This window comes from Clinocottus analis, unplaced genomic scaffold (genome assembly GCF_023055335.1).
Source record: "Clinocottus analis isolate CAN_PGR_092001 unplaced genomic scaffold, fCliAna1.0.p SCAF_7, whole genome shotgun sequence".
Taxonomy (NCBI): domain Eukaryota; kingdom Metazoa; phylum Chordata; class Actinopteri; order Perciformes; family Cottidae; genus Clinocottus; species Clinocottus analis.
In genome coordinates this window covers 12,739,322-13,024,760 of record NW_027176229.1, presented here as the reverse complement: position 1 = coordinate 13,024,760, position 285,439 = coordinate 12,739,322, and the positions used below count along the sequence as shown (strand labels likewise).

Sequence of the window (285,439 nt, the reverse complement as noted above, 5' to 3'; positions counted from 1 at the left end):
CGCTAAAACTAGCCTAGCTTTGCATTTATTGCCACCTCAGATTTTAACTTGAGTCGTTTGCGATCTTGAGTGATTAAGCTACTTTTAAAATCACACAATTCAAATTGTCTAAATTAGTTTATTATATTTTGAGGATATTATTAACAAGTGATGATTTAAGAAACTAAAGAACACATTTTGCATGTTGATACTTTTCCTCTCATATTCAGTTTTTCCAAATGCAGAGTGCTGTCATTTTGTTAACCTGTTTGAATTTTGCTATATTAATGATAACAGAGTATAAAAGATAGTAAATGAGGCCACTGCGTTGTATTACAATTTACAGCGCATAGCTGAAGGCTACCGCCTACAATCCAGCACACACACGTTTCTGCAATGTGATATTTTAGCCTTGGCATTTCTCTAATTGTATTTGCACAGTTGTAAAGCATGCTCAGTCCACCCATAATCAAAGGATTAAAAAAAACAAACATACATACATATATCTATAGATATATATATATATATATATCTATATATCTATAGATATAGATATATATAGATATAGATATATATATATATATAGATATATATATATATATATATATCTATAGATATATATATATATATCTATAGATATATATATCTATAGATATATATCTATATATATATATATATATATATATATATATATATATATATATAAATCACATATATATATATAGATATATATGCACACACACTACCATTGAAAAGGTTGGGGGTCACCCAGACAAATTTTCAGTTTCTTCGCAAGTTCTCGCATAGAGTAGCCTTCATTTCTAAGAACAAGAATAGACTGGCAAGCTTCACATGAAAGTTCTCTTTTTCTGGCCATTTTGAGAGTTTAATGGAACCCACAAATGTGATGCTCCAGATACTCAACTAGCTCAAAGGAAGGCCAGTTTTATAGCTTCTCTCACCAGCAGAACTGTTTTCAGCTGTGCTAACAAATTTGCACAAGGGTTTTCTAATCATTCATGAGTCTTCTAAGGTGATTAGCAAACACAATGTACCATTAGAATACTGGAGTGATGGTTGCTTAAAATGGGCCTCTATACACCTCTGTAGATATTTCATTAAAAAAAAAAAATTGCACCTAAAATAGTCATTTACCACATTAATAATGTATGGAGTGTATTTCTGATTAATTTAATGTTATCTTCATTTAAAATCAGTGATTTTAAAAAAAGAGGACATTTCTAAGTGACCCCAAACTTTTGAACGGTAGTGTGTATACTGTAAACACACACACACACACTTACATATATGATACGTGTCTATATAGATAACCCTAAAAAACATTAGAAAATATGCGGTGGCGATGAGTATCTATCTCTCTATTACAGACACAATGAGGATGCTGCCGTGCATGCCTTTGTGTTGTCTCCTCTTACGGCAGACGCTTGGGTGTCAGAAGAAGCTGCTGTCCTCACGAGCATCGTTATGCCTGCTAACTGTGTCACACCAATCTGTGCTCTCTCATTTCCAAAATGGTGCAAAGTGTGTGGGAGCACTCAGTCTTCATGGTCAGAAACCATTTTATGGACAAGTAAATTCACTATCTGAGCCATATGGTGGGCTGTGGCCCGTGAGGATTGCACCAAATGTCTTTGAACAGTGACAGTTTTGTGAAGGCTCTTCACACACTAGCACACACAGAAACCATCCGTCTCACTTGGCTATCGGCAGCCGCAGTGAGCCTCGTGTTTATCTGGCATATGTAAACTTACGACGGACTTTATAACTGTGCCTCTCTAATAAATCCATTTCTTATTGTATCTTCTTATTTCTCATTCATAATTTAAACAATTAAAAGTAACGGCTGCACCGCAGCTCGCCATACACAATTTCTGTACATCTAACAGCTTTAAGTGGCTCTCCAGAGGCTCATTACAGTTCCCCCGTTTGGTGACAAACAGAGGAAATAAATGTTTATTTTCCAGGCAGCAGTTTGGGCAGGGGATATTGTTCGCACACCAAAAGCTAATTTAGTTGTAAATTCTGACAAAATTAAGTCAGAAGTTACATACTTTAAGACATTTTCACTTGGAATCAATGAACTATAGTCTTAATTTCGTAATCTCATGTATAAAAATGTGTATTTGTGCTAAGATGAATTTCAGCGTAGAAGATTTCTCAACAAACCTCGGCTGCCCCCAAGCGGTGAAATTGTATAAGAGCAAAAAAAGCAAACACATTGAATACAAATACTTATTTGTATTCAAATACAATTGTCTTCTTACTCCCGCTCAGTAGTAAGAAGACAATACATTAGAAGCAAAACATTTAATGTATTTTATCACGAATCATAAATGTTTGTTTAATTGTCAATTTCTAACAAATGCTGAGTTTCCACATCAAGAGTCAGCTTACATTTTTTTCAAATGACAAAAACACAGTAAAGACAGACAGTATTCACAACCTGTTTGACATTTCCATTACATTTACTGTTTGAGTTATAACATTCAACACCATATTTACAAAGCTCAGTTCCAATTAAATCATTAACTGTCAGGCTGTGCTTCTTCAAAGCATCTGTTGAACAAAAGGCAAGGGCTTGAAAACCTTTTTTTCTCGTTCTTTTTTTATTTTTAACAGTAGAGTGGTTAAAAGGCAACAGGGTCGTTGTCCTCCAGACGATCCCTCCGTCTCACATGATCAGACGTGCACTCACACAGTCACAGATAGGTTATCATTGCTCAGTGTGGGAGCCCTGCTCACATCCGTTCAAAGATTACACACTTTATAAATCTATATACCTTACACCTGCTATATGATCTGTATTGTACATGTTACTTCTCACTACTGTGCAGCCAGGTTACTTACTCTAAAAAGGCACACTTTGCACTATCTAAACACGGGTTTAGCAATAATGCAAATTGAAAGCTCAAGAATGAGGCAGATTAAAAGGTAAAACATTCAATCATATTTGAAAAAACAAAAAAATAAATGTCATATACATTTATATGTGTGCTGCACCTGTGAACAACACATCACTGTGAAGCAATAAAATACAAATATGAGAAGAAAAAAAAAAGAAATCCAGTAAGTCCATTTAGGAATCCATATAAAAAGGTGCTTAAAGTCTTGAAGTCTAGTTTTACAGCTGCACGAAGAGGAGAGGTTTTCCAGTTAAAGATTCAGTTGACACAAACTAAAAAGCCTAAAATATGTGTGAGGATTGGTAGAAAGAATGAGTTATGGCCTATATCGTAATAATTTGTCTATTTAATGGAATGTTTGTATTTTACAAATTTCCATATGAATATAGTTGATGACTTTGTCTTTAAATATAGGTGTTTTGCATCACATAATCTTCTACAGCTAACACACTGGCACTGTTTTACACTACAGGATTTTCATTTTTTGATTTATATTGGCGTTTGATTGTTGCATGTAATTTCAATATTTCCCTTTGACCTGAGTTTGTTTAATCCATCTTCAATTGAATGTAGTCTCATTTTAGGGACAATGCAATTTATTTTTATACTTTCATTTTGGCTTGTGTGTATCTGATGGATTGTGTTCAGTTTTCAGACCCAATCCAATTTATTTGGATTTTTTTTACTACATAATAAATATTATGATTGGTGGGTTAATGTTAAAGGTTGCTTTGAGGTTTTTTTTTTAGTTCCATGATAAACAACCAAGTTATTATAAAGCTCCATTTTAACACTTTGGCTGATAAGGCAAGTTGTGTCTTTAAAAGGAAAGTGCATTGCCTCAATGGCTCAAAGGCCTACTAAAACATACACACAAAAAATAGAATATTTCACAAAACACCCTATTCAAAATAAAATACCTTCTCTCCACTTGAAATTGGTAAACATCTTTATTATTCACCATTATTATTAAATTAAAAAGTTCAGCAGTTCACATTCATCAGCTGGTTGTGTGTGTGTGTGTGTGTGTGTGTGTGTGTGTGTGTATCCGTGTGCAAGAGTGTTCTGGGTAGTCAAGTTGTATAGTTCACAATGATCAGAGTTGTCCCGTGGCTATTTTGAGGAGCTCCAGGTCTTTGCGCATTTGATCTCCAGGTGGTGTACAGCCGTATGCTTCCAAACCCAGCGGCAAATACCGCTCCTGCAGCCCCAGGAACTCATCCCCCTGCCCGGCTTGTAGCGAGACCCACGGAGGGGGTGGAGAACTACCCCGGAACCCCCAAAGTGCCAGACTCTCTGCGATGAGTGGCAGCAAAAAGAGGGTATGAGAAAGATCCACTTTACCCCAAAATACAATAACTGGACCGAAAAAGAAAAGGAAAGAATTCTAAATACTTGTCACTAACCTTTACTGTGCAGATCAGCAGCTTTGGTCAAACCAAAGGAGACCAGATATGGTGCTACAGCAACCAGGTCTTCCATTAGACCATGTGTTGCCATGAGCACTATAGACCTGTTGAAGAAACAAACACTTCTGTAAATTAAGCAAGAATATGCTTAACTCTCCAATATGGGGCTGCAGAATATTTATACGAATGAGGAAAGTCGGTCTCAGATGTTGATCCCACTGTAGGGCCATGTCAGAAATGCAAATGCTGTTGCATGAACAGGATTAACTTATTTTCCCTGGCTCACCTATTTGGTACTCCAGTTTTTAAATACTGTTTCATCTTGGCATCCATCGTGGCAAATGAGGTTTTCTTGGTGACTTTCCCAGAGCAGGCATCCACTGAGACCAAGAAGTACCCAGGCCGTGTGAAGGGCATGGTCACCTCATTCACCTGGCAGGTAACAGGAAAACAATTGGTTCAATTAACCCTGATTCACAAGTTCAAGTCTTATAGATAAGGTAATGTGTTTGGCCTGGCATACTCACAGTAATAAAGGAGCTGCTGTCTCCTTTCTGCTGCTCTTTGATACTGAGAGACTTGACTTGCGTCTGGAGGTAGGAGGTCCATGGCTCACTGGAAAACACAAGCTGAGACCGATACACATTGGTCAGCAGTGTTTTATTGCAGATTAACTGACATCACCTGGAAGGGGGCAACTCGTACCTTTTTAGCGCCACATCCTTTGCAGGGCAGTGTATTGAGGGCTGGCATAGGTAACACTGCCGAGGGCATTTCGTAGTACTTGGGGTAGGCCTTGGATGTACAGTTACAGGTCTGTTTAGAGGAAGTGGTAGCCAGAACTTTCACTCTCTCACAGCCTTTTACTGAACAGTAGCTGTGACCATCACGGCCATGCCGGGCCCGAAGGTAGAGCCACAATAAGCTGGGTGTGATGAGAGGAGAAACAGTTTAATTAACTTAAGGAAATGTGACTGCTTAGCCATTAGTGGGAGGAGGATGACCTCTGTAGGTCAATGCAAGTCAAAACTGTCAAAGCTTAACACACTCTTTAGTTTGTTCTCACCCAACAGATTGGTCAAAGAAGTACTTTCTTTCCATCGGCCTCTTCACCAACTCTTCAAGGGATACCACAGTGCCATAGTCTATGAGGTCATCAAAGGTCTTCCTTTGTCTATCATTGATGTTGGCCATTATCTGAAATGTGGTGTCTGATGGGTAACAGAGTCCCACCAGCACCCAGTCATCTCTGAGTGGGAGAAAGAGAGTGGAAGAAAAAGAGAGTGGAAGAAAAGAGAGAACGAGAGGTTATCAAACAAAGCTTCTCCAAAGACCAGTAGGAACTATTAGGAATGTTATGACAACCATTTGTTATTTAAGTTTTTCAGTTCAGAATAGTTCTAATGTGATGAACACAATTAACAAAAACAGCTTTTGTTGTTCAATGGCTTTCTTGGAAAGAAAAATAAATTCTCGTTATCTTGAGATATTACAGAAATCTAATGACTTGGAGAAGCAGCAGTCACACATGTACATGCTGCTGACTTTATGTTACTCACTTGTCAAAGTTGATGAGAGAGAGGACAACCTCTTTTGGTGCAGGCCCACTCCAGTGCAGAGTGTAGCTCTTGCTCATCATTAGGATGGGCTGGTACTGCTGAGACAGTGCCCCCTGGCTGTTGATCCCTCTCAGTACCAGAGGAGCATTGGGGTATTCATTTCTGCTGATGGATAAACGAAGGTTGGAGGCTCTTTGGGTCTGGATGTACACCTGAGGGAGAAGAGGATGTGGTGGAGGGCAAGTGTCAAGAAGAGTGCACATTTTACATTAGGGGTACAGGCCAACCAGAATAGAGGGCAGACCCTGACATGGTGTACCTGAGAGTAGCGGCCGCTGCAGATCACTCCATTCCAATCGGGCATAGGCACACAGTAAGGGTGTTGGATCAGGTAATTGTCTGCTCTGCCAACGAAGGTATCCATGTAACCGGTTACTGACCCGTCCACATCATGAAAGATGGAGTTTTTGTCTCCATCCAGGTCGTTCCCTTCAAACCACTGCCCTGGGCGACCGAAGAATATTCGCAGACCCACCTGAGGATGATATTTGCAAAAACTTGTGAAAGCCAGCATATTTGTTTTTATTCAAGTTATTATTAAGTGCCAGCTCTGTCAATGTTACCCCAGTTAAACCCCAATCATTTTTAAAAAAAAATCATAATGGTTTGCATACCATACTAAATACAGAATATCTTCTCAATCACAAGAAAAGTTAAATCATTTTAGTAATTCATTTAGTGCAGATTTTGTGAACCGTAGGTTTAGGTCCACTGAATACAAAAATGCCCTAACTTTCAACTGAGTCACTTTCAAGTTCTATTTATGGTTTATGTTAATATTTATGGTTGCATTGTGTTATAAACATGTACAATGGACTTATATGCTCTTAAAAGTCCAGGCGTTGCAGTTTTTTGTTGTTGCTATGTCTCATCAGTGGCTATGGTATTGAATCATGGGAGTACGAGGACTTGGAGAGTGATGAAGACCTTCTGATGAAGAATTCAGCCCCCAAACCTGCTCGGGCTGATATTAAGGATCGCTCAGTTATACGCAGCGGCTAAGTGAGCAATCCTGGAAATGGAAATGTTTAATTTATGTTTAGGATGAGTTTTACAATGAAATTATCTGATTTAATAAGAGGAGTATAAACACAAATGTACAGATTTACTTTTAAATGTTTTTAATTAGTTACATTTAAGTAAAGGCAGTGCACTGAGCTGCCTTACTACTATACCACCACAAGATGGCATTAGCGATTTACAATAGTTTTTCACAAGCCCGACTCAGAAAAGAGTACAACAAATGGTGACCCCTTTGAAACTAATGCTTGAAATAACTGCCAACTCTGATCCGAGTTATAATCTAATTAATATGAGAGGAGGCTTAATGGGGCGAAGAACAAATAGGAGCACATTTTTAAAGAGGAAACAGTCCGACCAAATGTACCAAGACGATGGACACAAAGTAGATAGAAAAAAAAACAGTCAATCCAAGGAGTGTTCATGACTACTGAATTCCTACCAAAAACAGGAACAAAAAGAACACAGTAAGAAGAATTGATAAAGAGGAAGGAAGAGAGAATACAAAATAAATGACTAGCATACAATATTTTTAAAACAAGATTAGAGGAGTCACAGGGCAGTACCTAAAATGTAACATGACCCCATCCCATACGGTCAAACAAAACAAGCTGGGAGTGAAACCTTTATTTCAACTATTAGTTATTGGCTATGATAGGCTTAATAAAAGCATGCCACAATGTAAACATGCCACAATATGTCATTATACTGTAAAATAAATATGTAGGCAAGCATAACTGCTTGCAAAGATAAGTTTTACGTTGATCCTCAGTCCCAGTGTTAACATGTTTATGTATTGCACTACATTCATCTATGTAATTCTAATTTTAAAACTGTAACTGTATATTGAGCGTGGATGTCAAAAATTGATGTTTACTCACAGTGGAGTGGAAGTTGAGTTGAGACAGATTATTTTGTGGGGTGAGCTGCCAGTTGTTCTTCAAGTTAAATCCAACTGCACTGGTATAACGTTCCGGTGTGGGGATAAATCCACGAAAAGTACTCTGTGTAAGCCGCACCGGACCATCATAGATCTGGAAACCTCGGATTGGGAAAGTCCTACAGAGGAGAGGGAACGAGGCAGGTCAAGCGACAGCAATAAATACATGATAGAGAATGTTTTCACTTTGCCTCAGTCAAGGATCCAATTACTTTGTATTTTCTGTTAATAAAACCTTGTGGAATTTTAATTCAATTATCAAAATATTCATCTCTTTTATTGGAACTATCTTGTCCCTGGCCAAAAAAAACAGTGACAGCCAATCTGGCAGTAATCACGATGACGACAGACGAACCAACTGAGCCAGATGTGACAGCGTGGTCAGGAAGCCTGTAAAATGTCTGTGAAGCTGTACAGAGTGGTCACAAACTGGCATCAACTCTAGTTCTTGAGACAAAAGGCCCCCATTAGTCAGTCTCTAGTTTATGTTTCTACTCTTGTACAACAAGCAAAGAAAGACAGAGAAAACAAGAGGGGACAGAAAACTCAAAACTCTGCTCTCATTAGAATTGTCCACTCAGTCAGACATGGCATTGCAGCAAGGAGAGACTATACACATTCTCCTCATGGAAGTCCTATCTAAAACATAGTCGGTGAGGAAAAAGTAGTGCAATACCATTAGTGCTTCCATTGAAAGGTAAAGCAGATGGACTTTTTACATGACTATAAGTGAGATCATAATTTGTTCCCTTGGAAAGATTATCAAAAACTCAAAATAATAGAAACAAAAAAGGGATTGGTGACATCCGGCTAAAATTAATAGGAACTTTGGGTAAAAAAAGTCAGAAAAAAATCTTCTTCTTACTGTTAAGTAATCAAATGCTACAATGAGTAATCCCTTTCTCAAAACCATGCAAGTGTTGCTGCCTAAAATATCACTGGCGGTAAGTCAGTCAACACAGAACTTCCTTTCACAAGTACACCTCCGGCTTAAAGAAGCTGCAACAGTCTCAGCTGTCCATCTGTCCAACAGCCTGATGGCCTTGCTGGCTCTCTCATCCCTGCTGGTTTTTCCCAGCATATGTTGCTTTGCAAACTCTTCCAAAACCCAATTCCTGAGAAAGCTTGGTTTGATTTGATTTGGAAAACTTGGTTTGATTTGGATTCTCCCTGAATTACTGGCATACATATTCCCTCCTTTCACCAACTCATTCCTTCTTCTGGTCCCCCTCACCTGTTTTTAGGTAGTGTCCTCATCTTAGCATCAGCACCTCCTAAGCCCCAGTATTTATTCTGCCCTCCGTTGGTCCCTCGGTTTTGGCTTTCACCCACAAACAGAGACTGTGTCACCTCCTGACTGGATCCTTCATCCTTAGGGTAGCTGCCATCACTGGAGAACAAGAAGGAACAATGTCATTTTTAAATCTTTTTTTTTCACATGCACATATTAATAACTTTACAGGACTTTACTTTTCTTAATGTTGATACATTTTAATGGATGAACGAAGAGGAGAAGAAAGTGCAAGATTATTATATTATCTGAAAAACGATGCGTGTGAAAGGAAAGTGTCTGCTGTTTGCTCAGTATCTATCAATACAAGGTGTTTTTGGCAAGTTTGTCTTGCAGGGAGATGGGAAAAGCAAATATGGCTGAATAAAGTAATCATTATGCTGAGAAAAGAGTGATTTAGAAAATACACACCTGGCAAAAGCCAGTCCAACTCCATTGTCTGCAAATCTGTTCAGAGAAAGATCAAATACATATTTGTTTGTCATACAAATGTATGTCATCGAACTATGATGAGCGTGCTGTTGACCAGTTATGGACATAATTGATAGGAATGCAAAAATATTATATATAATGATGACCTAGGTTACAAAATAAGAAACATAACGGCAGGTCCTCCGAACATGGGCCTTATCTTACTATGTTTTTTCTCTTATAACATCGGATGAGTGTGCTCAAAATTAAGGCAGAAAATAAAAACTGAAATGTCAACCAATGTTTTCCACTTTTAAGTGTATAAGAATCAAGCCAGCTTTGAACATGAAGTTAGGTCACATAGTAAGTCTGTGGAATATAAGCACATCATAGCAAAAGATAACATTGTATTGGACTATAAATATGTCAGTTTAGGTTTTTATGATGTTTTTTTCTATTTTTCCACCCGAGTCCTCTGTTCTGTTGTAGACTTGCATTAATCACAACATGATTATGATGACTATGAGTCGTCTCACCCAGAGTTTTTGATGACGATGTCTCCCCCCCGTATCCACGCTCCTAAGTCGTTGTTCTTGAAGGAGATCAGAGTGTCAATGACTGCCGCCACCCGTGGACGGCTAGGGTCAGCATCCTGGTGCGGTCGAAATCTAACAAACACACATGTAAACAAAAAGTTTTTGTTATTATCCTTGGGACTTTCCATCAACTACATTCAATACCTAATTTTTCTGCGCATGTGCTCCTCATGAAAGCCACACACACACACAGATTGGTTCAATCTAACTTTTGGAGGGTGGACCTGATAATCATAGTGTCGTACCATAATTCTGCACAGACCTAATTTACAACTAGACTAAAAGTCTTACTGTGCAGAGGTACAGCCATCTTCCCAAGAGATTATGACATATCGTGTGCACAAACTGAAAAGGAGATTTGTGTTAAAATTAAATACTGCTCATCCTCTCTTTTCAGCCTATTGGTGGCACTCAATTCAGATCAGAGCCTTCCTTCAACATAAGTATTCATGCTCTGGTTACATTTCATTTCCACAAATGTTATAAAAATCTTTCTGCTAGAATATAGATTTGGTCCTTGCAACCTTGATCCTTGTGTTGGTCAAGGGAAATATTAACCTGAATGTGTCCAGAGGAAAATGTCAGTGGATTACATAAATCCGAGGGAATACTTTGGAACTTTCGATATCTCGCTCCTTCTACTGAAATATTAATACTTAGTACACACATACACACACATAGAAAGACCGAGAGAGAGAGGGGGAGAAAGAGAGGCCAGCAGCCTCAGTGGACACGCAAGATTTTTTCCGTCTACTCGAGGGCAGTATTTGGGTAGGGAGAGTGGAAACTGTATCTGTGAAGCCTTGTTTTCTCTGTCAACACAGACCTGACAGGCCGTCCACTAAAATGCAGAAACAGAGAGTAAAGCCATCCATCTATCCCAGTCAATGGCCGTATACGAGAAGATATCCAGCAGGGGGATATAAATAACTTAACTCACAAACATTTACACATTAGTAAACAAAAAATACCTTAATATTTACATAGCATAACTGTACAGCATGATACCTATGATCGACCACTATAACTCCCTGATAGATACAGCTATACACGGTACAGTGCTGTATAATACATTAGTCAGTTGGAGGTTACTAGCAATTTACTTACATGCATAACTGTAAAAAAAAAAAATCATCACATAAAACTCTAATTACTAAATAGTAATTTGAATGAATATCAATTTGACTGAGTGTATACTTCCTCAAAATGTAAAATGCTATTGCACACACGTTTCACACAAACACACCTGGCACTGTCATGTAGACACAGGTATTCCCGGGGGTCCGCAGCGCTAGCGTTCGTGGTCTTCACTCCTTTATCAATAAACAGTCCTGCCTGGGAAGATGAAAGTTTGATTACAGTAAAACAGCAAATGTTTTCGAAAGGGGCTTTCAGACCTACAGAAACCTATGACATCAGACATTTTAGTTTATCATGATTAAAAATGCTAAAGTTACAATAAGAAATCCCTCTGCTGATCTCAAATATGTTTAGGGAGTGGCCTTATAATTAATCTATATAATGCCATGTATAGGCTGTAGTGGCCGATCTACGTGTCGGCCACTCTGCTGGGTGAGAGTGAGAATGAGATCCTGTTTCTCACGCGCTGCTTCAGTAAAAAAAAAAAGAGTCCAGCCGTTGGTATATCTTTGGGCTTTTGCACATTTAATTATCAACTGACGGCAGTTACAAGTTGTTATTTGGACTTCCTGAGCTGTTTTACGAAGTATTTGGTCTAGTGGTAAAAACTGTCTGATCTCCCCGTCACCCATGCATCGTCAATCCCCCTTGCTCGTACCGGTGCCCCGTATTTAAACTATCACAATAAAACACACATTACCATAATAAAATACACACCTGTGACTAATGGCTCCTACATAGGCTATAAACTATTAATATAAATCACTCTGTGTGTATGTAAGCAAAGTTATTCTCCCTGACTAATAGGACAAAAATGTTTGAAATAACTGTGCCTGTGTACTTTGGGATCTCTGATACACACTTTTTAAATGGACTTAATAAATCGTCAAAGTGAAAAGCTCCAAATCATCACTCTACAAGAGCTTCATGTGTGTATCCGTGCTTTTGTAAAATCCTCTCTCGACTGGTTAGTCATTATTTACAATAATGAGCGGTGAATTTGCAGTATACTAATAATGCTTATAATCTGTTATTTTTTGGTAAACTCTTTGCCACACCAGAGAACATGAATATACAGAGCAGAAGAAATAAAGCGCCTCATGAACCTCTGTCCGTTACCAGAGTGACAATTGCCATAACCGTTTAATCAACAAGTCACTATTTAGCCTGTATAACTTTGCGTTTACTCCTTTTGGTTTGTTTGTTTGAAACGGGACCAGAACTAAAATACTACAATGTATAATCGTTTCCTTAGTACAGAATAAATGGTCCAAACAGGTGTGAAAGCACCCTAAAACTAAAATTAGATAATCAAGAGGGGCTGTAGATGCATTTCTGTTGGACTGACATAAACAAGACGACTGGTTTATTTTACAGTGTGGGAGCTGAGGCAATAATAAATGTACTAAATGTAAATCCTGGGCCAACAGGCTTATAGAGTCAACACAATGCAGGGTACTGTGGAAAGTATAAAAAGGTGGTAAAAAGAAATCCTGTAATTAATGTATATGAAAAGGAAATGTATATTTACATGGTCTATAACATATGTATTAGTTTTGTATGTTAAGAAAATTTATTGTAAAATAAATTACAGGAAAAATGGTATGCCTGTGTGTTTTATGTATATGGACAACTGTGCTTTGAGTTGGTCCTGTGGTATAAGCAAGGTATACTCTTAAACTTCTGGGCTCCTTCCTCTATAAGAGAGGCTGCTGTGGACAGGCTGAACAAAGAACTTACAGTTCACCTGCCCGACTGCTGTCATGATATAACAGAGTGCTATTGTAGAGTCTACACACTCTGTGTGTGTGTGTGTGTACGTCTCTTTTCGCAAGAACCAAGTGAATAGGCATTAACATGTTTCAATGTTTCTAAACAAGTTCTATTTTTCTCTTGTTTCTCGAAAACACAGAAGCAGACAGAGAAAACACAGAGGTTAGGCAAATGGTGTACTGCCCTGTTTATGGAAGCGAGAGCATAACCCGGCATGAAACAACAATAATTAAAAAAAATTAAAAAACAACTGATAATCTACTGTGATAATACCTTAAAGTTGGAGTGTACACGGTTGTTGTAAAAAATCCCCAGGGGAGTGAGCTCTGCATTGGTCTCTGGTACCAGCCCATGAGAGTCTCCAGTAGAAGAGCTGTGGAACACAAACCATATGCCAGCATCCTGGAAACAGGAAGGAAAAAAGATGGAGGGGATAAACCATGTTCTTGGTACAGCTGGGCAACATCAGGAATGTCATTATCTGGCTTCATAAACGCATCATATGTAGGCAGAGCATTATAGAAACATACATAACCAATAAAAGGTACCGGCCAGGATGTTATACAGTACTTCACATAGGTCAAGACCTCCAGAATAAATAAACCAGGTGTACAAGTTCATATAAGCTCAATGGTTCATCAACGTTTATGGTTCAATAGACATGGACAGACAACCTGAATATCACAAGCATACTCCCTACAAATATTTAGTACACAGCCCTCTCCACTGGATCTCCACGCCATTTAAACCAAAATTGAAACGATGCAGGACGAGTCTTCTACTTCAACAGAGTCGTCTCACCATGTTAATGCATCCCTTTGTAAAGCCGGTTAAATCCCATTTTATTGAAGGATCAATTTGTTATGAGCATGAATATCTTCAAGTTTCATTACATAACTCTGATGTTATTACCTGAGAACCAGCAGCTGCATTGCTGATGAGATTGTTGTTGGGGTTTGCGATCCAGAATGTGGAAACTGCCCTGGATAACACCAAGCACACAAACAGACAAAGACAGAGACATAACACACACAGACAAGCATGTCGAAAAAAATATATTAAAAAAGGCTAATAAGCAGAAGACAGGCATCAAAGAAGAACCCTGTGATCTTTCGAAATTCCCTCAATAATCTACTTAAAACCTGGAAACAAACCTTGTTGCTTCTCTTACAGAGGCACTTTGCTGTTTCTCGCTAGAACAAAAAAACATCCCGTGAAGAGTGAAGGTTGTTATTGCATAACTAAAAAACCACACACACACACACACACACACACACACACACACACACACACACACACACACACACACACACACACACACACACACACACACACACACACACACACACACACACACACACACACACACAGCAACTATATGATCAAGTAAAACACACACTCTAAAATGTAGGTGCAATGTACCAATTCTGAGAAAATCATGTCAACCTCAGTGTACCAACAGAGCATTAATGGATCTGTTACGTTAAAAACAGCATTATAAAATAATAAAGCACAAGTCGTAATCCAAAGTTCTTGACTTGCAGTGGTTGTTGAGCAATAACTTGTAAGTATTCATAAACATTCTCTTGATGATGGTGCAGAAACTCATGTTGTCTTTTATCACTTTGTTCTGCACTCATATCTCCAGCCTGAGACACACAAAGTAATTGTCCTAATATCTTACTTGCAGTCTGTGCTGGGTGAGGGAGTGTAGCCCTTGTAAACTTTGTCCTTGATGCTGGTGCAGAGGGTCTCGTTGCGGTCAGTGGGCAACAGAGTCCCGGGTCGAGTGAGCAAGCCAAGGTTGTGGTAGAAAGTGTTACGCTGCTCTATCCCATCCTCAAGGAAAAAACAGTGACCCAATGTGTCATAGCCGATAGTGTTCTTCACCTGGGTCAAAGAAATCCACGTGATATTAAAAAAGAGAAAGAGACAAATGGGGATTTTTTTTTTAGCATACTTCTTGACAGAAGAGGCAAATAAATACAGTTATATATCCCAGTTATGGCAAGCCTTCCCTCTCCAAGGAAGAGGTAGATTACATATGCAGAAAAAACTATTAACAAGCACTTTCCTACTGCTAGAGGTGCCTGCCTCTGTAAATACTTAAAAGTCCTAAAATAATTTCCTTCTAGGACAATTTTGGTTTTAAACTGATCTGACGCCATGTTGAAGGGAGGTACCGAGACAGATCGAAGAACATACCCTACAAGAGAATATTCACATGGCCATTGTGCAAGAAGGGAAACAGGAAAAAAACAGCAGAGTCAAACAATGTTATCCAAAATGTAGTGAATTCCATTTCCTCAACGCAGATGGGAAGAATGCTTTCAATCCAACGGCCTCAAGGACAAAAGTAACACAGATTTTCAATTGACAGATATACTGTGAACATGTAAATGTTATATATTTGCTGGACGAAAGGGACCAATTGTAAATATTGATTCCCTTTCCAAAGAGACTTTGAGACAGATAATGATATAACTGAGACAAGTATGGGACAGGGAGATTCGAAAAAAAGAGATTAAGGAAAAGAAGGTGATTAACTTTAAGCAAAATAAAAGGAGGGAACGAGGCATTACAGTAATCCAGCAATGGAAGCTGTAATTTATGTAGTTAATAATGTCTAACATTGCATGGTTCCTATTAATAGGAGCCGTCTTAGACACCCTCCAAATATACAGATACAGCTGTCTTTCTTTTGCCCACGTATACATTTCAGACTTACTCATCACACATAATTTACTAACCAGCAAACCGTTGGTTGTGTGGATGGTGAGGCAGCGGGAGAAGGAGTGGTGTATGGAGAGTCCGTCCACGTAGGTTGGTTCCTCGTAGCCTCCCTTCTCGTCCACATCCCCACACATGTGGAAGTGGACGGGGTAGTGGCCTTGCTCCGCCTGTTGGCCCATGTTCTTCAGCTCCACGTGGGACAGATGTACTGATGAGAAGTTCGCATTGATCTTCCGTTGTGTAAGGGAAAGAGAAAGAGAAAATAAAGAGAGGCCAGAGTGGAGAATAAGTTGCACAAGAAAGGATGGTTTTAAAAGTAATCAAGCAAGAACAATGATCTTTTATACACCGCTAAAGTAGAAACAACAGGTTCATATTGTGCTACAACAGTAAACTAACTGTCTGCCCACTCTAGTCTAATTAAAGGTTTAGGTTGAGAGTACAATTCTCTCCATTTCTCTATGATCCTCATGGGATATGAACTCTGGCTGTGTTACCATCATGCTTGAGAAATTAAAACATCACCATAATCACTGATGTTTCTCTTAATGAATAAATAATAGTAGTTATATATTTACTTAATTAAAAGCTAAACCCACATAAGTAAAACAACAAATGGACTGCGGAGAAAATTTAGTTAAACATTAATCAATAAATAATCCAATACAGAAAGGCTGTACAAAGCTTCCTAGGAGGTCTTTTTGTGGGCATGGAATAATCCACAGTCTGGTTCCTGTTAAGGACGTATTGGCCAATCCTTCCAACCAACTGTAACTCACACACACACACACACACACACACACAACCACACACACACACACACACACACACACACACACACACACACACACACACACACACACACACACACACACACACACACACACACACACACACACACACACACACACACACACACACACACACACACACACACACACACACACCTTAATGTGGCCCCCATAGGTGTCGTGGCTGTAGAACTGGCACAAGTTGTTTCCGTAGCACGAGTTTTCCATTTCTCCGAAGATGAGAATGTTCCTGGAGAGCAGAGCCACTTCAGCACGCATGTCGACCCCATCCATGATCTCTCCGACATGGTTATACTGAGGTTTTCCTGGTAAGAACAGACTTCCTGGTCATATGATGCAACAAAGTGACTTTAATGAAGACAAATCTGGTGCACTATTTGACAAAACATGGAAAAGGTGGAAGTCATTGCTTGCTATGATTACATATGTAAATTAAACACTGCATTCCATCTCATCTAAATAAAGCAGGAAAGGACATGAACACTGGAGGAAACTTGTTTAATTTAACTGAAGACCATAAAAAAAAAAAAAACCTTGGTGTCAAATTCTTGTGAAACCGTTCTCAGGTCAGACCTTTTCACTAAAATACATGCTTAATATATAATGTTAAAATAAATAGGAAGTGGCATTTAAGTTAAACTACAGTGTTTTATTTCTGGACATGTCAACCACAGGAAGTGCCTAGCAGCACGCACCCAAACATAAACAACCCATACCCCAAAACCAACCTAACAAAATAAGAGACATGTAAAAGCATATGTAATGAAATGCATATGAAATGCAAACTAATCTGCTCTTGGGCGATGCAGAGAGTACCCATACCCACAGGGTGCAGCTGCCAATGATAACACACAGCAGTAGTTCAGCTGCTCATAGCAGCAACACAAAATCTAGGCATGCACGCTTCTCTCCAGGAAGGGAGTTGACAACAGCAGAATGAGATTAGGATACTATATCTCTGATAGGGAGATGTACAAAAACTAACTAAAAGATTGTTAGGGAACAACATTAGAGAAGCAGAAAGAAGGAGGTTGTGAAGAAGGAGTGATGTTTTTGAATCCACTGAGGTTATTATAACACAAAGTTACTTAATACCATTGGCAGGCCTTGAAAATTGTTATTACGCCAGCTGAAGACTTTAACAGCTGATCGCACGCCTACAGCGCCACCTAAAGTACAGGAGTGTGAGTAAGTAGGACAGAACCAGCTAGCAGGCGTCACCGTGTTTAACCGGCGGAGAGTGAGAGAAGACAGAGAGAAGAAAATGAGACTGTTGAGGTCAGACTCCAAACAACTCTCATTTGAAATAGGATAGTTCACCCTAAAAAAAAATTTAAAAAAATCAAACATGTCCTCTTATATGTAGTAGTACTTATCAATCTAAATAGTTTTGGTGAGAGTTCCACGGATATTGTTGTCATCAGTTTAACAAGACCAATTTTCTTTCAACCAACCAGAGTTCCTACTAGGCCTCTCTATGGCCATTTCTCCAAAACAAAGCAGCTCACACCAAAACAATTTAGATTGATAAATAGCACTACATGCAAGTGGAAAAGTATGTATTTGGATTTTGGGGTGAGAAGACCCTTTAATGAAGCTGGTCGTTACCGAGAAAGGCAACCAAGGCAACGAAACCTATTCTTTCAAAAGTGCACACACACGCACGCGCACACACACACACACACACACACACACACACACACACACACAATCTCACCTTGTATCCTGACCTGCTTGCTATGGCAGTCAGAACAGGGCAACAAGGTAAACTCTTCAGCCTGGTGCATGGAGTAGTCTGTGCTGGCAACTACAATCTGATCCCCGGGTTGCCAGGTCTTCTTCACTTTGTCTTGCAGGTTTAGAATTACCTGGTCCACAGCATCTATCTGGAAGCCGGATATGGGAAAACCTAAAAAGGGAAAGGGGGCATAACACTTAATTTAAATAAAACCTGTAGGACAAGACATACAAATAGTATGAAATAGAATACTGGTGCCATTTTATTATTGTTAATACACATATATTGTACCTAGTCATAAATATTTACACCATAATTTTACAAAGGCTCTCTTAAAGTAAGAACAAAATCTTATTATACCATTATATTATAATACCCATTAAATGGGGAGAAAAGACATAAGAATAACAGAGAACCAAAGACCTTTCTACAGTACTGCATAGTGAAGAAATGTATATTCACAGCAGTTTATATCCTGGCTTCTGAATAGCTCACTTACCGTCGGAGATATTGTAAAGCAAAGAAAAGAAATGTAAAGTTGGCAGAGAGCATTTTTTAATTTTGTGCCTTGTGAGCGATACACTAAAATAATTCTGTAAAGACAGTTCACAATTTATGTTCAGTTAAGTTGAGTCACAGTCAAATGTCTTTTACAAGGTGTGGGCATGCACGGCCGCAATAAATAAAGCGGGTGTGCTAGTTCCTCCCCCGAACCACAAACAGACGCCACATACGCAATTACACAACGGCATGGTCACAAAACCACGGTTACCCACTGAGGCACGAGAATGTCTTTAATGTTCAGGTGATGGATCTGTAGAGCGGTTGGCATGTGGCAAACCTCATTTCTCAACCTGTCACTATCCTCCAAAACCCTTTACACTTCAAAGTGGCAGAAGCCTGTCAATTTCATCTGGACAGCTTTCATACTACAGAAGACTGTTTCTGTAAATAACTACAGATAAAAAGCATCAAATTTAGTTCATGCTTTCGGTCATTTTGTGTAGGTTGTCAGAATTAATGGTCAAACGCTATATAATTTATGTCAACACTACATTATGTATAAACTGGTTTTGAATTTAATACCATCATAAGCCGTTCCTCACCATTCTTCCACTCGCTGTAGGCTGTGACGGAGAAGCCCACGCCGTTCACAGTGGTGAAGTTCTGTTTCGCCAGAGCCCTCCCATATGTTTCGTGGTTTTCATGTTCCCGGACGTCCTCTGAGCATGATGCGTTACCACTGCCCACCACTGAGACCAACGCCCACGCCTCTCTGCACAAACCAAAGGATGACGAGAATAGTGGGAGAGAGATAGAAAGAAGAGTCATTTTCAGACATTACAGTAAATGTACTAGTTTTACACAGCCTTTTCAGAGAAAAATTGATCAGGTTGTCGACCTTAGTTTTCCATATATTCTCTTTTGATGATGAAATGAATGACATTAAGCTATAGCTGAAAGTTACACCAAACTCTCATTAACACTCCTTCCTTGTTCAATATTACACCACTTGTTTAATCATTTACGTGGCTCACAAACTTATACAAATAACAATGTTTTAATCATTTTTTAGTTGCGCTAAGAAGTCAATGGTACTTCATGAAGCCTATTTAATCACTCTTGCAGTTTTATGTCAAATGTTATAAAAAAGAATACAACTTTGCACCAAACACGACCCATTATTTGTGACAGACGGTCCTAACCATCACATTAAGTCACTTATAATTAGAGAATTAGAGGGATTATATAAAAAAATAAGGGCAGAGGATTTCAGGAAGGGTACTCCTATGACCCAGAGGAATAACGGGCGTATTTGCCACATCCCAAACTTATTTCAAAAACAACTTTGACCTTTGCGCCAAATCCTCCCTGTTCTCCTACAGCACACTTTCTTATTAAATATGAAGGAGATTGAGGGTGTGGATGGAGAAAGGGTGTGGGTTTATGACCTAAAAGAAGACATGCAGCTTGAATGTTTCAAACGTCATGTCCTTAGCTTTATAGCATGAATTAACTCCTTTTTTTTTGGTGCTAAATGAGTCCAAAAAATATAATAATTGAAAGTCACTATAAATAAACCAAAATCCAAATTTGACCTACGAAATCTCCTTTAATATTAGCAGCAGTTAAAAATCTGTCTCTGTGCTTCCACTGGCATAATCACAAACTAAAAATCTTCTTGAATAGAACCTCTGCTCCGTGTCACTGTACACTGCATAAATACACAAACAGGATCTGTCTCAGGATCCACTGTGATTACGGCGTGTGGCTGTGATGGAGTGGTTGTTTCACAGTTTCCTTGAGCCCCATCCTTGGTCTTATGTTCACCAGCATTTTAACAACCTTATTGTTTTTATCGGAAATAGCTTATGCGAGGAAGGAAGAAGTGAATTCACTGCAGGTTAGCATGGACGTGTGTTTAAGTGTGTGCGAGTGCTCTCCTGAGAGACAAAGATGAAAGACAGAGGCGGGAGCCAAAGCAACCATCTATATGTGGCAGGAAGGATGGTTGACACCCTGAAACTCATTTATTATTTATATATATTTTGGTTGGAGTTGGAGATGATAAGGATAAAGAGGTTCATGAAACATGCTCAGGGGAACCTGGGTATGAATGGTTTTCCAGCACCGACATTAAATAACAAAAAAAACAAGTTTCCAAGTATGAGGCAGCTACCTTGTCTTCCGTTTGTCTGCAACACGCCTTAACAGGTCATAAACTTCATCCTTATGCTCAATCCTGTAGGTCATATGACTTTACCACTAAACTCTTTCAGGCTAAAATCCCTCAGCCTAACAATTTGTGACTTTAACAAGATATTAAACGGCATGTTCTCTCGTATATGCACCCTATGCGTTTCCTCCTCCTACTAGAAAATCCACAGAAAGCTAAAATAAAAAATCTCCACTCCAATAAATGTTAAATAAGAGAGTGCATACCACTCACTTATTGGTACCACTAAAGCACTTCTGGACATTTAAAGATCTATATCACATACTCCATTTGAGAGGATTAGTTTGAAAACTTGAAGAAACTCACGTGTGCATACATGTGTTTAAGTGTCTGAACAGAAGACCTATTGTCATTTAAAGTTAAATTCCAATCCTCTCACTTTATAAGCTTAAAGAAAGTAAAAGCCCATGTGGACAGGACGACACTCAAGCCTACAGTATCTGCAAGACAGACTTACAGACTTTACATATTTTGTATCGCCACATTTTGCACAAATCATGGAAACTCTAAGCATCCAACCCCATTATCCTATTTGTGCTTCCTTTTCTGGCAGATCATGATGTAATAGAAACAGAGGAAACAGCAAGAGAAATAACTATGAACAATTCACGGGAAAATCACAAATGAAAAAAAAAGATACATGAAAGTACATTTTCCAGCTAAGATGACGATGGTAGAGAATTCTAGTATTGTCAGTCCAAGTAAGTGAGGGGTCTCTCGTTAGTGCTCAAACAAAAGCACACAAAACAATCTTTATCAGCCCCAAGGAGACCAAGAACAAACAAAACACGACCAAGAATAAACAAAACACAACCAAGAGTAAACAAAACACTCCCAAAATCTTGCACAGTCAACACACCATGGACAACCACCACAAACTATCCAAGAGCTGTCACCTTCTGCAACACGAGACATGAGACACAAACCCACTCACACATTTTATCATACAGTTGAACAGACACACTCGCCAGGGCAACAACAACAAACTTGTTCCTTATTTAATTAAAAAAAATAAGATTCCCATATTAGGAAATTGGCTTTACCTGTATTTGAGATCATAGACAAATCTACTGCCAAGCTTTTCTTCAATGGCCTTCTTAGTTTCCTCCAGAAGGCTTTTGACTGCAGAGTCTCCTACAGCCAGTGTGACAATGCGGCCCACTGGCAGGGTCTGCAGCAACTGCGTGAGCCGGCGACTGTCAGCAGGAGACTGATGTGTGTCGTAGCGTTCAGACAACACAATCGTGCCTGTGTCCTGGTCAACAACACGTAAGTTGATGCCTCTGCTGAAGTTTCGTTGGAAGGCATAACCCCCCGTTGTCAGACCGGAGGCTGGGACATTTCGGGTCAGCAGAGACCAGGAAACTCTCTCAGTTCCATGTAGCTCCAGAGTCCCACCTTTCATGACTCCAATGAACTTGCGACCCATGCCAGGCACTTCAGGGACTTCCGTGTCGTCAGAGCGTCCCACAAGGACGATGGTGGCACGAGAACGGTAGCGGCATTTGGGCGCTCCGATGTGGAGGGCTCCACCATCTTCTATAAGGATGTGACGAGTTTTCAAAGTTATGTTTTTGCAGCCAGCAGCGTTGTCTGCAAAAACCACCCGACCTGTGAAGAAGCAGCAACAAAAAGAAGTATAGAATAATCATTTTGTGCTGTATCCATAAGCTGAACTTTGCAACTTCTCAAATTTATTCAACATAGATTCATCGTTACAACTCAAAATTCCATTTAACAAATCATGCCCGTTGATGTGCTTACCTCCTGACTGGATGGTTAGTGTATGCAAGGTAGCAGAAGTATCTAATCTAAGCAAATGCCCACTTTTGACAAGAACAGCCTTCTCTGGTTGGTGCCCTGGGTTCCAGCTACTAAGTGATCTATCGTGGTCCGGACAATTATCTGCAAACATGACCAATCAGCAACAGATTACAGAATCTCATAGTTCTCATTGGAAAGGGATATACAAAAACATACACAGATGGTATACAAAAGAGGGAACACATGTGGGGCAAGTTGAGAAGCCATGGGTTAAATAAAGAGATATCAAATGTTTTAAAGCATAAACATTTGTATCAATACTTCATAATACTGACCATCCAACTCATCTCCAGTTGATAGACTAAAGATGAGGATGAGGGTGAAGAAGAAAACCCCGATGGACACTCCAAAACAGATATATGTGTTCTTTCTTTGCTTGAGGCTAGGAGCCTGCCCCCTATGCTGGTTTTCCTCTGACAGGTTGAAGGTGCCTCTGCGCTCTGGCGGGGGTCTGTGAGGTCTTATCGGTGGAGGCGGTGGAGCTTTGGCAGGTGGTTGTGAGCGGACTGGAGCTACTCGCCCAGGAACATAACCTGGGGCCCTGTGGTGTTTGCCATGGGGCGGAGCCACAAAAACCGGTTTGCGGCTGGGGCCATCACTCGTCGGCATGGTACAAGTGTCTGCTACCTGAGAGTAGAGAAATGTGGATCAACTAAGCATGTTCTTTGGAGTACTTGAACCACTGTCCAAGATGGACGACAAACTGATTTTCTCTGTCACATCTGATGTTAAATGAATAAAATGTTTCTTTGATGGCAACCTGAAACCGAGTCATTGGTCTGTTGTCAGCAAACTTATTTGAATAACACACAGCTAAAAGCATATCTAAACATAAGGAAGAAGTTGGTAAAACATAAGGAAGTTTGAAACATAAAAAAGGAGTGAATCAAATAATAAAGAAGTCGTGCGGAAGATGTCAAGACGGAGGAAAAGGCCATCAAAATAAAATGAGATTTAACAGTAGCAGGTGAAGGAGAACAACAGGTTGATTCTGGGGAAACAGTTAGCATCTAACTTATGAACCTTTAGGTAAAGATCCTGGGTGTGGGTCTTAAAAAGACTACCAATCTATTAGGGCCTACTCAGACAGAGTGGCATTAGCTGCTTATGTCCACAGCCACGAAGGAGGTTATGAATAATAGATCTGAACATTCCTGTTCATGTTAAAACAGCAAAAACAGATGGCACCAATTACAGTAGGGAAGGAGGACAGGACGCCAGCTGTATTTTATACAACTGGAGGAGGTAGCACAACGTTATCTGAAGCCACGGACACACACACACAGACGGACACACAGAAGGGTCAGTAGGACACACCTGCACACACAAACGTGCAAGGATAAAGGAAATGACACTGCAGGAAAAAAGGCTGCCATAGCACTTTTCTCGGTGGGTGTTTGTGTTTTGTTAACACAAACACCCTGTACCACTGTAATGACAGTGTAGCATGCCACTGGTAAGTTAGCAAGTTCAAACTTTCACACAGTTTCTGGTCACACAACTTGATGAATGACCAAGTCGTGCAAGAGGTTGTTAAAGTGCAAAATTGCTCCTTTAAAATGAAGACACCATCACAGTTATGACTTTAAAATCATCCAAGTGTCTATCATTGCGTCTCTCACACACTCACATTCACACGCACAAACACACCATTGTTTTGCCAAGCCAATTAGTCATCATTTTAGCCCAGAGCACAACAAACCTCTTCAATTCATAGACAAAGGCATGTACAATCAAGGGCTGCTCAACAAGGGTTCATCCATTTACATCAGCCACAATACGAGTTTGGCCCAAGAGCAGTCGTTTCCCCCACTTCACCCTGAATCATCTCATTAGTGGCTCTGAACCACTCCTTTTCAGACTTTAGCAGATCATTCTCATTATTAACCTAAACTGGAATGTCATCAAGAAAGGCATGCTTATGACCCTTACTTCTGATGCTCATATTCTCATGGTCTGTGCCCTCAGACTCAGTGGGAGCCTTGTGATGAGATGATCCCCTAGGTATCGGTCTGTATAACTCTATCTGAGACAATGTTTTTATTCACATTCCTCACCATCAAAAAGGGCCACGGTGGTCCTGCTCCCCTGCTACTCACCGATCTATCGGAGCATAAGAAGCTGTGTACTAACCACCTTGGTGTTATTCAACTTCTGGAAGCTACACTCATCACAAGGCTCAACACACAGCTTCCATGTTATTTCATATAATAACCAGGGACTCGCTCATCGCCTACCTCTCATATTTTCCTGATCTCAGAGCTACTGAATAATATCAACCAGATGTGGGCGAAACACTGGGAGTGGGAGAGACCATTACAAATTCCTCAGCTGTAAAATCAGTCTGTACTTTGGAAAACGACACTGGCAGTGTAACAAACAGTAAGCCACGTGTTCCCCACATTAACTCGAAACTATTAAGCCCGACCAGCGCTGTCACAACTCTCGCCACGAAGTTACGACCACCACGTTTATAGTAAGTGTGGTGCGCGAGTTGAACCGCACTGACTGACATAGAGGTGAAATTAAGACGCGGTTAAAAAGATGATTGTAGTACGTATGTTGATGTATGGGCTCGCATTAGCCCGAAGTAACTCCTTCAACACCACGATGAAGAAAGAGCAGCGTTATTTGTTTAAACAGTAACGTCACCTGGTCGTCACCATAAAAAGATAGACATAAACGGGCAGTATAGGACACACGTTAATTTAGAAATATTAAAACAGAGGTTTGTGTCCATTGAAGGGGCTTTTCTCCACTTTCTCTGATAAGGTACGGGGTACGTAACGTGAGCTCGGACACACACACACACACACACACGCACAATTACTAGGTTAATTGACACGTTTTACCAGCAAGTTAACGCACACACGAGAAGCCTCTTCACAAGAGACCAGCTCTCCACTCAAAGCTTCCCTCGGTGGCTCCTCTCCAGCCCGCCGGCTGACGGACACAGACACGGTGTACCGTGAAACGTTAGCCGTTAGGAGCTCGGTACCGTTGGCTGTCCTGCTCCTCTCCCGCTCTGTCCATCCGCTTTCTGCCGAGCCGTTAAAACACCCGCTGAACCTGTGGTGGTGGCGAGACGAACGAAATGTGTCCTGATTCTCTCAAGTTGGCGTTTCGTGTCCCACTTGTTATATACTTTTTCTTCACATGGTGTTTTTTTTTTCTGCTGATGGGCTGTCGTTGGTCCGTCGGGCAGCCCCTATCACCTCTCACTGTCCTACCAAGGGAAGCAGGCTCGGTTTGCGAAGGAGGAAGTGATGATGCGTTCAAGTTGTGTCGGACAATAGAGGAGACGCGTGAGAATAACAGTTTGAATTTACAGCCTAATCCAAAATACAATTTTAGTATTGTTTTCTTTAACATTTTTTTGAGGGTACTCAAAGTCAAAGTCAGTTGTATTTGTCAATTCTTCCATTTTTGCAAACATACAGATGATTTGAAATTGTGTTTCTCTTTCTCCGACATAAAGTGAATGGAAATGTAATAAAGTGTAAAAACCGTTAAACGTTTTTTAAAAAAAATAGAACAATATATAAACAACATAAATAAGGAAACTATAAAAACTATAATAGACTATAAGTATGTGTTATAGCAGCAGTTAAACAGCAGAGGACATGAGTCTAGATGTGGGAGTGGTGAGGGAATACTGAAAGCTTATTTAGTCACTGTCTTTTTCCACTATTAAGTCGAAAAATAACTATTGGGACATGAATGTAGCGTCTTCATAACCACAGCCTCTGAAGTAAGAAGTGTAGACATACTAGTTGTTATTGTTATAGTAGTAGTAGTAGTAGTAGTAGTAGTAGTAGTAGTAGTAGTAGTTGTACAATTCTTATCATCACTATTTTCTAGTATATTTTATTGTTTGCTATTTTGCACAAGTAGTATTGAAGTGTGTAAGACCAGCATGATTGAATCATATATATAATTCTACTAAAAGATATGAAAATGTGGGGACTTTGGCGCAGGGATCTAATACTTAGAGAATACATCACCAGCAATAATACACAGTCTCCTGCTGTAAATATCCTGTGATAATATTCTATTATGGAGTATGATTGCTATGTTGCCACATCTTGATTGACAGATTGACAGTTTGACAGTGATTAACCTCTGCTGCAGTGAACAATTGATACCCTGGCTCCTATAGGAAAACATCCATAAAAATTAACAGTAAAGTGTAAAAGCAGAAACCATATTTCGACATGAGCACACTTGTAATTTTGGAGTTGAAGCACAAACTAGCAGTTTACTCATATGATGAAACAAACACTGACTTTTTTAATGCAGCCTGGGCGTTTCTATTTCCAACCTATCTGAAATTGGGACAGATCATCGTCTCTGGACTTAATGAAGGAATGTAGGGCTTTCCGAGGAGTCATTGAATGCGTCACAAGGAGCGCTTGAGCAGCATGAAGTGAGGGGAGGGGCTTAAACTCGGGCCACACTGCCGTCTGCTGGTATAAAAGACTAAATACTCTATAGCTTCCCAGACAAGCGGACAAAACCTCTTATAAAGATGCTCAAATGAATAATTAATTCTAAAGTGAATAAACACTGATAATATCCAGATAATTCAGATACAGTAAGAGTTTGCATAAGTAACATGACTTTTACATGTCTCATTTTCATTACTGTCACGCCACAGGATTACCGCCACATCCTTTTCCCATAACCTCGGTAATCTTCCAATGATCTCATCCATATACTGTTACTGTCCCAGAGTCTAAGCGGCAGAGTTAACCTCTTGACCTAAAGCACTATCAAGTTTTCATATTTTTAATAAGTAGAGTTTGCTATGAAATATTATCTCTTTAATCTGGACCCAGGGAAAAAAAAAACAAAAAAAACGTTGTGGCCTAAAATCACAATGAGCAGAACTGACACACTTGCCCCAACTATACAAGACCAAAAACCAGCTTTTAGAAATGTTCCAGAGAACATACCAGAGAACACTAGTAAGGTTAAGTTTCATGAAAAGCACAATACCCAAAACACATAGTAATCCCTGTTATATTGCTTGATAAAAAATATCTTGGCCATGCCAGGTCTTGAAATTACATTTCTGCATCCCTTTGTCTCTTGCCCTGTGATCCCATCATACTGTACGGCACCGTCTTTATCATATAGAAGATAACTTGTTCTGGCTTATCTATCTTAAAACATTTCCCCCCAAAAAAACAGTTCAGTCACAGACTGGTTCGCTTCTCAAATACCATTTTATTTGCGCTATCAATGTTATAATTACTTTATTAATATTGTTATTACATACAAGTTCCTTCTGTATTGAAATATGATATACAAAATTAATCTAATTAAATCAGAGATGACATAAGTCAAAGTGACAAGTAGAAAGGTCATCGGAGAGCCGACATGATGGCCTACCTTGGTCAAGAGTTAAAGAAGTAAAATGAGAACAGTTAAAAAAAAACCTTGCATAAGAAAAACATAACATAATGGCAATGTCCAGTACAAATATTATTTACAAAGTGAAAATGAAAGAAACAGAATCTTGTTTATAGGAAAAATGAGTTGTGAGAAGAAGTAGTTTTCATAACAACCAATCAATCACCTGACAAACAAGTTACCAATCTGGATCTTGGTCAATCGGACAAACATCAAACTTTCTCTCAACCTGAAGGTTTACAGTAGCACCCATTTATATATTGGTTAATTGTCTCTTACCAGTATTTGACCCCTTTTGTCAACACAGGCATCAAAAACACATGAGAAAATGACTCATTGAGACTTTAAATGCAATTCTGAGTTTGTTATCAAAATAAAAAATAAAAAAAACAGACAACAATTCATGGCATGCAGTAGCACTTTGACATCAGCTTTTCAGAGCCTCAGTGAAGTCATCAGCTGGTTCACTCTGCATTAAAAAGGGCAAATCAACAGACAGCAATGGATCCAGAAATACCATGCAGACACGATAAAGTTAAGACGAAAACAAAACATTCTGTCCATGATGGAGGGCTTAAATGCTGAGCCATATACTCTGATAGAAGCCTTTGTCCATTCATTTTAAGCTCCAATGAAGTAAATGCTTCTCAACTTGGAACACATTTTCATCTTAAACAACTTCCTGAACTCAAAAGGAATCAACACCAGCTGTGTTTATAATGTTCACCATTCAGTCCTGATTGGCATTCGTGGTTTAAGTCTTGATCAGAGCACCGGCTATTAGCTGCTGTCACAATAGTCAACATAGTTGAAAAAACTGCAATAACTGCGTACAATATATAACTTACGGACAGACAAAACCTCAACACTGGGTTTCATAATAGTTACTTTATCAAGGCGAATACTTTGTCATTTCCAAAGGGTGTTAGATATTATGTCCATTAACTGCCCATTTTTCATTCATTATTCTGACAACATCCAGCTCCTCGTCTATAGCGTAGTGACACTTCTCTTTCTGCAACAATACTTCTGAGTTTACCTTGAAGAAAGCACTTTCAAAAAGGAGTGAGGAAGTAACCAACACATGGTCAATACGCACTACATGAGCTGCAGACTGAGACCCCTCTAGCGTAATATTCTTGACTGTAGGATTGCATGAAATTGTACTTTTTTAAAGACTAAATGGAGAAGTAGAGACTGAGTACAGCCTACAGAGCTTTAAAGGCGATTCTTAATGTATTTTGTACAAAGTTCTTGGTGGGACCAACTCTCTGCTATATAGTAGGTATTTGGCACCAATGGCCCAGCTAGATAGTATTAGTTTGTCTTGTACAGTTCTTAAGTGACACCGAAGAGTGCAAAAATACCATGTAAAATACAAAAAATATAATACACAGTAATCCAAAAAAAGAAACTCATGGAGGCTGCAGAGTGAGAAAGTCTGGTCCACTTCTGATCCAGTCCAGTTTGTATCAAGGCTGCTTCTCAGAACCTTGAAAGCCTCACAAACCTCTCCTTTAAGAACAGTGGACCATGTCCTTCTTAAAAGGCAGCAAAAATGTGACACACAATCTGTCTTTCACTCGCATACTGCATACACACATAGTATGTTGTCTGTGCACAGGTGTACTTCTTTCATTCACGCACTTGCGCAATGTGCAATTTTCAAAATAATAAAATTAAAATCTAAACACAAAAACTAAATGGTGGCTACTTGTAAGTGCACAGCTGCAGCATGTGGAGTTGAGGGTACCGACAGGCAAACTGGAGCTCCAAGGAGAAGAATAGGTGCTCAATAAAGAGAGGAGACTGCCACCAAAACGTCAGTACTGCACAGACAAACACCACTTTTACCTGCATCACTTAACAAAAAGAAAAGTTGTACCCCTTCTCCATCATCCAACCCCTTTCTTTTCTTCTTTCCTCTCCATCTTTCTTCCAGCTCCTCTACAAGTTGACCAGCTCGTGTGCAACAAACTGTTTGAGCCTCTCCAGGTATTGTCCATAGAGCTCTACGTCATTGTGTCCAGCCCCCTCTACCCAGAGCGGCTCCACGGGGCGCTGACAGCGTTCATATAAAGCCAGGCCGTGGGAGAAGTCGATGACCTCGTCCTCCGTACCGTGGATCACCAGTACTGGTGATGTTACCTTCGAAATCTTGTCGATGCTTTGGAGTAGGAAAATAAGACAAAGTTAGGTTAAGATATGGATAAAAAAAGAAATATAGGCATGAAGCAGATAGAAGTAGTAAGATCTGGGTTGAGTTATTGTAATCATAAATTAAACTATTTTTTATTTGAAAAACTACTGAAAAGTGGCAGATCTAATTTGCCAAGTGACCACCAGAGGGAACTATTGAACAAATTTTAAGCACTGTTCAATAGACAAACCGATGCATCTCAATGCATACACCAATGTCTGTAGGCTTGTGAAAGTGTTTTTTTTTAATGCAAATGTATTCATGTGTTTTTAAAATCCAACTGTGTTTTGCTATTTCAATAGCTGTGCAGGAAGAATGTGTGCCTTTCTGTGGTTGTCTTTGATACATATAGCCTGGCTTTCACATGAGCCATCTGTCTCACACGGTGCACTCACTTTGGAAAGGCGTCAAAGCAGTAGGTCTTCTTGGTGTCAGGGAAGGCCACTCTCATGCCAGAGGTGAGCGGGGAGTGGAGGATGACTGCAGCACTCTCATAGCGAGCAGCCAGGTCCACAGAGGGCACGGTGCCGATGCTCTGGCCGTACACGATGACGTGCTCTGGACGGATGCCATACCTGCAAAATTGACACATCATATATGTACTTTATTTCGCTGATCATGTTCAAGGTATTTATTCTACTAGTAGCTAGACACATGCAGGTAAATCATATATGTTTTTCCAGACACTGGCAGGCATCCAGTAAGGCCTTTTGTTAGTTGTAAAAAGCAGCTTTTCTGGCATAATTGAAAAGGCAAATATTGTAGTGTGGAATCCACCATTTTTATTTTCTTTAGACGTTTTTCAAGCTAAAAAAGGCTAACCGTTTGTAATCACGATTCCAAGGGCTTTTGTAGGGTTAAGGTGTTTGCATGTTACCCCATGCAAACACACACCTGTGTGCTTACTAAGACTTACACATATTCTATTAAAAGGCTGAAACGTCACACAATAGTGACTCAGTAATTATACTACCTCCTTAATTGTGTACACAAAGATGGCAGACAGTCACGGCTCAGTGGCTGTCTGCTGCTTTTCAAAGTAGCTGAAGTATTGTGATTCAGAGGGAAGGAGGGGGGAATAACAGCAAAACAAGCAGAAAGGCAGCAGGAAAAGATGCTGATCCTGGATTGAGGGTGAGGGACATTCCACAGCTGATTGTGGAGAGTGTGACCCACTCTTGCAAGCAACCAGTCAGCTGACAAACTAAAAGCTCGCCTGAGAACACTGCATCACTGTCTGGACTGCTGGATAGTGCATAGTACACAGCCACAACCATGACGAAAAACACCGCGCTACTTAATTATTAAAATTAGAAACACCAATATTACAGGCTTAACGGTACAGCCTCTGCCACTGCAGTTCTACAATGCACAGTGATGAACAAACATGAACATCAAAGTCTGACACCACTCTACACTGCTGTGATGGATTATTAGAATTAGGAATCCCACAACACAAGTATAATACAAAATCTCAAGTACTTTGTTAAACTGTAAAAAATGACACTGTGCCTACTGATGTTGTCTCTGACTGTGACACAACATCACGTTATTTAGTAACGCAAGTTTTATGTCGCAAGGCAGGTTTGAGCTCAGCTGTAGTGACAGACAACAATATGTGAAGTAGGTGAAGGGCAAAATACTTTTAGTAACATCAAACCAAAATCTTCCCTGTTAAAAGCAGTGAACACATTCTTAAAAGAAAACTTGACAAGTAACAGAAGGTGCCAAGTAATATTGGAAATGACTTTCACTCAGCTGATGTATGAATATGTGTTTAATATCAAGTCCTGACCAATCCTGACACACATAAAGCTTATACATTTCAATACAAAGAGGGGAAATTGAAACCAGCTTTGTCATCAGGTAAAGGGAGAAAGTATACTGCAGCAAGGCCATCCACAAATCTAACTTGACATCTTTCCACCTTACAAACATTGTGCTTGTAGGAGTGTTTTGATTGGATGAACCTGTGACCGCTTGCTTTACAACAAGGTCACTTTGAATCTCAAACCCATCCTGCCTCTTTTTGATAGACTGCTGTGGTTTCTGCTCACTCATTCGGTATAGAAGGACAACAGTAGTGCATCTCTAGCTGCACTCATGTTAAGCCAGCACTATGACTGGCTTTGACCAACCCAGTTCCACTCAAGATGCAACCAACCAACAACCCCCCCCCCTCCCCCCATCCCTCCGGACAGGCCAACACAAGCCTGCAATTTCTTCGATTGCATTTCAGCTGGAAGAGACCTCACTAGAGTGTTGCCAGCCAAGCTCCATGGTTACGCCCCTCCCCCAAACCTTTATCAATTCAGTCTCCTGACAGAAAATCCAATCTATTATGCAACACATCCTCCCGTATTTCCTTATTATGTCTCTCGACCCCTCTTGGCTGCCCACCTCTTGCTCTGAGGACCAAAAGTAGTATCATCCCATAGCAGTCGTTATAACTAAACTAATATATATTTCAGGATATTCTGAATTTCGTTTACGGCTTAGTGTACAATCTGCACTACAGCATAGGAATCCTTCAATGAAGCTTTGAAGTTAAGGTTGTAATGGAATGAGATTTTACCAGTACAAATAATACATTACTATTAACAGCAACAATGACCTTTAAAGGAATGAGAACATAATTCTAAAAATAAACATAAGAAACCTGATGAAATAGCATGCAACTATAAAGTTATATAAGCATACTAGTTTACAATACATAAACAATTAACATATGCCGTTGGTGAGCATCAACAGTGCCAGACTGCCCACACATAAAAAATAAAAGCAAGTATCGGCACTAAGCTCCGTTCTTGTTGCTCTGCACTAAGGACAGTCAGGTGGGAGATTGCACGCCAACCAACTGAATTAACAGACACAGCAGCTTTTGTGTACCTTTGGCCCAATGAACCAAACCACCACTGATCTTTCAAATAAACAATACATAGCAGTCATGATGGGTAGCCTTTCCGTGTCCATATTTGGGAGAATTTCCACCCACTATTAACGGTCTATGGATGGACTTCTGAATTGGATCAGTATGATAATTGATGAGGAAGTGAGTTTTTGCATTTGTTTTGAGTGGCCATAGTGTGGAAAGACTTTTGTCATTAGACATGGGTTGCTCACACACACACACACACACACACACACACACACACACACACACACACACACACACACACACACACACACCTGTGTAATCGTTGGTACAATAATGGAGGCAGTGTGAGTAAGCAAACATTGCTGAATCATCCGATCCCCTCCCTGCTCAGGTGATGGGAGTGCCTCATCCACCGTAGCTGAACAAAAAAAAAAAAAACACAGGAGGAGAGTGTGTTGCCTATTTGGCTGAGCAGTTGGGGTTTGCCTGTTCATGGCTTCCCTTTGTCATATGATTGTGTGTCAACACTCAGGAGAAGAGTAATTTGGCAGCTACCAAATCATAGGGAGAGAACGATTGGAGTCAAAACCGAACAAGACTAAACTTAACAGGTTCAAAATGCCAAATAAATCAGAAAAAGAAAACAAGCCAAGAAAGTGGAGGAGGCACAAGAGCCCTTTTTTCTTCAGGCTGTGCCTCTAATCTTACATTAGAGATATGCATGAGGGATGTAGGAAGCAAACCAATATGAGGCCATGCAGAGCTGCCTTTTGATTTGATAAAGACAATCTAGTGCATTTGTGCTTGGCAGGGTCAAAAGGCAGGGTTGTACCCTCCTTCCATCACAGACAGACAAGCATGAATCTGGCACAGCTCTCAAACCATCAGATACGGACAGCAGAGCACAAATGGCAAATCACTCATGATACGAGGAATCCTAGTAACCCTAAATACTCTAATAAAATAAAAAGGCCAAAATTATTGATAAAGTTCTACACAATCTTCTATCATATGTGCTCCATCCAGACAATTGCCATGTGCACCATTAAAAGTTAAACATATAGAGGGTGGGGGGTGTAATATCGATTCTAGTCACCAATCTCTCTTGAACATGTATGACTCGATGCGGAAAAAACGATAGCTTGACATTTGACATCAACGTTATGATTCTGTGACATAGGGCTGTCCAATTATTACCGCTGCCCCTGAACGCCACAGATATAAAGTTTACTTTCTAAATTAAGTACTAGCGGAAAACTAAGATACAACATCCATCACCATGTTTTTATGGCCATAGAGATACTGAACGGCTAAAGTCATGCATTCACTGAGGAAAGGTAGCTTCAGTAGCTTGTCATTGTAAACATGCACTTTATAACTGTATGTATAGATTTAGCACACATTCCAAAGTTATTTTTGTATGAGAGCTGAATGATCATTGCCTATAGCACAGGGATTTGTTTGAAGAGAAGTATATATATATATATATATATATATATATATATATATATATATATATATATATATATATATATATATATATATATATATATATATATATATATATATATATATATATAGTATCGTCTAGCCTTATTCTTATCATTTGTATTTATATAAAATGCAGATGCCACTTTTGCTACACACAAAAAAGGGAGATGGCCATGTGACATAATTCAGGCAGACATGTTTGTTTTATGTTCTCTTACTTAAATGTCATGACAAGCTGGCAATCAGACTTGCAACCTGGCTTTAAAGAGTTTCATACAGTAGGCACACAAGTTGAGGCTTCTTCAACATAAAGTTATTTCCTTGTTCCAGAAAGCAGCCTATTAGATCTTGAGGGTTCTTACCAGATTCTTTTCTGATTAACCAACAAAGACATGTGGTCCATTAACGGAGATTGACGTGGGTCGATACTAGCTCTGCCCTTTTTAAAGACAGCTGATTACATCATGTACAAAAACGGTCCTATAACCAGTAACATCAGTAGGCAAATAGCAAGCCCACCGTACAAAGTTTAATTGGAAATAGATCAGATATGATCACAGCACTGTTATTTAAGGACAAATTAAATTGACTCGTAATCAAATAGTATTTGAAGCATCTATTGTGCTTCGTGACGATTAAATTCAATTTCCAAGTAAATTTCAACACCGGTCACAATTGTGTGTAGGAGTTTCCTTGGTGTAACAACTAATAATAATACTATTATTAAAATAAGAAACATTAAAAGCATAACAACACAGCAGCCTTAAGTGTTTGTTTTTCTCTTTTAAGTAAGTGCTGTGAATAGAAATAAAAACGAAAGAATGGGTTCAGACTGTCCATAAGGCCTTTCTAACGCCTTCATTACTTATCCTTTCTATCACATTCGTCAATTAAAGCTTTGGGAGACATTTATGGCAGTGAAGCGTTCTTAATCTAAACAGAAAGGTTTACTATAATGCAAAGGAATGGATTTGTTCCCACACACACACGCACACGCACACACACACACACACACACACACACACACACACACGTAGCGAGTGTGCCTGGCTGGCCACCAGGAAAGTGCGTGGTTCTTCACAGCAGGGGTATATTTTTTGTATGCACAACCTTGATGATCAATAATTTCCTGTTTAACTTGTCAGTTTCCTTATTTACATAAGGCCACTTTGTATATTCTCTAAATTGGGATATTGTGAAAAAAAAATGTAATAGTGCTGAGAGATTCACAGCAAAAGTTGGCAACTAAGAAACAATACCATTTTGTTGCCAGAGGCCCGAACCATGTTGTACATCAGCACTTTTAAACCTCTGCAGTGCCACACGGCAGTGGCACGCCACACTAGTCGCCAAGTGTTTCTCTTTATGGTTGATTTACACTTCTTTGGCTCTCCTCTTCCTGCATTTAGTTTTTCTGAGCCAAAGTTCCCCATTTCCTCTTTTATTCATTTGTTTGTCTTCCAGCAGCAAATAAACAGAAACATCGACTGGATGAACTTTTGTTTCCACCCCATCCATGTAAACAAAGAGGCACAAATATGATATGTTATATACACATGCACACACATGTCAGCTTCAAATTGCTTACTCTGTCCTATCAACAGTCAGAACCCAAAGATGATTAGTTTGGATTATGTGAAATATTGGAGATGTTGGAATGAGAAAACGTTTGCCCCATCAAAATATTACCAATTGTTCAACTAATTGTTTCAAGTCAACAAATGTGTGTATTGAATGTGTGAAGGACCACAGAGACTCTCCCGGCTAACGAGCACCAAAGACTTGGCGTACAAAGCCGGTGGCATTATAAAAGGACACAAGAAGGAGATGAAGAGAGAGTTAAACATAGATGAAAGGGAGTGAAGGACGTGTGGTTTAAACACACTGATGAACAACATTTAGAACTAATATGACTTTGCTTGTAGTGATAAACGTTTTGGGATCTTGGACAGATATAGTAGAAGTATTTTAAGTTCAAGTAAACAATATTTATTCGCATAGGTTGTTTTTTTGTCATAATTTCCTGAAATTATATTCAGTTTTGATTATCATGAAAATATAGTTAGAAATTAAGAATGAATAATTAGTTTTTCAGGCTATCATGGTAAATCAGTTATTTTAAACTACATGAGTTAATTTATTGTAATAGAGCAGATATTAAACACTGCAAATTAATCTACAGCATCAGGAACATAAAACAAAGAGTCCAAGCGTTCTCGTTTCAAAATCATTGCAAATGCAGATACTGTCAACAAGAACCACATTATATGTTCAACTTGCATATGCCGTGCTTCTTGTTGAAAGTCAAATATTGACCAATAAATGTCAGTTTCTATTCATAGCCTGCAGAGCAAAAAGATGCAGCAGAGCACCCACTCACACCTACATATGGCCGGCCAGCATAATCATAGAAAACACGCTACTATTACCGCCCAGAAAAATATCATGCCGTCCCTTCTAAACTATTGCTGTTGTCACCACCCATGATTTTACCAGGCCCAATACTTGTTTCTCCAACAAGCGCCTTCTGCCAACTCTTTGTGTCTTTAACTCTTTCTACTCCATCCTCAAAACCCCATTTCCTTACTGTTCACACTCACCAATAGCTGTAGACAGACAATCACAGCATAACAACAAGGAAAGGTTGGCATTGTGGTTGTTCACAACATTATCTCACAAAAGCTGTCAGACGAGAAAGACTTGACTGTGCTTCTACATGCTCATTCTGCATGGTCATTAGTACGACTCTTTCCTGCTATTGTCATGCAATGAACAGAACTGTTGGGCATTTACATGTGTGTTGTGTTACTTCCCTTTCCACTTAAGTTTGGGAAAAGTGACACCCTTTTCTGTTTGCAAATTAAAGTCATGACACACATTTTAGGTGTTGCTTCTACGCCTTAAGGTTTAACATTGCATACTAGAACTAGTGAAACTACTGCTTCCTTTTTCTACAGGCTGTCTCAAAATGTGGTTACAGGTGTGCCCATCTCCCATTCCCTTCATCATCCTTCCTTACCGTGACCGAAGTGCCTGCCAGGCGGCATCGACATCAGCGTACAGGTTCTTCTCAGAGGGTTTTCCAGAACTCGCCCCGTAACCCGAGTAGTCGTAGGAGAAGACGTTGCAGTTGATCCGTGAACCCAGGCCAATGTAGAAGCTGCTCATTTGGCCCAAGTCCACTGCGTTTCCATGGGAGAATAATAGAGTATATCGAGCGCTGGGTGAGCACCGGACGAACATGCAGGCAATGCGGTTCCCTCTTGTTGTGCGAGTCATGAAACATTCAATGGCATCTTTCTCACGGGACGAGTACTGCCAGTCAGCGCGCTCTGAGAGGTGCAGCGTCCAACGGCTGCCACTGTCATCAGACATGAGGCTGTAGGTGGGCTCTGGAGGCAGGAAGGCCAGTTTAGAGGCAATCTTGCTGGGACACGGTGGACAGCAGAACAGGCAACATAGCTCGCTGAGGGATAAGTGGTTCATCCTCAAAACGCTGTGACAGGGAGAATGAGAAATTGTTAAACGTACGTGTGTGTGTGAGATAGATTATCTATCTATATATCTCTCTATCGAGAGAGAGAGAGAGAGAGAGAGAGAGAGAGAGAGAGAGAGAGAGAGAGAGAGAGAGAGAGATATTACACACACACTAAAACCCTAAATTGTCTTAGCATCCCCAGCAGATTGATTGATCACAAGGAAAACGTCACAAGAACCTCCTTAAATCTCTCCAAGAACATAAATACTCGTCTTTGTGAAGTGAAATAAAGAAACTAGAGGATAAACCCAGGCTGTTGTAAATTATCCACCTCCAGAATGCATGGCTCTCTTCAGGGAGGTATTATAAAAAAAAAATATCTGACCCCGATTGAGTGTGTGTTCTCCGTCTACCTCGGGGCTCCACAACCTCTCAGATAGTATTGACTTAAAAGGCATTCGTGTTTCATCCTGCACCTGGACCTCTACCGAAGGCTATCTTTTGGATATCCCAGCTGCTCTTGAAATTGTAGTGGCCGGGCAGCACTTCACACATCAGCACAACTTATTTTGAAAAAATCAAAGCTGGTCAACCTCACAAAATGTCCCTCAGGACATTTTACAAGCAAGTAATTTGACTCTGCGTAACTACTCATGACCATCCAAGTTGGCTGAAACGCATCACTGTCGGGGTTATGACAACGTGTGGATTGTATTTCCAATGAAGGCGCTCGAAGTAAGAAACTACACCCTACTATTACATCTTTGCAATACCATCCTCCAATCTATGCAAAGTTACAATCATGGGACAGTCTGCAGTGGCTTTTTTGCCAGGATAAACCAGCATGTTGCTTATTTCTTGAATCGTGGCCCCATCTTGATGCCCCAGCATCTCTATGGCATATTGTTTGATTTTTAGTTAAGACCTTCCAAATAGGTCTCACACACACACACACACACACACACACACACACACACACACACACACACACAATTACCTGTGTGCACTTATTATATAAACAATTGGCTGTTGCAGAGAAAATGTCTGGTAAATACTTTTTGCAGCCACTTGGAGGGAACTTCAGCACGATGCTGTGAGATTTGCAAAAACAGTTAAATACACAGTTAATGCTATTTGCTTAATACTAAATATTACCCAAAACAGTCTATAATCTCCCCACTGCAGAGACAGAATGGAGCCCCGCACCGATGTACAGTAAAATGGTGGTTGGAGGCAGAAATGTGTTTGAAGAGATAACAATGACATGCAACTATTCGCGTGTTCTTTGACACAGAGCGGAATTGTTATTAGCACAACCTTTACCTGGAAGGCGGTGGACGCTCGTGTTGTTTTCCGTTCTGTTTTCAGGAGACAGTGTTGGCCAACGTCAGGTGTTATTGTCGCTCCAAACCAACGAAATTAGCTTCTTCTCGACGCGAGGAGATTGTCACTGTTAGCCTGTGACAGATTATCCTCTGTTTCGTGTCCTATTTGTTGGCTTTGTCACTTCGAGTGTGAATATCCGTCCTGGCACCACAGCTGCGAGTTACGATTAGCTAGACGCTTCGTCCTCGGGTCCGGGTCCAGACAGCCTCCTAAACTGTCGTTGCTTTTTTTTTCTCCGCTCGGTTTTCTCAACATATGGTCCTGAATAATAACAAGGTCTTTTCATTCAAAACGTTTAAGTATATTCTGCTTAACAGCGACATGGGTAAATCCTGGGTAAATTCAATAAAGTGCTCAAATTAACTAAATTATTGTCTCGGAAGTATCGCTTGCCTCCGAAACATCAGCGCTTTCTTTTCGTTGTGAAAATCGTTCCGCTTGTTATTTCTAGTTTGTAAGGAAGGAGGGAATTGTGATTGACAGTTCCATGGACAAATAGCAACGCCACTGGTGAAACAAGTCCGCCAATAGATTCGTTGGAGATGAACTGCGCCTCGCCTGAGGAGCAGGCGAGAGCGAGCGGTATCATCAGGGGGCGTTGACAAGATTCTGCGGTCAGTTTTCTGTAAACTACAAGTAGCCTACATATCGGAACTACAGGAAATAACTGTTGCTGTGACTTCCGTTTTTTGGCCACGCCCTCCTGATGTCTGATGATGATGCCCTCCTGATGACGATCAGGCGTCGTGCCTATTTATTTTGTTATTTTGTGTTGTGATTTTTTTTTCGTTTTTTTTAATTCCAACAAATATCTTTTTTGTTTTAATTTATTTTTGAGAAAATTGGAGGCTTCCTGTTTCGACATCCGTAGCTGGTCCGGATGTGCTCGTACTACTTCCGGGTCAGTACTCTCTCCGGCATGCTTTGGTTTCTGACTTGTTACCCATCCGCATACCATGTGTAACTAAAATTGGAAAATAAAATGAGTTCACAGAAAGGTAATGTATCTCGGTCGCGAAGCCAGAAGCATCAAAACAGTTTTGCCTTCAAAAACAACAAATATGGAGCGACTGTACAAGTGCAGGTGTGTGGAACTTGAAGTCATGTGTGTGTAGCGTTAGCTGGCCTGCAGAGATGCTGAGCTACGTACGTTAAAAATGTTGTTGACAGTGTGCTCTTGTGTCGAGGCTATAAGTAAATTGTGTCTGTCCTGAAACGATGTTGTAGTATCAATGCCTAGAATACGTGTATAAAAGTAAAATCAAGATATTTTTAATGTTGATCAAGTAATGGACAATGCATGGCCTTTAAATCCTGCTGTTCTATCAAAGCCGTGTTGTAACATTATTACTATAACATTTGCATCGTGTCTCTGCTTACGATATCACAATTGCAGAAGGCAAACTCAAAGACCCATGAGGGGCTCTGTCAACATTGTAAGGGGGTTCTTGAGTGGAAAGTGAAGTACAACAAATACAAGACTCTGACACAGCCTAAAAAATGGTGAGTACACTTACACTAACTATTAATTTCAAATTTGCATAACAGGTCATGACTGCATCATCTCAACTGATCCCATTTGTAAACGCACCAGTTGTTGCAGAAGTCTTTTGTGAGAAATTGACACAGCAAGACAAACCACTTAGATTATAACAGTTATTTATTTAATGCCTTGATGTATCGACTAAACACTTTATCATTACATTTTCACAACGGCTATGATCTATGATTTGCTTCTCTTCAAGCAAGCATTTGCATGATCTTATTATAAAAAGTATGGCACAGGTTGTTTTTTTTGTTTTAATCACACTGGAAATATAAATAAGATTGATTGGAGTGATATGACTGCAGGGCATTTGTTTTGCTGGACTCACTTGGGGTCTACAGGTCAGCTGACACTGAAAGCTCCAGATGTCCTCCTGTTGTTATATTTTACTAGCATGGGAACCTAAAGTCAAACACACAATCTTTGCAGGTGTGTCACACCGTTGTATATGTGCGGTAAAGTGTTGTGTTTGTATTTGTTATTCATGTTTTAAAGACAGCTGTAGTTGGTTCAAATGTAAAAATTGATGACATTTGTGCATGCATGTATTTTTTTTTTAGTGTCAAGTGTTCTCAAAGGACAGTGAAGGACGCGTATCACATCATATGTAAGCCCTGTTCTCTTCAGCTGGAGATCTGCTGCAAATGTGGGAAAAAAGAGGACATTGTTATTCCGTGAGTGGTCCTGTATGCATGCAAATGTATTTGTATGTGCAGCTTTATGCATACAGAGGATTGGTGACTTGGGAGTCCTTTTGTGTTCTGACCATGTCTTAATATATAGCTTCACTGCTTACTATAATATAAATGTATATCTTTTTTACTGTAGCCAATGTTATGTGTCATGTCCTCACACTGTATATGAAGACCTTAAGAAATGTGTTACATGTGGTCTTTATCTGGAGGTTTTAAGAAGTCAAGTATTCAGCCTTCTTCAGTAAATTCTACTAAAAGGCTCCCATCTAGTGGACAATGGGAAGTATCACAACCGACTCTTGGAAAATACTTGACAATTCATTGACAGCCTTCTAGCTTCAATCTTTGCATCTCTGTAGGAGCCAAATGGGAGCACATCGTTGCTATGTATGTACACTGGGTGGCGCTGTTCAGATACACTATATAACTAATTAGAACATGACTGGCGGGAGGTGTCCCGACCCCGAAAAGGGCATAGGTTTTTGACCGCAAAGCAACACTGCACTGGCGCAATCAGCATTACACCACAGATGGGCATTACTGGACAATATTATGTTCTGCAACCACCGAAGGACAATAACACGCATGTTATACCTAACCAACTGTCCGTAGATCCTTCTTGCAAGTAAGCTAACGTGACATGAGCGATGCAGACCAGAGGCGCATCATCCTAACCAACCCGGAGGAACAGGCAGTTAGAAATCAGCTGACACAGTAAATGTGTCAAAGTAAATGTCATTCAAATTGAAAACAGAATTATTCTATAAAATATAACATTTGGTCCTAGTCTAAATAGAGTAAAATCCAAGGTTTTGAACAGTAAAGCGTTAAACATGTTCAAGTATGTAACCTGAAATACAAGTGTGAACATGGCAATGAGAGTAATGTGCATTTAAGTTTTGAGTCTTGGCTGATTTTTTTAAAATTTTTATGAGCTTGAAAACAATGTCATTGTTTAGCAGTTTGCATTCTTTTGGTTGATACATGAGCTTCAGGTTTACAAAATTGTGTCAAGTTTTGTTTTCTGTTTAAAATGGAATGTTTAAAACAGACCCCCTTTCATAATACTGCAAATATATAAATATTGCAATACTTTATTCATGGGGCCAATCACAAATGTCTTACCTCATTCAGCTTTAGATTTCTAATATTCAAGATTGACATTTTAACATACATAACAATGTCACTGTCTCATTTGTTTTTCTCTCACTGTGTAGTGTAAACCCACAAGAATATCAGGAAGAAGAGGATGATGAACAGAAAAAGAAAGGAAGTGGAAGAAGAGGGAAGAAGGACTTGGATGATTTGGACAGTGATGATGATGACTTAAGTGACATAGGAGACGATGATAAGGGAGAGGATTTTGCAAGTGACTCAGATCCAAAAAAGACATAAAACGGGTATGATGCGCTCCCAGATGTGGACAGTCAACTTTAACGACTGAAGACAATAAACACAGGTTCTTGTTATACCATTTTAAAATTATTTTTTTTTACATTTATACAAAACAAGATTCTACTCAAAGGACAGTACGATGTTTAAGACACGACCAATCTTCAATTTAAGTACTGAAAATAAACAAATGTGGTTTGATGGAGCACCTGGAGTATGAGCAAATGTAACACTGGGGAGGTTGAGTAGCCAGAATAGCTGTATTGTATATTGTACATTTCCAAACAATACCACCTGGATATAAACATTTTATTTTACTGTAATAAACACCTGTACATGTATCTAAGCTACTAATTATTATGACAATAACTGGACTGTCATTGAAGTATCAGCAGCATTAAAAGCAGGTTTTTCAGGAACAAACTCTGAAATATTAAATCAGTCAAATATTATGTTTACACTCAGTCGTATGTTTATTCAGTGAGGTTTTTCATCATGCCCAAAAAGTGGTAGACTCAAACTACACTCTCACTTGTTACTTACATGTTAGTTCATGACTGTACAGCTGATAGACTTTTCCTGTAGGGTGCTAAGCAGTGCAGTCATGCATTTCTAGCAAAAGTTACTAAGCTCAAGTTCTACTTTGTTAATAATTTCAGCTCCTGTTTACAATTCCTTTCACTGAATAACATGTAGTTACATGTTCTCATCATCATGTGATGGTTTCTGAATTTAAAACAATGTGGAAGTATTTTAAACCTTACTTCCTCATTGGTATTGTAGACATCATCCAACTAAGAAGTTTAGGAAAGTCAAAGCTACTCTTTGGGTCTAAAAAAATAATATGTGTTAGTTTTAAGTGATAAAAGAGTTATTTCTGTTGTCGTTGTGAAGGTATATCTTCTTTGCTTTTAATTACCTTGTTGTACTGTAAATTGATCTATAACCACACTACAACTGTTATAAGTTATTGCCCATTGTTATACTTTAAGATGTTATTACCCACCATAAAACCATAACATTAGTAAAATGGTTTCACTGTTGGCACCAATATAATATTAGCTACATATTGTCTATAAGTGAGAATGTGCACTGAGAAAGAGAAACAAGTAACAACCCAACAGATTTGTGCTGCCTGACCGACACAACATTATAGCAGAGTTTTCATTATTTAAGTTATTGCTCAAGTTTAGTTTTTAAGGAAGTGCAATAAACTATGTAGCTTGTGACTGCTTAAAAATAGACCTGCTGATGTTTCATGAAAGACAGATTGTACATAATGTCCTCTATCTTGTTATCCTCTCAACAGTTTACTTCCTAAAACTGCAGTTTGATTGCGAGTAAGTAGTTTCCTCTATTTCTAATAACTTCATGTGAAACTCAAACCTCACAGGTACACTTCATGTTGACCCTCTGAGTTTAGATTGACCAACACTATATCACACATGATGTGTTATTGTCTTCCAAGTTGACATCCTTGAATGGCTAAAGCTCTTTGCTTTAAGTGTGTGTGTGTGTGTGTGTGTGTGTGTGTGCGCGCGCGCGTGCCTGTGTGTGTGTGCGCGCGCGCTGCAACATTACCATTTAAATTTAACTTGAAGTAAGAGCAACATCAACATTTTTAAACAAAGTATATCTGTATATTCCAAGTTTGTATGTTAGGCTTCCCGTTCACATGATTTTACATTTAGCTCTATAATAAACCAAAAAAAGCTGTAGTCCGTTATAATTTACACGTGTTTACTTGAACATACTGCTTATGTACATGGCTTGTTATTGGAAGTATATTTTATGAAGACATTGTTCTCTGCATCTGGCAAACAGACGTCTATTGGTGTTGTATGAGAGGGGCAGCACCTCATGATCTAGGTCAATTAGGCTGTTGGCTTGCAGTAAGCGCTGGAGGAGATTTTTAATGCACCTCGGTGTGTGATATCGGCTGAAAAAAACAAAAGCACGAAACCAGAAACATGGTCCATAGCTCATCCCTCAGGCTCTTGACTAGTGAATCGCCTTGTACGTGAGATGAGACCCCAACAACCTCGGACACTGCGTTCAAGTGAGCTGTCTTCTGCGCACCTCGGTCAGACACCCTGCACTTTGAACATTTAATGCTCGACTATTGGCCATGTTACTGAACAGGTGCTAGGATAGCCAAAAAAGTACTAAGATAGACCAACGTTTAGGCAATATATTTTTCCCAATGTTATATAGTTATTACAGATTAAATTGTATTATTTGATAATATTGTAATTTAAAAGCTCAAATATGACTAATTAGATTGTATATCATGTGCAACGTAATGTTGTATTTGACTTATATTAACATAATCAATTTCTTTTGCTTAAATATAAGTATATCTCCATTACGTCCGAGGCTCTCCAAGACCCCGTACCGTAACACCAGGAATCAACGAGCAATACAATTTAAGCGCCGACTGGTTTGATCGAACTTTCAGCAGATGATGGCTCACTTGACCGCAGTGAAAACGCATAGAAACACACCCTTTCTTCTCATTGGTTGTTGGGTGTGTTAAGTTAAGTCGTGCTTTCTGTTGCGCCGTGGAGATCTGTGAACTGCAAATATCGGTGCTGCCGACTGAGCTATTGAAAGGATGGCACACTCGAATAGACCCACCACCAGAATTGCGAGCGTCTACAGGGGGACGTTTATCCACTCGACCCAGCAAACAGCGCTGCAGATCCTAGAAGACGAGCTCCTGGGAGTGGATACAGACGGAAAGGTGTGTCAAACGCTTTAACAGCTGATTTAGCTGACCAAAGTGTGTTGAGGTTTATTTTGCTTTGAATGGGTTTGGACGTGTGCGCTCTGGGTTTGCTCTTACAAAAACACTTTACTGTTCGTTGGTTTAAAAACATGAAATAGGCTGATTTGATAGCTATCTGAAGCTGTATATAATAATAATATAATAATTGTCCGTTGTTTTGACGAACTGATTACAAAAAATAAGCAACTTAAAAAAAACCCGTCTTAGGTACTATCTTATAATACAACAGCAGGGATTAAAATTCATAAGACATCTGCATGCATTTGGTTGTTCTGTAAATATTGTTGAAACCATCTGCTGGTTGGAATCAAAGGGGTAAAAACTGATTCAGCACCAGCTGCATTGACACAAACGTGCGATTTACATAACATACATAATTTAATAAGGTTTTGGGAGAACAATTGTTTGTGTAATTGCTGCTGCGAAATCACAGTTCTTACCCCTATGATCCTAACCAGCATATGATTTCTACATGGAAATAAGCAACATTAAATATGATGTACTTTACTTGCTCTGCTGGCCCTTATAAGCATATGCTGCAGACAAAAACAAACAAACAAATATGTACTATGTTTTCAGCCCTCACAACTATTGTAATCTTCCTTTTTTTTCTGATTTTACATTTTGCCATCAGATTGCTTTCACTGGGAGAGGCACGGAGCTAGACAGACTGTGTCAGACCTTTGGTTTCAGTCCGACTGAAGTCATTCAGCTGGCACAACAGTGAGTGGAAATTATAAATAAATTACTGAATACATACAAATTGTACACGATAATACATCAGTTCTTGGATATACCTAGAAAACAACACTATATGTGTTGACCATTTCCGTGTCTTGTTGCACTGCAGTGAGTTCTTCATGCCAGGGCTGGTGGACACCCACATCCATGCATGCCAGTACAGCTATGCAGGAACAGCACTGGACATGCCCTTACTGCAGTGGCTCAATACCTACACCTTTCCCGTGGAGTCCCAATTCAAGGACTTGCAGTTTGCCCACAGGGTCTACTCTCAAGTTGTGGTGAGTTGTCTGGCGTTGTGAAAGAGGTGGCTCTTAAAATGGTTACAGTTGCTCAGCAGCATCAGTCACAGAGGAGTGTGCATAAAAAAGAGACAGCACATTTAAATGTTGTCTTAATCCTGTAAAAAGACCCCTATGACTTACAGAAAAGGACCCTGAGAAACGGAACAACTACGGCATGTTACTTTGCTACCATACATACAGATGCCTCTCTTTTGTTGGGGCAGATTGCAAGTAAGATGTCCTACACGCAAATACATGCACACACACACGCACACACACACACACACACACACACACACACACACACACACACACACACACACACACACACACACACACACACACACACACAGTTGCACTTTAAGTGTGGCCATAATACTGTAAACATCAGTTTCGAATAATTATGTCATAGCAGGTGACCTGCGGGTGGTCATGAGTTGCCATAATATGGCTCTGCCCTATTGATAAGAAATGGAGGCTCTTGATTATAAGGTGAAAAACTAATTAGGAAATGTAATTCTGTTAACATAGCCAGGTTATATTCACAGTGACAGAGTGTACAAAGAGAGAGCTGCTTAGTAAGCGTGTCTTGTCTGACATACACAAGCTATCTAGTCATTATTCATAAGCAGAGCAGCAACTCACAGTGATACCGGCTTTACTAGTTTGTTCAAATGTCGTGAAGAATACATCGACTTAAGCCCATTAATTCTAATTTCAAAATGTCATTATTGTCAAACAGACAGCCGATATGTTTTTCAAAACTATTTTAGGTCAGAATGGACCTGTTCTTCTTGATCACTCAACTGGGTTGGAAACAGTTATTTGGTTAACCTTTACACCTTGCCCTTATCATTATGGTGTTATGTTTTGCAATAGTCTACACACACACACACACACACACACACACACACACACACACACACACACACACACACACACACACACACACACACACACACACACACACACACACACACACACACTGAATTGAATTGACTGGCTGTAGCCACAGTCGTTCTGTGTTATCAAGGTCTTTGAACCCTCACCTTTGTCTTGTCCATTTTGGAGCAACCGTGTTGTTATTCAGCGTAAGCATATGTGTTTGATCATTTCCAACAGACATTAAAAATGTATACATAATATATGTCTCCTTTAGCTTGTTAAAGTTATTAGTTATGTAAAACAATATATGTCCAATGTACTATATTTTTCCGAAAGAAGGATCTTGTAAGGTCCAAAGTTCAAGGTGTATGTATATACAGAGTATATATTTCTGACATTCTTTTAGTCAAGGTCACTCATTCCTTCCTGAGATACAAAATGTACTGTATGTATGTGTACATACAGTACACATACATATACACATACACACATACATATATATACACACACACACACACACACACACACACACACACACACAGTAATTTTTTCTGCATGATTTGTCTGGAAATGTTAGGTCACAGTAGCACAAAGACCTGATGATTATGCACAGTATCTGTCACACTAAACATGTTGAAGCAAAACGCTTTTTCTATACTTAACTATACTTGCATGCCTTCCTCTCCCATCTGCACTTAATATAAATATCACCAATCAACAGTGTCGATAATAATTAAAAAGTATGAACATCAACAAAAGTATGAATGGTTCACATGCCTTCATTGGCCATAGCTGAGTGGTACACACCTGTGTGATCACAAAAATCATCAGTTTTCTGTCCTTTTAGAATATTTTAGTTGATCATTTATAGTAATGACTCACCACCAGATGCAGTTGTTTTGGATGTTATCAAATGGGCTTTTTCTGCTATGACAAGCCAACAATTATCTCGTGAAAAAGGTGTATCAGACATCTGATCAGGTTGAAGGTGGGTTAAACTATTCAAAGCTGGCGTATGCCCCGATAAGAATGAACGTGTGGTAGTTTGTTCCAGGTGAAACAAAGTTAACAGGAGAGTGAGAGGGATGCAATGAAGCACAGTCAATGCCCGCCCACACAGTAATGAGAGCAGCAGTCAGCCAAAATAGGTGATATCACCTGGGATTGTAACCATTTGAAAATTAAAATCAAACCAAAGTAGTTTTTGCCTTTACTGTGGCTCTAAGAAAAGGCTGTGAAGAATGTTTAAATGATAACTTTTCATGTGTGGGGTGTGTGTGTGCGGGTTAAATGAGTAGATGAACAAAATGTCACAAATAAGCAAAGTACACAGCTTCCTTTTGAAAAAAAAAACAAATACACTAATTTCACAGCTCTTGTTACATCATCCATGTTTTCTTGCAGATGACTTTGGACAGCGTGCCTTTGTGGGTAAAGTGTGTATGGACAGGAACAATTCTGTAAAACATTACAAAGAGACCACTCAGGAATCTCAAGAAGAAAGCTGTCGGTGGGTATTGACAGTTCAACAGGTTTTAGGAAGGCCTATAGAGTGTACACAATGTACATTAAAATGTTTGTTGATTACATGCAGTTTTTCCCATTTTAGCATTTAAAGCTCCTACAGTATATCGGAGTATGTAATAGCAACAGATATGCTGCAGATAGTTAAGATGTACACAGATGTATATTGCCATGATGTATGTCTATTTGTCATCGATATTGCCGTTAATGTATTACTACTACAGTTTTTTTTAATGTTTATACACTAATATGTGAATAACTATGTTCACAGCACTTGGTTTTTAAGTGATACAAAACATTTTTTAACAAAAAAATATAATCCACTCTGACAGGTTGATTATTGCACAAGGCACAGCACCATTTGTACTAAACGTGAGTTTGTTTTTAAAAAAGAGCCACGTGTCTTTTTACTTTTAATAAATGCAGATACACCTTTGAATTACATATTTTTATGGAAAGACTCACAGCCCAGCTCCTGGGTGGCAACACAGACGGGAGACACACAAGGTTGTAGACCAGGACCTAACATCTATTAATTGCACACGGCTGTTTAAGGCGCTAACACGACAGGGAGCAGACAAGCTTCAAATACACTTTGGTCAATGTGGCCAGCTGATCCTAGCCACACTGATTAGCCTGCACCTGCAAAACACAAACACACACACATGCACCCCAGGCCCTGCCTAAAGCTAGATGGCCATCACAAAAGATACAACCATATTATTTTAATGTTAATTCCACAGATTTAATTGTCCTTCATTTACATTTAAAGCTTAGGGAACATGTGGCTGTGCCAAATGAGTTACAGTCATTGTTTTGTTCCCTCAAGGTTCATTGCAGAGCTCTTGAACAAAAAGGTAAGATTCTATGACATAATAAACAGAACAACATTAGGAAAAGAAAATCAAGGTATGCCTGTATTTTGAAAAGATTTTTAAATGTCTGTCTCCTCTGGTGTTTTGTGAGTAGTACCCTCTGGTGAGACCAGTGGTGACTCCCCGCTTCGCTCCATCCTGCACAGGAGCCTTGCTCGAACAGCTAGGAGCAATCGCTAAGAACAACAACCTGCACATTCAGGTGAGCTCACTGTGGCAACCGCACCAGGCTATGTCCACAGACGCCCGTTTCCCTAGAGACCGTTTAATGTTGGACCTGTGGGGGTTTTGTGCAGTGAAATTAATACACACACCTGCAATTCTCAAAGGCTGACAGGGAAGAATGGGAAAAAAATATTTCAGAATAGCATAACACCACAGGCTCGATTTTAATGCTATGGGATAGAGCAAAGATAACAAAATTGTTTAACGTCTGACATGTGTGTTTATTTCCAGAGTCATATCAGTGAAAACGTAGAGGAAATTAACCTTGTAAAAGAGCTGTTTCCTGAATCAGAGTCGTACACAGACGTCTATCTCAAACATAACCTGCTCACTGACAAGGTGAGGACACTCACTGCTGGCACACTCACAGGTATACCTCTTGTAGAAAATACAAATGCTGATGATGACGATGATGATTCACAGACAGTAATGGCTCATGGCTGCTACCTCAGTGATGAAGAATTGGTTCAGTTCAGAGAGACAGGAGCCTCTTTGTCTCACTGTCCCAATTCCAACATTTCGTAAGTCACTGACCAAATGCTATGAAGTCTCATGAAGATTTGTATGATACGTATTTTACAATAAAACAGCTCTTAAGCAATATAATATAATATACCATTGTAAAGATAAGCAACAACTGAACCTTTGCCATCTCTCTCTTGCTCTATATATCTTTGCAGGTTGTGCAGTGGATTGTTGAATGTCCGCAATGTCCTTAAACACAAAGTGAAGTTAGGGCTGGGAACAGGTGAGAGCAGAGAAACTGTGTGTGCATGTTCACTTCCACAGGCGTTACACTCTCAAGAAGCAGTACATTGATGATTTGGCTTTGTTTCAGAAGATCCTTTCCCCAAGCATGCAAGGTAGTGAGATCAGGTGCCAAGAAGACATTGTTACATATTTGGTTTTACTGCTTTTCAGCGTTTTTCATTAGTGCAATTGTAGATTTGGCATTCAGGACAGCTGGCAGCGAGCAGATCACTTTGCTTTGATTTTGTTGGTTTAAAAGTCCAATTGAAACTAACACAAAAAAAAACCATCTGATGTTGTGGCTGTTTTTTATTTCAAGCCTCAAATCAGAATAAATCGGAAAATGTGAAGCTTATTTGATTACAAAATGCTGGTTGATGAAGGCAAGTCTGCATGCATGCTTGTATTAATTTGACTCATCCGGTCTGTGATTGTGGTGTCAGACGTGGCGGGGGGCTACTCGGCCTCTATGCTGGATGCAGTGAGGAGAACTCTGGACACCTCCAAAGTCTTGACAATCCAGGACCCAGAATACAAAACACTTTCCTTTGAGGAGGTGTTCAGACTGGCCACACTGGGAGGCAGCCAAGGTAAAACACTTAGAGGAAGAGTTGGCATTGTGTAGAAGTCATATTATCCACCGACAGTCTTGCTTGAGTCTCTTGCCTCGCCGAAGTCACTTTGCAGCATAAATGCCTGATTCAACACACATGTATCATCTATCTATGGGAATGAGATATTTTTGATGATGACTGATTGCAATTTTACAGTAGGGTAGAGAATACAAGAGTTTCTTTTATGATGCATTTTGTCCGTAGCTTTGTCCCTGGATGACCAGACTGGGAACTTTGAAGTAGGCAAAGACTTTGACGCCCTGAGGGTGAATGTAGCCGCTCCTGGCGGACCTATCGACCTGGTCCAGTGTGAGGAACCAAAGGTTGGTTGTCGGGGCTTAATTTATTCACACACATTTACACACAAATTTAATAATGCAGATCATTTGAGCCTAGTGTAACACTAATGTATTATCACTTTAATTTCAGATTATTTTGGAAAAGTTCTTAAATTTGGGTGAGTGACAATTTCAGTTCAATTTGACCAAACATTTCAGACTCTAAAGTGCCACTAACCATTTACTTTATGTGTGTCTCCGTTACTTTCTGTTTGACAGGTGATGATCGTAACATCGCAGAGGTGTTTGTGGCCGGGAGGAAGGTGGTGCCATTCACAGAGCCAACAACAGAATAAACGCTTTGCACTCGTCTGACAACCTGAACCCCCCCCTGGAAAATCAGCTTGAAGAGGGAGTTAACAAACAATATACATGTTAATCTGATAAATATACAAGATATGCACCTGAAGAAGGCTAAGTGGGAAATGCCCTGCTGTTGCACAAACTGCACTAAGGCACAATTGTCCTTTATTACTTAGACAAATATGTAGGAGATTAATTATCACGTTAACATTTCAGTCTTAGATACAGAGGACAAAAGAGCAAACATGATTTAAATGAGTTTCAGTCATGTTCCTCAGACTGTTTTTTTTTTTTTAAGTCTTCAAGGATTATTACTAGGCTTTAAAACAGGAAATAAGGGATTTATTAACGTTGCACTTGTTTGTCATTTTTGCATATACTAAAACATATTACTGCACCAGCCTTTTTACCTTATTAAGATCACTTTTCATGTTCATGTCCACAATGTTTAGAGTTTTTGTTATATTTACTTCAAATTCTTACTAACTAATATACAAGTACTGGTGATTTATAGTGTGACAACAACATATGTTATATTGCATGTTGATATCATATTATGCTGCTTCAAGAAATTGAAACTAGACAATTGTCTGTCAAGTTAAAGGGATGGTTTATCCCCAAATCCAAAATTGTGGATGTATGTCGATTATCTTGAGTTACCTGTTTTTGCACCACAAGCCGAGTACCGAGTATGAATGAAAAGTACTTAATCTCCAAGGAGAATTTTTTTTTGTCATATTAGCAGCATCCCACACTTACAGATATCCAATGAAATAAACTAAACTAAACACACACATAAAGTAGTCACATTATAATGGGGATAAGGCAGACATCTCGACGACAGACATTTTTAAAACTAGTCAACCCAGTGGGTTAGAAATACTACTGTATTTAGGAGGACAAATTGGTATTTTTAAATTTTGGAGTGAGCAGTCCCTGTAAGTAGGACTGGTGATGTAGAGCAGCTCAGTGTAGCTGCAGTGCCTCATAGCTCCTTCAGCTTTTACACTGTACACTCCACTCCGGTGTTTAAAATAACAAAAGCACCCAAGTGTTTAGTAGCATTCTCTTAGTTTCAGCATCACTTAATAAACTTTAAACAAAAATGTAACAGTGATTTTACCTCAAAAGCCACATCCAGATTTAACTCATTGTGTGAAGTGAATATAGAAATGCCTTGGTGCCTTGTTATCAGAAGCTGATTTATTTTTGATACAGTTTTATGATATAATTTGATTAAATCAATTCAAAGTTTTACTTCTTACTGAGATTATTTACTAATGTGTTTACATTACCATTGCCAACTATCTGAATGTTGGGGAATTAAGGGAAATCCGTGGACATATTGATGAATATATGTTTGTCTTGAGAATGTACATGTCTAAAACTTGTATCACAGCATATTACTCTCGACCAAAATGTGTATGTCAAAGAAACTCTTTAATATCTTGCACACATTTCCAAATGAACCTTCCAGCTCACTAACAGACCAGTCTATAACCTTTTTAATAAATGATCTTCGCCATCTGGGCCAGACAGCTGAGAGGGCTGGACAGCAGAAGAGACACATGAGAATGGCTATTGTCATGATCTTCTGTTATCTCTGACAATGGGGAATTAACCTTCACAATACAGGAAGCCATACTTTTTCAATCTTTCCCCTGTTAACCAGGTCTGCTATTTTTTGTGCATGCAACATAAAACCAAAGGGATTGACCATTTTTACTTTTAGGGAATGACAGACAAAAATGATCAGATTTGTTTACCATCTTCTATCTGACAACATAATCTCAAAAATGGCATGTGAAAGGTGAAACATTTTTTTACAACTGAATTTCGGCTTTGAACGTATCTCTTTTTCATTCGAAAATGGGGTATTTATACCCTGAGTAACATCTTTCAGGAGGAAACTATGCAAATTACTGCTCTACCGCTTTAGCAATTAAAATGTCAAAACATGTGGTTTATTCAAATTCTGATTTAGTATTGAAATCACGATTATGTTAATTAATATGCGTTGGGCAGTAATCCGTACCCAGTGGAAATTCCGCCTTAGAGACCAAACTCGGGGCCCAAATTTCACCCACGGTAGAGTCAGGAAGTGTCGCTGAGATTCAAGAAGAGCAAAGGTTGCCAAACTTACTTCTTCTGCTATACATTCCTTATTTATTTATTGGATTATTTGAAGTACAATACGTAATTGATTTGTCAGGTAAGTCTTAATGCAATATACATAATTGGATAATACACCGTCCACACTGAGTAATGTAACTCATAGTACTATTGTAAACAGATAATGTGAGCTCACTCATATCTCCCTCTCTTTAGGTCTGTCTCGTTTGTTTCTCCTTAATTATTTGTAACTAGTCTCAGTACTATTGCACAGCTGAGTATCTCAATGTCTCAGATTCAACAAGATTAAAAACGGTAAACATCAAATCGGAATGAGTAATTGTCTTCTATATTATTTATCTCTGAGGCAGAGAAACATGATTTATGAGAGCTCCTTTCTGTTCCCTAGAATATGGCTTGATTATATTTCTAATAAGTTACACTGTAACGTTAAATACATTGCACATCCTAAACGCTTGATATCGACAACAATTTTGAAATCATATCTGAACTGGCACATAAACCACTTGGTGACTGTTTTGTTTAGTTACATCTTAATAATATATTTACATATAATTTAAATGTTACGTTTGCACTGTAATCTTAAGTGGGTGCTTAGACAATGAACTGAAACCAATATTTCACTTCCTTTTTTTAACTGGCCATATCTCCATATTTACAATCAATGTCATATTATTTGAAGTGGGTTTTCAAAAGTATGCAATTCATTTTAAGAGCAGCAGATACAGAAACTCTCTGGAATATGTGCGGGCACCACTAAATGCCTGCAATGTCAAACGTTAAACTGCTTAGCCGTATATTTTTTGTAATGGTATGTTATTTTCTGGTCTATATACTTACTCACTTGCAGTGTAACTGAATGAAAACTACACATTTACTATTGTTTGGCCAGTGCCTTTTTGTGACGTATTTTTCTTTACGGCCCCCAGTCAAAAAAGTTAGGCCACCCCTGTCCTACCCGATATGGACATAGCACAATGTTTGTGTTAATTTACTTTTACTTTTTTTCATTACTCTATCTTTAGAAGCGTTAAGAAATCAGTCATTCACTAATTTGCAAAGAAAAAAGCAATGTAAAAACCATGTTTGTTTTTTCTCTTTCTATCACCTTTCCATCACACAGAGCCCACTTCCTGTCTGGCCATGCCTCTATTTCGGGCTTTGGGTGAACCTGATGGGGCAAAGGCCCGGCCCAGGCGGAGGAGGATGAGGAATATGGAGTGGATGGGGAGCCACGGGAAGACCGATGAAAATGGTCTTGTCCTTTCGCTGACATGTCTTTGTCTGCGAAGCCTTGCAGACAACATGAAGGAAGTGTGGGCAAAGGACTATGCCGATAACTACCTGGATCAATATACATTCAGATACATCATGGGGCCTTTCAACTTACTGCGTGAGTGTGTCAGGGCTTATTGAACAGACAACTATACAATGTTCTTGTCTTACAATTGACGTGTCCGTGAACCATGTGAAGTTTAGCACCATAAGATTCACTGCTAAATTCAGTAAAATTCCCACAATGTATATGGAAATTAAAGTCTGGGAATAACTAGAATTCTATATTTTTAATCTTGTGCTGAGTCAGAGGTTGAATACGGGGCTGCAGATGTTTGCCATGTAATTTCACACGTGTGCCTTTTATAACTCTACTTTCTAATTAAGTGATTTACATTGTAATTGATCACTTCTAATTCATGTCTGTTTTTGTTTCTATCTTTCACTTCCCATTTAGCGGGTGCTCTGGTTGAGGAGCTGCTGTGGCTTCTGTGCACCAGAAAGCAGATGTCCCGTGCAGCCCTCCACCTCATGCTAGTCCCCCAACTTCGTTGCCTGTCTCTGGAAAGGTGTCCTGGTTTGGTCACCTCCGCCCTCTGTGCCCACATTGCTGCACGCTGCCAGGTCAGATAAAATCAGCTGCATAAAAGGTAGATCAAGTATTGTAAGAGAGAAATATGTCTGACTTTATATATTGTTCACTTACTGGTATGAATCTTATCCATTTTTGGCAAATTATTACACCGGAGAAAATACTAGTGGTGGGCCATCAGGGCCTCCTAAGCCTTCTTTGGTGGCCGAAACAGAATCAAAAAGTTTTTGCTATTTTATAATTCAAAAAACACTTTGTTATAATTAAAAGTTATAGCTTTTTTATAATGTAATTGTTTTTCACGGACGGACGGATTGGGAGGGGGCAGGGGCAATATTGGCTAAATTCACAAACAATAAACTAAATGCATCGTTGGAGCCAAAATGGGGTTTATTATTACACAATAGTTTTTTACTTTTATAGAGGCACAAACCTTAACCAATTTTTCGGGTTAGAGCCACTAGGTGGGTGAACGGGAGAACACGTTCGGACGCGTGTTCTGGCATGAACAAATTCAATGTCCAGGTCGATGTGTATCATTTGCTCATTTAATCCATGAGAACACATCAGCAGGTTGACACGAGCACGGTAAAAAAAACTATTGCGCTTCCCATCCACACACACCTGTTCCCATCACCTGGCACTTCCTTTCATGCCCTCTTAAAGTGAATGTGCCACCCTGTGTTCAAATAAAGAAACTACATTCACCCAGTGCTTCCCTCAAATAATAAACCCCATTTTGGCTCCAACATGCATGAATCCACATCGTATATGCTTTTAGTTTATTGTTTGTGTATTTGGCCAATATTGTCCGGGCTTCAAATACTACTTAAGCACAGTAAAAGTTATTCTGTTCTTTTAATATCTTTTGTCCTGGTTTTTAATTCCTTAATGTCTTTTTACAGTATGTTCTCCTTTTTCTCTCAGGGTCTGAAGAGCCTGGACCTATCTGGAGGCCAGCAGCTGCCCTCAAAGGTCCTGTCTGAGACCCTTGGCTGTCTTCCAGCCCTGCGCTCGCTCTCTTTGGCTGGTACACCTTGTGACAGTAGTGTAATCAAGACGATTGCCCATTGCTGTCGTTTGCTGTGCCATCTCGACATATCCCGCTGTCATGTACTTTCCGCTGCTGCTCTTCTTCCTCTTGGAGGTGGGGGTTCATTTTTGGCCTCCCAGTCTTATATTTCCTCGTCTTGCTCTGCACCTCTGTCTCCTCTCCCTCTCAGCAGTCTGCTGGCTTTGGATATTGGGTTTGGGGAACAAGAGGGAGACTCTGTGGCGGCAGCCGCCTACCTCCTTCTCTCTCTACCCAGGCTAGAAAGAGTGGCCCTTGAGGGCCTTGTGCAGGCCTGCTGTCTCATCCAGCAGAGACAGTTTGACCAAACAGATGAGTTCACTGACAGGAAAGGAGTTCCAAGGCTGGGGGAGGTGTGGAGGGAGTGGAGGCTCAGGCAAGGCATGGACAACAAAAAGAAAGAAGGAGCAGGAGGTGAAGACGAGGGGAAGGGAAATATATTGTGGGATGGGTATGGTAGTGAGAGTGAGGAAGATGCAATTAGAGATGAAGGGCCAAATTGCTCTCAGAACCAAACTGAGGATAAAAAGAGAGGAAGAGATTTGCCAGGTGATGAACGCCTGCTCCTGCTCCTAAAGGACGTCAAGGGTTTATCATGTGACTCTTTGGACAGTTTTAGTTGTGCATGTCCAAACATTTACTCCATATCTGTGAACGTTGATCCTTTAGAAAATACAAGAGGTAGAAGCCAGGGGTCTCAGTTAGCCGCAGGCCTCCAGTTGTGGTCAGGACAGCTGCGGAGCCTCTCAGTACACTACCCCGGCCATCTGGTGGATCTCCTTCCTGCCTTGCAAGTTACAGGCTCCTCATTGGTCTCTCTCACCCTGGAGGGGGTGAAAACCAGCCCCCACACTCCTCTACTGGAGGTCATCAAGACTTGTCCCAGACTCAAAGACCTGCTCATCTCTGCCGAGCCTCCCACCACCCCACAGGGAGCAGAAGACGAGGGTGTACAGGGAGACGAACCAGATCTTCCACAGCTGGCTGACCTCTGCTCTCTCACACTCAAGTAAGGCCACTCTTAATACACTATGTAGTACACTAGGAACTAATGGCACTTGTTTGCGAGATGGTGAATTTACAGTTTGCTTCTCAGACGGCATATGTAATCATGTCTTTGAAAAGCTACGCTGTGCCTTGCATGTGAAATCATGGTATTTCTCAAAAGCCTAACACATATCTTATCTATGATACTATGATACAATGCTGTGTATTTTGTTTTCTTCTAAAAAACAATTTATGTAGTAATTTCTGCACTATTTAATACCAGCACATCTGTATTCTAAAATGAACAGGGACATTATTCCAGTCAGTTTTAGTTAGTATCTACACTAAGACTCTTTTGTTGAGCTTTTATCAAGGCTGTCTTTCTGTCACATTACATTTACATGCTAATAATTCTGTATTTCCTATCAGGTTACATTTAATTAAATTTAAATATTATATATATATATATATATATATATATATATATATATATATATATATATATATATATATATATACATATATATATATATATATATATATATATATATATATATATATATATATAATTTGATAAAGGTCTTTAGGTAAACTATGATCAACAACTAATAACCCATCTCTTTGTCTATCCCTTTGTCTAAAGTTTCTCCTATGAACACAGCCAAAAGAAGCCGGTTATGTCCTGGATGTCCCTAAGAAGGGTGCTTAAGTGTCTCCTGACTGGTTCTCCTTTACTGGAGAAGCTTTCACTGGTCTCCCTGCCCTGCACTCTGAACTGCGTTTTACAGGATGCACTGCACGTATTGGTCTTGAACCAGTATCTTTTTGCGGATTCCGTGAACTCACCTCCCATGCCACTTGGACGGTTACAGCGTATTGACCTGCCGCGCACTGATGTGAAGATGATAACAGTGAAAAGTTTAATGCAACGCAGCAAGAGACTCAATTTTGTAGATGTGAGTTACTGCTGGCAGATCAGTAAGCTTGAGTGGTTGAACTGCAAGAAGTCTAGTAAAGTCCAAGTTGTCTGGTTGTAGTAAAGAGACGAGCAGCTTCCAATACAGAAGCAACACTGGTGAAGGTGGATGTGACGGTGTATGAATCATGCTTTAAATTATTCCGATAGAAATACAATGCACACCTTTTACCATGCCAATACAGCAGTACCACATCTTGTATGACTACAACTCTATAAATTTGTTTTTTTTTAAGTCCTATTGTATGCTAAACATTGATTTTATAAACAGTTTTCTTTTACTGACAAACTGCAATATATTCTTAATACTTGTCTCAAATCCAAACATGTCTTTGCTGTGGGCCTTGAATGAATTGTAGTTTCTCTATTGTGTATTAAATACATATTTGACTATACTGTTTTTCTAGATATACTACAATATTGAATATTTGATGTAGACTGAGCAAAGGGTACCCAGATTTCTATCTATTTTAATGTTTTTTTGAAACAACCCAGACTTGATGACTTGTGAAGTTGTTCACGCCTGGCTCACATTACAGCCAGTAGGTGGCGGTAATGCCCCGTCGTCATTGTTGTAACCCGCTATTAGAAGAACACGAAGAATAATGAGGGGGCGGTTTAGGCTGTCCTGCTGCATTCGGTTCCACAACTTGTTATCCGGGCAACGTGGAGTCAAAATCAAACGCACCGTGGCCGCGACAACCACGTCACTCACCGGAGACCTGCCACATACGGGCTCAGCATTACCCAGCGGTTAGCATCTGGGCGCACCGAAATGTAACGTTTTTCCAGAAAAGGGGGATTTACATATGTTTGCTAGTAAGTATGAAACGATTGAAAGGCCACGTACATATGACTCCACTGCGTTGACACTGACGGTTCGTAACGTGGTGTGAAATCCTGCTCCTTTAGCTAAACCCTACAGCCGAGCACGTCACGTTACGTCGACGTAGATATCCACAGAAGTCTGTAAACGTTCGCTAACGTTACTTCTTTCTTTTTAACAATGGTCTTGCCCTGTCGTCCCTTCAATTTGTCTCAGTTTTACTTCGTTTAAAATCGACCGTTACAGCAGCGATACGTATCAATATATTCCAACAAATTAGTGTTGTAACTCAATATATCCTTACTCCCTTCGTTTCGTCCAACTTTGGGCTGTTTTCTCATTCAAGACCTCTGAAGTCATCTTAAAAGACGTTAAAATGTTCAATTTTGTGCCCTGAAAGGTCACGATGACAAGTAGGGGACATGGGATGGAGCCGAGGAACAAGCCAGCTCCAATCTGCAGCAGACTGATTCTTGATTTACAATTTAAATACACTAACAAGTAGAAGACGATCTACATCATGGGAAGGTTGGTTTGCTGTCATTTATGGGGATGGGGATTGATTCTTGAACTCGTATCATATCTTCTATTTGGGTTACTGTAATTGTAAACATATGTTGCTCAGGCTCTCTTCTCTTACATCTGTTGACAGGATCAGCTTCTCGTGCCTTTTCCCAGCACCATGGCATTTCAGCCTCTCGTCCCAGGTTCTTCCTCGGCTCTTGGTACCTTCCCTCAGACAGCTGCTTTTCATCGGCCTGGTCCTGTGCCTCATAGGACTGCTCTACCTGCTGCTTGTCACTGGAAAGGGGCATGCCAGCTGGATCAGAGAAGAAAGTCACTTCCACAGGTAAACTGTTCAACATCTGCTCAGTGTTTTTGTTATGATGGACACAGGCAATATTGACCTAACAATTTTGTGTTGTTCAATAGGCACTTGGCAAAGGTGAATGATGTGGATGCAACAGATACAAGTAACCCCAACCTGAACTATGGCCTGGTGGTGGACTGTGGCAGCAGTGGCTCCAGGGTATTTGTGTACTGTTGGCCTCGGCATAATGGTAATCCCCATGAACTGCTGGACATTCGGCAAATGAGAGATCAACACCGCAAACCAGTGGTCATGAAGATCAAACCAGGTAAGATACGCCAGGTTTCTCGTTAATACGGTATTTAAAGTAGAGGACATGAGTATTATTCAATAATTAGCACTGTTTGTTTAAAGATTCTCAATTAATGAAATATAATGTAAAAAAAATCCTTACATTCTAGCTTGTTGTTTACCCACTATGAGATATCTTTTTGGTCCTTGTGTTTTTTCTTTTAGGTATCTCTGAATTGGCTAAAACACCTGAGAAAGCCAGTGACTATATATATCCACTGCTGAGCTTTGCATCCCAACATATTCCCAAAAATAAGCACCAAGAAACTCCCTTGTACATCCTTTGTACAGCTGGAATGAGAATCCTTCCTGAAAGGTACAGTCTGGTCATAATGTTACCCGCACTACTTCCAGAAGCCCCAAATATAAATATAGTTGCAAGAAATGTTCATTCAGCAGGTCTAAACAATGTTGCACCTTAAAGAGAGAAGCATTAATGTTATACATGCCATATGTCTTATGAGGCCGTTTTTGTGATTGTTTAATCTCAGTCAACAAGAAGCACTTCTTGAGGATTTGCGTACCGACATCCCAGTCCACTTCAACTTTCTCTTCTCTGATTCACACGTGGAAGTGATTTCTGGAAAACAGGAAGGTAAATAAAAAGGATAATAGAATTGATATTTGAATGAAAATGAGTATGCTGAGTTCAAATATTTGGCATCGCAACGGCTTTATTTTATTTTCAGGACTTTATCAAACATTTGTATTGTAACATATTCAATACGATGCCATAGATTGACTTTACCGCGTCGTCATTGACGTTGAAAGATTTTCAAGGCAAATTAACGTGGGAAACAAATTATCATTGATAGGCCCTGGTTTAAAAGTAGTGCATGATTGAAGAGGCTGGTTAAAGTGTATATATTAACATAACAATTTGTAATCATTTGCTTCAGGTGTCTATGCATGGATTGGAATAAACTTTGTCCTCGGAAGGTTTAACCATGTGCACAATGGTAGGACCCACGCAAGTAGTATTTCAACAGTGTCCAATTTTTAAAAAATAACTTTTTTCACACAGCAGTATGTCATTGATTCACATGATATCCCGGCTCTGCCTGACTCTATCGCCTCTCTTCTGTCATTCTTTCAAGATGGCGAAGCTGTCGTCGAGGTTCATGTCCCAGGCAGTGATCAACAGGAGGCGCTGATGAGGAAAAGGACTGCCGGGGTCCTGGACATGGGTGGTGTCTCCACACAGATTGCATATGAAGTGCCGAAAACTGTAAGCTTTGCTTCTCCACAGCAGGTCATTATACACAACCAATTCTGTTCTTGTGTTGTCTTTGGGTTTTGTCACTCACCCTTTGTTCTTCTCCCTCCTTTCAACTTCTGTCATTCCCTGGTAAAACCCTGTGTGCACCATTTTTGTCCCGTGGAGATGGTCTGCTCTCCATTCATCACTATTGAAGGCATACTGTAAGCCTGTTGCATGACTCCACAGTAGGATTTTTTGGACGGAAAACATTAAGTCATTAACGTAGTGACCATAAAATGCAATGGAGGTCCCATATCAAGATTATTTATTTGTGTTGTTAGAGACGCACCTAGATAAGCAGGTTTGGCATACAGTAATTGTCCTTTTTGCTCTCATTGGCCTCATTCACCAATATCTTCCTTCATATGATTTTTTTCCCTTAAATTTGCTCTGGAGAAGTTTTCCAAGAAAGGCCAGATTAATGATGAGTTCTTTAACCACATAAAGACTTGTATCTGTGTGCTTATAATTCGGTTCTCATAAATTGAATGAGTGTTCCATTTAATTCTCATCAGCAAAAGTAAACGCCCTGCCAATTCCCAGACAAGGGCCTTGTGCATACACATAATGTAATAGTCTAAAGAGGGACTCCAAATATAAAAAGAAAATGTTTTTCTTATGCACATTTAATAACATCAGTAGTAGATATAAAATAACGACAAAAACATGTGCTGTTATTACTTGTTCAGGTTTGAAGTGTAATGTTTATTTGATTTAAAAGACCTTAATGATTTGTAAAATACAGTGGACTATCATCTATGAGAGGTTTTCACTTTAATTAAAATACTTATTTAAACATTTTAAAGTAATTTATATTTTTTACTGCAGAATTAAATAACATTATTTTGCACACATTTGTCGGAAATCAAGTGCGTAAGTGTGCTCTTGATTGTGCGTGGATGCATAGTTATCAAATGAGAAAACATTGGTTAATGGGCGTAAATGAGTTTTAAGAAGATATTTCTTATCAAGAACAGTTGATGGATGAGGCACAGTGTATTTTCTTTACACCACCAGATGCTCGATTGGATTTTCACCGCATCTTGTCGGATAGTTTCAGCTTCTGTTAAATGCAAAATATTAATGTTTATTTTCACCAAATTTTAATATTATGAGTGTGTTATCATTCCCAGGCTCATTTTTTTTCTTTTTCCCTAGGAGGAAGTTGCCAAAAACTTACTCGCCGAGTTCAACTTGGGGTGCGATGCACATCGCACAGAGCATGTTTATCGCGTTTATGTGTCCACCTTTCTGGGTTTTGGAGGAAATGCAGCACGGAAAAGATATGAGGAGAGTGTCATTAGAAATACTGCCACGCGAAACAAGTGAGAGCGACAGACATCTTTTCTTTTTTTTTGTAAATGAATATCCCAGTCAGTACAGAGTATTATGTTTACTTACACTGTATTACTGATTTCTGCAGGCTGTTGGGTCAGAATATGGGTGAGACAGCAGAGTCTCCCCTCCCGGACCCTTGTCTACCTGCAGACCTGCAGGATGAAATTGGTCCATCCACAAAGAAGCTGTATCTGCGAGGCACAGGAGACTTTGACCAGTGTAGACAGATTCTCCAGCTGTTCCTCAACCGCACCAATGAGACCTTAACCTCCCTCAGCGGCATCTACCAGCCAACCATCGACTACATCAACAGTCAGTTCTACGGGTTCTCTGAGTTCTACTACTGCACTGAGGATGTACTGCGCATGGGAGGGGATTATAACGCTTCCAAATATGCCCAGGCTGCCAAGGTATATGCTACATATACATTATACATGTACTCCTACAAAGCATTCCAGATAAACCCTCAATATGTAACCTCTTATTCCCTAATTATTTGAGAACAGCAAAGGTTATGGTCTTGTTTATTGATGTCTTACCACTAGAAACTCTCCTGATGTTGTCGTATAACTTTCACAGAGTTACTGTTCCACCCAGTGGAAGACTCTGAGGGAGCGCTTTGACTCTGGCTTGTATGCCTCACATGCTGACCATCACAGACTAAAGTAAGACACACAGGATTTTCAAACTGTTCTGGGTGGTTCATTACAGAACAAAAGGATTGTTTATGATGTTTTTATTTTCCTGCCTGCAGGTACCAGTGTTTTAAATCAGCATGGATGTATGAAGTATTGCACTCAGGCTTCTCTTTTCCAGCCAATTATAAACACCTGAGGACTGCCCTATTGGTCTATGATAAGGAGGTCCAATGGACTCTTGGTGCTATTCTTTACAGAACACGGTTTCTGCCTTTGAGGTAAGATGGATCTTATCTCACATTTTCCTTGTTTGTTACTTTACTCATGCAACTTTAGTTATAACTTGTTCTTGTCATAATTGGATCATATTCAGAGCTATCTTTGACAACAACATGTTCTAATTTGAAACATAAATGGAGAATTTAAACAATGATTGGTACCCAGGATTGGCTTGGGGACGGCATTGCGGCAATATTACAGAGAAGGTGGCTTTTCTACTGCATTTAGCAGCTGGGGATACTTTAAGCTAAAACTGAGGAAGGTTATTGGTCTAAATCATATGCTAACTGTGAAACAAAACTCTGTCAAAACCTATACTTAATGACAAATCGTATATTAAACCGAACGGGAAAAATTATTAGAGGGATTATCCAACAAAACCGGTATCTGTCATCTATCTCATGATCTTGGTGATTAATAATGGACTATTGGCTCCTGATCCAGCTTACTTTGAATACAATTGGGTTTGATTCTTATCACGTGTTCTTCTGCATACATTTAAATTATGCTTCCAAGAATCTATATACCAAGTCAAACTTTCTCTGTTTTTTTTTACATACACAGTATTTGTTTTTTCAAAGTAGGTTTTTTTTTTTTCGTCTTTCAGGGACATCCCTCAGGAAAGTCTGAAAGGAGTGCACTCTCACTGGCGGCACAGCTTCTCCTTTGTCAACAACCACTACTTATTCCTGGCTTGTTTCTTCGTTGTGCTGTTGTCTATTATGCTGTACTTACTGCGACTCCGCCGCATCCATCGGCGCAACACCCCTTCCTCTGTGCCGTGGTTGGAAGAGGGCCTTGGCTCACCCACACTCCCTCTCAACCTCTCTAAACCTTTTAGAGTGTAAAGTCTGGAAAGCATGTCTGACTTTCCAAAGCCAATCTATTTTTCTCTCTGAGGTCATCTGCTTGTTCGGTGAACTTTTAAAGTCTGCTGCCCTGAAAATCTTTGTACGAGTTGAAACGGAGAGGCTATTAAGAATTGGACATATAGGAAGATTATACATGAGTCTTCAGGCTTACTTGAAGCATGGAAATATTTTTGTTAAAGTTCTTTCCGGATGACATGTCTTTTTTTAGACATTTTTGCCTGTTCTTGTCTCCAGGTATCTTTTTTTATTTTTAAATTATGACAAACATAACGGTACTTTGTTCACTATCAACTCATCCATACCCAAATTAAAATATAGTCTATACTTTGAATTTCACAAAGTTGGAAACCTTGGACATTTGCCTTTCTTTCTGCCTTGTATTGCTATGATTACATCTTTCTTTCTTTTCAAATTTGGTAAATGGTACATGCAATCGCTCTTTACAGGAACCTCAAATGCAATGCGAATTATAATTGGTGGAAGGAGCACTCGAGATGCACTTCCAAGCTGGAATGCTTTTTTTTTTTTTTGTGCGTCTCTCAAATTGTGATGTCTCAACAAGACAATTAGCTAAGAGCTATACTAGTGCAATACATGTCTTGTCACTGTTGTGGAACTGTCCAAAACACATCTTTTCTTTTGTCAAGAGTATCGGTCTCTCTTAAAGCCTTGCTGAAATTCTTTTGTTGGGTCACCTGACTTTAAAGTTAGATAGCTTTGCATATATTTATGTTGGACTTCATTTTCAGAAGCTGTCATATCACTGCTGTCAGGGGATTGTAAATGATAGCACATGCCCCGTTATTTATAACAAATCGATCTATAGGGAAATGTTTGCACAGATGGATGCGAAATAAGTGTTGTCACAATTCAGTAATAAAGTTTTTATGGTATATTTGTCTGGCTGTTTATTTCATGAAGACAAGATCCGACTAGTCCAACATTGTCTGTATTTCAATGCAGTGGATCTAAAACCAGTAGTTCTTAAAGAATAATGTATTTTACTCCAAACACTGGCACTGAAAAGTTAAGAGTTTATCTCAGTCTTCTCTACAGATTTTGGTTTCCGGTAATTTGAGTTGAAATGTTACTTGGAAGCCTCAATCAAATCTGTCACTGCTGTTGCAATTTTTTTATGTTGGGTTGGTCATCCTCTTTGGTTGCTTCTTTTAATTAGTACATTTCATGACTAGAGGAAATTTCTTACAGTCCATAACCATATAACTTCAGTGTATACTGAAGACAAGTTTAAACATACAAAATGAGAAATATGACGTTAGACCTGACCCGATGGAAATTGGACAAATGCCATAAAAACAACATGAGGGTCATCAGGTGTGGAATATATTTAGAATTTGCTGAACACATGTCTTCATCAAGGCTGATAAAAAAGTTTTCATTTTATTACACATGTGTAAAAAATTAACCAGAGCTTTCCAGGTTACCATCATCCAGCACTTAATGCATAATGTGTGAGAAAAGAGTTTGATGAACTCTGCATGTGGGATGCTAGACCTTCCTGCGGTCGACACCAAATTATATTAGTCATCCTGATAGCCTTTTATTACAACTTCCACAGAAAAATAACTTTGGGATATTATAAATCAGTATATTATTGCACTTGCACATTGAAACCTATATTGTGAGTTACTTTTATTGTAAACATGTTTACAGTTCTTATAATACAAAATGCTTGGCTAACAATTTGCTTGTTCGGTTATACATCTGAATCAGAATTTAGACCAAAGTCTAAATCAACTTAATATTATAGATATTGAGTGTTCTTAACAGTCTTGAAAACTGACATTGCTATGTCACACTGCTTGGCCAACACGCCCCCGGTGACACTGCAGTCGTCTTTGTGCGTCAGCCAATGAAACGTGACACAGCAACGTTTCATATAATCGTTTACAAATCAAATTTAACCAATCAATTGAAGAAACAACGGGTCAGATATACTTACCGTGTGTAAAAAATTGGATTGACAGAACCAACCAATCTTCAGTATATTCGGTAAAATCAGGTGATTATTTGAGTATCAGCTAATCTAGAAAGAGAGATATGTACTTTATTAATCACCAAGGGGATTTGTTTTCCCACGAGTTTGAAAGTGTGATAACAAAGACTCACTTCTTAGAAACTGAAACTAGAGCATGTTTGTGGTTGGGAAGTAAAGGATAAAGTGTTGCGGATCAGAATGTAAGGGACAGGTTAGACGAGGGTGACGTTGCGCAGCGTGACGTTTTTAACTTCTTGAATGGAATACTTTTCTTTTTTTTCTCCTCTTCTCTCAACAGTGAAGTGTCCGCTGTGGGATGGGGAATCCCATTGTGCTCTCAGGTTGAAAATGACAAATACAATTATGATGTACTGCATTTCAGATAATTGTACGAAGTTACTTTGCAAGTCTTTGATATTTTATTTACGATATATATGATCAGTTGGTAAACTATGATGCAATGTTATTGATTAAATAATTAGACAATAAAAAGTAGTACGAATGCAATTCACTTTACCAATTTTACTGAAGTAGCCTGTGGGTCTGAATTTTACGTTCACCACTGGTACGAACATATTCAAAACGAGGGAAAGCTCTTATTTAAAAAAAAAAAGAGAGCTGCACGAGTTCTCTTTAGTGATGACGCAGACAGATAAGGAGACCAACCCTACTAATCTATCCAAGAAGGAACACTGCGATTACACTTTAGTCAAACCCATTCAAACCCAGGGGCAGGCAGGGATAAACAGCAGCGCAGAGAAGTGTCAGAGGAATCTACCACGGGAACTTTTCATTGGTCGCCTCCGACCAAGAGCCAAGAGTACGAGAAACGATTGGTCTGCGTTCACCGTAGTCACGCCCCTAGTGGCGGACGTCACACGGGCGCTGGAACTCCCGTAAGTAGAGATGATGTTGTGGTCGTCCACGCCGCCGACACCTCTCTGAGTGCGCGCTATCTTTTGCACGGGAGACCGAGAGGGAGAGAGCTCTCCACGCATGGAGCTGAGCTCCGACCCTGCGGTGGCCACACTGGAGATGTCGCAGGTCCCGAGCAAAGACGACGAGCCGTCGGATAGCGTCGGCGACTACGAGAGCTTGCCACCTCATGTCTCCGTGGCGACCCACATGACAGCCGGAGCCGTGGCGGGCATCCTCGAGCACACGGTGATGTACCCCGTGGATTCTGTCAAGGTAACGCGCGCGCACGCACGCCGCTCGCGCTCGTTCTACCGCTGCGGCGGCTCGTTCACTTAACTCGCCTCAAAGCTGCGCTAACCCTGAAGACAGCTGGCTGTCGCGCTGCTAACCAACATTAGCTGTGAAACGTCTACCCTGCCCATCCTTAGTTAGCCTCGGCGGTAGCTAATTCAAGCACCGCAGCCTACTTCAACTGCACGAACTAGTTGAGCAGGGTGACGTTACTTTAACCGGAGTAAAAACACCACGTGTTACCGGAGCTAAACCGAGCCTCACTGGGTTTAGCTCGTGTAACGCTTAACTTTGCTAACATAGCCAGGTCTAAAAGTCCTGTGTCACCTTTATTTCCCTAAAGTCACATATTTAAAGTTGTCGTCATAGTAATCGCGAGCTCGTTTGTCTGTATGTGAAAACGTTTCTATGTCAGCTATCCTTATGCAGAATGCCATACCAAAAGGTAATAAACGTCACAACATTAAGGTACGTGAAGGTCAAGTACCTGATTTTGCTCTACAATATGTCAAACTTCCTTGACATTTACAACTAGACGTATGACGTCAGCGTCACCTCCATTTATTTTCAAAGTGTTGCAAAACTATGTCGTGTAGTTACAAAGTGTGCTTTTTGTGGGCGCTGATTGATGCGTTAACGTGTCCCTGTTGAAATGTCCAGGTTAACCAGTTTTAACCAAGACTTAATATGTTTTAATCTTTTCACTAATATGATAAAGACCGTTGTTATTATGTCATGTATTGTAGTCGCACTGCTCACAGTAAGTACCAGTTCAACTAAATGCACTACAGTATTCAAGCAGATGTTAAAACTAGTAAAGTGTGTATAAATGTTGCATGTGTGTGCATATTCACAGCAGATTTCACTTTATTTGAAGTTAAAATGAAAACTCAAGTATTGGTTTACCATTCATACCTCAGGCTCAAATTACTGAGGTAGATTTTCAATTGTTGGACCAGACTTGTTAAAACAGATCACATGAGTTCATAAACAGAAGAATCCCTCCTATATTCAGCACATTTTATAGAGCGCAACTCGAAAAACACATTTTGTTCATCAATGAGTTCCATTTTGAGGTTGAAGCCCAATGTTCATGTTCAGCAACTGAATAAAATGACTGGCGAATTTTAAGCTTGTTAAGAATTGGCTTCTGTCTGCAGGGCATATCACAAACTGCTGGTTTGAATGTGAACTTTGCCCCTACAATCCTCCTCTTCTGCTCAGCTGTTACAATGTAGTTTTGTTTTGATAATTCTGCATTCTGTGCTAAGAATAATCTTGATGTGGCACAGGCCACTTCATTGACATATTGCAAGAAAAATACAAACACATCCTCTTTGGCTCAGTGTCATAATCTTTCCAAACGAGCTTGTGTGCCTCTATTACACATACCACTGCTGCTATTTCCTCTTGAAGTTTGCACAAGCACCTTCGAGCAATAGATGCTTTTTTAAAAATTGATCAGTGTGTCTGAAGTTGACAGAAAACCTATTGTGAATTTATTCAACGCTTGAATTATTAATTTATTTTCAATTTGAGTTTGCTTAAGTGATTTTTGCAAAATTTTGGTTTAAAAAGACTTCAGTGGCTATTTGTATTAATTTCCACTAAACCTTTTAAACTGTAGGTTTTAACCTCCCAGAAGCAATGTTAAAAAATCATTTTAAAAAACACACGCACATCTTATCGCCATTGTGCACATTTGGAATCAGCCCTGCGCAGTGGAGGGTGTGTGTAAGCCGTTGCTCTTCTGTTGTGTTGATTAGTAAACTGCCACTGAGCCAGGACCGCTGAAGATGTGTAATAGATTAGGGAGTTTCCTTTTTTAGTATTATGCTTCAATTATTTTAGATAGTGGACAATTATATAGACAATGTTTATATGCAGACCGTGCACATGTTTAATTTTGTCCTATTATTTAATGTTTCACATGAGTACTGTTAAAACATTTAATAAATGTTAATTTGCAAAGGAAGGAAACGTGCAGAAGAAGATTGATGCAGTCTATCTCTTTAGCCTGCCCCAGATCTCTTTGCAAATAAAACCATGCTTTGCGGTGTCCAGATAACTTGGCATGGCTGAGTCAAACAAAGAGCTGCCACAGCCTCCCACACCAGCCTTGGGGGAGACACACATCACTCAGTCAAGACCTCACAACTGCCAAGTACACTTAATGTCAGAACAATGTGACAATACGAGTGGGAACAATGCATCAATACTCATTTGGCATACAGGTCCACACTTTACAGCCACTTAGAGTCACATTCACGCAGAGCCTCAGTTTTAGTTCCTTAGCTAATGATGAACAATGGTTTAAAAATCTCTTATTTTTTACAGACAAGGATGCAGAGCCTCCAGCCAAATCCAAATGCACAGTACAGGGGTGTGTACCAGGCTCTGAAAAGGATCATCCGGACAGAGGGGATCTTCAGACCACTCAGGGGTCTCAACATCACCATGATGGGAGCGGGACCCGCACATGCGATCTACTTTGCCTGCTACGAACGGGTCAAACGATCACTAAGTGACATCATTCAGAGTGGAGGCAACAGCCATTTAGCCAACGGTACATGCTCCTACGTCTCAACACAGAGCTCATGATTGTCGTACTAACAGATTTCATAACAAGGCCCGGAGGAGGAAAAAAATATAATTTGAATGCCGTATCTTGTTTACCGAGGGATGAAAAATCCAAACATGCTTGGATATGCAGTGTATTTTAGCATTTAAACAGCATGATGAATGTGTAAATCACCCCAATCGCTACTAAAGATTTCTAACTGAGCTAAACACTTAACAAAGTCACGACTGTTTGCAGTCCTGGCTCCTAAATGGTGGAATGAGCTCTCCATTGACATCAGGACAGCAGAAAGTGTCTACATCTTCTCTCGCAAACTAAAAACATCTTTTTTTCGACTACACCTTGAATAAGGAAGGTAGCGCCCGCCGTAGTAGCACTTTTGTAGCACACAGATGGCTCTTACTGATAGCACTTTGTAGCATGACTTTATTGAAGAAATTGTACTTTCAGAATTCTTGCTGTTCTGAGTTTGTACTCGCATTTGAGTGCACTTATTGTAAGTCGCTTTGGATAAAAGCGTCAGCTAAATTAAATGTAATTTAATGGCTTACAGGTTTGGCGGGTAGTGTGGCCACTGTTCTCCATGATGCAGTCATGAACCCAGCTGAAGGTAAGACATTCTTTTTTACTTTCGCTATTAACGAAAATGAAGGTTGCGCAACTTTTAGGATTTCCCTATTGTCAACAAATCCCATGAAAAGAGCAAAATCTTCAATGAATGAGGCTAGTATTATCTGTGATTCCAATACCCCATAGATTAGATAAGATATTCCTTTATTAGTCCCGAAGTGGGGAAATTTGTAGGATTACAGCAGGAAACGGGTAAAGTGCACACAAGAGACATGGTACAACATTTAAGTAAGTAATATGAGCGGGCTGGAGGTGTTGTTGATCAGGGTTATTAGCTTAGCCATCAGGAGTGCATTTTACCCCTGCTGAACTCCACCACCAGCTCTTTGGTCTTACCAGAGTTGATGTGGAGCCAGTTCCGCTGGCACCATCCTATAAAGTCCTGGTTCAGTTCCCTGTAATCATCAGTGTCATCTCCACCGATGATGACGGAGTTGTCAGAACTTTTGCAGGAGGAAAAGTAAACTAGACAGAAACTAAATGTGGATTAGTCCTAAACAGAAAATAGCCCTCAACAAATGTGTAATTTTCCACCCATTTGAGTTGAGTAAAACATTGTGGAACAGTTTAACGAAATCATTTTAACTTATTAAATAATTAAACTATTTAGAGTGGCCCACAGTCAGGGGAGGTCACTCAAACAAACAGATTCATTTTTTGTTTTCATTGACAGAAATTAAAAATATAAAATATTCCCAGCCATATGATTGAACATAACAGTGGGCCATCGGCTCACTCACCTTTTGTGTCTCCTCATTCTGTGAAAGGAACTTTTTCAAGATTATTACTTGTCTTGTGCAAAGTATGAAGCTGTATGGAATGCATATGAAATGTATGTGATGAACCATGCTAACACGATTACTTGTTTCTTTCCTGGCTCAGTGGTAAAGCAGAGAATGCAAATGTACAACTCGCCATATCGAGGACTTTTGGACTGTCTCCAAACCATAACGCGTACCGAGGGTTTAGGAGCCTTCTACCGCAGCTACAGCACGCAGCTGACAATGAACATCCCTTTCCAGGCCGTTCACTTCATCACCTACGAGCTGATGCAGGAACAGTTGAACCCTCACAGACTTTACCACCCTGGCAGCCACATAGTGTCGGGAGCAGCAGCGGGAGCCATTTCCGCAGCAATAACCACTCCACTCGACGTTTGTAAAACTCTGCTTAACACACAAGAGAATGTAGCGTTGAATTCCATGAACATCAGCGGCCACTTATCGGGGATGGCTAACACCATCAGGACAGTGTACCGGCTCGGTGGGCTAGCAGCCTTTTTCAAAGGGGCCCAAGCTCGGGTTATATACCAGATGCCCTCCACTGCCATCGCCTGGTCAGTGTACGAGTTCTTCAAGTACTTCCTGACGAAGCAGCAGTTGGATCATGAGACAGGACCTCGACCGATGTAATGGAAAGTGTGACGGCGCAAACTACACCACTACTGGAACTGATTGAAGAAGACTCCAACCTCAAGCTGTATGAGCTCACTGTGTCCTGTTTGAGGAAATAACATCAATTGTGTCTCACAGGGAAGTTATCATGGTAAAGGAGTGGCACACAATGGCTTTCCTTATTGTTCACTCACTTAAATCTGTGTGTGTTTTTAAGTTAAGATGTTGCACAACCAGGAACAGAGAATACTATTGTTAAAAGAATTGATACACATGGAAGAGTTGAGTGGTCATCTTCTTCCCCCACCCCACAAACACATGCACCAAACTCTTTTCTACATGTGGAGATTGTAGAATTGAGTTGTCTTGAATGATGTTTATAGATCTTAATGTTGGAACTTTTTATTTATTTTGTTAGCTTTCAGAGGCTTATATTTTACTGATGTGGAGGAAACACAATGCTGTTTGTTTATTTCACTGTATATTTATATATAAAAAAGACATCACCACACGTTTATAATTTTTCACTCCATTTTTCAGAACAGTTACACTTTTCAAGTGCCTCATGAATATTAAACACTGCTTCACCATTTATTCTTTTTGCCTTTTTGTTTTTTAACGGAGAAAATCTTAATTTCCGTACTTCTTTTTTCTAGCAGAATTCAAGTAAACACACGTTTTATTCTTGTACAAGATGACGTCTTATCACGGCTCTTTGGCATAAATGAGGTCAAAGTTGAACTTGTTTTATTTTTATTTTTGATTATTGTCTTTGCACCAGACGAGCAAAGGCCAGTCTGCAGCACTTCTATTTTTCTATTATATAATTTTGCTTCCATATTGATACCATGTTTTCCTACGGAGAGACCCTCCTCTCTCCGTATAAAGGTGTGTAGGCAGTACTAGTCCAGTTATTTGCCTTGTTAAATGGAACATTGCTCCTGAATTGTGCCCAATAATAGTCCAATTTGAAGAATTATACCTGTTGTAGAAAGACGGCAGCTTGTTAATATGTATTTGGCTGAGAGTGAGACTATTTCTGAGAGACTGCATTCTACGAGTCTGAAGGTGGGTCAAATAAGGCTGCTACTCAGGATGTTGCCCACATCTTAACCTTGACATTCATTTTTACTGGTGTTATGTTTTGTGCTTGAGTGGCCTGTTTTGTGTACGTGTGTTATATTGACCTTGAACCTATATTAACTATTTTTTACAGAATGACTGAAACTTTTAAGTGCAGACTTTCTGTGATCCAAAATGTAACATTGTAACTTTTATTTCATTTTGAAACTGGCGGATCTCTTTGTTATGAGTCCAGTAACAGTCTGAGCCGCTGGTGAGCAGGCAAAGCTATTTCTTTTATTGTCACTCATCCTGTTGTAGTTTCACATTTCCTGTGTGCTCACTGCTCTCTCCAACCTCTTAAATATTTTCCTTCCAGTCGTCAAGACATTCCTCCAGATATTGATGTTATCCAACAAGCAGTTAGATTTATTTGTGTTTAATTATGGAGTTTTTTTTTCTTTCCTTTGTTAAAGTTCAGAGAGTTCATCAGATTCCAGTGGTCTCATAAACCCTCAGCAGATTCTTTGTGCTTGTTCAGTGAGATGATTGTTACTATACCAAAGACATGCTTTGCATTCTATGCCTCCTACTTTTAACCTGTAATTAAATGAGTATTTGCCTGCTTGAAATGCCATGCCACCTGTTTGCCCCATAGTTTCCAATCAGAGTGTTCAATTGCTTAATCACATAAATTCTAAATCCTCGAGAAGCTTATTGCCAGAAAAACATTTTCATTTTTTTCATTGACTCTGAAAATTCGTGAGGAAAAAGCAGTTAAAGTACAAATTGTATGGTATTTTGGAAAGTTTTCAATGTTTGGAAAATTTCATGTTGACTTATTGTTTTTGTATTTTATTCATTTTTAGACTAACTACTTATTTCGAATTCAGTTGTACAAGTGATTTTATTCTCACATGAAGGAGCTCTTTTCTCTCCTTGAACATGAATGTGTCTTAATTAGCATAGATTCATGAAATCTTATTCTCAGCTAAGTGTAATCGCAGATTGCTGTTTGTTGTCCACATTGTGTTCAGTTGTGTTCCTTTGGGGCTACTGACAAAACTCCACTCCGGATATTAAGTGAATCATTTGATAAACAAAAGTAAAATGATGCCAGTCAGATTAGTTTCTTTATTACTTACATTATAATTGCTACCAGCTTTTCGCCCCCATCATTCCTTTGGAATGTGGATTCATAAAAGTGAATCATTATTCCCAAACTTGTTTTCTGGTACTTTTAACGTGATCCTAATGCTTATTTTAATGGATACAGGAGAGCTCATATTCTAGATGGGTATTTTCATAATGTAGTTTTAGTACGCACAAATAATTGAAATGAGAGCTGGGATGTTTTTTGAGAGAGCCTACTCCAGAACATGATATTTACCATGCAAATATGAAATGATTGTCATAATGCTGCTACAGTATGTAACACTGGAGCTGAAATAAACATGCAAGGGAAAAATTCTGTGTTTTTATGTGTTTTGTCACAAATACTGATTTAGTTCAATGTCCTTTAAGTGCTATAGAAGTTGGTGCTTTGTCTTTATTCTTTCTGCATAAAAATTAATTCCCCAGGAGCTTTACACGTTAATGGGGCTTTTGTTAAACTACCACCTTTTCAGAGCAACTATATTTCTTCTTTGTGAGTCAAACTGCTTTTGAGATAAATTTGTCCTTATAACAAATAAAATACAACATACTATATAAGTTTAAATTAGTACTAATTTAAAAGAGTGAAAGCCATAGACATGAATGCAGTTATGAGCTCTTCTTATCTTTCTGCCTGCACTGATTAACTGGACAACTGCTTATGTCTTTACCAAGGTTATAAACACACTCGTCACTCATTCATACATTCCACCCACTGCTAGTGCAATTAGTCTCCAAGCGCCGCCCAACTGCCAGTGCTGGCCTCTTATTCTACTTGCCGGCCCAGGTGCTCTGCCATCACTGCACACCTGCAGTACTCAGGGGCCGTCACAACACACCGTTCTCATCTTCAGTTTATTTTGAATAGAAACTTTTACTAACCTACACAGTCCATACGAAAGAAGTTCTTTCAATGTAATTTTCAGTGCTGTGAGCACTATCCTGCAGGAGTTACACAGCTCCAGCAGAGGGCGGTGTAATATCATTTACGGGTTGTCGTCACAGACACGTGGAACGCTTTGTTTGGACACACATGCTGATGTCATCATCAGTCCAGCGCTGTTGCACTCTTGTAAGTACTGGTGGTCACACAATGCCCATGGGAATATCACATTTCTTTAAAAGTACAGGATTAGATGCATACACTTCAGTCTTTGCATGTCCTCATTTACTTCATGTTGTTCACAGTAGTAATGCTAAAGTTTTGTTCCTGAGTTTTATTTATTTAGCCGTTTATGTGAATGCTTTATTTCATTACAAGTGTATCCGACATGTAATGACATAAAAAAAAAAAAACAGGCCAATCAGATGTTTTATTGAGATAGAGACAGTGCAGAGCTTTATTTCAAACCAGCGTGCCTCAGAACACGTACACTTGCTGTGAGGTTGTTGTCCCTGCTGTATTTAGTTTTCGCCCTTGTCCATGAGCAGGTTGTTTATCTGAAGTGCACAATGAACGCGCCCTCAGCCCATGTCTACTCTGCTAGTCCTACTGTGCCCTAATCATTTTAATCTGAAGTAAACTGTCCCACTTTATATATTCATCCCACAGATAAGAACACTAGAAAATGACTCTTTCTCTCTCTCTCGAGTCTTCCTCCTACTCAATGTTAACCATCGGATAAGCAGCATCTGCTTATGGGAGAAGAAAAGCAGCTGCTCTACTGGTACCGTAACATGAGGGATCCAGTTACATTAACCAAGGAAGTTTACGAGTTTTTCCATGTGAAAAGATCAGGGCTGTTTTAAACCGCCTTATCAACTCCAACAAATTTGTCAGCCAGTCACGGCATATTTGAACAGTGACAAAGGCTGTCTTTGTGGTCGGGTTTAGTTTTTCTCCTCATCTGTTGTTAAGATCTGCTTGTTTTACGAAGCATCTCTGGCCACCTTGAACAGCACAGCACAGGCTCCATGACCACACTGCATCCCACAATCAGATCCCTAAAAACTAAAAAGATCAACTCTTGAGAACTGAGACTTAACAATGTGTTTAATGGCATTTACCTGCTTTATTCCCATAGCCCAGAAAATCTCTATGTGACCATACTCACAAAACCTATGATCCAGTTATAGTGGAGAGAAGGCAGTACACTCCTCACGCTGCTTTTCATCATTTACTTGACAAATCCAGTTAATCCAGGTGTGCGCAGACACATTTAGAGACACTCCCTGAACCAGAAAAAGCAACAGACAAGAGGATGTTGTTTTTAAATCTTCTGTGTTTGTGAATCAATGTACCGTGTCTCTTTGAGCCCGTGGAAGTGCAGGTTTTACAATGGCAAGTGCAAAAAAGAATAGTTCTCCTAACCTTCAGCTTCACCCTTCAACAAGCTCCTTTATCTGATGAGCGTGTTCGTGAACGGCCTGAGACACTGAGAGACGCTGAGAGATACTGTCAAATTTTCAATGCCGTCAAAACAGATGCTATCTGCCCTCTTCATGTCTAATTACCTGTTTACTCCAAGGACCTAGAATGAATGATGCTGTTGATAAGAACTCACTCGAAGGAAATCATTAAGATTAGTTTTGACATTCAAAGATACGCCATAATTTGTATCGTACAATTTAGGTTGATGAAAACTCAAATTAAGTTGATGAAAACTCTCAACAGAAGGATTTAAAAGGATAGAGGAATCATCAATTCAGCAGAAAGGAATAAGAAAAACAAGGTCATGACACATGTTGCCATAGGTATAAGACTAATCCCCATGAGGGCAGCAACTCTACAAAGTCAGACAGGTTACTGGCGCGAGATATCTTAAGTCTCCTTCTATCAATTCCATCAGTCCTCTGCCCACACTTTGGTTGTGTCACCACAAACTTACCCACCTTAAATATGTAAAGCCCTAAATCGTGCATGCCATCTTATCGACTCTGTACTTATTCAGCCCAGCATGCTAACCTCCATGAAGCTATACTCACTTCTTCGACCACATTGCTGCTATTCAGCTTTCACAAGGATAGTTCTCATACATTACAACAGTCTTGAACTGATCTTTCAAAGTACGTGCAGCAATACTATCTTATCTAGAGAATCTATTTTTGGAAGAGGCAATACACTGCAACTCTGACAACATTATTATTTTGGTTTATTTTTTAAAGCCTTAAGAAAAAGTTACATTTACCCGTTTGTCCTGACTAAACCTTCGAGAATAACCAACACTGACTCTGTCAGATGGCATTCCAACCACCTTCTCTCGCCCTTTGTATGTCCCACAGTGGTAATCATGCTAACAAACCGATTTTGTTACAATAATAATTACTGTCACATCAATGATGATGTGAAAAACTGGCATCTTCATTTTTATTTGATTAGCAAACGATAGTTTTAGACTAAATGACTCAGACCAGAAATTGCAGTTTCGTTTCACAGCGTTTGTCATGCAGTTTATCTCCCCGTAATCAGGTCAGGAGCTCTTTAAAGGAATCAGATCTCATTCTTTGGCCCTCATTTACAATATCACCCTCATGCCTGTCTGGTCTTATCTTCTCATGTACAGTTGATGTTCTGTATTATCACAGTTTAACTCCACGTAGATGGTTTAAATGTCTAGCGTGTGAATCACTCACATTGTCAGTATTATCATATGACTTTTAATACCCAGCTGCTTCACAGTTACCTACAAATAATTGTCACCTATATAGGTTGATTTAAATCCCCCAAAACATTTGATATGCCAGGATTACCATTTACAAACATAAGTACTACATGTCTACAAAATGATTATGGTTTGCTGAAAGTACAAAGTCATGGGACAAATAGGCTAAAGGTCAACTTGCGCATGTTTATAACTGAGATACTGTTTAACACAGAGCTTCATAGAAAACAATGATTTGATAATGAATTAGTCAACAATACTGCAACTGACATCACTGATCAAATGTTTAATTCTACAAACCCATATCGTCTCCATTACCACAAGCCATATGGGATTTTGGCATATTTCTTAAAGCATACAAATTACAGAATGTGTATGAACAAAATAACTTTAGCACAGGTACTAGTAGCATTGGGTTCAAAATAAACATCCAAATAACAAATAATCAACTTTAATAGTGTACATAAAGTAATATCACGGATACTAAAAGTAAGTTTATGATTATAAATCATAGCTTCATACATCATTTCACTGTCACCACAACGTGGGCCCCCAGGGGCCCCTGTAGTCCCACATGTAGGGTCTGCATTCGTACGCTTTGCAGAGGGAGGTGATCAGTGATGATCGGACCAGCTCGTCTCTCAGGCCCAGAGCCTCTGCTTTGTACACGTCCTTACAGAACTCTGATGTTTGCTGCTTTCGTTTCGTCTTGTACCTGCGGTTCTGAAACCAAATTTTCACTTGGGTCTCGGTTAGTCTTAAGGTGCCGGCCAGGTGAGCCCTCTCTGGGGCAGACAGGTATTTCTGCTGGTTAAATTTCTTCTCCAGTTCAAGCACTTGGAGGTGTGTAAACGCAGCTCTGGAGCGCTTCTGTTTCCCCAAGGAGGAAAACCCGCTGGACTCTGAGGTGCTGGGACAGGATGTGTCCAGGGACCCTATGAAGTACAGATGTGATAAAGTCAACAAGAGGGGAAAATACTCTGTAACAGTCAGCTTGGTGGAGTACACATGTCCGGCTGTGGAGCGCTTCATGATCATCAAAAAGGTTATGATTTGAACATGCTCTCAGATAAAAAACAATTATTTCCCTTTAACATATTTTTTAAATATTACATTGACACAACGTGTTGATACAGACCTATTATTCATCGCACACAGATTCATGCCATCTTCTGAAACATTTCAAAGTCTAATACACACAAATCCATTGGCTAGTCTTACATTCCTGCGATTGAAGGCCTGCAGGATCTCACCTGTCTGCACTCCAAAGGCTGTCCCCTGAGGGCAGAGTTGCTCTGACAACTTTTCAGATCCTTCTTTCCATTGAGAACATCGTTCCATCTTCTGTGAACAGCGTTTGCCATTAAATACTGTACCATCCTTAACGGAGAGGATGTCCTCTATGAGGAACGAGGTCACAGGTTTGACTGTGTCAGACATTTCCATCCAGTAATCCACAAATCAGAAGCCTCTCGGGGGCAGAGGGCTACAGCGAGGGACTGGGTTGAAGCAGTGTGTGTCCTCACACACTCACACGGTCTGAATTTATACAAGAACAGAGGCGGGTTTACTCCGACTGCACCGGCAAGTGAAGGAGGCGGGCCAACTACTGCTGCCAACTGTTTCAGTAACTTTCATTTGTTTGCCTGTTCAGATCAACTTGATGGGAATTTCTGAGATCAAACATTATTAGTGTCTTATCTAAAATATCTATTGACGTGATCTATTACACGTGAAGTGTTTCAATGATTCTAATGCTCATGAAAACAAAATGAACAATCAATGTACTTTAATCTATATACAATATGTACATTCTGTCACATATGATTATGTTCCTTTTTTATGAAGATTGTATCAATACACTAAGTTATTAATTGATAAAGTAAACTTAAACTAACACAGACTACAGCAGATTCAAATATAATATTGGTGTCTTAATAATTAAGTCTATTCTTTAAATTAGTAAGACAAAATATGAGAAACTCTTGTGTGTAATGGAATATCACAAGTGTATTTGTACTCTATGTTCTGTAGTTTAATCCCATATTTGTTTTGATCTACTTACAAATTATCTGGGCTAAATTAACTCTACGACATTAAGAAACGAGCGAGTAAACGTGTATCAGATAGGTAAACAGTGAGGGCACTTTTGAAAACATTTGTGTGTCCAGGCAATACTATTACTGAAATATTAAGTGGATTATCTCTCTCAACTTGATTGTCATTTGGATATGTGTCTTCATGCCCCCATCAGTTCAGCAGTAACCCTGTTATCTGCGTTGCAGGAGGGACAGCCGGTGGACAGCAGAGTGGGTGGTCGGAGCACTAATGACTTCGACACATTGAGGCCGGCTCCTGAAACAGACTGAGTCGCTACTCGTTGGCTGTGTATTTGTTGTTCTCCGTGGTTCAGCCTGGCTTTCTCCGAGAGAACGAGGCGTTTACTAGCAGTATCTGTGCTCCTCTGGGAGTTCACGCTTCGTTTGGAAATGCATGAATGTAGGTATGATAAACATGATCCTCTCCGTGGCCCTTGGCCCCGCTGACTCCTCCAGCTTCCTGGCCACCAATCATACACCAAGCAGTCTCAATGTCAACTAGATGAGTGCTTGCATTATTACTGCTTAAATGAAATAAAAGTGAAACAGTTAAACTTTCCGTTATCATATTTCCATTAGTGTTAAGCGCAATGTACATTTCTTTATGTGCAATAGAAATGTAAAGCCAAACTGAATGATGTAAGTGTTTATGCATTTGCCCTGGTTTGTGCATCTTCATATACAAAAGCCATCTGTTTTAAATCTACTGAGGTTCCTCTTAAGCATCAGCTGCTGTCTTGTCAACACAGTATTAAGATCATTAGTATGATACGCTTCACCTTGAATTCTTTGTCTGTGACCATCCGTCTGCAACTCTACGCTGACCTGTAAGCCCAGAAATCTTTCTTCCCTTTTTCTCCCTGCACAATTTTTCTTTTGATATTTTCTAAACCCTGTTGTGTATTGTTTTGAGCATACAGCGCTGAATATGGAATGAAATCTAATGAAAAATACTTCAGGCTTCCAAAGTTAAGCAGCTTTCTGATTCCACTGAAAATCTATTTATTTGAACCTCACTTCAATACATCTTTAAACTGACATTGTACACATGTTTGATAATCATAAGTAGCATATTAATTTGGCCAAATGATATGTGCAGTCAGCTCAATGTCAACAGTGTAAACAAAGCCAGCAGTGAGAGTGACTCATATGCTGTCATCCTCAGCCCTTATTCTGAGACAAGCCACATGATTGCTCTGAGTTGAAAAGACTGACGTTTCCTTCCTATTTATTGTCTTCTGAGCGTTCATTGCACAGATATTTGGCTGCATAGTTGTGCATCAGATGTGACACAGTGGAACCTCTGACCTTTAACGCTGGAGAGGCATTTGTCTTCCACAGTACAAACTATGTGGTGACGATGTTTTCTTTGAGCCACCAAAAGTTGTTTCACCATCAATCTTCTGTTGTATTCTTGCTGTTTCTTTGTCTGAGATGAGAAGCAGCAAGACTTTGTTGTAACTGTTAGATCTAGTCTAGTCACAGTTTTATCTGCTCAGTATCACTGTTGTATTATCCTGTAACCCACACCTGGGTTATTGCACAAGTGTTTCATTCCGTCTATTGTATGGTGTTACACATATGTCCTCTGATTGGGAACAAGTCAATCAGAGGTTTACAGACAAATCTCTGTTACAAGAGATCCATGTTAGATTTTTAACTAAAAAGATATAAAAGTATTCAAAATAACCATATAGTCTCTCTATCTACCACCGCCCATTGTCCATTTACTGCTGAACCCCTTTTCAATCTGTATATATATATTCACATAGCCTACATGTGTGATAAATACATGTTAAGTCATGTGAAAGTGTAGGAGTCTTCCAGTAGAGGGTGCTTTAAAGCCAAACATCAAGTCAACAACACAATGAGCTATTTTACCAAAGGATTAGTTTGAAGAGAGTCTGATTATGCACCGTCAATAGTTATCTTCCATCCTGTGTAGCTCATAAGTGCAGTATTTAGTGGTTACAGGGTGGATGTTTGAACACAGGAACTCTGATCCTGAGTCTGTGAATCATCACAGCACCAATCATAAACATCAGATTATCAGACAGGGATTTGAAGGCTATTACACAGCCAGAGACATATCTGCTTTTCTAAAACTGACGTAATTACAGCATGAGTTAAAACCTTTTTGACGAAACCATAATATGTCTTTCACTGGTGGTCAGAATCACGTCACCAACTGACCCTCATCATCACAGTGTTTATCTTTATTTGGTATTCTGCTTCCATTCAAGTCTCTCTTCCTCGCTCCCTTGCTCAGATGCTATAGCACACACACACACACACACACTCACACACACACGCACACACACACACACACACACACACACACACACACACACACACACACACACACACACAAATAGAGCACAAAAACCCTACAAAATACAGATGTGGCGATCTTTAGTGAAAGTGTAAAAAAAAACTCTTATCAGGACTTGACTGACATTGTATTTAAATTGAGGTATTTCTTATTTTTGGGTAGAAAAAGATAAATCGTACTTGAAAACCATGGATTTTGCAGAACACACTCAATTAACACAACTGATACAAACCCTTTCTTTTTCCGTTGTTTTCTCTTCTGTTTCTCTGATGCCAACCTCCTGTCCACCTCACTCAGGACCAAGCACCGAACCTGGTGACAGAGCTTTCTCCATCGCCGCTCCCTCCCTCTGGAACTCACTCCCCAAACCCATCAGAGACTGCACCAACCTGACAACTTTTAATTCACCAGTCAAAACACACCTTTTTAAATCTGCTTTTGATTTGTAATTAATGCTGTGATTTTATATGATGTACTTGTTTTATGTTAATTTTAACCATGAAAAGCGACTTTGAGAATTTTGAAAAGCGCTATATAAATAAAATGTATGAATATTTTTATTTTTCTCTGACACACACACACACACACACACACACACACACACACACACACACACACACACACACACACACACACACACACACACACACACACACACACACACAAAGAGCCTTTATCTGATCTCTTGAAGTGTCTCTGGTCTCCTCTCTGTCTACAGCTTCATCCTTATCTTTGCAGAGATGCTCCTTGAGCTCCTCTCTCCTCCCAGAAGTGTTTCTGCTTCTGGCCCTTTGGTTCTGAGTCCATGTCTATTGAACATCACACTTAATTTATACATTCATTATTTATACATACAATAAAATTGGAGCATGAAAAGCCAAGCAAGATTGAATGATTAATACATTTGAAATATCCATTACTAAAAAATGATGAAGCGTTTTTGCTATGAGCTTTTGCTGTGATATTCGAAATCCCTCCAAATTAAAATAGTAAAAAAAAAACACACATTTCCTTAATTGTATTGTTTTCCAGGTACTGGATTAAGTTGAACAGCCAATCAAACATATGCCATTCATGATACTGAGAGAACATCTTCCAATGCAAGTGGTTTCAGTATCTGCTGCGCTCATCTGTGAGTGACAGGTCGGACTGGTACTGTTTCCCGTTTGATTGAAAGTTTGAAAAAGTTAAAGAGCCACTCTGTCTGCGGGTTTGTTTACCAAGCAAAGCTCCGGGACAGGACAAGCTCTCCAGCCTTATCAGCGGATTTGTGAATGGGACAATAATGAGCTCAGTTTGATAGAGCAGAGCAGCCTGTCAGGTCAAATGTCACTTCGTCCATTAGCTTTTTGATGGCTCCCTTTGATAAAAGTCCACAGACGACAGCTAAAGAGTTAAACCGATCACGAAAGAGTCTGTAATTGTTTTGTTTTTTGGATCCAACACCTATTATAACTGGAAAATGTGATAATATCAAGTTAGGGTTCAGCCTTTAAGCGCTTTTAAAGTGTTTTCACATCGGTATTTAGAAAGCATGTCAAGCTTCAAACAGTTCATGTTAGCTGACGCGATATAAAACAACTTTAAAAACATCTTAAAAAAGGTTAAAAACGGTCACATAAATAAAATGATTTAAATGCATTCCATGAATGCAAGTGAGTGTTTTGTGGATTATTTGTCGTGAACAATAATACAAACTTCATATTATTATTTGATATTCCCAATTCAGAATGTGTAGCACTTTGAAAAGTATCGAAGACAAAAGGATACAGATACTCTTAAAGACAGTGAGCATTAACTAATCAGCTGTGTTTTTTTATTTGCCTCTAAACAAGAGAAAACTACAAATAGATACAGTCCATACAAAATATCCGATAGAAATTTGACATTGAAATATTTGATATCACAGCATACAGACCATGTTCTTGCTTTAATCACCAGCCTCTTACGCCTTGTAAGGAAGCCTGGAAGTGTCCGCGGCTGAAGGGCGCCTCGTTGTTCCCTGTTAAATCTAACAGTTGGCTATTCGCCACCTGTGCTGCTGACGGTGACGCACTGTGATACCCGCAGCCGTACACGCTGCTGGTTCCATATCCAAAAACGGGATTATAATGTCCGAGAGTCACATTATAAGGTGCTGCTGTATGGGCACCTGCGCTGCAGAGCTTTCCGTCCCGCACCAGCACCGGCACCGGCACCCTCCTCGCTGCAGGTGCATACCCCGCCAGCTCCAGAGACTTGTCCTGTCGTTGGCGCTTGCATTTGTACCTCCTGTTCTGAAACCATATTTTGACCTGTGTAGAGGAGAGTTTGAGCACGTGGGCCAGATGCTCTCTCTCCGGTGCGGACAGGTAGCGCTGCTGCCTGAAGCGCGTCTCCAGCTCGGACACTTGGGAATGGGAGAAGAGGACTCGGGGTTTCCTGCGCAGCTGGGATCTGCTTTTGGGGTTTTTGTCACAGTCAAGTGAACTGTCGAGACCGCATATCTCTGCACAATATAAAGGAAAACAGTCACACAAAGTCACAACAATTCTTGAAACTGAATGATTAGGCGTCTAAAAACATTTTATACACTTAAACTATAGGCCTACAAAAATAAATCATTTGTTTCTTTGACATATAAAGGATTGTGATTCGGAAGAGAGATGTCAGTACAGTGCTGACAGCATCACTGATATTAATCTTTTTTTCTTTCTGCTAAACGAAAACATATTATCTTCTAATAAAAATCTGAGAAAATGTACTTTATCATTATTTAATACAATAGAACACACATGTTATATATATATATATATATATATATATATATATATATATATATATATATATATATATATATATATATATATATAACACAGTCTACTTTATAATAATTAAATAAAATAAAGTCGAATAAAAACCACAAAGATTAAATAAAACGGTGTTAGTTGGAATAAGTATTTGATTGTTTTGACGTTTTAAAGCCGAGATTTTATAGCTTTACTGAATTAAAAATAATATACAGTTTAGTTATTTGTAATTTGATCATTTAGTTAATACCGTATTTGTGACAATTGGAAACTTAGAACTTAATTAAACTGAGTACCTATAGAGATCGTAATAACTGATCACAGTGACGAAACAACAAACAATACTAAAGTTTTGAATGTCATAAACTATATTCGATCACTTTTGGATCGGTGGCAAAATATCGCAAATGTATGGACCTCTCCACGTATTTATGTTTATTGAAGATAAATCGTCTACTTATAATCTATGTTTTCAATTGTGATATTTCAAGGAAATAAAAAAAAAAAGTGACGGTATCCCTGTTAGCTCGCGCTCAAGGCCCCTTGCGTCGTTCGGCTTAAACCTGAACGACGCATCATCTCACCCTCATCGAGCTCCTCTTCTGCTGCTGAGTGGTGCACGTCGAGCTTCTCCTGCATCCCAGAAGCGCACGGCTCCGGCTGGCAGTCACACACGTCCCTGGTCCTGGAGGCAGCGTCCACGTGCTCATAATTCATCGGAACAACTTGATCAATCATCAGGAATTCCTTTTCAAAATCATGGTGGTGCTCCAGCTTCAAAATATCCTTCACGGAAAAGGGCGTCGTGGTCATGGAACTGGGATGCATCCCGACCTTCTCAGCCGGTTGTCGCGCTTTTAGATCCTTCAACCACCACTCAAGCTGCTGCTGCTGCTGCTGCTGCTGCTACTGCTGCTGCTGCCGGACGCGTCTCTTCACTGGCTGATGAGTGAGGGGCATGGGGAGATCTGAATCATTCAAGGGTCCGGCTAAAGAGCAAGGTAGAGATTGATCTGTCACCCCTCTCCAAAACACTGGCCAACACCCATCCCGGCCTCAGCGCACTCCTTTTCTTCTCACCTTACAGGAACCCCTCACATCATTGATCCACCCTTCCCTCCGAGAGTGTATTTAATTACACAATTGGTTAGCGATGGGTCTAACATGTTTGTAATGATTTTTTTTAAGTTATAGACCTCAGAAGGGTGACACGAAAAGGAAACTGAACACAAATAGTCAAATTTATAAAATATGAAAAAAAGTTCCCATTTCATATATATATATATATATATATATATATATATATATATATATATATATATATATATATATATATATATATATATATATATATATATATATATATATATCCAGACTTGTACTAGCACTCAGAGATTTGAATTAAACTGTTTTTTATTTGGTAAAAAAATGTGTTGAAACACGCGCTTTTGCGTCTTTAGAGACAAACAAGTGAAACTGTCCCACATTGCTTAACTCGTTTAGAGGGGCAGTCATTTATTCCGTGTGTACCCAAACCACGCTTCTGGTCAGCTAAGTAAAGTCACCTAATCTGCACACAGGTCCTCGGGGTTGAGTGATCTTAGGTGATGTCGAGCAGCTTTGCCATCAACATTGTTTTCCTGCCACGTTATTAGTGTTCTCAGGCCACAACAAACAGTAACATTATACCTGATGTTGTGGAAGTGGAGAGGCGGCGGCGCCAGCCTGCAATGCTTGACTGAGGCCGAGAGGCGCGTCCTTACAAACAGGAACAAGGACAGACACGGCCTGTCCCACTGGGGGACCCGGGGAGATGTATGGACCACTTACAGGCCTGACCAGGAGCTTTAAAGCTGTGAGTGGGAATGGTGATGGCTTATTTAAGGACAATTGAAGTAATAACGGATGCCATTATAAAAGAGTTACACAAGCTTATTATGGAATGCATGAAATCCAGTCTGACTCCTGTTTCCTAATCTAATCATAATTTCTGATCTAATTGGTACTATACAACTCTTTCAGTTACTTGATTCAGTGGAATTAGAATTAGATTTGATCATTATTTAAAAATGATTACTTATTTACATGATTAGTTAACACTTTAATGGGCAATCAATCAATGGATGCATCACTCACTATATGTGGATGTGCATTAAGTGAATACTTGCTACTTACTAACTCTTCTGCTATAACAATAACAACAATAATATCAATAATAATAGTACATATTATACATTTGTATGGGATTTTTCCAGTTGCTCCAGCATTAAAAACAAAAATCACAAACATAAAAAGAAAAACTGAGAACAGTTAACTATACATATTACACACAATTCATATTTTCTATAAAATAAGAATAAGAAGCCCAGGAGGAAATAAGAACATGAATCATTTTCCATGTATTGCTGAAAAATACCATTGGTCTGATCTTGGAATTTTAGCTTACTGTTGAAGAAATCACCCAGGTTATGAGCTGCACCATTCATATTTTGGTGAAGACAATGATGAAAAATTACAACTAAAAATGTCTTTTAAACACTGGGTTGCATTGGGGGTCGATAGCGTCCAACACACAACACTGTCGTGGTCCCTGTAATTTTCAGCATCAACTCTGAGCTTTGGGCTTTGGGCTGACTTTAGGCTTCAGATCCTGACTTTGGGCTTCAGTTCCAGTCCAGAGCTGGATCCCTGAGGGTGGGAAGGACAGGACGTTGGGCACACTGTAGTGTCCATTAACTTCTCAGCATCCTGGGTTTGATGGAGTAAATTAAGGGACTCCCTGTTCCAACTCTGCAACTGTGTCAGCAAGGCGGACGCAGCTGACACAGCTTGATGGAGAGGTGGGTGGAGCCACCCATAAATGAGCTAAAAGCGTGGCCAACAAAATTGGTTGTGGTCGCGAGAGCTTTGCTTTGGCAGGAGGTCAGAATCAGGGGCGTAAACAATGCAGGCAATGCGGTTGCACCGGGGCCTGTGTGGTGGGTTGGGGGCCCATAGAGAGAGCAGGCCCTGAAAAAAATGGTCCCTTAATTGATTCAGATTGCCACCACAGAAATATGGTTGCGTTCATAGAAAAACTTTCTCTTAATAAATACGTATGCCATCTTTTATTCCTTGAAAAGACATGCGTTTAATTTTTTAAGGATAAAATCATCTGGAGCAATCTATTTATAGTATATTTAGAAGACACATTTCATTTAGTTATGCACTTTAAACATCTATTCTATTGACTTTATAATTGTCAGATGTACAGATATGCATTGGTGATTGTTGGGTATGTAACTTGATGCTCTCCAATGTCAAGTATCTATGTGATCACGTGACGAGACCATCCGATAAACAGTCACTAGTTTAGGTGCAAATCTGTCAAGACTGACAAACCGACAGAGCAGTGATGTCTTTCAAACAAGTCAGCAGTATAAGAAAAAACAACAGAGAGTAGAAGGTGTAAATAAAAAATGTAATGATATTCCTTTGGTACTTGATGGCGTGTGCGTGTGTGTATGTGGGTTTCATAACTAGTGTGCATTGGGTCCCGTCATAACACCGTATGCCACTCGTCAGCACATAAGAGTGTGTAACTTTAAAAGTCTGTGATATAGCCTAAATCACTAAACCGCAGTATATGATCAGTTTATAATAGTAATAGAATTTAAATCAGAGCCATGATGGGATTGTGTTTGCCATCATGTCAAGTACAATCTGCTGATTTATTTTCCCTCTGCTAACACGACACTGGAAAACCCTGTTGCTGTTCTGTAGAAATCCCCTGAGTGCCACTAGAGGTCACTGTTTGGCAGTAGATCGAGCAGAAGAACAAGTAGCTGGTGCAACACATGTAGAACGAGGAGCTGACCGGTCCGAGTGCAGCTGGTAGTTTGCTCTGACCATGAGAGCACCACTGCTTGACCGATGAAGAACAAGCCTCCTCTGACCATGGTCAATTACTGCGTGGGCAATCCAACGATCCACATTTATGATGCACGATTGGACAACATACTTTTTCTTCTATAAGTTTCATCAAAACCTATTGATTTTACTTTTTTTCAATTATATTTTTTGTGGAGTTTTCTCTCACGCTATTGCCAACTCTATAGGATAGAGAATGTACATTATCTTTGTCTGTGCGTGGATACCTGTTATGTAGTAATAGCTTAATGAAGTTACAGTCCTGTGACAATCATCATAATTTACCTCATCTCCAGGTTTTATCAGTGATCAAAAGATCTCCAAGTCCCATACAAGTGCAGGAAAGTAAAACATTAACAAATTAATACATGAAATTATTCAAACTTGTGAATATTAAATCAAATGAAGACATGCATAGTCACACGTTTGTGTGGGTGTGCATGGTATATGTATTATAGGCTAATTATGGCCAATCATTATCGATTCTTGAGTAGGAAAGTTAACACTAGAGTCACACCCTTTGACTGTAAAACACAGTTAGGGTTAGGGTTAGGTAATTAGGTAATTAGGGTTATATATATATATATATATATATATATATATATATATATATATATATATATATATATATATATATATATATATATATATACATATATATATAATAAAAGAAATAAAGAAATAGTGTCCACATCTTTGGCTTCTGGACCTGCTCTTTCTGTAAGACGTTAAAAAAAATATATGCTAGAACCAGAAAACATAATGTTTGGGTTCTCAACCGGGATATTATGTGACAGAAGCACACCTTTTACTGCTGAACCATGAAACCTGAACTTCAGAAGCAGAGGGGGGAGAGCAGAGGGGGGGCACCTCTGGAGTCAACTGTGAATTGTTTGACACCTTGGGGATTTCAGGGTGTCCAGTTTGATGGGTTAATGACTTAATCGCTACAGCAGTGTTCTCTGATGGCTCAAAGCGACGCTCCCTCGAAGTTTCTTCGACTCCCGTTCCTTAAAATCAAAGCTTTTTCTATTGATTCCACCATTTGTTCACTCACTGTAACATAAGAAGCTACAGCTAAGTACAGTTTACCACACAATACCCCTAATTCATCACAGAGCAAAATAGGAGGCTGATCGCAGCTGAAAGAAGAGACACAGTTGACTTAAACTTAGTGAAATTGATCCTGGCCTTCCGATGGCCAAAATGCCATTTTTGTGGTTTCAGGACATCTTACTTCTATTAATATTTAAGTCAAGTCATAGTTCTTCTGAAAGAGAATCCTTTACACCTTATCAGGCAGTGTGTGGGTTATTGTGACCCACGTTGAAAGGTTAATGGTGTGACATTATAAAGATATTTGAACATATTTTGCCAATAACTATTACTTGATTCATAAACCCTGGAAGGTGGTTTCATTTATTTTAATCATGTCACAGCACATCCTTTGTCATAGTGTTTCAGTCAAACTTTTTTCTTATCATTATTTAACATTACTTTGAGTTTCCTGCTTGCGATACGTACAGAGAAGTAATGGAAATGTTCGGATTTCTTCAACATTGTGTTTTAACATATTGAACCATTATCTGTACTCTGGATGCTCTTCACACTTCCTGGATGTTTAACCTGGTGATCTCTGTAGGAGCACATTTAAGTAGGTGTTGGAAATACAGATGAGGAATTGAAACACCAAACTGTGTACTCTTTCTTTGTACTGCCTCGTCGTTTGCGGGTGCCGTCATTTTGGATGTTGAATGTGAAATCACAATGAGAAATTTAAAATGTGGATTAAAATGTGACACTGCAGCATTATTAGAGAGTTTTGCCTAGTAGGTAAAATGTATGCTTATATTAATTTGTCATTTTGTATGGAATTACAAAGCTGTGAGTCCTGTTTGAATAAAGAAAATGGCGTAACCCGTTTTTAACCACTAGATGTCTCTGATACACTGTATTAATTCCAGGGGCCTCAAGAAAAGGATAAAATCTTCCACACAAGATGATCAATAAGTGAGAGAATATATATCAGAACACATGTCCTGCAGTGTGCTGTTGAATTTACAGTTAGTCTTCGACTGCAAAGTTGCAAATTATTTGTTTCTTCACTGGGAGCCCACGACAACCAATCAGTACCAAACTGAATTTCAAATATTTCTCGAGAACATTCCACATTTGAGTTTATCATCTATGCCCTGTCTTGTGTCGTCTCAACTATTCCCCCATGGATTACAGAAAGGCTTAACTGAATGGAACGTGACTTCTTCCATCATGAATATTTTCAATATTTAGTGTTCAATTGGACAGCTGTTAAAATAGCCAGGTACTGCAGGAACAAGCAACATGAGAGCGTTCAAGAGCATTTCAACTGCACTGGTGAAGTGACTGAATATTATGCTCAATAATCTTCAGGATTCAGATTGGCTAAGGCAGATGTTTAGGGCACAAGTAGCATTGCATTGTGCAGTGAACCCATCACTAACTATTCACATATACACATAAGAGTTTAGTATAATGTATTCTGCATAACCGAACTAAAAACTGCATTGCATTTGATACCAAGACTGAAATGAAAAATGCTCTGTTTCATCTCTTTCCCCTGCCACTCCAACGCGTTCTTCAGTCAAATTTGATCTAATTTTCTTTCCCATCCTTGGGTATTTCCCCACAGAAATGAAGGGATGGTGATTGCCGGGTAAGATTGGAGTGGATCTAATCTTCCACTGCTCTCAGTCATACTCCATTTCACTGCACATCTAATTTGTCACACTGCTGATGAATATGCCACAAGTTTCATGGGAAAGAGAAGAACATAATGAATATAAAACACACTGGGAAAGGGGAGAGGCAATTGCCTTACCGCACTAACCACAGTGCATTGTTCATTTGTCCTGTTAAATTGCTGACACTATGCCTTCTCTATGGACATATTGCTTTCCTCCCTAAGAATTTGATCAAGAGGTTAAAACAATGACAAGCTGGCTTTCCTGCAGCTTGCAGGCAGAAGCTTCATGGTCATTTGACTCCAGGGTCTCTCTGGTTGTTCAAGGGGAGCATACATCACTCTGCAATGCTGTGGACCCCACTGTGAAAATGCTTATAAGAAATGCATGCATTTATTGCTCATATTTTGGCAACATGATGAAGCAGAAGGTACCATAGCGCTGTATCTGATGGCTGAAATGGAGCACTGGTTTATTATCATTGAATTAAAAACACAAGCAGATGGTATGAATTGCATCTGCATAATTATATTCTAATTTCGTCATTATTCATTATTACTCTGTTTGTGATTGTCAGCGCGGTTTATACACTCGGCAGCAGTCCAAGCAACAGGCAACAAAGTAAATAGACGGGGTCAAAAATCTGTTCAAATGTTTCCTGGCAACAAGACGTTTCTGTGTGTCGAAGCTCTTGAAAGTTGCCATAGACAGAACTGCAGCTATGTAACCAAGCAAAAAGACTCAGCTCGAGACAGATGTTCAAACTGACCATACGGTGAAATGGTGTCCATCATGCTGGTGCTAAAGTCATTGATGAGCTGAGAGTGAATGTCTCTTTAAAGAACAGATGATAGAATCTGTGTGCAGAGCTGCTGCATCACCTATCCATGAGACTGGAGAGCGGATGATGAGAAAGCCCTTCAGGACTCTTCTCTAAATAGGCATGAAATTATATCTCCCTCTGACTGAGATTAGCGTCCACGGAGCCTCTTGCGTTCTGCCCCCTCTCTTCCTGAGGCTATCCAACCAAACAGAGCACTTTACAGTTTTAGCTCGTTTGTTTTCAAGTTTAAGAAAGTTCATTTTCATCAGGAGGTGCTCTCTACATCCTTCATCTTACTTTGTGGGTCTTGCAGAATTTGACACATGTACTAAAGAGATGTGGTTAACAATAGCAATGTTTAAATATGTTACATAACATATCATTTAGCTGACACTTTTATCCAAAGCAACTTACATTGTAGCTCTATACACCGTAGACACAGCAACGGGGAGCAATTAGGGGTTAAGTGTCTTGCTCAAGGACACAACGACATGGACTAGTGGAGCCGGGGATCGAACCACCGATTGAAAGACGGGCATGCTGCTACTGACGCTGCTGTGATTTCAATTGTTACGGATGTTATGGATGTTATCATAGTGTCATGCGTGACACAGTTATTGTAGACAAACAAATATCTTTGTCACACAACACTTGACACAAATTACAAATAATTGGGAGGTTGTAGCAGTTTGGTACTTCTATTTTTGTGTATTTTGTTTTTTGAGGAGACCTGTAAATATGTTCCCGAACAGCCTTTGTTGTATACTGTGAACCATTCAGTTACTACAGAAAGTATCTCGTAAGATCATCTAACCAGTCGGGGAGGGGAATCTATACTCAGGTTTCATAATGTTTCTCCATTAAACAACACAATTTGGGGGCTTGCTGATAGACAAACCAAGAGGAGCCTTTTTGTCGTAGGGCAGCTGTTGGGGAATGAAGAGGTCCAAAGGAATTTTAGATGCAAATCTGCTAGTGATGATGGAGCCAAATGAGTGAAACAAGAGCAATGCAACATATTTCATACCATATGCCAGATATGATACATATTTTATTTCTGATCAGCAAAATACACACACTTGATGCATTTGTATCTTTCATGACTTTTCAGTACAGAGGAAAAACCCAAACATATACACAGTATGGGTATATATGTATATGGGTATATTTTAAAGTGCAAGTGATTCACAAGGGTCAATCATGCGTTACATAGCATCTGTATCAGGAACTTCAGTAACCTCCTTAAATCCTTAAATCCTCGATAACTTTCTGAATCTGATCGTAAAATAACTGTCACTTATATATGAATACAAAATAAACTTTACAAGTCACTGAAGCTTTTTGATTTAGTTTAAGCACAACATTTATCTAGTTCAAGTCTTGAGAGGAAAGAGTACCATGAAGTGCCAGAAGTGAGAAGTCTTTAGTCTCTAGTGTTAACAGGAAAAACATGTTCACAAAACTCACCATGGGTCAATTTAATAATGCTCCAGTACCACCTTAAGCACCCTATTCTTTTATCACAATCTAAAACAAAAAGTAACGGAAAGCCTCATATACTTTTCTCACTTGTGTTTTTTTCCAACAGCCTCCATGGGTCACCTAACTTGGGCATTTTCTCGTTGAAACAGACATTCAGTTTACAGGTACATTCTCTGAAATTACCATTACATTTGACTTGGTGAGGAAACAGTCAATTTGCCCTTGCCAAATATATTTGACACGAGGAATGTTCATAGAAAAAAAATATGAAGACATGGATAGACAGTCAAATATTTGAATGTAAATGTGGACTGATGCTGAGCTCACTGTGTTTTTACAGACCAGAGCAGCCACAGCAGAGGGGCATCTGGACAGCATCACACAGGGAAGTAACAGTTTAGCAGCAGCTGTTGGGTTTTGGACTTACCCATGGACAACAAAGATACTGACATATGTATCAATAGTACATGAAGAAGCCCTGACCCTTCAGGATGCGAAATATTCTAACTGATTTGTCACTGGGTAAATAAAACATGTCTAAATTGCACATGTGCTGAATGTTTCAATGCCCTTTATAGTGGTTAAGAAGCAAAGTGCATATTTAACATAGTCATCAAGATATACTACAGTGTGACTATAGTTCTTAACTGCCCAAGTGATTCCTTCAGAACTTTCCTTCCGCACCAAATTACACAAAAGAAATGCACATATTTACAGAAAAAAAGAAACAGCGGTTTACAAAAAACACAGAAACAGAAAGCAATAGAGGAGCGATGCCTTCACGCTGTGAGCGCAGTGCGAGAGCAAACAAGCTGCTGTTTTATTCACACAGCATCAGCTGGCACTGAATGAAATAAAGGTCAATTTCTGTGTTGATGTGAATCATTTAATGTGAGATTATTGCATAGTTTGGAATTCTTAACATAGCTATTAAATTGACACTGACATCTCTTACTCTTTTTCTGGTCTGTGCTTCACTCTTATCAATCCAAGAAAATATATATATTCCCTTTTTTTCAAACGGGGCTGGGTTCAATTCCCTTCATGAAGCCAAAACTATACTTTATAATTTTGTTATCAAACTATTTTCAAGCCGACTGGTTTGCAAGGTTTGAATATTGGAGTGAGGGTGTATTCTGGATCAAACTGCTTAATAGTGAACCGAACCCAGCCCTGGTTTCAAGTTACTTTCTCTATTGCATTTTAAATGTGCACACACATTTGTAATTTACTGTCAGTATAGAAACTAACTTAAGCCATTGGTTATCACCACCATCTACCAGGCATTGATAAAACAAACACCAACATGAAGTGACTCCGGCTCTGCGCCAATCGACTGACTCTGAGTGATCGCCTCGACCTCTGAAGGTCACTATTTGATTTCAAATGTTGATTTTGCTTAGTAGATAAAGTCTACTGGTACTTTTTGTTATTTTGATGTATAGTTACAAGGCCCCTTCATAAATACAAACTAGTATGTGATTCTTATCTACTGAGTGTTCTTTTAACTGAACCCTTACAATGTACCACCAACATGTTACAGAAAGAGTGTGAACTAAGTTAGTAGCAGCGGCCTGTAAATATCTTCACACACATTGGTTACTTTCTCACTCTGTCTGCAGCTAAATTCCTCTGCAGTCTTAGTAAAACATGCAATAGCTGAAAGTAAACCTTGTGCATTCAACATCCTATATAAACCAACTTTAAGTAAGTTAGTTTAGTAATAATGTTTCTCTTTGCCATTACAGAACATAGAGATCTACTGATTGCCCTGTCCGAGACGGACAAACAATTTTTCAGTTATAACAGTTTTGATACTTCAGAGGAGAGATTTCTGTCTTTGCTCATATGGTTTGACATACGGGAGCTCAGGTAGAAAAGAGTGACATCACATACTTTTAATTAAACTATGATGAGTTGTGAGAGTGTTTGCTGTTGTTGTCAGGCCACTGTCGTTTAAATCTTTTCAATCCACACACACACAACCCTGATTCAATAGATCAGCAGATTTTTCAGGGGCTTTAAAAAAGATTTTGCGACTTCAGGCTAAAGTAGATAGGGATACTGCAGTATGAACTCCCATGATATCTTTCTCTCCCATTTTTCCTAGTATCAGAGCTGACACATTAACAAAAATAATATACAAAATAAATAATAACAGGAATAAAATGCAAGAGATTAAGAGAATCAATTACACTTGTTACTAATTAGATTCAACTATGTAGCCTCCTTAGACTGTGCGAAGATAAGCACTGCAAACTAGTGCAGAACAATACAAAAACTTGATGCTGGTGTTTGTTTTACTTTGATTATATGGTCAGTCATCGACAATGTGCACAATACCCCAACACTGAACGACCCATCTAGCAGCTGCAGTGACCAGAAACCAGAAAGTGTGTCAAAATGAAGCTATTGTTTTGTTGTGGTCCCTTGTAACACCCATAAAGTAGATCACCTGACTTGAATGACCAACCTTGTTCCCCTATGGCCAGCACAGAGTCATGACATGGGTCCCATTCAGTCACCAGAGTGTCAGCTCACTTCTTTTTTTTGGCATAGAGGCATCAAGTTCAAATAGGAGCTATGACTGAACTGCTTTTTAAATCTGTAAACTAATTAAAAACTACAATAATGCAATTAAATAATATAGTAGGAAAATAAATATCATTCCAACAAGGCTTTTTGTTTTAAATAGTCATTCTCAAACTTGACACTGGAAGCCAGTGTGTATGTCATGTTATTCACCTCAGAGAGTGATGCTCTTCAGTGCAAGAAGATGGCTGCTCTCCTTCTCATCGGTGAACGTGCTAATCAGCTACTGCACATACACGACTGCCTCAGCTCAGTTAAGAACATAGATACAGATTCCACTAAACACGGTCCCACATATTATGTAGAGCTCAACAGTCATATGTATTACAAGTGTCTGTATACAAGATATGCAAAATTAACGTTTTCTTATATTTAGACTTGGCCACGACCGGGACAATCCTTATGTGCTGGATGATGATTTGAAACACATGACAGTGGCTACACCTGCCATCAGAGAAAAACAACAACTATAAGTGCTATTAGCTATACACTATTTTGGTATTTCATGAATAGCATTTAGGGCAGTTTGAAGTTTTTTGGTCAGTTTAAGGTTACTCAAAGGTTATCGTGAAACCTCTACAGACCTCACTCTTTCAGAGGGCAAGCTATGGCTGTCTCAGATAACTTAGTATACAGTACATTTAACTGTTATGTTAGTCAGAAAATATATATGAAACTCATTTTCGCATTTCATGCTCACAATTTGACTGGTCTCATTGCTGCAATATTAGATACATCTACCACTAATATCCCATTCCCATCAATGAACTAATAATAATCCAACTACTGATTTATATTCATGATAAAATGCTGAGATTATGAGATTGCGTAATCTTTTAAAGCACATACTTGTGCTCTAGAGGCTCTATAGTGCACCACTATGGCTGTTTTTTTCTTTTCTTTTTTTTGCTTGGCATCAAAAGACATCTTAAGGATTCATCTCTGTTGGAGGAGGTGAAGAGGAGCGAATGTCGCACAGATGCAACAGCCACATGTTCAACACTAACTGTGAGTGAACTTGATGGAAGAGGGGTTCTCTCAAGCCTAAAGTGTAGGATATACAATATAACAACAACCAAACTCTGATATCAACTCTATGTGCGTTCCGGCATTCCCTAGAGGTGCATATTTCTGTAACTTCCAGTCCAGCGGACTTAGGATGATATCACCACTAGGGAATAGAGGAGCTTTCGTGATGTTTTGTGGAGTGAGTGGAGTTTCTGAATCTTAGTGGAAGTTAGGAGCTGTCGCTGGCAGAGCGCTTTTTGCCAAAATGACTGGCGGAGTCTCTGTTTCGCAGATTAGGCTGGATCTTGTACATATGGGGACCCATGGACCAGCGCCAGCTCCCACGGCCCTCCACTCCAGTTGGGATGGCAGCAGCTGCAGCCACAGCAGTGGATGGGCAGGGCTTGTTCTGCAGCAGCTGAATAAGCATGGTCATCTCTGGGCCCAGCCGCGACACCATGCTGGTCCTAACGCGGTCCACTGTGTCCTCATCACAGTCCATCAGGCTCTGGAGCAGCTTACCATAAAACCTAGGACAACAAAACAAAGCATCACAGAGCGTTTGTTTAAGAGCTCCAAGACAAAGGGGACAAAATGTACAGCATGACAACAAGACATTCCTGTGGTACCTGCAACATGCACATATCTGTTTAAAAGTATTTCTCTGTATTTGCTCATGTGCTCTATAGTCTGATGTCATCCATATGGGTCTCTACTAAGCCTTGAGCTTCACCCTCCTACACAATCAATTTGTCAAAGTCAATTTTACTCAAATTGAGAAAAAATGTACGAAGAAATATAACATTTGGTCCCAGTCTGAATAGAGTAAAATCTACTCCTCAGAGATAATAATTCAGAGTATATTTTACTCTATTTATTGTTTATTTTTTAACTGTACATGATGATATATTTACTAGAATTGGATTAAATTCTAAATAGAATAGATTTCAACTCTAAATATATTTCTATATAGAATTGGATTTAACTCCCATCAGCTCTCTTCAGTCTCATAAACCGTCGGCTCGTTCCAGTGTAACGGAATTGAAGGAACCGTAGTGGGCGGGGCCACGCTGTTTTACTCCGATAGATTTTGTTCTGAATATTTGTTCGGCCACGGCCAGTAATTACACTCCAAAATGATAAAATATTACTCATTTAGGAAAATAATAGTAACTCCGGAAAAAGGACATCCTTGTTTTTCCTGTAACCCTGTTATATCCACTCCCAAACTGCAATCCCACATGTATGACAGCAACAAAAAATATCCAAACTTGATATTCATGTTTCTTTTTCTTGTCGAAATAATGTTTGAATCAGATGCCAACCAAAACATGGAAATCAATAAAAATGTTGCCATCTGTTATGCTGCATAAATTAGGGGCAAATGTGGAATTAGCAACATGCCAGCCATGTATTTGTGGTATAGGAAGATTCAAATATATGTCACATTCACTTGAAACTAGCAGCTATATTTAGTGATTACTAGTAAATATGCCCTTGTTTTCATATATACTCTGTAGCGAAAGAGCCTGCTGAACAGCATAAGCTTCAAACTCTAACATGCCCTTAGCAAGCCCAGAACAATGTGTCCTTGGTCACCAGATTGCAACATCATTTTGTTGTTTAGTAGAAGAAGAGCTCACCTATTGGGGAAGTGACTTGGTAGCTGTGCCACTTCGCCAATAGCATCTGGATTTGATCGGGCAATAGTGCAGATATCCAGCTTGCTGTAACACTCCTCTTGGACTTCAGATATCATTCTTTGGAAGGTGGAGCAGCGACGGATGGTGGGGAATACCTTCGAGGTGATGCCATTGGCAATGCACTTAAGGCTCTCCTTCACAAATGCTTTACCCTGTAAAAACACAGCAGTGCTTTACACATTCTTGCCCTGACAGTTACACCCATGTAATCCTACACAAGCTCATGTGCATGGTAGCAATAAAGAGGATGGCATACTGTTTGGAGTCTTTGTGAAATAAAATAAAGTGTATACCTGAGTGTCAAATTTAGCAGCACTGTAAAGGAAGGACTTGCAGATGTCATGCATGCCATCTGTGTCACAAGTTGAGTTTTCCAGGCAGGCGAAGGCCCCGCAGCCAACTTGGAGGGCACTGTTGAGACAGCGTGCCACATCTGCTGTGGGCACAGAGAATGAACCATCAGCGGGGTAGCCAAGAGTGGGTTCACTGGGAATGACTGCACAGTCACTGAGCTCATTACTCAAGGGTTGCCAGGGTTTCAGCTAAAATATTTGGCGAACAAAAGCAAATCTTCATACTTTGGTGATTCACAAAAGACATACAGTCACTTGGGGCAAATTGTGACTTGACTGGAGATTGGACACCTTACAACTCAGACACTATTTGGCATGACTGTAGTTTTCTCTTGGCAGGGATTTATATTCCACTGTTTGGTTCTTTTCAGCAGGGCTTGGATGAACAGCACCAGAAATACCAACGAGTTTACTAAAAATTGTTGGCGTGCCTGTAGACACACACAAACATACCCTTGTACCACTGGCACACACAGACATACACACAGTTACTCTGTCTCCAATTGCTGTAATTGTCAAACAGAATTTGAGGACTCTTACTCCAAACCACTGTAATATAATTTAGTATGTCCAATTACATTTCAGAAATGCTCCTATGAACCTCGTTATAAAATACATGTTCAGAAAATGCAGCTATATTCATTTCATGCGGGTCACACGACTGGATAAGTCATTAGGCTCATTAACCCACAAGTAACCCTGATCCCTGGTCTTTATGAAACAGCTACCCTGCAACATCATTCAACCCATGTCCATACGGCCATAAGGATCACAGCTTAGTCCATGCAAACGACTTGTGATTTTACACCAAGAATGAGCTATGAAACATAATCTGTAAATCAGTGTATCCAGATAGTTGGCTTTCCTTTTTCTCCATGCAAGAACCCGCTGAGACGGCCAGCATGGAGCTTTACTCAAATTCTTTGTAATAACCATTAAGAAATGTCATCTTGGAGCTGAAGCCTACTTGGCAGACTTAGAATCTGGAGCCCCATGTTGACCTGCACGGTCAGATCAAATCTGCCTGCCTTCGGGGACAAGAGATTGCTCTCAAAATACAGGATGAGCTGCAAATCTTACGATGATAAAGCAGTTCCTGCAGAAGGTACTCAGCATCCCTGTCACCCACAGCCAATTATCACTGGGCTCCACCTTTTACTGTTAAAAAGGAAAAGTCAACATTTGAATGAAGCCTGCAGATTCACCATTCACAGTGCCATTCATTGATGCGGATACAAATCAGTCATTTCTTCCTTTTTTATGAATAAGATATGTGAACTAATGGGGTTGGATTAATTTATCCAAAAGACACATCGTCAGTGACAAGCAGTGTATAAAAGACAATCTGTTTCTGATTTGAGGAAGGCTTCGTGTGAAGCCTTCTGTTTTACGCACTGAAAGCACCCCCAAGTCCACTATACTACTAAATAGTGGGACGTATGCAGCAGCTCAAGCCACGAGAAAGAGACAGCATGACACAGCCTGCACTCTCAGGTGTCAGCACCAAGCTCCATGCTCATCTGTTGCCGGCAGGACACCGGCAAAAACCACAGCGCTAATCCCGCAGCCTTCATGACTCAACGCGCTCGTTTAGACAGAAAAGACTGCATAGGCCAAACATATATGAGAAAAATATCTCCACAGAGTAAACGAGCAAAGGTAAGCATGTGCGTTGTAGAAATGGTGTGTAAAAAAAAAGCAAGCAGTGCACTCTGAGATATGCAGATGGAAGCAGCGTGTTACTTACAAGGGCTATTGGCAGAAAAGCGTGTTCTCCTGGGCGAATAAGACTCGTTTTGATCCAATTCATATGCAGATGCATTCAGCACCATCAGGAGAAAAAGTCCCGTCCTCAAAGGCATCGTCCTCTCACAGATAATACAACTAAATGTAAAGAGACGCCTCCTGCTTTGTGTGTAATTCATAAGAATAACGCTCCAAAAAGATTCTGCAACGCCGAAAACACAATCAATGTAGGTTATTACAAGTAAGCTGCCAGCAATATCTTTACACTGGACTTCCTCACTATCCTTTTGACTTGCATGACAGATAGCGCCGATGTCAAGTCTGCATGGGTTTATAAGGGAGCGCTGAACATTACGAGTTCTGCGTTTGGACCAATCAGAACGCTGTATTGAAGACCGTGGTCCTGGTCCCTCCACTACTAATTGATATAATAACTGTACACACTGTACCTCTCCCAGGTCAACACGGAGAATGTGGCCATTAGTTCTTATAATAAGCCTTCAGGACAACATGTACTTTTGTTATTTTATTTTAGAAGTTACCCGATAGACATTAATAAATCACCTTGCTCATGTATGTAACAGGCTGCAAGTTGCTCTTTTATTCTCAATCATCTGTAATTGCTTTAAACGCTGATTATGAGGTGACTCTTGACTCGCATGCAGTATTACATCCACAGTTATGGGAAACAGTGGTTTGTGGATTGAGTTGTCTTACGCAAAAAAAACATTTGTCTACAAATGTTTTATCAGCAAAAAACTACTATTCTATAGAATTTTTTTTTTTTGCTGATTGTCTATATTAAAAAGGGATGTAATCCTTCTGTTTTGACAGTTTACATGAGACAATACTCCCATAAATAATGGGAAAGGATCTGAACAAAATTATTGTGGGGCGGGATTTTTAGTTTTAGTTTTGTTTGTCGATTTTTGTCTACCCTTATGATATTTATTGAAATTTGTTTTGGAATAAAATATCAAATTTAAAGTTAGGTATTGTACATAAATGTGAGCTTTGTTAAATAGTCCTTTTTTTGTACTATACCTTAATTATTACCTTTATCCACTCTGTGTATGTGTATATTTACTACAGACAGCAAGTACAACAAAATATCAAAAAAGTACCGTATACAGTTTTTAATCAAATGTATTGTATAAAGTTCAACATGAAACGTTAATAACCCGGTGTATTAGTTCGGTGTATAAATGAAGTGCAAAGTGGAGAACATGAAATAAGATGTGTAAATAATATAGTCAGATGGAAGATTGAGCATTGCAATAAGTATCTGATTCTATAAGTAATACTTAAACCTGTCACATGTAACTGTTCGTGGTTTTCAAATGTGTCGTTCCAAATGTCGTTCACGTTTTTTTCTAATGTGCAAATTGGTATCGGTTGTGAAAATTATTATTCCAGAAAGAATAGTTAGTTAATTAGTTATTGCTGAGAAGCGGTACATTTTGTTCTAAAGAGTCTAAAGAAAATATTAATAACACACTTTTACCCAAACCAAATCATTTGTCTACAGTCCCTAACGTAAAAAGAATGCAAAGTCCACCTCCACATCTCCTAACAGACCAGAGTGTATCTAACCAACCTGTATTTTAGGCAAATGGGGCATGCACTTTGCCAGACTTAAACGCCTTTGTCCAAATATCAACCCATAATATTCAAATGACATGTCTTTGTATTTTTATCACTCTGGCATTTTCCTGAACAGTGCAGAATGATGCTGTCGTTGTTGCTTTAACTCAATGGTTCTTTTTCTGTCATGTCCCACTCTGGAGAAAGAAAAATGTTAGGGCCCCACTGCGCCAATAACATTGGAACAAAATGGTCCAACTTCTTGAGCCTCCTGCATCCGTGCTCTTTTAATTAATAGATTAAAGAAAATTGAAATCCCTTTCAGGTGAACCAGATTGCTTAATCCGACAAAAAGTAATTACATGTGCAAACACTTTGTTAAAACAATGCAAATAAAGTTATAAAAAAAAAAACCTGTAATACCTCCGCACCCCACTAGAGGGTCACGCCCCACAGTTTGAGAACCACTGCTTTAACTCAAGGGAATCTACTTAAAATGGAGATAAACTACCTGTGTTGTCGTCCTAATTCTCAACTCTCCTCTTCTCAAGACTGTGAAATGTTGGCTCAGAGTCCAATAACTTGCAGCTGCACGTGCCGGCATACAGAGGATGATGTGTGGGACTCCAAGCTATCATTAATCATGGAGGCCTCACGCCTCTTCACCCAGTGTAGCGCTCAACTAAAACAGACAGATTCAGACACTAGAAAACTGATTTGTCCTGATCATAAGAATGTGGAGTAAAAAGAAGAAAAAAAATGGTGAACGGACTAATGTCCCAAAAGTGATTCAAGTCGTGCTTGTCCTCTCGCCATCAGATACAGTTCATTTGTGTAAATGCCAAGAATAAATCCCCCCCATTAGTAGATGATTTGTGATATTTATCTCTTCTGGTGAAACCAAATATGGGCCCCTGCGAGCTGCAACAATATTCTTTGTGATGGAAAGATAATGTGAACGTAACTGCTTAATGAATGGGCTATTATCTACTGTCACAATGAACCACCATCAATTCTAAGTCCCCACAGTGTATAAGCAGCGCATTAGACATGTGGACTGTCAATGACTTACCTTCAACATCTCTTTCTGTTACAGTAAAGGACTTTCAAGAGTGATGACTGGTTCGCCTCCCAGTCGATTAGCTGTAGAGAACAGTATGTCAAAGACCAGCCTGCTTGCTTATTGGTTATGTCAGCACTCCAAAAAAAGAAAGAAAAGAAGAGCTGACGAAAACAGCGATCTGAACAATGTAAGATATGAATCAGATGTTGAGCTGATACTCATGCTTGCCATGAATATGTTGCTGCTCTTGCATTTATTGCTTCCCTATGCTTTTTAGCTCAAGCTGGGAGGAGGGGTTCGGTGTGTCTCCACTGAAACTGAAGACAGGGGTTGAGAGTTTATTCATGAGTTTCAAAGTCGGTCTCGTCCTTGTTTACACATCACTGCAGACTCTTCCTTTTTGGAGCGTAGCCATACCACAAACACATTTGAGAAGACCACTTCTATGTCCTCTAGGGGAAAGGATAATGAATTCCTTTGTCAGGTAGAATAAGGTGATTCACCTTGTTTTCAGGAATATAACAGACAACACTGGCATGGAGATTGAGGGTTCACTGAAAGGACAAATGCAGCATGAGAGTTTTGCATTTATTTACATTGAGGTGGATGAACGGACTCCCCGATTAGAGATAACTTTGCATTGTTTAATTTTACCCTTCGCTTATTGCTGTTTGCCTGACAGTTACTCCCTCCTAATTATACGATCACGAGATTGCTCATCATGAGTGGGAGATTTGAAATGAATGTAATTAATGAGAAGTGTGTCTTTTATTAAGCACACGCATATTAATCACAAATATTGTCTGCACTTTGCAACTTTTTTTAACAAGTTTATTTTTAAGGGTGCTTTAAAAGCACTCTCAAGATGTCCCCTGAAGGAAAGTGCTAGCCTACCTGTGTCCACAAGAGGGACTTTTGTCAGATGTTGCTGACTTGCATGAGCTGTCATTGCAAAGCAACACCTTGAAACACTCAGTTTTAAGTGTACTGGAGGGGAAACATTAACATTGTTTCGGCATTTTTGAGAAGTGGAAAAGATGCAGAATCTTCTGTGTCTGTTTTTTATAATGTGTTTTGCTTTCTGGCTGCAGATGCTTGTCTTTCCTCACATGGGAATAGCACTTAATTTTTGGGGAAATATTTTGAAAAGGAGGTTAGCTGTTGGCAGCAGCGCTGCACTGTAATGACAGAAAGAACCAGGATTTGTCCAACACCCAGCAGGGCTGTCAGGGAATCGAGAGTCCCCCAATGGTAAAAGACAGACAGCGTCACTTTTAGTCTAAAAAAAAAAAGATTTAGAATAAATACACATCCATTTAAGAGGATCCCAGGAGAAACTGTTCGAAACCTTTTAAAACTGCTTCCATAAATCAAATGGTCCTGTCTAATTTTATTGAAACCACAGTTCTAATCTTTATTGTTCGAGCAAAGTCTATCAACAACCCGAAGTGGAGAAACCAAACTGTGATTTGGTTTCAGTAGGCACACTGAAGAGCTAAACCCATTTACTAAATGGTATTCACCACTCAGAAAGGCTAGAATTAACAGATGCCGCTCTAATTTAGTTGTGGCCTGTGGAATTCGCAAATCTTTGAAAAAAAAAAAGCATAATGTAGACCGACATAATACGCATACTTATTTTCTTAAGACTGTTAAATTCATTCCTTCTTTGGTTTTATACAATGGATGTTTTTTTTCCTCAAACAGATGTCTGCATGACTTGAACATAATGCAAAAACTCAGGGGATCTGCATTCCTGAACGTGTATCCACCACCAGTACTATAGCAAGGATATACCTCTGGAGGCTGGAATGAAAACACTGCTAACCTGCTTCTTGAAACATCAGGACCAAACATTTCACGAGAAAATGTAAATTGCTACAAATGTTTTCACATTCTCGAGGCACTGGTGTGAGATGTGACTACAGATGAATTATGTATGTCACTGCTCTACGAAGAATAAAAATCAAGAACACGTCGAAAAAATATTATCATTATGTTTCAACAACAAAGATAAAGGAATGTGGATGAGTACTTTAGGATTTCATTGTATTGTATACAATATAATTGTTTTTAAAAACAAAACCTTACACCAACTACTGTCTTCAGTACTGCTGGTTTGAAAACCTCAGTTCAAATCGATTTGAAGTGTTTACAGTACTCTCAGATCTTAAATAATGAATACAAAAACTCTATATTAATGTTAAAGCATGTTACGTATAGACACTTGGTTTGATTTATAAAGATTGCACCAAATCTGATTGGTTCATTTAATGCAGCTTCATGGAGTAGTATTTTAGTCTCAATCTCAATCCAGGTTGAGTTTTATTTACCAGAGTTCATCCATGGCTCATCATCATACAAAATTGATGTCTATTGACACAAATCAATAGATATAATTTAGTGATTATTTCATGAACAGCTGTGAGACTGGGTTGTGGTTTCACATGGGACGCGAGCAGTGGCCTCTTGGTTGAAAGTCCGGTGTTTGTTACAGCTCAGTCAAGACTTTCTGAAGAAGGACTCTGTCACCTCTTTCAAGCCCCAAAACAAAAAAAGTGCGGCTTTGTTATTGTGTGTGCTTGTTTTGTGTGTTCGGCTCCACATTTGTGTTGCAAGCGGCTAAATTTGGATTGGAAACATGTTTAATGGGAATGCTTTTGAAGTGAGCTCGTGGAAAGTATTGTCGACTTGCTTGAACTATGCTCTTGAAGATACATTTGAAATGCATTATTTTATCAGACACACACTATTTCCCAAAGAGCAGAGCCATTCACAGAGCTCTGTGTATCACGACACCGTTCCAGTCACAGCTTCATTGCTCCTTATCATGCAATGGCACTTTGGTATTTTCTGTTCGAAACACCTGCCATTTTGTCTGTTATATCGTCTGTACATAGGTGTGTTTGCAGCAACAGCATTTTCAATATAATACACAAAAAAATGAACGTAGTCATTTGCTTTCGCTAGATCCAACTGCAATCAAAGGTGATTGACACCTTTAGATACGTTGTTACCCCGAGAACATTTGAGGAAACATACAATTTTATAAAGTGATCCATGCAAGTTGCAGTACAGTGTTGTCATGCATTTTTACAAGACATGCTGATTTTGTAATACTCCAATAAATGACATCAAATACAATTTTTCCTCTCTTGGATTTGAGATAATTAGTGTAATTCCCCTTTACATTCCAACGCCCGAGCACGCACTCTTGCATCTGTGTATTAACGCTGCACACACACGCACACACACACACACATGCACAAACACACACACACACACACACACACACACACACACACACACACACTTAGCAAAATCGTAGTGCCTATACCCTAGAAGGAGTCTGTCTGTATGCAGCATGAAATAGTACCTAGGCTATGTTCCCTTCACCCAGCCATCTGGTTTCAGTTCAGACCCATCTGGATCTGTCTCCAGCCCAGGCATCTCAGGAATACATTTTGGAGGGGTGCCCACATCCGTTCACACAGACAAGTGTTTTCAATTACTCAATTTTAAATGTCTCTAAAACCCAAATGATTGAGCTTTTTTTTTAAAGGCAGCAGTGGTGGTAAACACTGCTTTAAAAGAGTTGCTTCAAAGGGAGAAGGCTGACCAGTACACAAGGCTTCAATTGTGTTACACCTTGATGACTGACAGGAGCGCGTCACCCCTCAACTTTGCAAACCAACTTCAGGACAAAAACTCCAGGGTCATAACATATCCTTGTTTGCTGTGTTCAGAGCTACTGCAATTATCCTCCTCGCCAACATGTGATGAGTCGAGAAATGATGAGAAGCATGCAAAGAGCTCATCTCTTATTGTGACTGATAGGATCATTCTACAAGCTCCCGCACTAAAAGGAATGCATTAGTTTGATGTATAGTTGAGGCTTGTAGCATTAGACTCTGACGAAATTTCAGATTCATAGCAATTTATAATTTTGTATGGACCCTACACGTTGAGCATGTTGCATTAATTACCAACGTCTTAATCACAATGTATTGCCATTGCTTACTCCAGTCTGCTGCATTAATACAAATAATACATTTGATAAAGGATGTTTTGGAATGTCCTTCTACAATTCCTTTTAAATTTATCGTGTATTATTTTCGGACTTTAGTTTTGATAGACAAAGTACAGCAACACAATGGTACAATGAATGACTACCATGATGTAATGTAAACTAACATTTAGCAAAACCAAGATTAGTCTGTATGCGTCTTAGCCAGCTGCACTTTCTATCACTGACAAACTTTCCCATTTCTGTAAGAGTTGTGTGTGTTTGTGTGAGTGTGTGCGTCATATGCTCACACATTAATTCATCTTGATGATTTCTGCTGTGTCAGAGTGACGCTTGTACCTGAATCTATTTTTAATTGTGACCAACAGCACATTTTAATGACTGCTATGACTAAACCAGTAGAGATCTTTCTCAGGATGCCCATGGGCATGTACTCACACTGCTACAGTATTTTACATGGCTGTGTGATAAGAGCACTTACAGTATATATTGTCGCAGGCAGTTAATCCAAAGGAAATACTGCCCCCTTTTTTCAATTTGCATGCTAATACCACTGCAGATTTAATCTGATATGAGCTGCACAGTAGCCCTCAAATACATTCCCCATCAGGCATTCAGGCTCTGTCGTTCACATCTATTCTGCGTTAGTCCTGCAGCAGCTCTCAGCCTTATATTATTTTTCACATGTTATACGGCCTCCTTCAGACTGACAGCAGCACTATACCTCAACAATGCCGGGTTGTCAAAGGGGAAAAAAATATTGTGAGCACAGTGCAATGCTATCCTGTGATGCACTTTGTTGGCCAATAAAAAAGTAGTAAGTTTGTTGTCAGCTTGTTAAGGCTTAACAAGGCTTCGATGCACATAAACTCTCCTAGTTTGATTATCTATAGATACAATTAGCAACTGTTTTATCATGACTTCTACAATAATTCAAGTCTGCAGCCATGCTTGTGGCATTGTGAGGCTGTAGTTGGTCACAGTGGGGTTAATATGCTTAGTTTATCATATTAGCATAGTTACTTAGCAAAACAGAGTACACCTAAGGCTGGGTTTGGTAGGTATTTGCTCATAAACCAAAGTACTGCACAATTTACACTTTTGACCTGATGATGATGGTAAAGTAAAAGTTGAAAAAGTTTCACTTGAAAAGCGCAAACGTTAACCTCATGGTGACGCTACAGGAGAAGTTAGGGGATCACAAAAGTCATGAGGATTCCTCATCTGGGGACCTTGAATGTCTGTATCAGATTGTATTGCAATCCATCCAACAGTTTTTCAGTAAGGACCAAAGTGGAAGCACACTACTTCTGTGTTGTTAAATGTGTTTTATGTACAGCTTTAATTCCTCGGACCGAAACATAAAAAGAGCTTGAAATCTGGAGAATCGTTGTGGTTTTGATTTATGGCGCTGGAGAGTTTCTCAATGGTCTTGTGGTATTCATCACATATGCATACTTCCTAATCAGGGTTATATACATAGCTCTCAATCAAGAGCCCTTCAACATCTCTCAGAAAATGTTGACTTGGTAATTGAATTTGAGCATCCCTTATGATGGGAACATAAGCCAGATGCCAGGATGTTTATGGTTGTTGCTTTGTGGGCAGCAGTGTACACAACCTCTGTCTCTCGCTACAGCCAAATTTTCCATGGCCAGTGCATCCTTATTGTCAAAACATATCCAGTAATTTATTGTCATGAACTTGATGTTAGCAGTGATATGCATCATGAACATGAATTACTGCGCTATGTCACGAGACTGATTATTGTTCTTGCTTAAATGGGTCTATTGTTATCATAGACAGACAAATAAAAGTACAGATCTGAATAAATCATATCAGAAGATTCCCTACATGCGGGTCAATGACTTTGATGAGTATGAACATGATGTGAATCATATGCCATTATCTTCAATGTCACCAGCTCTCAATCCAAATGAGCGGAAATTGAAGCGTGGAAGCCAGAGGAAGGGCAGTCCAATTTGTGCCGAGGAACAGACTCCTCACCCATTACTGAGACACTTTGTGCAGTATTTCAGGGAATTACGTACTTAAAGTCAGTTTTTACGTTCAATACCGATGTTTGGTGTCATTGCAGGAAATGGTGTATCCTATTATTTTGTTGTGTTTTATGGCATTGGACTTGAAGGAGCAGTGTGTCGGAGTTAGTGGTATCTGGCGGTGAGGTTGGAGATTTCAAAGATGGGATTTGGCCCCCCAAAGTGCAACCACCATGACAACCACAAATCAAACCAATATTACTGCAGTCAAATCACAAACAGTTTAAGTAAGTAGAAGTAAGTGTAACAAGTGAGAGGCTGTGATGATCGCTATAACATACCGATCAACAGAACCAACATTTTTACAAATACTACGAAGAACAATTGAGCCAGGAACATGCAGCTCCACTAATCTTGCACCAACTGCAGCTGACTCTGCAGCCACCTCTGCATACAGTTGTTTGTCATTAACTGCTGTTTTGCCAATTATTTTTCATTGTTCTGTTTATGTATCTGAGCTACTTAAACGAAATGTGTGGCTTTCCTAATGTTCAGTTTAGATGTTTAACGTAACTTGTTTTGGATTATGCAAAGTGCTCATGAGAGTATAATTTGATATTAACAATCCTGGTAGTTACAAAAGGACAATTATTTCCTCAGTGGCAACATAAACTGGTACACACTGCCACAGTGATCAGGGCATATACAGCACTATACAAATTTGAGATAAAAAAAATGGCAAGAAACGTTTTAACAATACAGAGCTTACTTTAATTTGATAGCAGTCAAACACTCAAACCACATAACGGCCACAATGGATAATTGAGAAAGTAATGGGATCTGTAGTAAAAGCTTTGTGCATCCTCACTGAAATATTGTCTTCCAGAGCCTGAGCAGCTTGGCCGATCACTGTGAGTGAACGCAGATGGGATAGATGCCCAGCAATGGAAAACGGGGAATAAACTAGCTTAATGAAAGCATCATGGCACAGTGAAAAGCCAGTCTAAGCCATCAGTGAATGCCTCGGGGGTAGGAAGATGGGCTGGTGTGCGTGCTGGGGGCTGGAAGCTTGCCTAGATCCAGGAGTTCTGTTGGCCCTCTGTGGGCTCATGGCAGTCCACTCCCTCACCACACGGCCCTCCCTGGGAGCAGCCAGAAAGCTGATATGTCATGTTTCAGGTTAGGCCCTAAGGTACCATATCAGGAAAATTAGATGCTTAGTTGAGAATGACAGTAGCCCAAGCTTGTCTATTACAGAAGGATCTGCATGTAATGTCCTCAACAGTGTCTGGTGGAGAAAATATTGCTGAAAATATCTTCTTCTTCTTACAGAATAGACACAATAACATTCTCCTCAGGACACTTATCCACTTTTTTGTCCAGCTAAAATTACATTAAGTTATCACTCTTTTTTTTGTCAAAATCAATATCAATGTATTTTTTAAATATGCTGTTAATAGCAGGAGGGGCATGATCGCTTGTAAATGGACGAATTTGAGTGACAAAATACAGAAAAACCAACACTGTCCATCAATTGCCACGTGTCCTGTCAAACCGTCTTTTAGAGCCAGACAGCACCTTTTCACTCTTTGTAAATCACTCTGTATAAGCCAAGTCGGCAAAAAAAACATACAGTAAATCAGAATCAGAAACAGAATCAGGTGTTTTCCTTAGTCCATTCAGTGTCAACTCTAATGACAGAAAGGTCATTTACAACTTCTTAATATATCCTCAGGCATCAACTGGCAAAGTTTTCCACGGATCCATCAAGAACTGAATCAAATTGTGAAAGCCAGGGAGGTGCAAACAAGGCGAGGATGGGTCATGTCCTCTTGTCTTTGTCTCCTTTTGCAGGAGAGCGGATATTAACACACAAATGGGAGATAAGGCAGATTAATTAAAAGGTGACACAAAGAGAAAAGATGCATTCAGAAAAGACACACTCAGTTATTTTTTCTCTTATCACTCATCTCCACCAAAACAATTTCTAAAATGAGTTTAACAACCACTGTTGATGGGGGTATAATATTTTCCACGACATCAAAAAAATACATTTTTTCCACACATTATTTTATGAATGGTGATAAAAGTTGTATTAGGTGAACATATTGAACAAACTCACCTTCCTCTATGATCCCAGAAAATATCTTCTATCTTGTACAAACAAAGCATTTCTGGTTCATCCTATGTTTAGCACGGATAGAAGATAATGCTACACAGGGATTTATAGAAAGTTTTGCAGAGATTTTATTCATTTTTTATTTTGTTTTGTCTTTTTTTAGGTGTTCCACTCTCCTCCGCACCATCTAATTTATTTTTGTGATCATAGAAAGCCTATCGGCCGAGTTCTACATGTGATTTGTATTGTTTTGTGGTAAACTATTCCTTTAAAGTAGTATTCGTTTATTTTTTCAGTCACTTTTAAAGTGTAATTGTTTTATAAAGGTGACACAGCAAACATGTGAGTACAATTATACCATGCCCCCATAAAGAGCTCTGGGCTTTGAAGGGAATTTTCTTACTGATCAAACTGTGGAATTACAACTTTTCCTCATAGACTTACACCAGCAGTGAGATGTCTGGAAATCATCTTTTTTTTTCTTTTTTCTTTTTAGATAAATCAACAGTACAAACACTTGTGTAAAGCACTTGAGACATTAAAATCTGGACCGAAATAGTAAACTAACTGACATTCCCATCCTTATAGCTGGGGATGTATTGAATAGCGCAGCTTTAGAGTGTGATAGCTGGTGATAAGACACAGCGCAACACGTAGGATCCTATGTTGTATGAAAGGAAAGACTGAAGTGCAGGTAAATAAAGCACACACAGTTATGTTTAGTAAATGTTCAATGTTCATTAAGATTTACAATTTTTACAGTTGGATGGACTGTGTCCAGCAGACATGCTCGATCAGGGAGTTAAAATCCTGTGTCCAGTGGGTTTCGTGCATGTTCACGACACATTCCAGTCTCTAGAGACCAGTTTACGCTTTTCTGTCCACAATCATTAGATTCAGAGAAGAAAGGTGACAATAAAGTCTTTACTAAACATATTTTCTTGCGTGGCCGGTGATGTGTGAGTCAAAGGGAAACGAAATGAGTGTTTTTATGACTCCTTTTCTGTACTTTTCTGGGTTTATTTAACTTTGCTGTACAAACCACATCGAACACTTACAGTGAGTGCGACGAATAACGAAAACAAGAGGGGTCCTTGTAACCTTTCATGTGAGCATTCTTGGCAAATCCATGTTAACTTCCCTGAGACATTTTAAATTTCAGCTGCCCAGTTGGAAAGCTCTTGAAAGGGCTGGAGCTATGATGCATTAATTGGCTCACAGATGCTCCGGAGCACGTGGGTAGCACTGAGTTGAATATATTTTAAAAGCCGTAATCGTAGATTTGATAGGGTTATGTCTGTTTGAGGGAGGGAATATAGAAGTGTGCCCTTTCTCTGCTCCTACATACTCAAAGGGAACAGAAAGGCTTTAATAAGTTGATAAGTTGGTTTAATGTCTCAGTTGATTGATGACTATACGCTGACCAGTAAATTTAAAATGTTCAGTTAATTATTAGAGCTTAACAGACTCCACCAGTAATGTTCATGGTGTTCTCGCCTGGTATTTGTTAGTGAGTGTGTTTGCATTCTTGTCTGGGATGACAGATAAACCAGCTTTGCTTGCATGGAAAGTCATATTGAAGAATGGCTTTGTGCACAGTGGGGAATGTGTAAACCACAGTGTCTGCAAATGTCCTCACTAGACCTCGGTGAGGTCCTTCGGGTCCTGACAAGATGTAATGGTTTACATACGCAGCCTGCAGCATGGCGGCCATCAGTCAGATATGATTTAAAGCCAGTGGATTTTCCGCACATTATTTATCTATGGCTGTGCTTGGTTTAAGTCTTTTTTTGGCATAATGATGATAATCTAATTACTTTTCTTTAAGGTTTTTAAACGTTTTTTTTTTATTTTAAATTATATATATATACATATATATATATATATACATATATATATATATACATATATATATATATACATATATATATATATATATATATATATATGTATATATATATATATATATATATATATATATATATATATATATATATATATATATACACACACATCCCTTAATTGTGAACAAAAGCTCAGACGGATCTGAAAGCAAATAGCTGATGTCAAATATAAATAAGAAAAAAACTGTATTCATCCTCTATTTTGAAATACTGTATTGTATCACAGTACAAAGAGACCATGACGATACTAATGTGAGAGTATTAAATTTAAACAGCATATAATAAGCTTTTGATTAGTAGCCCGGGCAAATTAGTGGAACAGTTGATCAGCTCGGCCTTCTCTTTAGTGGTTGCAACTCTGTTGAATTCACTACGTAAAGGAAACAACACTTTTGAACTTCAGTATGCAAGCACCATTATCACGGCACAAGATAATTACCCTGTCGATGTTCAATCCACTGGTAAATCATGTTTTAATACTTTTGTTTTAAAAGAAGAAAATAATATATCTATTGCACCTCAAACATCATAACAGGCATAAAATGGAACCATCCAAAAGTTGATTTAGTTTGTTTTCCTCACGTTTTTCTTCACTTCTTTTTTCATCTCGCCTTTTTTTTCTTCTCTTTTCCTCCCAAGTGCACTGGCTGGAGAGGAGACATGATAATTCAAAGGAGGTTTAACTGAAAACTGCACAATTTAGAGAAAGCGGTTTTATGTGGAAAAAGAGAGGCGTGCACTTAGTAACCCATCCAACAACACTGGCGGTGACTTTGTTGGGGGCAAATATTTTCCATTAAGAAATTCATGAGCTTGTAAACAGCTCAGGTCCTGGGAAGCATAGTTACATCAGGGATGATAACCAGCCTGTTTGCACAAAATACTACTTGTTGTGTTTTCATTGACATACCCTGTTCTGTTTTTCTGCACAAGAACAGCTCCGGGCTCCCTTTGTAATAAATCCAACTCTAATCCTGAAGGAAGTTTCTGGCCCATAATTCACCTCCGCTCCAACATTTAAAACTTTCTCAGTATAATACAGATTAAGGAAGGGTTGCTGTGTGTGTTCCCAGCTGCGGCTTTCAGTGCTTGGCAACCTCAGTGTGAGCATGCAGGTGCACACAGAGCGGTGTGCTGGTGACGATGAGTCAGTACAAAGTCACAAACTTTAAAGGGCCACCTGTGAACAGACATAAAGCTGCCATTGTGCTAACCGTGTGTGAGCTAAGTTCACAGGATTTTGTGATGCTTCACTCGCATTTCTCATGTCTCCTTTTTTGGCCGAGCTCTTTGAGGTGATGCTGCTCACTGTGACTGATGCAAACATCGTGGTGAAAAAAGCCCCCTCATCTGTGGATGACGTCTTATGTGCTTGCACGCAATATCTAAAAAATTTGAATCGAGAAAAAGTCAGAGTTTTGATTCAGGTAAAGTGAATATTTACCAGGGCCAGTGCTAATTAAAAATACTACTAAGTAACAAAGGGCCAAACATAAAGTAAAGCAGCCTCAAGCGGTCTTACCAAGTCATTATGCTTAAACTCACAAATACCATGTTGGTCTTATAGAATATAGCTCTATAAAGCATGACAACACAAGGTCAAACGCTGGGTCCAAATAAAGTGTGCATTACAGAGTAATTACTTTTGTGAATATTTTTAATGCCATATTTTATCTCTTCTTTTTATACTTTTAAGTGGGTGCAAAAGTCTGGCTTTCATTTTCTGTTCCCCTCGGCGCCACGGAAGGTGCCAGAGGTTTTAAAGTTAACCTTCCTGGAAAGTATTGGTTATTTTTGCTATGATGGCTGCTGTTACTGTGTCTCTATTTGGTTCTACGTAAAGTTTTTTTTTTTTTTTACGATCAAGAGTAAAGATGATTCTGCAAAAATCCATAACAGAAAGAGTAATAATAGCAAATGCATAGGTGAGAAATCCAACTTTTTTCTTATGAAACAGTCAACATGTCAATTAAATACAAAGCATTACATTGTTATGTGTGAGATCCTTACTGATAAATGCACGCAAATACCAAGAAACTGTGACGACTGCCCCCCTTAGAATCATTACCTCCAATTATTCACATGTTGGACGGGAAGTTGGGCAGCTTCCTGTTCACTCGACTTCAATTCCTCCTGTTGTTGTTTATCCTGTGTTTCTTCCTCTACGAGTCTATCCGTCATGAACACTTCAAACACCTTGCCCTTCAGTCTGCACTAAATAGTCCTTCCCTTTCACACTTAAATTGGTTCCCATGTCTTTGGAAAGCAGTTCAATCCTCACCTGCTTATACTGGGACTCATCAGCATCCCAGAGATCCTCTCTCCCATCCTTTTAGGATGTACAGCTGCTATTCTGTGCTCCACTTGCTGGAAAGTCTATTTTTGTGTAGATAATATTAGCTACATCCCCTGTTTACTCAATGCTGAAAACTGAACCATTGTATGTGCAGCAGTCAGGGTTTCTGGCTCAGAGTTATGGCTACAGACAGACAGTGTAAAAGGAAGTCAGATTCCCTCAAAGAACGAGGGTCAGGCTATCTATCTATCTATCTATCTATCTATCTATCTATCTATCTATCTATCTATCTATCTATCTATCTATCTATATATATATATATAAAATCTGCTGTTGTCCATAAATAGATGTAGACACATACTCACATATTCGTGCATGTCGGCTTTTACTGTGTGGAGATATTTTATATTGTCTGTAGAAACATGTTAAGATTAATAACATTGTATGTAATATTATAACAGTTTGAGAGGTCTCAACACAATGTATTAGTACATATTTCCAGCTTCGTTGTAGAATTACACACACAGATATTCACTGAGGGACTCTGTGTAACTGGACACATTCTGGTTGAACAGGTGTATCTGCAGTAGGGTCACAGTGGGGTCAACTCTTCTATTGACCCTGTTGACTTCTTCTATATAGAGATCTCGGTCCTGCATGCTTATGTTATGATCATCCCCATATGAACTTATGCTTCGCGTGCCTGTGCTCAGCATCTCTCCCTGAAATGTGAATAATTTAGCTGTAGGTTAGAACCTAAGTTTAAGCTGGTTAACATCCATAAACAGACATAAAGATGACACCCATGAATGTCTCACCCCACTTCTATGTGGCGGTTTAAGGGTATAAAGGTCTTGTGCGTTCTTTAGAGAGTTGAAGATATTCTGCATTCCAGCAAACTTTGTTTTTCTTCCAATGATTCATGTTCAATAAAGAATTCTGATGAATTGATATTCAACTCCAACCTCGTTTATAGAAAATCTTCCACAACTGTCTGCATGGTGATCGCCGCAAATGTGGCCACTAGGCAGGTGATAAAATGTTGTTGCCTCCTTGATGTAGAAAGTTATAAATAAATAAGCTCATTTCAGCCATGCTAACATGTTATAGATCAGTAAGTTACACCTCCATCATACTGCTGTTGTATGTTTTCATGGTGGGTAGAAATCAGCAACTGAGTTTCTAATAACTTCAGGTGGGGATTTTGTAGCATGTTTTTAAATTGTTTAGAGTGGTAATGTGGCCAAACTGAGCTGTTAATTTGAGCATTAATCGCGACACAATTGTTGCCTGATATTAAGAAAGTGGGGAAGTGATACAGTTTGGATTTTACTTAATCTTGGTCAAACATTGTTTCCAAGAAATACCACAATGAGTTACTTGTAAAGTGGGAGATATCCTTTCCTGTTTCTGCTTTGTGACTCAACATGAATAAGGTGGAAGCGGTGCGAGGCAACAGAGAACGGTGCTTTCCTCTGGTTTATGAGTGCAGACACTTTGTGTGTGTTCATGTTGAGTCACAGATCTGCTTCCAAACCAAACTGGACTGAGGCCACGATACGTCTAAAAACTGTGGTACAAATGAGATTCAAAGCCTCACTCTTGCCCACTGTGCAGCTCTGTCTCACCTCAACCAAGGATCAATGCTTGCAATTTAAAGAAAAAATGGTTTAAAGCAGCAACCTTGTATTAACCTGTCTGACATTAACTAGGGATTGTTGCTCTACCACCTTCCGTGCACTCAGGATCAACAACATCCTTTGTGATAGCGGAGGAACTGACTGCTTTCCTTGGCAACATGTCATACACAGGGAGATATTTTTAGGCCGTCCTGTATGAATTAAGCAGTGTTCACTGTTCTCTCTGTGGGGCAGTTCAGATCTACCTGATTCTAAGGTTGCTAATAGCCATTTTAATAAAGGCCAGATTGTGGGAAAAATGGTAGTTAATGTGACCCGGCTGTGGCTCGCTGACAGACGTTCCCACCAGCGATGTAGGACAGGCTTCATTTTCCTATTTACAGGGGAAAATGCTATTTGCTCCCTTAGTGCTGCAGACTCTTTACTTTGCATTATTTTCCCTTGAGAGATTTAATAGCCTTCTATCTTACTCTTGACATCAGCTGCGAGATTCAATGTCTCCATTTTGAATGTGAGTCCATTCACTGCCTCTGTGGCAGAATGGCAAGAGCGAACTCTTCAGACATGGACACAAAACCCCAGATGTGAGACAAATGTGTTTTATCATGCAAATTATCTTCAAGGTCTCAGGTTTTTAGAGACCTATACACTCTTGTTTAGTGTCAAAGGGGCAAGACTCTACAGGAATATTGATTTAAATCTTTACATATAATCTGATTGCATAAGGGTGGAATATTGTTATATGAAAAAGTGACAAACCATCGCATCATCCTCAAGAAGTTCATCTTCACCCCAGACTTCCTTGCTTGTACATGTTGGCACTTGTTTGAGTTGTATATACCTGGACTGGCTCCTCTTGGTCTGGGTCTTATCTCAAAAGGCTTTGTTTGATATTCTGTTGGTTCACATTGGGCAGGGAAATACATTGTCGAAATTATCCACAACATGAGAAGAAAGAAGGGGATGTCCACTTTTCCCTACTCAGAGGGCTGCTTGGATTTCCCTTCTAGCAGTGTCAAACTTTATCGGAGCAGTTTTTATGAATCACCTATATTTGTTATATTAGTAAAGCACGTATTGTCATGTTTATATTGACAATTCATCGTAATCACATAATGATGATAACACAACTGCGAGATGTGTAAGTTGGCAACAAACTTATTCCACTGATGCCTGCAATATATGAAATGTTAATATAAAGGAACAGTTCGCCCCAACATCAATAATATTTGTACCCCTCTTACTTGTAGTGCTATCAATCTATGGTTCTGGTGTATGTTGTCTAGTTTTGGAGATATAGCCGTATGGATGACTGTCTTCTTTCAAATATAATGGGACTGTAAGGCACTCGGCTTGTGGTGCTCAAAGAACCAAAGAAATACATCTGAAAAACTCTACAGTAATGTCTTTTTTTCTGAAATTATGATCCAGTTACTCAAGATGGATTTTGTGGAGGAACTATTTATCTTTTAACCGTAATTCCTACATGGAACTGCTCACAACAAAGTCTGGTAATTGTGTTCTGTGCTTTAAAGCATCAATGCATATTTGTTTAAGATTAGAGTTATTTCATCACTGGATAAAACACTCTATATCAAGTCTATCAATATTACAAGTCCATAACCAGGTAGTTTTTAATAGTAGCCAACTAAAAGTCAGACAAATACATCGTCTTAGCCATTCACTTGCAATACGTGCGTGATAAAATGTTAATTGTCGGACTACATAAACCACAATGCATAGCAGCCACAAAGTCGAGTGCGCTACTTGTTGACGTTTGGATCTTTTACCTAAAATAAGAACTCAGACAGAGATTTGCAAAGGTTCACAAGCAGCTTTATTTAAATTAAATTCAGTTTATTTTGTAAAGCCAAAAATCACAAATTACAAATTTGCTCCGGAGTGCTTTACAATCTATACACATACAACATCCCTGTCCCAGGACCACAGATCAGAAAAACTCTTTCACTAGGAAAAAAGGAAGAAATCTTTGTGAGAACAGAGGAAGATCCCTATCCCCGGATGGACAGAAGCTAGTTACGTGTACATAATGAACAACGTGACAGAGTTACAGCACATTACATCAATATGACAGAAAATACTTATATAATGACTTGTAGGCATGGACCACAATCTAGATAACAACGACTCATGTCAGCAGAAGGAGGTAGAGAAGGGGTGAGTGGGGGGGGATTTAAAAGTGAGTGGAGTGAAAGTTTGAAGCGCTGAGGCAAAAAGAGCCGTGCTGCCGGCTGGGAAGCAGACTGGCAAGGTGCTGGGCGAAGGAGGCAGAGAGCACAGAAGGAGAATGGGCCTGAGGCGCAGGTACATACTGAATTATTCAGAGCACAGGTAAACACAATGAAAATACTGACTAGAACTACAGGCTGGCTGTAGCGTTAGTGCCACGTCGGAGAACTGAATGATCTGACAAAGACTGCAGATGTACTGGAGCATGAGGAGTGGATGTTGCAGTTGTGCAGGTTGATTGGCAGCACGTGGGAAATGGAGTGTCACGCCCACAGAAACACGGACACCCCCCCCCCCCCCCCTCCACCTCCTCTTCCCTCCACCCAAACATTCTCACTCCCAACTCGTCAGTGCTCCTCGTTGTTAGTCGCATGATTCATGTAAGTCACTAGTCACTTTCTAGTCACACAAGCCAGTCAAGTTAACGTCAACAACACTCTTTTCTTGTTACCACCATGACATGCCGTCACTGACATGGGCAAAACTGATGATAGAGGTATGGTGTCATAGTTTAAAGCTTAGGAGCACTGCAAGCTGCGTTATTCGACGCATTGGTGTGACAACGTGTTGTACACACAGGCAGAGAGAGAGAGAGAAAAAGAGAGAGAGAGAAAGAGAGAGAGAGAGAAAGAGAGAGAGAGAAAGAGAGAGAAAGAGATCATAAGGGGACCATGACACTAGTATTTTGATTCAGAAGTTGGCAAAAAAGCTGAGATTAATTCCATGATAACTTAAAACAACTAGTTGTAACAATTTATACCGGCAATTTCCTTTACTTTTGAAACATTTAATGTTGCTCTCTGCAGCGTCGCACTCTGCCTTTAACGTCAGATCCCTTCCACCTAAATCACATTACAAAGCCTCTAATTGGCATCCAGCATGCGCCCTAAAACTTCAGACACAACGGGAACATAGTGAAACATGCCTGTCTCCGTTGTCCTCTGTTAATGGAGCGAGCTTGTCTGCATGAGACCGTTTAATTCAAGCTGCCGCGTGATAATTTCTTCTGGGTCTGCTTGGTGCCAGGCCAGCAGGTGAGGACTACACAGCCAGAGCATCCTGCCCCATTATCCAGAGAGGACCTCGACTCTGGTTCCCACAACATTTTCTAAATCAATTCTCAGAACTCTCTTCGAACCCACCGGTATGTATTTCATTTGTTGTGGTTAAAAGAACAGCTATATTTTCCAAGACTTTTATCGGTTCAGAAATAAAACACACAGCTATTAAGTCATTTTGAATCTTAGTGACTTTTAAGTGCTTTGTGGAAATTCTGGGGTTTAGGGATTCATTTTGCAGCATTTCTGCTAAAAAGATGTGTCGAACTCACCACTCTACTAGCACACGATACAGGATGTGCTGAGCTAAGAGAGAGACAAAAAGTCACTGAACCCCATAAACATCGCTCAGCGTACTGCTACAGTGGAGCTGAGGCACAAGCATCCCTCACAGTGGGACAATGTGCTCGGGGATAATCAGCTCAATAAAAGTGCATCTGCCGTTCACACTGTTATATACTGGGACCGCGTGGGGACACAATGTCCTGTTGTGTTTTATGCGTCGCTCCTCTTGACAAATACTTTCATGAGGATGAACATTAATCTTTTCCCCCTGTACTTGCTTTAATACTGGGTTTATCGAAGGGAAATACAGAGTGAATTTTGGATTAAATTATTCTCATGTTCATGGACAGCTCTGTCTTTTTAATTTGAAAAAAAACAACATATTGTTCAATTCATAAAGCATATTTCAGTACACGTGAACTCAATGTGCTTTACATTTAAAGGAAAAAACGAATGCAATAATGACAAAAAAAATTTAAAAAGGAGATTTGACAAAAGAAAAGGTATTGTACAAGTTCCACTTCCAGGAAATGTCCATGTGCTTAACTCACATACTGTTGCCTTCCTCAGCAGATCTGAGGAAACTTCCCCATTTGATAAAGGCCACGAGATGCAGAAAGCTCTGGAAAATCTCCAGTAAGTTGGCCTTATACTATAACTGTTTTTCAAACTGCTATTTCCAAGATACAAAAAGAGTTTTCTGCCTAAGATCCAATGTTTTCAGGCCTCACAACTTTAGTATAATCTCCATTTTAGTTTAATACTTCTTTTTCAAAAGTTACAAATGTGAATAGTGGCATAGGCTACATCCTTTACATTTTATTCAAACAGTAATCTTGAAGATGAGAATGTGCTGAACAGGTCACGTTGCCCTGCAGTGTTACCACAGTCTGTTCAGGGTAATAACGTTTTAATAGACCTCTCTTGCTTTGCGAGTGGTGATGAAAAGGAATCGGCCCCTTGCTGTGGAGGATTTACTTCCTCTGTGTGTGTTTGTGTGTGTGTGTGTGTGTGTGTGTTTGTGTGTGGGTGTGTGTGTGTGTGTGTGTGTGTGTGTGTGTGTGTGTGTGCGTGTGTGTGTGTGTGTTCACTCTGCACTTTCTCACTTCTGCTGCTCCATGCACTGCTGATTTAAACATCTCCTAATAAGAAAGGGAAAACCAAACAATGTAATTTTTCAACTTATCTTTACAATCAAGTCTAAAGTTGTTGAATTTCAATTGAGCAAGACACACTGTCCTGATACAGACAGGAATCATTTTTAGCCGATTATTTTTGGAAAAATATTTAATTCAATGGAGAGCAAGAACCAGCAGTGTGTGGTGGAGGAAGACTGAAGATGATGTGCAGAGGCGAAATGAAACTCCTGGAAGTTACACACATACAAATGAGTAAGAATACCACGGCGCCACTTTATTGAAAATTGTACAAAAGTACTGCAAAGTACTAATCTTTCTCTGCCAGACTTGTCTACCTTGTTTCTGCATGTCAGCTCTGCATATAGTGATTAATATAAATATCTAAGCACAAAGGCCCTCTCAGAGTATTTAAAACAAGCTCAGTTATTTGGTTATACAGCAGCAGACCTTTTCGCTCTACGGCTGTATATTTGCACTCCACAGTACTGATCCAGATGACACCACATAAGAGGTTGCCAGAGCTGGAACAATATTTTTTGGATTTCCTGATTTTTGCAGTGAAAAATATTTTTGTTCTCAGAAACTAATTTTATCCATGAACATGTATATTTGGCAAGCAACTATTTATATGTTTTACATTAAGCCCTCTGCGGAAACGAACAATATTGGCTTCCCCAATTTTGTAAATGACAGAAAGTACAAAATCTTAAATCTAAATTTGGTTGTTTCTGGCTTTGGTGAACATGTTTTGGCAGAACAAATTGTAATAGTTTATTTTATGAATGCAGGTTTTCTGGACATGATGCCTTGGGAACAGAGACGAGCAAAGTCGGCGCACCCTGTGTGGGCAGCAAAGGGCCGACCTCAGGAAGGGTGCAGGGCCCAATGTGCTCTGAACCAGTTACACCAGTTTAGAGCTTTCCCGCCCATATGAACAGCTGCATGTTGACTGTGGTGTCAACTAATATTTCTGTTTAATTCATTGTAAGATATAGTACACAATTAGGTTATAGCCATAATGAGTTTAGTTTCCAAGGCAACCAAACCCAGAACATTGCTTTTTTTTTTTTTTAGTCATGATGGGAATGTCAGCCTGTCCAAAATTGTAATATCTCAAGAACTATTGGATGATTTGCCATGAAATTCCCCAGTCCCCAGAGGGTGAATTGTACTTAAACTCTTCCTCCAGCAGGTCACATTTTTCATACATCCAATACTTTTGTTATTCTGACCCGATTATAGGATATCATAGGTTCAGCAGATTGTAAAACCCTCTGACGCAAATTTGTGATCTGTCATATTGGGCAGTACCAAAACCTTGAATTGAAATTGAATTATGACCAAATCCTTGTAAAACTAATGATATTCCGATCAGCATCCGCTGTACTTTGTGTGTATACTAGTTGACCCGGAAATGAGGCTGTGTTGTATACAGCTGTAACAAATGCATGATGTGTCATTACTCAAACTTTCATCTTGAATTATAGCACAATACGATCCTCTGTTCATTAGCAGACATAAACAGGATGGATCTGTTCATACGTCTTCATGTTCATATAGAAGAACAGTGCAGCCTCATGTCAGTGGTCTCCCCGGGCCTGCAAAGTGCACCTGACCACTCCTCCCATCTGTCTGACCCCGTCTGTCTCCAGCTTGTCCCCCGGTCCAAGCAACCCACCCGGCGCCTGCTTCGGCTCTGCATAGGAACAAGTCCGGATCTTGCCTGGGAGGAAGTGGAATGTTTTTACTGGGAAGTTTGGGATTAGACGACCATTGCAGGATTTTCATTCCATCTCTTGGAAGCTGCAGTCCAAAGGACCCAACCCCCCTCTCTTTTTCCCCTTCTTCTTATATAAGTAAGCCTTTTGCCAGTGTGGATTAATCAGCTTTATCCCATGAAAAAAACGCAAACTGGACAATATGACCAACTATTGCAGAACACAGTGTCCATGACTGAACTGCAGCAATGGTCTGTGAAGAAATACTCTTCTCATCTTGCTGCCCATTGAGTAACTTATACGTAAGTTGTATACAACAATTCGACAGCAAAATTACGGCACTTTTCTTTTCACTGCTTGGATGCCTTTATTCATCAATGTAATCCGAGCTACCAGTTTGTGATTCAATTTATGGTAACGCTCGAGTCGTTGGTAGTGAATATGAAGGCGTGAACATGCGTCAAAGTTACTGGTGTTATCTTCAAACAATACGCTTGGCATGCAGTGTGTCTCAGTAGCATTGTGAATGCGCAACAGGGAGAGATGGACATTTCTTTTCTACGTCAATACATGTTCCACGCAGGAGAGCCCTGAAAAACTTCCTGTATTTTTTAAACCCGGATGAGAAGCTGTTGATAACATGAACGTGTGGGCGCCAGCGGGGAAGGTGACATTAGCGACAACTCAGAGGAAGAGGAAGTCAATCAGCCGAGCGAGAGGGAGGAGAACAATAGCTGTGTGGCATGAGAGGAAAGCCAAGTGGGGAACGTGGGAGTAAACACACACATGAGGTATCTCTGCCTGCAGGTCAGAGGCAATGAGCCGCATCTACACGTGCATGCGTCTGTGCTTATTTGGCCATGGCGTGTGTCTGCGTATTTAAGTCTATTTGCATATGCGTGTGCATGCGTGGGAGAATGTGTGTGGAATCGCACAGTTGTCTGTTTCGCACCTGGCCGGGCCAGTGGTGAGTCAGCTGTGATGAGAGGTTGAGCTGTATTCCCTGTCACACAGCATGAAGTTGTCTTAACCTTTAAGACAAACGGCTGTGACGTGTGTGGGCTTCTGCTAATCCTGTGAGGAAAGCCATCGTAATGTCTGTATTCTAATAGCTGCCATCAAATCTGATTTAAAATGTGTGCTTGTGGTTTCTGGGGAAACCATTCAGAAAGAAATGAAATTGTTCGGGCATTTTGATTCTTGTGAGTGTGCCTGCTCTAACAACATGTAGACTAAAGTTCAATTAAAGGGACCCACAGCCCACCGGAAATCATTTAGTGGAAGCTTGTACTTCTAAAATCATCTGCTGTTTTTTGTTTTTTAGTAATTTAAGTTGACTGGTGTGTTTGTGTGTGTGTGTGTGTGTGTGTGTGTGTGTGTGTGTGTGTGTGTGTGTGTGTGTGTTAAAGGGCTTATGGTTTAAAAAAAAACAAACTTGTAGAAATTAATTAATTGTGAAAGTCATGTGTATTTCTAACTTCTTTTTAACATCAATACTTTCCACAAGTGTAGAGTTTAAGTAAAATAAGGCTGGCAAATCTGTAGTTCAGTACATATTTTAAATATATATATATTGTCCTTGAATTCACTGTCTGGCCAGCAGCCACTTCAAAGCAAGAAGACAATGAAAGCATGAAGCAGATCACTTGGGTTACAGTTTGTCGTGGCCATATTATGTTTTTAATTAACCTTGTCTGAGAAAATTTCACAGTATATATGAAAGAGAAAAACAAGCTTTTAAAATGGCATAAGAGCATTTCTCTGAAAGAGAACAAATCTTTTGCTCAAGCACGAGTGGAATGAGGACCGGACAATAAGCTGGCTGTGCTGGAGGTCACTACAGAGCGAGGGTTCTGCAGGACAATATCTCAACCCTGAAAAAGAGTCCCGCTGGCCAACTTGTTCAAGAAAGGGAGACACTCAAAAAACAAACACAAGAGTGACATTCTTGGAAGGAAGAACATTTTTATTTAATCAAGGAATTTAAAATTTTACAGCCAATATGGCTCTAGCAATTTGTTGGTTCACTTTGGTCCAAACTAAAGTAGTTTAAAAAAAACTATTGCATACATTACGAGGCAATTTTCTACAGAATTTCATGGTCATCAATGAATTAAATGATTAATTTGGACACAATGTTTTGACCACATGACTGCACAATGAACAACATTCACATCAGCCTCAGTAGTACTTTGTGCAAATGAGCAAATACTAACATACCACAGTAAGATGGTGAACACGATAAACATCAGGATGTTAGCATGGTCATTGTGAGCATGCTAACATGCTGTTGTTAACATTTATCTCAAAGTATCACAGTGCCTCAAGAGTCACTCTAGTGACTCTCGGCTCAGAAAGCATCACAGGTGATTCAACAAAACTGCTACAACAGTCATTTGAACACTCATAGACGATCCCTCCAGCTCAACAAGGATCGGATATCAATGCTGTACAAACCAGGATAATACAGTATCTTGATCATAGGCTCCAAGATGTTATACGTTTTACCCTGGAAAAATAAAGGCTGCAATCTGACGTGTGCTTTCCTGTCAAGTCAGTGACATCACCTGGGCTGGATCATCATGACTGAAGTAATTCTACACTTGAAAAAGAAGCCTTTCAAGCTGACTGTGAACATGACAGCTTCTTTTTTTCTTTATTTCATATGGACATGTCGTTTCAGTGGAGTCAGTGAGGAGGACGTGATAAAAGTTGACTACATCAAAAGCTTTTAACCTGCCCTAACAGACCGCACAAGTGATGAACAAAGAGGAGTTGAGGTAGAAAGAAAAAAAGGATTTGAAAGATAGCAGGTGAAAGATAAGCTTGATGTCTTGTTTAATGGCGACGACAAGTATGCAGAAAAGTGAAGTCCGAAAACCCACAACACTGTGAACGACGACTATACGCTTGCTTTTGTTTAGAAAGGCTTCTTTGGAAACCGTCCAAATGGAGGTATAGGAAAGATAATTCACCACTCTGGAGGCGATCAAGGTGTTAGGAAAGTTGTTAGGAACACTAACCTCTGCCCACGGGGTGAACTGTCACATGTGTCTTTGAATTCTTTTCGACTACTAAATGTCTACCCTGTGGCTGGGGGTAAAAAAAAATCACATTGAAAAATATTTCTCTGGATATATATTTCTCTGGATAATATTCTCTGGAGTATCTGGTCTTACGTATACATGCCATTTACGCCAGAGTTACATGTATAGATCTTAGTGTCCTCTGATTGTGAACATTGTTTGTGGAAGACTGGACATGACAGACATACACATAAACAGAACTCAAACTTAGGGTTTGTCCAAACAGTAAGTAAATTATAAAGACGTGTCTGACCCGTGTGGGTGTGTAGCATAGATCTTTGACAAAGATAGTAATGCCCACATGAGAAGAAGTGGTAAAATGCCCAGAGTCACCTGTACTGCACACACAGCCCACAATTCCCAGCTACACCCATCTTATGCAGGCCAAAGGCAATCAATTGCTGCTGCCATCGTAGCTGCTCGCGCCCAGAGCGAGAAAAAGGTTTTGGCTTTGCTTGAGGTTAGCAGCAGCATAATTTTGAAATAATAGAATCCAGGATATCCTGGTTAACGACCAAGGTGCAGATATCCAATTGTCTAACCAAAACGAGGACCCAAGCATCTGATCCTGTTGACTCTGATAGATGGGATATGGATGTTTGAGGCGATTGCATGAAAACAAGAGTGACTCCAGATGCCCTTTGCCGTGGGGAAAATCTTTTTTTTTGGATTTTTTTGCATTTGCTTGGCAGGTTTGTATTTAAATATACAGAGTCAAAATATTATATATGTATATATATATATATATATATATATATATATATATATACATATATATATATATATATATATATAAATATATATATATATATATATATATATATATATATATATACATATATATATATACAAACGTTATATATACACGTTATATATGTATATATATATATATATATATATGTATATATCTACACACATACATATATCTACATATATATGTATGTATATATATATATATATATATATATATATATATATATATATATATATATATATATATATATATATATATATATATAAAATAACAACATGCTTTTATTTTGTAATACACTTCGCACCACTGTAAGTATAAAACAAGCAAGTTTGTACATGAATATGTGTGTCATGTAATACACTGAAGCCAGCCACTGTGATGCAACATGAAACTTCAGTGGCTGTGAAGGCCCAGCCCCGACTACACAATGAAGACATCCTTAGAGATGGCCAGTGTTTACTGCCGGGTTGTCAGGGAGTCTTCCACACTCAGGCAATAAGGAAGGGGATTATTATTTGCTCTGGCTGTGGAGGAGGTTTTAATCGGATCACTATGACATTTGTCCTCCTCACCACCCGCTGGCAACATCCCTGCATAGTTTCTATTTACCTTTTCACCTCCTTACCTTGGGTCTCCCTATAAGAAGCATCTCAGGTTCCTGAAACCTGTTTGTGTGAAGGGTTTGCGGCAAATTTAAGCATGAACCAACCCAATGACTAAACGTAATTGCTGTCAATCAAAAATAGCTTAAAACATCAATCTTCATACACGCGACACAAATCTTTTAATAAATGTCCCTCTTACTAAAATCATGTGTAATTGTTTTCTCTCATTTGCTCTTCTGTTGTCTTCCCTGGTACCCAGCATGGGAAAAGAAAGAGGGCAAGATAAAGTAGATCGCTTAGGTTGAAGGGAATTGTCTTGTCTAATTGCCGCATCGTCTGCTTTATCTGATCTTGCAAGGCTGTTATTGAAATGAAACACCAGTGGAGACGAGCCAGGAAAGGTGAAGATTACACAGCGTTAGCCATTCATGATACAATCCATCCCTTCATTGCTCTGGATTTTCCACACTCTCCGCCCAGGAAGTATAGAGGGGCATGTGAGGGCTGGATGTGGGCTGGAGGAGAGCGGCAGGAGTGCTGAGGTAACCACTCAGATAAGAGATGTATCTCTGCACTGCATTGTGCATTGTACTTTGACATGGCAACCCCATTGTGAGGACACGCTGTCGAGTAAAGCTGCAACAAAGAGGGATTATTTTCTGAGGGGGAAAGTTCAGGTTCCAGCCTGTCGCTACTTTAGTGTTTCAGGCTTCAGGCAACCTCTTCAAATTACTATTATTAATGATGAATACTATCACTGTGTTTTCTTAGAATACTATATTATTCAATCAACTCCATTTTGTTCATGAAAAGGCTAAATCAGTGACCTGCAGGCCATTGGTGCGTTGAGGTAAAGGAAAAACATGTGAAATATTCTTTTGTGGAATTACAGTGCTGAACTTTAGTGCCCTGCCAATGTTTTAAATGATATTTCAGTATTAATTTCTCCACAAAATCTTTTTTTTAAAGCTTCTCCTAATTACCATTCTAACTTTTAAACCAGTACCAGCAAACCTGAGAGAGGTCATTAAACAGAAAAGCTAAATGCTGCTAAATTTTCAAGCAACAGAAGACACATCTTATTTCATAAAGCATTTGACCTGAATTTCAAAATCACTTTCCTATGAAACAAAGGGGTTTAACAATGACTATCGCTGTCGAATGTCCAAATGTCCTCTAGATACAGATGTCTGATGCATTCTTTGGCATTCCAGTTCAGATTAAAGGAGGATTTAGTGGTTGAATTTAATGGAAAGTAACAGCAATGGTTTGAATTATGGTTTGGACTAAATGATGGTTATCTCTTCTATCTATTCCCGTCTGAGGTTACACGTAGAACAAAGTTACATGTAAGAGGAGCGCTAGAGGCCTCACACTCTCATTCTGCCACAACCCTGTTTTATGTGACACAGTTGACACTCTACCGTGTACCCTCAGTGATGACAGCTTACATCCACCGTGGTTCTTCATTTATTTGCTTGTCTCAGGCAGCAAAGTGTCTTTTGTTTGGTCTCTCACAGTCTTAAGGAAGGTCATGATGCCAGAGCCCCCGGTGCCCCTCTCCTCTAACGCTGTGGGTGCACTGCTGATCATCTCCCACTCTGACTCCTGGCTCTGGTTTCTCAGTTGTCTCAGTTGTCGGGCGCGGGCAGCAGGTACAGTGATGAAGCGGCTGACAACATTGATGTGGTAGCTGCGAAAAGTCAATAGTTTTGTGACACAGTACTGAAAGGCCTGGTTTAGCCTCTCGCTGGCCTGCTGCTGAACAAAACTCTTCAGGGAGGGTTGCAACGAGATGTCCCGGATCAGCAGCTTGTGGGCAGGTGGCATGTAGTTCCTCATGCGGTTTAGAAAGGCACCTAAATACAGTTGTGTCATAACAGTGATATGTAATGAGTAATGAGTCCTCTCTGCCACTGTTGTAATCAATCAAAGGAAAAACAGCCATCATACCACTTTTTGCTTCATGCTGGACTCCCAGAAGTTCATCAAAGCAGTGCAGCAAGCTACTCTGTGCAGCACTCCCACCTGAGTACTCCATAGGCTCTGCCTGGACCCCTTCATAAACCAGCCCTTTTGGCATACAGGGGTTGTCTTTCCACCTATGTATGTGTTCATGGACACACACACATACACATTTCAAAAAAATGTTTCACTTTAAAAATGGCGGACTAATCAGTCAAATGAAAACAAAATACCCAGACAAGAAGATCCTCATAATGCCATAGAATACCGAAGGCTCCACATAAACTTAAGAAAAATCACATTAATCAAAATACTTGTGTGTTTGTATAATATATTCAATGGGAAATATTTATAATGCATTTAAGTTACCTTGCATCAGTTTGAGTGTGTCTGTCATGTCCTGTATAGACTGGCTGATGTCCTCCAGGGCTCTGGCCACCGTCTCAGTGTCTCCACACCTGACACCATTGATCACAGTGGGAATGTTCTGCAACACACAGGTAATTAAGTGGCTTTGTCTGAAATTTCATCAATTTAATTCTCGTTTGACTGTATCGTTTTCAAACAACAACATAAACATAATAAATCTCTGTTCATTCATAGGTATACGTATAGTGGATGAACTGGGATATGTATTCACCCTCAATGCAGGGACTGCTGCCATCTCCACAAGCAGAGTCACCAAAAAGAAACCTTGGGTGCTGTCTCCACCTGGGAGGCTGCACAACAGTTCCAGGTTCCTTCGTGACACATGTACAACAATATCGTTTGCATTCAGCGACATTTTATGTTATGTGTAGATTACCAGAATTGAAGAGAAGTATATACTTACTCCATGTCAAAAGGACTGGCACAGGAGACATAAAGATGGTCATGAAAAAGAGAGAGAACAGATTTTATACCAGACATTTCAGAAGGCAACCAAAAGAAATGAAAAAAAAACTGGTCCTACCCCTCTGGATCCTTCTTCCTCCAGTTAGCCAGAACTGCATCTGCATGGGTGAGGATTGGGGGAAGTCCTAAACGCTGTGACACCTCCCAGTATGGGACAGCCAGGTTATGCGGTAGCATCTTAGAGGAAAATGATTGAAGATGGAAAATCATTAATATTAATTGTAGATTGAAGTGCAACTAATACCAGTCAGGGAATGAACACGTTAGAATGACAATAAGGAAGACTGGCACAGAGAAACCTCCACTGTGTTGTTCTCTCCCTCCTGCCAGTTGTAGCCCATGGTCATCACACTCAGGGCCAGGTGGGCCAAGCGTAACTCCCGGTGTTTCTGGAGAAACTGGCAGCTCAGCTGTGGCATCTGGACAGGCGGAGTATTAACAGGTAACCATGGCTCCATAAATATATTAGATTGTCCTTTTCAGTCGTCCCCACTTACCTTGTTGATATGGAAGCGCAACTCATGAGAGTGCACAAGCTCTGGGACTCGTAAGGCAATATCCATCCAGGGCTGGTAGTAAGGCGGAAGCTCTTCCTTTTAAATCCAGTTGGATCGTCGAAAAAGAAAATGTGATGATCACCATGACAAATAGAAATTAAATAGAGCAGTGCACAAATGTGAAGTGTGCAAATGATGAAGCTCTCTAAGACATTTTCATTTTAGAATTTTAAAATTCCTCCCTAAATTTGCATTTCATTGTTTTATGTTGCGATACTGTGAATGAACTGTAATTGTGTAAGCATGTGTTGCTGTATAAAGTTCAGTACACAAAGCAGACGTCCCTCAGTCCGTTGGTCTTAATCAATACCACCAGTCACGAGTTTGAGGTTATATAACTTCTAGATTTCTGAGCACCGTTTTCACCAATGTGAACAACATTTAAGTTCAATTAAATGACAATCGTAGATTTCCTGACAATCAGTTATTGTATTATGATTGCTTGTGTGTAAGGTAAAATGGAAAAAAGTGTTAAAAGATAGAGAAGGAAACTAATCCATCCACCTACCAGAGGATCCGGGAGGATGAAGCCCAGCTCTTCAGAGACATGGTAGGACTCCAGAGAGAAGAAAGGTGTGGAGTCCGATTCTGCAGAAGCCATAGAGAAAGAAACGGAAACCCACTGAAAGGTTCGGTCGTGCGACTACCAGAATAGTTCAAGAGACTCCAATCTGTCTGGACTCCGGCACAGAGTTCACTTTACAGCTGCTGTCAATAGCAGTTACACATTGATCGCTCGCTTCTGGTATTGCACAAAAAAGGTTAAGTCTGGCAAATCCGTATCCATGCTTAACTATAAATCTCAAGTTTATGTAAAAGGTGTTCACTGTTATCATTTCTTTACCTCTACTTATAATTATAATAAAACCCTAGGTTTGCTGAACATTATATTACATTAACTCCATATAAGCCAATGTTGAATTATACGGCTGTGCAGATTTGTAAAGTATCAATTATGTACATTACAAGACTCATGTGATAAATAAGATCACTTCTATGTGGGATTCCTCAAGGAATGTGTTACAATAGATTATAAAGTGGCATTTGTTGGAAACCCAGTGTTACTTCAAGAAAAAGGCTAAAAAGTATTTTTTTAGCAATATGTATTAATACAAACACAACATGAAAAGTAGAACAAGTCATAATATAGAGATATATAGATTTGCAAGGTCAAAAAAATAACAACCAATCAAGCAAATCTTATTTGTATAACTGGGTCAAACCCGATCCTCACAACACAAAGGTCATAATTACAACCACAGCATTTTATAATTTAGTGGAAAAAAAGTTTGGGTTTTATTTTGTTGAAATGGTGGTTCCTGACAAAGTCAAGAAGCTTTATCGCAATAAAGAAATTTAATGTGGTTCTTTTATGCATTTAAAAGCTAAAATGGGTCTGTGCCGACCCTTACACAAGAGGAAGGCTGGCAGACAACATTTCTTTTATTTTTTAGGTGAATCAACAGTATGAACACTTGTGTTAATCATTTACAGTGGATCTATATGCATAAGTGGAATATAATACTAATAAGTAATATAATACTGTTGTAGTGTAACTGTTATTGAAAAAGAGGTTGCGATTATTAGTGAATGCCCTTTTAAAGTTTGCAATATTCTCCTGTTCCCAGAGTAATGTCTATATCCATTTTGGGGAGCAAAATACAGTTTCTTTACCTAAAGGAAAGATTTCATTGAGTTGTTTTCATATTACATTGTTACAGCCTGTTTCAGTGAGCATATATAAAACAACTAATCAGTATTGATAGATAAAGAAGTGATGGGAATACAGGAGCCCGTATGCTTTGAATTCCTTAGATATACTATACTGTGATACTATACTGTGTTCTAAGCAGACTGGATGACATGCAGAGGATGATGTTATGTTCATAAAAACTAGAAGAAACTTGAGACTTGATTTGGACTTCTTAAAGTCAATGTTACATTGATGTTGCAGAAGGTAAAAACAGCATGCTTTGCATAAACAGTACAAGCATACAAACAATCTAGTTTAGTGAAAGTGTCTCAATGAGCAAAACTAAAAACTGAATTTCAAGAGGATATTTGAAGAGAGTGGCACAGTGGTGTCGTGATTAGCACAGTAAGAGGGTACCAAATTTGATCTGCCGGCCTTCTTTGTGGAGTTTGCATGATCTTCTTATGACTTACATGGGCTTTCTCCTGGTGCTCCATTTTCCTTCCACAGTCCAAAGACATGCAGGTTCATTTTTTACTCTAAATTGCCTTAGGTGTGAACGTAAGCTTGAGTAGTTGTCTGTCTCTATATCGGCCTGATGACGTGTCCAGGATGTACTCTGCTTCGCTTAAAGTCAGCTGGAATGGGCTCCAGATCCCCCGCGACCCTGAATAGGATAAGCAGTTATAGATAATGGATGAATGGATTAACTCTAAAAACACAAGTAAAAGGGAAACGCCAAAGGTTACATCCACATCCACTCCTGTGTTCTCCTCTCTGTCCACAAACTGACACCAGTTGCATTCATCTTTCATCATGATATATTGACAATTGTGTTTTACTTTTGAGTACTTGTGTTTCATATGTTGGTTTATATTCAGGTACAGCTCTTACATAAACAGTATTACGAAGAACTGTAGCTTCCACGTCTTCGCTTTTTCTTTGTTCAGTAGAAGACCCACAATCACAACACAAATGCTACAATATATTACAATATAATTATATAATATATTCCAGCACAATGCATTACTTCAGTTTCCATGTATACTTGTTTTAAAGAAAATTGTTCCACCCTTTGGTTTGTTGGTATATCTGTTGTGATTCAGTTTTAAAAGAAGGGATTAAAGGGAATGTGGACTGTCAGCCTCACCTGGTGGACCAGAGTGGACATTGCAGGAGTTACAGTAAACAGGCTTTACATAAGTTTAAAGTGAAGACTTTATCAGTACCACATCAAAGGCGCATGGTCATATATCAGAACTGGTTGATATCACTTTGTAAAGATTAAATACTGTGTTCACTGAAAAAGTAATTAAATGGAATAGAAATGCAATAGGATACAAATCTGTAAATGCATTACCCCATCATGATGCTTGCTGTTGAGACATTTATTTCACAATACCTTCAGTGCACTGATGGCACAAATGTTCTAAGATTTGCCAGTATAAATGTCAACTGTAATTGGATCTGCTTGGTCTGACAGAGTTAAGGTGTACAACCACTGGATTGCATTGTTAGACTGTGTAATGTGAATGACGTAGTTCAGAGTAATGCAGAGTGACAGAGGTAAAAGATAAACCAACCAAGAATTTAATTTATTGCAGCTTTAAGCCTTCCTAAACCACATCATCTGAAGCTGTGAAGACATAATTACTAAATCAAAATGCAGTGGAAATAACCTCTATTTAACAGACAAAACCTCCCACCATCTGTGCACTATGGCTGTCAGTACCTGTGAGTGTTGAGTGGCCTTTTATTTATCGCAGACTTTCAAATTCCAACCATGGCAATTGATTTTTCGTTGCTTTGCACCCCTAAGGTGAGTTATCTCAGCAGTAACGGCTTTGCCCTAAAGTGCTAAACAATAACTAAACTGCCAGCTAATTGCTTATTTAAAGTTAAACAGACATGATGACTCACGCTTTTTTTTTTTTTTACAACTCTCTGAAACACAATAATAAATGGATGTAATCAAATTTTTTTTGTTATTGATTTGACAGCCTATCTGGTTCCATTTTTGTTGAATTTGTGTAATATGTCTGTCACACATGCAACCAATATTCGGACATGTAGGCTATACTGTACACACACACACACACACACACACACACACACACACACACACACACACACACACACACACACACACACACACACACACTAAAGTTCATCACTAGTTGAGCCTCCAGCTGTCCTAACTCAAATAAAGTAGGCCCGCCCCTTGATGCAACACTGTCAGTTAACATCATTCATACTGAAATATTGCAGCACTTTGAACACGATATTTGACCCAGCCTGAATGCACGAGGGGTGTACAGTGTATTTAATTGCAATCACAACATAAACATGTTGTAAACTGTGCAAAGAAGTCTATGATCCAGAGTATTTTAAGGCAGGTAAAACAACAACACGCACCGGGCGGCCTGTCCAGGCTGCTTAGGAGCTTTGGAATGAGATTTGTGCGACTTTAAAGTGGATCAGTGTTTTGTAATGAATGTTTTTTTCGTCGGTGCCTGCCTATTATTAGCTACGGAGGCCTTACAGTAAGTGGAGGTGGTTCCGTGACGGTCAGGGCTGCAGCGCTGCATCACACCGGCAGGCTTCAGATCAGCTTTCGTATTTTTGGCAATGCAATCGGACTAATCGCCCTGATCCAGTTATTTGAAACATTTGCGGTTGACCGCCTCTTTTCAACACTTGTTCACCTTGCCTTGAAGATGAAGTTAAAACCGAGCTGCCGTCAGGTGCACGCCGCATCCGATGGAGCCCTGCTTTTTATCTCGTTCATCGACCAGCCCGATGCAGCCTTTCCTTATGTTGCGGTAAGAGGGGCGTAACATATTTCCTGCAAAGGAAACAAACCGGTTGTATATCCTTACCGATGATTTTTGTATGCGTGTTGTTGCGATGGACGCGGAGACGGATAAACATGCTCAAGAGTCAATGACGGCGTGTTACATAATATGTAATGCAGCAGAGCCTCATGACTAGTGTCTCGGTGGTGGTGGTGGGACTGTTCGGTCCTTCTGGTAGGATATGCACAATTGAATCATCTTTGTTGTCGATGATAATTTAAGCTGCTAGTTTATTAAATGGTCATTTTATTTGGAGGATATTCTAAAACCGGTGTACGGATTATTTAGAATATCTGGCAATATATATATATATATAAAAAAATGAATTAGTTCGGGAGTTGCGCAGTGTAGACTGTAACCGGAAAGGGCATATGCATGAGCAATATTAGAGGCGGCGTGTCTGTGTAATGTGCGCACAGGTGCAGTTTGAGGTCAGTCTAGCAGATGCTTTTATATTTAGCCTAAATAGAAGTGAGACCTAACCCATAGGCAGGCAGATCGGGCAGTAAACAAAAGGCATATTTTATGAATGGCTGCAAACGTCAGGATAAATCATAGTAACCCGTAATAGTGACACATCAAAATGTGAAATCCTGCTTTAAGAAGGGGGGCAGCTATTTCTTTGAAGCAGGTCCTTGAGGCTGAGGCATAGGAATAAGAACAATGAGCATCTGACCTCATTCATAAGAAGTTTGCCTTATTTGAAAATCGAATGATTCCTCTGATCAAAAGCTGTCATTTCCTGGGCAGTAAGTCTTTCATGAGGAAAGATGCTGGGAAAAAACTCAGATGGAGCATATAGTGACTAAAGATCTAAGATATGACAAAAGGTTGTACATTACACACCCCAGAGTGCATGTCTTTGTGCCGTGGTGGCACAACTTGGAACTTAAATAAGGTAATAACACTTGTAGCTATAACTATCATGTTTATATGCCGCTGTATTTCTAGAATAAGGAAAAAACATAATCATGATTTTACTGATAAAGCCTGTGACAAACCGAGACACAGGCTGCAGTTCCCTTGGAAACCATTGCAGCTACCTAAATTATCCACCATTTTTAAGAGACAGAAATATTCTATTTAATTATTTCGTCCATTTCATGTATTGAAGGTGGATTTGTGGATTTCAGATAGTATACTCATTGAAATAGACAGGGTCATCTACCCTGTGATGATTTAAGCTACTAATAGCTTTAAGGTAAGGTTGTTTGCAGTGTAAACAGATAAGGTTGTTTGCATTGTAAACAGGGAAAGGCTTATTAGGCTTGCAGATGGTTGGAAATTTAATTGTATCAACCTTTATTTACCCATAATGTACAAGCATAGCAGTAGTTTTTTAATGGATTATTGTTTTGGAACTGAATGTGCTTTTTTTTTGACAATTTAATTAAAATGTAGAACATTTATTCCTAAAAACACCCTTCACCTTTTTTATTTGCTTGTCCCTTTAAATAATGATTCTATATCAGGAACGAGAACAGAGAACTTGTGAATGGGAACAGGGAAGTCACGAGACCATCCATTGATAGCTCTGCAGGGAGAGCGAGCAGTGCAGATGAGGAGTAGTCAGTGTCTAATATCCCTATTGATTCATGTTCCTGTAGTCTTCAGGACAATAGTTTAGGATTTCAGGTGCTGATGCAGCTTCCTGTGCTTTTTAACAGGTCCCAGCAGACAAATTCTGATATGGACTATGAGAGGCCTAACGTTGAAACTATCAAGTGTGTGGTGGTGGGAGACAATGCAGTCGGAAAGACACGCCTTATCTGCGCCCGGGCCTGCAATGCCACACTCACTCAGTACCAGTTACTTGCTACACATGTGCCCACAGTCTGGGCTATTGACCAGTACAGAGTATGCCAGGAGGTAAGTGTACCAGCGCATGACTTTTTAAGATTGGAATCTTGTCATTCTAAATGTATACACAAATAAAACAAAACATATGCCTCATATAAACAGTTAGCTGTAAGTATTCACACTGGTGAATAACAGGAATTAAATATCCCTGAATGTGTCTCTTATTAGGTATTAGAGCGCTCCAGAGATGTGGTGGATGAAGTCAGTGTGTCCCTTCGTCTCTGGGATACTTTTGGAGACCATCATAAGGACCGGCGTTTTGCATACGGCAGGTAAAATATTGTCAAATTCAATGAAAGTCTACCAGTGCAGGATTCGGTGCTATAAGTAAATATCTCCTGCATCTTTGCTTTAGGTCTGATGTGGTGGTACTGTGCTTCTCAATCGCCAACCCCAACTCTCTTTACCACGTGAAGACCATGTGGTACCCGGAGATCAAGCACTTCTGCCCCCGTGCTCCTGTCATCTTGGTTGGCTGTCAGCTGGACCTGCGCTATGCAGACCTGGATGCAGTGAACAGGGCACGGAGGCCCTTAGCTAGGTAGTGGGACTTATGTTTGAACGAAACTCAAAGAGATTGTTTGAGATTCAATCTTTTCTATTGCCAAAATTGTCTATGATATATTTTCTTGTGTTTCAGACCCATTAAATCCAATGAGATTCTTCCTCCAGAGAGAGGCCGGGAGGTGGCCAAAGAGTTGGGAGTGCCATATTATGAAACCAGTGTTGTTGCTCAATTTGGAGTCAAGGACGTCTTTGATAATGCTATCCGAGCTGCGCTCATCTCACGCCGACACCTACAGTTTTGGAAATCTCACCTCAGGAATGTTCAGCGGCCTCTCCTTCAGGCGCCCTTCCTGCCACCAAAACCTCCCCCGCCTATAATCACTGTGCCTCCTCCCCCAACCACCACAGAGGAGCATCCCGTCGGTCTTCTGGAAGACCCACACTGTGCTGATGTCATCCTGGTCCTACAGGAGCGACAGAAAATCTTTGCACACAAGATATACTTGGCGACATCCTCTTCCAAGTTCTATGACCTCTTTATCATGGACACACATAATGAGGAGACTGAAAGGCCCTCTCGTGGCCCTCTTTCTGGCAGAGAGCTGCTGATGCGTGCTGCTAGCTTTGATGTTTGTGAACTCAGCGACGATGGAGACAGGGCCAACCTGAGGGCCTGCACTAGTGATGGGACCTTGAAAGACTCTGACGGGGCCCGGCGAGGCCGACTGCTGTCTTCATGGAGCCGAGCCTTCGTCAGCATCCAGGAGGAGCTGGTAGATGACCCTGTCACATACAGCCCCAGGCCCATTACTGTAGTGCACATGGACCAGTCCATGCAGCTCGGTCCTTTCCGAGCAGTCCTTCGCTACCTATACACGGGTCAGCTAGACGAGAATGAGAAAGAGTTAATGCACATTGCACACATTGCTGAGCTGCTGGAGGTCTTTGACCTGCGGATGATGGTGGCAAACATACTCAACAATGAAGCCTTCATGAACCAAGAAATCACCAAAGCCTTCCATGTACGGCGCACAAACAGAGTCAAAGAGTGTTTGGCCAAAGGCACCTTTTCTGGTGAGTGGAAATAATGAATCTGCAATTGCTCAGGTGTTCTACCTGAAATAGAGTGAATAGAATTGTAAGTAATGTGCTATCTGTGTTTCCCGTCCATATTGTAGATGTAGTATTCAAGCTAGATGATGGGACCATCATGGCCCACAAGCCTTTACTCATCTCGAGTTGTGATTGGATGGCAGCTATGTTTGGCGGGCCTTTTGTGGAGAGCTGCACCAAAGAGGTAAGTAAGTCAAACAACATCATTGGTTTGTTGGGATGTGAAATCAGACCAACAAAGCTCATGAACACACAGTCAATACTGGGTAGGACATTTATTCCATGTTGCTCATAATTGCATTCGTAATGCCAGTCGGGGCAACGTCATTACATGACCCGACCCAGGTCGAGCGCCAATGAGCTCTGTAGTCTGCGTACAAAGAATAATTAAATTAATGGATTGCAAGTCTGTCTTAATACAGTTACACAGGCTTCTGGGATCCAAACATACTGTAGTTCTGTGAACTCAGTTAGATTTTCTACCTCCAGAGAAAATAATACTATTTCTGCCACTGCACCTGAAGCTTAACTGAAAAAGTGAGTTGATAACAATTAAGATTTTCTTGAATTTTATCATAAAATAAAAGTAGACTTCTGTTTGTTTGTTTTTAATTAAAAAATACTGCAAAATGATTGGGCCTGTAAGTCCTGACTGTCACATGTTCCTGTTTCAAAGGTGCTGTTTCCAAACACAACTCGCAGCTGTATGAGGGCTGTGCTAGAATATCTCTATACAGGCCGGTTTTGTTCTCGGACTGACCTGGACGCAATGGAGCTCATTGTCCTTGCCAATCGTCTTTGCCTCCCTCACTTGGTTGCACTTACAGGTACTACATTTGGATTAATTTTATACCCAGTAAACCACAAGATTGTATTACACAAAGCCATTGTGGTATTGTAAACAATGACTAGCTTCTATGTTTCTTTCAGAGCTCTACACAGTAACAGTATTCACAGAGGCAGCCATGATGGGGACTGACATTGATGGAGATGTACTTGTGTATTTGGACATGGCCCAGGTAGTGAGACCTGTCAATCAGTAAACATGGACGACACTAAAAGCTCTTTAAAAAGGATTTGGCAAATTGGAATTTTATTATTGAGGGCATTTCTCAGGAAGAGCTGCTCTGGAGGCTGAAATAATTTTAACTACTTAAAGGTGGAGCCATAGAAACTCTTTCAGAGTGCAAGTCACTTATTTGGCATAATGAATGCCACCAGATCTTTGGGGCAGTAGGCATTTAGGACATACTGTAGGAGTTAGACACAGCACTTTAGCTGATGTCATCATTCCGCTGCATATTTGCTATAGCTCTAACCTTTTGGTGTCATGTGCAAGGCTGTATTACTGACCGGGCAAAGATTTTCTGGGGCCACATGTTCATATGATTAATTAGTAATTTCTTTGGTAATATCTACTAAAGCAGAATCATGAGCTATACGTTGAAAAGGGAAAGGTTTTTAATTTCCTGCATTTTTCTATCTAATCTTGAGTGACGTCCTGAAGAGGAGCCATGTGTGCTTTTTCAGATGCCATGCTAATGAAAGCATGCTAAAATAAGCATGTAGATATTAGTATGAATGTTAAAGTATCACTGAAGCTCCCGAGTGCAGCTGATGAGCAACACCTTAAATTAATTTAATACAACTAACAAAGAATAGCTGCAGCTTACAGTATAGTAGGATCCACATAAATGAACTCCTGCAGCTGAAGTTGATGAATGTTACAAAACACTCTCGGAGAAAGTCAAGTCTGACTAAGCAGATGTAAACGTGACAATCTGAACTCGAAGTCATCCAAAATGGCCACTGTACTCTTGTCAAATATGAATGAAAAAACGAAAAGTTTTCGTGCATTAATGGCTTTTTAGTTTAGCTCAAATAATGTTGTGTTTTCACCCAAAGCAACAGCAAAATCCTACAGAGACAACCATGCCTGTTATTAACAAAAACAGTCCGCATATACAGAAATGACAAATATTGATTTGTATGTTGACAGTTCCACGGTGCCCAACAGCTCACTGGCTGGTGTCTTCACCACATCTGCACCAACTACAACAGTGTCTGCCGCAAGTTTCCCCGAGAGATGAAGGCCAAGTCTACAGGTAACACATATACATTCATAGTACACTGGTGAACTTAAATACCCTCACGTTCATACAAGCATCAACATGACACACAGTTTTTAGCACTTCACAAGCAAAACATTTGTTTCATTATATGATAGGGACTAGCAAGTTTAGTGTTCAATAATTCAATAAGTATAATCAATAATTACAGTAGGCCTATACAAGCTTTTGCTGTTATACATCTCTGAACATTTCCTCTAAATGTCAAATTATTATCGTGAAAAAATTGCATGTATCACAAGGAATTCTTCCAAATTACTTATGTGTACTGCAATTTCTTATTGTGACCGTGAAATGCAAAAACCAATGTGGGGAAATGGACTGTTGAAATTCCTACAAAATTTCTAAAAAAAGATTATTCTGATGCAGAAAACCAAGAATACTTTGAGAAACATCGCTGGCCACCTGTGTGGTATCTGAAAGAGGACGACCACTACCAAAGAGCCCGCAAAGAGCGTGACAAGGAGGACTACCTGTACCAGAGACGGCAATGTAAACGCAAGTGGCTCTTCTGGAACATTCCTTCCTCCCCTAACTCAAACTCTCCTTCTTCTGGCTCTTCCGCTGTCATTTGACCAAGTGGTAAGGCCAGGTCTACTCTGAAGTACATCAGCGTGGATGCAAGTTGGAAAAGATACAATAGAAGATAAGCACCACTGGCTATGTACGGCCCAATTATTCAGGGACACAGTCTCTCCTCCTGTTTGTTTGCCACTGCAGTCAAATTCCTCCAGGTCTGCAAGCTCAGTTCAATCTGGCGATTAAAATATTGAGTTTTGTTCTTTCCATTTTTAGCTTGGTGTAAACAAGACTCAGACCTCAGTGATGTGAACCTCACTCACAAATGGCACAGTGTAATTGACGCAAATAACAATTCATATTGATTGTTGGATGTTTCAAAAATAGGACTCTGCTGGCACAGAACTTTACATGTATGATTATAATGATCAGAATCACAATCAGCTATATTGAATGCGTATGCATAAAAGAAATTTGACTCTGGTTTTTCCTTTGCTCTCAACGTACATATTAATATCATCAAATAACCTGAACTGATAACCAAATGCTGCTTATCAGCTTCAACAACCAGCAATCAAACACAAAACTTCTCAGTCTCAGAGAAATAACACTTTGCCCTTAAGTGTTTGTACAATCAAGTTTGTGTATGGCTTGCACAGCTAAAAGTTATGTGAGTGAGGACACGCTCAGCATTATCGTATTGTGATCTTGTGATTTGTGGTCTCTTGTCAAAAAAGGGCTTTTGTTTACATTAATGCATTTGGTGTCCTTAGATACAAGAGTTCCCAAATTAAGAAAAATACCTGTATTTTTCTGTAAAATGCCAGCAAAAACAAGCCAGATCCCTATTATTTCCATGTGTTGCTTGATGAGGCTTGTTAGCACACGTTTCCTGAGTCCTTTAGTGTCATAATATCATCAGCTTGATCACTGTCATCCTGAAAACACATGCATCTCAGAGCCAATAGCAGCATTTCCAAAGTGGAAGCGACCACACGTTTATTATGTATACCATCCCTCTGTGATAGCGTCTTTCACGTATCTGACACTAGTGGTGATTCGGCCTTTAGAGATTTATCTTTGCCCCATGACTGTCTGCAGGCGACTGTGAGACTAGATACAGAAGGCTTCCTCATGCCTGAGTGAAATCATCCCTACTCTTCTACACATCTCAAGCACCTTATGGATTCTCACACACAGAAACATCCAATAGCCGTATACTGGTATACGGCACTAAGGACAGTATGGGATCATAATGGCATGCTGCGGCTGCAAACCATGATATTTAAAATGTTTGTTTAGAAAAAAAAGGTTGTGAAAAGGTTGAGGTCAAATTATTTTTATTGATTTGTTTTGCACACCTCACAATATATGTTTAACGATTGTCATCTACTGTTGTACTTGATTGTGGGATGGACTGCAGCGTTACTGGGATAAGCATTGTACTCAGTAAAGATTGGGTAATGTTGTAAATTGTACAAAATATCATATGAACCGCAATCAACTTGCATAACTGATGTGCTGTTACCGAATATCTTGCACTGCAGGCAGTGAGCATAATTGTACAGTATTACTGGGTAATACATATAGTGAATATAGAATTTACTTGCGTTTAGTTACTGTGCAGCTACAAACTGTTGTTAAAAATATCTGAATATTGTGCTGACCTCCAGTTACATCTATGATATACCGCCGAATACATGCAAATTACAGGCAGTTCAGGCAAGTAGTTGACAAATAGTAAAATAAGGTTGCAGTGCAAATTAAGTAGATACATGTTTATATAAATTCCATGTTGGTACATCCATAAAACGTCATTGTTATAAAAAAAAAAAAGGTCTTATGGCAGCATATGTTAAAGGAAGCGTAGCTTAATCCTGCATATGCATGGTTAGACTTTTCCATGCAATTTATGTTGATACAGATATTAGAGCCCAACAAAGAGCTTAAAACGATTAATAGGTATGAATCAATTATGTGACAAAGTTTCTGCTGGAACTAACATTTGACCTATTTACTACACTGCATGAAAAGGTTTACCAAATTCTCATTTAGTGTGTAAGATACAGATATAGAGTAGTGGTGCTGGTGCTTTAAGCAGTAGCTTTAAATTGTTCTCAATTACATTCACTTTTCTCTATTGTTAAGTAAACATAATAACTATAATTTCGGATTAAGTTAAATATCTTAACTGTTATTTTTTTGGCACACATGGTCAGACTTTTGGCTGAAGGATGAGAGCCATCAAAATTATGAATGTTTATATTTATTAGACCATCTGTCTAATATCTAATATTGTGTTTCAGACAAAATACAGTATATTCTAATAGTTTAACAGCAGGAGGGTATGTATTGTTATAATGTACCTTGGTGGTGTGATTGATAAGTTTCATAGACATGCATTTCATTCCTCAGTGCATTGCTTTTCTCAATGAGTCCTCTGCTGATGTTTTGCATCAACAACACCTCATGCCTTAATGTACAGTGTAGTGTATGGAATCAAATGTTTAGTAGTTTTGCTGTGGTCACTGGTCTGTTTGCTCTATATTTAGTTACCATGGTGCTCTCTAGGCTGTGTGCGTTTCTGTAAAAAATCTTTACATATTTGGGATGTAAAGCAATCGATGTGTGATCGATGCGTTGTGCTTTAGTTTGAACACTGCGGAGGGTTTATCCCCTTTTAAAGCTGTAAACACAAAAATAAAACTAAAGATTCAGACCACCCAGGCCACACTAGACTAACATAATGACAAACATAGATTTCTGACATTTATCATGAAATGAATGCAGGGATTTCAAATCTGTTCCATTATTATAAAGTGGCTTTATGCTAATTACCTCCAATGTTGGAGTCTGTATAATTACAAAATGATGAGACAGGGTGGAAATTGTAAGTCAGATTGTAACTCAAACATGTAAATATAAATTATGGGATGACTTGCAATTCAAACTTAGCATAGCAATTGCTAAAAGCTATTGCATAGTTTAACATATAAAATGTTTTTTTACTATGCATATTGAAATGTCTGACTTTGAAATTACAAATTTGCACTGCTTTGTAGCACCGGGTTCTATTCAAATTACATTAGATGGTATAGAAACATCATTATTAGATATGTAGACAACATCAGGAAAAAAAAATTGATTATAAATTACAAAGAAGTTGTCTCTGGAGCTCTTTTCCATATGTTTGGGTGCTAATTTCACGCTGCACAGAAGCACAAACCAAAGGGAGCTTTAGCAGCACCAGGAATATATTATATGCTGCACAATCACGACTGCATAGTTTAAGAGGCCTTGTTCAGAAATGGTTAAAAAATAAAATAATTCAAAATCAAAACAATTATTGAAAAGAAAAAAAAAGAATGTTTTCTCAGTGTTCAAAGCCTGGATGACATTTCTTTCGTCATCGGGTATTTTTGTTCTGAAGAGCTGTTTTTATTGTTTAGGAGCTGTAAATCTGAAACTCTGTAGCATGTGTTCTTGAAAACGTGTAAATACTATTTACTAAATAAAAAAAGAGCAAAGTGTTTAAAACAAAAACAAAACGCTTTTAGTTGTGTCATATGAAACATTTGCAACAGGCAGTGTCGCCAACTTGCTGACTTTGTTGCTAAATCCGGCGACTTTCCAAGCCCTCTTGGTGACTTTTTTGTCAAAAGCAACTAGCAACAAATCTAGCAACTTTGTATTGTGTTACTGGAAACTTTTCTGGTGTCTTCGAGACTGACGTGAAAGCACATTTTGTTCTGCTGTTACTGTCAACGAGCGGCGGTGTCTCAGTTTCACACAGTGGCGGACCGTCAGGGCATGCTAAGCCTTCTCTGCTGGCCTAAACAGAATCACAAAGTTAGAGCTATTTTATCATTTTATTTTTTAATGATTTTTTTAAATAATTAAAATGATATCTATTTTATTATGTAATTCTTTTTCACAAATACACTACCATCCATCCATCCATTTTCAGCCGCTTATCGGGTTCGGGTCGCGGTGGCAGCAGGCCCAGCAGGCTAACCCAGGCTTCCCTCTCACCCGCAACTTTTTCCAGCTCATTCTGGGGGACCGTGAGGCGTTCCCAGACCAGCCTGGAGATATACTCCTTCCAGCGTTTCCTGGATCTTCCCTGGAGTCTCTTCCCAGTTGGACGTGCCTGGAGAACCTATAATGGGAGGCGTCCAGGAGGCATCCGAATTAGATGCCCGAACCACCTCAGCTGACTCCTTTCGCCCAGGACAACATAGCTCCCAGGATCACACTCAAACTTCTCCACCACGTTAAGGTGGCAATTCGCATCAACAATGTAACTCCAGATAAACAATACCTTAATATTGTATTTTGTGAGATCAGACATATTCATAGAGAATTGTTTTTAATGATGACGCCATTATAATTGATCTTTAACATTAAAGTTAACTGGGGTTTGATAGCCAGCTAGCTTTGAATGACTGGAAAAACAACCTGGTTCAAACACATATGAATAGACATACATACCTTGTGCAGAGGAACTGGCACTGAATCCCGGTTCCCTCATAACATCGGGAAAGTCCACACACACAGGAACTCTGTGACAGTGTGTGACTCGACGTCCTTGTGTCACGTGCCACAGTCACTTTAGGCTCATGCGCTGCGCACAGGTGGCGGCTGCTGCAGCAACCTTTAGCTGAACACAAAGGAACAACTTCTGAGAGATGGTAATGTTTATCACGAAGTATTACTGTAGCTAACGTTACCCTACGAAGACTGCAACGTGTATGCGTGCAGTGCTATATTTAATGTGTGCTCTCTCTGTCTCAAGGGGCACATGACTATTTATAAACCACCTGCTTCGACGGGCAGCGTCTGATACACTGCATGGATTTAAACAAGCTAAAAATAAGTGCACGCTAACTTCCAGCTAATAGGAGTGCAAGCGTCACTTCTAAACTTGCATTTGTTTGAGTCAAATGAAAGTCAGTCATTTTTCGATGTTAACAGGGAATAAAAAGCTAACTAAAAGTAATTCCACAAAAAGGGCGTTGTTTCTCCTCCTCACGTGCATTGCTGCTGATGTGTCGTCAAACCGGTATAGGCAGGGCCAGGAGTCTATACAAGCACTGACATGCCAAGACTCCACAGCAGGTGGATTAGAGTCAATACAAACCATATAAACACGTGGAGTTATTTCCTTTTCAGTTATTATATAAGCAAACATGCCTACTGCTGTATATTATTGCTCCAGCATTTCAAATAAGGTTGGTTACCTGCTTGTATTAGTATAATTGTATTTAATAGTATTAATTATTGTCATTGTTATTAATTAGTTTGTAATTTTTGTTCAGAGTAAGTAACATTTTAAAGAAGGGCATCTTTAACATTTGGAACTTTTAAGCAATGTTGACAAACCAAACAATAACTAAATAGGTAATTCATGTTAGTTGCAGAACTACCTCGGTTTCAGTTACTCCACCACTTGCGAACACAATTTATATGTATCGTTCTAGAACTATACTGCTGGATAGATGGAAATTAAACTTCTACTGAACTAGAAACGACAACGTAAAATACTGTGACAATCTTCACAAGCTCTTGCTGTGGACAGGCCTCCTTTGAACTCGACTGTCAGGACGTAATTATCTGTGCCCGTCAGACTATATTTTATACAGATTGAAACATAAAGAAGCAAAACTCATTTGTCTGTTGACAATAATGACTTCTTTACTAACTGAATGCTGCTGTTCTGCAGGCTGTGCCGGGACCATTTCTGATTTTATGTGCCTGTGTTTTGGGGTTTTGCCATGTGGAGGCAACACCAGACACCATGAGCTTTCTGGATACTTCTTTCTGTCAGTAAGTAGCCCCTAATCCATGAAATAGCTTTGATCATAGTACAGTTTTAATGATGGGTATACCATATATACAATGAACATGACAAAGACACATGCATCTGAACTGAAGTTCAATCTGCTCTTAACTTCTAATGAAAGTTCTGTAACCTTTTTAAATAAGATGGATATCTTTATCCCAGGATGGGAGTCTGTCCACTTTGCCCTCAATACAGATTATAATACAAGTGTTTACAATTAGTTTATTCTTTTATCTCTCTTCAATAAAGTGGTGGCCTGGAGGTCATCTATCCACAACTGGATGTTGACAAATGCTTCGTAATTCCAAAGGCCCAGAAACTCAGAGAAATGGTCAGCACAGTTTGGAAAGCACCACAAATCCTCTTCTCTGGAGCACACAAGGTAAGAGATTCTTGGGGGCTGTCAAAGTAATCAAATAGTCCTTGTTGGCAGGCATTTATGTGTGCAACGATTTTAATTCTTATGGTTTATTAAATAGTTTATATAATGAACATTTTCCAACATTATAAACAGTTACCCTTTGATATATCAATATTAATTTCATACTAAAGCTACATGCTGCAGATTTCTGTCCGTTTTTAATATAGAGGGTATTCCAATCTTTTTGTGTCTATCAAACAAAAGCAAATTCCTGAGACAAAGGGGTCTGAATAATTTTAGTTGTAGGTTGATTTTTCTTCTGCTTTGTGTAGGTCATGTCATGTGGCATACATGAAAGTGCCTTTTTTTAAACACTAGAGTGCAGTAATGGATAAAACCAGCAGCTACTTTATCTCAACAGAACAGGACGATTGTCACAAGAAACATAAACGTTCACAGCATTTTGAAAAATTTGAAACATGAAATACAGTTTGACTAATATTTTAAACATGAGGCTGCCCTCTTGTTTTGGGCTTCTATGCAGACTTTAATATCTACATTACCTGTCCTAATTACTGACACACACGTTTGTAATCTTTGTCACCAGATGGTGGAGCTAGCACTTCATAGTTGTAAATCCTTCCATGATCAACAGATAAATCAAAGTAATGTCCTATCCATAGTTTATATTGTTCAGAATGCCAGAGGATGTACATTGTAAAGTAGATACTACTGTCATTGAGTAACTGATTTTTCCTTAGAGATCCTTTAATCTCAGTTTCATTTTAGTGAAGCTACAGTCATTAAATTTTCACCTTTTTAATATAGTGTCATTGCAGTTATTACATTGAATTGCTGCGGACAGCAGCATACACAGCTGTGCGTGTGCTTTCAGCTACTAGTTTATGAATCAGTACTCTTTGGTAGTAACTCATGTTAAATAAGACAAAAGTTGTGTAAAAAAACTGGAACCTTGACCCTAAAACTGAAATAGATTACACATTTGTAATTGTTTCTAAAGGATTTGGGTGGAATTGAAACAAAACACAGCAAAACTACAGTTTGAAGTTTGAGGGTTTGTTACAATATTCGGATTAGACATTCATTCCATTATTGTGCTAAATATGATATTTGCTGAAATAAAAACAGAGGAAATGATTTTGAGAAGAGAATGACATTAACATTACTGCCGCTAAATTAGTTTTATTCCACATTAACTGAAAAGAAAAACATTAGAAATTGGGTCTCCTGTACATGAAGTCGGGCTTTAATGACATTATATGTTTGTCTTAACAAACTTACTCTTGTTTTAATGCCAGATATAAATTTACTACAGAGATTCATTCATATATCTAGTATTGTTTTATTTATATCTGTTTCTTTCAGTGTATCATCTTCTTTTGTTGTTGAGTGACAAATTGAGAGAGACACACGACTCCCAATACACAGAACCTCTGCTGAAGTTGACAATGAAATTGCTCCAAGCGCACACCAAATCCTATATCTGTAAATTGAAAACTTAAATTGAAAGCCACCTCGATTTAGGAGGTAGTTTATGAATTCCAGAGCTAAGCAGTCTAGCTTGAACATGATCTATTGCCCTTCTCTTGTCCAAACTCCATTTGATCTATGGTCGTATTATCTATAATGCTGTCTTACATGATTCTCTTTTATTGCCGGAATTGGTGTCAGACAGCAAAACAGATTACATGTTAGATGAAATCAATACAAACTTTATTTACTGGGCTTTGAAATGTAATTCTCCATTTCTCCTGACACTTAAGTAAGCACGCACTATTCAAGGATGAACAGTTTGTTGCCTGTGGTTCTGTTGTTGGTCTGCTGGTCCACCACGCTTTCTGTCACTGTGCCATGCTGCCAGAGCTGCTGCTATTCTCTGCCACTCATCCCTTGTACCCAGTAGCAAGAATACAGAATAGTGGCCGCTCAGTTTCAAATCCACCCACTGTAACACCCACTTCATTACTGGGACGGCATGCATGCCTGCTGAGTAATTGGAATGGAGCGCAACGGGCAGTAGTCCCATAAGCCCGCCTCTAAATAGGTGTTCATAACCAAAAACAAAAGCAAAGGGCCACAGAAACTGCAGATTTCTGTGTTCAAACTTCAGAGTAGCAATTCGACACTAAAGCTTATGTGTTAGCAAAACCTGGCATATGTGCTAGTGAAGCGTTTTTAGAAATCCTAATTATACTCAAAAGAATCAAAAGAAATTGCAACATGAGGAGCTAATGGGACTAAACTATAACATGACTGTGCAATGAGTTAGGCTCATAAAGAAAGTTGATGCAACGTCGTAATGAGGATTGGAAATCAAACGGACCTGTCCATATCATTTTCCGGGAGCATGTTTAGCTAGTTACCTAGTTTTATGAATGAAATGACGTCTACAAGGAACAGCAGTAGACATTTTAATTGTTGTCTAACTGTTGTCTTCATTTTCTGTTAAAGGTTTTTAAACGCTGTACCATGATTGAACTATATAAGGCTGAGTGTCCATTTTGCATTTTTTTCTCTGCACCAGTGTTTTTTATTATTTCAATTGTTATCAACGAAGGGAGAGTGCCTGAGTACTCAGCGTCTTTTTTTAGACAGCTCCCACTTTTTTGTGTGGCCGCTTCGAGCGCTTCTTGTTGAAAGTCTCTGAACTTTTCCGAAAGGCACTGTCAGCGGCAAAGAAAAGTTTTGCACTTAAGGATACATTCAGTGTTTCAAGAGGAATGCAATACATAAGTCTGACTAGAATTTAGTTACACTAAATGTTAAAATACAGTAAATTATCGCAAACACTAATGTGACTCAAGCAGAGCAACAAATGATAACCAACATATTTTAAAATGAGACCTAAAGCTGTTCTTGTCCATAGTTCTAGTTTTAATGTCCAAAATTACAGCAACCCTTATGATTAATGTCTAAAGGTCAATTCTTGAGATGAAAAACTTTGCCTTTTGCTTCAGTCTCACAGCCTGACACATCTCAGCTCACCTTTGGATTACAGAAACAAAACAATGTCAACAAAAAAATGCTTAATCATTGTCAAATTTCACTTTTGGTAAAAAAGAAAAATACCCCAAAAGAAGATTTCTTTTGTATGTTCAAACTACATTTCTGATGATTATTAATTTGTTTTATTGAGAGAAAGTAGTTTCTAAATCTCAAAAAGATGTATTATTTAAGATATAGACAGTTCAAAGTTAATATCTCCTGTGTAAGTGTCAAAATGCTTTTGGTATATATTTATTTTTCCACAGAAAGGGAAAAGCTACATGATTTTTTTATTCTGGTGGAAGCTCTTTGGAAAACCCCAAAACTTGGCTACAGGACAGAAAACACATGAAGCTTTGCCTGAAGAAAAGAATAAACGAACAGTGGAAATTAAGACGATTCCAAAAATAACCAAAGAACTCTGAACTTGAAAGGATTAAAAACGGTGTATATGTTTGGCTACATGGCAGCTCATCCAGGTGTGCTTTTGGCAAAACCAAAGTACGTTTATGTGAGTTTCCACCTTATTAAACCTTTGTGATTAATTAAGCTTTTAATGCAATTTGTGAACAGCCGATTACAGTTTTTTTAGTTTGAACATTTTTCACTTTCAATTACATTTTCTCACCAATCACAAATAAGATACAATCTACTTTATTTTCCCAGTGTGAAATTTGCATTGGACATCTTAGTGTCTGCGGTATAAAATCACAGCAAAACAACCTCCATCCATTATAATCCAGTCCTTCATGAAGTCTGGATTTATCCTGGATGCATTTCCCTCAACGTCAATGCAACATTTAGTAAAAGGTAGTTCTCAAAACAAAGTTATGTCTCTCGTCCTTTATTAAAATAACTAAATAATTAACTTATTTATTTCAGAGTGCAGAGAGTTGAGTCCCATGAGAACATTCTTATGTTTGATTTCTCACCTCACTGACATAAATGTAGGCAACATATTATTTAAAATAGTCTTTATTTTGAGGAAGGCATGCACTTCCTTCCTCCCATGTAGTCGGTGTAAACAGCACAGGCCACGGAAGCTATCTTTACCTAATAGTTACCAAAAGTAGAGACAGTTTTAGAGTTTTTTTTTATTTTTTAGTAAGGACCATAGCCATAGGGCACCATCTTAGACACGGGGGATTTCAAAGCCTTGTTTTTGGGTAGACATTTCTTGCATCTGGTGGATGGAATGAGGGTTTAAACCATTACTGCGATTAGAGCTGCCTCACTATGATCTCTTGAGCTTGCTTACTGCTGCTAATAGCTGTTTCCTCTCCATTTCCCTCTATCTTTTTCTTTTTCGCTTTCTCTCTCTCTGTGAATGATTTTTATGCTTTGCTAAAACATGTGGGGGCGTTGAGAGAGGATTTAAATGCAACGATCCCCCTCCTCTTTTTTTGGTGAATCTCAGCGTTCTTTTCTGCAAGCCTCTGATGACGACAGGGCAGCTTTAAGCCTGGCAGTGCCCACGGCAGGCTGCCGTCTCAGCGCTGCCCACACTCCTCTGTGTTGGCATGCTGGAGAAAGCGAGGGTGGGGTTCCTCTTTAACAGACCCTGTCATTCCTAGGAAAGCCTACATGTCCACCCATGCAGGATTCCTGATAGGTCTTTATGTTGGGGATGTGAGAGTGCAAAGATAGGGATTTTATGTTCAGTCGGCGATGGTCTTCACGTAGCGAAGATTCAAGGGTGTATGTTTAGATAAACAGACAATGCACTCCCTTGAGCCTTTACATGACAGTGAGGGTCAACAAGTGAAACATGTTCTGTAATATCCATCTAATTGCATATTCAGTGTCATCAGGTGGGTGTTCTTGGCTCTGCTGGATTAAATAAGCGTGTTTGGCCGAGATTCAGGGAGTTTATTTCCTTAGCTAATGTTCCCCTTTGTCATTATAACACCCTGTTAAGCTGACCCGTGTCCCTCTCCATTCAGTCATTACCCATTACTACTCAGCATATATGATTCATGCAAGCCTCCTGAAAAGGAAAGAATTACAACCTTCTGCTACCAGGAAAACTGGATTGATTATGCATATTCAATGGATTCAAGAGAGGCAATAAACCCCGTAAGCCACCTTTCCACATAGTAAAAGAATAATTGGCACCTTGTGAAGCATAGCTGTGGCATGTTGACCACCACAGGTGCAAGAAGAAGTACTCAAATGGAAACATGTGCAAATGTCTCTCATGCTTAAGTGAGATTTCACCTGACACATCTATATCTCATGACCAATATTTTTCGTATGTCTCTCACCTCCTTTTCCAGTTTTCTTCTTCTCACCACTTACCTTTGCATTGACTTGTAAAATACAGTATATTTTAGGTTTTTGAACCAGTTGTACCCTGTTGTTGCATCACAGTATTCCTTCACCTTACATTTGGTTGAAGAGCGTAGGCTGCAATACTTTTTATTCCGTGGCTGTGAGTAAAATATGATTTCAATTACCATGAAAATGTATTGTATTATCAATAGGAGGATAAGAACAGATTAAGGAAGCTCTGGGATGCTCTTACAAATGACAATGGTCAGGTTTCTATGCAAGCAGCGGTATTGGAGAAAGTGATAGATTTTCACCGCTTGACAAAAGCTCAGAGGAAAAGAGGTGGTTCAACATGTAAAGCCGATTCAACAGACCCTCATGAGAACTTGGCAGCATGTTTAGTATCGATAGATAGGTCAACTTCTCCTGCAAAGCAAACTAACAAAGAAAATATGCAAAATGTTATGTTAAAATAGGGAACACATTTACAACATGACAATTATGAAAATGAATGAATTACATTAAAAATTTCGAAGAAGCTTCAGCACAGAGGCAATAACAAAGAAATACTTTAATAAAAAATACCGCTTGAACTTGTGCGTCCTGATTATTATTCAGTATTCACTCAGACATTCTATCTTGTCGGTTCATATACATTGACGGAAAGATTGTTCAAACAGAGATTCATAATCTGCATGGGAACTGCATCTGCTGCTGTGGATACTTAGACAAACATACAAGATTAAATTTCTATTTATATGAGCCACAGACGCCTAACATTTACTGGGGAATCGTTGTAAGCTCTGGAGAAGACTCAGTCGCACTTTGGCATAGTAAGAAACTCATACCATCTATTATTGTGATCTGTCCAGCGGGGAGATCTCTGCAGCCTCACACGCTTAAACGTATCGCCTTTAAAAAATATATAATTGCTGTGTGCCGTTTTTTTCTTTCTTCCTACCTTAAACAATGTAAGAGTTAAAGGTTTTTGTTTTTTTCCTCAGTTTTTTTTAAAGCTTCTTTCTCTGTGAGGAAGATCAGGACAGAAATGAACATATAGAATCTATAATAAAGTGAATAATTTATCTTTTAATAAAAACATATTTACTGCAGATCTTCTTCAGGACTTCACCAACAGGATTATTGTGGTGTTTATGCTTAAAACTGAGGTAATTTCCTTTTTTTTTTTCATTGACAGCCTCTTTTCTTTTAGAGCAAAGTAATCTCAAAGTTAAAAGTTATGATTTGAAGTTTACTTAAGACCCAGATGCTTGGCTTAGTGGCATTTTGCCCAAAATGTTTTGTGCTTCTCATTTGTGGTCCGGCGCAGGGTTTAGTTACAGTTGTGTCCCAATCCTCTGATTCACCTTCTTTAGGAACAGCTTCAGGGCTGCTCATAATGCTTAACTCTCCATAATGCCATCCCCTTCATCTCCCCAGTGGTCTTATTGTCTTAACTCTGGATGGGGAAAAAAACAGGTTAATACACGTTTGGCAGAGTGAAAGTAAAGTATCTTTTTAAGATGCACTCTATTCAAGTTTTTCTTTAAAGAATGTATTTCATCAGATGCCTGTCTCTCCCAACTTGTTTAGTTACCTCGTGGGTCTGTTTTTACTGTTTTTTAAAGATATATTACCAGAGATTCATTTTGCTTTTGACATTAAAAGCTTGTCGTTCGCTAATGGTAGCAGCAATCAGGTCCATTGATGCTTGATTGATCTGAGAACAGGGGATAATAAAACTGCTTTCCTTGTCATTTTCCTGATCCTGTAGTTTGGAAGCAGAGAAAATCAGAGAAAATGTTATGCAAATGATTTGTTAATCCCTTTACATTATTTGTTCCATTTCTTCCTTTCGCTTTCACACTCAATTTCTAGCACAGCAAGCTGACAGGCGGACACCCTCAGATTGCTAATTCTTAAGATAGGAAAAAAAAAAGTCAGCCATCCATTTTGTATTTAGAATATACTTCTACTATTAATTAATTTGTCTTGGATAATTTACCTAAAAAATGCACAACAATCCTAAAAACCCTTGAAAGAACTTCACTTTAGAGACCTTTGACTTTAACCTCTCTTCTTCTTTGTGCTGGAGTCTTACGTATAAGCCGAGAGAGCAGTGGCACATGAAACTGTGACCAGTGTTTTTTTGATAGTTTTGTTGTCCCAAAGGTTGGTGTTAAAAATAATAAGAAAGAGGTGGGATGGTCTTAGATTCAAGAAGCTTAAAATGCAAAATCTCAAATAAGCCCAATTTCCCCTAGCCAATCGCGTTGCATTTTGGTGGGCTTGTGTTGATCGTCTCAACTGACTCACACACCGCCCCTCCCCAAATAAAAACACTACAGATTTACGTGGCTTTTCAAAAAAATGATCTAGACATTTATCCAGCTTAATCTTCTTAACATATTAAAGTGATTTGCTTTACCCTGAAGTGGCTGAAGCTGCGAGCTCACCGCCCTTCATGGCACTAAGACCTGAGAGGCATTGTGGACGTCTTTCGCTCTTGAATAAGAGAAAGGTGGGCAGAAGTCAACCTGCTTCTCAGCTGTGGAGCTGTGGCTGTCCCCACTCTGTGTCCATTTTATTTTTTTTGTTCTGTTATTAGTCCAACTGTTGCACTCAGTCAGTGTTCTTAGGCACATGGCTCTGCCAGAACTGCCCACACTGTGGTGTGGAGGTTTGGAGCTCTCAGCTTTTGAGCTGAACTGAAAGAGCTCTCTCACAGAGTAGGTGTTGGCAGGATGCTTTGTTTCTTTCTGTGAATGTCATGAGAGGTATGGATAATGAGAAAGCTGAAGCTCAGCGATGGCATGATTTATCTGGATGCCAACTTTATGCCTGACTTCATATCTGGGCATTTTCAGATAGATGATGTGCTTAACCTTTTCTTTAGACGGGACACAAATCTGAGAATCAGTAGTGACGGTTACAATGTGTTTTTCCTTAAAACACCACTTCACAGGCTGGGCAGCTAAAAGGTCTTGTTCAAACTCAAGCACTGCTAATGTCTTTATCTGGCATAATGCTCTATGGATGTGCTTCAGGGCATTCGTTTTGCCAGATCTCATCAGTAGAACTGTACGTGTAAACTTTGAGATATTCATTGTAGCTGAAGCCTGAGTCCATGTATTGTCTTCATGGTATTTAGCTTAATGTCTGTCAAACTTAAATCTCACATAATGGAGTCAGATTCAAGTAAGTGTTGATGTGCTTCAAGTAGAATTAATTTATTTGGATAAGAGCCTGAAATATAAAGGCTTTTTTTAATCTTAAAATTTACTCTGTCAATGAGTATTTATTTGTTGTATATCTTGAATAAATCTGTTTGGTTTAAATGTATGGCATTGACAGCAATCATTCTGTAAAGTCAAATAATAACAGTTTTCTTCAATGTACAATGTCCATTGTGTTCAGTTGCTTACTCATCACCTACTGCAGCTTGTTCATAGCATTTTGCTTGATAAATATTGCACCAATTTGTCAATTATGTTTTTCATTTCATTCATTTGTCATCCATTTGAGTCTGTTTTGAAAAATATTATAATGCTGGTGTCATTTGAGTAAATAACGGTAGATTTTTTATACAAAATTACTAAATGAAACACAAAACATCCATCCATCCATTTATCCATTTTCCGCCCCTTATCCGGGGTCGGGTCACGGTGGCAGCACACCCAGCAGACCGACCCAGGCTTCCCTCTCACCCGGAACAGTTTCCAGCTCGCTCTGGGGGACCCCGAGACATTGCCAGGCCAGCCGGGAAGCTTTCCATTTACTGGTCGGTCTACGTTCCAACCCTCACCTATGGTCACGAACTCTGGGTCGTGACCGAAAGAACGAGGTCGCGGATACAAGCGGCCGAACACAAAACATACTTATAATAAAAACAATAGTTATTTAAATGTTTTTCCACTAGGCACAGAATACAGTTTTAGTCTCTCACTTCATTGAATCTAAGACTGTTTATCAGTATTTAGCAAAACCTTATTAGAGATAATTTACTTTGCATAGCTAAGTTTGCATAACATACAAGTCTAGATTCGATTGCCTCTCAATGGCTCTCAACATGGAGGAGGGTGAGCCGGTGGCTTACAGCTAACAGGGCTAACCGCGCTAACAGTGCAAACGAAGGCGGAAGTGCTAACAGAACTAACAGTGTTTACCGGCTCGGCTTCTGCGACAACGCTGTTGGTTTGAACCAACTGTAACTGCTGCATGACGAGCGGCCGGCAGCTAACCAGTGGGTGTCAACAAAGCAAGGAGAACGCTTTGATAAATTACACACAGAGGAGAGCGTTCTCTTCAGGTTGACATTACTCCACTATATCTTTGCATAGTAAATAGTTGCTTGTTGCCAGAATTTTCCAGAATTTAAATAAATGAGTGTCTGTGAGCGACTGTATCCACTTATTAGCATACGTCATGAAATCAAGTTTAGTGTTTTGCTCTATCCCTTTTTAAACTGACAGGTATACTTGACCTCTTGTACTTGGACTGAAAAATCATACACTGAGGCTGTCCATACAAAATATTGTTGAACGCAGCACCGCTCCACACAGACAAGCACTTCAAACAAACTATGAGTGGTTGCTTCTTTTCATATCGCAGAGAATAGGAGAAATTGATTGGAACTGGGAGGCTTAGGACAGGATTTTCCTCAACCATAATATTTTTTCTTTAACAACTGCAGCTTAAATTTAGATTTTTTTTTTCTGGCTTTGTTTTTTATTTCTTTGTCCAAATCCTATCGAGTGGTGCTTCAGGTTTTTCCTTGAGTAAAAAGTTGATATTGTTGTGGGGAGGGAGAAAGGACTTTTTTTCATGTGTGCAGGAATGTAGATTTCTTCCCCCCGTGAAATCCTAATTGTGCCTTGGAGGGCTGGTAGGGTATCTGTGCTCGGCTCAGCTCTACAGGATTTGTGTCTGTGTATGTTAGAGTATGTCTTTTAGCTAGAATGCGGATATAACCCTTTCATTGCACAAGCTGCTGATTTTTCAAATTTGCCGATAGGCTGATCCTGTGCATCCGTAGCTTTTTGTAGAAAACATTGAAAGTTTTTGTTTCGAAAGCTTCCATATTTAATTTTCTTTCCCTGAAATATTTGATATTTGTTAAGCATTAATGCAGATAACAAGTGGACCTATTTCTGTGGATCAACTGTATATGAAAATTAAGCTCCTGAGAGCAGGTCTTGTCAATAGTGTATGGTTAGATTAAGAATATGTCTTGGGTCAAACTATGTCTGTCCCGTGTGCTTTTTGAGTTATTCCTGTGGATTTATCTATGCAAATCCAGGATAAGATCCTATCTGCCTGCAGCAACATATCCTGCTGGATTTTGTCTATGTGAGTTAGGCAGGTTATGGTTGACAGTCAAATAGGAATTGCAAAAACATATATGCGGAGATTATTGCTGTAGTCATTAATTGTTGCTTGAAAAGGGATTAGGATTACCAGTCCTATAGAGCACTCTAACACCTGTCCTTCCCTATATCTAACAATGTGACTTAATTTTTCTTATTTCAGTATCAGTTCAAGTTGGCAAAATAAAAAAGGCTGATTTATTCAAATGAATCATCAACGCTGGAAATGATTCAATATGTGCCACATTCAGATGGGTGATATATTATTCCCTTGGGGAGAGGCAAAGATGGAGCCGTGGAGCTGTTTTATTTGTGCTGTCTTTATCAGTGTGTCAGGCAGAGAGGCTGAGCTTGTTCTCTATGAATGTACGAGCCCTTGAACCATAAACCTGTACCTCCTCTGATAACAGTTTTTGCATTGTGATATAAGTGCCATTCTTTGTCATGTCCTCTCTGACAGCGCTAAATATATCAACATACACAAAATGATCTGTCAGACGAATTATTTTATTCCAACCAGTTCTCCAAAACTAAGGATTTTCTGTGCTGCGTGCACAGTGTGTGTTTTTGAGGACATATTGTGGATTCAAATCAAAGCTCAGTATTGTGGTTGCATTTCTACAAGCTTTGCTATTCATGCTCTTCATGTTTTGCCTGTAGGTGAGGTCTGTTTTGTCCTCCATACCTTGTGTTGTACATATCATTTAATGTTATTTCTGCTGCTGGAACCTCAGACTGCTCTGACGTCTGAGATTGCCACATCTTCTAAGGTGATAAGAGTGCTCCCTGAATTACTCAGTGCTCGTGTGATGACATGGCCCTGATTGTCAGACGGGTGGGCTGGTGACACTGGAACACAGACGGTGCTTGTCTGTTTGAAATATTCTGTTTCAAGCTTCCAAGCCCTGGGCAGTCCTCTCTCCCAGTCTCCCAACACCCAGCTTCGCCCACTGAAACAAGATTCTTCCATACTGGAAAATCTGGCCCTGTCAACTGGCAGTCTTGACTAGGTTCAGCCCACACGCCAAGCACCCCCCACTACAAAACCCACCCCTTAATAGGCACTAGAGTTTGCCACCCCATGTAGATGCCTTTTGGTCGCCATCCATGAATGGCGTCAATAGCATCTTCCTACACAACAGTGACTGAACGGAGGGCACAAGAAAATGTGGGAATAATTTACACTTTCTCACTGTACTACCATCAGAAACCATAATTAATCATGATAGAAAAAATGTGGAAGCCATCTTGGCTGGTGAGACACACAGTGCCTGTGAACAGGCCTGACACCTTTAACAGCTCTGATGGCCAGATAGGAATGAGTGTCAGAGTGCTTACAACTAAGCTCCCATCGTGGCAGTATGCATCCCGTAGTCTTCAGAATTGTGTCTGCTGCATGATGGTTCATGAAGAGCCTCTCTATATTATTATATTATCATTAAAGTGTGAAAATAGATCCAACAATAGCAATTATTCTCCTATTATAATAAATATGTCTTTCACTCTTAACACTCCAAGTAAAAAAAAAGAAAAATAATTAAATGGCTGCCAAAATAACACATAAAGACCCCCCAAAAAAACTGTTAATTTGTGGAGCACATGTTAAATGTGAGCTTTAGGTGTGTACAGCTTTGACAATTTATGTCAACTTGCTGTTTTCAGTTTCAGTCCACTAACCAAAACATCCACTAATCCCAATAGAACATTAATATTTTCCTCTCTTTAACTCCAAAATTCCTCTTAGTACTTTTAGAATCAAAATAGTGGATTTAGATTCCCGAATGCTGGGGAAGTAATTAGAATGTGCACACCATTAACTTTTATAGGCTGCATTTGGTGATAAAATAGCAGATCCATGACTCTCAGTCTTTGACATGCTTGACAGACTAATTATGAATATGAGTCCAGTGCTGCAATTTGCCCTGTTTGACTGTGTTGTGTTCTGAGCAGCCAAACTACATGACAAAAATATGTCCCTCTTGCCTCATTTAGCCTGCATGCTACTTCAGAGTACCTGTTAGTGGTAGTTACTGTGTTGGAGCATGTGCATTTGCAGAAATGCTTTCATGGCAGTGAGTAGGTGTATGTGTGTAAAGCCACCACTAGAAAGTGTTGAAAGCCTCAGCTAGCAAGATCGCATCCAGGGTGACTAATAAGCTTAACATGAGCACGGCTGTGTTCGCAAGCATGGTGCGGTGAAAGAGGTCTTCAATGTTGAGAGAAATGCAGAAATGCTTTCCTAGGCTGCTACTAATTCCTTCACCCCCCTCAAGCTCCAATCAGACTGTGAACCATCTTACCGTTAGCTATGGCTCAATAGCAGCTCTCAACTGCACCACGAAAGAACAAGGCTTTGCAAACAGTGTTCAGGACCAACTGCATTCAAACAAGTTTTCCAGAGAGATGTGTTTTTGTGGTTCTATCGGCCAAAATGGATTTAAAAATTAAGGATTTACAGGTGACACACAGATATTGACTGTGCAGAAACCATAGCGTCTGAAAAATTATGGCCTTGCCTGATTTTAGCAATATCTGTTAATTTGATATACAATTTAGCATTGTAATCCATATTTTTATATTCAAACCGAAAAGTGTTAAAGTGATTATGTAATTATATAAACTTGTGTTTCATATTCCGCTGTGATTCCACTTTCTCTGCTGTGTCCTCACGTCGCAGCTCACTCGTATGATTATCTACCTTGCAGGGAACGAGTAACTGTGTGGTCTTTGGGCCTAGAATATGCATATGTATCCACATGTGACTTTCCTTTGACCAAGAGGCTCCTCGAAGTGTGGATTTATAAGCCACTTCATACTCCACTCCTGTGTGGGAGGGAGGCTGAGTTAAAAATAGGCAGGTTTGGAGGTAGTGAGCAGCCCGCACTGTGTGAGGCGCTTAAGAACACACTGAAGAGTATTGGCATTCTCTTTGCATATCATTAAAATGTGTCAATAATCAATTTGAGGGTTAAACCAGTAACTGTCGTTGTTACTGGCTCTTGTGAAATAGCCCAAATCATCTTGTATAATGGTCTCAGAAGCATCAATAGCACTCACGTTGCAGTGAAGTGACAAGAAGTGCTCACATTTTGTGTTGTGGACCTTATGTGCCTGTGTTTGGGAGTCAATGTACAATACGTGTCAATTTCTTTCATATACCATTTTAAAGCCATTTGGGCTTGCCATGAAATCGCGGGAGGGTTGGATTCTTGTGTCAAAACCAAATCACAGGAGGCTGAGATATCCTGACTTTTAGTTCCTAGTCAACTCAGTCTTCTTTAAATTGAAAGTGTCGGGTGTTTGTTGAGGAAGTAAACAAGCCACTGCATTTTATAAATATTTAACCAAGAATTTCCCTGAACCTAAGCATGTGCTTCGTGTTCATAAACGTAACCGTAAAGGTACCCCGATCTCATGACTGCTAGGAGAGGGAGGAGGGAGCGATGCTTTTATGAGTGGATCCCTGTTTTGTTTGTACCGTGCACGCCCACACAGACGCTACCTGCTATTGGTTTCACGCTTGTACAATGATTGACAGTTTGTGGTAATAGTGGTACAATAGAAAAGGCACTTTTGAAGAAGTGTTACCAAGGAACCATGGATGTCAACAGTGCACAATCTGAAATTTTCAAACATTGGCCTTGCAAATGTTTTAAGAAGAAGGAATGCATTCAAACTGTTTATAAGACCGTCATGATGCGTTGAAGGAAGTGTTTTAGTGAGACACATGTTACGTAAACAAGAAAACGTCACAGTCCATTTTTTAAAAAACATGAACTTTGCTTTAGTTGGTTCCAGCAGATTATGTATTGCAAGAGCAACAGTGGCGGCTGGTGGAATTTCTTTTTAGTAGGGCTATTTAATATATTTCAGCAAACATCCCCGTATGATTCAATGCTAAAAAGGTATCACGCATTACTACTTTGCAGTTAAATATTTAACATCTACAACACTTTTTTATATCTATATCTATATCTATATAACAAATCTGGCCCCACAACGTGCACTAGCAGCAGAGCCATGCACTGGAGCAGCTGAGAGGTGCACAAGAAGGACAAGCGCGAAAAGCAGACATTTTGCGCAGATATCCTATTTTACAAATGTTACCAGGTATATTCCATTGCCCAAAAACACAAATATTGACAATTTATATAATTTATCATCATTATTATTTTTTTATAAATAATAATAATTTTATATATAGCTTCTCATTGTTTTTTTGGTGGGGCCAGGCCCTGTGACCGTCTATTGGCCGGCCACCACTGAAGAGCAGGTAATCTTGGGTCCATAAATGAAACACGTTTTCTGTATATAAAAACATTGCACAATCCCAATAGTGCAACCAAACCTCTTTCCATTAGCTGGGCAATAAAAAGCCACATCGTCAAACTAAAGTAATATAACCTAAGTATTTTTTTTTCATTCATTTTAATCTTATATCTTGTTTCACAGGCTGAATAGTATCCCCAATAAGGTAATTTTCACATTTAAAAGTGGAGTATCATCTCCCTTTGCATGTTTTTTTACCAACCAGTCATTCATGACTTTCCAAGAAAAGGTTTCATAATGCTGCTTGCAGTGAGGAACAATGAGGTTTCAAAGATTCTGCAGATGAGAGGTGGGGGGTGTTATTAATGGCCAACAAGGGCCTCCTCACCTGTAAGGATTGTGACCTTTAGGTGAATGCCACAGCCCCCCTTCTATCTCCATCTCATTTTTGGGTCCATGGCCTTCCACTCTCTGATCAGGATTCAATTACTGCTGACTGGCTGACCTTTGACCTCCACATCCAACAGGATGCTTACCCTGACGGTGGTACCACTGTTACGCTTCACATCCCTTGCTCTTCTGCCCCTCTCACTTCTATCTGCCTCCGAAATGAGACCTCATTACTTTGTCCTGAGTGTTAAAGTCCACACATATGTTTTGTATGAATTCACTTGATACAAGATTATATATTGACTTTCATTTTGAATCTTTTATAAAATACTGTTTGGCTGCAAAAACACAGGTTTTGTTTTGTTGTCGTTGAGATTTATCATTTGAAAAATATACTTTTATAGTTGTGTTTTAGAGTTTCTATTTTTCTGCATTTACAGATCTATCTTTCAACCTTGTTCTAAGCTGCGGTCGATGGTGGTTAAGCCATCACCGTGTCTTAATCACAACACAGATACCTGTTAATTACCAAGCGAGTTCAAGTATTTTTGCTACTTAAACAGGGATTTAAGATCGATGCATTGCTTTGCCCCGGGTCGAGCGTTGAGCACAGTTGACCATTTAATGAAATGTTGTGTGTTCTTTGCACAGAGGCTGAAGGAGATGAACAACGGGGAGGATAAGACAATGGTTATATTAATAGGCAGCTGTACGGATGACACTGTTTGGTTTTGGGTCAGGGATAAAGCATGAACTTGTAAACTCACAGAGGGGCCTCTCCTCCCTCCCTCCCCCTCGCTAACTCACTCTCCCCCTTCGTGGTGTCATCAGTTAGTAGAGCTGGGCTCGATAGCCAGGCAGCTCTATGAGAGCAGCGATTAGACATCTCTCTGATTCTCATCCCCAGCAGAGTTCACTCAAAGGTAAGCCAGAAGTGTACATCCTCAGAGACACTGGTATTCCTCTGCCTTTGTTCTTTGCCGTCTTCAGTTTTGCAAATAGTGTATCTACTCGATGCTATTGGCATGTTGTGGGAGTTTCATGTCATCTCTTGAAAATACAATGTTTTTTAACCCCCCCTTAACCCTCTCTCCCCCCCATCCCCTTCACCACTGACCAGTAGCCACGACAGAGACACCCAGTCAGCTTCAGGGTTTATTCCAGCCGCCTGGCGTTTAAGGTTTGATCCCATTGGGCCGTTTTGCTGTGATCACAGCAGGCTGCGGGAAGTTAATCCCAAGAGAATACGGACTCAATCTCCCCCCACAGCCTGCACCCAGGTGCCTCCTGGATAATGGGTCTATGGAGCTCGGTGGTCTGTGGCCGACACCTACCAGGATTTCACTTCTGCTCTGAGCTCTCCAATTTTTCTGACATTTTTTAAGTCCTTTAAATACCATTACAGAGCGCAACAGAGTGGGCATTGACCTCTCGACTCTTTTACAATAATTTAAATCAACTAGATTATAAAACAGTAAACACATGAACATTACACAATTCCTCACTATTAGCTTTGTGTGTTCTCTAAAATATAGAAAAAAAATCAGTGAGGGATTTGATTAGCTGTAATGTTGAAGCAAATATAAATTTCAAATGATCATCAAGGCTCAAATGTTATGTTTCCTCATTTGTATTAGTAGTCAATTAATGCTGATAACATATTATTTATAAACATGTTCCTTCAAGTATCCAGCCATGAGAATTAGCCACGTTAAAACATGTTTTGATATACATTTAGTTTGTTCGAGCCACAATAAATTATTTCAGATGGCACAATATGCATCTGTTTTTCCCTGGAGTCTTTCACACATATCTGTGCGTAATTAATGTGGATTTTGACAGATGGAGAAAAAAGTGTTCTTGTAAGAGGGAAGGGTACATGCCACAATGTGTGAAGTGCAAGCACGGAGGGAGCTTCTTGTATTATTTGCTGCCCGTGCCAGCTGGACCAGCCAGATTCTTACAGGTAGAAATGCAAGCACACATTATGCGCAGACATCATTGAAATTCAGTGCCCACCATAAATAGGCCATGTGTTTGTTGTTACAGTTATAAATTAATGTGAAATGCTCTTAATGTTGTAAAAATAAACCTGTCCTATACAGTGCATCTCCATGCATGCATCTACAGGAGATGGTAACTTCTGGTGAAATATCCAATTGAGTGTTATTTCTTTCTTTGATAATTGTGACTGGAGGTAATTTTTTATTTAATTGCCTGTGTGTGTGTGTGTGTGTGTGTGTGTGTGTGTGTGTGTGTGTGTGTGTGTGTGTGTGTGTGTGTGTGTGTGTGTGTGTACATGCGCTTTTATTTGAAACCATGCTATTTCTGAATGCATCAGGGTCTGACTTAAATATTAGTGTAACTACATTATCACAGTGTTTTTGCCTGGTAGCAAACATGTACAAATGAGGATTACAACTCTTGCGAAGGCAACAGGTCATGGTTGGTAAGCTGCCCGGGGGGGTCACTGATATAGAGTCATTTTTGACAGGCTGTGGAGGAGGCTCTATTGTTCCTGGTGTGTCTGGATGTTACCTGCAGGCACTATCGCTGAGACTACAGTATTATCCTATTATTAGGCTTAGTTGTTTACGCTTATTACTGCTTGTCAGGTAGGCAGAGAATCCTTCTGAAAATGAGCATCTACAGAAAAATACATGACTACTTCTTTATCTCTTTCAAGTACATCGGCTTACGATAATTTTCAGAGGCCTTTAAGAATGTCTTGATAGGACACAACAAACAGAAATTTAAGGTTTATGTTTACATGCGAGCATTTGAGTCTATGAATGTTTCACTGCACCACTGACAGTGTTGTTTGGCAGACAGTGTAAGAATTTAAGAAACGCTGCATCTGTTTTTATATGTATTAAAGCTGATATCATTATGGTCTTGCTTCAGTTGAAAGTACATACACAGTAAGAGGACATCATGGATTGAAACAGCCTCGATTAATGTCTCTGTTTGTAGAGGAAGTGAACAAAATAAAAAAGCCCATCATATGGTCTGGCAGATTTTGGGCACAGGACCAGAGATGACAAATGTGCTCTTGCAATAATTCAATCTGCTCTCATAATTCTCTAACTTTTAGGGACAGACAGAATGAAAAAATTCCGTCAGTTTAGCCGCCAAGTCAACGTCCAATAACTGTGATCAAGTGTTAGTTAAGATGCTTTTTCTCTCACTTTATCTATTGACAGATTGAGGGGTACAAATATACTGGGTAAGTGGCAGAAAGTTACTGTGAATATGTTAACGAGAGGATTTGGTACCAGATCCAAAATGTTGTCATTTTATTGATGTCACAGTAATGATATTAAGTTTAAGGAACAACAGAGCTGTACTGTTGCTAAATGTACTGTAGTAGGTGATTAGCATGGCTACAGAACATAATCTAGTGTAAATTGCTGCCTTTGTTGTTTTAATTCTTGCTTTCCACAACAATGTTGTCATATGAAATATGTATGTTTTTTAGCATTGACAACTGAAGTAAAACTGTGTTAAGATTATGTGTCAAGCCAACAAAAACCAAACCCAAACCTCTGGTATGAAATGTGCTTTTTCATCTTTGTGTACGCAGTGAAAAAGTTAAGGAACATCATACAAAATAAACAGCATTATTTATGAATAGGGTAAAATAATAAATAGAATAAAATTCACTATTTTTAGGTACAGTAAGTTATGTAAGATGTAAAATGAGAAATTTGTTTTCAAGTAGTTTAACTTAGTGTTGTTAGCTGCAGAGATGCTGTCGAGCCGTGGACAATGTGAAGCACAACCAGCACATGGCTGCATTTAGGAAGCGAAAGGGATCAGGTACCGCCGTTACAGGAACTGCCTCGAGGCCAATCTCAATATGTGTGGTACTGTAGTAAAGCATGTTATCTGTATTGCAAATAGTAATGTATGAATCCCCTTTTGTTTGCAGAATAAGATGTATGCTCTGGTGATGGTTGATCCTGATGCTCCAAGCAGAGCCAAGCCAACATCTGCTTACTGGAGGCACTGGTTGGTCGTGGACATACAGGTAGAGTAAGTCTACGTTAACCTCTGCTCTCACTTAAAAAAGCATCCTGTGGTTTAGTGATGGGGACACGGACAGCGTTTGTTATTGGATTAGGAGCTCATATGGTACCAATTTATGAAGGAGCGTTTGGATTTTTTTTTCGAGAAAATTTTGCATTTTCATAATCTCGAGGTCTCACTTGGCATGTCTTGTGTTTACATCTGCACTGGGGCCGATCGCAGGGCTGAAAAATTATGAATGGTTTTAAAGCCTAACTTGGTGGTAAAGGGATGCCAAGTTCAAAAAATGTTAATTTTTCATATCATGTATCTTGTGCAATAAATGCCTGTGACAAAAGTGTGGGAGTAAGTCTTTCTAAATGGCTGTGAAAGTTTGCAAGGCCCTGTCAGCAGCAATTTCCCTCTGCTGCAGAGAGCCCGGGACGTGTCAATGCAGGCGTGTGAGACTGAGATTGAGGAGAGCAGCATGCGAGGCGCACACTCTTTCTCCCATAGAGCTCCAGTCCCTCAGCTCCCCCTCCAGTGGAGAGATCTTGGCAGAGTGTCCTCCCTTCATCTGTTCCCCCAGGCAGAGCAGCTCCCCCAATGATCCACACTTCTCCATATTTTACACCCCCGAAATGGGCACCGCTCCGATCCCCTTATTTCTCTTCATATTTCACTCCTTTTTATCCATTCGTTTGTGTGTTTTCACATTCTTGCATTCTAACGCCAAATGCATGTTGAGTTGTTGATTGCCTCAAATATTTGGAGGTTTGTAGACATTTTATAATCCCGCGGGAACCGGGAGATCAACCCAGTAGATTAAGACTAGTGGTCTGAAAAACAACCACACAAAGACGCTTCGCCGATGTATCACTGCTCCCGTTTCTTTTTATAAGGCGTAGTTGTACACTAAAGTAAATGCCACATTGATTCGAAGATCCAAATGTGATGTATCTGGGATATACGGTATATATTAAGTAAACCTTTCAGCAGGTATTCAGAATTCAGAATTTTGTGATTCAGCTCATCGATGCTGCGCTTTAGAGATGATTTATTCAACCACATTTCTGCTTGCCAGCAAAGATGTTTACCTCATATCACTTGCATACGTAAACAATATACAAACAAAATTCCACTTTCTAAAATTGCATTAAGCATCACCTTTGCTTCTTATTTTTAAGCCCATGAAGTCTGTCTGGCCATGAGACCAGCTGTGAATAAACAAATGTTTTTCAAATGCTTAGACGGACCACATTCTCTCTAGCAATTCAATTTCCTGTCACTCGTGTGGGTGTTGACCTGCGTTGCCTATGTAGGGATTGGCCACTGTGCTGGGTTGTTTTTCTGATTGTGACTGGTGGTTGGTCAGAAGGGTTAATGAGCCTTTTGAGTGATGCCAACCTGTAGTGGGAGGTGTTTAATTGACCAGGGTGACTAGGTCACATCACACAACCTCAGTTTAGTTTTTTCAAGTGTCGATGTGAATGTGTTGGATTTTGTTTCAGGGCAGTTGTGATTTTGACAGCAGTGAAGTTGAATTTCATGAGTGTGTGTGTGTGTGTGTGTGTGTGTGTGTGTGTGACACACAGAGAGAGAGAGAGAGAGAGAGAGAGAGTATTTTTGTATTTTTGGTGTGAAACACCTTACAATAATAGTTAAACCGCATGGTAGATTATTTCAGTTATTTGTAAAGCAAAGTCATTTCTTTAGCTGAAGTCAGGGGTCATGCCTTCAAATGTCAAATGGATCAGTACTTTTGATCCTCACTCATTAAACGGCCCAAGCTGCACCAGCCATATTCTTGTTTTCTATATATATATATATATATATATATATATATATATATATATATATATATATATATATATATATATATATATATATACATTAGTCCAAGGTTATGCAGTCTTGTAGATGACTCAATAATTAGTGTGTATTCTTTATCTGTTGCCACAGCTAAGAAGGTAAAAGATTTCTTTATTTCAACTGGGAGTGAAGCAAGGTCAGGCTGGACTGACAGCTCGGCACAATAGATTTGCACTGATTCTTTAGCCGAGGTCTCATTAGAGCGGCAATTTCTACAGAACACGGACACACTAGGCTACCTTGTTTGTTATGGACTGATCATTCACCTTGCTTTGAGCTGAATTATTTCGCTAGCTCTTCACTGATCACAACATGTGCTGAGGATCTCCTCACAATGAGTCAGCCTTGCCAAAGCACTCTTTAACCACAGAGAGAGGTGTTTGAGAGCCTGATATTTGTTGCTACACACCGTACAGTGCCACATACTTGTAGTATTCATCCTCAACTATTGTGGAGTCTTATGTGAAGCCACATTTAGTATTAGCTATAGAAACAGGCAGGTTGATTGGTTTCTTGAGGAGAAAAGGCTTGAATTGTTGTTGAATTTTAACACTTCTGAAAATAATATGTCCTTAACTTCTGATGTTATTTTGTCTTGATGATTAAAAACATAAATTTTGTTTCAGGAAGAGAACATGTTATTGTTTATGCACAAATTTAAGTACGCACAGATACCACTATTTGAAGACCAATAAGAAGTACTTTTATTTTAGTACTTGCCGATTCTGAGAACCGATTTGAGTACTTAATAACACCATTACAGTTCTGACAATGACTCTTTTTCATCAGATGTTGGTCACTTTTTCACTTTTTAACTGTTCCACATTGAACATGGTGTTTCTTGACACAAACGGAGCACAGTTCGCCACAGCCTTAGCTGTTGAAATGAAGGGGTTTAAGGCCTCCAACGCTGTATTCAGTTCTCTTTTCACCTACTTTACTTTCATCATCAGCTGAAGGCTAATAAGTACAACACAAAACTTTAGCTTGAGTCTCCTCATGGGTCTTGAGGAGTTGTAGCATTCATTCACAAGCAAACAAGCACACACCGCAGTGCTACACACACATCGATAAGATAATTGATAACTTCATACTCTTGCTGTCTCGAGCAGTCACATGATTATGTCACGGCAGGCTTTTGATACACTGGCTGAAACACTGACAGATAATGCTTGCAAGGCAGACAGAGTTTTTAGGCTAACTGAACAGAGATTCATTGCAAGTTATTTTAGACTATTGCTTTCCAACAATAAATGATTTACATAGATGCAACCTATTTAGTTAGTATGTTATTGGTGTGGGCACAAGAAACAGATAATGCTGTAAGTGTGGAAATAAAGTACATTTCGCTCTATTCATGGCCAGCTGTATATATTTTACTAGAAACTTTTTACTGAATATGGCTTTGTCGCTTGCTTTGGTTTGGTTTTTAGATGTAAGCTGTGTGGCTAGGTGTCTCGTCTTCTCCCACCAGCTGTCCACTTTCTTTTAAAACTCACATTATTAAATGCGCTATGTGCATTTTCATCGAAACTGCCTGCATTTTTACTGACTCCTTAAGCAACAGAAACATATATTTAGAATCTTCTCTGTGTCTTTTTTTAATCAATTATGGACAATTACCAAAATAACCATCAACAGATTGTTGTCTAGCTCTCAAAGTCAAATTCCAGATTGTGAGCCTCTCCCTCCCTCACGCTGCTCTCCCAGAGTCTAAACCAATGCAGATGTTCTGGTATGGTCTCGCAGCGATAATTACTGTAACAAGCAAATCATTAGTATCTGAATAGAGGCAGCTTATATAAACTTTTACTTTTTTTTAACTTTTACTTGTTAATACTCATTTGCTCATTATAATGTTGGTGGTTTGTAAGTCGACATGATGCAATTTGAACCCAGCTAAAGATCTTTACTGCTCTAAAAAATGCCACGGTATTCACTAGCTCTATAAAATCCCCTTTTAAATAGCATTGTGTAGCCTTGTGTTTTCATGATTTTTTTTCTTACTTTTTTATAATGATGTATGAGGTTTCTCTTCTGAAGGTTTATCTCCATTACATTTTCTGGACCTCAAATTATTTTATTTCTAAAATGATTCTTTAAAAAAAAAAAAAAAAGGAATATCCACCATATGCAAACGCATTTATGCTGTCAGCTTTGTTGTTTGATTTGATTCTTATTTACAAGCAACATGAGGTTGATTTTTAATAAGACCAGAGAGTCATGCTGCATCATGAGCTGTAGTCAATCAGTGTCCTCTTCAGTCTGGACTCATTTATTTCCCGATTTACTTCAATACAGTCTTTGGATTGGAAGCCGTCATGTGTTTGTTAACTTCCTCTCCCTGGCTAATTGAAGGCCAGTTGGACAGTTTAGCACACAGTGTGCTGTGCTCATTATTATGGTGCATGAGGGATATGCATGCTTTAACATCCATCTCTGTTGTAGCAGCTCCCAAAGGGGAACAGAGCCTGTGTTCTGCTGCTGGTCAAGCAAATACAAACAGTGAAGTATTGTGACTGTGTCAGACCAGCTGGCTTTGTGTTTGTGAATTTTGCAGCCTGCAGAGATCGTCTGCTCCACACCTCAAGATGTCCTTTAACTGCAAAAGATTAGGCGTGTAACCCCTTATTGCAGTTTATTCAATGATTTTTGTCACTTAAAAAGGGTAACACTGGTGTTATTAGTCATTGTTATTATCAACCACTCACCCCATACGGTCCCCACCCACAAATTTGTCTTCTATCTGCAAAATTGTTTGATTGTTGATTGATCATAATGAAAAAATACTATGTGCCAACCATTGTGATGCTATAGCTTATTTATTAGCATTCCATATTATTGGGAACAACAATAGTTCATGTCACAGAGGAACAAGCTATATCAGGTTGATGTCAAGTTTTGCAAAAACTCTCACATAAGCCATTAGTGTTTGTGCTGAAGCAAATGATAGTACTGAGTGCTGAAAATAATTGTCTAATTGCTGCAAAAGCCAATATTCAATATTGCAAATAAACATACTCAATTGCATTGTTCTTTATCCTGTAATTATCTCTACTGTGGCATGTTGTGATTTAAGCGTTTATTTTTTGACAGACAGCTGCCCCCATATGGAAGCCAAAAACTATTTCCCAAAGGCCAGACAAACCATAGCTAGCTTCATTGTGAGAACAAAGAACCATTTGTATTATTCATAATTAAACTCTTATTGCGTACTGTGCTGGATATTTCCATTCTTCTGCCTCTCTCCTGCTCACTCTCGTTTCCCCTCTCCGTACTTTGCACCTCGTGCTGGGAACATCTGTCTGGCGTCAGAGTGGAGCCTGGCTGTGCAGATTGGAGCAGGTAGAGGAGCACATTGTAGCCCAGCTAATGATGAGAGTGTCTGCCCTCTCTCTTGGAGGAGACGCAAGCTGCTGCTTCACGCTCGCTCACTCCACTCATACGCCCAGGGAAACAGATTTCCAAACATATGCAGTATGTTTTTAATCCAGTTGAGCACTTCATTTCCCAGCAAACACAAATAACCTTACGGGACATCCATATCTTATGACAAGGGGGTGGGCGCAAAGGATTGAAAAAAAATCCTTTTTAATGTGATTTTTTTTCACTCAAAAGTTGCTAAACATGCTCATAACCCAGGTTAACCGTTTGCTTGTTTATGGTTTAACAAACTTTTACACAGACGTGCCTCCTGGCTCCAAGTCATATGAAGCAACTTTATCCAATCCAAACTCCACTTGGTGCACCTGTTGTCATCCTTTGTTTAAACTTAAACTGACAGCATAAGCACATGTTCTTTGTGAGCAGTGCCTGAAATATTTTGAACAGATTGTTGTCAAAGATATACATGTAAGAAGTAAGTAAAGTAAGTATCTGATTATGAGCTATGCCAGAACCTAAAGAAATGCTTTTAGTAAATTACGAAGAAGTCAGAAAACATCTCGTGCTGCTGGAATTATTTTTGACCCTGATTTCCAATGCGGGTCATTCATCTTTTTTCCTAAATATCCAAATCCTCCCTCAGTACAAGTCAACAATAGCCCTTCACATGGACGCTCAGCTGGAGGTGCTTAACATTTAGAGAGGCGCTCATCCTGCTGTCAGCTACAGCCAGACAAATGTCAGAGGTGGTACTACATGGAGCTCAGCTTGTGGAAGTCATTCCCTCACTAAACCTCATCAGACGCCCCTCTCAACCTCTCAGCCACATTGGGAAGCTGTTTGTTAGTTTGACTTTTTTTGATTTAGCCTGGCATCTTTTTTTCCTTTTTTTAAATTTTTTTTTTTAAAGCTTTTTGACCTTTTTTTAAGGTTTTCCACTTTCATGTGGGTTTGTGTGTGTGCTGTCTGCATGCACAGATTTGTGTGCAATTTGTGAAAGGTGTACCACTGATTAATGGGGCCCACTTCATACCTGAACTTGCTGTCACTGTGGCCTTGATACATCTGGACCCCTTTGGTCTTGTGTGCAAACGTCCTGTAATAATGCGATCGATCTTGTCTTACTTTTAGCTTATTAACAAGCACGCTCTTCTTCTTCAGTGTGGGCTGCTGCTCTCACTGTTCTTCGCCACCTAAAGGGAGATTACATAAGAATCCTCCGCTCAATTGTCAGCTCCATCCCCCGTTCGCATATAACACACACACTCACACACACACACAATACTGTAGCTGATAACCTACCAAGACTTGCCATCTCTATAATAACTGACCTCCCTGCTGTGGTTGCCGTGGTGAGATGATTGAGGAGGTTTCACTGCATGAAGAACGTGCGCTGCTATCAGAAACTGAATGCTGTTTGGCCAGCGAAGGATTTATCGTCCATAAACCATAGAATTCACAAGTTGCTAATAGTTTTTCTAAGGAAACAAAATTCATATTGATTTTACAAGTGAATTTAGTCTCCTTCATGGGGAGAAAGAAATTAACTCACTGACCTATTTGTTTTAGGAAGTTGGCCAGTACTTTGTGTCAGTGTGCTACATTAATGTACACCTGCACGCCGTCCTGGGTAAATCATGATTAGTCTCAAAGAAAATAAGGGCAACCTGGAAAGCCTCCTTTGATCCAGTCATAGCCTAGCAGGGAAAACAAGAACAGGTTGGACCTTCTCCATGCAAATGCAGTTTAAAACCAGTAGCTCTGCACACATAAAGGCGCTTCTTTTAATATGTGCCCCCTTTCTTCACACCCACGACCATTGTGTATAAAATCCTGTTTTTCCTGAAAAGATTTCTCGTCGCAGCCGCAGACAATGTTCCCCCACACAAGCTGTCGTCTTTGTCATCCCCCCCCCCCCCTCACACACACACACACACACACACACACACACACACACACACACACACCCTCTCACCCTCCACTTCAGTCAGTAAAGCAGGTTCTCTGGCAGTCGGCCCCGCGTGCAAATTCATGTGTTTCAGGGTACAGGTGGGGAGTTTGCCTGCCTACTGTTTCCCTGTAAACTGGTCAATTTTTGACAGACATGGATCGGGCGGGGAGGGGGGGGGGGAGCAGACATGGAAACCAGAACGGGGGAGAGAGGGGCGGGTAAATGAACAAATGTCAGGGTTAGTGGGGGTTTGCCTGGGCCGCGGCTGCAGAAAACGCTTCCTCTTAGGGGTGTCTCTTGATGGGGTGCGTTGAAGGGGAGTGAGGCATGCTGATAAAAACAACTCACTAACAATTATGCACACCTAAAATAGCCCTTACTTAAGTATATAGCATGCTTGGCAGTTAATTGTACACAAAAACAAAGACTTCACAAAAGACCTCCTGCAGCCAATGTATTTTCTTTTATTTTGGCATGATAATTAAGTGTGACAGCTATGAATGCAAAGTTGGCAGATATTATAGTGGCCTGTCTAACTCTACGTGCTGATTAGGATTGTTTGTATTCCAAAAGTTACACCAAACTAAAAACAAATTTAAAACTGCAGTATACTACAAATAACTCTATTGTATAATGAACAAATAGTTGGACCTGCTATGGAATTTCAGATTCTGCATCATAAAAGTGCACTTATGTACCAGAAACCTACCATGATTTTAAAAAATACTCAAATGTCTGTCCATCACTGTTACAACAGCTTATTGTTGGAGGTTTGGCAATTATATACAGATGTGAATGAACTGAAAATGAAATAATAATTTATATTATTTTCTCACAACTTGACAGAACAGAAAAAATGACACAAGAGAAGAGTCCATTCATGCAGATTACAGGCCATATATATATATATATATATATATATATATATATATATATATATATATATATATATATATATATTCCTAATCAAGCATTTAATGCAGTTTTCCAAATTTTCCTTGGAGATAATGCTTTTGTTATTGACAAGCGAAAATCCACCATAAATGCAATGCTTTAAGTAAAAGCCGACATGTTGTATGTGTTAAACCTAATAATTTGTGTACCATTACTGCGTTTCCTCTGAATTGTTCTCTGGATTTGTTCAACTTGTTCTTATTGATATGCTGTAGGACTAACAACCATAAAATCTACCAAGACCTCTGATCTGTACTATTGACCATTAATATAGCCAAGAGGTTTGTTACAATGTGGTATTTTTATGCTACACTTGGTGAGAAACCTGTTTACATTCCAGGGTGCTGTATAGTTCACTTCTCTCCGCAGCTCAGTCTGATTCCAAAGCACTGTATAGATTTCTTTCAGCTGATGAAATTAAAAAGACAGCAGTGTGTGTGTGGTGTGCCTTCCAGCAACGCGATTTGCCTGTGAGTTCACGATATGGGTTGAGAGGGGAGTTCCTTTGGGGGGGATTAAATAGCTCCCTCTCTTCCTTCCCTCCTCCCCTGCCCTCCATACTTGCAGAACACAAACAGCTTGCAGGGCTGTACAGTACTTGTACAACATGTTTGCCACAGTGCTGCTCACAGGTAACAATAAGCCAAGGTCAAAGGTTAAGAGGGATTGTAGAGCTCATATTTTAGTGTGTTCCTCTGGCAAACATTGTGCGCACAGGAACAGGAAACAGTGCCCATAGTAACGCTGGGAGAAAGAAAGAGTGAGAGACGGCGAGAGCAAGTTGGCGCAGAAGACAAGGGGGTATCAAAAAGAACAAGACCAATGCTGGTTTCAGATAGTCCTAATAAGATTAACACTGTCTTCGACAAGTAAAAGTTAGGACCGTTCTAGTTCTACTCTTTGACTAATCTAATACCAGTTAAACAGCTGGCCAAGATGAAAGACGTATATAGAGAGCTGTCTTTCCATTGTAACAATCACACCTAACCTAAACACAACTGAACTATGGAGTTTTCTGATCCTCTAGTATGAATAACCGAAAATAAGGGGTGGAAAAAGTACTTCAGAGCCACCAACTCTCACGGTTTTGCCGTGTGACACACGCTTTTTCATGTTTTCACACGCCACACAACCAATATCTCACGGCAGCAAAAAAAAGTCTGAGGCGCGTTGGTTCCTTTTCAAACTCCCAGACAATAGATGGCGCTAAGGAGCGCATCTGTAAACCTATTCGCTGCATAAACATCCTATTTACCCCAAACAGACAGTCACGGGAGAAACTCTCGCGACAGCAAAGTGGAGTAATATCTGCCTTGGGGGAGAATTAAGTTACTCTCTTTCTATGTATGTTGTTATCCAAGCTTCCTTGCTTGGTGTTTAGTGCATGTTTGTGCACATGAGTGTGCCACACTGGTTAGCTCGCGGCCGCCGCTCTGCACTAGTCTCATTCGGCCGACGACACTGTTGCAGAAGTGTAGCCCCAACCCTCCGGTGAGCTTTCACACTGTTGGCTCTGTCAGCATGTTTGCTGTGGTTTGTACTGTTAGCGCTGTTAGCACCGGTAGCTACAGGCCTCCAGCTCAGGCGGTGCCATGTTGAGAGCTGTTGAGAGGCAATAAGAACGCTCCCAATCTCATAGTATGCACCTTTAAGTAATCCATCGCCTAAGAAAACTGGTCATCTTTTTATACAACTACAAATTTGAGTTTGTCAAAAAAAATGTTTTGTTGTCAAGTAACCATCATGTAAGGATGCCTGGATCCATCAATTGTTAGATTCTTCCAGAAAGGTTTCTATGTTTGTAATTGAGAAGCGTCATAATGTTACCTATACACAGAAAATATGTGTTTCTTAAGGTTGCTGAAAAGACCACTGCTCTAAGCAACTGATGAACCTCGACGTCTATCTGAACTGTTGGTTAGATTTAAGCCATGGTGAAAGTCTATCTCTGTGAAACCAGATCCCTGCTTTTGTCAAGCTTTTGAATGGGAAGGAGATTATCCATTTAATCTTTTAATCATGCACACTGTATACATAGTTGGTCCTGTGCCTAAAACCTCTGTCCTGATGTATCACAGCTACCTTTTGCATTGAATTCCTCGAACCCGCAGACCCAATCAGGTTAGCTCTAACACTGTTGCACATGTTCCTCTCCAGCTGCCAGTATATTATACCCTTAATGCCCTGTTAAAATGCTATCCAGACCAACGGTGCACAAAATGGATTGTGAAAATATGTAGATTTTAAAATACAGCTTTTTTTAAATCCCTCATTGCCATAAATGTATTCAAGTAAAGGCAGATGTTTCATAACATGAATTAGGTTCCTGTACATTTTGCACAGTATATGTTCCCAAAAAGTAGGAATTCATAATGAAGATGCTTTTTGGCCTGAAATTGCTATTCAAACAATTATGTACTTAGTTTCTTCCAACAAATGCATTCCACATTATTGTTTTGCTTCATAGCAAAGCACCCAAAAGACTAAAACCTTTCATTTCAGCAAAGGCCGCTATTGGTCACCGTCAATAAAAGCATAAAAGCATTTATTTCCCACGTTTGTCAAATTAACAGCATACTCCATCTCCCATAGGACTTGTAAGGTTCATTAACCTTTCTGTGAAGTGGGACAGGTTTCCAGCAGTTACCATAACCTCTGTCTCGCTCCTACCTCAATTATAATAGAAGAATTAAACATCCAGCGATTCAAAACAGTAATGCTGCCTCTTAAATCCCTTTGTACCAGCTCTCAGTTGTTAATGACTAAAGACACTGAATGAACTATAGAGTTATCAACAGACCGAACAGCGGACAGAAGCAAATGAAATGACTGCTCTTAACCGAGGATTACTGACTACATGTTCAGTTTTTGTTTGATAGTTATATTTGACTGTTTCTAGAATTAGTATTCATTTTTTTTTAATGGTACGTTGCTTTTGTACGTTGCCTTTGTTTTCTATGAATAACAGAATATGGCATTGGTACATAAAACAGGTATTATATATTTGGAAAACTATCACATTTGTGTGGAAACACTTGATTGTTTATTACTTTATTAATCATTGTAATTACAGGATATTTCAGCCAAATTTTGCTTTTGGTTGCACCATGGCCGACAATCCTTCCAAAGTCAAAAGAATAGACTGACCTTGAACTAATTAAGTGGTCAATTACACGCCTGTTGATCTCTTTTAATTTCTTAATAATTAGATTAATTGTGTGGGCAAAGAGTTCATTCTCTTGTCCACCTACTCCTTCATCCTCCACCTCTTCCTCTCACTTTTCTTTCACCTCCTCCATGTTCGGCCCACAAGGTTTCAATACTCATTTATTTTGTGTCACCGTTCACACGTTAAAAAAAAAAGATTTTAATTCTGTGCCATTGACAATTTTAATAAGCTTAATCTTCCTCTTACTCTCCCACCCCCTTACATCTCCCCCGTCCTCATGTATTAATCAAAATTCAGAACGTGCCTGGATATATTTGTCTATTGTAACCTATTCATTTAGGATCTCCACAGATTTCTCTTTTTACGACCGAAAGCCGCTGTAGCCATGGAGCAGCAAGGCCTCGTGTTTGTCTGTGAATGTCTTCTGATGCTACTTGTAGGCAAGCTCAGGCTGGGATTTTCCAGTGCCACCCCCGTCAGTGGGAAGCCCTACATGGGGACATGTCAGAGCCTTGTTTGCTTGTTGTGCTGATGAAGCTGGGGGTGGGGCGAGTGGGCAGCCGTGTTCAGGTTCCAGGATTCCCTTCAAATGAGTCAGCCAGCCCCCACTCAAGCCGACTGTTACCTTGGGAACTCACGCCTGGGCTTCCCTCAACAGTACTAAAGTACAGACTCATCAGCACTCATAATCGCTCACACACACACACACACACACACACACACACCTACGCGCACACACATACACACACACACACACACACAAGCTTCCAAGGGCTCGCTAGCGGCATCCAGGTTGGAAGAAATTATCTTATTAAAACGTTCTCACTGTGGCCTCGCCTCTGCCCTGCTAGGCCCAATCTGCTCTGTGAGGATGAGATGACCAACCCAGCACGGCCACTTTGTTGAGGCAGATTAGTAATTTATGCAAATTAGACTGAATCGATGAGTGTGATAATGAGTTTGGGTGGTTAGTTTCTTAAGTCAGTGACTTGAGTAATAGTATGCTTCCATCCTAATGAGCCAGACCAGCGTTTGGTTCATCACAGTGTGTCGGGTGATGTCAGTGATGGCTGGAGTTCACTTAATAACTGGACTGTTTATGTTTGCAACTCAGTTCATTATCAAAGCCAAATGAGTTTCTTTACTAAAGCCATTAGTCCAGCAGGCTATTGTTAAGTAGGTTAATTTGTTGAAGCGCTGGAGCAGATCATGGGTGACTCCCCCACTGGCGTTCACCCTGTCCTGCTAAGACCAATCCATCCCGCTCAGCTGATCACCATTAGGTTGCTCTAACAACCAATCAACTCAGACTCTCAAGCCCATTAGGCTTTTTCAAAACACAGGGTCATCTACCGTAGCTGGAGACTCCAGAAAAAAAATATTTGTATGGTTGTGTTGGATTTAATTGGGGTTTGATTTTTCAGGACATTTAGCTGTTTATTTTTTTATTTAAAAAAATCACAATAACAAATCTGTTCGAAAAAAGTAATTTATCCAATACATTATCATCTATTTTATGGATAAACTGTGAACATTAATTACGTTTGATTCATTGATATTATTAAATTTGCCTCAGAGTGCTTAACAATCTGTACACCGACAACATCCTCTGTCCCGGGACCTCACATCAGCACAGGAAAAACCTTTAATGGGGAGAATAAAGTAAGAAACCTGAATTAGAGCAACAGAGGAGGAATCCTCTATCAGGATGAACAGCATTACAATATATTGAGTTGCAACACATTCAATGCATATGACAGAAATTATTTATATGATGAGAGAATTAGGCAGGATGAAAACGGTACAACTACCACCAAATAAAAACAGGATCCATGTAAACTTGTGAGTTTATTTGAGTTGAAAAGATGGATCTGTTAGCTGAGCTCTCATGTCATTCATCAGAACCTGGTTTAGTTTTAGGAAGGGTGGCACAGGTGTGGTTCATCAGTTTGATGACCATAAACCTGTTGAACTCAAGAAAGGATGGCAGAGGGGCAGCCTAGACCATTGCACAGGATGGCCCAATGTTGCTGTCATCGCCCGTCAATGTTAGGGAGGCCTAATGTAATAATCCATAACCATTAAATCCAGGTTGCAGAATATCAGAGACTAGGAAGGTCGATAAAGACAGTGGCCACTGCAAATTTCAGTGCCCACTTTACCAGTTGAGCTTTGCTGATAGATGGGACTATAATCACTATAGTACTGCCAGTAAGCCTCTGACATTGGATACTTATTCTACGTATAACTTGCTTTCTAGCTCAATTTTTTTCTCACTAAACTGCTGCATACTATGATTGTGTTGCATGCCATGTAAACTCAAACGTCAGGTGTTCTAAAGTGGTCTCTTTTCACCAGTTATACCAGAGAATATTTTCACCCACTCCATTTTAAATTCACAAGTGGCAGATTTACTCTGAAATCCTAAAATAAATAAGGTCATTATGAACATATTCCATGTCTTTTCTTCCTCGAAAAAAATCTTGTTTTACCGGTAAACGGTGAGGTTCCTTGTGAGACACAGACTTTTAATTCACAATAACCCTGCAAATGAATGGGCTGATTACTGAGGCGAAGATAAGGAGGCAGTCATAAGCACTTGGCTTGAGTGGAATAGGCGAGGGGGATGGTGGGGGGGGGGCGGCTGTGGCGGTACAAGTCCAGCCTCAGAAATAGAGCTGTGAACACCATCTGTCATGCTCTCTCTCCCCGTCTGTTAGCCTGACTGCAAGTAAAAGGGAGAATGATGCTCTCAGAACCGCATTACAAGGACGTGGGTGCTGATTGTCGTAGGTGTGGGTTTACAGGGTGTGCAGGGGAAGAGGAGGGAAGTGGTGTATATACAAGGAGGTGCATGAGTAACTGACAAAGGGAAGCACTCTCCCACACAAGGAGAAGGGTTGTTGGACAAGTGGGTATTCCTAGTGAAACCGCACCCCTGCACCTTCTTACCACCTCCTCGCGGACTCCTACCTTTTGTCAGAGGATTCCCAGCGGAAGTTATGTCGACACATTATACAAACACACAGCTTATCTTCTCGTCTAAGGCTGAGAGGGGTTCACAATGCATGTATAATGTTGAGCTTCATTTTAAATGTTGAGCAAGTAGTCCTTGCTGTCACCTGGCCACTCTCAAACCCAAAGGCTAATAATGTCTAAGACTTTAGAGATGATAATGATACTGCTATAAACTTTGAAAAAAATCCTTCATCGGGTGAATTCTAATAAATTAGTTGGTCTGTATAAGCCTCGGTTGTGTTTGAGTTAGAGCAGAGAGCAAAAGTTACTTGCGCTGAATATTGGTGGTTGGAGTGTCATTACGTGACCCACAGAAAAAGCTCTGGCGCATTTTTTTTTTAGATTTTTAGAATTATTCATTGCTCATAACGTGTAGGTTGTTTGGGATCCTTTTTGCTTTTGTCTGAGTCAGAGTGTGAAATAGAGTCAGTAAAACATGAAGGCAAGCTGAGCCACGATGAACAACAGGGAGAGGCACGATGAAATGTTCAGAACACTGGACTAACATTCGTTAAATCTGTTGTCTAAAGTGGTGGATGGCTCCTACATTTGAACAGAGCAGAGATAAATAAAGAAACCTTCAGCGAATATAGTTTTGTTAACATTTAAGAACAAAGCAAATCTTTAGCCCATCGTATTGTCTGGATATACCATTTCATTTGATACTTACGAATGATTTAACAATTGAAACAAAGTCCAGTCCATCCCCTTCAGGTGCCAGAAGTGCTCTCCCACCTCAGTTTATGCTCACTGGTTCATCAAAAGTAAGCTCTACTTTTAACATAATGGCACACCTTTATGCTTCACAGTATGTTGTTCTTTTCTGTTAAGTATGTACAATACTTAACATCCATATTGATGCTTTTAGTTTATCTTGCTGTCAGTTTCTGCCTCTCCCACACAGCTCAGTGTGTGATTCATTATCACAGCCACTAGAATGGGTATTCCCCTCGTATGAGATGTAAAAGAGTCGTCTCGTTTTGTTTGACTTAATTACTCTCACATGAACTCAAACTAAAAACGAAAAAGCTTTATTGTAACTTCCACACTGGTATCATGACGGTTGTGATGAATGGCCGTTTGATGATTTTTGAGGTTTAAGATTTGGTGGCAGGAATGATTCATAATCTGTGTCATCTGGTCACAGTGATTTGTGGTGATTTATTTATTAATTCAGCTCACTGCTTTACATTCAATGTTTAAATTTACACTGGTATATGTTACACTGTTTATGTTAGTTCATTTTATAACTATCAAACAATAAGAGTTTAAAGAGCAAACCTTCCACTCTAGTAAATATATGTGTTTGGTAAAACTTATTAAATCAATATGAATAAATAAATATTTAAAGAGTAGTGCAGATTATTCTAAAATATAATTCATGGTATTGTATATTTTGAGCTCTGTGATTGAACCTCAAAGACATTATGTGACTCATGGACATACGAATTTAAATAGTGGTTGTAGTGGGTTCCTTGGTAACTGCATAAATAATGAACCAGTTCCTCGTGTTATTTAACTTTCAGCTGTTGAAATGACATAACTTGCAAAATTCCAACAGTTGAAACACTGACACAGAAGCTTTCGTGGTAAAGATGCACATTTTAATATTCTGCTGCTTTTCAGTTGAGTGCTTCAGGTTAAACGAGTATACAGAGACTATCTGTGACTGGATCTATATCTATATATGCTGTGATTTTGATTTCTATTATGACCAAGCAATACAATTACAATACTCAAGCTACTGGCATCTGCCTTATGTAATGTAACTTTGATCCTCAGCTGTAGGCCAGCATGATCCAAAAATGAAACAGTTTACGGTTGGTTAGTGTACCTGTGTGCTGTACTGCAAACGTGATGCTAGTCAGTGTATATGTGTGATATTTTGTGAAACAGATGTGTAATGTTTGAACACATAGTATGTACTGGAGAATATTCTCTTTAGATTCTCTTGTAATCATTTTACCTTGATGAAAATGTAACGCAAACCAAGAGTGCATGTTGTTTATTTGTTACTTCTTTTAATGTTTTTTTTAAAAAATGTTTTTCTAATGACGTCCATCATGTTAACTTGTTTTGGCAATGTCTATTGTCACTGGACATGGTATCCATATTAAGATAGTTATCCTTAGTGTCTAAATTGTTGTTTTTTTTACAGTTTTTTCCAATCTATCAACCATGCAGCACAATTGCTGTTAGAAGAACTTAAATGAGAGACCTAAGTAAGAACATGTGTACCAGCTCATTGGTGAGCGCAACCGACAATGTGTGAGCCTCGTAATCACGTTATATCCCTCATCTATGACATCATCATTCCCAGATTTTGCACGGGTGGGGTTAGCGAGAAAATCATTTACCAGGATCGGTTGGAATTGAATAAATTAAATTAAATCAAACTACGATGAATTCTAACCGCTCAAACAACACTCATTGATATTATCGGTTCATTATACGTGCAGTATAACAATTAAACTTTGCACTTGTATTTGTAATTATAAAGAAATACTGCAAGAATAGAATTGTACACAGATTAAAACCCATACTTAAGGCTAAACCTTAATACAAAAAACATAATTAACACAGCGAGCGGCTGTCAATCATTTAGTGTTCAGAACTTTTCACGCTCTGTGTCCCGCCCCCACAGCAGGGTCCCTGAGGGAGGCCGCCCACCATGTGAGAATGTCCTTTAGATTAGTGTGAGCAAGTCCGTCACTCCCCAGTGAACACCAAGAGTCAGCGACCTCACACTGCCCTGCCCCGTCACAACTACTGTGAGGCCAGCTCTGCTCAGGAGCAGTAAACCCACCTCAACCACAAAACCGATTACTTTTAAGATGTTTATACCTTGTGAGTATTAATATATGTGATTCTACGTGAGTTATGCATATGATTAATGTGTCTTTTAATGTTTGGGCTGAATTTCAATTTTGCATTCATTTGCTGTTGTTAATCTATGTATTGTAATAAAATTAAAAACGCAGAGGGTGCGAGAGTGAGCGAGCGAGAGTCAAGCATTAAGATGTGGGAAAATGTTGCACGCTCTAATGTTGACTACCTGTTGCTATGGCAATGGGTTTGGATCCTGCTGGCTGCCGGACTCTTGCTATTTCTAAATAAAGCATTTTTTTCTCACTGATCAGTGGATGAAGAAGACACTCTCAGTTGAAACTAATCTTCAGAATTTTAGCAGGCTGTGCAAACACTGGTGCTCTGCGCGCTCACACTGCTTAACAGCAGTTACAGAATTAAAGATAAGAAGATGTACAATAGAGGACACATGCTCCGCTGCTGCGACATTTCTATACTGAAAAGTCAAATATAAATGAAACCGTTATGATTAACTACAAATTATATCTCAGTCATTCTGGTCTGGATTTAAGGAGACACTATGTACTTATGACAATAGTTGTAACAATTTAACTGGCACTATGTATCATGATCGACTCCAAAACGCATTTGTGATCTGTCCAATTTCCTAAATCTCCACATATGACTTGAAAGCCAAATCTTCCCATTTCCTTGTCTAGAATATAAAGTAAATACCAATACTGAGGCTATTTATTGAATTAGTAAGACAGGAGGATCAAGTTGTCTTTCCAACAGGCTAATATTTTCATTTCCTATTTAAAAAAAATTGTTATTGCTGAGTGAAAAATGTGTTTGCACCATACTGAATCGGTCCACATCCCCAAAGAGAACAAGGCTTACGTTTCTATATCCCTGTTAGCTGTATTTTATCCATTTCTGCTTCAGGATCAAAAGAGAGGAGAGAGAAAACTGTCCTGCTTGTCTTTTGTCCCTGCGCGCTGTCTAGTAACACAGTACCTTTGTCCCCCTGTGGGGGGAGCCTGTGTGTGCTGAAAAAGAGGACAGAAATAGGTGCTCAGACCAGATATTTGATGCTTTCGATGGGGACTTCCAAGCTTACCTCAAGTGGGTTTTGGGCCATTTCACAGACAACATATTTAGTCATTTTTCCTCCCACTCAAGGATGCAGCCGTCTTGCAATAAGCAGCCAAGTCTATTAAACAAACATTCCTGTGTGCAATTTGCAGTGTGAGGTGCTTGACTGTGTGCTTCCTGGGTATGAGGGAGTTTAACCTGTCAAATATACACTAGAAAATGCTTATGAAAAATATCTCCGCTTCACATCGGGTGACATGATGTCAGTTTCTAGGCAACAGGAATGTAAGATTAATAATATGGGGAATTGCTACCTGGAAATACACTCAGTGGTTTAATTTGCTTGAGAACTGTTTTTTTTTTATTTTTAGATACTTGCGACAAATTATTGTCTTTTCCAATCATCATCTAAGTCTCAATGTTTAATAGATCTATGCTTGATACAAATACATTGATATCACAGCATATGTCTATTAAATGACAAAATAGGCTCCAAAAACAATTGTCTTGGAAATTAAATGGCCACTCCTGCCTTTCTTAAGTTGGTAGTGGGTACCACTGAGCTACTCAACTGTACAATATTTGTTTGTGTCAGTACAAAACAAAAGTGCCATCATGTTGAATTTGTTTGTTTTTTCCTCATCAGTGCACTGACATTACTATCCATCATAAATTTCCCAAATGTTTTGCCTGACCAACTGTGTCTGAATTACCAGGGCAATGCACTCAAAAAAGGACAGATACATGGGAAGACCCTCACTGGTAAGTGTTTTCTTCAACATTTGTGTTATATAAGCTTGTTTTGTTTTTGGTTATCATTAGTATTGATTTCATTATCACTTTCAACAATTTACCTTAAAGTTACTGTAAAGAACTTTGAACTAGCTATGTAACAGTCTCAAAGGTAATACTGATGCCTCTTTATGATAAGACGATCAGCGAGAAGATTTTCTATTCCCATACAGTTATTTTTAATGCCTGTCATTGGTGCCACCGGGTTTCGAAGAAAATCAGATGAAATTATGCAGGTTCACTAGAAACTCCGTCAGCTCCGGCTCCAGGGGGCCTCCGGCAGCAACCAAAGCCATCACAGACACCGCGCTGCTGGAGGCCCAGGCCGTGCTGCTGGACCCACGAGAGAGAAGGGAGGCGCAGGAGAAGCAGAACCAGGAGTGAGCAGGGCAGACTGTCAGACCCTGCTGCAGTGAAATGAGAGGTTTTCTATATAGAAGCTGGTGCTCAGAAAGACGCCTCACTTTTGTCCACAGGGAAAGCTTACTTGAACACAAATTGAAACATGCTTGTAGTAGCTTCAAAGTAGGGTTGTAATCTTCAGAAACATGATTGATATATTTGTTGAAATTCACATTACTTCCTGACAGCAATCATAAAATAAAATGCTCTGTCAAAAAAAGGGGCAAAACTCTGGTGTGGTTGGGACTGTAATAAACTCCTCCAATCTCTTCATTCTACCCAAATTTGCATTTGTGAGCGAGTGCAACAACTGTAACAGCAACAATAGTGTTGAAAGTCACATGTAAACCACAAGAGAGTGATTTTGGATGTGTTTACTGTCCTCAAGTGTCTGTGTTGATTTAAAGAGGATTTATCCAAAGAAGAACATGCCCGCTTATGTCCCTAAAAGAATTAGGATTTCATAGATTAAGCCCACTGTTAGAGTTTTAGTTGCATCATTGAGATAATCGTATATATGTAATATCCCCAATCTCAGCTCTCCTGATACTGATTCTTTGCTTTTCCTCACAGACTATCATCCTCCAACCCCTCCACAGAAATCTGGTTTTCATCGCTACCAGTTCATGTTGTTCGAGCAGCTTCCAAACACACCAGTGTCCCTCACTGAGCAGGAGAAGTCGTCCCGCGGTAAAGAGTCCGCTCACCAGCACCTTGAGTTCACAGCCCTGTTGGCCCCTGCATTTACCAACACTGATCAGCTCAACTTGCAGCAGCTAGTTGTAGAATCAACAAAAGAAAGGTTGCACCAAGGAATTAAAACTCAAGGCCCGAACACTACCTCTCAAATTAGCCTCATAATAGTTGTTTGTGTTTTAGCTGCAGGTATTTTGGGGGGATTAAGCAAGTAGATGATTCTATTTCCTGACACACAGTCCTGACATACATATAGTTTGGTCATTTTACAACATTAGATTGAAGTAGGTATTTGTGATCTGTTTTAGTGGGCTTAATCCTTTCTTTAGGGTGTAATATTTCCATATTAGGATTTGATTTATTATATAATGCTTTAAGACACTCCAGCCAGACACCATCTAACCACCTGGAGTTGGTCTGTGGCAGTTTTCTCAGGACACATCATTATGCATAATAAAAAAACAAAAAGTATGAGCATTTCTTTCAAGCATTTGGAGTTGCTTTGCTTTGGAATCATTTTCTCCAAGTACTTAACAAGGGAAATGTTAATGAGGTTAGTGAGTAAGTCTGCTGCAGTTTTAATACCTGAGGGGTCAAGAAGACAAGTATGGTTGGCTCCCACGCACACCTGCACAGGTCTGCCTGACCATGTCTTGTTAGCCCAGTCAGTGCACATGAACTGTGTACATCGACGTCTAACCTTGATAACTGTTGATATTATTACCAGATCTTCTTTTTTTTTGGTTTGTCTTTCAAAAGACAACCATGTTTGTCTGGCAGAAAGCTGAGGTATTGTTTTGTTGATACTTCAGGTTTTCTAAATGTTCCTCCCCCTGAAGAAAAGTCTCTTGGAGGTGGGCAATTGCACTTGGATGTACAGTGCGGCACCTCGCAGGAGGCGTGCTCGTCTGTCTGTTCTACTCGGGTCACAGCCAGCGATTTGAGGGCAGATCAGGGCGGTGTGAAACTTCAAGCGATGTGGCCGTGAATGAGTGGAGCTGCCAGTCTGTGCTGTTTGAAGTTTTGACAGCTATGTCAGCAAACAATCAAGGCATATTAGGCTGAGGTCTGTTTGATGTTGAAACCTTTGGAAAAATACATGTCAAAGTTGTACTTTGGAGTATTTTACATATCCAAACTCACATTTGGGAAGGTATTGTTGTAGTATTCACTGTGTCAGAACTCGTTAAGATAAATAAATTGTAGCATGAATAATAGCCTGCTATTTAGAATATTTTAATATATCCTTTTGTGCAAAATAAACTGGAGCATGCTCATTTTCTGCAAGCAGCTCCAATACAGAAGTTGCCCCCACATCATGGAGTGATTGAACTGAGTGGATCCACCCATCCTTAATCTACTGGATGAGTTTAACTCCCGCTGTTGCACATCCTCTCTCTTGCAAACTGTTCTATCTATAATTAAATCAAGAAATTCACTCTTAGATAATCAAATGTCTCATTTGATGGGTCAATTCTGGAGAGGATAACTGCCCTTGTAAAGAGGGTTATAATATATATAGACACTGTAGTACACATTAAAAATGAAAGCCTAGCCAGAGTTTATTAATAGAAACATCTTCAATTTTACGGTTATTATTGGTTTGCTTGAATTCAATGGTGTACCTGCTGTATTGATGGCCTTTACTTAGTCATGAGTACGGTATTCCCACACAGACAAGACGAACGGAGGGAATCCCATGTCTCCCCACCTCCTCCGTTAAGTATGTTCACTTATTAGCGTCTGTCCTCCCTCCATGTGGTATGACACAGAGAGCATTTTTCATAGCCCATGACATTAATTGATGTGATTTGCAAAAGGAGAGCATTTAGACGTGGGTGGGAGACTCCTAATGATCGTTTTCCACTTCCAGTAGCGCAGTCATTGACTCAATTTTATCGCAGATTTGTCGTCTTTTTTCTTTTCATCTCTGACCATCGCTTAAATAGTAAAGGGGTTGAACAATGAGAGGTGGAGCAGGGCTGTTGTGCAGAATTGTGGGAGTCTGCTGTGCGTCCTGTGATAAGGTTATGAATGTGGGTCAGTGAACTGATGGAGACAGCTGGTTTGTTACACAAGGAACTACAGGGGGGCTGCACTCTTGGCACCAGGCACAGGGGCGTGATCGTGGGGAATCCCCTTCACTCTGGGCGCAGGAAGGCTGTCCCTGACTGGAGACTGCCCCTGTGCCAGGGCGGGGGGCAGGCATGGGCACACACTTGTGATACTTGTCAGCCACTTGGCAAGCCCTCAATATGTCCTGCTACTGTTCAGTGCCACCGAGTCAGTTTGTCAAGGGAAACAGTGTTAGCGTTTCCCCGGCCAGGGAAACTGAGGCTTCCAGGCCCCTGTCTCCTGAATGGGACCTCAACTGTATTGATCAGAAAAAGAACAGCATTAGAAATATTGGATAACAATATAGAATGTATCAGTTCTTGTCTTTTTTTTTTAAAGTAAATCACAAAGCAGAGGATGTCCACGATGATCATGTTGTGTGAATGAAAGGATCACAGTGGAGTTCGCTGCTGGATGGTGTACGTTGCTCATCTTGCCTCCTAGAGCCCCTACTGCCAGCTCAGCACACTCCACAGTAATTGAAGCCATTTGCAATGTTGCAGTGTGGTAATGGGCAGATCCATGTCTACCACCCACCCACAGCCTCTACCATTAATCAGAGCTGCGTGGAGTCAAGAGAGCCAGGATTTGGTTGCTACAGCAGGCCTGAGTTCCAGCCAGGAGTCGGCTGCCTTAAAGGAACACTTTGACGTTTTAAATTTTGGCTGGTTGTGTTTTTTATTTATTTTTTTTGAACAAATGCTTGTTGGTTTGAGGTAAAAGTTTCTTAATTTTTCCTCAACTCCTACCATCCATGAATAGCCTAATTATTATTCACTGCTGAAATGACTAACCAAAGAGCTGAAACAGCTAATCACTAAAATATCAGATTCATTTATTTACAAAAGTGTCCAATATTTTGTTGTTACAGTTAGTTACTTGATTTGCTGCTTTTCTTTGTCATATGTGAAGGCAAACAGAATAAAATGCAATGTTGGACTGTTGGATGGATAAAACATTTAATTTGTTGACATCAAACTGTATGAAATTGTGATGTTATTTTTCACAATTCATAGCCCAAATTACTATCAGTGATGAAAATAAACATGAACAGCAACAGGAGCTGAAAAAAAAGTTGATTAATAGAAAAAAATGTTTAGCAAATATCTCGGCAATTTATGAATTGCCTGGCTCATATAATAATGTATTGATGTATACCCTGCAGTTTGGCAGGCGATGAACACTAACCCAATAGAAATCAACATATGACATCTCTTTGACATTAATTACTCAGTACCCAGTTCGGTGAATTTGGTAACGATGTAGGCTGCTATATTGACAGCTGGCTGTGAGCTGAGAGCAGCAGCCAAACAGTGCGACTCCGCTCCTCCACTCATGTCCCTCCTCAGCAGTCATCTGCCCCACTCAAGCATCTCTGAGCGAGACCCATTTTTATTCCAGAGGCACTGCTCTGTGGCTGACCCCTGACCTCCGACACCCACAAATACTTTGCCCCTCATGCAATTAGGATAGCATTATTATGAATATGAATGTTCAGTAAAGCTCTTCCCCTGATATGGCTCCTCTTACTCTACTGCTATGAACAAGATCACTTGGTTTTGAGTATTTTTGAGACACTATAAGAGGTTTAACAGGGACACCGCCCACACCACAAAATGTAGCAGTTCTGTGTCACCTCACAGCAGTCCTGATCTTCCTGCCATACCCAGACGGAGAGGAAAGGTGGAAACAAAAGGCGAGGCAAGAAGACTCTAACATTGCCCTCAGGTCCGACACTATCTGTCCTTTCCATGAGCAGGCAGATGGGAGAGGCAGAAACGTGTCTCTGCACTACAGACAGACACCAGCCTATTTTAAGGTCATTTGTTAGTCTAAGCATTTGCAGGCTACCAACCAGTGTGATAGCACCAGATATTGTGAATTCGCCTAATTTTGGATTGCGCCCAATGATTGCACAGCTTTAGACAGGATTATGCGTGTAAAGCCTTACAAGCAGTGCCTGGTTTTGACTCTCCGTCTGATCGTTACTCTACAATAAAGTGATCTTCAGTGTGACGTTCTCCGTTTGAGGAAATGTTGCCTAAAACTACTAAACGGTTGGTTCCTCTTCTGAAAAGGGAAAGAAAAACTTTGACTATTAATGCATGACTGCCATGGAAGTCAAATCAGCCACGTGACTCGAGGCCCGTACCTCTATATTCGGTATGAGGTTTGTTCCCCTCAGTTTTCCTTGAAGGTGCTACATCTATTGGGCAAGGGACCCTGTTCTGGACATGCAGGGGAGTTTGGGGATGTGCAGAGGCGGTGCATTATCTCCCACTGAGGCACAGGCCAGAGGGGCCACTGGGGCCATGCCCTATCATACAGGCAGGTCACTTGACTCCATTGCCCTCACTTGATTATTGGAGCCCTTTCTTCAGGCAATCATCATTCACAGAGGGGACTTGGGAAGATTCAGGTACTCATCTGATCATCTCTGAGTTATTATTCATCATCCTTTCCAGCTGAGCTCAGACCTTGATCCGACCTTGTGGCAAACACACCGAGGTGTCAGTCTCATAGGCTAAACATGTAGTGGGGATCAGGAAGGGAGCATGAGCCCTAAAATAGTAATAATTCAGTCATTCTGTCATTGTAATGTTTAAAATGCTCCAATAAATTAATGTGCAAATTGTAACTCGAGTTAATGATTTTAGAGGTGTCAAATACAATAATGGGTTCTGAAAATGAAAGGAATGATTGTGGCCTTGAATAGGACTTTTTGTCTGAAATCTAAATGAATCCTTTTGAATTGTTTCTACATTGATGGGAGCTGCCCTGACTGCGTTTGATGTGAGTGGTGGCGGCAAAGTGTATTTCTTCTCCCATATCTCCTCTGCGATACTGCAGAGTACAAAATGTGGCTTTCTAATGGCGAAAACAGCTCCTGCTGAGGCCTGTAAAGCAGCTGCAACGAGAGGTGAAAAGCAGTAAGGTTTCTAACCCGGCAGAGTCAGACTCAACACCTAAGTGTAAGACCATTCTCTCTACAGATTTGGATGATTTCAATAGTTGGCTTACTTTTCAAAAGATTAAATTTCCTACGCTATTCTTGAGCAGCTGTTCATTTAATTACTTCACATATGGAAATACCATTTTATCACCGATTCCCTGGATTTCGGAGCACAGCATTGTCGTATGTACACTCAAACATGTGAAGACACAGACAGACAGACACTCGCTCTCTCTAGAATCTGTTGAAGTTTGCAAGTTTTAAACACACAGGGTCTTGGAGTCATAATTGTGAATTTGTCTTTTTTTTTTAAAAGGGAGGGGAAGCTGCAGGGAATCAGCGGTTGTCAAAATCTTAGAAGTGATATTGTCATACCAGCCGGATGGCCGTCTGGTGTTTGTTTAAAAGGGGAGGGAAGAAAAAAAAAACAGTCCAGGCGATTGAATCATATCTTCTTGCCAATACGTCCTTGCGTTCCCACCTCCATCATTACAGCAACATGTTTTATTTTCAGCAGTGCTGTTCTCAGTGACTCACATCCCAGAGCCATGTGCTGCTCAGTTAGGCCTCAGATCCCTTAAACATGGACCGAGCGGTCATGAGAAACACTCTTGTGATGCACCAGAGATTGCAAGGGGACTGTAACATGTCTAATCAACTTGTGAGGTTTACCTGTTTACTTATTTTGATTTTATTTGCAAAACAATTTATTAACAAACTGGAAACAAACCTGGGTTTTATGTACATTTCCCACCCAAATATCTGTAAATACTAAAAAATATCTTTGTTGATTTGTCATTCTCCCACAGGTAAATGGGATCTTCCGGCCTTCATCGCGAGATTTGATCTGGGAGAGCCTGTGTCCACTCTGCAGTTCCTCACCCAAAACTACAAAGACTAAAGGATGCTCAGATGACTCAATTAAGAATCTGTTGGTACAATTACATAAAATACGGTGTTTACCCACTTTCCCTGAATTAAACAGCATAATTTCTTCAAAGGTTGCAACAGGTCTTCTCTATCTTATCGGTGAGTTCGAAAGAGATTTCCTCTTCGTGTTACAGCAACTGTTGGGTTTTGATGTTGCCCTGTATCTCCGTCCCGTGGTCTAGAGTAAAGGATTTGGGGGATAGCGTTTGACCTCACTGGGGATTTCTTATTACTTTCCAAACACTGTCAGCATTAGAAGGAAGACGGCCTGATATCACAACTCGTTGTGGAAAGAGTTTATTCTAAATCAGGCACGGAAACACGTCAGGGCCAAAAAAAGGAAGTGGGAGGTGAAACCGAGACCGCAACACAGCCGGATGCTGCAGTGGAACTTGAACCAAAATACTCTACAGTGACAGGACAGGGGGGAGGGGCTGCAGGGCTTGTGGTGTGTCGGGTGCAGGGAACTTGATGTTTGTGTCATTGTTTATCATATTTCCATTGACCACTCACCCCGATTGGAAACATTGAGGTGCTTTTTGGTCCTTGATTGATTTTCAAAGTGAAAGCTGCTCTAACACATATTGAAGTGTCCTTGAATGTAACTTTGGGACAATGAACCCGTTTTGAACTTTGTCTAGTTGCATAAGAGGCCTACCTGGCAGGTCTGTAGGGGATGGTGTAGATAAACTTTTCAACCCATTCATGAGGAGATACGTAGATACTTTTCAGACTTCACGAGTCTTTGTAGAGGGTGGGTCAGAGAACCCCCCATGAGGAATATTGGTTTATAACCAGCAACTCTCCTCTGGGAGGGGTTTGTATCAATACCCCAGATGTCTGGAAAAGGCTGGATTTACATGAGGGACTTTGATGTTCTGATGATCAATCTTTAGTTGGTGGTTTCATTGACCCTAATTTGGTGTCTCATCAGTGGGCTAGGCAGGAGTAGGTAATGGAGGTTTTTGTTCCTTTGGTGGTTAAGCCAGCCTTGGTAAACCCTGATGTGCCCTCCCAATGAACTCTGGGAGATCATTGATCAAATTGTCCTGCATCCGCTTTGTTTGCTTCCCCGACTTAGCAGTCAAAGCAGCCACGTCCACAAGCAGAACAACCAAAACAATGCGCATGGGCCCACAGTTAGTCAGACAGTCCATTGCTTTTGAAATTTTTTTAAGTATCCGTCAGTTGGAATATCGCTCTTGACCTTGATTTACTCATCTTATTTGACTTATGAAATCACATTTTTAACAATTGGCAAGTGTAGTATAATTCCACACTCATTGTGAGGCATGCCAAGTGGGAGAGCATTCTTCCAAAAACCACCTACTTGAATCCATCAGTACACCATTGAAATGCCAAGATTTGTACTTCCAAATACACTGTGCATTTTTTTCTCCTTTATATCCCAGCGATATCCTGCCAAAACAGCTGGGTTTTGCCACTCAGTTTTCTTGAATGTGTTTATTTTTACTCCAAATGTCAGGAGAGTTGATATATTCTGATTAAGAAAAACTGACAGCTGTAGTTCAACGGTGCACAGTGTATTGGCTTTTCTGAAGAAAAAAAAAAGCTGTTCACATCCCCTGATAATATGAGAAAGGTGTTTAATATGTTCTTAATTTATTCAAACTTATATTAATTAAATGGAATTTGTATAATGAATTCAATTGCCTAACCGGCACTATATGATCTAAAATGCATGGTGACTTTCAGTCTCCATTCTTCATTTCTCGCTGCTGCTGAAGAAGTGTAGAATATTTATTTCACTGGAGACTTCCTCCTGTTAATCACTTGCTGTGGGCAGTGGCAAAATGGATTTGAGTGTGACATCTGCCCAATGCATGTCAACCATGTGCTCTGCTGACAACTTTGCTCATGTGTTCATTGGCAAAAATGGAATATCAAATTAATATGTATATTTTTTTGTCGTATACAATCATCTGGAAATAAGAATAGTGTTTTTGGTACCAAACAATAAGCCGTTTATTATAGAGCGGGTCCTCTTCACAGAGTCCACCACGTTTCTGCAGTAGCTCAGAACGGACAAACCAAACTCTTGCTCAATTTAAGGCCAAATGCGTTTTTGCCATCGTAGTTTAATTTGGTTACAATATTTACCCTCACTGCGAGATGTCTTAAAATGCACCTTTTAAACGCTTGTCTCCGCCAACATTTACGACAACAAGAAACGCAACATTTTAAAGTGCAGCTTTTTCCCAAGTATCTGCGTTGGCCTTGTGTCAAAGCCGATTCCTTAGCAAAAAGATGCACTTAGTCCTTTTAGCGGTGAAAAATAAAACCCTGCACATAACCAGATAGAAAGCAATATTGTGTAAAAGCCTAATGATGTTCAATTTGAACTATAGAGAAATACCAGACTTCATAGGAACCGGAGCAACCCTTTACCGACGATGTGATGAGGAAATGCAACAGAAAGTGTCAGCACATTTTCTTTATCTGCTCCTCAGAAATATATAACCATTATACTTTTTTAGTCAAGCATGTTGACATATGAAAAGAATGTTACTTTAACTGTCTGACTTTAACTTCATTTAGATCAGAGACTTCATTTTATTTTATTTATTTTGCTGGTCATCTGAAATCAAAACATAAGTAGGTGATCTGAAGTCTTTTGGGGATTATTAACCTCATTACCATTGCTGGCTGATTTAACCTTGTTAGTAAACCTAATATATTTATCAAGTCATGCTGTCAATATTACAGTAAACTCGATCAAACCAATAAAGGAAGGAAAAGGAAAGGAATGAACAGCAGTTGTAGTCTTCTCCATGAAGCCTGGAAAAAGCTAAACTAATTTGACTACATATCCACAGTGCAAGGTCAATTTTCCACTGGGCTTCAAAATGATGTGCTGCCTTCCATGAAGTCACTGTATGCAAAGGAGCCCGGACGCTGCAGTCAAAGAGATCTAACCCTGAAAGCAGTTGACAAACACGGCTGGCCTGCCCCACATGACCCAGCTCACAGTGGAGGAAATACGCCTGCAACAGGTAGATGCTCCAGCAGGGCGGGCTAACTTCCAAAGGACATAGCCACACTCACTCTTTCCCGAAGACACACAAAGTACAGTGAGTCCTCAAACTGACCTGAGGGGATTCTTTCATTTGTTTGCTTTCATAAACACGCCAGTGGACGCAGCCTTTTCCGTCGTTCTTCCACTGCGTTGATCAACCTGCGCAACTTCATGGGCTGGACAAAATAACAGGAACAACAGACAATATAACTGAATATTAAGCAATAACCCATCTATAAATATGACCTTTGGACAGCTTATAATAGTATTCATGTGTAAACAGTGTGATTACTGAGGCCATAGGTCCTGGCATTGTTCTGCATTACATTCTACGGTTATTGAGTCCAAACCAAGTATATCTAATACATTTCTGGGTTTGTTTAAACAGTGGTATACAAATAAGGACTGACTTAACATGTTGATATATTTCCTCTTCAGAGATGTGTGTTTTATTGTTAAAGACAATTACGAAGGTAACTCACTATTTAACATCCTAATTTTCATTGTTTAAGTGAAGAACTCAAACACAAGACAAATTGCTATTTTCATTGATGGTGCCTTTGACCTGAAAAGGTAAAACAGAGGTCTGCGTGAGTAAGTATGTGGCAAAGGATTAAGTCAATATAAAAAGTCTATCTTTGGACGAACACATTAGTGTTAAAGTTTTAATGAAGTCCACCAGGATCATTGTTGTTAATGTGTTGATTCAAGGCATAAGGCGGTGAACAATACATCCTGAGAGGAGCCTGTGCTGCCCCCTGGTACAACTGCTACTCATAAAACACACACACACACAGATGGAGGACTTGCCGGTGGTAATGAGACACACAACATCAGTGGCTGCTCTGTTTGTGTAAGCCCCCTAAACACAGAGCATGATTCAGACGAATTCTCCCACACACTCTGTTTACACTTCTGGTTCATTGAGGTACTATTAATTTCTCAGGTCTGAATATTCTGGCACTGACATTTCATTCAATATTCTCTCTGAATTTTGCAAAGGCCTGTGTGTTTTATATTGTTGAAACTTCAGCAAAACAAAAAAGCAAATCCTCACACCATTCTTAATAAGAGGTGTAACTGTAAGTAATGACTGTGATGTGATAGTATGAAGTGAATGACCCCAAAAGCTTCAGGTAATTCTTAGCTTATTCTGTAACCAACCAAATTACAAAGGGAATAGTTGTGAAACATCTTAAAGCAATCACTTTATGTATTTTTTTGTTGTCATATTGGTGTAAAGTGAGCCATGACGCTTTGTCCAGTGACATCTCTTTGTACGTTTGTGGCTTCCGATCACTTTTCCACTTCGACTTCACCCGGAACTCACATGTCCAAATACAGACATGAAGGGGCGGGGCCGGACACTGCCTTTTTTGGAGTTTCCACTTAAGCGGTCACTTGGGCTCCAAGTCAAAGCAAGTCTGTGTATTTACAATGCGCCTGCAATATTTACAAGCGATTAACTCCGTCAATTACTGTCTTTGTAAGTGTTGCTGCATGAAAAAGGGGCCATAACTAGTGTTCAGCAATACAGGACGGGACAACGTGTTTGCACGTTCGCCAGGAGCAAAATGAAAGCACGTGGACTTATTTAGACAAAAAGTTATCTAAAATAAAAGTCATCAAAGAAACACAGACCAGAATTTCGTCAGTATTTGTAGAATATGAATAAACAACACTTAGGCTTAACTCGTGACATAAAGTTGTCTGATTTACGAGTGGCAGCCACAACATACTCTATTTCTCACTCACGCACACACAGCTGCGTAAGAAGCTCCCAGTGTGCCTGATGGTCCACAATATACATATTGCTGAAAATAATAAAGAGAACACGCTGTTAAATCACTAATGTTTTCCAAGAGGACTGGGACAGAGGAGAACTGCCTGCTCATCCCGAAGAAGAACGCAGCTGGGGGTGCCATGTAGATTTTGTAAACTTTGTAACTATCTATCTATCGGAGCCTTGTGCCTCCACTGTAGTTTCCACCGACTGACGCGCGGAGAGCCTGGGCGCTTGGCGCTCTGTCCATATATGGTCATCTACGTCACGCAAATGTTCCATCCCCCTATTTAATACAAGCAGACTGGAGTCCCCTATCCAGCTCCAATAGAGCAAGTAGAGCTGCTCTTGTGCAACCAACACCACAACCTCCTCCATTGATTCACAGACTTCAAATTCCCCCACAAGCAGCCCATCAGCTACCACAGTGATCAGATTAATAACAGCAGTAGCCTGTGATCACACAGGAGGAGACAACCGGCGCTGCTCGTCCTCCGCGGGATACTTGGATAGCTACAGCAACAGGATCCATCCCTGCTCTTCTCCTCTTTTTTTACGCCTGGTCCACACCTGTGTTTTCCACTTTGAGAACACATGCTGTTTTTGTGTAACTACTTGGATACCTGCGCGTTGTACTTTTTATAAATGTCGGACTGAATATAACTGCTATGACAGGGAAACTAGCGGAGAAGCTCCCCCTTACGATGAGCAGTTTAATGAACACGATCCCTGACAGTCTCTACCCAGAAGAAGACATCCCGACGTCAATGAATATCTTCACCAGTACGGAATCTATTAACCACTATTCACAGATGAACACAGGTAAGATTTGATGTGTGTGTGTGTGTTTTGATTAAAGTGGGACAAACTGCGTTGTGCGCGAAAGGCAACAGTTGTCTTGTGTTCGGAGCACCTGTTTGCGCTCTGGCTGGAGCGCACAAAGCCACACTGTCGTACAGAATACTTTTTTTACGGGGTCAGGTGTGGGCTAACACTCGCCTCTATGAATCACATGCATATTTAAAATGAGGACTTTCAGTTTGGCAATGTGATTCATTTTGTGTATTTGGTATTGTCTTCCTTGTCCGTGGCCGACATGTCAAACGCGACGTGAAACTGTACTCATATAAGAAAACTTTGTTTAAACCATCAGTTAATTAAGATATGATATCTAAACAAATCCGCCGTATTTTGTAATGATTTATATTCCACAGAGCTCACGCGTGTTTGAGGATATGTCTCGTAAACGGTTGAGGTAGAAGGAAAAAAAAGGCAGTTTTACGCAAAGTCCACTTAAAACGCAATCGGCTCCTGATTGAAACTGAGCTCTGTGGTTGGGAGAAAATGTGTCCAATTAATGTGGTCAAACTGCAAATGTCAGACATGTATTAATATAATAAACACGCAAAGACGGTTCAACTAGACAATGACTTTCATTCACAAATCTATAAACATACCACGCATTGGAATTTAGTAGTCGTGTGTGGCTGCTTTTCCCTATGTGACACATGCTGAGACGAACAATTGTATACTCACTAAATTGCGAGGCCGGAGATATTGATCGATGTACTGCTTAGTCCAGATTAACGTATATTTCTGATTAATTCAGACGCCTACATAAAGATGACTGCCCAGTGTTGGCAATACATCAACCACTAATTGTAAGACTCACCTTCTGAGGTGATGGGTCAATGCTGCTGCACGAAAATATACTAAATATTTACCTGGCGTGGCGATGGGGTCCACATGCAATTTACATTTTCCCTGTCAAACCTTGTACATTTATCAAGTTTTTTTATGTTCAAGTATTTGGTTCACAAATTAAAACTATATCTCAGTTTTAATTTTACCTAATATTCCCCTTATTTATACAAGAAGTGTGCGTTATTTTATTATCCTAACGACAGGTCTTAATTATTTTTTTTAAATACATGAATGAAATGTAAGCAACATATGTGACAAAAGACATTTCTCTGTAAACACGGCAACAAAATATATTTTATGTGACCTCTGAGAGAAGATATTTAAACAAATGAAATTAAGCAGCACAGGAAAAAAAAGCTGTTGTAGTACATGTGTGCGTTGCTGTTTTAATTATCTGAGCTAGATTAAATTGACATTATGAACATTTTTATAAATTACATTTTTGCATATATGCTATTTTCAGGCAAATACCAATAATACATTTAAAGTGTTATGTTGTTGTTTAACAGGTGAAGCAGGTGTGTGCTTTGCTCAGCAACACATGAAAACAGTGATGACTTTATGTCTTTCAGTTTAATATCCCACATTTACTTCCAGAAAACTATAGATGTAAAATGCATTAACATTCAAATAATTTCGGTGTCATACTTCCCCAATAAAAAAGGACATTGTTCCTCTGTACCTTGTGTGTCACAATGCTATTGTTCAATATACATAATTTAGCTTTTGTTGTTTCATTATGATTTGCCTTTAGCCAAATTCCAGCAAGCTGTAATTACTGGGATTGAATATTCAAGCAGCTCTGGTATGATTTCCTGTTAAATGAAAAGAGAGGTCTATTTTAACTTCTGTTTAAAAAATAATTATGTTCAAATATCTCACATTAAGCTCCGGGAGCACGATCGGCACTTAAATGTGTCCCCATTAACCACATCTGCATGGGAGGTTTTTTTTATGGCATCTTTGGAATAAGTTAAATGTGTGTGTTTAGTGTGAAGTGTACGATTCTGTACAGTTAAAAATATCAAGGAAATGTGTGACACTGTTGTTAAGCTCACTAAAGCAGAGATTAGATTGGAAACACTTAGAAATTTTACCCCCGTTATGTGCAGATGTTCTGTTGCAAATATGTTTTGAATCCCTGAGCGTGATAGATGTGGCGCCTGCCTTATAATCCTCTCTGCTGTAAAGAAATCAGATCTTCCCATTCAGTTTGGCTGTCCTCCTGAGGGACACAATGACTGGATCAAAGGGGGTGTTTAGGTCTTGATTTATGAGAGCTTGTGGGATCTGAGAGAGAGAGAGACACCACTGTCTCACATGCAGCAGTCACTCACTTAACTTGCAGGTCTGACACTGCTCACATTTCTTCATGAACTGTAGTGGACTTCTTTCATTTTTGATCTTTTTTGGCACACTATTACAGAGATATGCGGAAAAGCTGAATTTCGGACAAACCGAGGACTGCCACTTCAAGTTCATATAGCTTGACAAAGTGAATTTTCCAGACTTTTTTTCCACAACTTGTGCCACATTGTCACTTTTGCAAGCTTTTCTTCCCAACTGATTGCATTTCATAATTGTGTTTGTTCAACCAAGAGGATGATATGCTCATAATATTTGTTTTTTATTTGCGTTTATAGATAATATAATGGATCTGGGCATGGGAAGCGAGAAAACGTCCGCAGAGATTCAGTATGGGTCCAGCTTCCAGCCCAACCGCAGCGGGCAGACTGTCACTTATCTGGGGAAGTTTGCCTTCGACACTCCTCCGTCAGGTGGCATTGGGGGCTCCGGCTGGTGCTCTGATAACAATATCATCAGTCTCGTCAGCGCGGGGATCCTGGGCGTTTCTCCCTCCCCCGGCACGGTAACAACACAGACATCATCCGGTGCCAGCATGGGAGGACAGACAGCCGACATGGAGCAGGTATACGGTCCGCCACTGCCTGCCTATTCCACGTGCAGTGACCTGTACCAGGACCAGGTCTCCTTCCACCACAGCCCTGCCACCAGCACGGCTCTAGCCTACCCTGGCAATGACTATCACTCCACATCCAAAGCCTCCATGGATGGCAGCCTTTTCTCCATGATCCCTGACTACAACCTGTTCCACCATCAAGGGGAGGTTGGAGTGATGGAGCACAAGCCCTTCCAGACCATGGACCCCATCAGGGTCAACCCTCCACCCATCACACCTCTGGAGACCATCAGAGCATTCAAAGACAAACAGCAGATTCACCCAGGTTTCTTAGGCGGGCAGCAGCACCCTCCTCAGCACCACCCTCCGCCACAGACTCTCACCCTCAAACCCATCCGACCACGGAAGTACCCCAACCGTCCCAGCAAAACCCCCGTCCACGAACGGCCCCACGCCTGTCCGGCGGAGAACTGTGACAGACGCTTTTCACGCTCAGACGAGCTCACACGTCACCTTCGCATCCACACAGGTCACAAACCCTTCCAGTGCAGAATATGCATGCGCTCCTTTAGTCGGAGTGACCACCTGACCACACACATCCGCACACACACAGGCGAGAAACCCTTCTCCTGTGAGTTCTGTGGACGCAAGTTTGCCAGAAGTGACGAGCGAAAGAGACACGCAAAGGTTCACCTGAAACAGAAGGACAAGAAGCCAACTGATAAGAGCAGTGGGGCAGCTGGGAGCCACAGCTCGCCACCCAGCTCCTGTGGGGGGCCAACAGTGGGAACGTCATGACCGTCACTACGTGCACTTGGACTGGACCCTCTCCATGCCTCATAAAGAGACTAAGGAAGAAGGGATCACGTCCACTATGAGATAAATAGGTGACTCTTTTCTTCTCTTATACATCCCCTGCTCTTTTCAGTTCCTTCTATTTACAGATGGATGCCTTTAGTTTAAGTAAGAGGGGAAAGGCTGCTACGCCCTCCTCCTTCAAGTAACTAAGAGCCTCAGCTACTGCAACACAGTGCCAGCACAAAGAAGGGCGCCTTGGCATATTCTGTCTACCAGGTCACCCGATAGGTTTTTTTGGGTGGATACACTTTTGTAAATTTTACTGAGAATTAATTTCTAAATTGGAAGGAAGCCAGAATCCAACATAGGAGTCAAAAACAGACACAATTGCGATGGAGTTTAGTTAAAGAGTAGGTTGTCTGGGATGTATGCATTCATTTTATTAGGCTATTAAAAAGTGCAATTGGTTATATTTGTGTACTGTCATGGATACCTTATTAGTGGCACTTGGCTGTCTTTTTGTTGTTTTTGTTGAGGTGTCGTGCTTTTTTTATTTTCTATTTGAATGTTGTTTTCTCAAACGAATGTGCCAAATGTATTGTGGTGATACAGCCAACCTTTTTCTTATTGTGCCTGACATTTGCCAAACAGCAGTGATATCAGCTTAGCACACATGTTGAGTTAAAGGAAAGATCAGATTCAAACAGCGCATCTCAGATATAGATTAATTTGGCCTAGATGATGGAATGGGTCACACAAAGCAAACCAATGTCTTGTCCTGTTAACTGTACTTATAAAACAAACATGCCTGCAGCAATCAATGCCTTTGCCAATGCATATTTATTTGTAGTCACTGAGAGACACTGTGTATTTTTGTTGCCTTTTTATATGGTGGCTTAATGTGGTGTTACCGGATATAATTTCAGATTTTTTTGAAAAGCTCACCAATACTGTTCCTTTTTCATTTTTATTGAGTTCTGCAATTATATGCAATATATTCATGACATATGCCACCAACCCAGAAAATACAATTAACTAAGAGCACAGTTACACATACTGAACAACTTACAGTAAACACATTACACTGGGTTGCAAACCAGCAGTATATGAAAGCAAAGATGAATGAAGGATACAGAGTGTAAAAAGACTAAACTATTTGGTTACAATTACCAAACAATGAGCAGCATATGTTGAGAGAAAATTGAAATGTCCAAATTTATGTTTACATCTTTTCTAATACAGAGTGACTGAGACTGAGTTGTTAACTAAGGACGTGTTGTTTTTGTACATTATACAAACATGTATGCAGGTAGCTACAGTAGAAGTTACACTTTTGTACTCACATGTCAAATGCACCATAATTCAGTATTAAATTGTGCATATATGTGCATGCCTTCATGCACACTATGTAAATACAAATGTCTGCATAAACAAGAACTTTCAATTGACTGGATGCTTGTGCGGAATGTGTCTTAAAGCTTTTAGTAATGTAGTTATAATACAGAATATTTTGTTGTCATAGGTCACTGCAAACATTTTTGGAGCACTGTAATTGTGCCAACTATGGTATATTATCTTCCATAAAAGAAAAAAAAGAACAATAGCATTTCCACCCATTTTAGAGTGGTAACTGGTTTAAGGAAGCACTAATGTGTTCTCTGAATAAACAGCGAGATTTCTTACATTTTGTTTATCTCCATTATAGTCGCAATTAGTTACTTCAATTAAGACATCTTCCTCATTGCAGAGGTAACACAGTTTTTTTCTCGGATAGACAGGAGACAGGAGAAATCATTGCTGCCAATATTTTTCACATTTCTTAGTGAGCTTTGTCCTGATAGAAGGAAATTATTTTTATTTCTTTCAATGAAATATTGTGTGTAGGCTCATCTACCCATCAGCTTCAATGGGAACTTAAACGTATCATAACAATGACCACATTGATTAAACCTATGTTCCCATTTATTTTATAAATATATTTGTTTTAACAAATCTCTGTGAAGCAAGACGTTTTCTCTCTCTCGCAAACTGCATAAGAAGACATTTTAGGTGTAATAGCCTTGTCTAAGTGTGAAAATGGTTTCTGATTTCAACACTCAAATATAAGATACATTTCTCTTTCTACTTTGACCGACAGTATTTCTGGTAATTGGCTGTGCTCTCTGAATATTAAAGAGTGTATGCTGTATGCGAAGCAGAGAATTTATATGAACATTGTTATCAGTGTACACACTGTACATATTGTGTCAGTAAACACAGCAATCAGACTTAAAGAGAATATCGACTGACAAATGCAAAGGTCAAAAGAAAGATTCAGAAAAGCAGTGCCACGGAGAACACAGTGCAGACAGAAACAAGCTTCCAGGGACACGCTTTGCCTTTCCTGTAACAACCAGTTTTCACTGCTGAGCTTCCTGGCAAGTGTCCACTTATTTTCCAATTAATTTGGCCTCAGAGATTCTTTTCTCAACTCATCCATGTGGTTAAATGAACAGACCTTCTTGCACTTGTTCCGATAGTTTAAAAATCCACGCACACCCTGTAACATCAAACTGTAAATCAATAGTTTTATGTCATTAAAAAAAAAAATTCTATTGCATGGAGTGTCAACAACAATTGAAACTTTTCTGAGTTTGAAAGGCATATGACTACACAACTGAACAAACTTGAAATGTAACTTCTTACACATAACATCACACAGCATTCCTCAAGCCTGATCCCAGATGATGAGCTTGATTATAACCAATATTCAAAGATTATATTTCAGCTTCCCAGGTTAAATATTGCAATGAGTAATGGGCTTGAATGTAAACATCAAGTAGCAAACAGCCTTATTGAATCAGCACAACATAATATATATATAGTATATGATGTTATAAGAAATACAAAATGTTTATCTAGAATAATTTGATGTTTGACACAGTCCAATATAGTCTCAGAATTATTTTTAATTTATTTGACCAAAAGTGATGCTCTTATGTGCTCTGGATTTGACACTTTGCTGGTTAGAATGGACAATTTTAATTATGATATATAGAAAGTGGCTTCCTCTGAGAGAAACTGTGTTTATGTTTGCTTTGTGCTGAGGAATGATGCAGAGTCAGGCAGAGAATACACCAAACTATTTCAATGTCTAAATGAAGCCATGCAATTAGAACTTTGCAAACTCAATATTTCATCACTCATGTCTTCTTCACTTTTTCACTTTTGTTTCTTGACACTTTTGTAATGGGCAGATACATTTTGTAAAATGTATATGATCCCCTGCATCCCCCTCCTTCAATATAGTTTGGTGGTTGAACAACAATACAGGCTGCACCATGTTCTGCTGAACAATAATCCTTCTGTCTAATGTGTGAATGTTATAGATATATGTCAATGACTTGTTATACAAACTCAGAAACAACCCCCTCTTATAAATGCTTCTCCAAGAATAATTTATTTTATGTTTTTTTTAAAAATGTTTTATTGTCCAAAAGTGGGCGGCTAAACGCTCTGAAATTGGAATTTGCCTCATCCTCTTCTCCGCTCCACATTGGATCTGAGCCAACATCAGCAGCCATCTTTGTGCCAAACTGGGTTGCAGGGTTGGCTGATCAAAAACAATATGAGATGAGAACTCCACAGGAGAAACAAATCATACATGTGACCTCAGTCTGCTTGCAGTTGAAGGCAGCCCTGTGCTAATGTTTGTGTTAAACTGTTTGATTTCGTCTCCGTGAAGTTGGCCGTGGGCTGGGCAATAGGCTTTGGCTCTTTTGTGACAATTAATAATTACAAGATTTTTTTTAAACCCTCATGTTTGAAGAGATTTCAATAATGTGTAGATATTATAGGCTACTCATGTCATCTTATGGACTACAGGGTGGCTTCAGGGATTTTGTGGTCTTCAACGGTGACACTATGGTGTTCAGATGGAGTCGGTACTCACTGTTTTCTGTTGTGTTGTGTTTTCTTTTCATTACAGTATATCCTCATGTTTGCATGTGCACGGAAATGCTACTCTCAGATGCTGTGGGTGGTGCTCATTTCTTTATTATGCATGAAAATAAGTCACATTGGGGGAAATGGGATAAACCCAACAACAATTCAAGATAGACAATTGAAAACACACACTGGGATAACTGTTCCGTTTTTATTTTTATGTTTTATTTTTTAAGAAAACAAGGGGTCTTGTTTAAAATGTTGTGGATGTCTTTAGCCTATTTCATGTTTTTATTACCTTATAATAAGGTAATTTTATGATGAGCTGAATATTGAAATTAATTTTACTATATCCTTGTGATGGGGAGATGTGCTCCCCTGTTTACTTGGCACTTCAGTTTGTTGTAATGCAATTGTTTTGTTATTTCTATGTAAGTACTTGAATAAAGAAAAATATCACTTGCCTTCAGTTTACTTGGATCTCTACGCGCAGACGAACACACGCACGCCGACGCGTATACACGCACACACACACTCACACTCACACACACACACACACACACACACACACACACACACACACACACACACACACACACACACACACACACACGAATATTTCTGAATTTAAACACACATCTTACAATATCATGTGGACAATAGCCGTCTGGTATTATTATATGAACGCATCAAAACGTGTATCATTTTTTTCCGCTTTCTGACAAAGACGTCCTAAGAGGAAACACAAGCGGCTAATCTCCGGACTTCCTGTTTAAAGCTCGACTGTTGACTAGGGAAAGGGGATGAGGTCCTTGGAAGATAATAAAACTAACTACCCAATGAAACCGGAATAGAAATTCAGTCAAAATGAGCTGGTACGTATTATCTACATAATTAATTCGGCGTATTAGATTGAAAGTATAACGTAAGAAGATATAGTCTATAATAAAGAACAAGGACTGATGGCTTGTCAACGGGCTCCGGCTATTTCCTGGTAGCGCTAACGTTACACATCATTATCGCTACAGTTGAACAGGAGTTAGCTAGCTTGTTATAAACTCACCACTATAACCTTTCAGAGAGACAGTAAAACTGGTGACACACGGGCAACGGCTTCGGTCACGGAAACAGTTTCCACCAAGTGGCAACGTAACGCTACGTTGTTGCAAAGAGTCAATTTTGACCGAAGGGGTTTGATAACGTAACGTTGTTTAGCTTGTACGTGACCAAATTAGGCTAGTTTAGAAACATTAAGTTAACTTAGCTAGCAAGCGAACACGCACAGACAGAGTAATACTCCTATCTATAGTTGTAGCTGCTTGTTTATGTATTCTGTTTAACTAAACATAGGTTGAGGCTTTCGCATTCATTGGAAACTATTGTCGCGACTAGCAGTGGTTATGAGGTCATCAGGGTTACCGCTGAAGGGATTGGATCCTGCCTTCACTGTTGTCAACATGCATCAATGACAAACATCGAGTTTCTTTCTTAGTTTGTGTGCTCTTGTACAGACATACCAATATATTACGTTTCGGCTGCTAATCTTCAAGTCTGAAGTTATCTACTGGAAGCAATTCCTTGTATTACGTGATTGTGATATTAATATATGTTTTGTGTCAAAGTAATGCATTTTGAAGATGTCACCTTTTTGTTGCGGTTGAAAAAAAAGTCAGATTAATCAATTATGAAAATAACCCTATTAAGGAAGGAATATGAAAGGGATAACACTTTCATTTGTATCGTATTATATCAACAAATGTATACTTTTCAGACCGAACATGTTTTGCAAGCCTTTGTCTTGTTTGAATTGATCAGATCTGTTTCTCAACATACATTTGGTCAGTTGGAACCTTTTGGTTGTTTGACAAAAACGAATATTATTACTTCAGTAATAACATTTGACCAATCGTCCTTACAGTTTAGGTTTTTAGACTATGAAGGCAATGAAGCTGGATTGTTTCTCTTCTACAGTTTATGGGAAGTTTGCAACCCAATAATGGTTGAATTCTGTCTTGTTCTTTTGACAACATTTTTTTGAATTTCATTACATTACATAGGATTTAGATATATCAGTAATTGATTTCTTATGGTAATATAAGTATAGGAATCTTTGTCTTACATGCTCTCGATTGTGTGTTGCTGTTTATGAATTTCAAAAGAGGTCTGAATAGTAACAGAGCCTGTTTCCCACAATTTATGACTGCAGTTGAAATGCGGTAAACCGAACACATATAAGGTCACCAACAAAATCTTTCATTTATGTGTATGTATACTAACTCCCTTTACAATATGTAACATATTCCTAATGTAATTTTCAGGGAGGACAATAATCAAGGAAGCAAAATGACGTCACACATTTCAGCCAGACAGTTAATAGCTGGCAAGCGACACTTCTACCAGCACGCACTGCCAAACACAAGGTCAAGAGTGGGGTGCTCGACCAGTGAAAAGAGTCCTTTATGGGCTGTGCTGACTGACGCATTCCACTAGGGCCTGCAAACTTGCCTTATGACGTGAGAGGTTTGACTTTGAGGTCATTATCAGAACAATTCTACTTCCCAACTTCTTCAACTAGCCCTCTGTGCTCCATGGAATATCCAAGGTTGAATGATGCAATGTCCCTCTAATGGCGTACACATTTGCAGTTTTAGTGAAAAGCCATTGGTTCTTCCAGTCGATGCGTAATGTGTCCCGGATAGAGAAGACTGTTGTGTCTTTGTTCTTCCCTACGTGCTTGCTTGATGGCAGTGATGTGTAGCCTATTACAGCAAAGATCAGATAGCTCTGGAAATGCAAGTTGACCATCTTGCTGATGATGATGACAGCAAATGTGTAAGAGATCACTTTCTTTTTTGGCCTGAAAATGGACAATGACCAAATATGACCAATAACCTTTTTTGTAACTTAGATGCTCCACCATCGTAGTTCTTAAAACTATCCTCTTTATGTATCCCTTGAGATATTGGTTCATACATTATGTACTTGTGTGAGTAAATGTTTATTTATTAAGTACATTTTCGGATTCAAGTACTGTATATGTACAAATAATTCTTACTTAAGATTTTTTTATTCAAATTGTCAGTATATAGCACTAAATATCAAAGCATTGTGCAATCAGTTGAACTGCTCATGCAAGCTATCACTAGGCTTAGATTTCTTTCAGAAAAATTGGGACTTCAGCTGGTGTAACACATACGTTTTCTGTCTTCAGCTGTCTTGCGGTCAGGCCTCTGCCATGTCAGACGCTAGTTCTGGGTTCACAGAACCAAACTTACCAGTGTTTCTAAATGTGACAGCCCCTACAGAAAGATGGCTGTGTGAAGAAACATTAGAAATTATTCTCACAGTGACTACCATCCTCCCTCATTTTCTCCCTCTGGTTGGTTGCCTGCTACATTTCCCCTCTCCCTCCCATAGCACACTTCACTCTGTGTGTTTGCCAGTTCTCATGAGCGGTTGAAGAGAGTGACCACTTTCCTTTGGCTCTTTGTAGAAGTGGATACACTCTGAATCTGTAACATTAAGGACTCTCTCCAGTTTTTTTTCTGTCGAATATAGAAAAGCCATCCTTTGGTACGTTAAAGGGAAAATCCATTCTAATACAGTTACACTTGGATGTACTCGCTTGATGTCATCGAGAAATGAATCCCATCATGGTCAGTGCTGCCAAAACATAGCAAAGAGAACATTTTTTTTTGCTGTAGATGTCATAATTTTCTCCCAGACACCCACCAAATGAAAAAAATAAACTAATGCAAAATTGCAGTCTCATGGAGATCAACATTTCTTTTACAAAATAGACCCCAGACAAAGTAGAAAATCAAATGACAATTCTGTCATACACAGCAATTATCACACATGTAGACACACTAATTAAAACAATCACAAATATTATTAGTAACAACACCTTTCATGTCCCTCAGAGGAATATGTGTTTTGCACTTTTTCCCAGTAGCAAGATGCATACAATACATATTAATATGAAACCTATTGATATGTGAGGCACGTGTGTAGTTGTAGTTTCTGGCTAAATAACATAGTCATCATTCATAAACACTGGAAAAGGATCAGTTAAGGTATCACAAATCATGAGGGCATATGCCAAACAAAGGAATTCTTCATTAGCAAGAGGAACAGTTGTGACAAAAAGTAGGCGCTTGTGTGCTAACACTGGATAAAAGTTTCATGGAATATGTACACATCACAGTTAACTAATGTTTAGGCAGGCAGCTTTTTGTGAATGGTTGATACGTGTCTGACCAGGCTGAATTTATTCTAAAGTGGGGTTGAAAACGGATCTTGCGCGAAAGTAGTAGTCTCAGGCAGGCTGTTTCTACTAATTGTAGCTTTGAGAGAGCACTGATCTTCAGTTTACGTTCAGTTAATTACATTAATTATACTGCTGTTGTATTTTGGAAAAGAAATTCATACAATTTTAAAGACGGTTACGCACGTACATTCTTTATTTAATATGACGTAATAGAGTACTGATCAGGTAATCGAAAGGTGAGTCACATAAGATGGTGGTGAGTAATTGCTGTGGTTATTTTCCATATTGGCCCACCCAAATGATGACATACTGGGTGAAACTTCTTTCCTGAGCCAAAAGCAACAACATATTTTGAAGCATTGATGATCGGTTAAGATTTGGATGAATAACAGATTTGTTCAAATGTCCAATCAAGATATAAGGTCAGGGCAATTGGTAGTTGATAGAAACTAATGCACAGCACCAGCACAGAGCCAGCTAATCAAAAGACATCTTGATACCTCAACCACTTGTGAAACCTTTTTTTGTGTTATTTTTTACTAGGTTAATCCTGCTGTTATTTGACCATATTGAGTTTTGTGATTGAGCTGTCATCAAAAGGATCTTCCCCACACTTCAGTTGCATTCCCTGGTTGCACAACGAGGCCCTACATCACACCCTCTCTTTTCCATCTCATTAGTCTACACACCTTTCTTTTGACGCAGCTGCTGCCTCACCCTGCCTGTCAGCAGCAACTATCCATCATATAGCTTAGATTTCAGGCTATTAGTGCCACATCAATGGCAACCTACAGCCCAGCATATTGGCATGGCAGTTTTTTTCTTTCTGTCTTACGCTTTTCAAAAGCAGTCTGATGCTCGGCAACAACTTATTAAGGGAATGACAAGGTTTTGAAATGTGGATAAAAGATTGTGTTTTAACTAAAAAGGAACCGGTTTCTTTTTCTTTTACCAAAACTATTGTCAGAATGTCTGTGTATTTTTCTTTCTAGAGTGAAGAAAAGTTTGTATTTCATTCTCAAAATGAGATGTAACTACTGCAGTTACACGAAACCCCCAAGACATGTTTGGTTTTGGGATTGATTTGTATTAATGGTCTCAAGTTGTATTTTTCAAAGCAAGTCATTATCCTGGCTGTGCCCTTTGAGTCCCAATATATCAGGTTGTCTCGGCATAGGATTTTTCCTGATATACAATGAAGCGTGTGCATCTATGTTTGATTGCCAGCCGGGGTCATGTAGGAAAGCCACACTGAGAAGAGGGACAACCCCTTCTGTGATATCCGCCTGCAAAGGGAGCCAGATATGTTTAGTGATGACACTGCTGAGCAGCAGGAGTTAACTGCTTCAGATTGTTGGTGTCAGAGATCTGAAAGAAGCGCTTGTTCACCTTTTGACCTGTACCAGTCTATTGTCACCTATCATGCAACAGATGACAATCTAAGCATTCAGTTATTCCACCTTTTTGGTAGTTACTTTTCAGTTGCTTATGTCTGTCACCTGTCATTTGCTTTTGTGTGATTTCAGGATTCCCTTCAAGATTGGACAACCAAAGAAGCAGATTGTCTCTAAAACTGTAAGTCTCTCACGAGAACAAAACGACTCAATTTACTCATTAATCAAAAATGTTTAGTGCATAAAATTCAGCCAAGTCTATTTAAATTAATAATTAAAAACTTACTTTTTTAGGGATTATTTGTAAAACTATACAAACCATGTTTTTGTGAAGGTTTTGCTGTAGTTTCCAAATTGGTGTATACAACATGAGTAGTAGTATAAATAAGCGAGAGCCTCACCCGAAAGTAATGTCTGACCCATGCAAACGGGCAGAGGTGGTTACCTTGAAGTGACAGTGAGTGGGTGATCTCCTTGCTGGAGAAAACCACTTCCACTGTAATGGGTCTGTGGCCCGGCAGTTGCTGTCAGACTGGGTTTCCAGCTTCCTGTGCCATCCTCGGCAAAAAACAGGGAGTGGGTTAGAGGCAGCCCAGTTAGAAGATCCGCTGGTGACAAAGTGTCAGCTGCCCTCCTCGTTGTTTTAGTCACTGTGTTTACATCCAGGAGTCCACAGAACCACAAGACAGGAACCCAGACGGCCTGTGTAGCCTGCTTGGCATGTTTTAGAGACCTGGTTGGACAAACTGTCTTAGCCCTTGTTGACCCTGGGAACTTGATGCACTCAGTATGTTACTTCTGTTTCAACCCCTGGAACCTCTTTTGTTATAATTCCTTCAATGTGGTCGGTGTCCCCCAACAGTTCCAATTCCCAAGAAAGTACATGGCCTGGGAACTATTGGCATTAGGTAAAGGGGTTGCTAACACAAGCCTTGACAACTCATGTACATAATTTAATCGGACACCGAATAAGCACTAGTTGTTGCTAGTATGTCTTACATTTCAAACTATGTCGTCGCCTCTTAATTTGTTATCAGTCTAATTTATCGACACATCTTTAGCTTCACTTCAGATGATGTGAACATGTATGGAGAAATTTTGTCCCCAAGTTTGCTTTTGACTTGATTCTTAGGACATGTAATTAATTAGACTGTGTATGGTGTATGCAATATCGTGTGCTTATGCCTTAGGTTCATCCTATTGACACACAATAAATAATGAAACCATAAACCACAGAATTTTTACATTGATTATGTTTTTCTTTAGGTTGAAAGAGACTTCGAACGAGAATATGACAAGTTGCAAAAGTAAGTCTGCATGTTCGACAAACGTCTATATTACGGAGACGACCTACACTACAATTCAAAAGGTTGGGGGTCACCCAGACAAATTTTCAGTTTCTTCGCAAGTTCTCGCATGGAGTAGCCTTCATTTCTAAGAACAAGAATAGACTGGCAAGCTTCACATGAAAGTTCTCTTTTTCTGGCCATTTTGAGAGTTTAATGGAACCCACAAATGTGATGCTCCAGATACTCAACTGGCTCAAAGGAAGGCCAGTTTTATAGCTTCTCTCACCAGCAGAACTGTTTTCAGCTGTGCTAACAAATTTGCACAAGGGTTTTTAATCATTCATGAGTCTTCTAAGGTGATTAGTAAACACAATGTACCATTACAACACTGGAGTGATGGTTGCTTAAAATGGGCCTTTATACACCTCTGTAGATATTTCATTAAAAACCAGACAATTCCACCTAGAATAGTCATTTACCACATTAGCAATGTATTTGGTGTATTTCTAAATCATTTAATAGTATCTTCATTGAATAAAACTGCTTTTTTGTAAAAAAAAAATAAGGACATTTCTAAGTAACCCCAAACTTTTGAACGGTAGTGTATATCCTATATGTGGTATTCAAATATCTATGCAGTGTTTGTGATATAGGATTAGGGTTGCAAAGGGGCGGAAACTTTCCGGAAACTTTCCATGGGAATTTTGGCTCGGGAATTTTGGGAATTAAAAAAAAAAAAGTGCCTACTTTTTATTGCAAAAGCATTTAACAGGGAACTTAAATGTAGTTGAGAACAAGACTATGCACGCCGAGCTCAGCTGGACCCTGAATGCAGCTGGTTGGGAACATCGTCTGCCAGAAACATAAACGTAAACATAAAACGTTCTGTTGTTTTTGACGTTTTTGTCATCAATGTTGCGTCTGAACGTTTTAGCCCGACGCCTGGCAAGTGTGAGAGTACTGAGTTGCGTAGAGGCCAAGAGCGGTATTGCAGACAAATAGAGATTTCAATTATAGCTGCAACATATTGAAAAAAAATAACTGAACTAGTTCATTTTTCGGAGCTGTGAACTTAGTTCACATTTTTTAATTATGAACTATGAACTGAACTAGTTCATGTAGGTCCAGGAAGGAAGCATTTAAACCTGAAAGGATTCAGGGAAAAACACTAAAGAAAGAAGTTTGTGTTGGGGGGGTGGTGATCATACGGAATACACCTTTTTTTATTCAATGTTCATGTTTAAAGTTCGACTCACAAGAGGTCAAAAATGTAATTTTTAAAAGTTGTATTATCAATGTTTGCATGCATGTCTGCTTATGACAAGATAAATACAGTTAAATTACCCCAACATTTCCAGTTTATCTCTGTTAATTCCTGTTTATTCCCGTGGAAAGTTTCCAACTTTGAATATTCCTGGAATTTTGCAACCCTATACAGGATCATAATGAACTCAACACCTACTTTCTGTGGTGTGCTAGAGGTCTAATGCAGGCATTTATGTAACATGGTGTTCTTTTTAGTGCTTTCAATTGGGTGAATGGTAATTTATCCTGCACTACTGATCTGTGACCAAATTTGTATACAGTTTCTTTGTTCCACACAATTTGCCAAATCCCGCTGCGTTTGGGTGCTACTCTTTTTCTTTTCTCAACATTGAACTGTGAAAGGAGCTACAATATTTGAGCTACAATAATGTCTGAAAGAAAGAGAGCTTCCTCATTGAAAGCTAGTGTTAAGGTTGTACTCCTATAAAATTACCTGTAAATGCACCTTTAGTGTTCATAAAATAGGTCTAAATGTCCAAAGTATTTCATTAATTTGTGGGTGTAAACATACTAAAGGCATTTTACAAGTGACTAAAATGTCTAAACAACAAATGTAATTTATAATTTGATCAGTCTAATTTGAATTGACTAACATGATCTCAGTGTTTCTATGAAACAATAAAGAGAGGGCTTCAGAGCCCGTAAGCACCCAAGACCTGAGAGCTCAGTATATCGGGGCCTCTCTTACTGCAAGGCTGAGGTTATAGAAACTCCCTGAGGGCCCTGCAGAATGAGTGGGAGCACCATTTGCCTCTTAGGTTTTGTTGAGTAGGAGGGCCCATTATCAGGAAGGTGTGGTGCCAATAGACCTTATAGATGAGTCAGAGCAGCAGGCCTGTACAGACTTTTAGGTTCTCCACCCTAGAGATCCATATCAACACACTGTGGTGCATCTGTGGCCTAAATATACTTGGTAGATTTAAACACGGTTCTCATTTTTGAATTCCATCTGCCTGACAAAAGATTTGTGTAAATTCACTTGGGATTTTTCTGGATGAATGATATTGAATCAAAAATAAGTACAGCAGCAAGCTTTTCTCATAGCTTGACTAAAGCTGGACGGAAGCTCGGTTTTTGAGAACAATTGTGACATCAATATTTAAGAGTTGTAGAAGTCTTATAACATTATATTAGGACATTTTAGTTGTTTTTAATTAAACGCATATCATGCATAAACGTCTTTGATCGAAAAATCTTAAATTTCTTATCATTTTTACAAATATTTAGTCAGCTAGAAAAAGGATTTAATGAAATGACTAATACAATATTTCTGCAATTACCGAATATCCCCCGATCTATTGTTTATTTAATTGGTTTAACTGCATTGCCTGACCTGGCGTCTTAGTTATAACCGCTGAGTATGCACAAAAGGGGACCAGGCAAGAAGATTGTGGCTATACAGGCCCAACGTTAGGGTTCGGTTGCAAATAGCAGCCACTCTATTAGCACCTTTTGGAAAGAGACTCCAGGCTCACCTGGCACTCATCCAGGATTGCTCTCCTACCGTCAGTGCTGACAGAGTAGGGAAGCGGCAACAACATTATGCAGCACATTTTAAAGTAGGAGGTGACAAGAATTTCACATGCACAAACACACACTACAAAAACACATCATGTGAACAGGCATTGGACTCAGTTTGTTTACATAGTGAGATGCTTTCACCCACCATCCTGCAACCCGATCTCCATGATTGGCAGGGTTATACTGTTATTTTCCTCATTCCATATTTTCCTCCTTTCATTACTCTTAAGTGTTAACTGTGTCAGCCAATTTACAAGAGTATTTATTTTAGTTTGAGTTTGTTTTGCATGATGCCCTCAGTTGACTCCACTGGCATTCATACTTGCATCCAAAACAAAGTTTACTTATGTAGTATGATTTCTCAACTGATTTTACTTGCTGGCCTCCCAAAGACAGAAATTATTAAACACTTACAATATATCAGCATTTCCAGACGTTAAAGGTGCATTCACATGGACAAGAATAATCCAGTTAATGATCAAATATTGGCTCTCTTGTTGCCAGTTTGTTCAGTGTGAATGTCACGCAGAAATGAGTAACCAGACTACTAGTAGCCTAATTAAAATATATCTACAGGTTACTCGTGTCCATGTCAACAAATTGTAATAAAATTGCTGCATAGAAATTTTGCCTCTTTAGTGACCTTTTGAGTTCTCTTTAAATGTTCTTAACAAAATGTAAACACTGATGATTGTATGATTGTACTCTTCACAGCACATTTATGTTATGGAAACAGGAAGAAGCCCTTCAATTATTATACTGACTAAATCCTGCTTGAAGTATTGTCATATTGGCAATTATTTGAGTATTTGAGTATGCATTTGCTGCATTTAGAAAAGTCTATTTCTAAATATTTGTAATGTATTAATATATTTTAAATGCTGTAAGAGGGCTGATATGGCTTATGAGACCCAGTTCCATTTAATTGGCGAGTTAAATACTAGAAGTTACTGTGGAGATTGTTCTGACAGATGTTGTGTGAACAATAGAAGATGAAGTTGCATCATTTAATGCAAATGACATTTTTGGAACAACCTCCATCTGGTCTGTGGCGATTCAGTGCAGAATCCTAAAACACGTCAAGACAGACAAAAGCATGTAGTGGAACAAGTTATGATAGGAAATAATTACAGATTTGTAGTTACCCTTAGACCTTGGGCTATGTTGCACAAGCTGTTTGATTTAATTTGATAATAACACAATCTGTTGCCCTTTTTTGGAGTTGATATTACCTGAATTATAACTATCCTGTCACTTGTGTTTTTTTGTATATAATGAAGCCGTGTCATTGTGTTTTCTATAAACATATTAAACATTTCATTGATAAATTAATAATTATATATATATATATATAAATACTTTAATTGTTCATTCTTTATTTGAAGCCCAACTCCAACTACTAGGTATAACAGTTTTAATAGTCCAAGTCGAGACAGCAGAAAACCAATCACATGTTTAGTTCAGGCACCTTTGCGTTTACTGCAATGACCGACTATGTGTTTATTTCCCAGCTGCAGAAAAATAGAAAAAAAGCCAAAGCCCTGTATTTGGAGACCCCAGACTGCCATTTGTGGGTTACCAGTTTCCTAAATCTTATGGCCAGTGGCCATAGTGCCCCCACCAGAAATCCTTTAGGATTACACGGCTATTGTCTTCCCTGTTGGTATAATACCTCAAAGCAAAGATGGAAATGAAACCACCACATTCCCTTTTTCATAAAACAGGAGAAATGATATGACAGCAGTCTCAGGGGAGATGCTAAACCCCTCGTTTGCCTTAATTGATGTAATGAATGGCGTGTGTTTTCAGCCTCCATAGTCTGGTAATTGCCATTTTTAACACCCATCAATGGAATATGAGCAGTGGAATGATTGAAGACATTAATGCTTTTCAGAGGAAATGTAGTTGACAGTAACGAGAAGGATTTCCTGAATTATTAATTAGCGTTTTATGTGGAATCAATGAAATGTGTAATTCCTTCTTAAACCAGTTTTTTTTTAAAAATATACATATACTAATTTCCTTTTCTTGATTTTTTTTTTTTTGGTTTGGCGTTTTTTTTCTTCTTAACACGTCTTGAATGCATGGAATTGATTTTGAAAAATATATAGATTTGTTGTATGAAATATGGACACAATGTGGCATTTTTGTCATGTTTTGTCTTTTTTCTCTCCTCTGTTTAATGACATTGTCTGTTATACATTTTATCCCATATTTCCCATTGTTGTCAGTGTTGCTGATGTTTTACTGTATTACTAGACCAGAAGCTTGCAGATAATCATTCTCCTTGTCTTTCAGGCTGGAGGATCAGACAAAAAAGCTTCACAAAGACATGAAGAAAAGCACCGAGGCTGATTTAGGTGTGTTCCACCACCAACGTGTGTGTTACCGCCTGGTGTGCCATTGATCTCCACTTGTTCACCAACATACTTGATGTTGCTTGGCAGGTTTTTTGGGGCTAGAAAGACTTTTTCGTTGTCTGGGGTTTTTTGCTGGTGCATCAGTTCTCTGAACAACATGACAAAGTGCGGGCCTTCACCTTAATCTTTTAGAGGTTTTTCCAGGCTATCATAGGTGTGTTTTGGATTTATGAACGTAGGGCTCGATTCGTCTACCATATCTGCCCTCATTTATTCAGGCAATTGTCAGTCACAGAAACAATATTTACTCCACTTTTTATTTGTTGGTTTTGGAGTTGTGTACTTTTGGAAGCAGCAATAGCAACGGCCTGTGGTAAGTAGTCAGTTGTGGGGGTGGAAGACCGGGGACGGATGGAAGAGTGAGAGACTTCTTCATTTCCTCTCCTTTGTGCTCTGGAATATGGATGTCGGCATCATCAAAGTGTCGTAGCTGTCAGGCCCTCATTATCGTTAATGGATTCCATCTGTTGCACAGGTCCCGTCTCCAACAACTGCTCCCAAACAAAGAACTGGACCTACTCTGCATGTCGGCACTGCATTTAATACACTGCTTTCTATATCAACCGTCATTCATCAAGTCAAGGGTGTTGATTCGCAGAACTCTATTGAACTCGCTTCCAATTAGCCAGTGAGGAACGATAATATCTTTTAAGGCTTGCTCCGGTTCACAATTTCAATTAGACTAAGTAACAGAAGGCGAAGTAAGTGGCAGGAATAACTGTGCTTTGCATACTGAGGAGTTGTTCACGTGGTTTTAGCCCCAGGTGATTACAAGAGACTTCACTTATTTGCACCTTACTAACACAAATAATTAAATCACTACCCTCAGGTCACCTTTTGCTTTTCATGACCCTACGATATACATGTCTCTCAGTCAATTTGTTACCTGTCAAATGGGGAAACATTCAGAAGTGGCACAGAACGATAATTGATTGGCTGAAAATTGGTCTTGAGAGAATCCTGAGGGAGTGTGAAAAGAGACCAATGACTGTTCCAGATCTCCATGAAGCTAATTTTCACCACAGCCTTTTCTGTCAGCTTGTATCTCCTCAGTGAAGCTCATTTATTTTGACTGTGAAGCCATAATCTGATATGTGCTCTGTGTCTAAACAACGTGGCATGTGTGCAGATTAACAGTAATTGGTGCTGTCAGTATAGACATTGCAAAGATTGTTGGTGCTCTGGTGAATATTCAACACGGCATCTAACCCCAACAACCCCTCCGATTTTTTACAATGTGGGCCGCATTGTGCCACTTGGCTCTTTTTTTATATTCCAAAAGCTAATTTTTTATTACTCTACCACAACCAAACAAATATACAGAAAAAACAATTACGGTAATCCACAAAAAAAAAAAATGTAAAAATTATACTATGGAGATTAGGGTTAGGACATCTTCAGTGGCCATTTATATAGCCTGTAGTTTACATGATTGTCCTTAACCTTTTTTTTTAACAATATCCATTGACTGTGTGTGTGTGTGTGTGTGTGTGTGTGTGTGTGTGTGTGTGTGTGTGTGTCTGTCTCAGCCATGTCCAAGGCAGCAGTGAAGATCTCTGCAGACCTGCTTAGTAACCCGCTGTGTGAGCAGGACCAGGCCTTCCTGGATTCCATGACTGCTTTGGATACAGCTATGAGAAGGATGGACTCCTTCAACCAGGAGAAGGTCAGACCCATTCCCACACAAGTCTCTTGCTCTTTGAATTTTTAGTGTGTTATCTCACTCTTTTGTGTCTTTCTCTGCTTTGTTTGCTTGGCACTTGCCATTGGCACAGATACCTTTATAATAGTATCGGGGGAAATGTCGTTCCTCAGACATACAAAGTAGGAAACTAGACGGATTTTTGTTGAAAATGCTTGTTTTCATATTTGTCAATATTGTGCAGTCTGTGGACTAAAAACTATCCGTATGCCTTTCCTTCTGCTGTTTTTGAAAAGCATCTGTGGCATCATCATCTATAAGCTCAAGCTACTGGTTATCAGCTGTGAAGATTCATGCATTTGTGACTCACTGGTGTCTAAAACAACTCATACAATGGAAAGGCTTTTTTTTCCACAGGAAAATACTGTATGTCCTAACACAAAATATATAGAAGTAACTATGCATAGCAAGTCTAATATTTTACTTCTTGAAACAAACCTTTGGCTTCAGTTCAACACTTTTCTTTCCTTCTTTTTTTTGTACGTACAATACATAATGCATATAACTTGCAAGGTTACAAGTTTGTTTTTTTTTTCATCATGGAGAAGAGCAACCGTAATTAGCTTGAATGTATAATACTGCCCTTTATGATACAACCCTGTAAATTTCTCAAGTCATGTTTTCGTTGTACAACTAGATAACTGGTCCATAACTTCCTTTACTAATGTTTTGCCTCTTATGGCACTTTTTTTTGTGTGAATCGATATTTAGAGTATTTGTTGATTTGCAGTGTGTTTCCTTTAATCTCTGTTTGTTTTCACTCTTGCATGTTTTGTCCTAAGGGGCAACTGCAGCTCGGTAGACTTTTCCTTCCAATACTCACTATCTCATAGCTGTATTTTGCAAAGATCTCTTCTTTGGCTATCAGGCCTCTTCAGATTATTTGCCGGGTGCACTTCGGGTTTTTTGATTACAATCATTGCCACAGGTAGTTATAAAGTGAATCATAGTGGCACCACATGTGTGCATCCTTAAGGCACAACACCGTGTAAGGTAGACTTTTAAAGGGGAAAAAATACAGGAGATCACACTAAGGCGTACACAGATTTACTTTTCTTTCCTTCTGTGTTTTCTTGACTCATTGCCTTGCTGTTTGGTGTTTTGGGCTTTTCACATTTGTTGTCTTCAAAAAAACATCCCCTTTATTTTCACATATAGGTGTGTACCAGAATGATTTCATAACTCAAAAACAATTTTCTATCACAGGGGTGGGCAAACTACGCCCGGTTTTAATCCGGCCCGCCGAGTATTATAATTATTCTAATATTTAAAAAAAAAAAAGAATTTAACAACAAAAGAATGACTATAAGTTATGGTTAAGACCAAAAGGCCCAGCTCTATGGTCGGCATACCGTCAAACCAGTGGCGCATTGCCATAGCTGTCAGCAAACAGTAGCATTTCATTTTCACAGCAATAGCTCTGGATGCAGCAAGCGGAGCTACTTAGCTGTCAGGGATAAGAACTTCAGTAAAGGTTTCACATTTATAAACTTACACCACTGAACTGCATGCTGGGGAGTCCTGTCAAACTCTGTCGCGGGGAGTCTCCTGTGCGACGGAGTATCATGACAAGTCGGTGATCTTTACCCAGCATGCACTTTGGCATTGTAATTTCATAAATGTACAACAATGACTGAAGTTGTCACCCTGTCACATAAGTAGTGCCCGCTGCACCCTCAGCTAAATAATCCGAAAATTACATGATGCAATTTATAAAAGAGTTTTTTGTTTGGACTATGTATCATGTTTATGACATGGCTGTAAAAAAATAATGAATTGTGCCCTCCCACTAATCAGAGCCTGGCGCCAGGCCTGAAGACCGCTGTCGCGCTTCTCTGTTCAATGTTTCTTAATGCTTATTTATTGCTCAGCGCTCTTTTTAACATTCGTGACACATTCAGTATGAACGCAGCTTTACTATGCTAGGTCCAAAACGTCTGTCAAGTGGGTACTTTATTTATTCCATGGTAAAATGTAAATTTAGCATCTCTGGAAAAACACACCATTATAATTTGTAAATATAGGGTTCAGTGGACGGGACTTTTTTTTTCTCTGAAATTTCATGAACTGGACTCAATTTCAATAGAAAATCAAACCTAACCCATCCCCTGAGATATACTCTCACAGAAAGGTCTCATTATTATAACTTGCCACTTAGATTGAAAATACATTTCTAAATTTATGTCATGAGTTAGTAAGTGGAATACTAGATTTTAGGCCTAATGTACTTTCTACTTTTATAAAAAAAAAGTGACTTAAATGTGGCAAAGAAAGAGAAAATGATTGTATTGGATATATATGCTAAATATGTTAAATGAATTACAAGCAACTGTACTTTAGCAGTGCTGTCACTTTTTGTTTCTGTCCTTTCTTCTTCAGCTATAACTTACCAGTCTTTCAGACCGGCTTTGCTCACAGCTCATCAAATTTTACAGGAGCCATTTTGAGTGACTAGACAAAGTAGAATGTGGGCTGGATGGAGCGTGTGGGTTTGTGACCCGGGGTGTGTATGTTCTAGGACTTGGCTTGGTTGAGCGCCCAGGAGAGCAATCCTGACAGTTTTACTGTTTTCAGTGTGGAGTAGCTTTAACCTTCTTGAGAAATTTATACTATGTACATGTTTTTTCCCTTTATTTTTTTACTGTTTTAGAATTTGGAACTGAAGAAAATGTTTCACCAGTGTTGTCATTGGATGAAGGAGTATTTGAACTCCTCCTCTTTCTTTCCACATCATTTGCAGAACAAAGATTGAAGATTTACTTTTTTAACAGTCTCCCTGCTTACATTTTCCTCCTGGCTAAAACTGTAAGCTTTATATCTGCCATCTCTCCTCAGTACCCTCAACAAGTCTCTGTCGTCGCATGTGATTTGTAGTTTCACATTTTAAGCAGTCTCTGGTAGCTGAATGCATACCATGCCTTCATAGAGTATAGTTTTGGCTCCATGGTGTGTAGTTTTCATGTTTGGCTGGGACATGTTTGACATTGATTCAGCTCGGCACTTTGTTTCCAGCACAGTTTTCACTTGTGGAGGACAACAGTCACCAATGTTATTGACGTGGTTGTATGTTTTTTTTTAACACACTTTAATCCGGAGTGGATTTTGACAGCTAGGTCACACCTGATTTTCTCTGCTCTTCTTTGAGTCTTACTAAATAAAAATCCTTGTCTTTACACAATGCTCCATTCTGGGTTTGGGCAGGGCTGTGTGGCTGAAAGTAAGCTGAAGGCTAAATAGTGATTTTGAGCACTTTTTGGTCAGCCTGCTATGTGGAATATCACCCCAGGTTTGCTAGGTGTTTAAAATCCAGCACAGCTCACTGGAACACTACTCGAGCTTCTCCCTTCAAGCCGACTGTTGATTCTGACGGCACCAACAGCAAACCCTACTGCTCCTGCAAAACAGACACAAAAGCATCCACCCTTTGCTCTTCTCCGCGTTGAGACGAGATGTTCCGCCGCAGGGTCCGCAAGTGAGAGAGCCAGCAGATAAAACGTGCAGCGATAATGAAGGCAGCAGTGGCCCAGGTCTGTGTGTTTTATTTCTGGGGCTGAGGAGGGCGCACAGCCCCGCCGGCACACTGCTGTCGAAGCTGAGCCCCAGTGTAGATGGCGGCAGCGCAGTAGAGGATGCTCCGTTTGGAGGGATATTGATTTCCTCTGCGATCTGTGTGTATTTTTGGGAGGCCTGTGTGCCGGGATGGCCTCTGCCCCGTGACTCACTGATGGAGACTACTGCTTGAGCGCCGGCCTCAGGCTTTGCAGGGCCTCCAAGGAATAGCGCTGCCCCCCCTCACTGTGGGAAGGGGCAGAGGGTAGAGGGCACCAGCATGCTTAAGCAAATCTGCCGCTGTTGTTCTCCCTCCTCGCTGCATGCTCTCACCTTAGAAGCAGCGGCGCAGCTCAAGTCAGGGAGGGGGGATGGTGTGAATATGTAAAACAAAGAAAATGTGAATTCCCATGTACTTATTTGTTATTGGTTCTCTGTTTTCCCTCAAACCATAATCAACCATTTTGTACTTGGAAATCTGCCTGTGTGAAGCGGTGAGTGTTGCTGTATGTTCTCATAGACGGTCAGGGCATTTTTACAGAGCACAGCTGCGATCTTGCTTCCTTGTTGTTGTGTGATTGACTGTCCTTCCAATAGTGATTGAACATATGATTAGTGGAGCTGCTCACTGTTATCATGCAGCTGTCACTTCAGATCTCGTTGTTTTAAAATTCTTCTCTGCTGTTCTTAGCATTTGCTCTTCACTTTACTTGATTGCCTTATTAACTTAGCATTCTGTCATTCGTGAAGAGCCAGTAGTAACAGTCATTTTGAATCTGCAATGTAAATTACGCTGGAAACTTTATTAATTGTGCGCCAACTTCTGTCGATGAGACTTGGTGCCGGGGCTGGAGGCCTCATGATGAGATGTTCATTTACTTCCATTTAACACCCCCTTTCCCCTCCCTCCCTCCCCTGTCAGTTCTGGCAACCAGAAGGAGAATGCAGAAAAATATAAACTGTTATTGTTAAAATGTTTGTTTGCAAAGAACTTTCATCTTGTAAGGCAGCCCACCCTCTACAGGATTTGAAATCAGTTGGGCTTTGCTTTCATGTCCGTCCCCTGACAGTTCCATCCTTTTGTATCGCAAGCTCAATGAATATTCAGGGGTTTCTCCTCAGGGCTTGTGTACAATAAGAAAGTCAACGTCATGAAAGTTTCTTTGCAAGCCCCCCCCCCCTCCCCTCCCTCCTTTTTCTTGAGTGTTCTGTTTGAAATGTACACAATTGTTGATGTTTGTGCAGCGGCATTACTTTGCAGCTAATGAGCAACTGATGTAGATGCTATTTTGTTCAGAGTTAGGTTTTGATTTAACTCAATTTGACAATGCATAACAACTTGTAATGTCTCCATAGAGCTTCTTTTTGCTTATGTTAACAATTGTTCATTTTTATTACAGGTCAACCAGATCCAGAAGACCGTTATTGACCCTCTAAAAAAGTAAGTGTTTGTCCTTATTTCTAGTTATCTTGTTTTTTGTTGTTGTTTTTTTCTATATTTTAAGGGCTTTCTTTAAATTACTCTTTATTTCAGACCAGGGTCACATAGTAGTTGTTGTCAGCAAGTTTAACATTTGTTTAAAGCAGGGTGAAAGAGTTTTTCACACTCCGCCATAGAGTGAATTTAGATGTATTATAAATTCCCAGAAAAGTATTGTAAAGTTGTATTAGTTCAGTTTGTGTAGCTTGAAGTTCCTGATGTGGTAAATCCATAAGACACATTGGGCAGATTAAGTCCGGTGCCTTGTAACATTTTTATTATTGACGCAGCTCTTTACACACTGGAAGGCCTGAAGTGTAGTACAGATTGTAAAAATTAAGTAGGGACTGAGTGGTGCTGCTGTGATGGTAGTGCATCTGGAAGAAGGTTTATTTGGTTCTCATTCCTAATATTCGCCCCCTTTTGAGAAGGCGGTAAATACTATTCCATTCCTTAAGCGTCACTTTTTTACACACACACACACACACACACACACACACACACACACACACACACACACACACACACACACACACACATCAACACACTGTAAACGCACATGCAAAGCAGAGGTACTAAAGGGAGTGGTTGGACTATCCCACCCTTCTTCCGGAGCGCTTGTTAAGGTTTTGCTTCCTCCTCTTGGCTCCTCCCAGGAGATGGATTATACATATGCTGGTTATGAGAGCATGTGCATATATTTTTCTATTGAGGGTTTATGTTGAACCCAAGAAGCTTGTTAGTTGTTTTTTTTAAACAACCATTATCAAGAGATTCCCCTGTTAAACAAATAGTGTGTGTGTGAGTGAGTGTGTGTGTGAGTGTGTGTGTGTGTGTGTGTGTGTGTGTGTGTGTGTGTGTGTGTGTGTGTGTGTGTGTGTGCGTTTGTGAGATTGCGAAGCGCTGTCTTCCTTGTGTGCTCTGGTGGCGGAGCAATGACAGGATGGAATGGTTCTAATTTCCTCTTCCTGGTGGGCGGAAGGCGGACGTGTGGGCAGGCTCAGAATATGGCAAAGGGCCCAGCTTCCTGGGCCCAGAGCCGTGGATTGGTTGAGGAGGGAAACTGTCTCAGGACCGTGCACACTCTCTCTAACACACACACACACACACACACACACACACACACACACACACACACACACACACACACACACACACACACACATACACATAACAACTTAAATTTTGGAGGGGTGTGTTGTCTCACAAATATGGTATTTTAGATCATAAAGATAGGAATTTACATGATTCTGAAATGGAGCAGAGGAAGTAAGTTCTTAAATGAAGCAAAGCTAAACTGGCCTCAACTTTTTACCCTCCTTAAAAACACTGCTCTATTAATTATTAGTTTTATTACTAAGTGACTTCTATAGAAAACAGAGACACAAAAGCTACTATACTTTACAGCTTCCATTAAGATTCCATTAGTCCATCACTAATGAATATTTGTCATTGTTTACTTGGTCTTAGAATACTCTATTGGTGATTTTGTGTCATCATGAAGAAAATTAGAGAAGAGTTGAAAAGGAGAACGTTAATGTTAATGGAAGACCTTGAATTATGTGTTTGTGTGTACGCGTGTGTGTTTGTGTATACTCGTGTGTGTGCGTAAGATATGTCCTTGTGTCTATGTGTTAGTTATTGTGGCCATTTAAAATGTTGGCACTTGGTGTGTTAAAATGTACAGTAAACTAATGAAAAAAAGGCCACCCTATCTCCCCTTCTGCCTATTCCTCTCTCTCAGGCTCAGACGTGAGTTTTGTCCACTCAGCGGGGTCACTCGATGACATCACTGTTTTTATGTGACGGGAGTGCGTGGGCATTGAAGTATTTATCTAGGCCTTATCTATTTATCTTGGCCTCTTAACCTAGCCCTTTCGCTCCGTTGCTCTTTTGGGTGAGACAGAAGTCAGGCCTGTTCGGAGACGTCTTCCCTGTGACTAGACAAGCCACATGATTCCTTTCAATCGGCCCTAGTACAGGTTGTGAGGCCTGGAAATGACAGGACTAATTGTCCTTCGCTGTGGGGCTGATCTTTGTTTAGGGTGCAGTGATTCAGTTGTTTTTAACTTTGTTGTTGAATTTTTCTAATAAAATTAAAATGTCGTACCTGGGATGTTCGTTTGCTATGAAGCTTCGTTTCCCTATCGTATCTTGTGTATCATGTTTCCAGGCTACCTGAGTTTTGATCAACAAACACGAGACAAGTTGCGGCAGATCAAACTCTCCTTCTGAGACAAAGGAGGCTCTGCTGCTGTGTACGTCACACACTCACAAGTTCCCATGGCCTGCTGCTCTTAATCCATTTATACAACAACAGGTGGTAGTTATTTTACATTTACAGAAGACATATCTTAACAAAGCTGGCCACATGACGTAACCTTTTCAGGCATTTTTCGGTCTTCAGCTGAGATTGTCACACTTTGGAACAATTCCATTTTCCATATTGTTAGTGGTTTGTTTTGTGTTGTTTTGCAGTAGTGACTGAGGTATGTGAGCCTCCTAGACTGAGGGTGTCTAGACCAGACTTGGGCATGGCTTGGTCAGACTGGCCGAGCTGTGGATTGGCGGCCACTCATAAACAAAACTCTCTGGTCTAGCTGCTGTTTCCATCCAGCTTGTTTACCACAGCTTGACCTGTCACATGTACAGTGGTGAGCACTTGGTCCTAACGTGGTCCTCAATCAGTGTAAGACCTCATGGAGACAAGACCGGAAATGCAGACCTCGCCGGCTGATTGGTACAACCAATCCAGCTACGATTAGGGCATCGAGGGAAATGTCCAGTAGCTGTCATTACCAAGTCATCTTCAACCAGGCCCACTGCTGCATATTCTTGTGTGGGAGCCTTTGACACAGCTGAGTCACTATAACGTCTGGACACAGAGAGCCCTGAATGTAAGTGAGACATAAGCATCCAGCATGGAGAGAGCAGGAATGGGTTAACAAACAATTGGCTTTGTGTCTACCTCTATCTCCTCCTTCAGCGCCAGGAGAGAAGGGGCCCTTAAGTATCTGTACTGAAACATAGTAGTTTCTGGCAATGCTGTCCCACTTCAGAGCACAAACAGCACGCCATCATGATGTGTCATGAGGAAATTGCTCCGTGCCTGTCAGGTGAAGTGTGCTGGTGAGAATGCGATCAGCCTTTGTGTCATCTGAAAGCTGGTTTGCTGCTGCGTTGTCATCAGCCAATAGTGTTGGAGAGCAGTCATGCCTAGAGGGCAGTTACATAATCCCTTGGCACTTCAAGCATGTGTACACTGGAGCAGATAGTAGACTTGAGGATCGGCATCCACGCCTGCCATAAACTGGGCCAAAGTGGTATTTTATAAATAGCGGTAGAGCGTGGGTTGCAGGGCTGGGCTAAGCTGAGCTCTGTGATGTCACTGAAACGCTACAAGACCACTCCTTGCCTAACTTCCTGTGGGAAACAATCCTTGCTTGTCTGAGACTAAGCTTCACTTTCTACGTTCCCCTCCACCTTCCCCACACACACACACACACTGCCGTCCTTGCCTTCTGCTAAGGTGCACAGGCAGACGCAGCAGCAATCTAGGATTTCACAATCAATCCACAAGTTCTCAGTGGCTCCCTCATCTGATGGACGGAGCAGGGCAGGGGTTGGTATGGAGAAGAACGTAAATCATGTTCCCACACATTTTGTTTTACTAATAACGCTATGGGAAATAAACTATTGTAGTAGTGTGCCTACACAGTTAATAAAATGCTTTAAATGAGTCATTCAAAAGAGCTACATCTTACTCTTCATTAAGAGTGTTTTTATTACCGACTCACATGTAGCAGACAATAGTGTTGTGGTCTTTTTTTTTTTAAACACTGTCACTGGTTTGTGTCTCCATGTAAGAAAGACGAAGGATGTCTTAATGCTTGTCTTGTCAAGTCTGCTTTGGTCATAATTTGTTGATGACTGCTGGGATTTTAATATCGACCTATGATGCTGTGGTAATTCCCCTTCACGCATACATTTGTTGTATTTTATTTTTCTTATAAAATGAGACAACGAACAAATAATGCTAGGAAGATACATTCGTCATCTTTATTAGTTGGCTATCATCCAGGTTTGTTAATTGTTTTTTATTTAATATTATTGGGTCGGATATTTACTATATACAGTATTCGTGCTTCCCATTAAAAGCGGCCACAAAACCAGTGCAACAAGTCCCAGGATGAAGCTCAGACTCCTGTTGCTAAGTTACAGATGAGTGTTTTCCTATTTTTAGAGCTGAAGACTAGGATTCTCGTTGGAAGAACATATTTTCATTTGGAATATGATAATTGTCACAAAATGAATTGTTTCATGCCATTTTGAACTACAGTAATTAGATAATAGATTAGAGGCAGCTTAATGCAGAGCTGTCCTCTGGGGTTTGAGAGTACCTCTACAATAAGATGTTGAGGAGAGGGATTTTATTATTTCATAATGACTTTTATGAAGATAGGATGCCCTGCAGAATGCATGTCTACAAATTTCATTGAGCAAGAAAAGCTGTTAATAAGTTAATAATTTTAGTAACTTCAGTTTCTCCCAAGAAAATTCTGGGATTGTTTTCTTTTTTTTTCCTATTGAGTACTTTTATGCGAGTGACTGGGTATTTTTTGTTTGCACACATGCACACGTGTGTGTTTTTAGTGCCCTATTGGTTGTGTCAGAAATGTCTAAGGTTGTCTGTGTGCTGGTTTATCGCAGGTACAGCGGCGTCTTCCCCAGCCTCAACATGTCGGTAAAGCGCCGGGAGCAGGCGCTGCAGGACTACAAACGGTTGCAGTCCAAAGCGGAGAAGTATGAAGAAAAAGAAAAGACCGGGCCCGTTATGGTCAAACTACATCAGGTACGTTGGGTTTATCGGTGCACGTGTTGGTCCACTCCAGTGCTCCTTCTATCTGCAGACGGGCAGAGTTCAGATGCTCTTACATGTTGCACATATTGTGAATAGGGCACAATAAGTGGAAAAAGACACAAATGCTGACTGAATATGAACAAAAATAGTTGAGCACATGCATACTGTACATGTGCGGTCCTTCACCCACGCAAGCTACCAGGCTCTCAAGTAGTACCTTTTCAAAAAGGCGCTGCTGCACATCTACAGGCACGTAATTGAGAATTGTAGACACACACATACACACCATGAGGCCACTACAGAAGCGCACACATTCACAGATAGCGCTGCAGTGCTGCCTATGCTATTGCCTCTAACACTTCCTCAAATGGCGAGCCACCCACACACATTGAGAAAAGCACCATCAGGGGAACAAAGCCTTGAAGAGGCCCCTATATCCCTGCCCTTTGAATCCTTGTGCACTTAAAGAAAGGATCTTAACAAAACACTTGTGTGCCATTTTAACTGGCATGTGTAAAGAAAACTAACTAGTGTGAACAGACCAAACCATTATGCGGTAGATCAACAATATGTTGTAGTTTTAATGTAACAACTCCCCCTTTCCCCTTAATAGAAATTCTCACCCTCTCACACATATTCATTGTGCATTCCATAACTATATGCCTACAGTAGACTACCCACTAATACATTCACACACAGATCAGTGGTGCTGGAGTCCACTCACAGCCAAGTCTGCCCACATAACCCACTCCTCCTCACTGTGATCGTGATTACAGCCTTTTTTTTTTGCACTGCTTCTCCGTGGGAATTAGACAAATATCTTTCTGAACAATAAGAAAGACACTTAAGATGGCTCCACTGCTAAAATACTTGAAACAAACTTGTTTCTATTTGTAGGCATTTGTTTTTCTCAAAATCTGCAACTCTTTTCACCAGTTTTCGTAGAAGAATGTGTAAAAAAAAACAATGCAAGCTGACATGGTGAATTGGGGGGGACGTTATGTAAAATTAGAGGTGATGATTTTTTTGTTTCCTCTCTCTCTTCCACACCTCAGGCCAGAGAGGAGCTCCGACCGGTCAGGGAGGACTTTGAGGCCAAGAACAAGCAGCTGCTCGACGAGATGCCCAAGTTCTACAACAGCCGCATCGACTACTTCCAGCCCAGCTTTGAGGCTCTCATCAGGGCCCAGGTTAGTGATCTTCCCCCTCCAGAGGTACACAAACAATAAGGCGCTTGTGCATGCACACACAAACACTCTCTCTCCATAGTGTCTGTTACGCCCTCCGAGCGTTGATTAAACAACAGTGGATAAAGTGTCTGATGGAAGGGAGTGTATAATCCTGGCAGTCTGTCTCCCTCCACGCCGTCCTAATGTGATTAACCCCCAGTGATGGCCCACACTGCTGTGTTTAGCCCAGGAAGGCCTCATCTGTCTGGCTCCACTGCAGCCCCGCATGTCATCCTCTAACCTGAAGCTTCTCTTAAAGCAGCTGGACGTCTCAAGTTAGCGCCACCATGTCCCCCTCCCCCACCCCAGACCTGCCTGGCCATGTCATTTCCTCTTTGGGACAGTCACTGGCACACTCCTAATCAGTTAACTAGATTACCCTAGACCTAATGCCAATTATGTACTTCTATGTTGTACTTTGAACTTAAAATTAGCAAACTGACTGATTATCAGTCATGACAAACATTCAATAATTTCACAAATCTGAGCTTGGGTCTTAATAAGCTTTGTACAAAAACAAATTTTATACAAAATTTTATTTTTTAAATAAGGCATTTACACATGTTTACGCACACACACACACACACACACACACACACACACACACACACACACACAGCCACACGTGGGTGGCCAGTGGACCTCATCCCCAGCCTGCATATACTTGGTTTCATCCTCCACTCCCTTCTCTCTCAGCCGCTGTGGCTGCACAGCTCCCAGCGGCAGCAGGAAAAGGCACAAGACTGCCTTTGTTGTGAGCCTCTAGCTTCACTATCACAAGTACTGTCCTGAAACTGTCAGTGGGACACTTGGCTTGACCTGTCCACCTGTACAGATGTTGATGAATTGAGACATTGTCTTCTTTTTCCCTTAATTTTGCATTCTTTTCCACATGTGTTCTAAGATGTGTTTCTAAGATTGCATTCTTTTCCCAGTGGATTTTCTGTTTCGTGAAACAGTGGTCACACAATGTTGTAGGACTTACTGGTTAAAATGCAACATACATTATTCATTATTGTTGTAGGCTAAGAGGTTAAAGTGCAACATCTCTGTATACATATTAATAAGCAGCTGAGACTGTGGTATGTGGTATTAAAATGTCCAGACACAAGTCATTTAATTTCAAGCTTTGCTTTACCCAAAGACTCCTTTTTGTACTGTAGGTGGTCATAGGCTGTGTTTACTCCTCCTGGTGACTGGGCTAATTGTAATAATAGAGTGTCTTTGCTACAGAGGGCACTCAAAGACTGATCTGGTGTACATTATCATCACGGGTCAAACAGACATTTCCGATGGCTCTTTCAACAAGCCGTTCTGCATATCCGCTTCACCCCACAAACAGCAGTAACCCAATGCTTATGGCCCACTCGTGTGGTTTAGGTGGCAAATGTTGGTATAAACATTCAAAGGTCTTTCAGGCTGAGCACTTAAAAAGGCTTGTACAACAAGGTGGTTCAGAAACTTAACTTCTTTTTCTTTGGGTCTGACATTGTCAAATTTGTCCGTGACAGAGTGAGGCAAATGTTGTTTCTGCATACGATGCATGACTCCTGGTTCTTTCCAGCTTGATGTAGCCCTTATTCTGTTGTGAATTAGCAAATCTGTAAGCATTTCTCCTACTTGTTGTTTGGTTGGTCTTGCTGTTCCGGCCTACAATAAGACACGTGCAGTTTCAGAGAAGCCAATGGTGCCCTCTTAAGAGCATGGCATTGTATGCATTGCTGCATGAGGGGGGGGGGGGGGGGGTTCAAGGGGTTGTATTTCCCAGTACTTTCATTCTCTGCCTACTCTTCTGGAGTCTTGTAATGTGATTAAAGTCTATTAATCATCAAAGCAACTCTCTAGGGAGCCTGACTCATGAACTAAGGGGAAGAAGCAGGGGTGGGAAGTGTCAAGAAAGCTTTCAGTGAACACTCTCTATCTCTTGTTCAGATTGGGAGAGAAAAGCAGGGTCACTACCCACCGAAGTGCTGGGGTTTTTGGGGCTTTGTCGGAGTTGTTTGATATCTGTGGGCTTCCTTTTCTCCTTTCAAATCACTTCTCATTAGCAGAGGTGAATAGGAATGAGACCCACAGCTTCAGACTAGTGAGTAAGAGCATGGTTAGATTGTGCGAGCAGTCTGGATATGAATTTGTTGGAGTTTTTCCTGAGAGGCATCTAAGAAAGGTCTGTGCACCCTCTCGAATTTCTATTGGATGGGACAATATTTTTTTCTGATCCCCAGGTTGTCTATTTCACCGAAATGTACAACATCTTCAGCGATTTAACAGACCAGATCGACCAGGCGGGACTGACTGACGAGCAGAGGGAGAGGGAGACCGAGGCCAAGCTCAGCGAGTTGCGTGCTCTGTCCATTGTCGCAGACGACTGAGGGAGGAAAGCCGAAAACTGGGATGGGTTCCTTTCATGCCTCTCTGAATGGACTGCAGTCTTTTCAGGCTCCTTCGTGCAGTTCAAACGGACAGCAATAGCCTTAACCTGATTATCAGATTGTTTCCTTGCGGCCTCATCACCCCTCATTCCTCTTGCACTACACTCCCATGTTTCATTCTTTCTCCAGAGACTCTCTGCAACTCAAAGCAGCTGAGATGCCACATTAACTAAGCCATCAGCCAAGTGCAGCGTTATAAGCCAATATGTAATATTTTGTTGTTAAGGAATCAAACTGTTTTCATCACTAATTAGCAAGGTTACACTTTGTGGTTTCAAAGATGTCTATAAGCGTTTGTTTCTGAAGCAGGAAATGAGCATGCATGTTTTTATTAGTCACATCTGCAATATTACTAACAATCTGTATGGTTTTTATCACCCACGTTTGAAGTGACAAACACTACAACTGTTATGTAATATAGTGTAAGTTACCAGCAAGAACATGTAAGTCTCTACTTTGACTTTTGTCGGTTAGCTCCAAGTTAGTGCCATGTTGTGAGGGCTGTCTATTGGGGTCTACAGGGTGGTATTGGTAACACCACCTGTGCATTAAGTGCCTACATTGTCCCAGCTGTGGATGTAACATGAAAGCTATCTTCAGTAAAGTTTGATTGTGCCCGTGCAACAATGTTGAAAGGTCGACCACTCAGACTGTTGAAGTCTTTTCAAAAATAAAGGCTGGTGCTCCCTCTAGTGGAAAATACTAATCATGACAATTTAATTTTTATTCACACCATACATTTTTTTGTCATTTTGTGGTTCAGTTTGTCTGTTTGCAACAAGCCTCACACTCTAAAGAAAGTCCTTTCTCTGTAACTTCTCAACCAGGGTTAGAAGCCAACTTGTGTTTTTAGCTTTCCATGATTTTGGACCAAATTATCCTGTCTTTGCACTCTTGTTTCCACCTTGATCAGGTACTGCCTCAGTATGATCAACACATACTAGGTGCTCATGCACTCACAACAATTGTTCCAATATCATGTCTGTGCATCTTTTCAAAAGGTGTCATATCCAAAGGTTGACTATTTATTCTCCCATATTTTTAAATGATTGAAACAAATACTTCGTTGATTGGACTGTCTGAGTTGTTATATTTTACTTACACACGTGTATTAATGAAGGTTTTTCAAAATTAAGTTTTAAGTGGTCAATTTTTCTTTTGACAAGTAAATACTTCAATAGAGTTGGTTTTAATTTAGGTTTCTTGAATGTATTAACACAAATCTGTGAAATGAAATGTTTTTCAGCCATCATTGTAATGTATAGTCTATTGTGAAATAAATTGAGAATAGTAACCATGTATATACACTTGTATTGAGTTAAAGTCGGAATAGCCACTGCATATTTCTCTTAAATGCAGAAGTTGTTAAATTACACAAAAGACTCATCTGTTACTAATCTTTATTTTTGTTCAGTTTCACTTTACTGGAATTAGTCCGTGTCCTGACAGCAAATCTTATGAGCAGTATGAACTGTTCAGCCATTTTTTATTGATTTATTTAACAAATCCATGCTGGTTGAACCCCCTCAGTTTTAATGGTTTAATTTCAGTTGATAGATTACATGCTCACTCTGGTTTATGAAATCTTTCAGACCATTATGAAAAATATGCAACGAGCTACGATCAAGAGTGTTCATAAAAAGTTTGTGGTAAAACAAGGGCCCAACAACCGTAAAATACAAACCTACAGTTAACACAAGTTCTATGAGCAACGATGTCCCAAGGACAAGTGTCCCTTTAAAAAGCACGGCTGTGTGAATTAAATTTCTAACTGAACGTCTCTGCAGGTTGCTTCTTAATAATCTCTGTGATTTTTTTTTTAATCTCTAAACAATACAATAATGTATTAGTTAAAACTTCCAGTAAATAACTCTGAATTACAGACAAAGACAACAGTGAGATTGAAATTAAAAACAAAAAAGGAGTTTGGTCCCAGTCTGTTATTTTTCATGTGAAGTTAAGTTAATACATTACACATGTGTGCAAAAGGTCAAATTGAAACTTCTTTAAAGCAAAATACCAATATTCCAAATAATATACGGTTGTATATTTCAAAATAAGGCACTACTGGATTTATAGGATTTGATTTTTTTCTTCTCATGGGTCCCTGTGCCGTTGTTGTTAGCCCTTGTTGGACACCAGTAATCGTGGTGTGTCGTGTGTGGCATCCTTCAAAAGGCCGTCTTGCTGTACATGCTTGCTATTTGTTTCTGAAAGGTTCTGCGGATGTCAACACGTCTACTTTTCAGTGTGGGGGTAAGAAGGCCGTTGGCAATGCTGAACGTCTCTGGATGCAAGTGCAGGTCCTTCACCTGGAAAAAAAGGTAAAGACACAAAATAACAAAAAAATCAGTATTGAAAAGTTAGTTGCCTACAATTTTTTCACCGGGCCCATCATCAGTGGAGACTCCTTACTTGTTCAAAGGACTTCAGCCCCGCTTCCTTCCCAACAGCTTTCATGTCCTCTAAAACTGCGTTCTGTAAATCCTGTTAAAAGATCAATAACTGTCAATTTTACACAATGTAAAATCATTACGTTATGAAATTGGAGTTTAGAGGACATACAGGATTCTGGCATAGCTCTTCATATGATCCCACAAATCCTCGGTTTTTAGCCCAGTCGACAAACACCTCCGGGTCAGGTACAACTATGCCTATGAGATAAGACTGGTGACACAAAATACAAGAGAAAATTAACTTTAACCATAGCAAATGTTTTGAATGCTGATAAACTGAACATGAATCACATTGTACCTGTAAACTATCTCCATGCACGAACACTTGTAGCACAGGAACACAACGCACGTAGACATTTTCTATCTTCTCTGGAGCGATGTACTCTCCCTGGGACAACTTGAAGATGTGCTTCTTCCTGTCGATGATGCGCAGCGTCCCATTCTGGCAGAGGAAAAGCAGAGACACTTATAGCAGTTTAAAAGACATCTGCCAGTTTCAGGCTGATTGTGTCAAATCTTACTGGAAGCCACTGGCCCACGTCCCCACTGTGCAGCCAGCCGTCACTGTCCAAGGCTTCAGCCGTCCTTTCTGGGTCCTTCAGGTAGCCTCTGAAAACACTGGGGCCACTTATACAGATCTAACGTGACAAAGCCGTGATAAGTGTCAGTTGATCTGTTACATGTAAAATATGGCATAATCAGATTACCTCACCTCTCCATCTCCGTTCTTAGCATAGTAGTTCATATCAGGGATGTCTATCAGCTTCACCTTGGCACAGGGCAAAGGAGCACCGACGTGACCTAAAAGAAACACATCCACATAATACCTGCTGAGGAGAAGGTTCACCAGCACTAAAGCACCAGCAAATCAAATGGAGTCTTACCTGCGCTCCAGTCGCCCGGCATGGAGAAGGTGCAGCCGGCGGTGCACTCTGTCTGGCCGTAACCCTCAAAGATCAGGCAGCCCATAGTGGCTCTGAGGAAGGACAGCACAGTGGGGGAGATGGGTGCTGAAGCAGTCAGGGCGAACCGCAGGTTACCGCCTAAACTGGCCTGAAACACAAGCCACGGTTCAAATACAAACTTATTCTTCGTACAAGCAAAATGTTATTTCCAACCTCCACCGTATTTTCTGAATTGACCATAATGAGCCAAAATCTGTCAGTGTACATGTTTCTCCAATACACTCCCACAGGACCAATATGCTCTGGGTAAATTTGGCATTGATTACTGGAATAGTTGCGCTCCTCTTGTAAAGTTTGGATAGAAATGTGTTGATTATTTGCATGGCTGCTGGTCGACACGTACCACTGTGTTAAGTGCTGTCAAATATAAACAGTGACACATATAGAGTCCTGGGTGTCAGACTGAAAAATCGTCTGGCGTTGAAGTTTTGTTTGGGGGGGGGTTGGTTTCTGAAGAGGCCTGCAGGTCTCATGGGAGAACTACAGTAAATTAAGTGAAAAATGGAGCTTCCAGCAACTGACCTGAATCCTGTTGAACACCAGTTTGTCCCACAAACTGTTGTTACGCACAACGCCGCTGCTGAGCTCAGCCTGCTTTCTCCTCACAGCAAAGTGAAGCAAAGCGCGTCGGAACGGAGAGGTCACCGAACCCAGGACCTTTTATAGAAATCAGCAAAAAGAGAAACCTGGTTAAAAAACATTTCAGACTGAGAAGTGCGAAATAACAGTCTGACTATATTCACTTACCTTGTCATAGATGCGATTGAGTAAACGAGGCACGACAGGAAAGAAGGTAGGTTTGAGAGTTTTAATGTCATCCATGAGAAGAGAAATATCGCCTTGGTAGAATCCTACTCTGGCCCCATGGCAGAACATGGACACCTGTGACAGAAATAAACTTAGCTTAGGGTTAACACTACGGAAAAAAAATAATAAAAATCAGAAAAGAGCATCAGCTACCTGAATCATCCTCTCAAACATGTGGGCAAGCGGCAGGTATGAGATTGACACATCCTCTTGTTGGATCACAAACGAACCCTGAGAGAAAACGAGAAAAGAAGTGAGCAAAGCACAGGGGAGAGATTACGTTCAAGCAGCAGGCATACGGTGAAGCCCCGCAGGCAATCAAACATGCTGGATGGCTTTTTCTACAGCAGTTAGATAGCACAATCTTTATATGGGGGCAATTAGTTAAAGTACCTCGCATCGTCAGGGGCAATCAAACAGACAATTAATCATACCATTACACGCAGCGGGGAGAGGGACAGTTTGGAGATACAGACACGCAGGTGGGAAGTGATGGTAACTGTGAGGCTGTTCTCAATTAGACAAGGAGGTGGAAGTGTAGACAGACCTCCAGGATCTTAATGACAGAGGAAGTGTTGGAGGCGATGTTGCCGTGGGTGATCATGGCTCCCTTGGGCTTCCCTGGATAAATAAACAAGACATTATTGCAATGCCCCGCGCAGCAAAAGGAAGCTACAGCGGTGCAATAAAGAAGGGTTGTTAGTGGGCACTGAAGGACACTTCTCGAATGATGTGAGTGAAGAATAATCACGCTGAGACGCATGAAATCAGACGTTACCTGTGGTTCCGCTGGTGAAGCAAACCACGGCCAGATCCTGAGGCTGGGGCGGCTACAGCAGGCAGCAAAGAAATATGAGAATATGACGACAGGCTTCCCCCACTCTCAATTTAAGGGATGTTTACAAGTGACTGCTAATGATATCTTATGGGACAGGAGCAATGATAAAACTGTCATCCTGGCATTTAGAGGGGGATCAGACATTTACTGAAACCAGTTTGATGCGGTGATGCAGCAGCTGCAAAACGATGGACTCACCACAGGAGCTTTGAGGTTCTGGCTTCCCAGATCCTAAGATGTGGACAAAGAGGAGTTATTTATATCAATTTACATATCACCATTGATGACTAAATTAAAAAGGGGACACATTTAAATGAGTCTGCATTATAGGGATTCAATCCTCCCCCCTCTGCTCACCATGAGCCGCTCCAGTTTCAAAACCTCCACCTTGCAGTTCTTTGCCCTCTCAACAAACGCGTCGCTGAAATCGTCAAAGAGAACCAAGCAGGAGAGCTTTGGAGTCACGCCCGCCTCCTTGTTCTCCAACAAAGCTGCGGCCTTCTCCTCCCGGTCGCAGATCACCAGAGAGATCTCCGCTAAGAACGCCACAGACATGAATAGTTACTCACCCACAAGTACAGACATTGTTCACCCCAAAGAGATCAAGCAATAGTTTTCTAATCAGCTTTAGTTGTGTTCAGTTAAGTGCAGTGAAGCAGAAAGATGCAACAGTCCTTTATTTTTTCCATTTTCTACTCCATTACACTTATATGACTTTAGATATGAAGATTTTACATTCAAAACATAAGAAAATAAAATACATTGTCAAAATTTAAACCAGTGGTTTTAACTTTTTACAATGTATTGTTTTGACTATTAATACATTTAAAAACGACCAGTTATTAGATGTTTATAAGTTGGTTTTATCACTGCCCAATTTTTTTCTGCAGAACCATTACGTTCCCTTTTTATACATCAAGTACCTTTAGCCGCTAACACTTTTGTACTTTTACTTAAGTAGTAAAATAGAAAAACTTTGAAAGCAGGACATTTACTTAACAAAGTACTTTCACTTTAAAAGGCAAAGAATATGAGTACTTTGTCCAATGCTGTTCACAACGTAATGTTTATCTAATCATCTCTCAGATTTGATCAGTGAGATTGACACTAAGTCTCCAAAACTATATGTTGGTACAAGGATCAGTGTGTTTTGTTCACCACTGGTGTTTGTTTGATTTTAATTAACAAACCAGTAATGACAGAGTAATGTTCGTTTATTAAAACCCCATTAACAATGCTCTATCATTTCCATACCCAGGTTGAGAATGTGGACCATGGCCTCCAGCCCCAGTGTGTCATACAGAGGCACCACCGCCATGGAGTACGTGTAGCAGGCGAGCTCTGAGATGATCCACTGTCGCCAGCAGAGGGCGACAAAGCAGCACAGTTAGACTCACTTCCAGTCTTCACACACTGCTAAGCAAGTACTTGTTCAGTTCAATATTTAAACACTAGGGAGTAATGTGTGGTTATGTAGATCATATTGCATTTCATACTTACTAAACAAACAAAACACAATTTAAAATAAAACACATCACCCTGTGTGTAGACAGGTCTGATGAGAGGTTACAGGCTCTGATGGAGCAGAAAATTAATTTTTACTTTCAGTCTACACAGGAGCGACAAAGACGGCCTTGCCTGACGGATGCATTACAAAATGAGATTGGGAGTAGACCTGCTCCAATATTAGCTGCCCTGGAGACCCACATTCATCACTCGCTCTGCTCTCAATATGAATGAAGGCAAACACACTTTCAGTACAGACCAAAACAAATTATATTTACATTTTCAAAATGCATCAAGGAAATGTGATCCTGGTTTCAGTTAAGGGAAAACGCAAACCCCTGTGGAGAACCTCTATCCAGGTGAAATATACATTTTAACTATTGGGCTGTTGAGATGTTAAAGGATTTAATTTGAAGCAAGAAAACCCCAAACCAGAAAAGTTACGCAAGCCATACTAAAGCGCTCGGGTAACCAACCAGTGAAGGAACAAACAAACATCACACTCCAGAAACGGGTCATACCTCTGGTCTGTTTTGTGCAAATATTCCAACAAATTGCTGTGGGTTCGGCTGGCAGCCTTTGGCCAAGAGCCCAGAGCCCAGCACCTGCGCCTGCTCAGCCACCTGAAGAATTTGAGATGCTCAGTCAGCAAACAGCAAAGACTGATATGATGCACATAAGAGTGCATTTATTAGTATTGAAATACTTAAACATGTCTCACCTCAGTGTAGGAGATCCACTGGTAGGGCTGCCCCGGCTTTCTAAAGCCCAGACACGGGCCATTTCCTGAGGACACAAGACAGGCGTGTCACGTCGTTTCAGACACACAGTATTTCAAAAATTTTGAATGTGAAGTCTGGGATATGCTGCCGATTGACTTTTTTTGCATTACACAATGAAACATAGGATGAAGTAAAAATGAAATGTGTTGTGAAAGTGTTCCTTGTCACCACCTGCAATCCTCAGTCCTCTCTGAAACATGTCAAAGGCCGTCCTTGTGTCATCGTAGTAAAACTCCAGCAGGGAGTCATCTTTAAGAAGAGCCGATCGCCTGCAGCTGGGATCTCCCTACAACAGACACTCTTATCAAGCACCCGACCTATGCCATTTACCCAAATTAGAATAATAACAAGCAACTCACATTCACAGCCACGGACTGGGCTTGCAGATCGCAGGGAGGGCGCATCGGTCGAGGTCGTGTGACCAGCCAGTACGCAGTGAGAGAGGCCACGGCGCCGATACCCAGCAGAGAGGAGGGGGACAGAGACAGGGAGGACAGGGAGAAGGAGGACAGGGGCAGAGACGGCAAAAGACTCCAGAAGTTTTCAGATTCAGAACTCTTGAGTCCAGCGCTGGAGCGAAGTGACCGTAACCACTCCTGGAAATGCATCACTGAGAGAAGAGGACAGATGCAACGACAGATAAGTGAAACAGGAGGAAAGTCTACTGTTGCAACAACAACAAAAAATACAAGCAGAAGGCACATTTTGGCAGACTAAGGCAAAATTGACAGATTCAGTAAAGTGATTTCAAGTCACTTTTAAAAACATGCAATTTTACTTCTACAACCTTTTAGAATGTTTTCTAATGAGAGTTTGTCACCAGCTGCAATAGTGTGTTGTGTTATTTCACCTTGTGAGTCTATATGCATGTCACTGCAGCAAGATGCCACCTACTCTAGCAGGATCTGCCTTAGTTTTGAGTACTTTGCCAGACGTTTGACACTTCATGCCCACCATCAGTCTGGGTCTAATATCTGATATATAGTGCTAGTAGCAGCTAATGTAGCCTCAAGCCACTAGAGGGTACGAGTAGCGAGCTACAGAGGTCAGACAGACTCAATTCTGTCTTTATTTCACCTCAGGACTTTTTTCCTTTTGCAACTTGTAGTCTTCCGACTCAAATGACACCCCTTGGGTCATTCATCAGATTTTTTCAAGCTCGCTTTGGAGCCACAAAATATAATAACAACAATTTGCACTAATACAACAGTACTCCCCTAGAACATACATTTGTGTGTACAATAGTTTCCCTTTCAACCTCTTCTTAGTATCCGCCACAGTGAAATCTGTTAATTTACTACAATCTAGCTTTGACGCAGAATGCCACAAAGCCTTGTGAAAAAGAGTAATAACAATTGGCAAAACGGAAACGGGCACAGAGGTTACTCTCAGTCATGTTGTTCCATTCTTTCATTCATCGGGGAGGAGCGAGAGAGAAAAATCGGGGTGCGTGCGGTAGTGAGGGGCTGGTGGGGAGATCGGGGAGGAGCCACCAAGTCCACCCCCATGATCTCCTGCTGGCACTTCATTATTCATATCAAAACTGAATAAAAGAAGGGACTGTTGTCCCAACACAAACTAAAAAACAGCACTAAACCAGCTAATTTCATCCACTTTGACAAACCACTTCATCTTACACCGGGCAAGGAATTCACCTCACTGAATAAATCTCTGCTTTCCCACATCTACTCCCCAAACACCCCTCAACCTCTCACCCACTTTCTCCCCCAGTGCCCAATAAGAGAGAGGATAAAGAGTGATATAGCCCTCCCTCCTCTTCAACAAAGCTGCTCCTGCACGGTTTTCCTTCCCTGCATGAGCAAAGTCATGCCACACTTGTCCTTGAAGCCATCATTTTCTTTCGGCATCAATTAATCTGAATTAAAAAACTGCTCACTTGCCACTTTACACCTGCTGGAGCAACACAGCAGCTGGTGATCCCTCAGAGTCCTTTCACTAGGTAAATAAATAACAAAAAGGGCTTTAAGAATTGTGACATTAAAAAGACTGGAAAAAGAACTTCCTGTAACCACTTTCTGTCTCCCTCCATCTTTCCCTCTTCCCTCACTCCCATTCATAAGGGCCATTGTCAAGGCCCAGACAGGGACCATTGTTCGCCCAGCTTTTACTCCCTGGAAGACACGAGACAAAAGAAACTGCGCGCACACATGTGAAAATATACTGGAGGAATACAGATGCACCTCCACCGCCCATGCCTGTTGGGGGAGAACAGCTTGAATGCTTTGGCGCTTCACACCTGATTTATTTTTAAGTGGATTCAGAGTATTTTGGGGGCAAATTATGTTTGACACAACAAACTAAATTTGTTTAAAAATTGAATTAAATTGACATCCTGCTATAAAGTGCTTATAGAGTGCAGTTTCACAGAGGCACAGAGGGATGGCTGTGCACATTTGGTCCAGCTGACAGAGATATTTAGCAAGTGTGAAAACAAAAAAAAACAAGAATCTGGTATGTAATGATGACTAGAACTTTAATGGATCAAACTGTAGTTTGTACGCCACATTTTGGAGGGCTCTGTGTACCCACACAGAGTGATGTATAGTTGGAAAGGTGACAAACTAGTAACATTAAAATTAGAGATTAAAGAAATTGTTGACACATACAATTTCATTTGATAAGTATTAATAGTAAAATAATCAAATCAGGGTTTGAATGTAGAATTTACGTGTAGCTGTTATTGAGACACATTTTTCCAGAAATTAGGTTAAAGAATGCAAAAGGTAGCTTCATAATAAGCGTTTGGAAGAGACGGGAATGGGTTTGGTAACATCACCATCAGACAAAACCTACTTATACAGTATTAAAAAGGAGCTAATGCAGGGACTTTAAAAGAGGAGACAAGTTATCTACATTTCATGCTCAATATAAAACTTGCAGCAAGACTGAGTTTAAATTATTATTTAGACTGTTTGGTCGAGCTGGAGGGCGTTCAAAAATGTAGTCATGGGTGCGTTAAAAAAAATAAATGTATGCATGTTTTTATCACAAGCAGACAGAAAAGGACTGACCTTAATGACATTATTTCAGTTATAGAATGTTTGTTATTTTTCTGTTGAATTCAGGATTTGTTCTACAGAGCCAAACTTAAGTCTCCCCAAAGCAAAATGCCTGCATCGAAAACCTCCATGAATGAGAAGAAGAGCGACATTAGGCTATGCACAGTAGCCGACAGAGCTTCTGTGGGGATGAGCAATGCTTCCATCTGACCCAGAAACTACAGGAGGTGACATGAGGAGGGGGAGGTTTTTATATATTGGTAGCGGACAGCATTTTATAACCAGCAGCAGCAATGAACTCTGCACACTTTCCATGTGCCATGAGAAGTGAATGGTCTGATCGAGGGAAGAGGAGGAGAGCGAGGGGACACGTGAGGCTGGTCGGGCGGCGGTGGGGGGAAACCATCAAAAGAGAAAGAAAGAAATGCTTGGGTGTTTTCCGGCTGTGATTCCCCAAATGGAGCGTGAAGAACACAGACACACTTGGTCAAAATGAAGTTTTTCTTGTGGAAGGGAAAGGTGGTGAAGAAGAAATGAGAAAAAACACAAATCCTGCACGTAGAAGACACGTTCCCTTTCCTCCCGAAGCACAGGAGTCTGCCACGGTCTCAAATTCACTTGAAACCAATTAGGATTCTCACAGACAATGCTACATTTGTGCATGTCTGCCCCCTCCTGCCTGAAGTTTCATGTAACTAAGCAGCAACAGTTTCAAACATCACTAGTATGCAGAGCCAATCTTCCACATTTAGCTATCCTGGCACCACACCTTGTGGGTCACTTTTGATAATAGGTGCGTTTTTGTGCATGAGGGCCGATCATCACGACGTCAGCTGCCATTCTGCAGGTCCAGCCGATAGAAGGGAACTGTCAAACACTAAAGAGTGGCTGGCAGCGAGCTGGCTCCTGGCCATGTGGACAACTTCAAACATGTTGCAGTCTCCATAATATGTAGACGTGCAGGTTAATACAGATACAATACTCTGGGAAAACAAAAAGTAGAATAGAAGGTCTAAGCATATGCACTGCACTATGCTGTACATATTGTTCTTTGGGGCAAACTTGGGACATTGGGCTGCATGATTTTTCAAAAGAAAACCTAAAGTTAAGGGCTTAAACGTTTCCAAATCATATCCATCCTCAGCTTGGTTCAGGGACAGAATACCACACCCCTGTGCTTTAAGTGTCAGTTACACATGAGCGACCCAGCCAGGTCTTTAAATATATTTGGACGTACACTGCAAACGTATCAAACAAACGGTATTCGTCCCTGCACAGTAAAGTACATCTACAAATACTACAGTACGAGAAAAGCACCATGAAGTCAATGCAAGTGAAAGCTTCAGTTGAGCAAAGGCACAATGCAACAAAAAATGCCATGTAGAGGCATCATTGTTCATGTGTTTTGGAACGAGACCTGGGCCGATGTAAAAGCTCGCATCTCAGCACCGGATCATTGAAAAGACACATTTCTTTCAAAGTTCATGCAACAGTTTGTGCACAGGTTGATCATCTTCGCAGAGCTCCGAGGACTTTAACAAACCCTCAGCTCGGTCGCAGGACACTCAGCGGGCTGCAGACAAACTGGTCTTTTTACTTGTAGATCGGAATTGTAGTTTAGGTATGTTTCTATATGTGAAGCGCCCGTAAACGAGCTCATCGGCTGAACAGAGAGAGAGCAAGGGAAACTTACCTCGCTAAAACGCAGGCCTCCAATTGCTCTTTAGATTGTACTCCAAAGTTACTTCAGCAGCAGATCCATCGAGACGTGTCGACGTCAAGCTCAAAATAATACGCTTTTATTTCCGGTCAACCCTTTCAAACTAAAGTCTCTACTGATGGAAACAATATGCGCGACCTCGTTAAGTTTGATACATGAAGCGGAAAAATTCACCCACACAAATGATTTAGAAAGAGACTGATTGTATTGTTGTTGATTTTTTTATAGAAGTACGAATTAACTTCTTAATCTAAAGTTAAGGGAAAACGGTAATCAGAAAACCCAGAGTAAACACATTAATCATAATTAATCATGATAACATATTATTTTAGATTTTAAAAAATGCAACAAAATAAACTACACTTTTTTCTTTTCCTTTTCCCCCTGCATTTGTCATTTAGTATTAGATATTTTAGCTATACAAGCAATCAATAAGTTAGTCCGTTAAGTATTTTTTGTTTCACTAAATATTTTGGCCGTATCTAATGATTTAATTATATAACTTTTGTAATTTTTCAACATTTTTAATTTTTTTTTTTTTTTTAATTCAGTTACTTTATTTTGAATCACACAACTTCTGGTATTTATCTTGTAGCTTTCTGTAGCTTTGACGCCTTTCTGTCGTCTCTGACGTCACTTCTTAATTGTATTCAGGCATTTTAGAGGAGATTAAATTGTGACAAAAAAAAGTTGTACATAGTGAGATTGCAGATTTAAAAAGAAAGAAAATACAGTATCGTCCAGTCTGTTTGTTTATTAGACCTACATTCAACATTAGTGGCATCACTGAACTCACATTTCTATAAATCTATATGCACATTGGAAACAGTCTAAGATCATCACAGTAGGCGTCATGGTTAATTCATCAAAGCTGCAGTTACTGAAACTGAAAATAATTGTGTCTGAAAATATAATTAATTCGTAATGGCAGTAACACTGAGTTCAATGAATAATGCATGAGGCCTGAACTGGAAAGTGATGAACAATCAGCAGGTTGTTTTTTCCCCTATTCACAGCAGAAATCAGAAATCATCCCAGTTTGTGTTCAGTTCCACTGAGCCTTCAGTGTAATGACCACATGTACTGCTCTCCAAAGCATCCCTGACCTGAAAGACAGTGGAATGGGGTAAAAATAATAATAATTAGAAAATAGATCTACTCACTGCAACAAGAATTATCACAAAACAGAAAATAAGCTAAACTGAACATGTCTTACTTTGGGAATAACTGGAGGGTGTAACGTGCCTTTACAGAGTCCGTCCCAGTTTAATCCTTCAAACCATCTGAATAAAAACGGAGCATCACAACCTATAAAACCATATTTCCAAACAATGGCCTCCCTGATTTCAGCAAGTCTAATACATCTGTCGTCTTACTTGTGCTTCTGAATGTCCTTGGCCCCATTTCTCTGACTGCCCAGTCTCTCTGAGGGATTGGTCCTTAAAGAGGGAAAGCGAACATGAACACACAAATAAATAAACTATGGATTAATATGAAGATTATGTCCTTCAAGAGGGAATGCTACACCACTAGTCTTCATTTTCTTCTATCTGTTTGTGTGGGGGTGCTGGGTGAGGGGAAATGTAATAGGTCTATGTACAAGATGGTGGTACAAGATGGTGCTTTCAAATTATAATTGATAGTGTTTAGTGGGGCATATGTACAACACCTGCACAGTTTCTTTATGAGACTGGAGGCCTTTTCGTTGATGGTTTTTGGAAAGTCAATCTGATCGATACCACGAATTGTTGCAGTGAGAATCTTAATCGGGTCAGTGTCGCAGAATGGGAGCCTGGAGAGGGAAACAAGAGCCTGTCACTATCACTTCAATCTACAGCTGGAGAAATGAGCTTCATAAATAGGGCGGCATAAACCTGTGAAACCTACCCTCCACTCAGAAGTTCAAACACAAAAATGCCCAGTGACCAGAAGTCTGCAGATATACTGTGACCTTTGTATAGGATGATTTCAGGTGCTATGTAGCCCGGTGTACCGCAGAATGTCCAGGTTTTCTTACCCATGTCAGCCTTTTTTAGACATCTGGAACCAATCTATAATAAGAGGATATTAGTTCACTTACAGTAAAACCCAGAATATGATTTCATACTGAAAATCAGATTTTATGTTTGTAGGCAATTGTAGTACCAGTTTGGCATAACCATGCTCATCCAGAACAACATTTTCTGGCTTGATATCTCTATACATGACACCTCTGCGGTGAAGAAAGGTCAACGCCTCCACAACACAAGCCGAGTAGAATCTGGAGCTGCATTCATCCAAACGTCCCCTGAAACAAATTGAGCAGTATGCAGAAGTGCTGGTTTAAGCACGCAGCAAACAAAACAAATGTGTGATGTAGACAGAAGCGTCCCAATGCTGCTCAGTCTTAAAATTGCATCGTGATGAAAGCTTGGCTAAAAACACAGCATAGGGCTATAAATATTGAAAGAGTTTGATGACAAAAAGTCCCTTGCATCCTCTTTATTCATAAATACTTACTTATCTTTGAGTAGACTATATAAATCCCCACCAAGACAAGCTTCTGTCAAAATGTACAGGCACTCTACGTCTCTGAAGGTTTTATGCAGCCTGTGATCAATACAAAAATAGAAGCATGTTAAAGATCATGGTGTAATCAAAAGAATCATAAATAGATCATTGTTGCATAACAGACACCTGGCTATGAATGGACTATGAGCCTCCATTAGGATGCTCCCTTCTCTCAGGATGTGTTCTTGTTGACTGTTGCTGAGGATCAGCTTTTTCTTAAGGACCCTCATGGCATAAAGACAGTTGATGTTGCTCTTTAGTTGCACCTGACAGAGGTAGACATCAATAGATTGCATTATAAAAAGATGGAATCCGGAGGAGGCAGCTGCATGGTGGATCTGTGTCTTTGTGTGTGAGCTGCTATACGATCAACCCTCACCAGGTCTACGTGACCAAACTCCCCAACTGCTAACGTGCAGATAATCTGGAAATCACTTAGGGTTGATGAGAAGAGATTAGCATCCTTCTCGGACCTGTTTACAAGCAAAACACAGGTGAGCCTGTACCTTGTATATTCTTAGTGCAAATTACATGTAATTATTGTAGAAAATGGCATTTTAGCCAAATACTCCTCACTCGGTTTTGTAATCTGGGCATTGCTGCACCTCATGAGTGCAGTCAAATACCAACCCACCAATGACGTCCTTAAAGGTCCTGAAATACAGAAAGTACATGAACATTCTCAGTATCTCTGGCTAAGCACAGCAATTCATGACCAAATTGAAGTATAAAGTTTGGCAATCGCTGCATATGTTTTTCTTGACTTTTTTTTATAACGGATATCGCTGTCTGCAGTACAATTTAATCATTGGGATTATTATTTTTGACATTTTATATTCACAAATAAAGCTGACAAGTCTTGACAAGATATTTATTTAATTTGGTCCCTCCGGTTGTATTCAAGAAATGTGTTGTAATCTTGTTGTATAATTGGCTCAATAAAATCAAAAAAAGATACAAATAAAAATAATCAGTTACAGTGAATTTTTACAAACACAAAATACTGACTTACTCCCTGTCTATGACCAAGCATGAAACTTCTCCAGCAGCAATAACATTCACAGTCCGGACATCCTCTCTAAAGACAGAGTGAAGAAGAAAAACGTAATATTACCAATGCAAAAAAAAAAAAAATCATAAACATACTGTTGGCACAAATGTCAGTTTTCACCATCATGTACTCCTGTACCCGATGCATAATGTCCTCTGAATGTGCATTTTTTTCTTCTTACCCCCACAGAGCTTTCTCTCCAAACCACTGTCTCTCAGAGAGCTTAGAAAGAACAACCTGCTCTTCTTGGTCTGGCTTCTTCTCTGTCACTTTCACCTGGCAAGCACAAAATAATGAAAGTAATGAAAAAGTGATGCTGGAGAGCATGGGCAGAAAGCGCCAAAGTCAATTATCACCATTATAATGCAATTCCTAAAGCTGCACTGACATTTTGTCCTCCACAGTCTAAATCTTTTTCTCACTAAAAGCCCCATCTCATCAAGGTGGCAGGCAGAGAGCATGAAACTTTACCTGGCCTTTGCTAATGATGTAAAAGGTGTCTCCTGTGGCCCCTTGGCGAATGATGTAATCACCGTCAGTGTAGTGTGTCTGTGGAACATAAATGACAGATAAAGAAGTAAAGTGTAAAAAATATATTAAAAGCAGCAGGAAAAAACAGCAGGTAAAAGAACCAACACTATATTACAGAAATAAAGATGAGGGTAACAATGAAGGACTAATTATGATTCTACTCCAGCACCTTCTTGTTAACTGATGCAAAACAAAGACAGGCAAAATAAATATAAAATAGGGGGCCCGTCTGTAAAATATCCTGTTTACACGCGTTCTGTTTGTGTGCACGCAAAATCTATCAGCTGGATTCTGTTTGAACAATGAGTGATGGTTACACAAAGATTCAGACTTTAAGAACTTAATCTTTACCTCCTCCATGAGTTCCGACATTTTCATGATGACATCCTCTGGCAAAGACTGGAGGAAGGGAGCGCTGAATACACAATGACAGGGTTAAAAAAGGTTTAATTTCTTCTCCAGAAACATTTCATAGGAATGGTAATATTTTGTTAAACTAAATGCAGCATAGTGCCCACTGTTGAGTGATCGCTACACCACTGACAAACAACATGACTCTGGTGATATCGTGCTGAAGATACTAAAATACAAAGCAGCTTCGGGCATGCTCTGTGTCAAATGAAGCGGATCGGTCCGATGTTCACCTGATAAGCAGCTCCGTTGAATGAGAAAGTCGGGTGAGAGCACTCTGCATTAGAATAGTCTGGTAGCACTTGCGGTCAATAACCCACAGCTTGCTGTCCGTATGAGCTGCAGTTCAAAAGACAGAGGATCTGGGCAAGTTGTGACGGTGACACTGGAGCTCAGGTGGAAACACAATCAAGAAGCAATCATGAAACAGCTCTCAAAGACGTGTGTAGTTTGTGATGGATGTGGATTGCGTGCAGGATGAGATACAGCCTAAACAGCAGACTGTAAGAACGCCAGGACTTCATTAGAAATGCTCACCATGTAGCATAAAAATACATTAAATAAATAAAGATTTCCTTAACTTGTATCATTCTTTCTTGGTGAAGGGTGTTTTGAATTAATAATGACCCATATTGATTTGTTAACTGAAGCATCCTGCAAACAAAAGACATCTTCTCGTCTAGAAAGTGTAATTACAGCCCTGAAATCTCAATTCCCCCATTTAGATATGCACTATTGCTTTTGACTTATGATATGTAATGTGGAATAGAGGATGGATTTGTCTAGCATTTTCTGCCATATATAATATGCTGCCACTTCTTTGACCTGATGATGAAGCTCCATTACACCTGCACCTTTATCACTGTCGCAATGAAAGAGAGCAAACCTCTTTTGATGGTCTCAAATGGCAACAATGGGGGATGAAAAAAGAGTCGGAGAGGCGATAAATACAGTGGGTCCTGAATGGATCAGAAGAAACAGCTGACAGAAATGGACATGGTGAAACAACAACAGACCACCGACATGAGCATTGTTACTGGAGCACAGAGCTATAGTAAAAACAGTTAATTGGAAAGGCTGACTGCTCGCAGGAGAAAGAAAGCAGTACAAAAAGGGAATGAGATGCTTAGATACCAAACAGGGTAAAGAAACACTTATTTTTCTCAATATAAACTGATCCTGACTTTGTCCTAGCCTATGTATTTGCTCATAACTATGGTTGAGAATGCTTTCTCACAGACTCTTTGAGATATATATATATATATATATATATATATATATATATATATATATATATATATATATATATATATATATATATATATATATATATATATAAGCCGATATAACAGTCCATATGTGTCTTATTTGTAACTGTGTGTGCATGTTGTATTGCAGATAAGAGATGTGGCAAGGAGCCTGCGAGGTTATGCAGTAACACAGAACATGTTTTAAGTCCCTATCTTTGAGGAAAAAAACGTTTGAAGCTGTGTTGTTGTGTAAGATCTCAAAAGTCTTTGATTTTAGATTCAAAAGATGTCTCTCTTGGACCTCTGGCAGAAAACCGTCTGCTAGTGATAATCTCTCAAATAATAATTATTTATATCCTGACCATATCAAAATTCAATAAACTGAGACTCCACCAGGGTTTTTGTTTGACACGACTCCATCGATATATTTATACAAATATAAAACCAAGAACACAATGCTTTGATACCTGAGACAGAGTAGGTGTGGGTGCAGTTGTAGAAGAGGGCCAGCTCCCCAAACATGTCTTCTGGCTCAATTGTGAGAAGCTTAAGTCCGTCTTTTGTCATATCTAACCGTCCTTCTGTTAATAAATGCACAGTCAGTGAAGAAACAAAGCATGTACATGATACCTGGAACTGTTACATGCATGTTTTAGGATGTCTCTCAGGATGTCCGAGATATATTAGACAAAAGCTATTCAATCATCTCTAAGTGGATCAAGTCCACAACCTCTTGCTGGTTAGGATGACAAGTAAAAAATAGTTAGTGGCCACTTTCTATAAGATGTCACATCTCAAATGCAGTCAAGATTTCTGAAGAAAATCCATCCCTGATAAATGTTTCACTTTTCTCCTTGCCGTTTGTATCAAGTTGAAATTTCAACACTAGAAACATATCAATACAGGTCACTCGTTATCCAAAGTTCCTCCTTTTTTCTTGTTTAAACATGAAGTTCTCACATCGCTATGTTTGAGTGCAGTGTCAAATAACTAAATCACTAGATATCGATATACATTGTGAGCTAGCAATAAGAAATCTAAGAAAAACATGAATGCTTTTACTGGACTGTTCTCAAGCATGCAAATAAATAGTAATAAATGCCGTTAGGCATGCTAACAATTGTAAAAAGAATGATTTACCTTCCAAAACATAAGCCTGAGCACCGCTGACCCCCTCCTGAATGACATAAGAGCCTTGATTGATCGTGGTTGGATACATACAGGATATAATTGTTTGGACTTCTCCTTCGTCAAGGTTCTTCAACAAGTCATTTTTTAAAAATGATGACTGGATCATCCTCTGAGACCTAAGGGAACAAAGGTAGGATGGACCACTATTTTGATAGTTAAAGGCAAGATATTAAAACGCCTTCAATGAAGCGTTGTTATGAAAAGGTTTGGAAATGTTTTATCGATTCTGAGTAATGCAGAAAGCGGTGGGTTAGCCTTGAACATTTCAGAGACATATTTTCAGTCAGGACAACTAACAGAGACAACAGTGCGCTTACTCCTGACTTTTGTCACAGCTTCTATGCGAAACCATGGCGAGAGTCACCGGGTCCAGAGTGAAAGGCTCAGAAATTGCTGTTTTTCTATTGGCTCGCTGCAAGTCCTCACTTTGAGCTGAGCAAGCTACAGGGGAAAAAAAGCACACAATAAGTCAGGTTTAAGGCATGCACTATCTGTTGAGGCTTAAAACTATATGCCATTTACGAGCACCATCTGTACCTGCACTGGCTGCAGAGGATCCTGGGAGGGAGACAGTAGCTCTGTAGCGATCCAGTTCTTCCTGCAGTCTCCGAATGAGCTCATCCTTTGTATCCAACTCCAACTCTAACTCATCTATTAGTGTGTCCCTCTGGCGGAGCTCCTCAATCTTTAATTGCAAGGCAAATTGGAGGTCTCGAAGTGTCCCCATTACCTCCAAACATCTGGTGCCAAAACACAGACAAATATATCTCTATTTGCACAAACACATACATTGAGTGGCCCAAATATACACATTTCTGTCTGATTGCAATGATTCCCTCTTTGTAGCTAATCTAAGTTAACTCAAACCTAGACAGTCATCTGCATCTCTTCCTGTGATTAGACCAGTATTAATATTATAAACATAAAAAATCATTAAGGTAAAAAAGCTTTTAGAAGGAGTTGGATATGCTTATTAAACAAATGATGAGTGATGTACATGATAGATAGATCAATAGATAGAGAGATAGATAGATAGAGAGCTAGATAGATAGATAGATAGATAGATAGATAGATAGATAGATAGATAGATAGATAGATAGATAGATAGATAGATATCCCCTATAAATATTTGATGTGATTAAATGTGTTTGGATAGTAACAAAACATACTCAAGAATACAACAACGACAGGTTTCCAATGCAATTAAAAGAGGACTGTCTGTCTTTGCTCTATGAGCTTATTGCAGTACTTGATTCAAGGACAATTAACAAAAACACGAGACAACAAAGGGCAAGAAGGTAGCCGTGCTCGTAGACTAAAAGAGATAAAACAACTATTAAAAGGTCATTTTTATCCGACTCACTATTAAGTCACACACTTCGAGTTCCTCCAAAAATAAAACATGGATATTTTCTTTTCGTTTTGGGTCACAAACGCGCTCAGAGCCAAACGCCCTAATAAATAGCCGTTTAAGTGCAGCATGAGTTGGTCAAATGTGACAACAGCATTATATGTGTTCTAATAGACTAAAATGTAATGCCGAATTGTATTTGACATAACACACACACACACACACACACACACACACACACACACACACACACACACACACACACACACACACACACACACACACACACACACACACACACACACACACACACACACACACAAACAAAGATCACTTACCACATGCAGCCTGTCCGACAACGTGGAAGTATGTATTTCTTACTTGTCCTCAATATGTCTGTCCCTATTTAGCAGCAGACGGCCCATTCGACAGGTGCACATCGTCTCTCTACCCGGCCAAGTAAAAGCTGCTCCTCTCCTGCACGGGGCTGGCCAGGGCTGGGTACAGACAGGAGGCAATCACATGACCCAGACAGTAGAGACCATTCGGGAGGCTGAAATGAGAAATGCATGGACTGGATCCCAATTGGGTCAGAGGGTCTTTGGGGTATTTCCGAGCCCCTGGGACAGATGGTCTCCGACAAACTGAGCAGTGAGCGTCACTCATTTTATTCCCCAGATATTTTGCTTGTTAAGGCTGGCTGTGTGCAATGCTTAAATTGAGCCAGGACTACAATTGGTCGGATGCAAATCCTTTATTTAAAAAAAAAAAAATTGTTATGATGATTAGCAAAAGTCACAATTGATGATTATCTTTACCTAATTTGGAGGAAAATTAACCGGCTAAAAACGGGTTACAACTTTCGTAATACCAAATAATTATGAGTTTTAAAAGGAATCTCCTTCTCACTTTACATTCCTCATCCCAACTTCGTTTCCTTCATCGTCATGTATTCCTTTAATATGTAATTATGGCAGTATCTCGAGCATAGGAAAGAACAATAACGTGTAATTTTCTTTCCTCTTTTGGTTGACTTATCTTTCACATGGAGCAGCCAGCAGCAGCCATACAACCCTCCAGCCAGTCGGTGGCAGTAGTGTTACGTGAGAGAAGCAGCAGCATCTGCCGGAGGGGAAGAAGAAGATGGGCCGTTGATAAGAGAAGCAACGCTGTGGCTATCTTGAGCTAGCAAAGTAACGTTAATTGAATATATACTACGTGGCTTGATTATTAAACATCTTCTTGTATTTTGTTCTGGGTATCATCGAAAATGATTCTCACCGTGAAACCACTTCAAGGCAAAGAATGCAGCGTTCAGGTAAGTGAGGCAGCACCGAACTAACTGCTAGCTCCTTACCGCTAACAACTAGCTTAAATCGCTACATCGGCTAACGTCAGCCTTTATAGGTGAGCGAGCTGAGTAGATGGTGCTGTATCATGCTCCCTTGGGTGAAGCAAGCACAATTGTAATTCTTTGGTTTCAACGTTAGGTTGTTAAACTCCTTTCTAGTCTAACGTTAGTTGTATTGGATCTACTGTACAAGTCGTTCTACTATGAAGTGATGTTACACTAGATGGCTTGTTAGCCACATTTTTGAGACACGTTGACTGTCACGGACTTTCTCTTGTTAGTTGTCTCCTCAGTTGCATCGTTCACACAAACAGTAGTTTAGTGGAAGCGCTTTAAATCCCCCCATAGTGCTTTCTTGTTGGTACTGAATGAGGCACTAAACTAAACTTTATCTGCAAAGGCTATATCTGACATGGGGACTACTATGTGATCAGTATGCTACTTTAATACTCTGAGGTACTTTGTTTTAGAACAATACCTACTATGGTATTGTAAACGATTTGCTGATGTGTGTATCAAATGGAGAAGTGTGTATCGTACTGGTCTTAATGTTGTAATCAGCAGTTTATTCTTTTAAACTGTGATCAAGATCACCCAGTATTTTTTTCTTTTGATCTAAAAGTTGAAAAGCACCTGGTCTGTGCTGTCTGTCGCAGTGCTAAAAGGATAAATACCACCACTATAGGCCAGTGACTGTTTGTTTACTTTGGAATGAATGTGCTAAAGTGGCTATTAATCAAGGTAATGTCCATTTGGTAGTTGGGAAGGAAGGTGAATTCCCAATTAATTGTTAGTTGTTTATAGTTAATGACATTTGAGTACTCTTCAGGAGGAGAGGGGGAGACTGCTTGCCAATTGTATTTAAGTGTGACTACATCATTGTTGTTCTTCTAGGTGACTGAAGATGAAAAGGTCTCCACAGTAAAGGACCTTGTGTCAGAACGTCTCAACATACCATCAAACCAACAGCGGTTGCTCTATAAAGGAAAAGCTCTTGCAGGTAGATTTGCCAACAGTCCAGTGTTTAATAATGTCCAGTGTTTAACAATCTTTTTGTGAAATTGTAATTGTTTGATTCACCAATCTCTTTTGTACATAGATGATTGCATACCTTCTTGTTTTCTTCAGATGAACACAGATTGAGTGACTATTCCATCGGGCCAGAGGCTAAATTGAATCTGGTTATCCGTCCAGTGGGGGAGAGAACAGGAGCGTCAGGGACAGCTTCCAGCAGCTGCAGTAGCAGCAGCAGCACCAGCTCACAAGGAAGAGTGTGGCAGACTGTGTCCACTATCCTTGCTAGACACTTTAGTCCTGCAGATGCAGCAAAAGTGCACGAGCAGCTTATTAAGGTATTTATTAATTGTACTACAATGCATTGAAATTTCGTCTTTTAATCGATCCCCTGCTCCTTCGGTCCCCTGTTCTAGAACAAGCCACTGAATTTCAAGTTTTTCCCTAAATGTATACATCCTCAATTAATCTCATTAGGGTTATTAGAAATGCTTTATTGGAAATGGAACAAGATTGCCCTACACAGGACACTGTTAAAAGAAATTGTAGAATATTTTAGACATGCTCTTTCTCAATATATATGTTTGTTTTTTTCTTCTTCAAGGACTATGAACGTTCACTTCGACAACTTAGTCTAGACGACATTGAGCGTTTGGCAGGAAGACTGCTTCACCCAGACGGCGAAGGCATGGACACCTCATACATGGACTAACCCTAGCTAAAAGTTCCTTATTGTGATTGTCTTTTGAGAGGCGCTCAATTCTTGAAGTTGCACAAAGTGTTTAGAGTGTGAGACATGGAAAATACAGTTTTCTTGCATTGAGCTATGTGCCTAATCATTGGCTGAGTAAAGACAGATTTCAGTGACTGATGATTATCTCAGCAATAGGGCTTTCATAACCATGACAATGAAGGACTTAGATATAAAAAAAACTTGGCAACTTTGAATTGGTCACTGTCATAGATGTTGCAGAAATGACACAAGACCTGATTACATAATATTTTAAAACAAAGGAATCCATGTATGCTTTGGGTTTCACATGATCACTGGCTGCTACAACTCCCAGCTGACTGTAACGTCTGCTGGAGGGTTTTTGTTAGTCATTTCTGTGTCGGATGGTGTGTTCTGTTAACCATCTTTGAAAAGGTAATACATGTTTTATTCCGTAACTAACTGATGTTCATTGAATGATTTGTAAATAGTGTGTGTGTTTGTGTGTATATACAGACGTTAATAAACCACAGAGAGAAAAAAAACTTACTGTTTTGTTGAATGCTGACATCTTATGTTATGGATGGATGGATAGAAAGAATGTTTTTTAAAGCCATTTCTAGCATTGTTGAGTTTCAGGGACTTTTTAAGGCGTGACCAAACGGTGACTCTTACACGTGTCGACCAATCGGGTAACCGTAATGCGTCTTGGTAATTGTTTTGACCAATCAGCTTGAGGACGCGTATTGCGAGCACCGCCTACGTGATAAACCTACTGTTTCTTTTCCTGCTAAATTCGGATAACAATTTGGATGAAATGTTATTGATTGTCGGCATTTTCCCCCACAAATTATGACTGACAGAATCGTTGGATAAGGGCGGATACTGTTTCTTGGACATCGGTAAGGCGATAATGCAGCGTTGGTTGTTCCCATTGATACGGTTGTTCCCTGAGATAAGCTAGCGTTAGCACAAAGCTAGCACAACCGTTTCACTTCCTGCCTTCAGCACGTAGCTTGAGCCTGCTAACGTCAACTTATAACCGTGCAGGTCTGCCGTGCAGGTCTGTGCCGTTACTGTTCAAATGCCAGTGTGATTTGGGATGCGTTGGAGCAGTGTTGGTCAAACTCCTGCTAGGGCGTTAACGTCACTCCCCTCTCATCAGGACCACTCGCCCCTTTGGCAAAGCAGGGCTTCACCCACAGGGAAATAACGTTCACTGGTTGTCATCTGCAGTTGTAAATATCCAACATTCAGCCTCCTTGTGCACATTGTAATGCAGCCAATCGGTATGATTTAATGTGAACTGAGCTACTTTTCTCTCTCTGGGAGTCCATTCATTATCTGTTTAACCAATTTAGTAACGCCCGGCCTATTGGAAGAATGGAGACTCTGATTCCCACCATCAACCGGCTACAGGAGGTGTTTCTTACAGTGGGTGCTGAGGTCATACAGCTGCCTCAAATCGTCGTGGTTGGATCTCAGGTCAGTCTGGAAAAAAAATGCAATGAAAAGCGTAATTGTAAACCAATCCTGTTACCCTTTCCGCGCTGAGATTTTGATTTGATGTTTTGATTTGATCAGAAATTGGATATGTATTGGGAGTGTTTTTAAAGTGAACTTAAAGACTGAATGAATCAGTGCTGCTAGAAATGATAAACTGCTCTCATTCTGTGCTGTAACAGAGCAGTGGAAAGAGCTCTGTCTTGGAGAGCCTGGTTGGACGGGATTTCTTGCCTCGAGGATCAGGAATAGTCACAAGACGACCACTCGTGTTGCAACTTGTTAATGTTGCCCCTCTACAGGAGAGACTGAAAATCGAAAATGGTACCTTCAGATGTATCCATTTATTCACATTTTAAATAAGAAGGAAGTTGTTTTGATTGTTTTTTTTAAACACACAGATAGTTATGATACACTAAAGTAGCATGTTTATCATATATCATGGTCTGTTCTATCTGTCTAGGCTTATGATCTGCTAGAAGTAGTGAGAAGTTAGCATATTGGCATGGCACTTTTACTCACTGTTTGAACTGTAAGCTACTTCTTTCAGAGCCTCTTTTTGCTAACATGCCTTGATAACATATCTGTCTTCTTCTTCTTCTTCTTCTTCTTCTTTTTTACTACTCTTTCAGGAAGTGGGGTAAAACAAAATGTCCAAATCAGCTACCCAGGTCTCTGTATGTTTGATATGCATGGACTTGTCTTTGATTTGCCATTTCATTTTTTTTAACTTTCTCAAACATTATGTTTGTTCTGATCTTCATCTAACAAGCATGATATGAGTCAATTTGTAATATTTTCAGTTTCGATTTTCTTCTCCCCAAAGTGTAATTTTATTGGCATATATATATATATATATATATATATATATATATATATATATATATATATATATATATATATATATATATATATATATATATATATATATATATATATATATAATTATATATATATTATTATATATATATATATATTATATTTATATATATATATATATTATATTTATATATATAATATATATAACTTGCAGTCACTCTTATATGTTTGTTCAGGTGTCAAAGCTGAAGAATGGGGTACGTTTCTGCACTGCAAGAACCAGGTACATTTAACGGCAGATTTCAAATGATGTCCTTGCCGCCAGAGTCCTGTGTTATCTGCTGCGTTCAATGGATGTATCATTCTCACACCTTTTTGACAGATCTTCACAGATTTTCAGGAAATTCGTCAGGAAATCGAAGCAGAGACTGAACGCAATTCAGGTGAAAACAAGGTGAGAGAAAACGTTAAGTTAATGATGCCTTCAATTTAACTTTTTACTCTTTTATAAATGTCACCTCTTTTTTCATATCCTCAAGGGTATCAGTCCTGAGCCCATCTATTTGAAGATTTTCTCCCCCAAAGTCCTTAATCTCACCCTGGTTGATTTACCTGGAATCACTAAGGTAAACTCAGCCACTTGACAACGATGTTGATTTTGTTTCAAGTTTGCAAACATAATGGTACTAGATGATGATTATCACATCTGCAATCATAACTGATTCACAGCAGAAAGGCATGTGTGCTGTGCTTACACTATCGCTGGCTGCTCATTGTTTTTGCCTCAGGTTCCGGTTGGGGACCAGCCAGAAGACATTGAGGCACAAGTACAAGAGATGATCTTGTCCTTCATCTCTAATCCAAACAGCCTCATCCTCGCGGTTTCCCCTGCCAACTCTGACTTGGCCACCTCGGATGCTCTGAAATTGGCTCGTGAGGTTGATACAGATGGTAGGACATTTTGTCGCCTCATCTCCTCAGATTTGATTGAGATTTAGCTTATTATATAACGTTCCTCGAGTAGAGAGGATATTTTGGAATTATGCAATATGCAGGAAGAATGTATTACACTTAAATCATTTTGGCTATTGGACCTGTCAGTCTTTACTGTTGAAAGCATTCTAAGAGTTACTTAGAAAATGATTGTTGCTGTAATGCTGCACTCTAAATAATAGATGGACGACGTGATTCTGCTTGTAATAATTGTTTTGCAGGTAGGCAATATGGCCTTTAAGTGCTGATTGTACACTGATAATGTGCTAGTTAGGATATCAGTAGCTGAGCCCAAATGTTCTTCTGCTGGCCTCAATTTCTTCCATGAAGTCCTCCTGTATACTTTCCTCTCAGATCCTTCAATATATACTGTGTGTGTGTGTGCGCGCGTGTGTGTGTGTGTGTGTGTGTGTGTGTGTGCTTGCATGCGTATGTCAGGTCGTCGAACACTGCTGGTGGTCAGTAAGCTGGACCTGATGGATGCTGGGACTGATGCTCTTGAGGTCCTTTTGGGTCGAGTCATTCCAGTCAAACTTGGCATTATCGGTGTAGTTAACAGGTTTGCAGTGATACATTTTTATTTTTCTATGTATTGTTTTAATTTTCAAAATACAGCCAGGAGGCAAGTTGTTGATGCCCTTATTACCCTGAACATCTGATTACTTTCCCGCTCTTTCCCCAATTGGTTATCTTCCCTAGGAGCCAGCATGACATCAATACCCAGAAGAGCCTTGGGGACTCAATGAGGGATGAGCAGGCATTCTTACAGCGCCACTACCCCTCGCTCGCCGCACGTTCCGGCTCACGCTATCTGGCCAAAACTCTCAGCAGGCTGCTCATGCATCACATCCGGGATTGCCTGCCAGAGCTGAAGACTCGTGTGACCGTGCTGAGTGCCCAGTACCAGGCACAGCTCAACGGCTATGGCCAGCCAGTAGAAGACCACAGCGCCACCCTGCTGCAGATTGTTACCAAGTTTGCCAGTGATTACTGCCACACTATCGAGGGAACAGCCAGATACATCCAGACCTCAGAGCTGTGAGTTTAATTGCTTTACGGTAGCAGTATCTTTATTTTACACACAATGCTTTTTTTCTGATCATAGCAGCCTTTGTTTCATGTTCCTGTAATTCTTTTTAGGTTATCATCTAATTTTCTACTTTGTTTTGCATGCAGCATTTTACCTGCATTAGTTCATAATTCATATCATTAGGGTTATTTTCTTATGGTAATGAAATTGAAGTGGTATCAGCATTTTCTGTTGGCACCCTCATCTCTACACCTCTCTTGCCACAAGGTGATTCATTTATGTAAATATGTAGAGAGCAAATATCGACCTTTTTAGGTCGTCTGCTATTCATTTTGGCATGATTAACATTGCTGACACACAACACTAAAAAACAGCATTGGTGTCACAGCTGAACTCATCTCTTCTACAGCTGTGGCGGTGCTCGGATCTGTTACATATTCCATGAGACCTTTGGGCGCACTTTGCAGTCCATTGACCCCTTGGGAGGATTGACTGAGCTTGATATCCTCACCGCCATTCGCAATGCTACGGTGAGCTTCTCTTGACTTCTCTTCTTGTAATTAGTTTTATCCCAATTCTAGTCAAGTTCTCTTGTTTGGAGGAATAGCAAGTAAGTGTGTGTGTGTGTGTGTGTGTGTGTGTGTGTGTGTGTGTGTGTGTGTGTGTGTGTGTGTGTGTGTGTGTGTGTGTGTGTGTGTGTGTGTGTGTGTGTGTGTGTGTGTGTGTGTGTGTGTGTGTGTGTGTGTGTGTGTGTGTGTGTGTGTGTGTGTGTGTGTGTGTGTGTGTGTGTGTGTGTGTGTGTGTGTGTGTGCTGCCCTTAAGGGTCCGCGGCCAGCACTGTTTGTGCCCGAGGTGTCCTTTGAGTTGTTGGTGAAGCGGCAAATTAAGCGACTGGAGGAGCCCAGTATGCGCTGTGTAGAGCTGGTTCATGAAGAACTGCAGAGGATCATCCAGCACTGCTCCTCCTATAGCACGCAGGTTAACCAAAAGACACTGACACATTTTAATTTTATTGACTTGCTGAATCAGAGACGCCTGAATTATGACGGCACCATGTTGAAAAATTATGTCTTTGTCTTTGCAAGGAGCTTCTTCGTTTCCCCAAACTGCACGATTCCATTGTGGAAGTTGTGACTGGATTGCTGAGAAAACGCTTGCCAATTACTAATGAAATGGTAATCCATGGCCTAGCTAAAATTATCTTTCATACTAATTGAAATTAACAGCTAAGTCCAATTTACTACTGAAGATTTATTCTGTTTTTTTCTCCATTAGGTGCACAATTTAGTATCAATAGAGCTTGCCTACATCAACACAAAACATCCAGACTTCACGGATGCAGCGCAGGTCTCTGCATCTGTCAACAGTCAGCAGGTAGTTATTTGTCCCTTACAGCAGGTACTCATTTATTCTTCTAGGGTAAACTGTAGTATTCAATCACTGAAAAGCCCCTTTCAAAGTTTGTAGTGAAGTTCCAGACTCAGCCAAATGAGCCTTGACCCCCTGACTTCCTCTGATTTTCTGCTGACAGGCAGAGGCCCTTGATGGAGGAAAGCGCTGGAAGAACGAGAAGGTTGCGGAAGAGAGAGTCCCGGCTTCAGGCTTTGGCAGTCCCAGCAAAGGCCAGTCCATTAACCTGCTTGACACAGTGAGTGGTGGGATTAGCAGAAGAACAAAACACTTAGTAGTAAATACATTGCACGCTGTCAACATTTTACTTTGCCTCTTTCTCTCTCTGCCAGGCAGTGCCCATATCGCGTAAGCTAAGTGCAAAGGAGCAGAGGGACTGCGAGATTATCCAGCGCCTCATCAAATGCTACTTCCTTATTGTCCGCAAAAGCATCCAGGACAGGTTCGACTGGGCGGGGGGGCATGCCCCCTTCTTTCTGCTATTGTTGATCTCAGTTGTTTTTAGTTATTTGCTAACTTTTTTATCTCTGGGCTGTGTGTCCACAGTGTGCCCAAAACAGTGATGCACTTCCTGGTAAACTTTGTGAAAGAGCATCTGCAGAGTGAGTTGGTGGGTCAGCTTTACAAACAGTCACTGCTGCAGGAGCTGCTGATTGAGTCACAGGACACGGCACAGCAGCGGACCGAGGTTGCTCAAATGCTTGAGGTGAATTGGCTGATGGTTTTGTTTTCTGAATAGGTTCTGAGCATGAAAGTCAGAAAGTTCTTTCTAATTCTCTGCTATCTACTGTTTTAAAGCCAGTGATTTAACTGACCTCTTTGTTTTCTTTTTCAGGCGCTCCAAAAAGCCAATAACATCATCTCTGAGATCCGTGAGACGCATCTGTGGTAGCCAGAGGAAAAGAACAATTCCTGTGTCATGGGACAGCTTTGAGAGTATGAGAGTGTATTTGAGTTTACACAGAGGGGGGAGAGAGAGTGTGTGTCTGTGTGTGTGTGTGTGTTTGTGTGTCTGCGTGTTTATGTGTGGCAGCACCCACATTTTCTCATGGAACAATGACCGTAGCACATTTTGATCTATTAGGGCTGTTGCTTTTCATTATGAACGTTGTGTCACGAAGCAAACTGATTAAACACTCAGGCCTAAAGTGTTACTGCAAAGGTGAAATGTTAAACACACACGGTCATAAACTAAATCTTTTTGCATAATTTTTGACAAAATGTTTGGTTGGATTGTAAGATTATTGCTGTAAATTTAAAATCAAGATTTTAAATGAAGTTGTTACCTAGGGTGTTTATTTTTTTTGGATGAAAATGTGTTTGCACTGTACAATTCCACAAAAAAGGCCTTCCTCCGAGCCTCTTTAGCAGGTGCTAAAACTATGCTAAATTAGAGGTTTTCCAACTTTAATCCTCTTTATTATAGCTCTCACCTGAGATTAAATGGAAATCCAACTCAATTAGTGCTGACTGCAATGCAACACTGAAGACAGACCATGGTCATTTGCAGACGTTACTGTATAAAAGCAGATTGTTTTTCCAGCTCTGTAGTGCTAATCAATATCAGGTTTATTTTTCAGAGCCAAATGTTCATATCAGCCCACTTGTGTTGCTCTCATAAACGAGGAGACCAAACATTCCCAACATACTTTTTCCCCTGTTTCTAGGAGACAAGTTGGGCAGCTGTAGTATGTAGAGTGTATATATTCTATAGTATCTAGTAAACAGAAATGAATAGACTATATATGATTAGTCAGGAGATTATGTAATACTCCATTTGATTTAAGAGCCAGATGGTGGGGCGGTACTGTTCTCTAGCTTCTTTTTATTTCCTCAAGTCATTTGTTCACTGGATTCTGTTGTTAATGATACAGAGAGATAAGATATTTCCCTATTATTGTCCCTGTCCACTAGTAAGGACATTTCCCAAGTAAAAGAGACTCAGTGTGCAGATACCTCCTGCATGCAGAGCCATTGGCTTCTGTGGCAATTATAGTTGAATTGTTTAATATTGTTAGATGTGTAAAACTATTCATCTTTTTCTCCCCAGTTTAGACTGTTGTTAAGCAGATTCCTCCACCAAGTTCTGTTGCCATTAATGTGAATCTCCTTTCATATACAAAACAAATAGTTATCCTAAAAATAAGGCTTTTTCAGGAAGACCTGCCTTAACAGGGACCATCAAACAGAAACTCTTCCGACTGTTTCTTCTGTGTGATCAGGGAGCGAACACGACATCTTTTCAGGCTGTCTTTCTGAAAGCTCTGTGTAGGCCTGCATGTGTGTGTTCAGTATGCATGTGTGGATGTATGAATGGCTGATTAATGTATATTTTGTATTATTTAACTGTATTTTTTATGTGTCAACGGCCTATGAGTTCTTGCCTGCCAATATGTGTGATACATGTTTACTGAATGAAGTCTGTAGAGATTGGAGGGACTCATTAAACCCTTAAAAAAAAGGACACTGCAGAAAGTCTGTTTTGGGTTTTATTGCAGTTAAAGAAATGGATCTGTTTTTATACAATCTATTAATTTGTCTTCCACAGTGAGAAGTGATTAGACTCACTCTGCTTCACTTGATTGATCTCAGGTGACTGGTAATGTCTCTTCAGTCAGATGGATCTGTTACAGCCACATCAATAGCATGAAGACAGTCTCCTGAAGGGTGCCACACACACACACACACACACACACGCAAACTTTGACATAAGTAGCAGAATAAAATCAGATTTAAGAGCTGCATTTGGTGAACCTACAGATTAAACTGTTCCCATTTGAGATAATGGGAGTATTTTATTGCCAATGTAATCCAAGTTAAACCTGAGCAGAGGCTGAGACGTGAGGTGATGGATGACTTAAGTGTGGCTGTAAGAGTGGAGAGCTGGTCATTAATGTTAGATGAGTGAGTGAAGACAGTTCAGGAGAAACCAGTATTTGCACCAGGCACACACTGAGTCAGAGTCGGTGTCGATCTTACGAACCCCACGAAAATGTGTGTACTTGTACACACAAAAGTCACCTACAACAGAAATGCATTTTAAACGGTTTAAACATGTCAGAGGACCGTGCTTGAAAAGAAAAATTAGCTACTAGCTTATAAACTCATAATGTCTGTGCCTGCACTTTTTGTTGCAAGTTATTGTGATCCCCCTCTTATAACACACCCCAGCTCCCCACCAACAGGACTAGACTAGGCCATACCAACTCTGACATGGGAGGGTGCTCGGCGGCAGTATCGTGACAACTGCTTTATTTTGATCACCTAAATCTTGCTGAATTAAAGTGAAACGAGCCCAAGGCATGTTTTGATCCACATATACAATTTATCCAGGCTCTCCTTCCATCCTCCAGTGATTTACAAGAGGTTTTCTGGCTGCGATCCCCTCCTCGCTGGTTCTCAACCGGTGAGCCAGTCAGCAGAGCAAGCTGAACAAAGCCATGGGAGAGAGAGAGAGAGAGAGAGAGAGAAAGAGAGGAGCTTCTGGGAAGAAATGTCTCTCACTGACTCTGTCGCCTGGACAACCGGGTAAGAGAGGAGGGGAGGGCGCACGAGAAGGAGAGAAAGAGAAAGGACACAGGAGCATAAAAGGAGAGGAAAACAACCCATTATTAACTGCTGAGATTAGAAGATTCCTGTAGAGTGAAGGGGGGGCGGAGGGACTAGATTTGTGTCTGTCATTCTCTTGTGGGGGTTCCCTGAGTGTCCCTCTCTTGATGAGTTATTAACTATGACAATAAAGCAGTGAGTTTTTTTTCTCCACACAAGAACATGGAGGAGATGAAATTGCAGAGCACAAGTTTAGCACAATACAAGTGGACCCAGTAGGCCTGAACGCTCCACCTGTAATTCTCGTCTCATCAACCTCAGGTAAGACTCTCAGTGTTGTAGGCGTCCGCTTTGATAGGGATGCTTTTGTTTGTGCCTGATATATTAGTACAGATAATCATTCCTGAAGGTAGTAAACTGTACAATTATCTTGGAAATGTAGTCGTAGTATGTGTTTTACTTAGTCAATTATTACAAACAATACAATAAGTCAAGCCACAGTCTAATATATTAAAAAAAGAAAGACTGTATATGTAAATGTATAGGTAGAAGCATAATGCTTATATATTCATATCCTAAATTCTTATAAATTAAATCAGATTAATGTCCAAAATTGAATTGACAAATCAATAAAAGGGTGTCCTGCATGCTTGGAGTAAAAGCGTTGTTTATCAGTGTAACTCTGAGACAATTTTTCATTATGTATTTGAATTAATTGTTTTATGCTGCTTGAAAAATAAATTACCCTCACTGAAGTATGGGGTTGTTTACAACATTTTATGGAGAAGAGTGGGATAAATTGCAAGGTACAGCGCCAGAATGCTTCACACACCACACACCTAGCTTTGCACTCCCTTCAATGCGAGCATGAATTCATCGAGAATAACATGAGAAAATGAACACTGTTGTTAGGTGGGAAATAATCTGGAGAGTTTGACTTGAATCACTGTGACTCCAGATTCACAGTGCATGAAGAATAGAAGGCACATTCGCTGTGAGCATACTGCTGAGCGCTCATGCATAAGGAATGTATTCATATAGCACTCGCGATGAAATCAATGCCTCTTTAAATGAGGTGGTATGCTTGCTGAGTTTACGCCATGCTGAATCTGTGCGGGCCAGCATGCGATGTCCATATTGAATGAGATGGAGGGGAGATAAAACTGTGCAGGGTTATTTTTAGCTGCTGTCAATAATGAAGGTTACAAATCTCTCACCTTTGTGAACAAGATGGAGAAAAGGCAGAAAGATTGAAGAGGAAAAAGGGCACGTGCATAAAGAATGGGGAGCAAAAGGGGATGAGAGAGATGTTGAGACAGATGATTGTAGGTGAAGGGTTCAGGCTGGCAGAATGCTGGGATTGCTCAAAGTGCCCACCTCAAGTATATGTAATTTAGGGATGGAGTGAAGGGTAAAAACACTGACACTCAGCTTATCCACGTTTTTAGAGAAGAAAGAAATACATGAGAAAACCTGGTGTAATGGAATTTATGGTTCACCTCTCTTTTTGCTCTCAACTGGCTGAACTTGAGACAAAAACAACTCTGCTGCACAACAACAGTCCTTCAAATACTGCTGTACAAGCAGGTACTGCATGACTAGCTGGGCAACACTTGATTAAAAAATATTCACGAACACAGAGAGTTCCAAATTGAGTTTTATGTGAGGGTAGACAAACGATTTTCAAGCGATTAATAAAAGATCTCATACCTTAAAAGCTGCAAATAGATTTCCACTTCAGCGCCTTCAGTGCATTTATCTCTCAGTTTTGAGTCTGAAACTACATTACAGACAGAGCCCCCTAATATAGACTGAGACATAAGGGAGACAGCATTTATTCCAATAAATACGAAAAGCTGGATGCCAAATTACACACTATTTTTAATCCACACCTGCGCAGGTTGCAAATCAACTGTGTGCTCTTAATCTTTGCAGACAAATAGTGATTTTGAACATTTGTGGGAGCTTGTAAACACATTAGTCATACCAAACTCTGCACTGCTCGTAGTGCTCTACAGCTGCATACCACTAATAATTATTGTCCATGAAGTGCAAAGCTCTTGGAAGTGCCAGACTCATTAAATGGAGAGAAAAGGATGTTTTCTGTGCATAGTTATCTGTCCTCCACTGCACCTGTCCGCTGTCGACAGAGGGTTAGCATGTCCAGTAGGCACCAAGTTTCCATATCAGTCACTAATGAGTTATTTAAACTGGCAGACTGTGACATCGGCACCACCAATCAGCCTCTTTTGACGTTGAAACGAATACAGAACATGTGAAGATCTGTCTGTTGTACTCCCATTTAGATTTGTTCCCAAGAATATTAATTGGCAGGAAAACACAATTTCTTTTCACAGATTTTTAAGGTGCTAGTCATTTGTTTGAAGAGTGACTGTGTGTGTGTGTGTGTGTGGGTGTGGGTGTGGGTGCGTGTGCGTGTGTGTGTGTGTGTGCGTGTGTGTGTGTGTGTGTGTGTGTGTTCAGTCATTCCCCAGGCTTTTCTTTCCCCATCTCCTTCATTTCACTTCTCTCATCATATTCTGTGCTCGTCTGAGTGTCTCCTCTCATCTTGTGTTGATGAGCGCAGCATCATCAAAACATGGAGAGGCAGAGATGATGATGAAATGTAAAAGGATTGCAATAATCTATTTACCAAAACTGTACATTTTATTTACTCTAAATGAGCAATTATATATTCCACATTTCTTAAGATTTTGTTACATAATTGGTCATATTACAGACAGCAAAACATCTGAAGAGGAAAAGTGGCTTTTATTTTGGCATTACAGGAAACAAGATCATTTTGAAATAACAGCCATGATGGGTGCTGATAACCATCAAATTGCAGTCTTTAAATTGGAAAAATGCATTGTCCTTGTTGTTTTTGACAGGGCAATGAAATCCAAAAGTAATTGAAAATCATAATAATAAGATTTTGTTGAGATAGGAATTCAATCTTTGTTTTCACAATTTAAAACCACACTTTTAAAGACCTTTATTAAATTTGTCCTCTCAAACAGCAGGTTCACGTTCACAGAGCCTGGGCAGATGCTACTCTCCCAATTAAAGATGCACCGGTGTCCTTGTCTGTGCAGTTTGATGGACGGAAGTGTTGTGCTCAAAAACTCAAAATAAGCCTTTTTTTAATTGCATACTGGACAAGAGCTGGTGGTTTTACCTTAACAATGTTTTCTGATCTCATTCATGAAAGGCTGTTAATGATGTGGCTATGAAACACATCCAGCTTCTCCATTATCGGTGAACCGGAGACTTTGTGGACACAGTGCCTGCAAAGCACACGAGGAGATTTTATCCAGCAGACATGAACACTCTTTTTTCTTTATCCCTTAACCAAAAAATCAAGTGTATTCAGGTGTAAGATCACAAAAACAAATCCCATAAATCAACATGCCTCCAGTTTATTTTCAGCTCCACGGTTTGTCGTTCAAGAGTCTTCTCTGCTTGCAAAACTTGAATAATTGTAATCACTTTTTCAAATATCGATTACATGGAGTAATTTGTCGATTTTTTTTTTTTTATGATGGATTTTTCACTTAGTCTACAGAGCTGAGAGCAGCTATCTTTTACACATTATCAAGATTTACCGTCTTACCTGGCTGACCTTAAAGCACTGCTCTAAAGAGAATAGATAAATTGCTGCAGTTAGCGAGCTCACTGCCACTTGAATACAAACTGCAGTTTTGTGTGTGTAGAGTGGGGAGGGGTGTGGGGGGGGAGTGGCACCTATTGACACTATTATTCAAGGGCTGCCCATCACAGCATATAAACCATTTCTGATTCCACAACTCTGTCTAATATCACGCTCACTCTTCTTGTCAGTAATTACAAATGGAATGATTTAATTTGCTGCAGAGCAGACACCGCGAGTGGTGATTCGTAGACGGCCACCAGCATAAACCCTCTCAGGGTGATAATGGCTTGCACACGCTGACAGAGAGAAGAATTAAATCACAGCTTTTAACCTGTCTCTCCCCACCAAGCTCTTGTGATAAACATCTTAAAGCAGGACTCAGCTAACCATTTTTTTTCTTAAGGAAAAAAGGTCTCCCCTCCTCAATTTTCTCCATGTGAGCTGCCAGTGGAAGCTGCTTGTCATCCGCTGCACAGAGACACTTAATTCTCACTAAATTGCTTGCTGAGTGCAACTTCTCTTTTTCTTTTCATTTTTACCTTGTCCTTCATGTTGTCTGATGCTCATGTCAGCTATTAGCAATTCCATCATATATGTTGTGCTCCTGCACCAAGAGAGAAAGGGGTATGACTGTATGAGCAATGATCAAGTGGTGTTATGTGTCCCTGACAGGTGCCAGCATGGATGTGGAGGACGAGCCACTGTTGTTTCAGACCAGCTGGGGAGGGGAGGAAGAGGGGGAGGGGGAGGAAGAGGAGGAGGAGGAAGATGAGGATGGAGTAATGCGGTCAACAGGACAGAGGCGTTTTTCTGGTGGGGCTGGCGTGTGTGGTTTTTGGAGGGCAGTAGGGTGGGTGTACACACAGCCCTGGGCCAGTGGAGTGGTTCTAGGGGTAGTTGTCTCGCTACCTTGTGCCCTGTTTGCCTATATGCTCCTCTACTGCCCTCCTCTGGACATAGACCTCTCCTACAGTGCCTTTGAGGTTCACAGTCACTTCTCTGCCGAGCGCTTCGACGCCCTCACCATCGCTATAAAGACTCAGCTGGGGTCCTGGGACAGACGACGGCGAGACTTAGATAACATTGAGTCTGAGGCCCTGAGGGAGCTTCTGCTGGAGAGGCTGAGCAGACAAGGAGCATTCAACAGGACAGAAAATGAGGACATGAGGTCTTCTGCTCCTCAAAACGACCCTTTTCATGCAGTAGATGATCAGAAGAGAGGAGCCTTAGAGAGCAGAGATAAAAGGACAGCTCTTGATTTGAGTCTGGAGGAAATGAGGTTGCACAAAAACTTAAATCACAGAGCAGCGGAGGAAGCTGAGAGATCATGGCACGAGAATCTGACTCTTCCTCTCATTAGGAGGCGCAAGTTTGCTCCCAATTACTACCTCCAGAGTCAGGCTCTGTGGCGGATTGAGCTGGTGTTTGTGGCTCAAGGGGAAGGCGATCGCAACATCTTCACCCCTGAACGTCTGCAAACTATTCACCACGTGGAGCGCCTGCTCATGCAGCACCCACAGTTTCATCAGTTCTGCTGGAAGCCTCTGGAGATGCTGAGGGATCTGCCACTGGGACCGTCCTACTGCTCCCCACCCAGCTCAATCCTATCTTACCTGTACCCCAGTGAGAGGGGAGGGAAGATATACTATGATGGCATGGGCCCAGATTTAGCTGATATTGAAGGTGAGCCCACGGTAAAGAAAGTGGGAAATAACAGTAAATAACAGCCTTTTATTACAAAGCAATTCTTGTAAGAATCCTCCTAACAGTGCTGATTTGCCATGTATGTATCCCAGGTTCTCTGAGTCTGGCCATCACCCACCCACAGTTCTACTGGTACGTGGATGAGAGTCTGTCCCCTGAGCATCTCTCCTCCTCCCTCTTGCGCAGTGAGATCCACTTCGGAGCTCCTCTTCCTTCCTATTACTCCATGCAGGACCGAGCTCATGAGCAAAGATCACGTTTCAAAAACTTTGTTGTTCAGTATGCAGACATCCTGGCAAAGCAATCCACCAGGTCAGGACCATTTATTACAGAATATAACCGTTCCATTCAGTGGTTTTGCCACATTATAGTTACAGTATTCCCATGTGCTACACATTGTTGCAAACTGTTTGAGTATGATGTCATTATTTTTGTGTTCTTCTTTTCACAGCCAGGTGAAGGTCCTGTATGGCGGAACAGAGCTGTTTGACGATGAGGTGAGACACACCTTCCACAACGACATGATGCTGGCTGTCATCAGTGGAGCTTGCATTACTGTGCTAGTCTATGTCCTTACCTCCTTTTCTGGTACAGTATAGCCTGCTTTTGATTCCACTTGCATTGAAGCACTACATATTTAAAGTCCGGTGTTAGGTACCATATGAATGTTAACAAGCTCTTTTATGCTTTGTTGTCTCTCTCTAGTTTTTCTGACTTTCTTCGGACTTACTAGCATTGGACTGAGCTGCCTAATGGCTCTTTTTCTGTACCATGTTGTCTTTGGCGTGAGGTACCTGGGCATTCTCAATGGAGTTGCAGCCTTTGTTATTATCGGTATTGGTAAGGGAACACACATTTTAAAAAAAATATTCAAGGAATGGTTGGATGTTTTAGGAAATGCACTGAGAAGTCAAAGAGCAGATGTCATGTCTGAGAGTGGTATCAATCATCTCATCTTAATTTCAGGAAGAAAGTTAAATGTATTTTTCCAAACTGTAAAAGCAGTCCTTTAGTGATTGAGAAAGATAATTATTTACGGTATGTTTGCCTTAATATGTAATATGGCTGCTATCTTGTTATCTCACTGTGCAGGGGTGGATGATGTCTTCGTGTTCATCAGCACCTTCAGACAGGCTTCTCATCTGCTTCAACCGCAGCAGCGAATGATCTACACAATTAAAACAGCCGGCCGAGCTACTTTTCTCACCTCCTTCACGACTGCAGCTGCCTATGCTGCTAACACCTTCTCTCAGGTAATGACAGAAGAGAAAAGCAACTGTTAATCTGTACAAGGAGTATAAATGACTCATCTGCTATGGATGAATAGGAGTGCCTCTCTCAGCAGGACAGGTTTTTTGCTTGCGATAAGCACAAATGAAATGTTTCAAGGTCCTTCACACTGTGTCTCGTTTAACTGACACTTAGATTCCAGCCGTGCATGACTTCGGCCTATTCATGGCCCTCATTGTCAGCTGCTGCTGGCTCTGTGTATCCGCCTTGATGCCCGCTGCTCTTTGTATCTGGACTGAGTGTGTGGAGCCTCAGGAACACGTCTGGTTGAATTGGTGAGGCATTGTTTCCTTACTTTTGTGTGAGATTTTATTTGTGCATACTGTGCGACGCCACAGGCGTGTTGTATTACCTTCAGCTGCCTCTCTCCCTAAACTGCCTCCTCCCACTGAAGCTGGAAGCTGTTTTCGGGCCTGTCAGCGAACCACGGCCCTTTATCAGATGAGGATGATGATGTGGCACTTCTGTCAGTGGAGATGGAGCCAGGTAAGATTATTATCTCTCTTGCATTGAATGAATCATGGGGTGGTGGAATGGGAAAGGGAATGATTCTAGGTTGTAAAATGCTGCTGCCGAGGCACCTCTAAGCCCCCTGTCTTTTTCTTGGCTCAGGCTCCTGTGACACAGACGGCGACGCGACCATTCTTTCCCTGTCAGTGGAGACACCACGGCCCCCTCCCGGGCAGCAGCATGTGGGCGTGGTGAGCACGAATCTCCGGTGGGCGCTAAAGCACTTAGTGGCAGAGCCAGCAGTGGTGCGACGAAAGGTTGTTCTAGGTGAGATTTGATATAAATCTCTCAGAACTCTATTGATATGGAAATGTGTACTCTGTAAAAGATCTGAGACATTTTATAGTTTGGTTTTCAAAGATATTGTCAGCCACAATCTTGAGCTATGATTTAGTCGTGAGAGTAACCTTCTGCTCATCTCTATCGGCCTGAACTGATTCAGTCTGTTAGTGGACGAGCAAGTGTCTATCAGGAAGTATTTATCTTCTCTCTTTTAAGGAGTGACCGTAATTGATTCTTGCTCCTGATCTGTCTCTCAGCTGCTCCATCTACTCCATCAGTACCTTGTCTTTGCCATCGTTTATCATTGTTTTCCTGTTGGCCAGGTGTCTTCCTCCTGGTGTTGCTCTTGTCTGCCGGGTTCTGCTGTCTCTTGAGGCCCGCCACTCACGCCCCTCTTCTTTTCCGCCGGGACACAAACCTCCAGACTCTGCTGGCTCTGAGGAGCAACCTCAGCGGCCAAGGCATCTCATGCCCCATGTGCTCAGGTGAGACTGCGGCAGTGATAGTACACACTCACCAATTAAGATCACTGATCCAAATTCCTGAATTGCATGTTGTGATCTGCAGGTGTGTTCATGGAAAAGCCCCATCCTTTGTACACCCACGCTTCCTCATCAGCATTTAAGTTCTCTACACATCAGCAGACTCACAGCACAACAACCTTGTCTTCACCTCGGAGATCAGGAAAACCAAATTCAAGTAACAATCAAACAGGTGCAATCCTCCTCCTATGTATCCCAAACCTCTTCCACTATTTTTTATAATATTGGACTTTGTGTTTGTTTTTTTAGAATCTTTATTCACAGTTTTCATATCAAAATTGGATCTTGGAGCCTCTACAACAATATACCGCTTCTCCCTCAACACCAGCACTCCCTCCCCATGGAAACTGTGCAGCACAGAGCATGAAGAGGTGTCATCATTTCAGGTTGGAGAGCAAAAAACTAATAACTATAGTATAATTAGATGTACCATTACGTCTCCCAACTGCAATATGTGCCACTAAAGCAGCTTATAACTAATCTTGTTTCATCTGAATAGGCTTATGATCAGCCCCGTGGCAATTACACCACCAGAATGACAGCGTGTGTATCCCATGTGTACCACCCGTACCCCAGCTGGATGATCACGTCTACCTCATGTGAACCCCGTCATGGCTGGACGCCAGAGTTTTCCTTTTATGTAGCGTCGTCTCTACAGCAGCACAGCAGGTGAAAACTCAAGAGAAAGTGTGAGGTAGATGGACTGTCATGTTGTTTTAGTGGACAATCTGTCATTTCTCTGGTTTCTGCTCCTAGGAGACTGTGCTTTGCCCAGCGCCGCCTGAGACCTCATCCAAGCCGTGTGTGTGTCAACCCGCCTGGCTGCGGCCTCGGTTCTGGGCCTGATGGACCCACACAGGGAACCTTTTACGTTCCTCTGCCTGATGGTGAGTGAGCAATAACATTGAGTCAGTTTGTTAGCCCAGAGTGAAAACTATTTTATCACTGCATGTGTCATATGATGAAATGTCTTTTTTTTCATTCTCATGTTGAGCTTTTTAAATAAAGAAACCATGATATTACATTATTTCAAATGTTGCTTCTTAAAGTGGCATCTTCTGAATCCACAGTACTCTACTTACACAGATATTTTTTTTACAATGTATATATAAATGCCTGTTGAGAGATTTTCCTCTGGTTCTATTTTCAAAGATCCCTCTTTTACTGCCAAAACAAAATCATCCAAAACCTTTGGCTTCAACCCATGCAGTGGCGGTGCATGTGGTCATCCAGCAGTCCGCCCTCTGGTCGACACCGGGGCAATGGTTTTTGTTGTTTTTGGCATCTTGGGAGTCAATCGAACCGGAAACAGGGACAACCACGTTATTGGCGATATGGTGAGGGTCACACATGTGTCAGTGTGTCATAAAAACAAACAGAAAAAAAGCACAGACAGGTTTTTAAATAATATTAACATGTTGTTGACATGGTGTTTAATTCTTTCCAAAGGGCAGCATTGTATTGGACCCCAAATTCGATATTGTCCAGGAAATGGGGCTTCTTTGCAAGATCTGTAAAGCTATTAGTGCGAACATACAACTTGTAAAGCCAGGAGGAGCGCAGTGTTTGCCTTCAGGTAACACCCACACACTATTCAGAGGGAAATCTAAAACAATGATTAAAACCTAAAAGAGCTGAAATGGTTTGTTAATTAATTGATTAGTGCATTGATTAACAAAATCAATAATCGATTGATTCAATTGTGTCGACATTTTATTGGGAAAATTGCCAAAAATCCACTGGTTTCATCTTCTTAAATATAAATATTTTCTGTTTTTCTTACTGCATAAAGCACATTTTATATTTCGGGTTTTTGAACTGTAGGACGAAAAAAAACAATGTAATTGGGGTTTGGAAAATTGCGAAATGGATCAATAATAATAATAACAACAACAACAACAACAACAACAACAACAACAACAACAATAATAATAATAATAATAATAATAATAATAATAGAGAGTCAGAAGGGTGTGAAACAAAATGTCCCATCTTCGGTTCTCTTCAGGTAATAAGCTGTCGTCCGTTCTGCCCCTGCTCCATCCTGAATGTCACTCTCTCCCTGAGCCCAACCTGCTCCCTGGGCAGCTCTCTCACGGAGCGGTGGGTTTGCATGGAGGCAAGGTCCGCTGGCTGTCCATGGCCTTTGAGTCTGTAAGTCCCGCCATCTTTCAGCTCGTCATGTTTCTGCAACACAGAGCGGCACCTTTCGAGTTGGTGCAGTGCGTAATGTTCTACCTCTCTTTTCCCAAGACCACATACAAAGGAAAGTCCTCCTTTCAGACCTATTCTGACTTCCTTCAGTGGGAGAACTTCCTCCAGGAGCAGCTCGCCTCACTCCCGCAGTCCTCCGCTCTGCAACGGGGTTTCCAGACCTGTGAGCACTGGAAGCAGATCTTCATGGAAATTATAGGCGAGTGAGAGGTGGCACTGCGTATCAAATAGATGTGTTTATTTCTGCAAACTGACAATGAATTAATCGTGAGGAGGACGTGATGCCAGCAGCATGTAAAAATATGATGTTTTACTGCTCTCTGGTCTGTTTATAGGTGTGGAGAGTGCCCTCTGGAGTCTGCTGCTGTCTCTGGCCATCTGTGTAGCAGCTGTGTCCGTATTTACTGCACATCTTCTGCTGCTGCTCCCAGTACTCATAACCATCCTAGGTAAGAGATGAACATTTGTATTTTCACGTCTGAAAGTGACTCATGCTTAGACATTCAGAAAAAGGATTTGAAAATTGAATATTCAGTCCTGGGTCGGGATCATGTGCGTCATTTTGAGTTTTTGGCCTTCAACAGGAGTGATCTGTCTGGTAGTGGCGATCATGTATTGGCTGGGCTGGGAGATGGGAGGAGTGGAGGCAATTTCTCTATCTATACTTGTGGGATCTTCAGTGGATTACTGTCTGCACCTGGTGGAGGGATACCTGCTGGCTGGGGAGGCCATTTCCTCTTTGCCTGGTCCTAACTCAGTATGCGAGTGTACATTTTTTTCAACAATTAGAAAAACTTTCACAGCATGTCTTCTGTTTATACACAACTAATGACTAGGATTTAGGATTTAATAAAGCAAGAATCGCCCCGGAGGCTCATGAATAAAGAGGAGGCGCTCCTCCTATTAAGCTGTGCTTTGTTTGCAGGAGCCGGGGCCCGAGAGGCAGAGACGGACCTTGGAGGCAGTGAACCATGTGGGCGTTGCTATAGTGTCCAGTGCTGTCACCACGGTGATCTCCACAGTCCCGCTCTTCTTCTGTGTTATTGTGCCTTTCGCCAAGTTTGGCCAGATAGTGGCCATTAACACCGCCGTCTCCATTTTTTTCACCCTGACCGTGACTGTGGCCATGTTGGCGTGTATGGCCCCCGCCCGCTTCAGCAGACCCCCCGGCGCTGTGCTGAGGGCCAGCCTGGCCGTGATGGCCGCAGCAGCCTTGGGAGCAGCTCTGTGTTGGGTGGGAGGACAGCTGGGAGCGTTGAGCTGGCCCTCAATTAGCACGTAAACACAACTGTCCGCCTACTCACTCTGATGTCAGGCAGGGGAGTTCCTCTGTATGCAGAACTATGAGTACTGTACTCTATAATCCTCCTCGTTTGGGAGAAATATCAGATCAGTAAAGGATCTTGTTCTTTACAGCACAAAGATGTCAGAATGTATTCCATATTTAGAAGCTGTTTGTCATTTACAAAGTACATATTTTTCACTTGTATTGATCAGTTGATTCTAAGAACCTTAAACTACTGTAATGTATATGACTGCGTGACTCACTGTTGTGGGTTGTCCCTCCTGGATTTAAATGATGATTCAGCTAATTTGATCTGATATCGTCTTCAGCCTCTGGTGGAGATATTTGATTAATCGTTGGGAAATACTGGCTGAGTCACCGTTTTCATGAGAAAAGGTCGCTGTTCTGTGACCTGCTGTTGCACACACCAAGAGGGATGGATGGCACATGACGTCCGGGATGATCAGTGTTACTCGTTCCCATGATTCATTTCTTGTGAAACAGTTTGCTTGATTTTTTTTTCTGGTGTGTTTTCTTAGTTGTGCATTGAATGTGTTTTCAGCCACATTAGTAACAAAGGTCATGATGTTCCGATGTGGCTGGATTAAAAGTTGTACTAGTCAAGTTTATACCGTGCACAGTTTTTTAAAATGTAATGTGGGATGTTAATGTTTCTGTATGCTGCTCTCACACATTGTGAGCTTGTGATGCTGCCAGCACACACCTTTTCTGAAGATTTCAGTAAACTAAGCAAGATGTCCAACAAGATATCCTCCTCTTCTTATTTTTTTTTTGTGAAGCTTTCACATGTTTATAAGTTGGAACTCAAAATGCTTCAATTCCTCTATTTTTGTCATCAGCACCAACTGAAAGAGACCTCTTGTCAGCTCCTCAGGTGTGCCCTCCACACGTCCTCCACTGCTCTTGTAGGCACTCACTGTAACCCACTCTGCTCCCTCGTCTGCACTCACCCAATTTAAAGCACCACTCAAACACCCATCGACACCAGCGCCAGTCTGCCCCGCAGTAAAGGTGAGGGCCATTTGTCAAACCACAAAACACAATAACGGCTCTGGAGAGCGAGGCACGGACTCAATTGCAGCAAGAGTAGTAGCTTTCTGTTTTGTGTCCGTGTTACTTGTGAATGTCAAATAAAACGGGTGCAGAAAGCCTCAGATGTGTTCTTTTGTGTAACCCCAGCATGGTTCTCATCTGCATTGTTATGTAAGTGAGCAGCAGCAGAGCGGAACGCAGACCTGGCACTGTTTGCCTTCAGTCACATCTAGCTGAGAGAGCGGCAGTAGGCAGAGTCACATCTCCAATTTGCTGTCATTAATTATTCATGTGAAATGGCTCAGATTTTACATTGAATTGCAGCGCATTAATGTTGCATGTCTGTCGTTAACAAAAAAAGAACTGAACTGTCATTCTACACATAACGCTTTTCACATCTGCGTGAACATATATTTGAGTAAAAGCAGAGAAACATAAACAGACTTTGTTCCCGAGAGTCTTTTGTCTGCATTATTTTACTGAAGGAGCACATCACATTTATTATGTTGCAGTAGAAAAGAGTACATTTCTACCGCCAGTGGAGAAACTTCTATAGAGTTTGAATGCTGGTAGTGTATTTACATGTGTATAAATGCAAAGGAGATTTTTCACAGGAGCACTTCTTGTAAGGAGACCGCATTTTCTTTGAAATAATAAACACACACACACACACACACACACACATACACACACACACACACACACACACACACACACACACACACACACACACACACACACACACACACACACAGAAGAATCATTAAAAAAAGATCTTCAGGCACCTGCTCATGCGAAAATTGACACATTGCTGCGCTTTGCAGCACTTCCGCCTCCTTTGACTAAAAAAGAAAAGAACAACGGCTCTTGGAGAGGAAGTAAGCCATAAGATCTGACTCACTTCAAAGGGCTGCAGTTCCCATCACTGTTGGAGCAAACTTCAATGACTTTTTATGACATACTACACTGTGTCTGTTAGGACTTATTTGGATATACTAGACTATTACCTTTTTCAACGTAATACACTGTGACTTTTTTTTCTTCCCAAAGGCAGTTGAAAACCAGTATGTCTCATATGTTCAGAGACCATCAAAGACAGTCCCTATTGTAATTGAAATGAGAGAATAACATCTATTTATTATTTATAAGTCATGCAGTTAAATTTGAAAACTGACAATAAATATTGATGAGATATTATTCAATTGAACTTTATTTTATTTGACAGTCAGTTCATACAGACGTTGATAGAACTGTTGGCTATTTGAATAGTTATGGGACTAAATCATCAATCAGCACAAGTTAAACATTATTGTGATGTTCTGGACCTTTGCATGAGGAAATCTTCTCGAACTGGACCTCATGGAACATTAATTAAATAACCCTGCCATAAGAGCATGAATTTTACCCAAACGGCATTGTGAATATGCCTTTAGTTCAGTTTAAACAACGTCACAGAATCAGCAAACCGCAGGGGTGCAGACGGAGCGTTTCATAACTTTTAGTGCTCCTGCCTCAAAAGCTCGGTCACCACGTGTCTTACTCATTCAATTACTTTGTGAGGAAAATGACCACATATGGTTAATTGCACAATAAAGAGCTACGACTTGAGATTTTATTTTCTGAGGTCAACAATTTACTTCAAACCTTATTGTACTGACACTTATTTTTATTTTAGAGCCTTGTCTAGAGGTTCTGGAGAGTTTGTCCTGTGTGATGCCAGAGAAAAAGTCATATGTTTGTACGAGTCCTCAACTAACGGACGTTGTGGTCCAAGCATCGTTGGGCACTTCAAGACAAAAGGAAACAACTCAAAGCAACTCAACTCAGTCTGTTTTACCAGTTAGTGGGTGGGATCTGTGGTTCAGGATGTATCTATTCATTAAATTGTGTGGTTTGATGACTGGTGTTACACCCCAACTGGTTTTCAAACCAGTGGTTCCCTACGCTTGCGTGTGTCATGTTTGCTTAATAGCTGCAGCTATTGACACACATTTACAAACATATTGCTGGATATATATATATATATATATATATATATATATATATATATATATATATATATATACATACATACATATAAAGATTGCAACGACCTGGATTTGATCTCTGTCGAGCAAAGCGATAACGTATTGAAAGAGGTTAACCCAATGCGTTACGCTCCCTGCTACTTGTTTACTCAAAGGTCATTTAGTGATTCATCCATTCAGGGAACGTTTTGGTCGGGGTGATCTAAAACAACTTGTTACCTTGGGCGTGGATTACAACACTTTCAATGTTTTTTCGCGAGGCATACTTTAACAAAGAATTGCATTTTTGTAAGTGTAAAGTCCATGTGTTGTGTTGTTCTGTATAAAAGAATTATTGGTTGTGGCACAACGCGCTGTCCTGACTGACTGTCAGCCAAAGGCTCCGTGGTACTTTTGTGATGTTATACTGTTGTATTTTGTCACTCATGTTTCATTGTTACAGTATGTTGCGGCTGCCGAGAGATAAACATGTATCACTTAAGTAAATTGGTCTGAATGGGAGCCACCGTAGTTCACTATAATGTTACAAGACACATTCAAATATGGAGAATGACCCTGTAAATCACTACGTCCATTTCGTCATTGTTTTATTTATCATTACTAGAACCTGAACCTTTCAAGAATATTTATCTTTTAATCAGGAATGTGAAATGTCTCTTCATCCACTTGAAGTGTGTTTACCCAGCCTGCAGCATGGTTACATCTGCATGCATTTTGCAGTATTTTTTAGAGTGAGGGACAATTTAAGTCTCGGCAGTCATGCAGTTTTCTGTGCATCTACACTGCTCTGAGTCTTGTGTATTTA

General features: G+C 40.0%; 20 protein-coding genes across 32 annotated transcripts; 12 read left to right on the top strand and 8 right to left on the bottom strand.

Annotated features, from left to right (window-relative positions):
* Positions 1-2,327: 2,327 nt before the first annotated feature.
* cemip2 (cell migration inducing hyaluronidase 2) lies at positions 2,328-26,197 on the bottom strand. Of its 3 annotated transcripts, none has more exons than XM_068605237.1 (24): positions 25,799-26,197; positions 23,222-23,573; positions 22,887-23,027; positions 22,166-22,733; positions 19,492-19,661; positions 18,365-18,556; positions 16,783-16,952; positions 15,853-16,065; positions 14,787-14,992; positions 14,015-14,084; positions 13,376-13,504; positions 11,436-11,524; positions 10,130-10,261; positions 9,594-9,629; positions 9,126-9,281; positions 7,833-8,010; positions 6,191-6,406; positions 5,872-6,083; positions 5,379-5,561; positions 5,018-5,237; positions 4,840-4,941; positions 4,599-4,744; positions 4,310-4,416; positions 2,328-4,199 (listed from the first exon to the last, which is right to left on the bottom strand). In XM_068605237.1, exons 2-24 carry the CDS (start codon positions 23,553-23,555, stop codon positions 4,000-4,002), a joined length of 4,170 nt encoding a protein of 1,389 aa, XP_068461338.1. In that variant the 5' UTR covers positions 23,556-23,573; positions 25,799-26,197; the 3' UTR covers positions 2,328-3,999. The 3 variants fall into 3 exon arrangements, with proteins under 3 accessions (XP_068461338.1, XP_068461337.1, XP_068461339.1); XM_068605236.1 differs by having other exon boundaries at positions 25,815-26,197; XM_068605238.1 differs by having other exon boundaries at positions 25,945-26,197.
* Positions 26,198-28,174: 1,977 nt separating this feature from the next.
* Positions 28,175-40,234, bottom strand: abhd17b (abhydrolase domain containing 17B, depalmitoylase). The gene is made up of 4 exons (XM_068566607.1): positions 39,732-40,234; positions 37,950-38,426; positions 30,957-31,136; positions 28,175-30,528 (listed from the first exon to the last, which is right to left on the bottom strand). The coding sequence occupies exons 2-4, from the start codon at positions 38,414-38,416 to the stop codon at positions 30,309-30,311; spliced, it is 867 nt and encodes a 288-aa protein (XP_068422708.1). The 5' UTR covers positions 38,417-38,426; positions 39,732-40,234; the 3' UTR covers positions 28,175-30,308.
* Positions 40,235-40,705: 471 nt separating this feature from the next.
* cunh9orf85 (chromosome unknown C9orf85 homolog) lies at positions 40,706-43,879 on the top strand. 3 transcript variants are annotated; one of them, XM_068605431.1, is made up of 4 exons: positions 40,706-40,878; positions 41,191-41,297; positions 41,901-42,014; positions 43,253-43,879. In XM_068605431.1, the coding sequence occupies exons 1-4, from the start codon at positions 40,777-40,779 to the stop codon at positions 43,428-43,430; spliced, it is 501 nt and encodes a 166-aa protein (XP_068461532.1). In that variant the 5' UTR covers positions 40,706-40,776; the 3' UTR covers positions 43,431-43,879. The 3 variants fall into 3 exon arrangements, with proteins under 3 accessions (XP_068461532.1, XP_068461534.1, XP_068461533.1); XM_068605433.1 differs by having other exon boundaries at positions 41,901-41,947; positions 43,253-43,379; XM_068605432.1 differs by having other exon boundaries at positions 40,875-40,940.
* Positions 43,880-46,020: 2,141 nt separating this feature from the next.
* gda (guanine deaminase) lies at positions 46,021-53,260 on the top strand. The gene is made up of 14 exons (XM_068605269.1): positions 46,021-46,170; positions 46,850-46,938; positions 47,066-47,237; positions 47,384-47,471; positions 49,530-49,635; positions 50,479-50,506; positions 50,619-50,726; positions 50,981-51,088; positions 51,173-51,270; positions 51,430-51,497; positions 51,943-52,089; positions 52,318-52,436; positions 52,543-52,570; positions 52,671-53,260. The coding sequence occupies exons 1-14, from the start codon at positions 46,042-46,044 to the stop codon at positions 52,745-52,747; spliced, it is 1,365 nt and encodes a 454-aa protein (XP_068461370.1). The 5' UTR covers positions 46,021-46,041; the 3' UTR covers positions 52,748-53,260.
* A 1,628-nt stretch (positions 53,261-54,888) lies between these two features.
* Positions 54,889-60,240, top strand: si:ch211-214j8.12 (uncharacterized protein LOC100000539 homolog). The gene is made up of 5 exons (XM_068605266.1): positions 54,889-54,966; positions 56,011-56,280; positions 56,620-56,786; positions 57,682-58,835; positions 59,457-60,240. The coding sequence occupies exons 2-5, from the start codon at positions 56,031-56,033 to the stop codon at positions 59,848-59,850; spliced, it is 1,965 nt and encodes a 654-aa protein (XP_068461367.1). The 5' UTR covers positions 54,889-54,966; positions 56,011-56,030; the 3' UTR covers positions 59,851-60,240.
* A 33-nt stretch (positions 60,241-60,273) lies between these two features.
* entpd4 (ectonucleoside triphosphate diphosphohydrolase 4) lies at positions 60,274-67,058 on the top strand. Of its 2 annotated transcripts, none has more exons than XM_068605268.1 (13): positions 60,274-60,608; positions 61,016-61,143; positions 61,268-61,465; positions 61,549-61,754; positions 61,943-62,093; positions 62,269-62,372; positions 62,677-62,736; positions 62,875-63,005; positions 64,197-64,363; positions 64,462-64,786; positions 64,956-65,041; positions 65,131-65,292; positions 65,901-67,058. In XM_068605268.1, exons 2-13 carry the CDS (start codon positions 61,136-61,138, stop codon positions 66,139-66,141), a joined length of 1,839 nt encoding a protein of 612 aa, XP_068461369.1. In that variant the 5' UTR covers positions 60,274-60,608; positions 61,016-61,135; the 3' UTR covers positions 66,142-67,058. The 2 variants fall into 2 exon arrangements, with proteins under 2 accessions (XP_068461369.1, XP_068461368.1); XM_068605267.1 differs by having other exon boundaries at positions 60,275-60,608; positions 62,875-63,029.
* Positions 67,059-69,065: 2,007 nt separating this feature from the next.
* On the top strand, positions 69,066-74,257 carry slc25a37 (solute carrier family 25 member 37). Of its 2 annotated transcripts, none has more exons than XM_068566935.1 (4): positions 69,066-69,355; positions 71,711-71,939; positions 72,508-72,564; positions 73,467-74,257. In XM_068566935.1, exons 1-4 carry the CDS (start codon positions 69,161-69,163, stop codon positions 73,994-73,996), a joined length of 1,011 nt encoding a protein of 336 aa, XP_068423036.1. In that variant the 5' UTR covers positions 69,066-69,160; the 3' UTR covers positions 73,997-74,257. The 2 variants fall into 2 exon arrangements, with proteins under 2 accessions (XP_068423036.1, XP_068423037.1); XM_068566936.1 differs by lacking the exon at positions 69,066-69,355 and adding an exon at positions 69,489-69,841.
* A 6,074-nt stretch (positions 74,258-80,331) lies between these two features.
* nkx3-1 (NK3 homeobox 1) lies at positions 80,332-81,243 on the bottom strand. The gene is made up of 2 exons (XM_068566773.1): positions 81,051-81,243; positions 80,332-80,732 (listed from the first exon to the last, which is right to left on the bottom strand). The coding sequence occupies exons 1-2, from the start codon at positions 81,241-81,243 to the stop codon at positions 80,332-80,334; spliced, it is 594 nt and encodes a 197-aa protein (XP_068422874.1).
* A 4,919-nt stretch (positions 81,244-86,162) lies between these two features.
* Positions 86,163-87,845, bottom strand: nkx2.7 (NK2 transcription factor related 7). Its single transcript, XM_068566810.1, has 2 exons — positions 87,602-87,845; positions 86,163-86,716 (listed from the first exon to the last, which is right to left on the bottom strand). The coding sequence occupies exons 1-2, from the start codon at positions 87,843-87,845 to the stop codon at positions 86,163-86,165; spliced, it is 798 nt and encodes a 265-aa protein (XP_068422911.1).
* A 10,895-nt stretch (positions 87,846-98,740) lies between these two features.
* On the bottom strand, positions 98,741-103,617 carry stc1 (stanniocalcin 1). Its single transcript, XM_068605275.1, has 4 exons — positions 103,355-103,617; positions 101,548-101,690; positions 101,195-101,406; positions 98,741-100,081 (listed from the first exon to the last, which is right to left on the bottom strand). Exons 1-4 carry the CDS (start codon positions 103,530-103,532, stop codon positions 99,781-99,783), a joined length of 834 nt encoding a protein of 277 aa, XP_068461376.1. The 5' UTR covers positions 103,533-103,617; the 3' UTR covers positions 98,741-99,780.
* A 28,734-nt stretch (positions 103,618-132,351) lies between these two features.
* Positions 132,352-134,898, bottom strand: ido1 (indoleamine 2,3-dioxygenase 1). The gene is made up of 10 exons (XM_068566665.1): positions 134,806-134,898; positions 134,238-134,333; positions 134,040-134,159; positions 133,799-133,917; positions 133,679-133,693; positions 133,487-133,586; positions 133,216-133,333; positions 133,080-133,131; positions 132,835-132,983; positions 132,352-132,740 (listed from the first exon to the last, which is right to left on the bottom strand). Exons 1-10 carry the CDS (start codon positions 134,896-134,898, stop codon positions 132,352-132,354), a joined length of 1,251 nt encoding a protein of 416 aa, XP_068422766.1.
* Positions 134,899-138,529: 3,631 nt separating this feature from the next.
* Positions 138,530-147,094, top strand: LOC137778941 (rho-related BTB domain-containing protein 2-like). Of its 2 annotated transcripts, none has more exons than XM_068566326.1 (10): positions 138,530-138,812; positions 140,513-140,714; positions 140,874-140,977; positions 141,061-141,246; positions 141,346-142,286; positions 142,391-142,509; positions 143,002-143,152; positions 143,256-143,344; positions 144,325-144,430; positions 144,824-147,094. In XM_068566326.1, exons 1-10 carry the CDS (start codon positions 138,751-138,753, stop codon positions 145,027-145,029), a joined length of 2,166 nt encoding a protein of 721 aa, XP_068422427.1. In that variant the 5' UTR covers positions 138,530-138,750; the 3' UTR covers positions 145,030-147,094. The 2 variants fall into 2 exon arrangements, with proteins under 2 accessions (XP_068422427.1, XP_068422428.1); XM_068566327.1 differs by lacking the exon at positions 138,530-138,812 and adding an exon at positions 138,982-139,019.
* Positions 147,095-149,548: 2,454 nt separating this feature from the next.
* LOC137779137 (phosphatidylethanolamine-binding protein 4) lies at positions 149,549-196,713 on the top strand. Its single transcript, XM_068566660.1, has 7 exons — positions 149,549-149,664; positions 150,696-150,799; positions 151,065-151,197; positions 170,410-170,508; positions 189,454-189,499; positions 190,505-190,621; positions 196,505-196,713. Exons 1-7 carry the CDS (start codon positions 149,662-149,664, stop codon positions 196,594-196,596), a joined length of 594 nt encoding a protein of 197 aa, XP_068422761.1. The 5' UTR covers positions 149,549-149,661; the 3' UTR covers positions 196,597-196,713.
* Positions 196,714-201,803: 5,090 nt separating this feature from the next.
* Positions 201,804-210,222, top strand: egr3 (early growth response 3). The gene is made up of 2 exons (XM_068566862.1): positions 201,804-202,267; positions 204,793-210,222. Exons 1-2 carry the CDS (start codon positions 202,114-202,116, stop codon positions 205,866-205,868), a joined length of 1,230 nt encoding a protein of 409 aa, XP_068422963.1. The 5' UTR covers positions 201,804-202,113; the 3' UTR covers positions 205,869-210,222.
* Positions 210,223-210,421: 199 nt separating this feature from the next.
* Positions 210,422-237,971, top strand: bin3 (bridging integrator 3). Its single transcript, XM_068604512.1, has 9 exons — positions 210,422-210,667; positions 215,589-215,637; positions 216,723-216,763; positions 221,891-221,952; positions 223,542-223,678; positions 228,664-228,704; positions 233,454-233,595; positions 234,660-234,794; positions 237,059-237,971. The coding sequence occupies exons 1-9, from the start codon at positions 210,660-210,662 to the stop codon at positions 237,203-237,205; spliced, it is 762 nt and encodes a 253-aa protein (XP_068460613.1). The 5' UTR covers positions 210,422-210,659; the 3' UTR covers positions 237,206-237,971.
* A 561-nt stretch (positions 237,972-238,532) lies between these two features.
* On the bottom strand, positions 238,533-249,419 carry acsl2 (acyl-CoA synthetase long chain family member 2). The gene is made up of 20 exons (XM_068604511.1): positions 249,333-249,419; positions 244,979-245,229; positions 244,791-244,905; positions 244,559-244,623; positions 244,359-244,460; positions 243,586-243,685; positions 242,689-242,867; positions 242,530-242,562; positions 242,272-242,323; positions 242,041-242,114; positions 241,647-241,724; positions 241,434-241,568; positions 241,209-241,343; positions 240,606-240,774; positions 240,434-240,522; positions 240,243-240,359; positions 240,020-240,163; positions 239,831-239,932; positions 239,681-239,752; positions 238,533-239,577 (listed from the first exon to the last, which is right to left on the bottom strand). The coding sequence occupies exons 2-20, from the start codon at positions 245,225-245,227 to the stop codon at positions 239,437-239,439; spliced, it is 2,151 nt and encodes a 716-aa protein (XP_068460612.1). The 5' UTR covers positions 245,228-245,229; positions 249,333-249,419; the 3' UTR covers positions 238,533-239,436.
* A 727-nt stretch (positions 249,420-250,146) lies between these two features.
* Positions 250,147-258,495, bottom strand: prkg1l (protein kinase cGMP-dependent 1, like). 3 transcript variants are annotated; one of them, XM_068604830.1, is made up of 20 exons: positions 258,033-258,495; positions 256,881-257,083; positions 256,661-256,784; positions 256,293-256,459; positions 255,620-255,733; positions 254,136-254,241; positions 253,843-253,906; positions 253,432-253,509; positions 253,142-253,236; positions 252,922-252,987; positions 252,486-252,563; positions 252,289-252,382; positions 252,036-252,175; positions 251,859-251,948; positions 251,505-251,646; positions 251,247-251,410; positions 251,029-251,151; positions 250,736-250,798; positions 250,576-250,642; positions 250,147-250,465 (listed from the first exon to the last, which is right to left on the bottom strand). In XM_068604830.1, exons 2-20 carry the CDS (start codon positions 257,068-257,070, stop codon positions 250,382-250,384), a joined length of 2,049 nt encoding a protein of 682 aa, XP_068460931.1. In that variant the 5' UTR covers positions 257,071-257,083; positions 258,033-258,495; the 3' UTR covers positions 250,147-250,381. The 3 variants fall into 3 exon arrangements, with proteins under 3 accessions (XP_068460931.1, XP_068460933.1, XP_068460932.1); XM_068604832.1 differs by lacking the exons at positions 256,293-256,459; positions 256,661-256,784; positions 256,881-257,083; positions 258,033-258,495 and adding an exon at positions 254,789-254,883 and having other exon boundaries at positions 255,620-255,711; XM_068604831.1 differs by lacking the exons at positions 255,620-255,733; positions 256,293-256,459; positions 256,661-256,784; positions 256,881-257,083; positions 258,033-258,495 and adding an exon at positions 254,789-255,069.
* A 318-nt stretch (positions 258,496-258,813) lies between these two features.
* On the top strand, positions 258,814-261,294 carry ubl4a (ubiquitin like 4A). The gene is made up of 4 exons (XM_068605091.1): positions 258,814-259,012; positions 259,940-260,045; positions 260,174-260,397; positions 260,664-261,294. Exons 1-4 carry the CDS (start codon positions 258,965-258,967, stop codon positions 260,769-260,771), a joined length of 486 nt encoding a protein of 161 aa, XP_068461192.1. The 5' UTR covers positions 258,814-258,964; the 3' UTR covers positions 260,772-261,294.
* Positions 261,295-261,515: 221 nt separating this feature from the next.
* Positions 261,516-268,980, top strand: si:dkey-32e23.4 (dynamin-1-like protein). Of its 3 annotated transcripts, none has more exons than XM_068605087.1 (18): positions 261,516-261,673; positions 262,133-262,256; positions 262,457-262,598; positions 262,907-262,945; positions 263,330-263,376; positions 263,476-263,547; positions 263,633-263,719; positions 263,882-264,044; positions 264,525-264,645; positions 264,786-265,124; positions 265,526-265,646; positions 265,939-266,094; positions 266,202-266,291; positions 266,392-266,490; positions 266,648-266,764; positions 266,859-266,968; positions 267,073-267,232; positions 267,362-268,980. In XM_068605087.1, exons 2-18 carry the CDS (start codon positions 262,155-262,157, stop codon positions 267,416-267,418), a joined length of 2,022 nt encoding a protein of 673 aa, XP_068461188.1. In that variant the 5' UTR covers positions 261,516-261,673; positions 262,133-262,154; the 3' UTR covers positions 267,419-268,980. The 3 variants fall into 3 exon arrangements, with proteins under 3 accessions (XP_068461188.1, XP_068461190.1, XP_068461189.1); XM_068605088.1 differs by lacking the exon at positions 261,516-261,673 and adding an exon at positions 261,840-262,009; XM_068605089.1 differs by lacking the exon at positions 262,907-262,945.
* A 1,004-nt stretch (positions 268,981-269,984) lies between these two features.
* Positions 269,985-283,039, top strand: disp3 (dispatched RND transporter family member 3). 2 transcript variants are annotated; one of them, XM_068566829.1, is made up of 21 exons: positions 269,985-270,396; positions 274,400-275,410; positions 275,524-275,743; positions 275,883-276,019; positions 276,137-276,271; positions 276,524-276,684; positions 276,857-276,996; positions 277,116-277,207; positions 277,334-277,498; positions 277,837-277,998; positions 278,081-278,212; positions 278,305-278,441; positions 278,555-278,724; positions 278,812-278,942; positions 279,208-279,392; positions 279,505-279,631; positions 280,064-280,209; positions 280,309-280,468; positions 280,605-280,718; positions 280,854-281,026; positions 281,195-283,039. In XM_068566829.1, exons 2-21 carry the CDS (start codon positions 274,408-274,410, stop codon positions 281,549-281,551), a joined length of 4,047 nt encoding a protein of 1,348 aa, XP_068422930.1. In that variant the 5' UTR covers positions 269,985-270,396; positions 274,400-274,407; the 3' UTR covers positions 281,552-283,039. The 2 variants fall into 2 exon arrangements, with proteins under 2 accessions (XP_068422930.1, XP_068422929.1); XM_068566828.1 differs by having other exon boundaries at positions 278,081-278,227.
* Positions 283,040-285,439: the final 2,400 nt, after the last annotated feature.

Coding starts and splice junctions, on each gene's coding strand:
- nkx2.7 (XM_068566810.1), bottom strand. CDS start 87,845: ATGCATCCCAGTTCCATGACCACGACGCCCTTTTCCGTGAAGGATATT. Junction 86,717..87,601: donor AGAAGAGGAGCTCGATGAGG/GTGAGATGATGC, acceptor TATATTGTGCAG/AGATATGCGGTCTCGACAGT.
- si:ch211-214j8.12 (XM_068605266.1), top strand. CDS start 56,031: ATGCCTCTATTTCGGGCTTTGGGTGAACCTGATGGGGCAAAGGCCCGG. Junction 56,281..56,619: donor GGGGCCTTTCAACTTACTGC/GTGAGTGTGTCA, acceptor CTTCCCATTTAG/CGGGTGCTCTGGTTGAGGAG. Junction 56,787..57,681: donor ACATTGCTGCACGCTGCCAG/GTCAGATAAAAT, acceptor TTTTTCTCTCAG/GGTCTGAAGAGCCTGGACCT.
- ubl4a (XM_068605091.1), top strand. CDS start 258,965: ATGATTCTCACCGTGAAACCACTTCAAGGCAAAGAATGCAGCGTTCAG. Junction 259,013..259,939: donor GCAAAGAATGCAGCGTTCAG/GTAAGTGAGGCA, acceptor TTGTTCTTCTAG/GTGACTGAAGATGAAAAGGT. Junction 260,398..260,663: donor TGCACGAGCAGCTTATTAAG/GTATTTATTAAT, acceptor TTCTTCTTCAAG/GACTATGAACGTTCACTTCG.
- prkg1l (XM_068604830.1), bottom strand. CDS start 257,070: ATGGGGACACTTCGAGACCTCCAATTTGCCTTGCAATTAAAGATTGAG. Junction 253,907..254,135: donor TCAACGGAGCTGCTTATCAG/GTGAACATCGGA, acceptor TTGTGTATTCAG/CGCTCCCTTCCTCCAGTCTT. Junction 251,152..251,246: donor TTTGAACTTCTGAGTGGAGG/GTAGGTTTCACA, acceptor TTCCCTCTCCAG/GCTCCCATTCTGCGACACTG.
- gda (XM_068605269.1), top strand. CDS start 46,042: ATGGCACACTCGAATAGACCCACCACCAGAATTGCGAGCGTCTACAGG. Junction 47,238..47,383: donor GGGTCTACTCTCAAGTTGTG/GTGAGTTGTCTG, acceptor TATGACTTACAG/AAAAGGACCCTGAGAAACGG. Junction 51,498..51,942: donor GAAGTTAGGGCTGGGAACAG/GTGAGAGCAGAG, acceptor TTGTGGTGTCAG/ACGTGGCGGGGGGCTACTCG.
- si:dkey-32e23.4 (XM_068605087.1), top strand. CDS start 262,155: ATGGAGACTCTGATTCCCACCATCAACCGGCTACAGGAGGTGTTTCTT. Junction 263,377..263,475: donor TTCTGCACTGCAAGAACCAG/GTACATTTAACG, acceptor CCTTTTTGACAG/ATCTTCACAGATTTTCAGGA. Junction 265,125..265,525: donor TACATCCAGACCTCAGAGCT/GTGAGTTTAATT, acceptor TCTCTTCTACAG/CTGTGGCGGTGCTCGGATCT.
- cemip2 (XM_068605237.1), bottom strand. CDS start 23,555: ATGCCGACGAGTGATGGCCCCAGCCGCAAACCGGTTTTTGTGGCTCCG. Junction 16,066..16,782: donor CCTATGGGGGCCACATTAAG/GTGTGTGTGTGT, acceptor ACACAACGGAAG/ATCAATGCGAACTTCTCATC. Junction 6,407..7,832: donor AACTCAACTTCCACTCCACT/GTGAGTAAACAT, acceptor TATCATCCTCAG/GTGGGTCTGCGAATATTCTT.
- stc1 (XM_068605275.1), bottom strand. CDS start 103,532: ATGAATTACACACAAAGCAGGAGGCGTCTCTTTACATTTAGTTGTATT. Junction 101,691..103,354: donor CTTTTCTGCCAATAGCCCTT/GTAAGTAACACG, acceptor CTGTGCCCACAG/CAGATGTGGCACGCTGTCTC. Junction 101,407..101,547: donor CTGCTAAATTTGACACTCAG/GTATACACTTTA, acceptor GTGTTTTTACAG/GGTAAAGCATTTGTGAAGGA.
- nkx3-1 (XM_068566773.1), bottom strand. CDS start 81,243: ATGGAAATGTCTGACACAGTCAAACCTGTGACCTCGTTCCTCATAGAG. Junction 80,733..81,050: donor AGCCTTTGGAGTGCAGACAG/GTGAGATCCTGC, acceptor TGTACTTCATAG/GGTCCCTGGACACATCCTGT.
- slc25a37 (XM_068566935.1), top strand. CDS start 69,161: ATGGAGCTGAGCTCCGACCCTGCGGTGGCCACACTGGAGATGTCGCAG. Junction 71,940..72,507: donor CAACAGCCATTTAGCCAACG/GTACATGCTCCT, acceptor AATGGCTTACAG/GTTTGGCGGGTAGTGTGGCC. Junction 72,565..73,466: donor AGTCATGAACCCAGCTGAAG/GTAAGACATTCT, acceptor TTCCTGGCTCAG/TGGTAAAGCAGAGAATGCAA.
- abhd17b (XM_068566607.1), bottom strand. CDS start 38,416: ATGAACCACTTATCCCTCAGCGAGCTATGTTGCCTGTTCTGCTGTCCA. Junction 31,137..37,949: donor TGGCAGGCACTTCGGTCACG/GTAAGGAAGGAT, acceptor TCAATTTTGCAG/GTATGGCATCCGTCCAGAGC. Junction 30,529..30,956: donor TGCTTTGACGCCTTTCCAAA/GTGAGTGCACCG, acceptor CCTACTCCAAAG/CATCGACAAGATTTCGAAGG.
- entpd4 (XM_068605267.1), top strand. Junction 64,787..64,955: donor AATATGCCCAGGCTGCCAAG/GTATATGCTACA, acceptor TAACTTTCACAG/AGTTACTGTTCCACCCAGTG. Junction 65,293..65,900: donor ACACGGTTTCTGCCTTTGAG/GTAAGATGGATC, acceptor TTCGTCTTTCAG/GGACATCCCTCAGGAAAGTC.
- LOC137778941 (XM_068566326.1), top strand. CDS start 138,751: ATGGAGCCCTGCTTTTTATCTCGTTCATCGACCAGCCCGATGCAGCCT. Junction 138,813..140,512: donor CAGCCTTTCCTTATGTTGCG/GTAAGAGGGGCG, acceptor GCTTTTTAACAG/GTCCCAGCAGACAAATTCTG. Junction 144,431..144,823: donor GATGAAGGCCAAGTCTACAG/GTAACACATATA, acceptor ATTCTGATGCAG/AAAACCAAGAATACTTTGAG.
- cunh9orf85 (XM_068605431.1), top strand. CDS start 40,777: ATGAGTTCACAGAAAGGTAATGTATCTCGGTCGCGAAGCCAGAAGCAT. Junction 41,298..41,900: donor CTGACACAGCCTAAAAAATG/GTGAGTACACTT, acceptor TTTTTTTTTTAG/TGTCAAGTGTTCTCAAAGGA. Junction 42,015..43,252: donor AAAGAGGACATTGTTATTCC/GTGAGTGGTCCT, acceptor CTCACTGTGTAG/TGTAAACCCACAAGAATATC.
- disp3 (XM_068566828.1), top strand. CDS start 274,408: ATGGATGTGGAGGACGAGCCACTGTTGTTTCAGACCAGCTGGGGAGGG. Junction 276,997..277,115: donor GAACACGTCTGGTTGAATTG/GTGAGGCATTGT, acceptor CTCCCACTGAAG/CTGGAAGCTGTTTTCGGGCC. Junction 280,210..280,308: donor TGTCCATGGCCTTTGAGTCT/GTAAGTCCCGCC, acceptor TCTTTTCCCAAG/ACCACATACAAAGGAAAGTC.
- LOC137779137 (XM_068566660.1), top strand. Junction 151,198..170,409: donor TCTTCTCTGGAGCACACAAG/GTAAGAGATTCT, acceptor TTTTGTTTGCAG/AATAAGATGTATGCTCTGGT. Junction 189,500..190,504: donor ACATGGGAAGACCCTCACTG/GTAAGTGTTTTC, acceptor TTTTCCTCACAG/ACTATCATCCTCCAACCCCT.
- ido1 (XM_068566665.1), bottom strand. CDS start 134,898: ATGGCTTCTGCAGAATCGGACTCCACACCTTTCTTCTCTCTGGAGTCC. Junction 133,334..133,486: donor CAGCAGTCCCTGCATTGAGG/GTGAATACATAT, acceptor TGTGTGTTGCAG/AACATTCCCACTGTGATCAA. Junction 132,741..132,834: donor CCAGCATGAAGCAAAAAGTG/GTATGATGGCTG, acceptor AACTGTATTTAG/GTGCCTTTCTAAACCGCATG.
- egr3 (XM_068566862.1), top strand. CDS start 202,114: ATGACAGGGAAACTAGCGGAGAAGCTCCCCCTTACGATGAGCAGTTTA. Junction 202,268..204,792: donor CTATTCACAGATGAACACAG/GTAAGATTTGAT, acceptor TTGCGTTTATAG/ATAATATAATGGATCTGGGC.
- acsl2 (XM_068604511.1), bottom strand. CDS start 245,227: ATGCATTTCCAGGAGTGGTTACGGTCACTTCGCTCCAGCGCTGGACTC. Junction 241,569..241,646: donor TGTTTGAGAGGATGATTCAG/GTAGCTGATGCT, acceptor TTTCTGTCACAG/GTGTCCATGTTCTGCCATGG. Junction 239,933..240,019: donor TGCATGGAGATAGTTTACAG/GTACAATGTGAT, acceptor TTGTGTCACCAG/TCTTATCTCATAGGCATAGT.
- bin3 (XM_068604512.1), top strand. Junction 215,638..216,722: donor AGCAGATTGTCTCTAAAACT/GTAAGTCTCTCA, acceptor GTTTTTCTTTAG/GTTGAAAGAGACTTCGAACG. Junction 228,705..233,453: donor GTTATTGACCCTCTAAAAAA/GTAAGTGTTTGT, acceptor GGTTTATCGCAG/GTACAGCGGCGTCTTCCCCA.